Source organism: Panthera leo, chromosome A3, assembly GCF_018350215.1.
Source record: "Panthera leo isolate Ple1 chromosome A3, P.leo_Ple1_pat1.1, whole genome shotgun sequence".
Taxonomy (NCBI): Eukaryota; Metazoa; Chordata; class Mammalia; order Carnivora; family Felidae; genus Panthera; species Panthera leo.
This window is the reverse complement of record NC_056681.1, coordinates 74,090,022-74,345,623: the sequence shown is the minus strand read 5'-3', so window position 1 is coordinate 74,345,623 and position 255,602 is coordinate 74,090,022. Positions and strand designations below refer to the sequence as shown.

At 38.1% G+C, this 255,602-nt stretch overlaps 2 protein-coding genes, 1 long non-coding RNA gene and 1 pseudogene across 10 annotated transcripts; 2 read left to right on the top strand and 2 right to left on the bottom strand.

Annotated features, from left to right (window-relative positions):
- Window positions 1-12,561: 12,561 nt before the first annotated feature.
- Window positions 12,562-70,803, top strand: EFEMP1 (EGF containing fibulin extracellular matrix protein 1). Its single transcript, XM_042932319.1, has 11 exons — window positions 12,562-12,660; window positions 13,949-14,036; window positions 18,162-18,210; window positions 18,375-18,791; window positions 54,372-54,494; window positions 58,495-58,614; window positions 59,598-59,717; window positions 60,811-60,930; window positions 65,266-65,389; window positions 65,473-65,668; window positions 70,177-70,803. Exons 2-11 carry the CDS (start codon window positions 13,953-13,955, stop codon window positions 70,336-70,338), a joined length of 1,515 nt encoding a protein of 504 aa, XP_042788253.1. The 5' UTR covers window positions 12,562-12,660; window positions 13,949-13,952; the 3' UTR covers window positions 70,339-70,803.
- Window positions 42,296-42,395, bottom strand: LOC122216687 (annotated as a pseudogene).
- On the bottom strand, window positions 58,608-189,819 carry LOC122216071. Of its 5 annotated transcripts, none has more exons than XR_006200678.1 (5): window positions 189,729-189,819; window positions 183,804-183,890; window positions 181,850-181,927; window positions 161,461-161,594; window positions 58,608-58,747 (listed from the first exon to the last, which is right to left on the bottom strand). It is a non-coding gene; the product is annotated as an uncharacterized LOC122216071 (long non-coding RNA). The 5 variants fall into 5 exon arrangements; XR_006200677.1 differs by lacking the exons at window positions 58,608-58,747; window positions 161,461-161,594 and adding exons at window positions 170,926-171,193; window positions 175,668-175,745; XR_006200680.1 differs by lacking the exons at window positions 58,608-58,747; window positions 161,461-161,594; window positions 189,729-189,819 and adding exons at window positions 170,926-171,193; window positions 175,668-175,745; window positions 189,132-189,243.
- On the top strand, window positions 189,315-238,302 carry PNPT1 (polyribonucleotide nucleotidyltransferase 1). Of its 4 annotated transcripts, XM_042932314.1 has the most exons (28): window positions 189,315-189,495; window positions 196,630-196,690; window positions 197,278-197,352; window positions 198,041-198,146; window positions 198,964-199,013; window positions 200,017-200,080; window positions 200,178-200,225; window positions 201,114-201,227; window positions 208,163-208,349; window positions 209,705-209,756; window positions 210,117-210,174; window positions 212,107-212,203; window positions 212,678-212,780; window positions 216,341-216,411; window positions 218,386-218,422; window positions 221,259-221,325; window positions 221,408-221,497; window positions 223,032-223,085; window positions 227,659-227,765; window positions 228,389-228,460; window positions 228,552-228,615; window positions 230,111-230,194; window positions 230,510-230,593; window positions 231,626-231,732; window positions 231,809-231,864; window positions 232,820-232,898; window positions 236,851-236,898; window positions 238,018-238,302. In XM_042932314.1, the coding sequence occupies exons 1-28, from the start codon at window positions 189,335-189,337 to the stop codon at window positions 238,174-238,176; spliced, it is 2,355 nt and encodes a 784-aa protein (XP_042788248.1). In that variant the 5' UTR covers window positions 189,315-189,334; the 3' UTR covers window positions 238,177-238,302. The 4 variants fall into 4 exon arrangements, with proteins under 4 accessions (XP_042788248.1, XP_042788250.1, XP_042788249.1 ...); XM_042932316.1 differs by lacking the exon at window positions 197,278-197,352; XM_042932315.1 differs by lacking the exon at window positions 200,178-200,225.
- The last annotated feature ends 17,300 nt before the right edge of the window (window positions 238,303-255,602 follow it).

The following is a 255,602-nucleotide window of genomic DNA, read 5'->3' as shown; positions in this document are numbered from 1 at the left end:
ACAGAGTAGGATTTAAGCTCTAGCTCTGAAGTATAATCATAAAGGAACAAGAATGGCATGGGAGGTCAAAGGATTAAAGATCTAGTTCCTATTTAATGTTGCAGAATTTTGATAAATATGAAAATATGAAAAACGAGAAAGGTCTAAAAAATGATTCTCAGGCTAAAATTTAGAAGACAGATCCTTTTATATAACTCTGAAATGTTTTATTTTATTTAAACTAATTCTTAACTTGCTCAACTCAAGTTTCAAAGCTCTTTATAGAAAAAGGAATAAAAGTGAAAGGGACAAGGATACCCTTATTTTTTGTGATCCAGTTGTTACCTATTTCATGTCAATACAATGATGTTGGTTTAAGAAATCTGGATTTCTTCAGCAGTTAGTAGAAAAATAAATGAAGGGCTAAAAGGTGCTGGGGAAGAAAGACATATAGCAGATACTATGCGGAAGAGAAGAAAGGTAATAGAAATTAGGCATACCAGTAAGAGCCAGCATGTAGCAAGAATAGCAAAACCTGTCAAGAAAAATCCAAAAGGAATTCTAGAATTAGCAAATGTTCAAAGGTTCTTCACTCTGTGCTGGAAGCTCAAAATCCTTTTTATCTTCATTATCTTCTGTCAACCTACAGATCACCTTTGCAGACTGAAGTGTAATTTGATATAGAGATACATATGTCATGTTCTCCACTGAAATCCAGACATATGAGTTTGTCTGGTAAACTGGTGGGGCGGGCCTGCTGGAAGATGATTTGCACTGGGAGACTGAGGAATCTTCTGGAGAAAACCCAGTTTGACTCAATAGCAAAGACACAGTTGCTGGGGAGGAAGACAGGAGGGTAGCAGCATGTCTTGAGTATCATGTCATTACTGAGATTTGTCCCATTGGCCAAAGCCTCCCACATTGATTCCTAGACTCAAGAAACTGTTTCTGCTATTGAGTGTATAAATATTGATGTCCAATGAAATGCCACTTTGGTACCCATGTGATAAAATGTAGCTTAAGAGGAAGTAAAAGACATTTCCCTTATTTACCATGGGTCCAGGGCCGTGTCAGAGCATTGGAGGTCCCAGAAAACAGTTCATTTTGGAAACTTTAAAGGCTCCAATCCAACCATGGGAGCTTCAGTGCCCAGTATAATGCCTTAGACTACATTCCCAGGAGAGCTACTCCTGCAAAATGGCAGGCTCAGCAGCCCTTAGCTCTCAGCAGAAGTGAGAAGGACACATTCATGAGCCCATGTGAGACCACCACTCCCAGGCCTGACCTGCCCAGAAGAAAAGACTTTAGAACTAAAGGTCCTGCAGTAACAAACAGATACAAAGGCCATAAAACAACTTATTATTCTCAGTGCAGGCCGCTGTGGTTTGCAGTAACTTCAGTAGCAAAGAAACTAGGGAGATCAGCCCTGCCCTCTAGCAAAGAGACCTAGACTAATCCTGCTCACTGGGATCATTTAATGTCTCTGGGCCTCCATTTCTTCATTTTTATTTAATAAGCATATATGGAGCACCAACTGGAGCCACACTGCTGAGTGCTGAGAAGATCAAAATTAAAACAACCTGACCCTTCCAGGAGATTTTATTCCCACAGGGGACACAGACACACAGACATATATGCACACGGCAATCATAGACTGTAGGTCAGTATAATGAAAAGGGAAATACACGTGGTGCTGTTGTAGTGTAGACAAGTAAGTATTTAACCCACTCTGTGTCATAAAATGGAAGGGAAAGTTTCCCATGAAAGCCAGATTTTCAATCTATGAAAGTGGAGCATGATTATTATCCAGGAAATTATGGTTGTACAATTCAGTAATGACCAGAACCTAGGTCTAGAGATTGCTCATAGAGAAAATAAGAGATAAGCTTTACAAAACATTACAAAATATGAAGAAATGTTCCAAATATAATGTTGAGGAGTGCCTGGGTGGCTCAGTCGGTTAAGCGTCCGACTTCTGCTCAGGTCATGATCTCATGGATCGTGAGTTAGAGCTCTGTGTCAGGCTCTGTGTTGACGGCTCAGGGTCTGAAGCCTGCTTCAGATTCTGTGTTTCTCCCTCTCTCTGCCTCTCCCTCACTCACACTCTGTCTCTCTCCTTCTCAAAACTAAATAAATATTAAAACTAAGGTTTTAAAAAACAAATATAATGTTGATAAAGGAAAAACAATAAACAACATTTGTACACGTGTATAATGTATAATGTTTCAAAATAACACCATTGTCTATATTTGCACACATACTTAATAAATGTGTAAGGAGAGAGAAATCAAGGAAGACTGAATAAGTGTGTGTATATATATATATATATATATATATATATATATATATAAATCTGGAAAGAAATACAACAAAATGTTAACTGGTTCTCTTTTAGATAATATTTTCTTAATTATTTAAAAATGTTTATTTAGTTTTGAGAGAGAGGGAAACAGAGCACCAGTGGAGCAGGGGCAGAGAGAGAGGGAGACACAGAATCCTAAGCAGGCTTCAGGCTCTGAGCTGTCAGCACAGAGCCCAACGCAGGGTTCAAACCCATAAATCACAAGATCGTGACCTGAACAGAAAACAGACATTTAAGCTACTGAGCCACCCAGGCGCCCTTCTTTTAGATAATATTTAAGTTGTTTATGGATGGATAATGGATGACTTTATAGCTTCATATTTTCCTATATTTTGTAAAATGTGTACATTGAGCATATATTACTTTTATAACCAGAAAAAAAATACTATTATTTAAAACAGTCATTAGGAAGAAGAAAACTATAAAATGTTTAGAAACATAATAAATTCATTTTTAAATGTTAGCAAATCACTGAAAAAGAAGCTTCTAATCAAATTGCAATTGTTAAATTCATTGTTCTCTCCTTTCATATACTTCTGCAGAAGAAAAATATGTTTATTTTTTCTAAGATATAGCTGATTCACACATTATTTTATATTTTATTTATTTTTATTTTTTAAAATGTTTATTTTGAAACATTTTATTTTTTTAAATGTTGATTTATTTTATTTATTTTGCATGCACGTGCAAGTGGGGAAGTGGAGAAAGGGCAGAGAAAGAGAGGGAGAATCGCAAGCAGGCCCTAAGCTGTCAGTGGAGCCCTACATGGGCCTTGATCCCACAAACTGTGAGATCATGACCTGAACCAAAATCAGAGCCTGTGCCCAACCAACGGAATCACCCAGGTGCCCCTGATTCACACATTATTTTTTAATTGCTAGTTGTTAGTTAGCTCCAACCCAGAATTTCTGAAAGTGTTTAAAAGAAAACTAAGTGATAGACATTCAGCATGTGTTTATAGCAAAATCTTTACTGATTAGACAGGGAAGAGAAAATAATCCCTTACTATAGCACAAAATTCTATCCAAACTAAGTCTTAACAACACTCGGAGAGGGAGAAAAATAACCAGTTATTTATAGAATTCTCCAAGTATTTAAAACCAAACATCTGGAGGTTCAAGACTAAGAGTAGGTTTTATTGTATGCATCTGAGTGGGATCAATTGAACCACAGGCCATTTCACACCACACACAGTGCTTAACATCATCTCTCCAAGCTAAATGTCCAATAGAAAGATGAAAAGGATGAGGACAAAGGTAACACTATGAAGTGTTTTCACTGTTCATTCCACAAACTCTATTAAGTATCTACCACGTGCCAGGCTATCCTCATTTCCTCAGCAATACAAAGATAAGACAATTTGAGGTCCCAAAGATAAGATAATTTCAGGTCCCAGACAAGTGGGGCATGGGCAGTAGGTTGGGCTGGGTGCAGTGCCCCAGAAGTTTGCAGTAGGGGCAGAGATGTGGATCACTTGCCCAAGGTCTGCAGAGCATAGTGTTAAGCAGAAAGAATATAAAAGGTAATTTCTAAGAGATATACCAAAATCAAATTCAGGCTGACCAAGTGAATTGTCAGTCCTAAAGGGGTACTAGAGAGGAGAACTCCTAGTAGGAGACAATGGAACGGAAATCAAAACAGACAAGAGGATTCACAAGGTAGGGACAAGTGGAGAAATTTCCTGAGGCAGAGTGTATTCTGCATAGAGAATATATTTGCAACGTGGAATGGGAAAGAGGTGGACAAACATAATCCCTGCCTTCAAGATCACAGCTTGGCAGAAAAGAGAGATAACACTCATTTCATTCTCTATGTGTCAGTGCCACCCAACAGTTCTAGAAATACACCTCAGCCAAATACTCAATTTGTGTTGTATGAATGGATGATGATAATGGAGATTGTCAAACAGACAAAGGAGGCTGTACATATTTTTTAATGTTTATTTATTTTTGAGAGAGACAGAGACAGAGTGCAAGCTGGGAAGGAGCAGAGCGAGAGGGAGACAAAGAATCCGAAGCAGGCTCCAGGCTCCAAACTGTCAGCACAGAGCCTGAAGTGGGGCTTGAACCCACGAACAATGAAATCATGACCTGAGCTGCAGTTGGACACTTAACCAATGAGCCACCCAGGGGCCCCAAAGAAGGATGTAGATAAAGAGGGCAGGGAGGTGGAATGCTCCCAAGTCGGGGGATCAAGACACCTGGTTCTAGTCCTTGGCTCTGCCACTAACTAGGGTGAACTTGGACAAGTTATTTAGGTTCCAAGTTTCATGAGGGAGCTGGAGCAGATGATTGCAAAGACCCCCTTTTCCTCTATTTCCTTTTTACCATAAAAGGAATTCATCTATCTTAAATCAGATTGTAAAGTCTTTTCTGATTTTGCCATTCTTCCAACTGAGTTGAACAAACTTGAGTGTTTTATATCTCTTGGTCCTTTTAAAAATCAACTACATTTTGAAGCATCTGCTTGAACAGTTATTTAAAACACACACACACACACACACACACACACACACACTTAAATCTAAGCAATATCCTTGTGATATCTCCCTTGTGGATATGTAAACTTTCAACCTCTTACCTTAGATAGAGTTTCCACATTTGTCCTATTTAATCAACAATAAAAGTCAGATATGTCATTCCTTATATTTTTTGCATTAGCAGCATACTATAAATTCCAAGTACAAAAGGTTTTTTGGGTTTGTTTTTTTGTTGTTTTTTTTTTTGGCCCTTCCACATTCTACAGTAAGAAAGAAGTTAATAATAGTTAACCAAAACAATTTATGCTTTAAAATTCCTCAAAGAGCAAGGAGAAAATAATAATATCCATCCCAATGTAGGCTCTGGTCTCAGCAGTTCCATTTGTATAGGATATGACATACTAAGGGGAAAAATCATAAATCAGTATTATTAATGTTATAAAAATATCATTACATTTTTCAAGTTCTAGATTTCAACAAAAACATTTCAATTTTGTTTGAACCATTGCTTCCTAAAAAGTTAATTTAAATATTTTCAAAGAGATTTTAAAACCCATTTTGTTATCTGCTGTCAGTATCAAGATAGATTAAGTCTTCACAAAAGGACAGATAAGAAGAATTTTCTATTCTAATAAAAACCCACAGAGTGAGGGAAAAAATAATGCACATAAGGTAAAATCAAGTTGGAAAGTAGAACATAGAAATTCTAAAAGCCCACAAAATATTATGTAAGGATTCCAAACTGGCAAAAGTGGGAGAGTGAGGGCCCATTTCTTTAAATTACATATTGAAATCAAATTACTAATTTTCAGGAGGTACTATTTCTAATTCCATGCCCCATAATGCAATCATCTTGAAACCCCATCAGACTTGATTAGCCAAATGAAGTTTCCGGAAAAACTGTTTGAAAAGAGAGGGAGGAACTTAGAGCGGAAAACAAAATAAAGTTTCACATCTGTGTCAGCATCAGAAGTTGCTCTGTAAGATCTGATAACTTGTTAGAAAGCAATCTTTTTTGCAAGGCAGTGGATTTACATCATACATTTTATCTCTCCAAGGAAATTTTAATTACTGGTTCCAATCATTTCTGATTGATTTGCTTTTTATTCATCCAAGGTATCCTCTGCTCTGTGATGAAATCAAGCCTTCAATAAAATTCCAAAAATTTCAGAACAATTTACAAGCTCCAGATGACTGCAAGTTTTCTCATGTCAGTTTGGCATTCAGGAAAAGAGTTTCACCAAATGCATTCTGAAGAAGAATACATCTGGCATTCACTAAAATAAAAAACTCACCAATGACATACTTGAGGCAAATTAATGTCACATAAATACAAATTTGCCAATATTCTTCGAGGCCAGAGCTGCAATCCAACCTTCATGTATTTCAGCGAGTTCTCTTCTAAAGCGCAAGCCACCAGTCACATGGCTTAATGTTTGGGGTATTTTAGCAATCAGTTTAATAAATACATATCATCTTCTGTATACAATGGTTTGTGTATGTGTGTCTGTTGGGGGGAGGTGTATTAGAAAAGACTTCACATCTTCTGAAAGCCCACTTAAATTCATCTTTTCTCTTGACCTGATGCTGACTCCAAAAGACAAGCTAAAATCAAAGAATTTTAGAACTAAAAAGAGTATTAGAAGCTATCTTTTCCAAGGATTTGTTTCAATAATGGCAAGTATATCAGAAATCCATATGTGTATTCACCATGAGAATATTTTCACGGATAATAATGGTAAACTTAGCTATTCAAAAATATTGAATTTTTAAGCATCAATATGAAAGCAGCCCAAGAAAATACATAATTTAATCAACATTATTCTTGAAAGAGTATGTTACAGGGCTATCATTAGTCAGTGATCAATTTTTATCATGTCACTAAGAACCCTAGTATTTAACAAATGAACTCTTTCTATGAAAGGCGGAGGCTTTTACAGCCAATTCTGGCTCCAGTGTTGGCTTTTCCTTCAACAGCTTCATAAGGGAATATACTTTTACAAACTGGACCCAACTATTGTCTGGTTTGGCAACATGGCCAGGAATTGTAGGCAAATTCTACAATTCATGTCTTGGTCTCTAGAATGTCAGGGATACTCACTGTGGGTTCTTGCTGGGCACAGTTAGCCTATGCTTTTCAGTCAGTCACTCTTAGAACTGAGCCACACTGTGAGGACATCTTTGATTCAGATACACATTCTAAAGCATGTGGAAACTTAAAGTACAATGCATGGTCATCAACATCTGTGAATCTCTTCTGAAATTATGATATTTTCCCCACCAACAAGATCTTCAAATCTTTGAAATCTCAGGTTCCCTTGAGCTCATAGCAATTTACCAAAGTGAATTCATTGCAGTCTCTAAGTGTAGTCTTCTCAATCTATTCATCCAGTTTGAATCTCTGGAGTTGCATTACATTGAAGACATCATTCATGACCCTATTCTGTCCCTACAAACCTAGATTCAGTTGATGGCGGGGAGTAAGTGACATAAAGGAGCATTTAGAGCAGGGGTTTTGACACCAGACAGCCTACTTTTGAACCCCCACACTGCTGCTCACTAGCTGTACGATGAGGGCAAGTTACTAAACTACTCTGTGCCTCAATTTCCTTTTTAATAAAATAGGCATAGTAATAGTACTATTGAGTTAACACATATGAACTGCTTACTATAGTCCTGACACAGTGTAAATAATACATAAGTGTTAGCTATTACTATTTATTATCAGTAAGGAAGTATAATTTTATAAGCCATTTGAAATTCAGAATATTAGGTATCTCAGAGCCACTTATTCCCAAAATACTGTCATCTCAGGATGTTGCTCAGTATGGGGCCACACATTTCCATGACCCAGTCATAAAACTGCAGGGGACTAAGTGTCCAGACCCTGCTTCTTCTAAATATCCCCTGCACTACGAATAGTTACAAATGAAAATATGAAGACAATTTTCAACCTTAGTAACTTCTTTTATCCTATTATACAATGAATCTGATTTACTAAGCTCACAGCACAGACCCATGAGTGATAGGTCCTTGTGATTAATAATAACAGCAGCAATAGCTATGTGTAAGGAACTGTACAAAGGGCTTTATGTGCATTCTCTTATTTAATACCATAAAAACTCTATAAGATAGGAATTATCATTATCCCCATTTTCCATATGAGGAAACTGAGGCCCAGAGAGGTTAAGGAACTTTCCCAGGTTCACACAACAAGTGAATGGCACAGTCAGGACTTGAACCCAGACTCTCTGGAATCTAGTCCTCAGTGGGGGTTGTCTTAGGGTGTATCTATCATTTCTGACCCAATTACTTTGGATATAGGAGATTTGATATTATGACTGGCAGAGCCTGGGTCACATAAGCTCCATGCAAATCACACAGATTGGAAATGTTCAGGACTAAATCATGGTGTCTGGATTCAAGGATAGAAAGAATCAGCCAGCAAAGGAAGCAATAAAATAAGGGCTCCTGGAGGATGCCCCAGTGCCCTGCGTGCCTTGTAGCTCATAGAGGCCGGCCTAAAGCCTAGAAGCGTTGACAGTCCTTGTAGAATGGGCTCTTTCCAGGCAGAGGAGCATGGAATTATGGGCCTGCATTCTTTATACCTTCAGTCTTATCAGCACGTGGAAATAACTTAAGACAATAATTGTGCCACATCACCAGACCTAATAACCATGTTCTGGGCCTTGACATTCTTTTTGTGCTGGCATTGGACCATTTCCCCTTATTTTTAGGGCCTACGAATTTTCCCTTTATGTATACTTAGTGGCATTCTACGGGAAGGCCTGGTTATGGCCTATCACTGTAAGAGTTGGTATCCAAGGGAAAATCAAGATATTATTACCAGAAGAAAAGGAACTGGCAAAAACAAGGTGACAGATACAGGTAAAGTATAATATAATAACTGCAGTTACAAATGTTGTTACCCTGGTCAACATTTGTGTAGAACTAATTCAAAGTGATGCCATGGTAACCCAGCTAGAGCATAGCAAAGTTCAGGCAGGAAGTCCTGGCTACTTGTCCTACTTTCTTTCCACTACACAAACCTTTAAATTTGTCTAGAACTGGAGACTCTCCCAAGACACAGAACTTTCAGTGCAGAAAGTGGATAAGCCCTGGACAAATTGGGGTGAATTGAGCACCCTGCTATTAATCCCTATGTAATTGTTTCATTTTTATTACCTTCCTCCTGAATTCATTATTTTTAATACATTTCATTCTCCAATTGCCCACACATCAGTGAATATTCTTTTTTTTAAGTTTATTTATTTATTTTGAGAGAGAGAGAGACAGCACAAGCAGAGGAGGGGCAAAGAGAGAGGGGGAGAGAGAGAGAATTCCAAGCAGGCTCTGCACTGTCAGCACAGAGCCCAATGTGGGGCTTGAACTCACAAACTATCAAACCATGACCTGAGCCAAAACCAAGAGTCGGATGCTTAATGGACTGAGCCACCCAGGCACCCCACCAGTGAATATTCTTAATCAGGTTTCAACCACAGGATTGGTTGACTCCATGACTCAGTTAACGAAAGAGCCTGTGGGTCCTCGATACTTCTAATTATTTTTAGGGAATTTTTAAAAAGGGAAATATTAAAATACAATATAAGGGTTTTTTTGCAATACATATAGTGTAATAGTTGGTAAACTAGGAAGCAGAAGGCTCCCTTATAAAAGTTAGTCACTAATCACTTTTCAAATCACATGAAGAGAAGCCAGAGTTACCTTCTTGAATTAAAGGGAGAATTCAAATCTTAAATCTTTAAAAATCATACACACACACAAAAATGCCAGTGGGTGGTGGGGAGGAATTCAGAAGCTGATCCAAGCAGAAGTGGCTTGAACACTCAGCTTGCCCAAGGACAGAAAGCCTGGGAATCTCTCCCAACAGCCTCTCCCAAGAAACACTCGCAGGCTGTCACTCTGGAGTGCAGGATGCAAGCAGGGCACATCACGAGGGCCTGAGCTCCCAGGGTAGGAGGCTTTGTCACGCTGCAAGTGAGTATATTTTCTGCCGCAAGTAATTGAACACCTGACTGAGACTGGCTTGAATCATAAGAAAATATATTACCTCACAAAACTGGAGTGCAGAGGTAGAACAGAGTCCACGTATGGCTGATTTGGAAGTGCAACAATCAGGGCCACATTATGACTTTCATGGTCCCTGGGCACTTTTGCCTTTATGGGCCCCTTCCTCCATTAAAAAAAAAAAATTATAGTTCATGACTGCAATAGAATTAAGACAAACGAATCCCGGCTATATGACATTTATTTTTTCCTCTGACTTCATAAGAAAATAAAACATTGTTGGAGAATCCCTAAAAGTATCATGGGTCCTAAGGTCAGTCAGCCCTATGAAGAATCCATAAAGTATCTAGGTTCTGTTCCTGGTTGGCCACCCACATCATGTACCACCTTCGTGGACGGGCTGGCTTGCCTCCAGGAGATAACATGGCTGTCATTGGCAACTCAGGCAAAGGGCTCCATTGTTCCCGTCCACTGTGAGCTTTGAAGGCCTTTCCCCTAACTATGAAAAAGAAATACTTCCTTCTATTTTTTATTCATTTGAAGTGGGACAAGTTTGGCACTTGCTTTTAAAGTTAAACGTATTTTAGCATATAACCTAGTACTTCCTCTCCTAAATACCTTAAAGAAAGGAAAACATATGGCCACACAAAAAATGTCTGCATGAGTGTCCATGACAGCTTTATTCATAAACAACCCAAAATCTAGCAACAAGTGAACAGATAAACAAGTCAGGGTATAGCCACACACTAGAATACTATGCAGCAATAAAAAGGAATGAACATTTGGATGCATCTCAAAAGCATGCTAAGTGAAGGAAGCCAGACACAAAGGAGTACATATTCTAGGATCCATTTATATGAACTTCTGCTGAGGAAAAAAAAAAAAAAAAAAAAAAAAAAAACTCCAGGTAGACCAATTAGGAGGCTGTCATAATAATCCAGGTGGAAGATGATGCATGCTCAGACCAGGATGTTAAGAAAAGAAGTGATGAAAAGTGGTCTGATTCTGGATATATTGTGAAGACAGAGCCAAGGGAATTTCTAAAGAATTGAATACAAGGTGTGTGAGAAAAAGAGAAATCAAGGATGACCCATGATCTTGGACCTGAGCAAACTGGAAATTGGTATTAATTGGGATGGTAAAACAGGTGGATAGAGCAGGCTGGGAGAGAGGGTGAGACCCAGCAGACTTGCTAAGTTTGAAATGCCCACTAGGTGAGATGAAGATAACAATGTCAGCAGTTGGATATTCCGGCAGGAAGAGTTCCAGGCTGGAGATAGAAATTTGGGAGGTTCAACCCACTTTTTCTGGGGAGAGAGCAGAGGATAGATAGAATTTTAAAAAATAATAATAACAGAAGAAAATGTCTGGGTAGATCTTTTTTTACTAAAAAAGGCAAATTTTTGTTTTGTTTTTTAAGTTTGGAGGTCATTAATGACTAAGAAAACAAACTTCTTGAATTTGATAGTAAAAATTTTCAGTACTATTAGCAAAACCCCACATACTTATGTAAGGTTCAGGGCCATGAAGCTCCTTTGATCTTGCCCAATGTTGTGTGTCTTGTAACCAATCTGGCAAGGTCTGGGCAACCCACTGCATATCCCAGAGATAAGGAGTGAGGCCTCTACCCAACAGCCTCCCACTCTGGCACTGTCTACCACCTTCTCCCCTGTGGCCAGCAGGAAAGGGAGCAGATCCTCTCTCTCCCACCCTCTCTCTCCTGCTCAGTGTCAAGGTCCTTAGTATCTTCAGTTTGCACATTGTCTCATTCATGAAGTTGTAGTTGGCCGTTTGCTTCTTAGAAGACATGACCGCCTTGGAAGCAAACTATTAATCTGACTGTAGAGTTGGAGCCTTCAGAGATAACAGCAATCTGTGTGGTATGATTTGAAGAAGCCAGAAAAATTTTTTTTTTTGCTCTCCAGATTCCCGAAATTCCACCATTCGTATGAAAGGTGAAAGTGAAATGCCCAACTTTGAATGACCCATCCTGGGGACTCCTGCAAGTGAACCAGTGCAGAAAAGAGAAGCAGTGGATAAGAAAAAGGGCCCATAAAAAGAGGAGGTGTGTGAGACCAAAATCAAAGCTGGCTACACAATTTTGTTAGTGTGTGTTATACCTGGCCCATTGCCAACCATGGCACATAGTAGGTCAACAATATTTGTGGAATGAATGGATTCTCTTTTTTTCTACATTTGAGGAAGCAGACCCTCCCCCACGCGCAAAAAAAAAAAAAAAAAAAAAAAAAAAAAAAGCATTTGAGAGAAAAGGCAAAAGAACCAGTTCAATGAATGGGTTAATTTACTGTCCTAGGAGTCACTTACTGGGGGAAAAAAAAAAAGATTAAGCAGTTCCTCAGGACCCTCAGCAGCTCTCTGGGAGAGATGTTTCCCCTCTAAAGGGCACAAGATACTGTCCGGAAGGCTGGAGCATCACCAAGGCTGATTCAAACCCAAGACCTCACACGCCAAACGTGCCATCTTCGGCCTGGGGTTCCGGGGTGTCTGGGAACTGGGGTGGGGGCTGACAGGAGAGGGCAGGCGCGGACGCAGAGTGCACTAAGAGGAGGGGGCGCGGACCGAGAAGCGCAGCACGCTCTCCCGCCCGGCCTGCAGTGCTGGGCTTAGCTCTTGCACCTCCCTCCGCTCTCTCCTCCGCCCCCCTTCGCCCTCCCCCTTTCCCTCCCTTTCTCCTCCTCCTCCTCCTGCCGCCGCGGCCGCTGCCAGACCTCGCCAGTTCAGACCCACCGGGCTGCCCTCCCCTGCGCTCTCCCCCTGCTGCCCAGGCCCGGAGCGCAGCGCGGCCGCACAGGTAGGAGCCCCCGGTGCACCCGGTGCCCGCCGGGCAGCGCTAAGGGAAATAAGTGGGGTGACCTCAGGGGTGCAGGGGTACCCGAGAACTGTCCCAGACTGAGCAGGATCTCTCACGCAGAGAGGAAGGTGGAGGTGTGCGGTCTCGGAATGCGATCTGTCAGCATGTGCGAGTACCCGGGTGACATCTGTTTGGATGGGCAAGTGTGTGCGCGCCGACAATCAGCCGACTGGGCTTTGCCCATAAACGAGGTTTTGAAAGTTTCAGGGGGCTAATGTACGAGATTTAAGCCACACCTGGATTCCACAGGAGCTAGTTTGAAGCTGGAGCGCTGAGCAGCTCCTGGGTACTGCCGCATGTTGACTTTCTGTTGCGAGAGGGACCTCACCTCCCCGGGGGCAGGCCCGCTGCCCCGAAACCGGACCCGGCTGCGGTGCGGTTCCCCGGTTCTGGCCCTAGGCAGCCAGATTCTGATACCAAAGGACTGATAATGCGCAGAGAATCAGAAGCTTTGGGCTGCTTTTACACAAACCTGGGGCTTTTACACAAAGCTGCAGGCAGAGAACTGGCGTGAAAATGCCACTTAGTTTGTGCTGGAGGATATAAGAAGGAACTCTGAAGGGCAGGTATTCTACTAGGGAAGGAGATTGCTCTTCGAGTTTTGTTTTGGTGTTTTGTTAAAAAAAAAAATAGTTTGAAGCCAAGGTAATTCATATTGATTCACAGGTATTTCAGCTGAGCTGTGCAAGGAACTTCCTTTACTAGCTGGAGGTGAGCACACAGGGAAAGCCTTAACGTTCAAGGAATCTGAGATTTGCTGCCCCACCTTCTCTCTCTCTCTCTCTCTCTCTCTCTCTCCCTCTCTCTCTCCCTCTCTCTCTCTCTCTTTCACACACACACACACACACACACACACACACACACACACAAATGCACCATCTCCTTTGAAATTAAGTACCCTCTCTTTTCTTTTCCACCCCCTTTCTGGAGCCTGTTGTGTAGGTACAGTATAAAATGCTTGCTGAATATCCTTTGTATATGTTAAGCGCAGCTGGATGGAGTAAAGTGAAATGTAATTCTGCAGCCGTTTTACAGTCTTTGGTGCCTCGTTTGGCCACGAAGGTTGAGGAGGGGGAGGGGGAATGAGAAAGTAGATTGGAAATTGGGTATGATGGAACCTAAACCTCTCCCTCCTGCCCTTCCTTACTTGATACTTCACAGCTAAACTTTTGTTATTCCGCCCCTCCAGCAGATACTAAGCACCGGTTTGTCCTGTGTTTTCTTTGAGATTCATGATGTTGAAAGCCCTTTTCCTAACTATGCTGACTCTGGCTCTGGTCAAGTCACAGGACACCGAAGAAACCATCACGTACACGGTAAGGGGTGATGGAATTTGAGATAAGTGCGGTTCAGCGGGATTCAGTGACACAAGAGAGACTTTATCCACTCCTGCCAGTGTATGTGGGCTGTAGGCTGTGGAGGGTAATAAATTAAACAACACTTTCGTATAGTTCACATTTTAAGATTTATTTAAATTGCCCGTGGTTCCTCCAAAAGTTCATTTAGATCACCAATTGAGATAGGGAGCAAAATGTAATGATTCTGCAAAACCAAAAAAGGAGAGAGACCCTTTTAAAAACAAAAACCTAAGTAAGGTACATGTTTCCAAAACATGCAATAAATTAATGGAGGTAAGGAATTGGAAAGCCTGGATCCCTATATACAGGCAGATAAAAACAAACATCACAAAGAAAGCATGTGCTTCATTTGGGTGTGTGACTTATGTTCTCATGTAAATGGCCTGTATTGAATTTATAAAGGCTATATATTCATTTATAGTATAAATAATAATTCATATAAATGCCCTTCAGGTAAACTTTATGTGCTACCAGGATGCAGCATTGGCTAAAGTGGTCTTAAAATGCATTGTGTGAAATTTGGTTTTGCATTTTCTAATTAATTACATCTGATTATTTCCAAGTAATATTTGATTAATTAGTGAATTGCATGGGTATAACCAATGTTTAATAAAATATTGAAAACATCATCAGACCCATCCCACCATCAGGAATGAATGTGGTGAGAACAGAGGGCAATACTTAACCTCACTTCTGGTGAGTTTCTGTGCACCTCTGTTTTGTGTTTTCTTTTTGTTTGCTTTTGTTTTGTGTTTTCTACTCTTTAACCTGTGTTGTGAGACAAGTGGTATTTGTCCTGGATCATAATATGAAAAACATATTTTTCTATTTTCTCCCAATTTAAAATTAAGTAATCCTACTCAAAAGAATGTGAAAAATTTTTGAAAATAAAACTCCTAAAAGTGAGCTAATGTCAATTACTGATAATAAGCATTATCTCACTTTTTGGTATCCTATTATCCCTAGAATGTTAGTATTCATCTGGAAAATGTTCCTTGTTGTTGTTCAAATCAACTATAAATCAAATGAGTTTTCACATAAATATTTTGTTAACTTAATGATAAATGTAGTTACTTCCTCTGCTGAAGACAAATAAAGCTCAAGAAACGATTGTTTACCTTCAAATGAGAATGTTTTATTATTCAGGCTAAACTTACTGCCTTCTTAGGAAGCTAGAATGAAGTTAACTACACATTTTTTATATTTATCCAATAAAATATTTTATTGCTACAATTGCTTGTCTTATACCCCCTTCTCTTTGGTTAATCAGCTAAATCACATTCATCTTTAGCAGAGAAAGTTCCTTGTGGATTAAACACTATAATTTTAGACCACTAACTAGGGTTTATTATTATTATAGCAGATTTTCAAGATATGACATCCTTTTTGTTTTAAGATTGGGTCTATTCTCTCTTGAACTGTGTGTGCCTAATGATTCATGGTTAAAGAATAAGATGTAACTATTTTTTGAGTACCCCATTGTGGAGACACCATCTCCTTTCATTTTCATGGTGAAGTATGAGAGAAGTGGTATCATCTTCCTTTCACCAATAGGAGAACCGCAGACCAGAGAGAGTATCTAACTTGCTGAAGGCTACACAGCCAGCAAGTGGTGAAGCTAAACTCAGTCCAGCCTTGTTTAATAGTAGATCCATATTAAATGTACTGGAACTAAATACCTAAAACAATCTGCATGTCTTCTCTAGTTAGCATACAGATTATTCAAGTGAACTGTCATTGTGCCTGACTTGAAAGGTAGAAGATTGAGCCCATATCCACAAGACAACCTCATATCCCCCTTCCATTTTAAAGTTAAAGTCTATTCAGCCATTTACTCACCAAGTACCTGCCATGTACATAAGCAATTCTTACCACTAGCAAAAGAATTTAAGTTTTTTTGTTTATTAAGAAAATTCAGATCTTCATCTTAGAGAATTTACCCTGGGAAAATATTGTTGAAAACTACAAAGTTCCTGAGCAAGTACAAATATTATCATTATATAGACTATACAAGTTGCTAAAGAATAGAAAATCAAGGAAGCAATTAATGTCAGTACCGGCATATTGGAAGAGGTTGAGCTCCGTGCTGAACCTTAAAGGAAGTAATGACTTCAGATTAATCTAGGAAGGCTGAAGTGGCCCCTGAATCAGCGAAAGTGACATAATTAAAATCTAGAGGTAAGAACAACCAAGACAAGTTGAGGAGATGTCAAGGTTAGATGGGCTGGAGCTGGGTAGTGGAGGGAACCTACAGATGGCAGTAGTCAGAGTTGAGAGGTCTGCAAACCAGTGTGAGCTCTTAAATGTAGGAGTAACATAACCAAGACAGCAAGAAAGGCTGTCATGGAAGCTGTGTGTGGCACACAGAGTTATGGAGACCTGCCAAGAGCTTTGCCTACTCATGAAGCCAAGAAGGCTTTCACCAACGTGGTAGATCTAGAAATGGACACAAGGTTGGCAGAGCTTGCAGGAGAATAGTTGGAAAAGTCAGTGTGGATATTAAGGTTGTAATCCTGGGTCCTAAGAAAGGTGGCAGTGCCTTGGACAGGTTGGGGAAACTAAAAAGAATTAGCTTAGAAGATAAAACGAGTTTAACTTTCACCCTGTGAAGTTTCAGATATCATTAAAATATTTAAACTGAGCTGTCTCCGTTCAGCAATTTACTTGCCAAGCATCTGTTCTGTGCATGAGCAACTCTCAGCTCTATTAAAAGAATTCAAGTTTATTTGTTTGTTCACTGTACTTTTGCTCAATCTTTCCTGAAGCATCTCCCTCAAATCTGCATCTGGTCAAATGTTTTCCTGAGCTTAAAAATTGTGGAGAGAAAAAAATAATAATTAAAAAAATTCTTCAGGGGCCTCTTATCACTTACAGCAGTGTTTCTCAGGAAGTAGCCTGTAGGCAACCTGTGACAGGGTCACCTGGGATGCTTGTTAGGAATTCAGATTCCAAGCCCCCTACCCAGACCTACAGAATCAGATCTTTTGAGTCTGCATCTTAACAAGCACCCTGGGTGACTCTTAAGCTTGATCATAAAGCTTGAGTTTCATTGACATTCAAGATAGAATTCAGTTCTTGCCTACCCCTCTAACCTCATCCTCCCTCCACCCAGACTACTCCCAGTTCCTCTTTAACAATGTCACACCTTTGCTCACATGGTCCCTCACCCCTAGAATTCCCTCATTTTGCCTGGGAAGAGCATATAAGGCCCAATTCACTTGTGGCCTCCCCCATAAAACTTCTCTGCCACCCTGTCATGCCCACACGCTACCCTGTATAGCATTCATCACTTCTTCCACATACATGCTTGTGTCACGGCACCTGACATCTTGCTCCAACTTGTCTACCTGTCTGTCTCTTCTGATCTGTGAGCTGCTTGAGAACTAGCACAAGGTCTTCATGACCTCTGCATCCTGAAGTACTAGAATGGTGGCTGGTAGGAGAAGGTACTCAGTAGATGGTTTGTTCAGTGATTGAACTAGAGAGGACCTGTAGGAATTGAAGCTAGGAGACAGGTCAAGGTGTGAGTGCAAGACTTGGGACTCAGTTGAACAGGAATAAGGAAAGCCAGCTGCTAGAATGCTCTAAGACAATAGAGAGAGGAGGGGAAGTGTCAAGTGAAGGAAAAAAAGAACTTGGTTGAATCTATCTTTCTTTCTTTTGGTAAAATTTATAATGTGGAAGGAGGGCAAATAAAGCAAAAAGAGCATTCAGGGAGATTAGAGAAGATGAGTATCCTGACAGAGAAAAGAATTCCAACATGGTGATGGGCAATTGTTCTAAATACAACAGAAGTGGTGAGGCAGCTGGTGATTGAGAAAGGACCTCCTAAAGTGATCCAATGCACAGATATGTCTGAAAGAAAGAAAGAAAGAAAGAAAGAAAGAAAGAAAGAAAGAAAGAAAGAGAAAAAAAAAGAAAGAAAGAAAATCTAGAGAATGTTAAACTACCCATCACATCATCTATCTAGGACTCTAGAGCAAGGATTGTTGCCATAAGAATGAAGCTTTTAGAGTGACTTCTTAGGAAGTTGGATACACAAATTAACTGTCTCCTGGCCCCATCTTTGATGTTTCTTCACAGCAATGCACAGATGGATATGAGTGGGATCCTGTAAGACAGCAGTGCAAAGGTGAGCCAACTTCAAAGACTTCCCATCTGAACATAGCTTTCTGTCTCCATCTCATGTCACTCTTCCTGTCCTGTTTATATTCTACCAAAAAGGCATGAGTATATACTTACATGTTCAGATTTCCCTCTGAGAAGATTCCTGATTTCTTTTATTGCTGACCACAGATATTGATGAATGTGACATTGTCCCAGACGCTTGCAAAGGTGGAATGAAATGTGTCAACCACTACGGAGGATACCTCTGCCTTCCTAAAACAGCCCAGATTATTGTCAATAATGAACAGCCTCAGCAAGAAACACCGGCGGCAACGGAAGGTGTGGGTGCCACTGCAAATGCTGCCGCCACATCAGGTGCAGGCGCTGGGGGCATGGCAGCCAGTGGCATGGCAGCCAGTGCAGTGATGCCTGGGGGCGGCTTCGTCGCCAGTGCTGCTGCTGTTGCAGGCCCTGAAGTACAGACTGGCCGAAATAACTTTGTCATCCGACGGAACCCAGCTGACCCTCAGCGCATCCCAGCCAACCCTTCTCACCGGATCCAGTGCGCAACGGGCTATGAGCAGAGTGAGCATAACGTGTGTCAAGGTAAGCATGACTGATTATGCTAAGGAGAAAGTTCTTGTCCAGGTGCACCTCGTGGTGAGCACGATAACAGCTCACATTTGCTGAGAGCTTCCCACATGCCAATAATCATTGCAATAATGAATCATTATGAATAATTAGTCATCGTTAATAATAACAATTAATCATTGTAATAATCCTAAAAGGTGGTTGCTGCCTATATGGTCATCATTTTACAAAGGAGGAAACTGTGGCTCAGAGAGGTCATCAGGGCTTCTAAACCTTAGCTACACATATTTAGAGTCTCTTGGGAGCTTTTAGAACTTCTCTATATCCAAGCCACACCCCAGCCCAATTAAATAACAGTCTCTGGGGGTGGGTTCCAGGCATCAGTATTTTTTAAAGCTCCCCACGTGGTTCCAGTGTGTAGCCAAGTTTGAGAACCAGAGGTCACACAGGTGGTGAGAGCAGAGCTAGCCTGAAAACCCCGGCAGTGGGGCCAGAGTCACAGCTGTCAGCAGGAGCAGTCAGGTTATTCATTCAGAATTTGAAATTGTGCCTGTCAAGCTACTCCATAAATGTCCTTTGGGTTCTCAAGATTTCATTTCACTTGCCACTAACTTATTTTCCTCACTGAGGGATAAAGAGATGGGACTTCTGTTTCTTGTTACCTTTGAGGGAATCTCCCCCACTCACATTTATGTCTTTTTAAGTTGTCATGGGAGTACATTTCACTTATATCACTTGCACCATAGCACCATCTACTTGGGTTTTTCTGTTTATTTTCACAAAGAGTACACACCACTGTGCATTATTCTAGAAATAGCTGTAGACTCATGCTAGCAAAATGATAAGAATCTTGGGCTTTGAAGATGTGTAGGATATTAGCTAACTGGACTGTGCCAAGAGATTTGTTCCCCTTTTCCTTCTTAGCAAACCCTTTCAGATCTGCCTGGTGTGGAGACTGTTACTGAGATGGGCCATAGGAGCCCCAGACTCCTTTTTCACTGCCAGGGGCTGAGACAGTAGACCCCATATTACACCACAAGTGCCTGGTACACACTGGCCAATGGAAAGGGCCCAGGAGTTCTTACCTTCTATCTGCTCATGAGTGAGGAAGAGAGCACCTTCCTCCCTCAGCACTGAGGGGCTCAATTGGGATCACCTACACGCTACATTAAGTGAAAGAAGCATCTTCTGGTTCCCTGAGGTGCTGCCTTTTCTTCATTAGTGTTGAGTTTTATCTTCTGTAGGAGATAGATTTCAAATGGCTTATAAATGAAGTAAGGACACCTATCACGCTCTGACTTTTATTGTTTTATATTTTGTGTTCAAATTTTTAAGTACCCCACATCAAGAGCTAACCCGTGCTGTGATGGTGTCACTTTTCAGAGGGCGCATCATATTAGCATCTGTTTCGTGTTACTGTCATGAGTCAGAATTCCAATATTGATGATGAATGCTTCAGCATCTGCTTGATATTCTGATATTTAATTTAAGGATTATGTCAAGGAGATACCCTCACGAGGTTACTTTACGTATACGTATTTGAGTGAATATTGGTGAAAGGTGTCTTGAGCTTATTGAAGATACCAACTTTTTAATTGTGTTATTTAAATATATAGTTGAACTGGAAGGGTTGGTAGAATTTTTCCTGAAACTGAAAAGCTATGCTGAAGTTTTTTAAGCATTGACTTTTATGTACTGAATTATTTTTCATGCTTCAGATGTATATTTTAAATGGTACTTAGGAGGAAAAAAAACATAAATGAATACGTCATTTCCCAAAGTAGCTTATAGTCTATCATTGATGATTATGGTTGACTTCAAGAACAAAGCCTAGAACCAAGTGAAGAAGTTCTAGGATAAAGCATATTCAAGACTTAGAATATGTACTGGTTACAGTAGAAGCTGTATAATAAAGTGTGAATAATAAAAATTAAATCCTATTTACTTTTTCTGAAAAAGATTTAGACTACCTTACAAAGTTATTTTTCACATATTACAACATTTGTAATTCTAACTTCTATGAGAATTTTTTTCTTTACATATAAGCTAAAACGATTAAATGCTGTGCTCATAATAGATGCTAAAAACATACACTTACTGTGTGCACACAGAGTATTCCCAGCCCAACTGTTCTGCATAATTCAACCAATTTCTAAAACTTGGGATTGGGGTCTGTATCATTGAAAGCAGGGTTAAAAGTTTTTTGGATGACTTAAGGCTTAAGTTGGATTTCTTCCCACCTCACAATTTTGCAAAGTGCCCATAAATGTGGATTTACTTAATTGTTGATAAAAGGGGGTTATTTCATATGATAACAACAGGATAATCTGTCTGGGGAATCTGACTAACATAAGTCGAGTCACACTTGTGCCCGTTTATTATTGAGCTAATCAAACATGCAGTCCAGCTTCTTCTAATTGCCTGCAGATGTATGACATTCCCAGTCCAGGCCAGCAGCACAAAATAATGTTTTATAACCAATGTGAAAGTATGGGGACCTCCGCTTAAAACAATAATGTGCTCCAAGGACCTATATTTCTGACATCATTGTGGAGTTTGAAGAGCCTTCTGTTTTAATAAAGACCTCCACTCCCTTTTAAATATTTCGTACTATGCCCAGTAATCCAAACACATTTACCATGGTTGCTGGATCGGAATAAATGAATGCCGGCAGATGAGTCATATTTGTATTAAAATTATTTCTTTTTTCCACATATATTTTTCAACAGGTACAGTTTATCATTACATAACCTAAAGCTAAGGACATTTTTTATTTAATGGCTGAAATGTGTACTGTGCTTTGGTGTTAAATTCAACTGTACCTTTGAACATACTATTACTAGCCACAGATGGCACCCAATAATTTAAATACCAGTAGGTATTTTTAAGTGTGTTCTGCTTTATAAATATATTTTTATTTTTATATTTTTAATGTTTTATTAAACATTAAAAGAGAGAGAGTGAGATAGACAGAGCATGAGTGGGGGAGGGGCAGAGAGAGAAGGAGATACAGAATCTGAAGCAGGCTCCAGGCTCTGAGCTGTCAGCACAGAGCCCGATGTGGGGCTTGAACCCACGAACTGTGAGATCATGACCTGAGTTGAAGTCAGATGCTTAACTGACTGAGCCGCCCAGGCACCCCTATATCTTTAAACAACTGTCTATGTTTTAACATTCAGTGAAAACATGATTTATTTTTTTTTTTTACTCCTTTTCATGTATTTGTCCAGAACTTTTCAATTTAGTGCAAAAGCAAAGGGGTTAAAAGAGTAACATAACATGCAAATATCAATTCACACTGAGCAAGTTTTTTCAAACAAGTTTTGCTAACCACAGGTGATGCTGAAAGAGCAGTTTGCCCTGAGAATTTCAAATGAGCAGCACCATCCTTGGCAGCCATAAAACTACATGAATATCATTTTATTGCCACATACTTGGAGTCATATATAAATAAAGTTTTAGAAATTATTTCTCTATGAGCTGTCACCTACCTATAAGACAACAGATATTCATCTATTCCAAAAGGAAGTTAAATGAACGGGAAATATATTATAACCCATCAATGTGTCACTTTGTTTCTACAACTTCATTGCATAGTCTCTGTGTAATCTTCCTCAAAGGCAATGGCTTTGGAAATCACTAGTTTGAGTTAAGAAAGGATTTTTAAATTTTTTTTTAACATTTATTTATTTTTGAGAAACAGAGCATGAGCACGGGAGGGGCAGAGAGAGAGGGAGACAGAATCTGAAGCAGGCTCCAGGCTCTGAGCTGTCAGCACAGAACCCGATGTAGGACTCGAACCCACAAACCATGAGATCATGACCTGAGCCAAAGTCAGACGCTCAACCTACTGAGCCACTCAGGAGCCCCAGATTTTTTTTTTAAATCATATACAACTTTCTAAAAGCCTCATTCTTCTAGGAAAAAAAAAAGTCTTTTGGGAACTGGCAAGTAAGAGAAAGCATCGATTGCCCAATTTGAAGGAATTTGTTTACTCAATTGAACTTTCAAAAAATTAAACATAGGGCATTTTGTTTAGCTGGTAATTATGCCATTACTAAAATCAGTCAGGATTTACAGGTATCATTACTAACTTGCTAAAGAAACTGAAACATCAAAAAATGAACTTGATACAAGGGCTTAATAAAGCTGATTATGGAGCCAAATCCAGGATGCAGCACCTAGCTTGTATTACATAAGGTATAACTGAGAGGTGAAAATACAACCTAGGGTTTCCAAATGTCCCTGTTTACCCAAGACTATCTTGGTTTGACTACTGAAAGCCCCACAACCCAGCAAATGCCTCAGTCCTGAGCAAATGGCATGGTTGATCACCCTAGCACATCCTCAACAACCAAATCTCTTGCACCTCACTGCCAAGAGTAAGGAAATCCTAATGTTAGAGCCATTTTTTCAGGTTAAGGCATTGTTTGTCCAGTGAAATTGTTTTTTCAATTTGTTTTGAACTTTCAAAAAACAAACTTCACTGATTTTTAAGTACCTGGACAGAGTCTTTCTTTACAGTTGACAGGCTCCCACTTGCCAGTTTGTCAGTGAGCTGTTTTCCACATTGTTCTAGACTTTGCGTGTGTGGAATACCTAGTCATTAGCACCTACATACTTAGATACATGTTATACCTTGGTGGCTCATCTTTCCACATTTCTACTGGGGAAAAACGTACCACACAGCCAAATTAAATACCATGCTTCAACTATAAAGTTTTGTTTGTCAAAATATTTTTTCTATTTTTAGCTGTATTTTAAATGATTCAATTTGATTTTTATCACTATTGTCTGTGATGCAGGAGCAACTAAAACACTAAAAAGAAAAAAACTGTATTTTTTAAAAGCCTTTAAGAACAGAAAAAAATATGCTCAGGGTTTAAGAAGCTCTACGCTCTTGGGGATCACCTATTATCTTTTGCACATTTCTTCGTAAACATAAGGATAACTAAAATACTATTTTGAAAAGGAAAGAAGTTATTATCTATACATCTACTTTAAAAAAAGAGAAACTTGAGCTAACATGTACAGATTCTCAGATGCTAGGAACATCTTTCCTTGACTTCTTTCATTTGAAATTTAAATGATCGCATATCCAAAGGTGGATTTAGAAATTATAGTGTAATCAACTGTCTTAGCATACCTGACATTGTCATTACCAAAGAGCTTTCAAACACTACCTTTTTTTTTTTTTTTTTTTTGATCCTCACTAATGTCATTAGGGTTTCTCATTGCTTTGGTTAGTTTTGTGAGGAAATGTCTAATTTTTGTTATGTATAATTATACAGCCCAGTGAAGGACTTTGATCACAGAAAATAGATATTTTGCTAAAGGAAGACTATAATTGAGTAAATTATGATATTAACAGAAACGAATACTTCAAGCAGAAAATAAAATGGGTATTTAGTCTGCTTACTGCTTTTCATTGCTTTTAGTTGTTAATTGCCTTTGAGTACCTAAAAATTCTCTAAAGCCAGGCCGCCTGGGTGGCTCAGTCGGTTAAGTGTCCGACAGCTCAGGTCATGATCTCACACTCCGTGAGTTCAAGCCCCACGTCGGGCTCTGTGCTGACAGCTCAGAGCCTGGAGCCTGCTTCAGATTCTGTGTCTCCCTCTCTCTGCCCCTCCCCTGCTCATACTCTGTCTCTCTCTGTCTCAAAAGTAAAAATAAAAACATTTAAAAAAATAAAAAATAAATAAAAATTCTCTAAAGCCATATAAATGGATAGGAGTTGATTTTATGGTGATACCTTAATTACATTTTAAATAAGCTGGTGCTGTGTGGATGGAAGTAATTGATTTTCTCCTGAAAAATCTAGTACAGTTTCATAATTTTGCTTCTCCAAATACCATAACCACTGACTGTTTAGTTAACTTAAGACTATTTCTAGGGGCACCTTGGTGGCTCAGTTGGTTAAGCGTCTGACTCTTGATCGTGGCTCAGGTCATGATCTCACAGTTCATGGGATCAAGCCTCATGTGGAGCTCTGTGATGACAGCACGGAGCCTGCTTGGGATTCTCTCCCTCCCTCTCTGTCTCTGCCCCTCCCCTAATAAATGCATATTAGAAATTGGACTTATTTCTAATATACATTTGTGAATAGTGTATATATGTATATGATTCATGCACACTCAAAAAGTGTCCTTAAAATTGGTTCATAAAAATTGTATGGCAGCTATTAGGTACAGGGATGAAAGAAGTCAGTATGATCACACTTCTGCAGCAAAAGACTATGCTATGTAACTACCTAACTCTACGATTTCCACAGTGTGGTCCCTAGACCAGAAGCATTAAGCATCATCCAATAATTTATTAGAAATGCTCATTCCTGGGCCCCGTCAGACCTACTGGATCTGGGGATGGGGCTCGGCAACCTGTGTTTTAACAATCTCATGATTTTGGTGTGTGTTCAAGTTTGAGAACCAATACCCTAACTTAATCTTAACATCAGGAAATTGCATTCAGCTCTAAAAATCAGCAGGCAGGGTCATAATACTTCACATGGAAAATGTGCAGTAGAAAAGAGAAACCATCAAAAATATATATTCTATTTCTAGGATATTATAATATTTCTCTTTTACTTCTCTTACCTTTATTACTGTCATCACCAGTACTCTAATTCCTAAACATGAGAGGTCATGAGTCTCATTAGTAGGGCATGAGAAAGGGAAAGGAGGCATCTAAAGAAGAGACCTTGCATCTCTCTATAAAACCTGCAAATGTGAAATACTCTAATGGTCCTTAAATTGTCAGTAGGACCAGTAGGACCTTAAATTGTCAGCAGAAGCTCTAAGTTCTGCTTTGGCTGTGGTAATAATTGGTGCTAAGAGATACTCATACCTCCTGTAGGCATAACCCTTATGCTCATGACACAAACTGGCAAGATGAGGTAATGCTCTTTGGAAGTTCAGTTCATGCAGAGTCACAAAAGAGGAGGTTGACTCTGACTTTGGCTTTAAAAGCATCTTTCATTTCACCAAAGTGATAGGAGATCCTTCCAATAACAGAGGCCCAGCTGACATCTGACATCTCATTCTATGTAGATTCTGTGTCTATCACCAGATAATAGAAGAATATTCACATAGTGTCTCTGTTCAATTCAAACTTGATCAAAGATTTACTTCTCATCAAAGATGAGATTCTTGTTAAAACTAGTTAACACTTAATCTGTGGAATGAATTTCCCTCTCCCCATAGCAGCAAAAAGAAGCAGATTAGAGTAGAATTGCAAGCTTCGGTAACTTCAGGAATGTGCACTGGTACTGGCTCATTCTTTTTTTCTCCAGCAGAAAGTCTCAAATTGTATTCTCTGAAATCAACAAGTTGCCCCATTTGTAAGGATTGCCTTTGCACTTGCTGAATTACTGGCACAATTCTATTCTTTGAAACCAACGAGTAAACAAAATTTGTCCCAAATGTGTTTGATTTTGCACGAATGTACAAATAAGTAATTCACGCCACATCTGAAATCCATTAGCATGCTTCTTTTTCCAGGAGGTAACTGCAAATTGCACACTCAAAAACAAAACTGATCAAGAAAACTGCATTCAAATACTGGCAGAAAACTACAGCTGTCATTGAAAGCATTTAGCCACAATTTCAGTCTTGTAGCTTGAACCTAAATGATTTGTAAACATTTAATAAAGATGAAGTGAAGAAATGACATGAAAAGAAGGCTGAGTAGCAAGATACTGGCAGCAGCATGGATAGCTTATTGTGTCAATGACCACAGATTCAAAGGAGGGAGAGACAGTGAATCAATGTTATGTAAATGTGTACTAAATAGACTAAAAAACTTGAGATTTGGGCAAAATCAATTTCTAAAACTTGAACTACTTTTCAAATAACTGTGCACCTGTACTAGTCAAGGGTAACCAGGCAATACCACAAGTGAAATTGATCAAACAGAACATAAACCCATTCAGTTCATGTTCAGTAAATTCAATCAAGTTTGAGAACCACTTTCTGTTGCAAGGCACTTTGACAGAATCGGAGTGGATGGAATGAGTAGTAATTGTCCTTGGGGAACTTGGCATCATCAACCCCTCAGTTACCAAAAAGTAACAAAAGAGGGGCACCTGGGTGGTTCAGTCAGTTAAGCGTCCGACTTCAACGTAGGTCATGATCTCATGGTTTGTGAGTTCAAGTTTGAGAGAGAGAGAGCACGAGTGTAGAGAGGAGCAGAGAGAGAGGAGAGAGAGAGACTGAGCCACCCAGGCGCCCCAGAAATTATCTTTTTTTAAGTCAATTTTGTTCAAATGCTGAAGGGTAGAATCCAGGAAAGTCACTTAGTTGGGTATAGGTGACTTAAAGACGTGTAGTTCTGAGCTGGCCCCAAGGTAGGAAGAGCTGATTTGCTTAAGAGGTGAGAAGAGGGGCGCCTGGGTGGCGCAGTCGGTTAAGCGTCCGACTTCAGCCAGGTCACGATCTCGCGGTCCGTGAGTTCGAGCCCCGCGTCAGGCTCTGGGCTGATGGCTCGGAGCCTGGAGCCTGTTTCCGATTCTGTGTCTCCCTCTCTCTCTGCCCCTCCCCCGTTCATGCTCTGTCTCTCTCTGTCCCAAAAATAAATAAAAAACGTTGGAAAAAAAAAAAAAAAAAAAGAGGTGAGAAGAAAAGCCATGGATCCCAAGGACCCAGGAAGAAAGAACCCAGTTTATGGAGAGCCTCTTGGGAACTTATGACTAGCTTATACTTGAACTGTAGATGAAATAAGAGTGTGAACCAGAGACATGCATAAAAGCAGAGTGTATGGCTTCTATATATTTCCAGGTAAAACAAGAATCATGATGGGATACATGATAATCAAATAAGCCTTGCACCCTAAACAGCTAGGTGTGCTGCAAGGAATCTAATCCTACTCCCTTGAGTAGAGGTGTAGAACATGATCGAGAATGAGAAACAACTCAAGGGGCTGTATTCTGTGTCCTCACTGGAGACCAGGTCTATCACAATCTGGATTCAAAGATTTTTTGTTCAGTGCTGATTAGTTAATTTCACTTGTGAAATATTTTGCAGCAAAGCTCTCTTGTCATACATATATTCACAAATGAGTATGCCTTTAAATTGTGGTTGAATTTTTTACTATTTAGTAAAAAACTTAAATATCTCAGTATTTTTAATTTACCAAAATTATGAAGAGCAGTATGTCTGTTTCTCAGAGTATGCTGTTGAACCTTCGAACTATTGTTGAAGAGTCTTCTTAGAGAATTAGTTCAACTCCAGTTATTCTCCTAAAATATAGGAGCAATTTAGGTATCTGGCATCATTTAACTTCACTAAGTCCACCAATGAATTTTTTTCTAGTCACTGCTTTTTCATAATTTGAATGCTGAAGAGAGATTTTTGTATAAGACGGTTTTCTCTACTTAGCCATGTTCTTTCCTGAGCAGTTTGTGATATCAGAAGATACCTCATCCTTAAAAATAAGGACATTCTAGAAGACATTGTTAAAAGACACCCTAGGAATCTGCCTATGCAGGCCCAGTGCCCCCTTTCTTGCCTAGATTGCATTTATTCCAGCTCACACACGTATATGCACACACACACACCAAATTCACAGCCATTTATGGGCACATGCACAGACATATATGATGTACCATCATTTTGGTAGGAAATTTCATATCAAAATTAAGCTGATCAAAGCTGATAAAGCTTCTAAAATGATTCATTTACTCGCTCATTATTTCCATAAAATCAGCCCTGGAAACTGCTTTCTAAATTCATGTGTTTACCTACCACAGGAAAACAGGGCACCTTGGACAGCTACTGATTTATTTAATCAACAAGTAATTACATTAGATGGAGTAGAGTCAGGGTCAACAAAATAGAAGTGAAAGCACTACGGTGTAGCCTCAAAGGCCCTGCTCTCTTACACTTCTGAAGCGCCCTGGTCATCCTGCACGTTTCTTTACTAAACTTTCTCACAGATTTACTGGGATTCCATCCTGACCCGCCTTTGCCTTCTACGATGGGCAACTGAATTTTTAACAAAATAAACTTTTTATGTAGACCATCATAGAATGGATTAAAAAATCACTTATCTGGGCCTGACACTGAATCCCCAAGCCCTTTTATTCTTCAGACTTTGGCAAATTATATGGTCAGGAGGTAGCCTGGAATAAAACTCCACTCAACAAGCAAACCAGAAAATTCCAGTAATTCATGATTAAGTAAACTTCCCAGTAAAAGCTGTGGGCCCTTTTTGTAAAAATAGTTCATGACCTGGCGTATCAGAAGAACCCTAATCCAGGGAGGTAGCCAGAGAGGGGAAAAATCCTCCCACACAAGCTGGTAAAGATACAGGGCTTTGTTCTGAACTTCAATTGCATGACCTCCCTTCTTTAGTGATTGAAAAAATAAATAAATAAATAAATAAATAAATAAATAAATAGTTAATAATAAAAAAAAAGAAGCTAAATGAAAGACGGAAACTTAATCATTGTGCGATTTACACAGCTAATGACAGTTCTGAAATAGCAGGAAAGATTATTTGGTGACTACCTCATTCAATAAAAAAAGTTAAATAACAAAACCATTGTAAATTAGAGTTCAACTCTAAGTAAACTAAAAAATCTTCTCATTGATTTGTCAATTTAAGCAGAAAAATGGATTGTGTAACCATACCAGAGCCATAGTTTCCAATAAACCAAGCTGTCACAGATGGTTAATACCCCAAATAGACCATCAGAATATTGCTCTATTAGAAGATCTTGACCTATTTAGTTGTCATTGTAAAAACCTGGCCACAAACAATATTAGGGTTCTAATAGAAAGTTTTAAAGAATTATTGGAAAATCTGGTTATATCAGGAGTAGGCAGAACTACACATTACCAAAAGTGTGAATCTATTACAAAGTGCTTTTACCTGTATTTTTCTTTGAAAAAATACACTTTCTGGTCTAATATTAAATAGGGAACACTTTATAGAGACACGAGAAAATAAGGAAGACCTCTAAAAGGAAGAGTACATGAATTATTTGATTAAGTATGAGTAGTGTTTTGAATTTTCTCAAGCTTAAAAAATCAAATAAAGGTCCTGTTAAGTGGGTAAAACTACCTGCTAGCAAAGGGCCTGCCTGTTACTCAGTGTAGATCTCAGGTTAGAAAAAGAAGAATCCGTGTAGATTCAAGTTCAGACCACATCTTTGCACTTGATTTGGAGAGCTACATTTACAAATTATTCTAACAGATGACACATCACTGTTATGTAAATTCTACTACCCAGCAGGAAAAAAAAAAACACCACTTTCCCTTCAAGAAGAAATAATTTCTTTTCTTTGTTACAGTTAGGGGAACCTCTTATCCACAAAGTTCACAACTGAGTAAATCAATTGCCAATAATTCATGACTGAAGTATTGCTTTCTCTTTGATTGATTTTAAATGTATATACCAAATATTATTGGGATGAAATGGCGATACCTGTTATAGGACTTCTCTGGCTCCTCTGCTAAGTGACTCAACTAACAATGACACTCTCCCCCAACACCACCTACCATCACCACTTATCAGTATGAAAATCACTCATCTAGGAAAAAAGCAAAACCTGCAATGAACACCTGTTCAGGTAGAGGCCAGGACCATAGTCACACATTGGTGGAGAGAAAAAGCAAGATAGAGCAAACAGGTGAGTCATATCCTTCTCTTCCAGGAGTCTCCTCTTACCCTGGATGACAGAAGAAACTGTAAGAAGACTGAGGGGCAGGGAAAAAAAAAATAAGAGAGATGTAGAATGGAACATCTACATCTGGAAGAGAGATGTAGAGAGAGAAAGAGGGAGAAAGGAGAGCAAGATAGGAACATTAAGGACAATGAGCAAGTGTAGACTATACTAATCAAAAATAGGTTCTACTGAAGTATCTCATAAAATAGTATTACAGTTACCAACTTCCCACTTATGTTCATACATATAAATGCATATTTTCCTCAAAGAAGAAACTGATGAAGGAAAAAAGGAAAGATGGCCCTGAATAAATCAGGTTTACTGTTTTTTTGTTTTTTTATAAAATTGGCTAGGGGAGTTTTAAATTTGGAATTCAATTGTCTAATGTTTTTTGAGAATCTTCTATATGCTATGTGTGATAGACCAGTGCTTCTCAAATTGTAATGAAATATGAATTACCTGGGGATCCTATTAAAATGAAGATACTGATTCAGTAGGTCTAGGATGAGACCTGAGATCTCACATTTCTACAAAGTCCCCAGATTTTGTTGATATATATAACAGAGCGTGTCTTCCAGTAGTTGACAATTTGTGCTCCACCAGGAAGCAGATATATCTAGTGATTCTTCATCCTCTACTTGCTGCCTTTGGCAAAATGTGGTATAATGTGGATAATTTGCATGTGGTGAGTTGTTTTTTGTTTTCAGAAAGATATTTTTCTCCTCTGGTTAGTACTCAGTTTCTCCAATGCAAATTCCGTTGTAACAGCTACAGCTGTAATACATAGATATTTTCTTTGCTTACTAATTAATAGAATTTTCTCCTGCAGTAGAATGTTTTTATGCTTGAATGCTCAGGAGGATCCCAGAAAGTAGTCTTTGGCAGCCAAGAGTGGCAGAAATCCCATGAAACTCAGCAAAAGACAAAGGTTCCCATCTGGGTTTTCCCCTAAGTGACTCAGACTGTGTTAAACCAGTTAACCTCTCTGGGCCTCAGTTTTCTCAGATGTTAAAGTTAAAAGAGTTGTCCTTTCCAGCTCTTATTGAAAATAATTTTTAAAAATGAGAGAAAGTAAGAGAGAGGTAAAGAGAATGCACTTTGTCTAGGTTATAAGCTTTACAAGGGTGGTAGCTATATGGCTCTTGATTGATACATGCCTGGTATGTAAAGTGGTTCTATTGATAGGAGTTCTTCTTTGCCTTTCAGATGGTATTTTTATCAGGAAAACATACTGGAGCAAGTTAAAATCTGCCCAGGGAAGAATGCAGGTGCTTTCTGTGACTATAATAGCATTAATGACTCAGAAACAAAAAACCAGACAGTTCTAATGACGTGAAGCTTTATTGACAAAACAGTTCACACCTTGTACTGGTTGTTTGTTATAAGTCAGGACCAAATCACTGAAGCTTTAAAAGCTAGATCACTGCAGGGGCGCCTGGGTGGCGCAGTCGGTTAAGCGTCCGACTTCAGCCAGGTCACGATCTCCCGGTCTGTGAGTTCGAGCCCCGCGTCAGGCTCTGGGCTGATGGCTCGGAGCCTGGAGCCTGTTTCCGATTCTGTGTCTCCCTCTCTCTCTGCCCCTCCCCCGTTCATGCTCTGTCTCTCTCTGTCCCAAAAATAAATAAAAAACGTTGAAAAAGAAAATTTAAAAAAAAAAAAAAAAAAGCTAGATCACTGCAGTCTTTTCTCCACGCACTGACAGGGGTAATTATTGTGGTTCATGGCACAGCCCAGGACTCCCATTTCAATTCTAGCATAGAAAGGAGTTGTTTTAACTTTGGTGCACAGTAAATATACTTTTTGCATGTATTAATATAAACTGCTTTAAAATGTAAAGGTGCCAACACTAAATGTTAAAGGCTGTGTATTATCTTCTTGATTTTGAATTAAGATTTCCTGCCTTCCTAAGTACCTTTCAGCAAAGAACAATCTGTTCATTTCACATTTTGGGATTGTTTTTAGCCTCAGACTCAAACCAGGTTTACAACCAAAATAACTAGTCCTTCCTCAGCTTATGTTTTATTATCCATCACACAGAAACCATAAGGAAATCTATGCCCTAGTTATCTGTTGCCAGATAACAAATAACCCTAAAACTTAATGGTTTCAACAACACTTACTATCTCACATTTTTCCTGGGTCAGGAATTGAGGTGTGGCTTAGCTGGGTCCCCTGGCTTTGGGTCTTTCACTAAGCTACAGCCATCTCTAGATTTGACTAGGAAAGACCCTTTCCCTAGCTCCTTCCCCAGTGGTTGTTGGCAGGATTCATTTCCTGCCTCTATTCCTCATGGGTTCTTCCTCCTTCAACTCTTTGCTGCATGTGCCTCTCCATAGAGCATCTTACAACATTGCAGCCTTCTTCATCAGACTAAGCAAGTGAGGGGGCAAGAGAAAGTGCCAGCAAGAGAGAGAATGCTACTAAGACTGAAGTCACAGGCTTTTGTAACTTAATCATGGAAGTGACAACCCATCACTTTTGCCATGTTCTGTTCACTAGAAACCAGTCACAAGATCCAGTCCACTTTCAACGGCATAAATGCCAGAAGTCTGGAATCATTGGGAGCCATGTCACAAGCTGCCTACCACAATGTGTAATTAAAATTCCCCCCTCATTGATTCCAGCCAAACCTTTAGAGTTACATCTAGAATTATGAATAGTTTCAAAAAGCAAAATATGAGTTAAAAAGCAAAATGCACCCACCTACACAGCAGTGCAAGAGACTGTATGACTCATTCAGATATAGAGTCTGATAGGTGTGGTTGAAATAGGCAAAGTACTATCCATAAGAACCTCACTCTTCTGACAGCTCCTTTTGAATGAATGTACCTTTCTCTCCTTCATGGACTTGTAATTTCTAAAATCCTACCAATCCTGCCCAAAACTACTCCTAAGTAATTATGACCATATCCCTTGATTTGAAAACTTTGTAATTAAAATCTCCTTTAATCTACTCTACAAATAAACAATAGCCTTGAAACAAAAACTTTGTGAGCAAACACAAGAACTACCTTTATTCTTGCAGATTAGCATAAGTCTACATGCCTGTTACCTAAAATAAATTTAATAAACATCCTTTTTGCTTCATGTTAACTTTTGTCCTAGACATCTGTGATATTTGTGTGTTTGGTAGGGAATTGTGGAAAATGTTCTCCATCTCTCCCATAGAAATCTCTGTTTAACCATGTTTAAACATGTTTATACCTTTTGCCTCAAAAGTGTACTAGGAGACATGGGAAATATAACCTAAGGTTATAGTAAATAGGTTATGTAAGATTTAAAAATTCAGAAGCCATAAAATGTAACATGGACTTTCTTGGGATTCTAAGGAGTAGGTATCTTGATAAGGAGGCAGGATAGTGGCTTGTTTTTCAATAAGAAGACAATAATGAAGTGCACTCTGAAGGAAAAAAAAAAGGGAAAAGATACATAAGCAGAAACAGAAAAATCTATGAAGGTGGAAACCAAAAAATGGAACAATGTACAGAGGAAATTGTAAAATCAGATGGTGACATGGGTCGAAAGCCACCAGCCACATCCAAACTCTCCTAAAAGAATGTTCTAGTAGCTAAATTGTGAATTAGCCAGATGGAAAGGATAGATAAAAGGCTAATACGGCTATTAAAAGGAGTAATTAAAATCCAAAGGAAGTGTTTTATTTTTTCTTAAAATGAATATGAACCAAATGTTGTTAAATTGCATTTTAAAGTGCATTAAACAGCTCTGTGTAGAGTTCAGTACCTTTTCTCTTTGGTTCACTTTCCCCAGAATTAGTTTCCAGATTTTCCCAGGTGTCTCTGATGCCAATAATAAAAATCTCTTTGGGCCTGTTGAGTAGGTACTAGATAGAGTACAATCCTAGGTACTAGGATATCCTAGGTACTAGGAAACCAGTTAGAGGCCAACCTCTGGCCTCAGGCCTGAAGCATCCTGGGGAAGTGGGTCTGGTTCATGAAGCAGGCAGTGAGAGCTTGGGCAGTCTTCAAGGGGACTCCTAGTCAGATGTGGTTCCCCTTACTGTGAAATCCAGAAAGGGGAAAAAAAGTATTACACTCATAAGATTTCCTCATATTCAGCCATCCATTTGCTAATACATTCTCTTGACATAAGTAGCCTACTAAATTCCTCTTTCCTCATCACTAACTCTAAAATGACAGCTTAAGGATTATCCTTTCTGCCATTTACCATGAAACATAGCTCCAAACCAGTTTGTTGTAGGTTTCTGAGCTTAACCACATAGCTCACATTGAGTGGATAATCAATCATTCTATGACTAAATCCATCTGGAACAAATTTGAAGAAGTGGTCATGTAGGTTTTTTTTTTTTTTTTAAATTAAACTGAAACCAGAGTTGATTTCTTTTTTCAAAGATTTAAAAGAAAAAAAATTATAAAACTCAACAATGACTTCTCCCCCCCCAGAACTCATGCATGCTCTCTGAGTAAGATTGGTTCTGTCCTGCCCCCATTTTGCATTTCATTTAATTTTTCAGAGAGATAGTCCTTGAGTGCTTTGAAGGAGAATCCCTTCTCAGAGAATGAGATCACATTCCCTCCTTGGATGGAAGGAAAAGGAGACATTTTGTGGCCAGGTTGTCGCCATAACTTCATGCTGATCTTAAATTCCCAAACACAATCTTAAATTCTCAACTGAGTGATTATGGAACTAAAAAAAGTCTGTTTCTAGCCATTCTTGCTGGATCCACTACTTTTTACCCTGTAGGCATAAAAGGATAATTTAAAGATCATGAGCCTTGGCTTTAAAGAACTACACCTTTACCTGGCTAGACCCCAAATTGTTAATGTAAATTTAGAATACATTTTCTCATGTACACCCTGAAATATGCACCATTCATGCATTCATTTGTTCAGCATTTAGTCGTTTATTCTCCAATTCATGTATCGATGTGTTCAGTTTATATGTATTCAAACTGTACTAGATGCCTAAACATACCACCTTACTTGCAAGGACTTTTCAGGCTAGCTGAAGAGGTAAAGTAAGGTCAGATTTTTAAACAATTAGATGACACAAATAATTCAGCTTAACAATTCAGGTCAACAAAACATTAGTTGAGAGCCTCATTCCCCATGTAGTCAATGGTAAAAGCAGTGGTAGAGTCCAGAGAAGGAACTGGTTGCTTCAAACAGAAGCCATAACGGGCTTTTTGGAGGTAGTGGATGTAATCGGAGTCATGAAGGATGAACTGGATATAAATAATCCTGAGAAGAGAAGGGGCAGGCTTTGCTGGGTGGATGTCCTGTATACAGAATAATGGTGACAATATCATGTCACTGTTTGGGGTGAGGGAAAGGGGGGCTGTTGTGGGGGCTACAGGAAACAAGATAGGAAAAGTCACTGAATCATTGGAGGACAGTTTATATGAACCCTGAATTCTTGGTTAAGCCATTCAGATTTAGTAATGTCGTAACTAGTAAAAGATTTTGAGCAAAGAATGACATAATGAAAACACTGCCTCCAGACAGTTGTAGGATGAGGAGGAAAAATAAATATACACATATGGTTAAATACGTTAAATCATCTTAATAGGACTGGGATGGATCTGACTTCTTGTAAAGTGAGTGAGTTCCTCAAAAAAGAATTGCATTAATTTTCAAGTACTGTACATATAATAACAATGCTAATACGAAACATAAAAAGAGTTTGATCCACAAGGACTATTTTCAGGATCACAGTAATTTGTTTAAAACTATTTCTAACAGACACATTCATTATTTTTGCATGTAAGTGATGACTCAAATCTTGAGTCAAAGATGACTCTAACCAAGTAGGGTAAATGGTTTATAATATTGTTTGGCAACATATTTATTCATAAGTATTACAAAGGTAAACATCAAATTGTAAATTAATAATATTTTGTATAATTTCAGCTCTTACACCCCATGAAATAACCAGTTAGAAGCTCAACAAGCCCTTAAATGATCTCCTGAACAATCAGCCTTTCGACCTCATGTTCACATCCATTAAACTGTAGAATGTTCATTAGTCATAATATATGGCTGAAGGAATACAGAGTAAGTCTCTAACCATAAACTATGTCTGAACATAGACCTTTAATAGTAGTCTCTTATTTCTAATATGGTTAAGGCTGTGATGCTGTGAAATGCAATGAACATAACCTAAGCAGAGTCATGCTCTGATTATAACAAGGTTTTCGCAATTACAGGAAATTATGGCAAGAGGTAATTATCCATAGGCCCACTTTCCTCTATATGCCCCCTATCATCCATTTTGCATGTAAGCATGAACCAAGAAATAATTGGTTATATACAGAGGAGAGCAAAAGTTCTCCTGGTATGGCTAGGGGAAATGCATTTCCTAGTTAAAAATTATCTTCATTAAAAATAAGAATTTAAGTGGAATACAAAAAAAGAAGGGGCTGTTTGGGAGTGGGAGTAAGGCTGACTGCTAAGCTAATAAAGCAAGAACTTAAGAACATAAGACGATATAGTTTACCTTATGAAATAATCCAAAGGAGTCTTAACTAGATTTAGATCTCCCTTCACTAAATCGTGATAGTGTGTGTGGGTGTGTGTGTGCGCGCGCGCATGTGTGTGTTTAAGATCTACCCAACAGCTAGAACTTTGCAAAGGTAAAACACCTATTTTGTCTGTTTATTGATCTGTTTAAGCTTCCATTCTAAAACACTTCATAAGCAATAGTCACACCTGTGCTTCTCCTGTACAAGAGTGGTGTCTTCTGGAGATGATGTATTAGTTGTCTAGATTTACTTTATTCTTTTACATTTGATTTGGGAATAATATGGGGAAAGAAAGTTTTAACATTTGCTTTGATAATTACAGTTTGGGAGATAGCATAAGACCACAGACTCACTATCCTATAACTGTAAGATGATTCAACAAGCTTGAGTTGAGTAACTATTGTGTTCAGAGCACACAATACAAAGATGCTGAGAATACAAAGATAAAAGCTTATATTGCCTGCCCACCCTCAAAAGTTCACCATCTATGAGGAAGTGGACAGCATTGACAACGTGGCATTTTAAGTTGCATTTTAAAGACTTCCCAGAGAAGGTGACATCAGGCTTCAGTCTAAGGAAGTTGTAGGCATTAGCCTTTAACAATTTGGAGAAAGAGAAGGGGGGAAAGGAGAAAGAATGTTCCATGCAGAGGGAAGAGCACTTGCTAAGGTCAGAAGTAAAAGACAAAAGAAGGGGACAGGTGTTCTGTATGATTCAGTGTGCAGCACATGACTGTAGGTAAGGATCAAATCATGCAGGGCCTTGCACAGCACATTAAAAAGTTTAGATTTCATCCTGAAGATGGTGGAAAAGGACATAGTGAGTTTTCCTCTGCACCAAGTGAAAGATGTCCTGTACAAATATGGGACTACTGCAAACCCAAAGGAAGTCTGCTCGCTTCGCTCACAGAGGAGATAAACACATCATTTACTTTTAAAACATTTCTGAATCCTAACTTTGTTGACTCAGATAATTTCATTGTAAGTAATCAGGACTGGTTCTAGTCTCCATTTATAACAGTGCTATAAGGGCAAATTAAGTATGGATTTCATTCTAAAAATAGCACAGCTCAAATTTTTAATGAAATGCAATGCAATAGGGAAAATAGCTCAAGAAACAGCTAAAAACATCAGCATTAAAAATCCACTCAGCAGTTAGTGCGTTGTTCCAGGCCATTATGATTTTATCCACCCAGAATATAACTGTAACTCGTAAAGGATTTTTACTACTTGGGATTTATTCCATCTTAAAGCTTGTACTAAAACTTATTGGAAGACTAATTTGAAAGTAAAATTTAACTCAGCCTTTGCAGAAGCTACAAGAAGTTCTATACATTCACCTTATTTGGCAGGGAATCCCTTAGTCTTGTAAAAGAAAAAAATAATGTCGTAACAATTGCATAAATACTATGGAAGCATTGAGTGTTATTTATTGTGTTTTGCCACGTTGTAATATAACGGTGCTAGAATTTATGCATCAAATCCAATGGAAAGCTCAGTTGGTAACTTCAACAAATTGGGACCATAAAATTTATATGGGCCACTGATGTGTACCTCGGGTTATCCAGCAGCTGGTTTCCTAATAAAGAATGCCAGCATTCGGTAGTCAGAGCACAACTTGTTTAGGACCCTGAACCAGACAAAGGGGCATGTTTTTACCCTTAAGAAGGCTCTGGTTAAGGAGGAGGTTGGGAGCGACGATTTAAGACCTCTCAAGGCAGTTGACTTTCTAGAGATAGCAAGTTTGCTGCTACTGTTCTTTCTTAACAAGGATACAGCTGTCCCAAAGTCAACTGGACAAGCTGCTTTCTGTAGTGATCTTACATTGACCCAAAGTAATCTGGGAAAAGAAGCATAAAGAAGGTGGGCACGAGCTGGACCTTGAAAAGAAATCTATCCTATTAAAGTACAGAGTCTGGGGAGAGGCTCATGGGGGGCAAAGTCAGACAGACGGCAACATGTGTCTTACACATGGCGGTATGTAGCCTGGCTGATGATCATATAAGAATGCATTGATAAGTTGGAATTTAAGGAAAAGACTTGTTTTTATATTAAACCACCTGTTATGTTGCAGTGAGGTGCAAGCTAATCATACAGGACCTTCTGCATTTTATCAACATCTACATGAGTAATGATGAGACTAGTTGCAGGTGTTGGAGTTCTGGGGGCCTGGACAGCAGCCCACCTTCACTGAGGAGATAAAGATGGCAGGGGCACCCTGCTGAGCTCCCAATTGGTGCAGTGGAGGGTCACAGCGCTGGGCCAGGAAAACAGCCCTCCCAAACCATTGGTGAAGCAGCAGTGCCCAAGGCCTACAAACCAGGAAGAGATGTCCTAACACTAGTTTGGATGTGACAGCAGAGCTCTCAAGTTAAAAGAATACTCTGTTGCGGCACCTGGTGTCTCAGTTGGTTACGCATCAGCTCTTGATTTCAGCTTAGGTCATTATCTCACAATTGTGGGTTTGAGCCCCTTGTCAGGCTCTGTGCTGACAGTGCAGAGACTACTTGGGATTCTCTCTCTCCCTCCCTCTCTCTCTGATCCCCCCCCCCCCGCTCACGTGCTCTCTCTCTCTCTCTCAAAATAAATAAACTTAAAATAAAAAAGAATGGTCTGACTGATCAGGGTGAAATTGAGAAAGGGCAAATACAAAATTGAATGTTTAAAGAGCAAGAAGGAGTCAGAGGTGGAAGATAGAGAAAGATAGTATAAGAAGATGACGGAAAGAAGTCAGCCTAGCCACCTGCTGGTTTGTCACACTATAACCAAATGCACAGTGTTTTTCTTCAAGCTTGAAATTCTTTCATTTTTTCCTGTTAATTTTCTCAGTTAAACCCTTGATATCGAAACAAGAGTCTGTCATATCCACATACATAATTTACCTACGACTATAATGAAAGCATTGGGAAGAGGTCATTTAGTGTTTGAAGGAAACCAAAATTAATCTTCCTAAAGACTATTTTTAATATGCCACGGTCTTACCATATTACTAGCATTGCATTTACAACAACAACAACAACAACAACAACAACAAATGGCTCAAAATCAAACTTTCCTGTATGATGTGATTGAATGGATGCTTCATCAACTGCAAATTATGCAGATCACCATTATGTTTTGTGGAGACTCCTCATGTGAAAAGTCAGATATCAATGTTTTCATCTTAGAGTCTAACTCTGAGCCTTGTCCTTATGAATAAACAACCAGAAATATTTGTCCTGACTTTACATGCAGTTGTTCCACTACACTTGAAAATATTCCCCATCTGTTCTTTGGTTCTGATTTGTAACTTCAGCACTGTCTTGAAAGATGATGACCATAATATCCTCGACTTAGCCAATATAATAAAAATTGCTGCTGAAATTTACATTTTCATAGCTTTTTCATAGTTGGAACTTTTTCATACAAAAGTTCTTTCTCAGAGTTACATATAGGTTCTAATTAGAGCTCTAATTAAAGCTATGTTTGCTAAGTAGCCTTTATAAACATTAATACTCCATTGCTGTGAAGCAATTAATTGTCCTTTTGTATCACAAAATAATACTAGATTTATTTTTGTTTTGCCATATCTCCTTTGTTTAAATGCAGTTTCCCCAATGAGAAAAAGCTTTAAGAAAGGCTGATTTTGCCTATTCTCATATCCAGTCATCTGGACTATGCCAAAGGAAGGGAAGTCATTCAATGCTGTGGTCATTCTCCTGACTGGATTTCAGTCATGACAGACCACATTCAAAATAGGACACTGAGCAAGGAAACAAGGATAGGATATGTAATTATAGACAAGTGCATAGAAAATTATATTAAAAGCCCTGACTTTCTGCAGTTTTTTGCTTCCTTCCATCTGTAGACAACAGAGGTGCCAACCTGATGTACACTGACTTATAGTCATCTCACAATGTTAAATACAATTTATTGGACACTTAGTGTCAACCAGGTACCATTTGCAGGAGAGGGGGTGTTATTTCAATTAGTACTCACAATACCATTATGAAATGGGTATTATCCCTCCTTGACAGATGTGGCAGTGAAACTTGGAAAGGTTAAATAACTTTCCCTGAATACACACCTAAAATGTGGTATTTCTTGAATTTGAACTGAGACCTACTCGATGCTAAGACCTGTGATCTTACCCACTCTTGTGTCTCAGTCATATTTCATATCATTCTGTCAGTGAGTTGCATAAGAAAAAAAATTTATTCTAGGGTTTTCAGACTTTCTAAAAAGATCAACAAGTCCTCCCATAAACTCTAATTCTTGGTATAATAAATTCTTGGTATGATTAGGTTAGAAAAAAGCTAGCACAAGCAACAAAAAAAAATCTCAAATATAATAACCTATGATTTAAAAATATTGTGCAGTGAGAAAATAGTATGATTGTTGTAACTCTGGAAGCCCTGAAACAGATCCCTGGCTGATAGGTCCTTATACCTATCTGGCAGCCTCACAATCATCCACATTAACCACATACATGCCTGAAGCCAAAGATTTTCATTTTGAGGTTTCCATAAACAAATTATTACATTTCTAGGGAAAAATAATTCCAGGCTAATTTCAAAATTAACAATATGAACTGTTCAATTTTTCCATTTTCTTCTAAAATGAAAACTTGGAATATGATAGACTCCACGGATGTGCTCCATGCAGTAACTATATATATATATATAACTATATATATATATATATATATATATAGTTATATATATAACTATATATATATATATAACAGATCTAAGAACACAGTCTTTCTTTTTTCTTCTGTGTTGATTCATGCCAAGAAATTCCCTTAAAGACTGACTTAGTTTGGCATCTACCTTTAACATATCAACTGTATAACTGGCAAAGGTCCATCTCCCTTTGTACTCTACAGACATAGAAACCGTGTATGAGGCGTGTTTCCCCATGAGATTTTTTTTTCAGAGTTTATGCTGCCAAACAAGCATTAAGCAACTCTAAATTCCTGAAAGTATGTAAGTTTACAGGTACACAGTAGTGCATTTAAACATGGAGGAGCACTTTCTGTTCATCCCACTCTGCTAACAGAGCCATTTAATCCTGAAAGATGAGTCCACTTTTAGATGCTCCTTTTATACTATAGATCAGAATCCACTGCTGAAAAATGAAAAAGAAGGGAAGAAGAAAGAGAGACCTATGATCATGGTTCATCAAAAAGCAAGAGCATGTTATTCAGGTTTCCCAGGATCCAATATTTTAAGTTAGAGAGGGCAGAAGAAAGAAGAGTTGGAAAATGAGTCTTTTTTACAACAGCATTCAGGAATTCGGTAAAGTAGGCTTTACTTTTGGATTTTTAAAACTGAAAGAGATCTCAGTCTCTCAGAACAGATCTCCGTCTCTCAGATCTCAGAACATACAGTCCATGAATTTGCGTGTCATCCTTACCCAGGGACCATGCTAATCTTCTCTGTATTGTTCCAATTTTAGTATATGTGCTGCCGAAGCAAGAGAATACATAGTCCAAATATAATTTTGCCTCCGATGGAAATGTAAGGTAAAATGCTTCAAACTCATTTAAAAGTCCAAAGACTATTTAATATGCTAGCTTGAGAAGTCTTTAGGATTGAAACACTCACCGGGTCAGTAGTTATATTGAACAGTATTTTCTTTAGTTTCCTATTGCCTTTAGGTACTCCTTGAACTAATACTCAGGAGTTACTTGAATGCTGTTACCTCACAACACTGAACGTGTTTTAACACAGAGAGGAGGGGATATCCCACATCCTGCGTATGTCAAACACAATTTATCAGCAACTTAAATTCAAATATGCATGATAATTCATGAATAACTTGGGGAAAATGGCAACTGTAGTATCAGTTTGGAACAAAACCAAAAAGTCAAGTCTCACTTGGTTTAACAGTATATGAAAGATTTGGACACAAGCTGATAGTTGTTCAAATATAACATTTTGATCACTGAATAATCTTATGCCTTAATATGATGAAGGTTGCAGAGCGTTCCTTCCTGAAAAATAATTCATACAGGACAAAAAAATACTAAGTCTAGATTTTAACTCCTACATTGCTCAAGGAAGAGGAATAAAATAACCACTTAAGATGAGATCTTTCCTTGCTATACTTTATCATAGAGCAAGGTTTTCAGATGGTAGGGGATAAATTATGAAAGTATAAAAGTAAACATTACAACTCTACAGAGATATATGTACGTGCATCATGTGTCAAGTGAGAGAACGCATAGACATTGAATTTTGTTGAATCCTCACAACTTTCTACATTAGGGTTCCTGCAGCATCTGTTTTTTGATTTTTTGATTAACATTTTCAAACTCAAAGTTGAATGTGTGATACAATGAACATTCAATACCTGCCATCAGATTCAGATTCAGAAATTGTTAACATTCTGCCATATTTTCATGCAGTGCCTTCACATCGTTTTTAAACACAGATGACCTGTCAAATCCCCACCACCACTGAGATCCACATTACATCATTTGCATGTTTCCAGTGACGGGAACCTCATTACTTATTAATACATTAAAATGTCCAATGACCATAGTTTTTTTTTTCTTACCCTGAACTAAAATCTGCCTTCCTTGGGGCCCCAGGGTGGCTCAGTCAGTTAAGCGTCTGACTTGGGCTCAGGTTATGATCTTGTGTTCGTGGGTTCAAGCCCTGGATCAGGCTCTGTGCTGACAGCTCAGAGCCTGGAGCCTGCTTTGGATTCTGTGTCTCTCTCTGCCCTCCCCTGCTCTCTCTCTCCCTCCCTCTCTCTCTCAAAAATAAACATTTTTTTAAAAAATCTGCCTTCCTTGAATTTCTACCCATGTGTTCTAGTTCTGCCTTTGGAAAGACATAGTCAAGATTTTTCCCTTCTTCTCTAAGTGGCCCTTCAAAACCCTAAAGTTCACTTTGTAACAGACCATCTCAGATACAAATTCTATTTGTATTTTCTTCTCTTGTAAATTGAGTGCAGTGGGTAAAAAGATAAGGAGATATAAGGAAGGAAGGAGGGGCTATAGCCCTTCTTAAGGGCCCACAAGATTTCATATGTGATATTTTCATTTTCATTCAGTTTGACATAGTCTCAAATTTCAATTTTATCTTCTTTAAACCATGAGATCTTTGGAAGTATGTGTCTTCTTTTCCAAAAGAAGGAGATTTTTTGGTTTTGTTGTCATCAATGTTGTTTCTATCAGATTTGCATTGTAGTGAAGGAACAAAATCTGTATATTGTAATTTTTGAAATGTATTTAGACTTGCCTTAAGGCTAGCATATGATCATTTTCTTTTAACATTCTCTCAGTGCTTGAATAGATTATGTATTTTGTGTAGCCTTCTATGTATATCAAGTAGTTCAAAGTTTTTAATCGTGTTATTCATATTTTCTATTCATTTCTGAAAATGTATGTTTATTTGTTTAGTTACTAAGAGAGATATGTTAAAATCTCTTAGTGTAATTGTGTGTATTCATTTTCCCTTTAGTTTTACCTATTTTTGCTTTATCTATATGGAGGCTCTGTGATTAAATGCACTTCTATCCTGAATTTCTACATTTTCCTGGTAAACTAAAACTTTTTTCACTACATAGTATTATTTTTTATTGTCTAGTAATCTTTTTTTTTCCTTAAAGTCAGCTTTGTCTGATATTGATATTGCAAAGCCAACTTTCTTTTGATTAGTGTTTGCATAGTATTTTTTCATCTTTTTTTCTTTAACTTGTGTCCTTATATTTAAATTGTTTCTCTTGGGGCATCTGGGTGGCTCAGTCTGTTGAACGTCTAACTCTTGATTTCACCTCTGGTCATGATCCCAGGGTTGTGGGATCGAACCCCACATCAGGCTCCAAGCTGGCATGGAGCCAGCTTGGGATATTCTGTCTGTCTGTCTGTCTCTCTCTCCCTCTGCTCCTCTCCCCCACTCACTCTCTCTCTCCCTCTCTCTCAAATTAAAAACAAATTTTTTCTCTTAAAACAGAATTTTTAGGTTTTTTTCTTTGTAATGAACATGAGCATTTAATCTACTTATATTAATATAACAATTGCTTTGATTCGGTTTAAACTACCATTTTACTGTTTGCCTTCTATTTGTCCTGCACATTTTAGTTTCCTTTTCTTTCTTTTCTTGCCTTCTCATTTTGTATTATGGCATTTCTCCCCGAATTAGATTTGTAGTTTTATGCTCTTTTACTGTTCCTTTAGTGTTTTCCCTAGGGATTACTTTGATATGCATCCTTGATTTATCAAAGTCTAAAATAAATTAGTAGTTTTACTTCTTCCCAGACAATGCAAGGACCTTCAAATACTTAAACTCTATTTACCTTCCTGCCAACGTATTATTCTCATGTATTTTAATTATAAATACTTTATAAATCCCAAATATGTTATAAACCCCAAATATTTTATAAATCCCCAAAGACCTTCCTATTATTGTAACAAATACAGTCAGTATTCATTTAGATTTACTCACATATTTATCCTTTCATTGCTTTTCATTGTTCTGGAATTTTGAATCAAAAAGAGAAAGGAATTTAGTGCAAATTTGGTGAGTTCCACCCCTCCTTCATCCTACCTCTTTGCTTCATTTGGAATTCAGAAAAACATAAGGGCCCTGAGGCATATGGGGAAACATTGTGCAGAAACATCATAAGTAAGATGTAATGAAATGGGTAGGAAAATATACACAAGAAGGTAACATGCTCTGAAGGCAAGAAGCACAAAGATGTGCTTTATTTAAAAAGCCTTAAGCAGTTAATGATTTGGAGAAGTATTGCCAAATTACACTCAGCAAATTTAGTAGTATGCCCCAATTTAGTGGGCACAAAAGCTGTTTATTGTTGAATGAACAACAAGTATAATGTAATTGGTTTCATACAATTAGGAGGTCACCAAGCCATGCTTGTTATAATTGGCATTGCCATAGCCAGGGGCTTGTGTGACCTCAAGCGATGATTGGCCTGAAGGAGTAAGCCAAGAATGTGTGTGCTTTGGGCTAGGAAGACTGACTAATCTGGCTGCAAGGCTCAAGGAGGGGGCCAGGAATCAAGTCACAGTGCTTAGGCAGGGCATGGTGGATTCAGCTGAATGTAGTCAGTCTCCATTCAGTTCATCACTCTCCAGGGGTTTGATCTGGAGCCGGGGATGGAAGGTGGTTGGGAGGAGGGAGGTAAAGTGGTAGGGCACCAGGAAACCACAATTGAAATGTCAGTTCAAAGGCATCCCATAATAAGATGGGATCATAATGCTTCTGAAAGCCATCCAGTTTGAAGCTGGTCCCCAGCTTGTATGGAACTTTCACACAGACTGTCTTTAATTCCTGGTACTGAACTACCCTAAAGCAAAGATTAATGGTGCCACTTCTTTCAAAATACAGTTTTACCTACACAAGGTTGGGGGTTGATGACTGGTTGTAATATCAATCCAAATACCAGGGTCGTCTTTTCCCAAACATATTTTTAATAGGTAATTAAGTTTAAGAAGTAAAAAAAGGGAGTTTACCTGAGAAATGTCATATTCACAGAGGTGTGAGAGAACACTCTTGACGACTAACAATCATTTATCAAGTAGAAATGTTTTTCCTTAAGATTCCGAAAGCAGTGAGTTTCACTTTGCAAGTGTGCAAAAAGAGCAGAAAAATAATTAAGGACTCCATTTCTTTGCTTGCTCTGTTTTGGCCTTGTGAGCAATTGGTTCCTTTGGTCTGTGTGTAGTACAGGTGAGTCACGAGTTGAACTGGTCATGTGTACCACTTGGTTTTCTCCCCCATGTTCATGAACTGTGTGTCTAACCTCATCTGATCGTCTTGAAAATGAGCACCACTAGCCACAGAGGAAACTGCTTGAGAAAGGGTCCATTTGTAGTGAAAATCAATCATTGTTGCTGGAAAAGCAACTCCAAGTCCATGTAGCATGGTTTTTCCATATGAGAACAGCATTATTTCAAGGTTCTGATAGAACACAGGGCAATGACAAGGACTTCCAGGACACTAGATACACCACCCTCTAAAACAAAGAAATGAACTATCAGTGAGGCTGATGTTTGTTGATTTTGGTGATATTTTTGTTTATCATTTAAAGCACACCAATTATTAACAATCTGTTTTGCCAGAACAGATAAGAATCTAGAACTATAAATCTACTGCTGGCCATAGATGAAGACAGTTCTCTTTTGTTACTTAATATCAGTATTTATTTTCTCCACTAGAACTGCTTAGCTTGGGCGAATTCTAGCTGATAATTTCAGAAGGGTGAAAAGCTAACTAGAACTGGGCATTTAGCCCAGATAAATCTGATTCCAGTACTATGAAAGAAGCAGCAAGGGAAATAGAAAGTCTTTGACAAAAATTGTTGATAATTGGCTAAGGACTGGGGAGGGAAACAGAAGACTTGGAGAGCTATGAATGTTATTCTAATAGAGAAGAAAGACACAAGGGAGGAATCAAGGTACTACAGATTAACAACCATCTCTTTAATTCTAAGAAAAATTGAATATATATACATATATAAAACTACAATTTAAGGTCTGCTATCCAAAACTCAGGAAATGAATCTTTCTGAAGATCAAAACTGCAGGGGCAAAATGGAAATCTAGCATTTCAGTTTTACTCTGTGTGACCTTGGGCAGGTCACCTCACGAATCTACATTTCAGTGATGTCCTCCTGCCTCATCCATAAGTTGTGCATGATGTGACCACTTATTCCATAGAGCTGTTATCAGGATTAAATCTGAGGCTTGCAGATCCAAATTTCTAATCAAATAATAGATGTTTAAATATTGCTAAGTATTTGTCTATTTTTGCACCAATTCATGTTAGAATTTTAACAAGTTTGTATATGAAGTTATATAACATGTCACACACGATCTTGTTAATCAAAATTTAAGCAATATGGTTTAATGTCTTGATTACTCAGCTTATCATTATTAAGAGCCATGAATGAATGAGGCAGTAGTAAAACAGAACTGCTCTCAGCACTTATTCAGATGGCTCCTGCTTTCCAGGATTATACTGAAAAATAAGATGAAAACCCAGAATAACAGTAAGATCCTTACACAATGAGTCCCTTTTATTTAAAAAGTTCTAGGGGCACTTGGGTGGCTTAGTTGGTTAAATGTCTACTCTTGATTTCCAGTCAGGTGATGATCTAACAGTTCATGAGATCAAACCCCATGCCCCTACCCTCTCAAAATAAATAAATAAACATTAAAAGAAAAAGTTTTATACAGTAAATAGAAACAGTTATGGGAAACAATTTATTGTCCTGTCACTAGAAAGGATTAGGACCAATCATTCTGAGCAGATGGGTATCTATTTAAACTGTTAAGAATGTGAAAGAAAGGGAAGGGAAGGGAAGGGAAGGGAAGGGAAGGGAAGGGAAGGGAAGGGAAGGGAAGAAAGGAAAGGAAAGGAAAGGAAAGGAAAGGAAAGGAAAGGAAAAGAAAAGAAAAGAAAAGAAAAGAAAAGAAAAGAAAAAGAAAAGAAGAAAAGAAAAGAAAAGACAGGAAAAGAAAGAAAGAGAAAGAAGCCAAGAAACCAAGAAAGAAACAAAGAAAGGGAGGGGGAAGGGAGCCAGGAAAGAAGGAAGGAAGAGAAAGAGGCTAGGAGTAAAGTAGCTCCTTCTTATAGCAAACATGAATCCTTGACCTTTTTTTCCTACTTTACTCCATTTATGAGATTAAATTACTATGGTTGTAGAAGATACAATAAGATTTTAAATCCACGCAGATGAAGAAATAGCAGCAACTTGAATTTAACCACTGCCTTTTCTTTTACCACAGGAGTTCAAAGGACAGCACCATCAAGTAATATTTACAAAGCATGCACAGTGCTCCCCACAGAACTAGTAAAGATATGGCCATTTTACCCTAGGTGTTTACAGTCTGGAAAACAAAATGATATATTTTGAAGATTCTGAACTTTAAAAAAATCCATGCATCATTAAGCATGGGCAGTCTATTTTACAGATGGAGAAACAGAGAAAAAGAATTGATGCTGTGGTCCTAGATCACCTAGGCAGTGACAGATGCAAAATCATTTCAGTTCCCTTCCTCCTATTTCAGTGTGTTCTCAACCTTGGTCAGTGGTGGCTTATTCCAAAGTAGTTCTGAATTGCTCCTTAAATCTAAAGCAACAGTGTCTAAATGGTAATCTAAAGCATTTAAGCTACAGAAAACATGTTTGCCCATGAAAACACACTGAATGTCCATGTCGTGGTAAGTTATCAAATTATGAAAAGAACATTGCAGAGATTAAAATGTTGCATAAGAGAGAGAAAGCAGCATGAGTCAGGGGTTTGGGAAATATGAGTCAGAATGACAGGAAGGAGCCAAAAACATAGAGAATGAAGGCCTAAGCAGGGACTTAATGGACACCACAGAGATGTGGACACAGTTGCCTCCATTAACTTTTGAGAGGAAACCAAATATGCAGTTCCATAGACTGGGGGTCAGTGTGATAAAGAGGCTAGAAGTGAAAGCCGAGCAAAGATCAGACTGCATTATTTGAAGCATTGATGGTGCCAAAGTCAGCAAGAAAAGGCCCTAGAACAGTATAAATCACTAGGAGGGAGAGTGTGGGCACATTTTTGAAAAATGAGGGAATCACCAAATACTGCCATTAGCTATTCTTAATGCATTAGAACGATGAAATGTGAGTTGATTTACGTGTTGTGATATTTTAGGAAGCACACTCTATTATTTTGTTCTTTGGCTATGTTTACATTAGGCTGTGTCTACATAGTTTAGCACAGTTCCCTGTGGTGTTCAATTCAAATTCCAATCCCACCTTTCAGGCCCTGAATTTTTGCTTATGACTTGAGCCACCATGTTCTGAGCACCTTCAAGCAGGCACTGCACCAGGCTCCTCACACTGCCCATCCAGCCGTGCTGACTCCAGCTGTCTGCCACTCTTCTCATGCAAACCTCTTTGTTTCATGGCATGTTTTCTAATGTGACCTGCCTCCTGCCTAGAAATAGCCTCCTCACCTTCTTCAAAATGAAGCTCAAAACTTACCTAGCCTGGCAAACCTTCCACAGTTGCCCAACCTCTGATGCTGCCTTATTCCTCCTAGTTTCTACCATTCTCGACGCCATTGCTTTACTTCAGTTTCCATTTGCTGACATCTTGCTGCTTTTGCTGTTTCTCACATCTTGCCTGTTACCCTTCCACGTAAATGATTAGTTCGATGAGATAAAACACTGATCCTACTTTCCTTACACTCTAGGTATCAGTTTCCATCAAACAATTATCATTTGCTCATCCATTTATTGAACAAACATTTACTGAAAACCCACTATGTTTCATGCACTCTGCTAGGAGCTAGGAATATGGGGGGGGGGGGGTGGGGAGTGGGGCGCCTGAGTGGCTCAGTCAGTTAAGCATCTGACTTTTGGTTTCAGCTCAGGTCATGATCTCACGGTTTGTGAAATGGAGCCCTACATCGGGCTCTGCACTGACAGGAACCTGCTTGGGATTCTCTCTTTCCCGGTCTCTTTACCCCTCCCCCTGCTCACTCTATCTCTTTCAAAAAAAAAAAAAAAAAAAAAGGAATACAGAAAAAAGTAAGATGTAGACCCCATCCACAAAGAGCTTGGGTCCAGGGCCCAGGGAATGTATTAAGTAATAACTGCTTAAGAACCAAGTAAGCTAGTTGAAAAGCAAAACAAAATTTCCTCTCCCCCAAGTACTTTTTCATAAATTACCAGGAAAATCATGGCTGACCTGAGTTGCTTCCCATATGAATAAAGCAGTGCTTTTGCCACTAGAGATATTCTCACCACAGAGACCTTTCATGAACAAAAAAGCCTGGGAAACCAGGTCTTCTGGTGCACCTGCATGAGGATAGATGTTCTGCTCCAAGTCTCTGACATAGACGTGTGTTTTAGTGACTTTCCTATTACATTAACTTTCTGATATTTAAGAAATATAGAAATGCACACAAGTAGAAAAAAAGCATAGGGGTGCCTGGCTGGCTTAATCATTGGAGCATGTGACTCTTGATCTCGGGATTGTGCGTTTGAGCTCCACATTGGGTGTAGAGATTACTTTAAAATAAGATCTTTAAAAAAACAAGAGTAAAATAGTTTAACAATTTATAACGATTCTTATATGACTTTCTCATATGATGTATGCTTTGTGAATAAGTAATGACAGGGTTTTAATTTTTTTAATGGTTTTATTTATTTTCTGAGAGACAGGGAGAAACAGAGCATGAGCAGAGGAGGGGCAGAGAGAAAGGGAGACACAGAATCCAAAGCAGGCTCCAGGCTCTGAGCTGTCGGCACAGAGCCCAACGTGGGGCTCAAACTCACGGACCGTGAGATCATGACCTGAGCCAAAGTTGGACGCTTAACTGACTGAGCCACCCAGGTGCTCCAATAACAGGGTCTTAAAGTACAACTTTTAAAATCATAAAATTGTGTTATTTAAATAAACTAATGAAAAAAATTTTTTTATAAACTAATGAATTGATAGTAGAATCAAAGATAGTTCAAAAAAATCCGGTCCATGTGTCCTTTAGCATTAGATAAACTGCTAAGAGCAAAGGAGAGGATAAATATTCTAAGCTTGAGTTGGAGAAGCCATAAAAAAAAATGTAGTCAGTTCATTTCCTAGCAGATCCAGCTCTAAGTATATGATGAAGCAAACAATCAACTCCTTTGGAATAATTTCTTAAAGGTGATTTGATGCAATTGTGTTTTATTGAATTTCAAGAAGTTTCCCATCTGAAAGAATTAAAAATTAAAGTGAGTCCAAGTATGTACAAAGTATGTTAAAAGTATCACAAGTCAGTGGTAGGTGCAGTGAGTCCTATGGAAGTTTTGGTTGTTTGTTTGATAGAGAAAGGATAGAATATAGTGGCAGTGCAATTTTTTACTATTAAATTATTTTAACTCACTTAATATTTTTATTCAATAATCTTTCTCAGAAAGTAAATGGACCTGGTTCTTAAGATGGAGTAGGTCCAGGTGGCACAATGTTTATGTTTAAAACCTATTTAATGATATATTAAGGCCACTGGAAATATTAGCCTATTTATCAAAGAGCCTTAGAACTGAACGCAAGTAGGAAGGAAATTGTAGGACATGGGGAATGTGATGGGGTGGAGGCGGTTTGCAGAGAGGTCTCAGAAAGAAAAGCCGCCCTCACTGGCGAGGCCTCCCTTAGAAAATGCAGCAGCCAGCCCCAGTCCTTGATCTTCTGCCAGCGTGTACTGAGGGAACTTGCCACATCTGAATCTCACATTTCTGTATCTCTCAGGGCTGTTATCACTGCAAATGCTGGCAAATGTTCTTGACATAAAACAATAGGAATTCTGCTGTCATTTCTGCATTAGCGAGTCATAAAGCTCTGAAAGAAACCCCAGTAGAAATGTTTTCATCAAGTGCATAAGAGAAAATAATAGAAGACACAAAAAAAAGAGCAGATAATTTCAAAGCAAGATCGTGGCATCTCTGCATAGGACCTTAGAAGGACAGAGTTACAATCACTGATGTGAAAATGATGGTGATGATGATGATGATGATGATGATGATGATGATGATGATGGATTTCAAAACAAAAATTTTAAAAATGTAACAAAAAGTCACCAAAATTTTAAAACCAGGTTCAAAGAATTATGTGAAGTAGATGCTTTTATAGGGTATTATCCAATAAACAGACATACATCCCCCAAGTATTTCCATCTCCCCTCCCTCTTCCTTTTGGAAAGAATCTCTTTTATCATTCAAAGCCGACATCTGAGGACAAGTCTCTTCTAACCGGAACCTCCTACATTATTACATTAGTAGTGTAAGTGCAGCAGTTCTCCCTGGAAACAGACTTGAAAGGCAACATACCAGGAGCCACTCTCTGAGCTTCTTTAAAGGAAGTCAGGAATTGAGGAATACATTCTCATTGCAGATGGCTCATTTTTTGTATTGAATTTTAGCCCACTATGTGCTCCAAAGCACCACCCTGGGTTTGCCACAGTGATGATCAAAGGCTCCCTAAGCCTGTCTCAGTTTTTATGCAAAATTTGTCATCTAGGAATTCCAAGTTGTACAATTTTTTTTTAATTTAAAGATTTCTTTAATGTTTATTCATTTTTGAGAGAGAAAGAGACAGAGAGTGAGACACAGAACCTGAGTGAAGCAGGTTTCAGGCTCTGAACTGTCAGCACAGAGCCCAACGCAGGGCTCAAACTCACGAACCATGAGATCATGACATGAGCCCAAGTCGGATGTTTAACTGACTGAGCCACCCAGGTGCCCTGAGTTGTACAATAGTTTTTAACAAAGCTTAAACTGTTCAGTTGTTGAGGAATGCCAAAATCACATAATCCTTTCATCTTCTGAACTCATCTATTTAACTTCATAATGTAAGAGAGTTAATTAAATGAGAAGGTAAAAAACAAAACAAAACAATGCGAAGGTAATGTTGAAAAGACAAAATTAAATTTCACTTATAAATTACTGTAATATGAGTGCACACACACACAAATTCACATCACACTTTGACCCCAGAGGAATCCATTATAACAGATTCATTATATTATGACTGAGCATTTTTTACTTTTCTAGAACTAGAAAATGTGCCCTAATCCTTAGGGCACATTTAGTAAATTATACAACTGCTTTGGGGAAATATCTGTTTTTTAGCTGAAATTAAATGCTTTGGGAAAATATGTATTTTAAACTACACCAGTCTATCTCCCCTAGACAAATATGATCTAGTTGAATCCTTTGCATTTTGAAGTTTGCAAGGAAAGGTAACTGGAAATGCATAGTATTAAATTTGATTTATACCTGGTTATTGGACAGATTTTTAGAGATTTGACAACATAATGATCTCAAATGCAATATATTGGATGGAAAAGGCAAGTATTATACAATTTATTTACACTTTAAAACACAAAACAATATTGTGTGTTCTAATGGATGTAGATCTATGTAATAAATGTAAAAAAAAACATCTCAGGGAAGGGTTCACACCTACCAGGATAGTGGCAGGTGGGTGAGTAAAGAGATGAGAATACAGTAAGGCTTTAGCTATATCTCAAATGGTTCATTTCTGAAAATAAAGTGAGCCAAGGCAAGTACAGCTAAATATTAGCGTGTGTTAAATGTACACACTGGCATCTACAAAATTGTTATCTGAACACCTGAAATCATTTATAATTTTAAACATTCCCAATATAATATTACAGAGTATTATCTTAAGAATAGGGCAAAAACTTTATTTCCTTAAAAGAAACTATGATGGCATTTCAGCATAGGGCATATAGTCAATGGTATTATAATAGCATTGTATGGTGACAGATGATAGCTACACTTACGGTGAGTATAACATAATGTGTGGGGTTGTGGAATCACTATGTTGTATTCCTGAAACTTGTGTAACTTATGTGTCAACCATACTTCAGTTTTTTTTAAATGGGGGAGATAGCAACATCTGCCCAACCAACTCAAACTCTGTGCTACCTTTTAACAGACATAGACGAGTGCACTGCGGGGACTCACAACTGTAGAGCTGACCAAGTGTGCATCAATTTACGAGGCTCCTTCGCCTGTCAGTGCCCCCCGGGGTACCAGAAGCGGGGAGAGCAGTGTGTAGGTAAGTACAGCAGAACAATAAGCAAAATCCTGTCCTAAACCTCTTACTTGCTTAAACCTCAGTCATTCAAAACAAAGCACTCATATTTATTTGGAGAATGATGGCTAACAACTGCTTATTCTTTCATTAAATACTGATCCGTTTTCCACATTAATGAGAAAGAGCTAACCTAAAGGGTGAGCGTATTCTGGGTATAAAGTGTCGGTTACATGGTAGACTAAGCAAAAGCATAAATTTGGCATATGGATGGGACCACAAAAGCAACCAAGGAGATCATTTTAAATTAGCTGTTTGGGGGCCATAGCACTAAAACACTGATGACATGAACCTTATTCACTGGTTCATAAAATAGCATAGCTTATAGGGCAAATGGTGAGGTTCAAATCCCAGCTGTACCCCCAACTCACTTTGAGGCTCTTCACAAGTGACTTACATAGGCTGTGTGTTAACTTTTTTCCTTTGTGGTGTGGAGCTCCTACCTCAGAAGCTCACATGTGGGAGTGCTTAGAACAGCGCCTGGTCCTGGGTGGAATAGCTGTGTACTATCATTATGTGATGAGTTAACAGACATGTACTAAACATTCTTTATGTTGCAAGTGGGTGCAGTGCTGGGAACGCAAAGCCAAGTATAGCATGTGCCTCTACTTGAGAGCTCTACTTGAGCTACCTGAGGGCAGGGGCCAGATCTGGTTTGTGTCATTGCTGTCTCCCCAGTCCCTGAAGAGTGCCTGCCAAGTAGATGCTCTGTGCATTTTTTTTTTTTTTTGAATGACTGGAAGAACATAGTATAAGGAGGCTGACTGGCAAATAAGAAGTAAACAGTAAAAAGTAAATGTGTTCTGGGATCAGTCATGAGGTCCAGCACCAGGAATGAAACTTTCTAAATTGACTCCCTGTGTCAATTGCATTCATATGATATTGACATTGATTTACATACCGCCTTTTACCATACATCAGTGGAAAGTACTTCTTTTCTCTTAGTAAGAGAGGATAAGAATGTGGGGACAGGGAGCTAGCATCAATTTTCGCCTGAGAATGCTGGCTGTTGACATCAGGATGTCAACACTGAGCTCCTCATGGGCCCTGGCCCAGTTCTGCCTGCCATGGGGTTGTGCCCAGGTGCTGGGATTGGTGCCCAGCCTCTGAGAAAGGCCCAGAATTTGTGGGACTGAAGCTGTGATTTAGGAAAAGACTGTGTGGAAAACTCCACAGGCACCAAAGTTTTGCCCACTGGATTAGTCAGGAAAATAAACACCTTAGGGTATAAAAGGTATAGAAAAAGAACTAACTCAACCTACTATGGGAACAATTAAAAATAAAATGTATTCTTATAGCCCTATATGATATGGCAGGAAGAAACATTCTTAAATTCAGATCTAATCATGGGGCTGCCCTGGTGTTCCCCTCACCCACAGAACCAACTCTACATTCGTCAACAGAACATATAAGATCTTCTTCCATCAGATCCTCTGTGGTATCAATACCTCCCCCCATACACACACACAAAATATTACACTTCAGTCCTGTCCACTAGTTATAGTTCCGCACATACATCACACAATGTCACACCTTAGTGTCTGTACATAAGCTCTTTCAGCACCAGGAACATGCACCCCTGGCAAACTCCTATTCAATTTCCAAATCCCAGCTCAGGGTTACTTCTTCTGAGAAGTCTTCCATGATTTACCCAGATATGATTAGTTACTCCCTCCTCTTTGTCAGTACTTCTCAAACTTTGATGGATCTTTTTTTTTTTAATGTTTATTTATTTTTGAAAGAGAGACAGTGTAAGCGGGGGTGGCAGGGTGGGGGCAGGCAGAGAGAGAGAGGGAGACACAGAACTGGAAGCAGGCCCCAGGTTCCACGCTGTCAGCACAGAACCTGATGCGGGGCTCAAACCCATGAACTGTGAGATCATGACCTCTGAGCCAAAGTAGGAGGCTTACTGAGCCACCCAGGTGCCCCTTGATGGATCTTTTTTTGTAAATTTCTAGTCTGTTACAGATCAATACTACTGTAAAATACAATAAAAATGTTGTGGCAATACCAAATTGCTATTCCTAAATACATATTCTGAATTTCTGTACTTATTCGTCGTGGACTGGTCCAAATAGTCCACGGATCAGCAGTGGTCAGCAGGCCACACCTTGAGTAGAGTGGTGCTCTCTCTGTACCTTGTGTAGCTTTCTTATTGTTGATCTTATCATTCCATGCAGTAATATGTTTTCATGCCTTTCTTCCATGCTAGACAAGGTACAATGTACATGTATTTATCATCATTAAAAACCAGCAGTGCCAAACACAGCACTTCCAAATAACAGTGATTCAGTAGATGCTTACTGGTTGAGAAGACATACATCAAGTATTACTGAGGGCTGACTATATACCACATACTGTTCTAAGTGCTGGGCCATCATGGTGAACAAACACAGTTTACAGAATCACGGCCCTCATGGAGTTATTAGAAGATACCATTTATAGAAACTAACTGTCAATACTGGCACCTGGCTATAATACTGGGTACTAGGAAGAACCACGCTAAAATTGCTCTTTAGTATGAAGTCTACACTCATTCAACTAATGTTTATCGAGCACCTACTATGCCAGACCCTGTTCCAGGTATTAAGCACACAGCAGTGAACAGACAAAAAATACTTTACCTTTGCCTCAAAAGGATACAGGTCTTATTTGCCATGCATTATAGTGAGGGAGACAGACAAGAGGCAAATAAACACATAACACAATCCCAAGGAGTATCAATGGCTACAAAGAAATATAAAGTAGGAAAAGGGGACAGATGGGGCAGAAGAAGCTATTTTATATAAATGGGCAGAGATGGCCTCCCTGAAGTGACATTTGAGCAGACACCTCAATAAATGAGGTAGAAAGCCATGTCAATATCATTACCTTTTATTTCAATATTCAAGTGAAATCAAATCTATTTTGCAGCTTATTAATAATAGCTGCCATTTATTTTTACCCATTTTGTGCAAGAAAGTTTGCCTACATAATTTCATGTTATCCTCCCAACAAGTCGACCATATTGTAGTATTATCACTTACAGAGGAGGAAATGGAAGCTTTGAGAGGTTAAGACCATGCTAGTAATTGCCAGAACAAAGATTCCAATTCAGGTTATCCTGAGGCCACTTAAGCATACTGCCTTCCACAGTTTTAGGTAGAAAGGTTCAGCATTATTGTTTTGTTTTTGTTTTTTATCAGAAGTTAGTGTCACTACATAGTCTTACATAGTATGTGCATAATTGTTATTTTAAATCACACACTCCATGTTAGAATTGTCACAAAGCGTAGAGTTAATGAAATTTTATTATGCTTCTAAGATGTTAATCCTACTCTGCAAGTTCTCAGCTGAGCATTTTATAGTTGGAAATATTTATCTGAGAAGAACACAGCCTGGAACACTTCATCAATGTGTCAGAGGTCACTCTCAAGAGGTAATTTGTGTAGCGTCCTATTCCTTCCATGGCATTCTTTCATTTGATTCTCACAGAAACTTCATAAGATACACATAGCAAGTATTACTATCCACATTTTACAAAAGAAAAAACCTAGATACCAGACGTTTATGTGACTTTGCCAATGTAACCAGCTGAGCAGCAGACCACACCTCCTGTCGCTTAGATTATGCTACATCGCTCAATTCTTCTGCAGTTTTTTTACTTTTACCATTACAAATAATTTTTTAGATCCCCAAACTAATACTTATATATATGTGAAATAGTCATAATTACTCTTCTGTCTTTAAATCTCAACCCACTCAACCAGCTTTATGAAGTCTTTGTTTCTAACATCTCACTCAGCTGCAGAATGCAGAGTATATTTAAAACACAAACACTAATTTAAAAAGATAGGGACAATTATTTTAAGGGAGATTTTCTCCAGCTAGGTTTCCTAGATAATGTCCTGCTGAGAACTTAAGAGCTAACAACTATGGACAGTTAATAATTTGGTTCTCTTTGTGTGTGTGCCTGATAACCCAGACATAGATGAATGCACCATCCCTCCATATTGCCACCAAAGATGCGTGAACACACCAGGATCATTTTATTGCCAGTGCAGTCCTGGGTTTCAGTTGGCCGCAAACAACTATACCTGTGTAGGTAAGCTTTTGGGGTGCTGCCATACTGACTGATTTCTATCTTCAAAAAAAGGAAACGTCATACCATGTTGTTCTATTTCCAGTTTTTCTGTGTTCTTGAGTGAACTGATTTCCATCATCTTCCCTGCACAAAGCTGAAAAGACAATAACCAATTTGTCTCTTAAAACACATCAAGATGTGAATGGAAACTTTGTTAATGTTGGTTTTTAGTTGTCCTCTGTGGGTTTATCAAAAATATAAAAAACTACAGATCAACTGATATACGCACACCAATTAGTCAGCAGTGTGTGATATAAATGCTGAAGGTGCCAAAGGGTTACTGCAAGTTCAAGTACATAAACTTTCCACTGAAAGTGCATCTGATTTTTACATGCTTCTTCTCCCCTTTCAGAATGCAGTGTCATGGCACAAATTTTAAGATTGGCATGACATGGAAAGAATCTAGTGCAGGAAAAATGCCTTTTCACAACATTTTCAGTGCCTTGGAGCATTGCAAAACTCTGTATGGGTCTCAACAGCTTATGCTATAATTGTAATGGAATTTAACAGAACCCATTTAAAAAGTAATAAATAGCACAGATAAATCTTCACCACAGCATGCTGAGAGACTGTATCAGTACAAATGTCTTATATCAATTATTTATAGACTTGGCACTTTGCATTTGAACAACAATAAAAGAAAATAGATGCTGGAATGTATATTTATTAGAATCATTAAATTCTTTTGGAAAGACTCATCAAACACAAAACTAACTGTCATCCCCAGAAAGAAATATTCTGGTATTTCCAAAAGAAGTGTATGGCAGATGTTTGAAGTTATTCCAACAAATATGAAACCTGAATGGATGTTCTCCAGTGAGCTTCTGCAGGGCAAAGAATCCAACTAGGGAATTATTCACTTATCATTAGATGACATAGGTACAAAAGAGTAAGGATATGGTTGAAGACGTAGATATATGAGTGTATATAACTTTTCCTTTCAGATATAAACGAATGTGATGCCAGCAATCAATGTGCTCAGCAATGCTACAACATTCTTGGTTCATTCATCTGTCAGTGCAATCAAGGATACGAACTAAGCAGTGACAGGCTCAACTGTGAAGGTGAAATATTTTCCAAATAATTTGCAATAACAGTTCAATCCCTATATTTTCTGCTGCTTTATCCAATTATGTACCTGTTTATGAAAACAAATTTTTATGCATGGAAATTCTATTCTTTAATTAAGTTCTGTGATAACATTGGCTTTTTAGTTTGTCACCAAGAGAAAGGAGAAGGGACAAAATAACTGAAATATTAGATACAGGCTGGGTCTAATAATTAGAAGGGTGTTCTGGTGTCTCGCTTCTCAAAGTGATCTGATGGCCAGCAGCATTGACACTTCCTTGTCTCTACTTGCAAGAAATAGAGATCTCAGGCCCCAGACCAGACCTAGTGAGTTAGAGGCTGCATTTAACAAGAATCCCAAACGACTGGTACACACACTTCAGTCTGAGGAGAAATGATCACATTCAGAAACAGTAGAATATAAACCAAGAGACCTGTCCTGTAGTCTTATTCCTGCCACTGTTTGACTTGGGCACACATTTCTTAAGTTGCCTGGGCTTCGCTTTCCACATGAGTAAAAAGAGGGCCATTTAATTGGAAGGATGACCTTCAGAGTCCATTGCCCATGAGTGTTCCACTGTGCAATTCAAAAGGCATAAGACATCCTGAGGGGAATGCCATTGACACTTGATGTCTTTGACTTCCTTCCAGCTTTACTTGGGGCCACAGAGGTCATACCCCACCTGGAGAGGTTTCACATCATGCCACTATGCTCAAAACCAAAAGGGCCTGGCTCTGGACAGCTGCTTCTGCCCTTCTGAACAAACTACAAAGACATCACCATTGAGAAATGCAAAGCATTCTTCACTTGAATTCCCAATTCATTCATTCAGTCTGTTCAGTCAGTATTGTGAGGTCTGAGATTTGCCAAACTCTCAGCAATAATTGAGTAAAACTGATGTGTGGCAAAGTTCTAGGGGAAATGAGCTGATATTGTATAATTTTCCTTTGAGCTTCTTATAAAGTATTATATTTCTTTTTTAGAGTTTATAGTATTTTTACCCTCTTACCTTATCTTTAAAAATATTACCAAAGTAGTGACCTGTACGTTTTTCAACTCTGTGTCCTTGCTCTTGTCTAATTCAACAGATATTGATGAATGCAGAACCTCAAGCTACCTGTGTCAATATCAGTGTGTCAATGAACCTGGGAAATTCTCGTGTATGTGCCCCCAGGGATACCAAGTGGTGAGAAGTAGAACATGTCAAGGTAGGCTTATTGTTTTCATATCTGTTAAGTGTTCATTTTTAACCAGGAAAAGCAGGGACAGAGTTACAGGATTCTCTACCATAGACTTTCATTTTTTCCATCTTGCATATAATTTGAACTCTTTTTTCCCTTGCTCATCATGCATTATGCAAATCTCATCAAAAGGGTATTATTCAGTTAACACTGACTTTTTGGAAATTTAAAGTAATTATTTTTCTTTCTTAAGATGTAAGTAATTTTAATAAAATACTGATATCTCTTCTATATAGCCTATATAATCTCTATGATACACATCTTTTAATCACAACGCAAAAAGATTCAATTATTAAAATATCTTGCCATGAGTTTGAGTCCAGAGAATAAACTTAATATGTGGGTTAGGCAAACCTCAAACTAGTCTCAATTCTCTAAAATACCAAGATTATAAATTGGGTAGTAATTTAGGTACTGAGAAAATCAGCCTCATGTGTCTTAAAATTAGCTTGAATTCTTCAGCAAAAAAAACTATAGATCCAAAAATAGCTAATATCCTAGGGTCCAGTTTTAAAATAAACATTCAGGTAATCTTCACACCTATACACCTCCAATGCTACAATGTCGTTTAAAATTTCTTTAACAGGGAAAAGATTTGCTTGGATAGAACCAAAAGTATAGATAATCCTAGAAAGGCTAGTATAAACCCCTACATTTACATAAAGCAGTGAACAAGTAAAAAAAAAAAAATGACTAAACTTGAAGACAGAAAATCTGAGTCCTAGTCTTCTATCTATGTAATTCTGAACAAATTATGAAAATCTTTGACCCTTAACTTTGGAAAAGGGAGTTGTGAGAATGAAATGAAATAATATACATAAAAATTATAAAGCCTTACATAAACTATAAAGCCTTACAATCCAAGATTTTTTTAAGTTTATTTATTTATTTTGATGGAGCGGGGAGAGAGAACGAGCAGGGGAGGGGCAGAAAGAAAGGAAGAGAGAGAATCCCAAGCAGACTCTGCACTGATAGCATGGAACCCAATGCAGGGCTCGATCTCACAAACAGTGAGATCATGACATGAGCCAAAATCAAGAATTAGATGCTTAACCGACTGAGCCACCCAGGCACCCCCAAGATGTTCTTGTAACATGTACTTAGCCATGTAAGTGACTAGTAGCAAATCTTCTCTAGAGAGTCCTTTTTAATCAGAACTGAGAAAGACATACAGGAGCAATAAATCCTTCAAGAAAGGAAAAGACCAAGGAAAAGAGATACTAGGGATACTCAGTCTATATCATGATTTTATAGGAAAATATTAATTCACCGAACATCCAGGACCTGCGGTTTTATAGTATGCATATGGCCTTTCAACTAGACTCCATCTACTAAATATGAGCATAATCAGAATGGCATTCATTGCACAATGAACCCCTTTAATCCCCTTTCCAGGTTACTGGGGACTTTAATGTTAATTGTGGGAAAACATTGCATTCCAATGATTTTATTTTTTAAAGCCTAACTGAGACTTTTAACATGAATATTACATGGAGGAAAATGTTAGCCAGTGGGATGTCCTAACCAATTTCCCTGGAGTCCTGCAAAAAAATGTCTATGTGTTTTTTTATCACAAATGGATTTGATCCTCAGCAAAAGACAAACAAATTAACATACAGTGGAATCTTACCTGCCTACTCTAGTATATGAAAACATTTCAGTTACAACTAAAGGTGAAAAATGCACTAGAATTGCAAATAAGGGATTCATGAGTGTTATATCTTGAAGATATGCAGCTCCAGAATGTTTGGCTAAGCCAAAAACATTTTTTATGAGAGAGACTTAACATTCTTTTAAGGTACAAAGCAATTGGTTTTCTCCACTAAAATCATCTCTTCCCAACGTCGTCCATAGACTAAAGTAAAAACGAAAGAGTTCAGATTCTTACCTTTACACAAAAAGCTCATTTTGAGGATGAAATAACTGTTCTCATTTCCACAGCCTTGCAAAAATGAAAACACTGTGTGTGTTTGGATGGGGTGGGGGAGGCCACAGAGAAGGAGAAAGACAGAGAAACAGAGAGAATACACATACACACAGACACACATTCATCAAATATTTTAATACTATTAATAATTTCTGAAAAACATTCCAGAATGATTAAGGTATTAATTATGCTAGGCTCTAAATTAATGGAAGTAATAAATGAAATTATTACATAAAGTTTCCTTTTGCCCTTCTTGGTCTCCACATAACAAATCAGTCTTAGTTTTCCTTGTAGCTAAACAGCATCTTTATTTTTCAGAGGAGTGAAGAATATTGAAAGGACAAGTTGATTGTAATTTCTTCTAAGGGATCTAAATTCTTTCTTTAGCCATAGCCACTCCAAAAGAAGACACTTCTTATAACTGACTCTTGGAAACTCTTGGAAACTTCCAGTCTCTCTTGGGTTCCAGATAGCTTTGGCCAGTTTGGAAGGGAAAAATACATTTTTTTTCCTCCAAAGACAAGGCATGGAATTATTCTCATTTAGAGGATGCAGTACCTTACAGTGGAAAGATGCCTGTCACTAACTGTATGAACTTGGGCAACTTACTTAACCCTTATCTGTTTTTCTTCCATGTCAAATAGAGATAATATCTTTCTCACCTATGTCTACATGATTTGTGTGAAGAACAACTTAGTTCAATTTAATATTTCTTAAAAGCCAGGTGCCCCTGAGTTACATTAATGCTAGGTGATGAAAGGATATAAAGATGGATACTACAGCCCTGCCCTCAAGGGGTTTATAAGCTAATGGAAGGGTTAAGACAAACATGTAGATTTCAATAATGCAAAGCAGAGAGCAACAAAGGTCTCCCAAAAAGAACATGAGGTATGAGATTCTGATAGGAAAAACAGATTAAATCCCAGCAACTAGCCCATTGCTGGCTTGCAGCAGGGATTCAGTAAATTACTTATGGAATGAGTAAATTAATGAATGAACGTACCTGATTATGAGGAGGAATGATTCAGAAAGGCTTATATTGAATAAAATCTAAATCATTATTCATATGTAACAGGAGACAGACATAGCCAGGGATGTTAACATTAATATAATTTTCATTGTTGCTGTTGTTGTTGTAAATATAATGGCTCTCCAGTGAAAGTGTTCTCTCAGATGTCATATGAAGGCTCCTAATTCCCAAATCTAAAACCAGTCCTTGTCCAGCCTGGCCTTTCTATGGCCCTCTTTTTCTGGGGCTCTCTTCCCTTCTGGCTTCCTCACACTGCCTCTTCCTGGGTTGCCTCTCATCAGAGCCCCTTCTTTACTTCCCCTTCTAACACACTGTCTCTAAATAGCTATCTATGCTGCCCAAGGTGGAACACTTCATAGCTTCACTTCTTGTGTTATGCTTCCTCCAGACAGTGTCATCCACTCCCAGAGCATCAAGTCTCCACCTGCATACTGTACTCCACCCGCATGTCCACACCTCTAAGCCTCACCTCTTTTGGGAACTCCTGAGCCACACATTCAGATGCCCTCTCCATAGATTTTGCTTCCTGCTTTCTCAACCTGGAAGACCCTCCCTACCCCAACCATGAAAATCCTGTCTACCCACCACACTTCAAGGCCAAACAGAGATGCCTCTTCCTTCCTGAAGCCTTCTAACCCTCCAGGCAGAATTTATTCCGCTTCTAATCTGCTAGTACACTTATCTATCTCTTGTTTAATTCCATTTTATTTTATAATTATTGCCATATCTGTATTCTTAACTAAATTACAATCTACCCAAGGGCAAGAACTGGTGTCTTTCACTTTTTTTTTTAATGTTTATTATTTATTTTTGAGAGAGGTAGAGAGGGGTGTGTGTGTGTGTGTGTGTGTGTGTGTGTGTGTGTGCAAGCAGGGAAGGGGCAGAGAGAGAGGGAGACACAGAATCCGAAGCAGCCTCCAGGCTCTCAGCTGGTAGCACAGAGCCCCATGTGGGGCTCGAACTCATGAACCACAAGATCAAGACCTGAGCTGAAGTCAGATGCTTAACTGAGACACCCAGGCACCCCTCTTTCACTTTTTTATAAGTATGGCCAATGGCTAACATTTGGCTTTGAATTCAACAGATGAACAATAGGTGCTTGATAAAATAGGTGCTTGATAAAAAATATTATCAAATGACACATACTAATCTGTCTAGGACGACTTAGGCTACATCTGTCCTGAATTAAATGCAATGAATTAAATGCAAGTCCTACTCAGTCTTGTGTCTAAAAACAAATGAAATTTAACCTAGATCCCCATATACCTCTTACCTTACAAACCTTAATCTGCCACTTACACAATTTATTTACATCAGTAAATTCTTTTACCCTATGTGTCCACAGATATAAATGAGTGTGAGACCACAAATGAATGTCGGGAAGATGAAATGTGTTGGAATTATCATGGTGGCTTCCGTTGTTACCCACGAAATCCTTGTCAAGATCCGTACATTCTAACATCAGAGAAGTAAGAGAAAATTAGAACTTTTGAAAGCAGGAAGCTTTGGTCTTACCAGCCAAACTGGGAAATATTTCTGTTTTTCTCTGCAGCCGATGTGTTTGCCCAGTCTCAAGTGCGGTGTGCCGAGAACTTCCCCAGTCCATAGTCTACAAATACATGAGCATCCGATCTGATAGGTCTGTGCCGTCAGACATCTTCCAGATACAGGCCACAACCATTTATGCCAATACTATCAATACTTTTCGGATTAAATCTGGAAATGAAAATGGAGAGTTCTACCTAAGAGTGAGTACACTGAGGGCAGCCATAGTTGTTGGGAAAAGTGCAAGTTTGCTGTTGCTGTTTGGTGGTATTCACTTGGAAGGAAAGCTAACATTTAAAGAGTTTTTATGTGCAAGCATTGTGTAAGGTCTTCCTGTGTGCATTATCTCGTTTAATCCCCTTGGTAACACTGTCAGAGAGATACTAACATTTCATCTCCATCTCTATAGAAAAGTGAGACTCAGATTTAGGAGCTTCTCTAAAGTCACTCAGAAACCAAGTTGAAGACTCTAATGGAGTTGTGTGTGACCTACAAAACACAAGCCTACACAAACACACATACCCCAAATAGATACCACAAATCAGTGATAGTTATTTAATTGTACATAGAAAAATTAATTCCTGGAGAACTTTTCAGAAACTATAAATTCCTTGTCACACCTGCAAAATTATTTCCATTCACACTAAAACTGAAACCTGGAAGTCCCTGAAAAATGACCCCAACCCCCTGCACCAAATGTGCCAGGAGTTGTACCATTGTTGCCAAACCTCCAGGCACACAATGTGAGGTCACCTTTGTGTTTTCCATTTCTTTCACTGCCTAGATGAAATCTCTCTCTAAATTCTGCTATTTCTTTCTTCACAGTATCTCCTGGATTATCTTTGCTTCCCCATGCCCCTGCCTCTCTTCCTTTAAACTGGCTCTCACCACCCCCTCATCCTTCCAAGGGCTTCCGAGCAGATCTCCCTGACTCTGATGCCTCAGCCTTCCAGGCCCCCTGCAAAGGCTCAAAAAGTTCATTTTAGGTTAAAATTCTGACATATTTCAAATACGGCTCACCACTTCATGTGAAAATGATGGCACCCCACCAAACAGTTTGCAGGGTTACGGTAACTATTTCACGCTAAGGATGTTATTCATCCAGTTACAATTTTCTCAAAACTCCTTTGGGCACTCTTCATTTTTAACCAAATTTTAAAGTCAATATTTCATTTTGAGAACATGAAAAGTAAATTGGGAAATTCATCTTTGTGGTGAAGTTTACAGATTTTTAATGTTTACATGTTTATCCTGTTCTTTGATATTTTAAGTTCCTTTCCAACTCCAGAATTATGTGATTCTGTTTCTTTGCCAGTAAATTAAAAATGATTAATTTCTTATGACCAACTTCTGAAGAGAAAAAATCCAACCCCAAATCTATTGCTATTCTTTTTTTCTAACAGCTAAGAATAAACTTCTTTAACATTTGATGCTTTCAATTTGAGATATACTAGATATTTGTAAGAAGTTTACTCTAAATGAATTTCACACAGTTCAGATAATACCAATTTAATAATTCTAGCCCAAACAAATGACATTATTTGTAACCCATGGCAATAAAACAGGTTCATCTCAAAATCTTTTTAAAAACTAACTTTCCATTTTGAACTTTCAGCTATAGTTTAAAAAAATAAAATTTCTAGCATAATCGACAGTTAAGCAAAGTTCCAGCATGTTATTTTCCTTGCAATAAACATAGCAGTTTAAAAGTTTTATGATTCATATCAGTGCATTTATCGACTTGATATTTTCAAATATAAATTCTCACAGTGTTTTTCTCAAGTAAAATCTTTTTTTTCCCATAAGTGATATAAAACACTGCCAATTTTTATAATCCCAGACTAAATTTTAAATTGTTTAAAACAAAAACTATTTGAAATAAAAAGCCATTCTAAGATTATTTCTTATCACGTAATTCAAAAAGTAGTGGGGTTAAATGCTACCAAATTTCTCCACTGAAAATCCACCTGTGTAGAAGGCATAAGAGTCAATCATCAGGCCTTAATTAAGCACCTACTGTATCCTCAGACCGATGTGAGGTGTATGTAATACACACTTATTTTAAACAGCTTTAAATATTGCTGTGTGGCGAAAGTTAACACCTTTGGGCAGGGAAAGGGAGCAATTTTATGTCTAATTCCGTGGTCCAAGACATCAAAGAATTAATGTTGGCTGGAATAGACAAAGAATGTTGTTTGGTGGTCATGATACTGGACCTGGTCTTTGAAGATTATAAAATATAGGATTTTACTTATATTCCTTTTCAGAGAATACTGAGAAAACCTTCTTCCCTGGAAAAGGGGACATATTATAAAGAAGTAGTACACAAACTAGAAGGCAGAATACCATCCTCCCCACCCATACCACCCAGTATCTATGCCTTACTGAGCCTATTTTCTTCATAGCCTTTATCACCACTTTGCATAGTATTCATTGGTCTATGTCATGCACTACAGTATGGGTGTAATGAAAACAGACTTCCCCTGTTGATTCACTCTTCTATACTCAGCACATGGAATGTACCTGGCACTTGGCAGGGGCTCAAAAAATATTTTTAAATGAAAGAATTTATTCAACCAAAGCCTTCAAGGAATTACTATTACCTTCAAGGGGCAAGCACCTGCTGGATTCTAGAGACACAACAGTGAATGAAGCCAAGCCAATCCCTACCCCAATGGAGGTCATAGTCAAGATACTGAGCAAGTGCTCACAGTTATGCTGAATGTTACAATAGGGAGTTGCAAGTGCGCTTGGATGCCTAACAGGTCAACTGCTAAGAAGATAGGAATGGTCTGGAAGCCTCCTGAAAGAAGTGGACTTAAGCTGAAGACTAGCAATTAAAGACTAGCAAATAGAAGGAATAAAAATCAGTCCAGTTGGTCTGAAACTCCAAGTGCTGTCAGTGGAGTGGCTTGAGAGAAGCCTAGAGAGATGAGCAGGGCCTTAGGGATCATATTAAGGATTCAGGTAGAGAAGTTGCTATTGGATTTTCATGTTAAAAATGATGCCTGGCTACAATGCAGAGTAGGACAAGAATAGAAATGAAAAGACTAGTTAGTAGTTCAAGAGATGCAGTACTAGTGTGGTAGTGGTAGCAGTGAGTCCAAAAACAGTGAACAGATTTATGAAGATATAGGAAGAACTATATGAGTTGGTAAGTCATTTGCTAAGGGGAAGTGGAGGAGGAGGAATCACCAAAGATAACCTCCAAAGATAAGTTTCTGCCTTAAGCAATAGTAAATGGTGGTGGTGCCATTTATTAAGATAGGGAAGAAGGAACCAGTGTGGAGAGGAAGGTGAGTTCAGTTTGTACATGCTTTAAGTTTGGACCCTTCCCCTACTTTTCTGAAACCACTGAGACCAACAGACATGAATTATCTGAATTTCCCACTCACCTCTGCAAATTTAAGTTCATGTGTCCCCCTTCTTACCTTCTCCCTTGAGTTTTTCCAAGATGAGGTTTCACTTCTGTCAATCAAGGCCAATCCACCACCTGTATTTTTCCTTCCATCTCCTCTAGAACCTTGCTCCATAGAACTCCCATTTACCTCCTATGTTTTCAACTTGCCTCCCTCTAGATGTTGCCCTTGTTCTCCTCTCCTTTCCCAGCCAAGGTTCTTAAAGCACAGCCTGTAAACACAGTCTCTGCTTTCTCACCTCCTGGTCACCTTTCTATCTTCTGTTCCCATTACCCTACTGAAGTTGCTCTGAAAAAAAAAAAGCCACCAATGACATCCGTACTGCTAAATCCAGAGGGCGTTTTTCAGTTCCAGTCTCCCTCAGCCTCACTACTCTATTGGACACTGCTGGCCATTCATTTGTTTCCCATTTAATCATCTGCTTCTTCTCAGCTTCCCTCAATGGCTTCTCCTCTGCCTACTCCTTAAATATTGGCTTCTCCCAGATCCAGCCTTATCGCACATACATTCTGTCCCTTAGTTTAGTGTACACTCATTGAAGTGACTGCTAAATCCTAATCTTCTTTCTCTATCCCTGCTTTCCTCTGGCATTCAGATTCGCACATCTACTAACCTACCCCTCCAAACTCATCTCCTTCTACTCTCCAGCACTCATCACATTCTTCATCAGAATGAAACTGCATTCAGTTCTCCTGAACACACTTCTTAACAAAACTTCCAGTTATCTTTGGTGACTATCCTCACACATTAAAAAGCCTTTCCTCAATGCTTTAGGGTCCCTCCTCTTTTCCCCTGTATTTTTCACCTAGTGTATCTTCATACATACCCTACATAACCTCATATATCTTAGCATTTGCTATATTCTATTGAAATTAACTATTTACATGTCTCTTCACCTACTAGAATGTAAACAAATACATAATGCTAAGAAGTGAAAGATGATAATTTTGTTTAACAGTTCAAACATTATCACATTCTCACCTGAACTACAGTCTCTATAAAGACTGGTACTATCAATAAAAGTGAAGAGAAAAAATAATACTGAGGGATGTATAGAAAACACAAAACTATCAGAAAAGCAGGTCCCTGTAACTTGGAAGTAATGACTATTGTGTGGACAAGGGAAAAAGAAACGAGAAAGATTGAAACCAAGACGGAGTTAAGTAGTGACTTTTATTCTACCCTCAAAATTCTTCCCCTAATTCTTATAGGACTAGGTATACTCACAAATAATAGAAATTGCAATTCAAGAAAAATTCTCCTCTCCCTCCCTCTTTTTTCTTTTATTTTAGCAAACAAGTCCTGTAAGTGCAATGCTTGTGCTGGTGAAGTCGTTATCAGGACCAAGAGAATATATCGTGGACCTGGAGATGCTAACAGTCAACAGTATAGGAACCTTCCGCACAAGCTCAGTGTTAAGATTGACAATAATAGTGGGGCCATTTTCTTTTTAGTCTTTTAAGAGTCCACTATAGGCATTTAAATCGCCAAAGAATATTGTTACAACAAAGCACTATTTTATTTATAGACGTATCTAGTACATCTACATCTATATGCTGTACACTCACCAATAATTCAAACAATTACACCATGGTATAAAGTGGGCATTTAATCTGTAAAGATTCAAAGTTTGTCTTTATTACTGTATGTAAATTATACATTAATCCACTAAACTGGTCTTCTTCAAGAGAGCTAAGCATACTCTATCCAATGAAACTTGGATTCTTTTCTGTAAAAGTGGGACAAAGCAATGATTATCTTCTGTGGTGCTTAAGGAAACTTACTACAGCCCCACTGACAGTCTCATAAGGAGGCAGCCTCATAACATTGAACAGCATGCAAGTTCAAGGATGAATTTTTTAACTGCTTTGTAACAAAATGGAAAAAGTCAATAAAGATATATTTCTTTAGAAAATGAGGATCTGCCATATTTGTGTTGGTTTTTTTTATTTTCATTATCAGTGTAAACACAGTTGTTTATTACTTAGTAATAAATAATTATTGTATAATATGCTGGTTTCTGTTGAATATTTTAAATTTTGTCAGGAATTTTTTATTATGAATGTAAACAAAAAAGTAAGCAAAACTTCCAAAATGAATAAGGTAGCCATAGAACAATTATTATGTGAAGAAATCTGCAGAGAGTACATGAGAAAATAAATTATTTTTAAACCATAGTGGAGTTGACCTGAAGAAGCAAATTCAGTGTGTTCATCAGTTCAAGCTGCCATAATAAAATACTATAGACTGGGTGGCTTATAAATAACACAAATTTATTTCTCACAACCTAGAGCCTGGAAGTCTAAGATCAAAGTGCCAGCATGATCACGTTCTGGTGAGAGCTCTCCTCAGGGTTGTAAACTCATATCCTCCCATGGTATAAAGACAGGAGTGAGCTCTTTTGGGGTCCCTTTTATAAGAGCACTAATCTCATTCATGAGGGCTCCACCGTCATGACCTAATTATCTCTCAAAGGCCTCAGTTCCTAATACTATCACATTGGAAGTGGATTTGGATTTCAACATATAAATTTGGGGAGGACACAAACATTCAATCCTTAACACTCGGTAAATGTAAGAACATCCCTGATTTCAGGACTTCCACAGGATGTGGAACAAAATGAAGAAAAGGTATTGTACTGAGGAAGTTTTAGTTTCTGAGTAAAATTAAAATTCTAAGACTTCACTTATAACTAAAATTTCTCATCTTTATTTCTGATGCTCACAGAGGAATAAAATGGAAATTGTTCTTCTTCTTGGCATCCAGAGTGACAGTGAACTAAAGCAAATTATCCTCCTTCTGAATTCAATGAAAAGGTTTTATGTCTTGTTTAAAGTGTAACTGCTTCTCTTTGATGTATTATATTTTTTAAATAAAAATAAATATTCTTTTAGAGGATCACTCTATCTTTGGAAGTTTTTTAAAGGTAACCAGTAACAGCCAATATAATTTTGTCTGGGAAAAAATTAGTTATAGCTGCCAGAGCAAGAACAACCATTTGATTTTTTTAAGAGATAATCTAGGAGATAAGGGAACAAAAAGACTGCTAAAATCATGCCCCAAAAAGGTGTGCAGCCAATTTTCTCTTACATCCCGTTTGAAAGCACATATGAATAACTTCTGACCCCCAGGTAACCTCGACACTGAAACAAGTGTTTCTCAAAGAGTTGACTAAATGTGCAGTAATTGTCAAAAGGAAAGTTCACCAAGAAATCAAGAAACAAAACAAACTTCCTGTGTGAGCAGAGGATGGGCTTTTGTTAAAGGGGCACAGAAACAGTGATGAGAGAATAGGTCTAACCAAGAGCCATATGAGGAAGCAGAATAAACAGCCAGCCACAACACAGCAGGATGGTTGAGTGTGTTGCTCACTCCATCTGCATGATTACTTTCAGTCCAGATAAGTTAAGACTTGATTTAAACTTTTCTGTTTTAATCAGTCTATTGATTTTTCTACATGCAGTCACAGTTCTCAAGTCAGTGATGGGAATGGTGAGAGTTTAAAAAGAAAGTTTAAGATCTTCTTCCAACAGATTTTTGTGCTTAAATAAGGAGGCAAGGTCTTATCTATGACTCCACAGAGGATTATAGAAGAAACAGGAATTTCTCTGAAATATTTATACATAAGCCCTGACTCTCCACCCCCACCTCTAAACAGACATATATCTTCTATAATTATATATATTATTATATAATTATATGTTATATATTATAGAACATATATTATAGAATAATATATTTTATAGATTATACATAAATATATAAATTATTTCTGTATTACATAATTAATTTATAAAACATTATATTATAATATGTAATAATTTATATATGTTTTTATAATAATAATAAAATAATAGTGTATATACGTGTGTATTTGGGACATATAGAAACCATTAACTGCAGGCAGGATGGCTGCCCTTTCATCCCAAAGCCTAGCCCTATTCACAAATCATAAACACATGAAAAGGGTTGATATAGTGAAGAGTCACAGAATTCCTTTTTTTTAATTGTAAAATACACATCCAATTCACCATTTTAAAGTGTACAACTAAGTGCCATCTCGTACATTACAATGTCATGCAAATATCAACACTATCTAGTTTCATACCTATTATAAACCCCATATCCATTAGCAGTCACTCCTCATTCCCCAACCCACAAGCACTGATAGGAGTTACCACTAGTCTACTTTCTGTCCGTGGATTTGCTATTCTGAACATTTCATACAAATAGAATTATACAACAGGTGCCCTTTTGTGTCTGGCTTCTTTCACTTATCATAGTGTTTCAAAGTTCAGCCACTTTGTAGCATGTACTTCCATATTTCATCCCTTTTATGACCGAATAATATTCCATGTATTACCACACTTGATCCATTTGATGTTGGCAGGCCAGGTCCAAGGACCCAGAGGGGCTCCTGCAGGGCCAGCCAAGAGGGTCCTTGGCTTTGCACGGGATGGAAATCAAACATGAGCCAGCAAGAAGTGAGAGCAGAGTTAATTGAAGATATAGAGAGAGCAGATACAGATGGAGTGTCTGGGAAATCCAGAAAAGAAAGGAGAGCATCTGGTCTTTGCTTGGGGTCTGGGGATTTTTACTGAGGATTGCAGTCTGGTGTACGTGTCCTCTCAGGCATCCAGGGACTGGTTAGAATAAAGACAAGGGCCCAGGTGTCATTCCTTGGAAGCAGGGGGTCTTAGTGTCAAGAAGTCAAGCTCCGTTGGTCTAGAACATACATATGATGCCTTCCTCCTGTCATTCTCACTTGGTCCTTCTTTAGATGTTATCTATTCTAAAGAAATCCTTAACTCCTTGTTCCTTACAAGGAGGACATACACTACATCCTGTGGCACATGTAAAGTGGGGGGTGCAGGTTGCAGCAAGAATAAAAGTTGAAAAAGGAGCAAAAAACAAATTTTTCTGGAATCCTTCATTTTCCCTGTCTCATATTCATCAGTTGATAGACATCAGCTGATAGGTTGTTTCCACCAGCAATTCCTTTTTATGTTACCTATCAAAAGGAAACTGATTTCTAGGTGACTCATCCACTCATTTCACAGCCTAAATCACCCATTCTTAGTTTCATTTTTAACTAAAAAAAAAAAAATAGCCAGTGAAAAAAAATTTTTTTTTCAATTCACAGAAGCAAAATCCTGGAAAGAACTTTGGAAAGCTAACACATGAGCTCCCTTACAGGTACAACCATTCAAAGCAACATAAAAATCTCATGTTCTCTTTTTAATATAATTTGAAATTCAAAATAAACATCTTCACTAAAAACAAACCAAAGCAGTAAGACAAAGACCTGCTTTGTTTTCAAACTACACATGACTCCCTCCCCCCTTCCTCTGTGAGAATCACTGATTTAAACCAGCTCCCCTAGATGGGAATTACAAGAAAAATTCATCTTCAGAGTCATTATTATTCAGCAGCAAACATTTATTGAGCAACTTCTATGGTAACCCCTTGCAACATTTAAGAGTGTGATGTAGTAGAGAAGAACCAGGCTTCTAGACTCCGTTCTAACATTAACTACTTGTGAGACTTCACTTTTGGGGCCCTGGGTTTTTCTTTACCCATAAAACTGAGATATCGAAACAAGAGCTGTTTTTCACTTTTTAAAAATGTTTATTTATTTTGAAAGAGAGAGAGAGACAGACCGAATGAGCAGGGAAGTTGCAGAGAGAGAGAGGGAGACAGCATCAAAGCAGGCTCTAGGCTCTGAGCTGTCAGCATGGAGCCCAACACGGGTCTCAAACCCACGAACCATGAGATCATTACTTGAGCCTAAGTCGGACACTTAACCAATTGAGCCACCCAGGTGCCCCTTCAGTTTTAACAACTATAACTAACCCTTACCCCTGGCTGCATTGAGAGATAAAGTGGCTCAATTTGCCAAATTTTTCAAAGCATCTGAACATTCCTTGTATGCAATGGCTACTGGGAAGCACTGGACCTTGGTGGGAGAGAAAACTAATAGTTTCCTCCCACAACAGGTCTTCACAATGTGGGTTTGTTATGGAGGTAAAGAACCAAATTAGCTACAAATTTTTAAATTACAATTCAAAGTAATTCTTTTTTTACTATTCAAGCTGTTAAATTATGCATGTTTTTGCTCCTTTTCACCTATACTGAAATATAAAAACTCATGTTAAATTAAAAGTCATTTTGCCTTGTTTCATCAGTGAAAACATCCAGCCATGGGTTCCAACACTTCCAAACATGCTTCCAGGGTAATAAGTATATTCTTAGTAAGTCTCAGGAATGAGGTCACAACTAGTTGTTTCCATCACTTCACCATTCTGTTACTATACCTGGGCTCAGAGACTTCCATGCTCTTCGAATGGACAGTTACATTCTGACAGTGATTACGAAAGGCCTCTTGGTTGTTAAGATTGCCTCAAAACAGAGTACATTCCCTTCAGGTGCCAAATTTCCCTCTTGACTAATCTCATTGACAACTTGCAATCTCCACCCTCTCCAAACATAAAATCTCTTATTACATGCACTTCTTTTTAACAATAATAATAGGAATCTAAATTTAGATGCCACCTAGTCAAATCATCTCATTTTTAAGACTTGCTCAAGGTCACAGTTTGTTGAGCAACACTGCTGTGCCTAGAATGCAGGTCTTCTGACTTAGATTAGAGCTCTTTTCATTGGCCAAACTCCAAATTCCAACACCAACAAGCAATCGCTCTCCTTCCTGCAAAGCATCCACCCCAAATCATGGACCAGCTTTGCTGATTGTCATGACCAGTTGTCACCACTGCTGTTATGTGCAATTGTGTTGAAATAACACAGATACCAACCTGATTCTGATTTACTCTCTTAAACTTTAGCTGACTTGTTCTCTTTAAAAGCTCCAGAGAGGCAGAAGTAATTGTGTTACACAAAATATTCCTAAACTCTAGAAACTCAAAATCAAGAACCAGTCATGTAGACATTACTATACTGGAAAGGACAGCAATTCCCAAAAGATAAAGTCCATTACTAAAGATCCAGATGTAGTTCTCTGCATGGAAGAGCTTTGAGAGCAACAGTGGTGAGGAGGGAATGAGGCTGACGCTCTCCTGGCTCAGAAGCTGAGCCAAAAAGACTCTGTAAGAGTCCTTTCATAGGATTCGTGTAAGATAAGGAGCTAATGTAAAGATTACTGCCATTCCTTGACACCAGGTAATATTCATTAGGTGATTTTTAAAGGAAGAAACAATGAACATCATCACCTGGAATAAGATAAGATGACTCATTAACAACTCAGTCCTCAGTGGGGCTTTTAGTTCTTTCACAATATGTTTAAACAAAAATGGCAAAAACAAGTAGGGCTTTTTTATTGTAATTTAATAATGTAAATATTGAAGGGTAGAAATCAACTGGAAACCAATCCCCATGTCTAATAAATATAATCGTCTCTATCACTTTGCCTCTACAAGGGAGATGTTTTGGTGAATCCAAATGATGGAAATAGAAAGATCATTCAGAACGACCACCTGAACACAGCCCAGTGGGATTATTATTTTTGGGGAAGCCTCACAAATACAAGTTTATTGTTGAATCCTGTTTCCATGACTCCAAGGAGTTGCTTATGTTTTGAATAGACATGTATGCTTCTAACTTCTAACTCTTCTTTTAAAATATAGAACAGCTGCTGGCCTGCTCATATGGTATGCATAAGAAGTCCACAAGGGACAAAACCTTCCATTAATATGTCGAATTATTTTTAACAGACTTATATTTCTATCCCGGATCATCTCAGAAGGATGGCACGTTTCCATACTCCCAGCTGGGGGGAGCACCTGCAAAATACAAACCCAAACTGTGACACATCTGGTACCAAAAAACCGATCTTGTTTCATCTGGCCAGCAGACTAAAATATCAAGATCGTTGAACAGAAACAAGGCAAAAAGTTAACTGCCTCTCATATGTAGTCAACACAGATGTCTAGTTAAGCTGTTTATATTGTAAGTACGTGTATATGTTAACGGAGCACAGACCCCTTTCTTTAATAAGCCAGAGTTGGAATACAAACTCAAGAGAATTTTAAAGACCTGAATGTAAGAATTAAGTTCTTTTTTTTATCTCCCCATAGAAACCAAATTTCTGCAGAATCTCAGCATTATTTTTAAACAGATGCATATAACACAAATAATTTTGTTGAGTTTTTTGGTATCTCCAAATTATTTATTTCCTTTAAAAACTGTATTCCATGTTTTTGTATTTTAATATTTAGATTCCATTTCTTTAAGTGGTAAATTACTTGCGTGTGACTTAAGCCAGGTATCTTGGTTTGTGTTACCCTCACACAAGAATTGGGTGTGGGTAGTTTGAGAGGTTAACTCAGAAACAACAGGCAAGGAAGTAGGGAAAATGAGTCCAGAAAATGAGAGATGCCAATAAATGAGTGAGATAATGAGTAGATCACTTCTGTGAGAAACTGGTACACATTTCCTTTAGGATCCTCTGAGAAATTCTGTGGAACTCACCCCAAAATCATCCCACCAGGAGCTTCCTAGGCTGGGACATTTATCTACCAACTTCCAACCTCTTGTGAGGGCTGCCCCCAGGGGCACTAACACCACACCCACTTATAACTTAAAACTACCTGCAGGAGAGGGAGCTCCCTAGCACTGGAGGAAAGCACAGGCAGACAAGAAGAGACACAGAGGCTTGATGTTGGATGCTGGCAGTGAGCTAGAAATTTCTACTGCAGCCCCCAGTAAACCCATGTGGCTGAAGGGAATTGGGGGAGGCATGAAAATCTGCTGACTGAGGTCAGCACACTGTGTGATGAGTCTGACATCTGAAGCACATGTAACTGGCCTGATGGCTTCAAATCACATGAACCTCTTCCTGGACTTTTCCTGTTGGTTCTCCATCTTTTTTTTTTTCTTTCTTCCTCTTTCTCTTCTTCTACTCTAGTTTTCTTCTCCTCTAAGTATCACTTAACAAATTAGGCACCAACCATGTCCAAGACACATGGTTCCAAATTAGATGCAAAGACACACAAGATGTTATATAAAGTGGTATCATATAGTTAACACCATGAGCCTCAGTGATTCCAGAGCATATCACAAGTCCAACTACAGACCATTGTATAAAATTAGTTGTCCTTCAAAGGTGAATCTTCAGGGAAGCTAATGAAGCTAAATCTTCAAGGCCCTTCCCTTGCACCAGTCTCTTCCAAGGCCCTTAAGAGACTCTAGCAATGTGTTGACATGGTCATATTTTTTTTAAACTTTGCAAAAGTAACACATTTTAGCTGAATTGAGACTGCTCTTTCAGCTTAGCCCCCTGCCCCCAGCCTGCCCCTCCTCCTTTGTCACATCACATCTCTCCTCATGTTGGATGGCTCTGGAGTGGTCACAAGCATTGAGAATCCAGCCTGGGGAAGTCAGCAGAATACATTTAGTTTGAGTTTAGTGGGATATATCTATACAATTCACAGTCACTTCTATATATACAGTCCAGTTCCTAGAGGGTGTAGAAATAGTTTCTAGAAATATTTCTACTGCCCTCTGTGTTAGCAGCATGTACAAAGTTTCAAGGCCAATGGGCCTATCACAGTACAATGTGTCTTACAGCACCTGGCACCAGAGTAGATAAAGGAAAAACAAGTTTTGGAAGAGGGCCAAAATGTATACAAGTTATAAAGTTATGCCAGCAGCCCATGAAAAGATATGTTAACTTGGACAAAGTGTTGGTGGAAAGCATGAAGAGAAGTGAACAAATTCAATATACACAGGAGACAAAATAAAGAATTCAATGATGGCTTGGATGTGGAGAGTGAGAGAGAAGGACATGTCAGGAATGAGCCAAGCTAGGTTTCTGGCTCCCATAACCTGACAAGCAGGCAATGGTTTCTAAGCAGAGATTCAGAAATCTAAACTTCTTTCATTTTGGGGCTCTACCATCTTCAAATGACTTCCAAAATCACTGTGCTTATCCACATCAAGAATTGTATCAGGTGCCTGGGTGGCTCAGTCAGTTAAGCATCCTACTCTTGATTACTGCTCAGGTCATGATCTCACAGTTCATGGGATTGAGCCTTGCATCAAGCTCTGTGCCTCTCTCTCTGCTCCTTCCTTCTCTCTCTCTCTCTCTCTCTCTCTCTCTCTCTCTCTCTCTCCCTCTCTCAAAATAAATAAATAAACTTTTAAAAAGAGTTGGGTCAATGGCAGATAGAAAGTGAAAGCTTTTTAAGGGGCAGGCCTGGAAGTGGCTTACATTGCCATGTTCATATTCCCTTGGAAGGCTGGGAAATAGAGTCTAGCTGCATGTCCAGGAAGAAAAGAAAATGGGTTTGGTCACTAGCTAGCAGTTTCTGCCTCAATGGGGAAACCAGAAAATAAGTATATTCTTTATCCTAGAAATGGGAGCATTCCACTGGAACAGAGAACAATTTTCTAACTCTCAGTTTTTTAGCTTCACTTAGAGCTTTACTTACTTTCTTCTGTACCCCTTCTCCCTTTTTTGTTTCTTATTTTTTTATTTTTAACAGCTTTATTGAGATATAATTCACATATCATACAACTCATCTGTCTAAAGTGAACAATTCACTGGCTTGTAACATATTCACAGATGATGGTGGCACATCATCACAGCCAATTTTACATTTTCATCTCCTCAAATAGAAACCTTCTATCCTTTAGCTATCAGCTGCCTGTCCTCCCCTCTACCCTCAGTTCCCCAGCAATAAATGATCACTAATCTACTTTTTATCTCTGTAAATTTCCCTATTCTAGGTATTTAATATGAATGGAATTATATAATATGCAATCTTTTGTAATTGGCTTCCACTGAACATAATTTTTCAAGATTCATCCATGTTGCAGCATGTGTCAGTTTTCCATTCCTTTTTACGGACAAATAATTTTCTATGACATGGCTACACCACATTTTGTTTAGCCATTCTTCATTTGATGGACTTTGACATTGTTTCCACTTTTTCGTTATTATGAATAATGCTGCTATAAACATTTGTGTACAGGTTTTTGTGTAAGCATATGTCTTCCTGGATGCAGTCTCTCAGTTTATCCTCCCAGTATCTCTGTGGCCTGTTGTTGGTATCCCCTCCCACACAAGTCGAAACAGGATTGCCAGGTTAGGTTACTTGTCCAAAGTCACGTGACCTGTACAAGGCAGAGCCAGGCCATACACCCAATCATGCTGACTCAAATTTGCCATGCTACTTCTCTCTAGATCAGCTCTTTTCAGATGGGCTTCTAGGTTTTCCTTTTAAGGATATCTAAGGAATTGTACAAAAGTTATAACCACTGTGTACCTATGCCCACCCCCAAGCCATTTACCTATCATCTTACTAAATGCTACACATACTTCCTAAAGTGCATCCAGAAAGTATCATTCTTTTTTTTTTTTTTTTTTTTTCAACGTTTTTTATTTATTTTTGGGACAGAGAGAGACAGAGCATGAACGGGGGAGGGGCAGAGAGAGAGGGAGACACAGAATCGGAAACAGGCTCCAGGCTCCGAGCCATCAGCCCGGAGCCTGACGCGGGGCTCGAACTCACGGACCGCGAGATCGTGACCTGGCTGAAGTCGGACGCTTAACCGACTGCGCCACCCAGGCGCCCCCAGAAAGTATAATTCTTAAAACCATAATAGCCTGCATGGAATTAGCACCACTTGCATATTTTACATCATTTTTAAGTCACATTTTTCTCATTTTGCCCAAAATTACACTTATCTTTCTAATACACAGTGTAGGTAGATGTTTGGAATGGCAAATATTATCCCCAAACCATCTATTAACTATTTCTCTTGGTGTAGATCCCCTCCCCTTAAATTTTCTTTGGAATGAAATCAGTATTGCATGTTAGTTCCTTCCTTCCCACACCTCCTCTAGGTTAAAATTGAATTCTTTGAGTTGAAGATTTTTTTTTTAATTTTTTTAATATTCATTTAGAAGACTTTAAAAAAATTTTTTTAATATTCATTTATTTTTGAGAGAGAGACAGAGCATGAGTTGGGGAGGAGCAGAGACATGCAGACACAGAATCTGAAGCAAGCTCCAGGCTCTGAGATGTTGCACAGAGCCTGACGTGGAGCTCGAACCTACAAGCCCTGAGAGCATGACCTGAGCCAAAGTCAGATGCTTAACCCACTGAGCCACCCAGGCGCCCCAAGATCAAGAATTTTTGTGCGTGGCTTTACCATTCATTTCACATGCCCTTGCATAAGCCCAACAATTGCTTGCTGACCCATTTTAACCTCTTTTGAGTGTCATCTTCAAATTTTTGATTAACGCTTATTATTTACTTTTGAGAGAGGAAGAGACAGAGCGCGAGCAGGAGACGGGCAGAGAGAGAAGGAGACACAGAATCTGAAGCAGGCTCCAGGTTCTGAGCTGTCAGCACAGGGCCCAACGCAGGGCTCAAACTCACAAACCGTGAGATCATGACCTGAGATGAAGTCGGACGCTTAATCGACTGAACCACCCAGGTGCCCCTTGAGTGTCATCTTCAAAGTGTTAACTGTCCCTGACAATGAAAGAGACCTTACTATTGTCCTTGCAGGCAATTTTTAGCATGGAGCTAAATGGCTTTCAGATGGAGGAGTTGGCCAAAGGAACAAGACAAAGTCAGCTGTTGTTCCTGAATGACTTTGCTAAAGTTCCCTTTTCTCTCTTGGAATGGTTCATTTCTATTCAAGATGGACATTTTGACAGGTGCAATGTGCTTTGAACTGTTGTGTCCAATAATTATTTTGTCTTGGGTTTTCCTAGCAGAGTGGTATATCTTAGGTTGCTCATATGAATATTGTTTGCTTTTCACTTAATGTAGTGAAGCATTCCTTCTTGCTTTCCTTCCACATTGCTCTTTAGGTCCTTGGTAGGCATTGCTGCAGGAATGTCTCCCTTAACTTCCCGCACTCTTTTCTCCCCTCAAAATTCTCTATCTCTTTTCTTTAACATACTTCTTATGTTCTAGGGTAAGTAGAACTCTTCCTTAGTTCCACACTTCCATGTATTTATTTTTAATGAGGGCAAATCACCTTTTCAATACCTATTTATTTATTCATCCAATAGATATTTAAGTGACTATAATTGTCTCAGCCTAGTTATTTACATTTTGTCCAAAGATGGCAGAAAGAAACAATGCTATTATTTTACCCTTTAAGAAAAAGGTATTACAACTGGGTTTTAAATTGGTAAGGAAATGCTTATGCAAATGTGATTAGTTTAGTATTATTTCTAATAACCAAACAAATGAAAGAGTTTAAATACATAATAATGGGGGAATGGCTAAGTTAAAACTATGGCACATCTATATAGTAGAATATTATTCAGTGATTAAAATGTTTAAAAGATTTTTATGGAATGGGGGGCGTTTATGATATAAGTGTTAAGTGAAAAATGCAAGAGGTACCGTCTCAGTTACGTAAAACATACCATAAAGGAGAAAAAAGTATATCAAATGTTCACTATAGTTACTTCTGGGATAGGATTGAAAGAACACTGTATTCTCCTCTCTATACATTCCTATATCTGCAATTTATTCTCTTTTTTACAAGGAGCTTCATGTCAGGTTAAGAACTTGTTGTTTTTTAATTCAAAGCAAACGCAAGGAAGCCCTAGGAGACTTGGAAATAGGATAGAAAATCACAGCCAGGCATTAAACTAAAGCTACAGGCTGAATACAAAATCTGGAGTGGGTTACCAGAATCTTCCATATGAGTGCTTGTTCAATAGTGTTTTGGTATAGAGTCCACCAGTCCCATTAACTAAGGACTTCAACATATTAGTGTCCTATATGCAGCCCAGGGGACGGGCCCATCAATGTTGACCTAGTAGGGCAAAGCCAAAAAACAGAACCCAGTCTAGAGATTCAGGCCTGGATAGAGGAGGTGGTATAACAAAGTCAAACTTTGTGGTAATGGAGAGCCAGGGGGAAAGTCCAGACTGTGCCTATCACAACAGCAGAGGCTACAGGTGCCAGGTATCAAGTAGATGCAAGAGGCAAAAACTGCAGGAACAGTTTGGATTCAAATATTTTAAGTGAAGTTCAGGAGCAAGGATTCAGGTGTTGGGCAGTTCATATTAATTCTTAAAATGAGATGTAGGCTAGTACCTCAGTTGAAAATCTAAGTATGCCTTTAAAAATCTTAAAGTTATAGGGGTGCCTGGGTGGCTCAGTTGGTTAAGTGGCTGACTTCAGCTCAGCTCATGATCTCACAGCTCATGAGTTCAAGCCCTGCATCGGGCTCTGTGCTGACAGTTCAGACCCTGGAGCTTGCTTCATGTTCTATGTCTCCCTCTCTCTCTGCCCCTCCCCCACTCATACTGTCTCTCTCTGTCTCTTCAAAATAAATAAACATTAAAAAAAATTTTTTTTAAATCTTAAAGTTATAGCTTAGTGTCAGCAAATCTGTGTTAGCCTTTTCCAAGGAAGGCATTTTTTTAATGCCTAGATTATTTGAATAGTAATAATGAGAGCTAACATTTACTAAGTAAGTATCTACTACATGTCATACACTGTGGCTTCATGCTGTGCTAGACATTTGATACGCTTTACAAATATTACCTCATTTTATGACATGGGCATTTCCATCTCATTTGAAAAAGGAAGAGACTAAGCCTCAGAGAAATAAGAAATAGAGGTCACACAAGAAGAAAGTGGTAAAGGAAGATCTATAACCCAGGTCAGTTTGACTCCAAAGCCTGTAGTCCTAACCACCTCATTATTGATCAGTGGCTAATTCTGTGTAGCCATTGGTATTTTCTGTGCTTCCTTTAAAAAAAAACTGTCAGTAAACAAACAAAAAAAACCCTGTCTACTAGAGATGAGGCTAATAGATACCACAGATAATTAAATTGCATCAAGATCTTTGGTGACTGTTAAAGGAGTATTACTAATAAAAAATTATTGCATATTTGAAAGTTTCTAAGAGAATAGATTCTAAATGTTCTCACCACAAGAAAAAAAATTGTAACTACATATGGTGATGGATGTTAACTAGACTTCTTGTGATCATTTTGTAATAAATACAAACATCAAATCATTATGCTATACACCTGAAACTAATATAATGCTATATGTCAACTATACCTCAATTTAAAAAATACTATTTACGAGTGTTAATTTGGGAAATAAGGAAGTCTGTTCAGCACCCTTAAGATCACACTATGGGGTCTCAAGATGACTCTTTTACATCTCTAGCCAAAGTAAATAGGAAATAAATGAAGAGTTCCTACTAGGGATGTCTAAGGCAGCCATGAAAATTAGCCTGGATTCAGTAAGGATCTAAATGGAATAAGTAAGGCATTAAGCAAATAAGCTTTCCAGTTAAAATTGAAAACATGACACACAACTCTTATGTGATTCTTCTTGGATCACTGAACCATACCCCTTGTAGACCAAATGTCTAAAGGACACTGTTAAATATATAAGTATAAAAATCTTTACAGTGCAATAAACATTTCTGTGGACTAAAGAATAAAATCAATTGTGCAAAGTTGAACGATGGATTAAAAATGTAAATACTGCTTTTTTGCTTCTTAGAGATAAATGTAGACCTGTCGAATATCAGTTGCAACCTAATATCATGCTCAGGTGCTTTTTTTTTTAATTGCTCAAGATTTGACATGCTTTCTTCTGTTGAGTGAAAATTCATACAATTAGCAGAGCAAAAAGCTACAGACATGTCTGGGCTACTTTACCTTAACAAGTAACTGTTCACACACCAGTTGCATACTCTCTATTACCAGTTCTAAATCTAGCAGGCCATTCTAAAAGTGACCATGTGGCTTCAGCAAATATCATTCAAAAAAAAAAAAAAAAGTTAGTGCCTTCAACAGTAATTCTCATCCTTTTCCCAAGAGATATTTCAAACACTATGTGATGAAATTATGCAAAGAAAATAGGAAATAAGTGATTCTGTGAATGTCACAAAATGGCAGTGGGGAAGTCTCAGAACAGTCCATGATCACCTTCGAAGAGGGTGAAATTTTTAAACATTTGCTCAAAGACACCAAAGAAATTTCTGTTTTGCTTTATTTTTTAATGGTCCAAGTGTCAATCTGAAGATTCCATTTTGAAGTTACAGCACTCATATCAAGATACCCTTTTTATTCTATGAGTGTACTTAGAAGAGGGTGGGGCAAGTTGCAATGTCAAATAAATCGAAGTAGAGGATAAATAAAAAACAAGAAATGAAAAATGATGTAAAACAAAGCTATTTAGCTCTGCCAGATGCTTCTGTAACAAACATGGGATCCCAGCAAGTCAAATGCATGCCCTATTGTCTTCCCAATAGCTTCAGGAACCAGCTATTTTGTGTGGAAGCAAACTTGGGCCCCAGCTCTTTGCTCTTGACAGATTGTTTTATAGCCCTTGGTCAAAGTTTTCAACAGCGTTTGGGGCAGGCGTGACTAGGCAGCTAGATTACACAAACTGACTTTCCACTTGCAGATACACAATATTTACTTTTCAGGGTGAGCCAGTACACCAGCTGACCAATTAGGCTGCAGATTCTTTGCACTTCATTAAATCTAAGCAAAGACTGTGAATATAAAAGCCGCAGAAATACATGCAGGCTGGACTTGCCTTTAATGTGTCCTCACATAGTCTCTTTGAAAAAGAATGCCCATGACCAGTAGTCTTCTACATCAGAGCCACTTAGGTGTAAAAAAACACGGAAAGTATCTCTCAAGTGGAAAGTTCGAGTTCTGTCGTTTATGGAGACCCACATTCAGCAATAGATAGTACCAAACTTCAGAAACAAAGTTTTACAAGAAATCTGAATTCCTCTAAACTCCCTGTCATTCAGCCTGTAACTCAAGCCCCTCCACAATCAATTGTATAATTTTTAAACCAGTATTTCCTTCAATGAATCCTTTCTTCTAGTCAAAGTGACCTTCTCATGTACCCTGAACATGTGGTATATATTCCTACCTCTCTGCCTCTGCTCAAACCACCTAGAATGCTATCATTCCTCCCTCCCTCTCTCTTAGGTCCCACATCTGCATCTAGACCCTACTCAAATGCCACCTCCTCTATGATGACTTCTTGGCCACAGTGATTTCTCTCTTTTCTGACCTCCCTTAGCATTAACTATTTATAAATCCATTTAATACTTATGCTGCTTCATAACCGCTCCTGTCATTATATAACTTTTCATTTATGTGTATTTTGCCTTCTGAAAAAAGTTTCCAGTCACCTGTAGGCCATTTCTACTTGAGTAGCTGCCATCCTGCAAATTCAACAAATCTACTGCCAAGCCTATATTTTAAGTAATATTACCAGTACCATTGCTCTTACATTTCAGCCAAGCTCAAAACTTCAGAATCACCTTTGAGTATCCTTCTTCTTCCATACTTCCAACATCGATCCAGTCACTAGGGCCTGTGAATTCTAGCATTGCCATATCTCTCATAACAAACCACTTGCCTTTCCCATTTTCAGTGCCAACACTCTTGCTCAGACCTTTATTTCCTCACCTGGACTATTTCAAAAGGTTCCCACTGTCTTCTCTGTCCCAGTTTCTCTACCTCCAATCCAATCTAAATACCTAGCCAGGTTAACCTTCCTACGTGCAGCTCTGAATCACATTACTACTCTGTGTAAATACTTTCAGTGGTATCTCCAGGCCTACCAAATAAAGTATAAACTCCTCAGTCTGGCATAAACTAGGCATAGTGTCATAGATGATGTGGCATGCCACCTATATCCCCCTTCAGTATCACAGCAGTGTTGGCTTCTGACAGGTCATAGTTGAATTCTTCCCTGGAAATTGCCATTGACCAAAAGGAGCTGTTTGTCCCAAGGTTTGCTTTCTCCCCAGAGGCAGACCATATTTAATGACAGATTACTGTGGGAATATAAAGGGCCAACCCCCTTGTCTCAATTCAAGACAACTTTGTACAGTTATCCCAACTTCTATGTGTCATGTGGGAATAGCTGAGGGCCCTGCTGCAACTTCATTAACTTCAACTTCTCCCTCTGCCCTATCCTGGTTTCCTAACTTCCCCACAAGGTTTGACCCTACAAGCATTCCCCAATAAACTTCCTGCACTGGAATCTTTATTTCAGATTTTGTGTTCAAGGAACCCAACCTAAGACACCCAGCCATCTTTCTTTTACATCTTTCACTCCTGTCCTTTGTATATCCTACATTCCAGTCAAACTGAGTGATGTGCCACTCCTTAAAGATACTTCCTATATTGCCACTTATTCATTCAAAAAATAATGTCTACTGACTATTTAAAGTGTTTCAGACTCTATAAGAGGTATTGACTGACCTTAAGAGCCTATATATAGGCAAGGGCTCCTGGGTGGCTCAGTCATTAAGCTTCTGACTTCGGCTCAGGTCACTATCTCATGGGTGAGCTGGAGCCTGGCTTCGGGTGAGCTCATGTCCCAATTCAGGTGAGCACAAGCCCCGCTTCAGGTAAAACATGAGCCCTGCTTCGGTGAGCCCTGCTACTCTCTCTCTTTCTCTCCTCTGTCTCTCTCCCTCCCTCTACCCCTCCTGGGATTCCCTCTCTCTCTCTCTCTGACCCTCACTCATCTGCACCCTCTCACTTTCTCTCTCCCTTTCTGTCTCAAAGACAGAGAGAGAGAGGCAAGTAAACAGGCCATTAGAATCAGTATGAACAGTGATTTCCCAGGTGAAGCCACAGAAAGAGCAAGGGAGAAACCTGTACTAGGTAGGAAACAGTAAGCACAAGGTCCTGGAGATAAGAAAATTCACCTGGTGAATGAGTGAACTGCAAGTGCACTTCAAAATGACTGAAGTTCAGGGAGCTTGAGTGGTGGTGACAAGAGAAGAGGCAAGAGAGATCAGCAAGACCAAGACAAAAAAGGCAAGTAACCTTATTTAGGAACCTGGACACTATCCTTTTGGCAAATAGAAGCTATTAGAGGGATTTAAGGAAAAAAAAATCACAATGATCATATTTGTGTTTTAGAAAGGCTCATCTGGCAACACAGTAAAGAAAGAATTAGCTGATGAAAGATCAAAGGCAGATGCTACTACAGTCATCCAAGCAAAAGATGATGGAGAGCTGACCCAAGGAGGTGGCAGTGGATATGGAGAGACCTGGACATATTTGAGAAATATTAATGTAAACCACAATATAAAGGACTTGATGGCTGATCATATGGAGAGTGAAAGGGAGGGAGGAATCAAAGATTCTACCGTGTTTCTGACTTGAATAACTGAATGTACATTATTCCCTGAGATAAGAAAGACTGAGGGATGCAGAACTGGGGAGAAAGATGGTGAGTTCAAGTTTGGCCATTCTGGACATAAGGTATTTAAGTAAGAGTTGGAGATATGGGTGTGAACAGCAGATAAACAGGTCTGACCTTTAAGAGAACAGCCTGGCTAGAGGCACAGACTAGGGAGGAGATTGAAAAGAGCCATTAGAAAAGCAGGAGGAAACCCAGTAAAATGTAATGTCACAGAAGCCAAGAGAACCCTTCAAGATGAATCAAGTGGTCTATGGCATCAAATATTGCCCACACCAAATAAAATAAAGACCAAAAATAGTGTCTACTGATTGGAAATATCTCTGTGCCTTTGCTCTAACTATTCCAGCAACCGAAGAGCATAGAAATGTTTTCCATCTTTTAAGGATCAGCTCAAATTGCCTCACATTTGCATAGTGATTTACTCAACATCATCACACATTACCTCATTTACAGACTGTAAGATTTTGAGAGTTAAAACTATCACTTATGTATCTTGGCATCCTCCTCAGCTCATTAAAATGTGGATGCTGTAGGTTCAGAAAGGGAGCCAAATTTGCCAAAATGTTGTGAAAGAAGAGAATCTATGGATGAGAAAGCTGGTCCACAGGCCAAAACTATTGCTTGTCCCTGTCAGCAAGATGGCACAACTAAGCCCATGTCCATGTGGGAAGGATCATGAAGGAATGCCCTTGATTGTTTAGAAAGGAACATGAGACAGTCTTCACCCTTCTATTCAAACTTAGTGAATGAAATGATGGTGATGAGATCATCCTGCCTTTTCACTGTGACATTAACTTCATAGACCAGATTAGAGGTAGATCTGGAGCAAAATACCCATAACTGGACCCTGAGCAACATCCACCCCAAAGAGACACCAGGAGAAGTCATTGATAAGCAGGCGTTCATCTTCTGACTGTTCTTTCTTCTGGAGTATAAACATCTAAATAGGAAAGCCTATTTGAATAGGTACAACTGCCAACTTCACTTACCCCTTCATATTTAATGAGCCTATTTTGTTTTATGGGTGCTTCAAAACTGCTGACAGAGAAAAGGCATCTATGAATAGAAGTCATGAAGCAACTTGCTGAGCCCTCATTGTGAGGTTGATGGCTTGCCTTGTCACGTCCTCACAGACCTACATTTCCATGATTCCCTTAATTCTCTTGGAATGAGAAGAGAAGAATTATTGCTCTCCTCCAAAGTGTTAACATGAAAGGGTATTTCCAGGCTGCTTGAGGGAGATGCAGCTACCAACACAGTGACAGCTAAAGCGGTAGTAAGTGGTACATTTTTTGGAGACCTTCAGCCCAGACCTCCAAAATTCGCTGCACGGCTACATGGCCAGGAATCCATCTGCTCTTTCCCTCCCCCTGCCTAGGCAACATTCTTCTTAAGTTCTCAAGAGGCCCTGGCATTTAGATCATCAGCAAATATTGACTCAATGCCCAGAAGAGTACCTTGAAAATGGTGGGTCCTTGATGGTGGTGACACTCAACAATGGTAACAAATAGCCCTTAAAACAGTAGTTTTTTATAAATGGAGAGAAGACAGAGTAGTGAAGGTGAAAGTTAAAGGTAAAAATTTCCAGCAGCTTCTATCTGGAATATAGTACCTAAAGAAACTTCAGCTCAGTAAGAGGCTAGTAAATGCCTATTAACATTAAGCACTGAGGGAGTCTGGGTGACCCCTGTTTTCATTGTCATTTTGTCACTCAGCACTGCCTCCATATTAATGTTCTTACAATACTGCATACTTAACTTCTGGGTGCTTTTACCCCTTATACTGTGGTTTCCACTGACAACCCTGAGTGGGTTAAAAACAGACAATCCACTCCACACCGGTGCATCCTATACGTGTCCAAGGATGCACGGCATCATTCAAGTGATGCTTAAGGAGAGCACTTCAGACAAGAGGAAGAGTATTACAGATGTGAAGCTTAGAAAGGAAATTAGGAAGTTAGTCCAATACCAGCGTTTTAGATGATGGAAAAAAATTTGAACAAGCCGAGACATGAGAGAAAGTGTTTTACCAACATCACATAGTTATAAATACCTTCTCATAGTTTTATTCTCTGTGTGTTCCTACTGTTTTAATACCTGCAATATTAGATTCCTATCATAATATAATAGTCTGCTGCATTTTATAATCTTAGGGACTGACCACACACACACACACACACACACAGCCCACCGCTGTCTAGAATGCCTTCATGAAGAACACATAGGAAATGATCTAGGTAGGAAAGAACATTCTCCAAACACCAACTATATATTACACTGAGAAGAAGGCTATTTGCAATACGTCAGAAAATTCTCTCCTGTAGCAGTAATAATAATAACAATAACAACAGAAATAACAACAACAATAATAATAACAGGTAGAATTTTTAGATGCATTAATACATCTAATCCTGACAACAATCCTATGAGGTAGGACTATTATGACCCCTATTTTTTAAAATTTATTTATTTTTTATATGAAATTTATTGTCAAATTGGTTTCCATACAACACCCAGTGCTCATCTCAACAGGTGCCCTCCTTAATGCCCATTACCCATCCTCCCCTCCCTTCCACCCTCCATCAACCCTCAGTTTATTCTCAGTTTTTAAGAGTCTCTTATGGTTTGGCTCTCTCCCTCTCTAACTTTTTTTTTCCTTCCCCTCCCCCATGGTCTTCTGTTAAGTTTCTCAGGATCCACGTAAGAGTGAAAACATGGTATCTGTCTTTCTTTGTATGACCCCCATTTTAGAAGTGAAAAAGCCAAGACTGGAAGAGGTTAAGTAATTTTCCCAATTGTTCACAAGTCCTATAGCTAATAAATGAGAAGGCAAGAATTTCTAAGACTAAACTGTCAGGCTCCAGAGGTGGACCTCTTAACTATTATGCCATATTGACCAGGCTTAATATGCACAACCATAAACAACATGCATGAGACTAATTTGCAAATGAGTTCCTAGAGCTTAAAAAGATGAGTTTCATTCTACATACAAAATTTTAGATTTTTCTTCTTTTTATAGTTTGTCTTGGAACTGCTGATCTAAAACAACAGAATAATTCAACATCTTCACAATTCTCAAGATGCCCTTTCCATACTTCGTTTCACTAGATAATTTTTATAACAAATTAATGTAAGATTTCATCCAGTTTAAGAACTATAGTTATTCATTTATTTTAATATTTTTTAAGAACTTTAAGTTTTACTCCAGAAGACTGCTTTTTTAATGAAACATTTAGTATCTGTATCTTTTGGTCATCATTCATCATTTTTTCCCGTTAGTGTTCATAACATATCAGTGGAAATTATGCTTGGTTTTGGGAACAACCCATGCAGATTATAAATGGGATTACTTTCCTTTAAGGGTAAATTAAGTTCACTACCAACTCACAAAATAATTTAGTCAAGTAATTTAGTTCAATATAATTTATTAAGTGACTGCAATATGTAATAGCAGTCCCAAACAAGTATCCATATTATGTGCAGGCAGAAATGAATAAAAGGGTTATTTACTGACCGAAATGTGAAAGATCAACCTTTTGTTAGCTCTTCCTTTCCAAGTAGTATATGGGCCCCAACAGTCAGTTTTTCACTCACTTTTCAAATAAGGTAAAGTAAAAATTTCATTTGAAAAGAATGAACACGAAGCACACCTATGATGAACAGAACCTCATATTAAATGCTGATAAGATATATCTAAGAAACAAAAACAAGTCCAAAATAATTTTGTCCTACTTTTTGGTCTTACAGTTTTCACTCTGGGCTGTCTTGACCACATTTTTGTGGATAAAGATACCAAAGTAACTTAACTAGCAAGGTGAAAGATTTATATACTGAAAACTACAAAACATCAATGAAAGAAATCAAACAACACAAATGGGAAGACATCTGTGTTCATGGATTAGAAGACTCAATATTGTTAAAATGTCTGTACCACCCAAAGTGAGCTACAGATTCAGTGCAAATCCTATCAAAACCCATAAGACATTTTTTATAGAAATAGAAAAAACAATTCTACAATTCACATGGAACCACACAAGACCACAAATAGCCAAATAAATCCTGAGAAAGAAGAACAAAGCTTGAAGCATCACATTTTCTGATTTCAAAATATATTATGAAGCTACAGTAATCAAAACACTATGGTACTAGAGTAAAGACAGCTATATAGACCAATGAAACAGAATAGAGCCCAGACATAAATTCACATACATACAGCCAGTTAATCTTTGATAAGGGTGCCAAGAATACACAATGTGAAAAGGATAGTCTCTTCAACAAATGGTGCTAAGAAAACTGGATATCCAACGAAAAATAATAAAATTGGACTCATACCATAAACAAAAATCAACTCAGGCACCCAGTGGCTCAGTCAGTTGAGCATCCAACTTTGTCAGACTTGATCTCATGGGTCATGAGTTTGAGCCCCACAGTGGGCTAGCTGCTGTCAGTGAAGAGACCACTTCAGATCCTCTGTCCCCTTCTTTCTCTCTGCCCCTCCCCTGCTTGCATGCTGTCTCTCTCTCTCCAAAATAAATAAACATTTTTTAAAAATCAACTTGGGGCGCCAGGGTGGCTCAGTCAGTTAGATGTCTGGCTCTTTACTTCAGCTTAGGTCATGATCTCACAGTTCATGGGTTCGAGTCCCACATCAGGCTGTGTGCACTGACAGTGCAGAGCCTGCTTGGGATTCTCTCTCTCTCCCTCTCTCTCTGCCCATCCCCCACTCTTGGGCTCTGTTTCTCTCTCAAAATAAATAAGCTTAAAAAAAGTTTTTTGTTTTTTTTTTAATCAACTTAAACATAAGACTTAAAATTGTAAAACTCAGAGCACCTCGGTAGCTCAGTTGAGCATCTGACTCTTGATTGCAGCTTAGGTCATGATCTCACAGTTAATGGGGTTGAGCCCTGAGTTGGGCTCTACACTGACAGTGTGGAGCCTGTCTGGGATTCTCTCTCTCCCTCTCTCTCTCTGCCCCTCCGCCCAATAATTCTCTCTCTCTCTCTCTCTCTCTCTCTCTCTCTCTCTCTCTCAATAAATTAACTTTTTAAAAAACTTTTTAATTGTAAAAATCCAAGAAGAAAACCTTCATGATATTGGTATTGACAATTATTTCAGGCAACAGGCAACAAAAACAAAAATAAACAAGTGGGCTTAATCCCATCAAACTAAAAACCTTCTACACAGCAAAGGAAATAATCAATAGAGTGAAAAGGCAACCTATAGAATGGGAGAAAATATTCACAAATCATGTATCTGATATGGAATTAATGTCTAAAGTATATAAAGAACTCCTACAATTCATTAACAAAAAAACTAATAATTTGATTTCAAAAATGGGCTAAAGACTTGAATAGAAACTTCTTCAGGAGCGCCTGGTGGCTCAGTCAGTTAAGCTTCCAACTTTGATTCAGGCCGTGATCTCGCAGTTTGATCTCTCTCTCTCAAAAATAAGTAAACATTAAAATTTTTTTTAAAAAACGTCTTCAAAGAAGACATACAAATAGCCAACAGGTATATGGAAAAAATTTTCATCATCATTAATCATCAGGGAAATGCAAATCAAAGCCATAATGAGATATCATCTGATACTGTTAGAATCACTGTTATGAAAAAAGAAACAAGCAAATGAAACAAGTGTTGGAAAGGATGCATAGAAATTGGAACCTTTTAACACTGTTGGTGGGAATGCAAAATGGTGTAGCTTCTATGGAAAATATAATGGAAGTTCCTCAAAAAATTAAAAGTAGAACTACCATATGATTCAATAATACCACTTCTAAATTTATATCCAAAAACTTAAAATCAAAATCTCAAAGAGGTATTATCACTCCCATATTTATTGCAGCACTATTCACAATAGCTAAGAGATAGAAACAATCTAAATGTCCATTGACAATAAATGGATTTTAAAATGTGGAATATACATATAATAGAGTACTCTTCAGTCTTAAGGGGAAAAAAAAGAAATTCTGCAGTATTTGACAACATAGATAGAGCTTAAGGACATGATGCTAAGTAAATAAGCCAGACACAGAAAGATAAATACTACATGATTCTATTTATATTAGATATATAAATTAGTCAAATTCATGAAATCAAAGACTAGAATGGTAGGTACCATGGGGAGGGGAAAGGAGATATGAGGAGTTATTAATGAACAAACATAAAATTTCAGTTAGGTAAGATGAATAAGCTCTAGATATCTGCTGTACAAGATTGTGTCCATATTCAACAGTAATGTATGGTACACTTAAAATTTTTTAAGTATATAGATCTCATGTTAAGTGTCCTGACAAAAGTTAATTTTTTAAAAAAGAAAATATGTGTCAGTTTTAAATATTTGAGGTCCTCTAGTAATTCATAGGATGCTTATTATACTATCTAAATAAATATTTTTGACATGTAAGTCTGACCACCTCTATCATTCTCCCCCCAAAGCAATGGCTTCCCATTGTTTTTAGTATTAAAGACCAAAATGAGGGGCGCCTGGGTGGTTCAGTTGGTTAAGCATCTGACGTCGTTTCAAGTCTATGATCTCACGGTTCATGGGTTCGAGCCCCATGTCCGCTCTGTGCTGACAGTTCAGAGCCTGGAGCCTGCTTCAGATTCTGTGTCTCCCTCTCTCTCTCTGCCCCTCCCCTGCTTGTACTCTCTCTCTCAAAAATAAATAAACATTAAAAAAAATTTTTTTAACAAAATAAAGTAGTGGTGCTTTTCCAACTGCACTTTAAAATTACCAAAAGTCAGGAGAGCCAAGGTACGACAGAGAAAGACCTGTTAACTGCATTAGGAGCTCATCCTTCCACAGTTACTCTGCTTTGTGAATTAATCTCCTCTTAGATAATATGAGGACTATCTGACAATATTGATTTTTTTTTGGCCTCTCTGAAAACAGCCAAATTTTTTATGTCTTGAAAATCTTTTTGTTTGTTTTTCAGCTTAGCATAACTTAACTTCAAACTACATTTAAGTTGAAGAAGCTAAATTCACAAAAAGAGTATACCTGATAACACCAGTCCGGGGAGTATCTCTCCAGGAATCATGGCATCCTAAGAGTGGAATGGACCTAAGAGAAATCATATCCCACTCCCGTTCATGTTCACAACTCCAAGTCATTCTGTGCCTCTCACTGACATGTTCCTGAAGCAAGGGCAAACTGTTCCACACACTTTCAGGGGACGTGGATCAGAACTTTATGTAAGTTCTGTGATGAAAGAGCAAAGAAAGTTGTATCTCTCCACAAAGATCTAGATAAATAGGAAGGGGTGATCCAGAAAAGGGAGGGTATATGGGAATGGGACTTGGGGAATGAATAACAGGAAACGGAAGAAAATAGTGGAGAAAAACTGGAGAAAATAGTGAAAATGAAAAAACAATAAAAACCAAATTCTGGAAACATACACAAATTGGGATAGCCCAGGAAATGAGTCAGAAGAGGCTTGGTTAAAAAAAAAAAAAAAAAAGACAACCAAAGAAAAATAAGGAAAATTAGAATGGTTTTGCTGTTTTTGTTGTTGTTGTTCTCTTACAAAAAGAAGCTTACAATTACTATACAAGGCAAAACTTAGAGTTGTTATAATGCACTGTATGTCTCAGGCTGAATTTTTTGAGGTAACATACAATAGTCCAAGGTTATATGCAAACCAGATAAAAAAAATTCAAGATGCAAAGTAAAGCATACCTTACATTTGTTTTTATTTTTTTTTATTTTATTTTTTTTTTAATTTTTTTAACGTTTATTTATTTTTGAGACAGAGAGAGACAGAGCATGAACAGGGGAGGGGCAGAGAGAGAGGGAGACACAGAATCTGAAACGGGCTCCAGGCTCTGAGCTGTCAGCACAGAGCCCGACGCGAGGCTCGAACTCACGGACTGTGAGATCATGACCTGAGCTGAAGTCGGACGCCTAACCAACTGAGCCACCCAGGTGCCCCTACATTTGTTTTTAAAGAACTCACATCGAACAACTAAGAATTCTCCTTCAAAAATACTTAATTTTTCCTTCTCTTCACCAGCTTCCTCACAGTGTATTCACCCACACACCCTGATATTAGTGGCACATAAATCAAAACTTCCATAAAAATCAGAAATAATAACTGTATGAGCACAGGAGGTTCCTGATTTTGGCAAGACTCCAATCCACATATAGTCCTGGGCCTGATCCACTAACATTAAGAAGCCAATTTGTTCTTAGCTAAGTAATGAGGAAGGTGCTACCAGCCTTATTTTACATATACCCATGTACTTTCTGTAAGGAGCAAGGAGCGAGTTGTATCCAACAAATTACTTCAGAATTGTCATATGAGATACTGCTGCAAGGTGTATAAACTCCTCCTGTCCACCAATTTGCAACCAGGCAGTGACTGAAGTATCAGAATATTTGAAAAATCTGGCTCAATGTATTTATGACCAATAGCAGTGTAAGGAAGGGATGTACCATTGCATGGGTGTGACATCTGTAGTAGGGAAACCATCTCTTAGGACAAGAAATTTCTATGCAGTACGGGACACTCTGCACCCGGGAAGATCTAATGCTCATCAACAATAAAGCAAATAAAGGCTACCTCCGAAAAACAAACAAAAACTCCTTGAAAGGGACAAGCTGAAGATCATATAGAATCATCTTACTGAAAAAATGTCAAAAAGGAGACACAGTAACTCCCTTTCTGCCAAAGACTAACTCCCTGGGAGGGGCTCCCAGAGCAGTCTTCAAGTCTGTTGACTTGTTTTTTCAAGCCGTTAATGTAACTTGCAGCTACGTTGGTTTGTTTTGTTGTTGTGACATGGTCTCCATAGATGTGCATTGAAATTGTGCCCAGCTGCACTGAAGCCAAGGACCATGCAATCTGGAGGTTGTGCAAGCAAGATTACAAGGCTCCAAGGTATCCAGTGCCTGTGCGGCTCATCTCTTCCACTTACCTCGAAGCTTGGCTTGTTGGGCTGGGGCAACGAATGCTGCACTGGGACCAGATCCAAATGCTTTAAGATAGAGACTACATTTGCAGAGAAGTAAAGCTTTATCTTGATGTAAGGGCTTCATTTGCATGTCTAGGGAATGGTCAGTGACAACCAGGACCAGTGTTAGTGCCTGATTGTTTTCAGTTGCCCCTCTTCCTCTGGTATATAGCCTAATTTGGCCATTTTTATTCCTCTCAGGAGTACATTACCCTCACGTTTTCTTCATCTCCTGTACTTCTCAAAAAATAACTTGAACAGCTCATTACATGAGACTGAGTAAATAAAAATAAAGGACATCCAGTTAAATTTTAATTTCAGATAAATAAGAAATAATTTTTAGTATAATTATATCCTATGCAACATTTGGATCATACTTATACTAAAATTAACCATTGTTTATTTGAAATTCAAATTTAACTGGCTGTCCTATATTTAATGTAGCAACCCTATGCTAAAGAGTAAATGACTCATGTCTTTACTTCTCCCAAGGATATCGACTTCATTTTACCTTTGGGTCAAAGTCCCATATCTTAAACCAATTCATAATTAGGATATTTTTAGCAACAAACTAGAAGAAAAATATGTGATATTTGGCAAGCAATCATTTACTATGCCTAGCCATGAGGAGTCACCTTTTTCTAAATTGGAAAAGATTATAATCCAGAGACAGAAAGTAGAGCTTCATTCTTACCCTCTTGGACTTAAGGCTACTGATCAACATTTAATTCAAATCAGACAATGTGATTGCTTATGTTCATTGGTGTTCTATCCTTCTATGATTCAAAGATACAAGCTTCGCCCCCAAAATATCTATTCTCATAGCATCTTGAGTGGTGATATTGTTGACTATCCTAGGCTTCAGCTCACACTCCATCAGCAAAGATTTTGTACAAAGCCAAGTCAATTGACAAAGCCAAGTATGAAATATGTACTCTTTAAGTCCTCAGAAAGCCTATAGTTAGGGTAAGGGAAAGGGAAGAGTTGTGAAAAGAATGGTAATAAAGAGCAAATAGGGAGGAGAATGGAGTAAAACAAAGAAAATTTAATCAATCTAAAGAATGTAAATTAAGGGGCACCTGGCTGGCTCAGTTGGAAAGCATGCGACTCTTGATCTTGGGGTCATGAGTTTGATCCCCATGTTGGGTGTAGAGATTACATAAATAAATGTTTTAAAAACTTTAAAAAAAAAATAAATAAAATTTAAAAATGTAAATAAGGAGTGAAAAGGACACCGGGGCCAACCTAATTACCTGGAATAGGTGGTTGCCTAGTGGTAGGAGTTAAGGATCTCTAAGAAGAACCTGAGAGATGAGCTCCTTCAGCATCTACTCTAGCTTTCTTCTGGAAAACCTTCCTTTGTATTACAGAGGCTGGTGAACAAAAAACTGCTTTTTTCCATGCTTCCTTGTAACTAGGGTCCGGGTACGATGTAGGTTCCATCGTCAGATTCCCTTTCAGAATGCAAATCAAGACTGAGTGACACAAGAGACAGGCTGGACATGAGGCATCATTCTGCTGCTGCAGATGGAGTGTTAACTCCCTAGTTTAGCAGAAGTGGCTTCCTGACCACCACTTCTCCATTTGACAGGCAGCGTCCAGATCAAGGCAAGCACAGCAGTCCTTTGATGGCTCAGTTGTGGTGTGGCTTTGGGATTCATTTCTGGAAGCTCACCAGCCTAGAGTCTGTTTCTTCAGCCCGCAGACCGGTTCTGTAGAACACTGAATACCCTGTCATTAATACATTTCAGCTTAAGCTAGCTAGAGTGGGGTCTGTTCTCTGCAACTGAACACTAACTGATACAAGCTGCCGCTCTCAGAGTATCTTTTTCACTAGCCGAATGGTTCTTAAATGGGGATGATTGTGTCCCCTGCCTAGAGGATACTTGGCAGTGTTTGGAGACATTTTGGTTATAACAACTTTTGAAAGGCGAGGATACTATTGGCATCTAGTGGGGAGAGGCGAGAGATGCTGCTAAACATCTAGCAATCCACAGCGCAGCCCCCCACACACACACACAACAAAGAACTATCTAGTCCAAATTGTCAACAATACTGAGATTGAGAAACCCTTATCTAGCCCACAGTCCCATTTGAAAATTTATCATTAAAAAAGGCAACATTTGCAATATTTTCATTTAAGAAGTCCCTCTTTCACAATGCAAATAGCCCTCAAAAAATTACAGGTAAATTTTTGCTCCCACACAATATAGTACTAAAAACCATATTCTCTTTGTTCTATGATTTACATGATTTTCACAGTTTAATACTTCTGAAAGCATGTTATCCCCTATAATTAAGGTATGCTTTTAATGTGGTGATACTTTTTCTTGCTGTCTTTTCTTTTTTAGTAAAATAGCTGTTATTAAATCTATGGTATATGTAAGAACTTTACATGTCATGTCTATTGACAAAGCCAAGTTTGAAACATATACTCTTCAAGTACTCAGAAAACCTATAGTTAGGGTCAGGGAAAGGAAAGGGGTGTGAAAAGAATAGTAAACAAAGAGGAAATAAAGAAGAGAATGGAGTAAAAGAAAGAAGAAAATTAACTCCATCTAAAAAATGTAAACAGGGAGTGAGGAGGACATGTAGGTTGACTGCAATTACCTAGAATAGGTGGCTGCCTAGGGGAGTCTGTCTAGGTCCTGAAATCAAGGAACTGGGGTAATTTAAACAAGTACTTTCTTGAGGGCGAGTTTGCCAAATTGCACATGGAGGAGAATCACTGACAGTGGGCAAAGGGCACTATTTTCAACTCTGGCTGCACAATAGAATCACTGCAGTGTTTTTCATTGCTCTGGGTGTGAGGCCCAGCCATCGGTATTTTTTCAATGCTGTTTGCAACCAGAGCCAAGAACCACTAATTGAGAGCATCTTGAAAAATTTGGAACCCTCAAGATGGACAAAAGGGAGGAAAGTGGGTGCCACTGTAGGAAGAGAAAAGTGAAAAATGATGGCACATAACCAGACAGACTGCAGAACCTTACCTTTCTGCCCAGGAGCAGACCTGGTTACTATCACCAGGCATTTTGCTAATACTCCAGGCTTTTGGCTCTTGAGTAACTTTCATGAGTTCTCTGGGCCCCCCCACAAAATACTACAACTGGAGAATTTAACTTATAATGGATCCTGACAAGAAAAGGAAGATGCTTTTATCTACTCCAAATTTAGCACATATTCAGAAGCAAGATGTATCTTATAAATACATTTTCTTTACCTTGTAAACATTTCACTCCCCTACAAAGTCTGGCTCCTGCCTTGAATGAAGAGGTGCTCAGTAAAGATGGGCTAAAGTGAATTAAATCCTCTCCCAGTAAAGATGGACTAAAGTGAATTAAAGTGCTACTGACATAAAATGCATGGCAAAGAAATAAAAGCTCCTTTTAAAAAGAAGAGCAGGGGCACCTGGGTGGCTCAGTTGGCTAAGCGTCTGACTTCAGTTCAGGTCATGATCTCACTGTCCGTGAGTTTGAGGCCCACGTTGGGCTCTGTGCTGACAGCTCAGACCCTGGAGCCTGCTTTGGATTCTGTGTCTCCCTCTCTCTCTGCCCCTCCCCCGCTCATGCTCTGTCTCTTGAGGGTGAAGAAAGGTTAAAAAAAAATTTTTTTTAAAGGACAGCAAAAATTCAAGAGCAAACAATAAGGGGAGACAAAGGAACTAGCCTGTTTTAACTAGTTCCTTCCTCCACCAGTGGGAAAAAATCTACACTGGTCCAAATAAATGTTGCCTCAGAAATTTGCTGCCACTGCCAGCCCAACATCCCTACTATTTCTTTGCTAACTTTTTAAAGTCAAAACTGACACAATCAATTCTACTGTTTCCCCAATTGCCTCAAGACCCAGAGGACAGACTTCTAAAGCCAGACGTTGGATAAGATCCTGAATTCATACTGTTACATGCAAAATGGGTGTTTAGGTGACATGCCATGATACTGCAGAGGGGTTCGTTTCAAGCCGTAGAGTCTGAAACTTTCATCTATCTTTTCAGAAACAATCGCTTGCATCATTCCAGCAGAGTCCGTTTTTCCTTGCTTTACATTTATTTATTCAGAGACTTCTAAATATATGCTGGTCTGTTGAAACAGCCTCTGGGCCCAAGTACAATAAAAACATTAATTAAAACACATGGTTAGAAATACCCAGCAGTGAGCCTGGAACAGCATCAAATGAGCTTTGCCATTTAAGTGTCAGTCAAAGAAGATAAAGCCACCTCTGGGTGACCTGTACCATGTGCCCCCTGGATTTTCTGTGGATTCCTGACCAGCTGATGCTGAGGTGGGTGCTGTCTGTCAATAGATGGCCACATCCAATTATCGCATTTCTCTACTGACCCCTGATTTGGCATGGTCTCTACCTGCCTCTCCTTTCATTCTGCAATGAGCTAATGAGAAATTCACAGAATTCCCGAATTTGGCAGAGATCTGGGCATGGGAACCTTACATAACTCTTGGGCTTTGGCAGGGCAGGACCCAAAGGGCTGAGTGCCCTCTGCTGAAATGTGCCCTGCACTTTGTGGGCAGTATAACTCTCTCCCTGAGACAGTCCACTGGTTGGTTCTGACTGTGAGCACTTCTGAATACAGAAGCGGCAGCCAAATTAACACAGAATACACAATTTAAGAGTCAAAGGGAATACCATAGGGGATAGCATGGATTTCAGAGAGTCTATACTATCAAATTTGGGGAGGACCCACTTACAAAATAAGTAATAAACCTTCACTCCTATGTCACACTCCTGTGTGACAGAAAATTCCCTAAATTCCAAATTTGTTTACACAGCTAATTACGCATGAAAATTTTGAATCTAGAACAGGCTTGTTAAGAAGATCTTGTTATATGCAGACATGTTCTGTCAAAGGTGCTATCCAGTGAGGGATGCCATCAATGGGTACTATGACTTTATAAAAAGGTCTACTCTTTCCTTAAAGGTTTGCAAGTAAAATAAAAGCAAAAGATCTTGGCTTCCTTCTTTTATGTATGATTTTCTCACAAATCTCCCATGTTAGAAAAATAAGAAAATAAATTTGAAAGAAAACAATAGCAGATCAATGCTAGGTAGGAATAGTATTTCATAAGTGGTGAGAACATATTTGTTGTTCCACTGGATCCTGTATTATTCATTTCTCTCTTTTTTTCTTTAGTGACAAATGTGCCCATATCTTATTACAAAGAGGTTACCACCAAAGAAGATAAAAATGCTTTTTATCATGCATCTGGACCAAATTATATCTCTGGAACCCCTTTTCAATTAGCCATGGTGTTTTTCACAATTTTGGGATTTCGTCATGTGCTGCCTGCTACTACATTCTGAAATGCCAGGCTGGTACCTAAGAGGAAAAATAACATTTTCCTTCACTTTTAACCCACATTCTGACTTCTCATGCTGAATTCAATCCCTAGTTAATTAGTTCAAGAGCAAGCAACTTTAACCAAGATTTGGTATTACTTTCCTGTTTCTGAGAGCTGGGCTTTCCCCGAATGTAACTCTCTTGTTACCCTTTGCATTTTAAATAAGCCATTTTGGAGCAAGGCTCTTGTTTTTTCTTTAATATATGCGCCCCTCGGGGCTGCACTGAAGCTTGTGATGGCTCTCTGCCGGCAGGCAGTCGGGGCAACAGAATGTCTGCAAGATCCAGCTTTGTCCAGCAGTTGGCATCCATTGTGCAGCCCCAGCTGAATAGGAAGATTGCAAGTTAATTTCCTCACAAATGCCAGGTCCCTGGTATTCTAGCATAGAGTCCTAAATCTTGCTTAGGTTCCTCCATTTTGTTTGTTTTAAACATGCACTAACATTTCCTTTATTATTAGTTCCTGGAGTAATAAAGTATTCCACAGAAGTCAATTTTTCAGATAACTGAAGACTTACCAATGTAAAAGTTTGGTAGAAACTCTAAGATGTTAAGTAGTTCTCTTGGGTCTCAAACAAGTTATGCTAAATGTATTGGACTTTGTCTTGATGATTTAGGGTCATCTTTAAACTCAGTAATAAAACGATGACAGATGCATAGGATTATTTGCCCCTACATTCAGCAGGCCACTATACTTTCTTGGTTACTTTCGCAAATGTTTCTATTTTTATTTCTACATCTTTCCATATATGAAAATTCAGGATTCACTTTGCACTGGTGTTCACATGTCAGCCCCAAGAAGCAAACTTTGGGTTTATTGCTTCCAGCACATAGATGACTGGGAAGCCAAACAAGTTTGTTGAAACAACATCTATGTTAAAGGTCAATTAGCTCTGGATGGTATTCTGAGCCACGGCCCTCTCAGAAATACATAAGCATCAGTATATGAATGTGCAGCATCTATTATGGTTGCTCAAAGTCCTTTGAGCTCTTCCTCAGCTCTTCATTTGCATCTCACAGCAGAGAGATTACTTGCCCTCAGGTATTGCAGTGTCAAGCTAGTGTAGCAGTCAGCAACCAATTTGTTCACTCTCAGAGTTCTTTTTTCTTCCTATTTTTGTCCTCCCTTTGTCCCTCTGATTCCTGCTTTGAGCTATTTCAGTAAGTATTCAATTATCCAGCATAAGGAAAGAAATCATAAAGGAAAGAGCAAAACGTCTTACACCATACAAATCGAACTCTGATTTGGGCAAGGGGGTGGCGGAGGAGAGGGGCAGGAGTTAAGGGCTGGTGGGAGAAAAATGAAAGTACATTGAAAGAAAAGATTTTACTTTTTAAATTTGCCTCTCATCTAAATGGAAGCATGAAGGTTGGTCATACTCACAAAGGCACCTGCCTCTCATATGTGGCCATCTCCCCCATTTATAAAATCTCAAACTTTTTGATTAAATTGTCAATGTCTGTTTGAAATGCCTGTCCAAGATGACCTACACAAAGTTGACTTTGAATGTAAAAAGCATCCACATCAAAAAAAAAAAAAAAAGGTAAATGCTATTATTCAACACCACACACTGTGATGCTGGCACTGGTTGGGGATAGGGTGACCAACTCATCCTGGTTTGCCAAAGACCAATCTAGTTTTGAAATCCAATTTCCCATTCCTAGAGAACCTTCTCGGTGGTAGGCAAATTGGGACATTTGGTCACCCTAGTGAGGGATGATCCATTAAAAGTCTCTCATGTTTTCCCCCAGGTGGTCAATTTTACCTTTAGAGCAAAATTTTTAATTTTTATATCTAGCATTTCCAACAATTCAAAGACTCCTTCTCCTTTTCTCCTTCCACCTAGTCAGGATAATTCTTTCTTAGTAACATCTTTACCATCAATGTCTTTTGTTACCACCGCCAACTTGGAAATTATCCCCTGATCTCAGGCTATTGCAAAACTTCCATGAAGTCTCCCCATCTTTACTCCAGTGTACATGCCCTGCTCAGATGATTTTTTTCAAAGCTCTGTTTTTCACAAGGTTCATTTGAAGTTCAACCTCCCCCATGAAGTCTGATATCTTCCCTGGCAGGACAATAAGCATGACCAGGGTGGGAGAAAGGAATATCAGAAGTGTCAGCTGCTCAGCACTGGTTGGGGTGCTATGGGCCCAATTTAGGCTATCATCACCCAGAAGCAGCTAAGGAACATAATTAAGCCAGGCTGCCGTGGGAAGAGATAGGCAAAGCAAAGAGGTCAGTAATCCAGAAAAGGTGGTCTGCATCATTCACCAAGCCAAGGAAACTTAGCCACAGACACAAAACCCCAGTGTCCATGTGGATATCCAAGAGCCAGGGTGTGCTTCTAGCACACTAGAAGCAAGAGGGTCATGCCCAGCACATCCCTGGAACAGACTTTGCCCCACAGTCAGTTCAACGCAGGACAGGTTACATGAGAAATGAAAGGGAATTTTGGTACCTGTCTCATCCTTTCTGCAGTTATTGGGTTCTAATTTGGAAAGCAGCTAATATTTTAATGTATGCATTCTTTAAATGCAAAGACTACATCTTATAATTCTCTGCATTCCCCACATCTAGCACACTATGTAGTCAGTAAACACTTGATTTAAATAATAATAAAATGCACCCCCATGTTCTAAAGGCCACGTGCATAGGAAACATGAGAAGGTTATGGAGACTCCACTTCTTTTCAGGAAGTCTGGAAGTCATCTGCCTGGTTGGAGTTTAAGATGCACTAATCAGCAAGTACAGACTGGACACAAATCCTCCCTTTTCTCTTTTTAAAGCTTCAGAGCAAAGCATCAACTCTCCTACTTCCTTTTTTATCTTAGTTTAAACCCTAAGTACTACTACTAATAATAATAATAATTAATAAAACCTTCACCAAGACTACAAACCAACACCCTAACCCAAAATAGCCTCATTTTTTCATACTATAGTGTTTATTAGTACTTGCAATTCAACCAGAGGGAATGAAAAGTTGGTCTAGTTCAGTTTCTCAACTTGAAAGTTTTCAGCATACATGCTAAATCATTTCTTGAGCAAATGTTGTGGTGTTCATGCTGAGAATCCCTTTAAAATAGTCAAGTCTTTTTAAGACTTTGCTGAGAATATATTTTTCATCCAAAAGCATTTAGCTAAAAAAGATCCAAGTTAAGATAAAGGTCTATTGTGTTAGCTTTATAAATGTAATCACTTTCTTTAATCACCAATTTATGAACTCTCTTGAATAAAGAGAAAAAAGAAGTGATAGTTAAGATTTATAAATTATGTACTAATGGAAATGCCTCAAGTGAAAGCCTTGTTTTAAGTGCCAGAGTAAATACCTGCAACTGTAAAAGAGAACTAATACCATATTTTGTATTCTATCAAAAAAAAAAAATGTCAGGTGTAATTTTGGACAGTTGCTGGAGAAAATAAAAAAGGAAGACTTCAAAATGAATCTCTAATAGGAATATGCATGACATACGTAATTTTGGAAATATTATTCACCTAAAGAAAGTAACTGCCCTAAACTTCCTAAATCATCTAAGCCATGATTTCTCAATCTTAGCATCATTGACATTTTGGACAACAATTCCAAATTTTCCAATTGGAAAAGCAAAGGTCAGAGAGTTGAAAAGACTTGAGTTAAATCCAAGTGGCACTAGTCTTAGATATATGACTTTGGTTTCATTTACTCTGTTGTACTCATTTAGAATGGGTATAATAATTCTACCTCAAAGGACAATTAACATAATTATGTAAGATAAAGTATATACAGTAAGAAAAACAAATCAGATCTCTTGAACTCCCTCTCCAAGAGAAATGAAATTCTAACCACAAGTGCAGTATCTACCCAAAATAACTTTTCTCTTTCAAATAGGAAAGAAAAATATCTCAAATTAGTGCAGACCTAAAACAAAGCATCAGCAACATCCTGCACCAACAACAATTATGCAAAAAAAAAATGGAGGGGTTAAATTCCAAAATATATAAAGAACTTATACAACTCAACACTCAAAAAAAAAATCCCATTAAAAATGGGCAGAAGACATGATCAGACATTTCTCCAAAGAAGACATACAAATGGTCAACAGACACATGAAAAGATGTTCAACGTCATTCATCATCAGGGAAATGCAAATCAAAACCACAATGAGATATCACCTCACACCTGTCAGAATGGCTAAAATCAAAAACACAGAAACAATAAGTGTTGGCAAAGAAGTAAAAGAAAAGGAACATTCGTGCACTCTGGGTGGGAATGAAAACTGGTGCAACCATTATGGAAAACAGTATGGAAGTTCCTCAAAAAATTAGAAATAGAATGACCATATGATTCAGTAACCCCACCACTGAGTATTCACCCAAAGAATAGGAAAAAAATGATTTGAAAAAATACATGCACCCCCATGTTTATTGCAACATTATTTACAATAGCCAAAATACAGAAGCAACTCAAGTGTCCACCGATAGATGAATGGATAAAGAAAGATTATATCTATATCTATATCTATATCTATATCTATATCTATATATACACACACACATATACACAATGGAATATTAGTCATAAAAAAATAAAATCTTGCCATTTGCAACATGGATGGGTCTAGAGGGTATAATGTTAAGTGAAATAGGTCAACTAGAGAAAGACAAATATAATATTATCTCGCCCATATTTAAGAAACAAAACAAATGAACAAAGGCAAAAAAAAAAAAAAAACCAGATTCTTAACTATAGAGAACTGTAGAGATGGTCCAGAGGGGAGGTGGAGGGGGGATGGGTGAAATAGGTGAACGGATTAAAAGTACACTTCTCTTGATGAGCACTGAGTAATGTATAGAATTGTTGAATCACTATATTAAAAATGATCAACCCCCTCCCCCCAAAATTAATGAATACAAAAAAGACAGAAATTTGAGAATAAGTGGATACAATATTAATAGAATACAATCAATACAAAATCAGTTAGTAAATTTGATAATCTTTTATGGAAACTTTAAGGTAGGAAAAAAAATAATATCTAAATAAAACATAATGTCTTATCTCTTCTATACAGTATTTAAAGTTTCTTCAGTTGTAGAATTTATTAATTTTTTTTAATTTTAGTTAACATACAGTGCAATCAATATTGGTTGCAGGAGTAGAATTTATCACTTACATACAATACCCAGTGCTCATCACAAGTGCCCTCTTTAGTTAATAATGTTTTTTAAAACAGCTCTATATACCTGTGTTAATACTGTTTTTTAAAAAAGAAGATTGAGGGGCGCCTGGGTGGCTCAGTTAGTTAAGCGGCCTACTTCAGCTCAGGTCATGATCTCGCAGTCCATGAGTTCGAGCCCCATGTCGGGCTCTGTGCTGACAGCTCAGAGCCTGGAGCCTGTTTCGGATTCTGTGTCTCCCTCTCTCTGACCCTCCCCCGTTCATGCTCTGTCTCTCTCTGTCTCAAAAATAAATAAACGTTAAAAATAAATTTTTTTAAAAAGAAGATTGATTAATCTAAATACATTTAGTTAAAGTTATCGTCCAGCTTTGTTTTCAAAAGCTTCCAAACTGAAGCTTACTTCTGGGGTCATAGGTATATTCTATTTCTTAAGGGGTTGGTTATACAGGCACATACATATGTCATAACTCATCAATTGTTCATTTAAGATCTTGCATTTCACTATATGTGAAAAATATTATATAGATACACCTATACACATTTACAAGTGTATATAAATGTTTCTGTATATATTTGTGTATGAATTTGTGTGACTGTGCATGTGTGTATAAAACTTTTTTTTTAATTTTAATATAGCTGTAAATTTATGTGATCCAGGTCTTTTTCCTCTCCTTCAAACAAGTCTGTTTTTTTTAAACAAATTTTAATTGTCAATAAATTAATACACTGGAATAATGAATACATTGGAAAGAAAGAAGGAGAGAAAGAGAGAGAGGAAAGGGAAAGGAAGGGAAGGGAAAGGAAAAGGAAAGGGGAAAGGAAAGGAGAAAGAAAGAAAGAAAGAAAGAAAGAAAGAAAGAAAGAACGAGCAAGCTGGTCCACAGAAACCATGTAAATAAAAATGAAGAATAATAGCCAAGAATTACCAGATATTTGAAGAAAAGTTCTAACTTTAAAAAAAGACAAATTCTGGAAAAAAAAAATTCAGCATCAAACTACATGAGGTTAAAATAAAACCATTTCCAGACAAAGTCTCATGCAAACTCTTAAGCACCCTTTCTCTGGAAGCTCCTGAGAAATGTGCTCCACTAAAATGATGCAACAAACCAAGAAAAAGTAAGATTCAACACAGTAGAGAAACAATTTCTTGAGAAGAAATTCACAAGATGGTGTCAAAACAAATCCTAGTAACCAGATGTGTAACAGGCTTAAAAAGCAACCAGTCCTGGCTGAAAAAAGAACATGAAAGATGGTTGGATGGATTTCTCTAGGAAACAAATAAAATGGAACTTACAGATTATATTACAGATTTCATCATGTGGAACGCTGTATTGAGAGCCACTTCACAAGAATCAACCATGGATTCAAAAAATATAAAAACTGAGCAAATGAAAATATAAAACAAAAATTAACTCCAAGAAAACTTAGAAATTGTATAAGAAATGCAATTATAGTATAAACTACATATATACACACTATATATACATACATATATACTATGTTTTAGTATGTTTAAACTTATATAGCATGTATATGCTATATAGTATATGTAATATAGTTTATAGTATAATCTACATATAATATAAAATATATACATGTATTTGACTAAATAATATAGTATATACAGTATAAACTATATATATAGTATATACAGTATAACTATGTGATTATATATGTAGTATAAATTATGTGTGATATATATACCAATTATATACATGTATAACTACATAACAGTTATAATAAATCCCTGAATATTGATTCAACCAAAAATTGTGATTCTACTACTTTGGAAGGAATGGGATGGAGATAGGAGCTGTAAGAAAGCCAAAATAAATAATATCTAAATAATGTTAAATCAAACAATAGCAGGGGCACCTGGGTGGTTCAGTTAGTTGTTTCTGACTTCAGTTCAGGTCATGATCTCACGGTTGGTGGGTTTGAGCCCCACATCAGGCTCTGTGCTGACAGCTCAGAGCCTGGAGCCTGCTTCAGATTCTGTGTGTGTCTCTCTCTCTGCCCCTCCCCCACTCGCACTCTGTCTGTCTCTCTCTCTCTCAAAAATAAACAAACATTAAAAAAAATGTTTAATCAAACAATAGCAGTATTTGCATAGTATTTTGATATTAGAAGTAAATACTGCATTAAAATGCTGAAGAGTGTGAAAATAGTTATTGGAGGGAGGCAGGGGAAGACAGATGGATAAGAAGCAATGAAGGCTGGAGACATTAAGAGAATATTGGACCCTACAACCCAGCAATTGCACTACTAGACATTTATCCAAGGGATACAGGTGTGCTGTTTCAAAAGGACACACGCACCCCAATGTTTATAGCAGCACTATCAACAATAGCCAAAGTATGGAAAGAGCCCAAATGCCCATCGATGGATAAATGGATAAAGAAGATGTGGTGTGTATATATATATATATATATATATATATATATATATATATATACACACACACACACACACACACACACACATATATATACATACATATACACCATGCAAGTATTACCCGGCAATCAAAAAGAATGAAATCTTGCGATTTGCAAGTATGTGGATAGAACCGAAGGGTATTATCGAAGGGTATTATGCTAAGCAAAATTAGTCGGTCAGAGAAAGAATATCATATGACTTCACTGATATGAAGAATTTAAGAGACAAAACAGATGAACATAAGGGAAGGGAAACAAAAATAATATAAAAACAGGGAGGGGGACAAAACAGAAGAGACTCATAAATATGGAGAACAAACTGAGGGTTATGGGAAGGGTTGTGGGAAGGGGGATGGGCTAAATGGGTAAGGGGCACTAAGGAATCTACTCCTGAAATCATTGTTGCACTATATGCTAACTAATTTGGATGTAAATTTTAAAAAAATTTTTTAAAAGAGAAAATTGGATTTTTCCTAAAGCTTTTAGTATTATTTGACTTTTCAAACTGTGTGCTCATATTATTTTGATGAAAAACATGAAAGTATTAATTTCTTATGAAAAGAAAGAAGGGAGAAAGAAAATAATAAAATTGTTCTTAAAACTGATTTCTATACATGCTATAGTATTAAAAAATTTTATAAAAGCATTATAATAACACAACCATAGTTCTAGATACTGCAACTCCAGAAGAAAACAACTTTGCAGCTTGTAAAAAAACTCATGCTTAGTATTGAAATATTCAATATTCACTGAGTGTTGGTTCATAGGAAAGCACCCGGCCTATAAGGTTTTGGTTACAATTCCTCCTCACACCCCATCCCATGTGCTTCATAAGGGTTTGAATCACATGCTCCCAATGGTACTGAGGACCTAAAATACATTTCCTACTGCTGTGGCAATTCTCACATTCCTGTACGTAGTAAATAGTCCAAAAATTAATTTACAGAAGGGTTTGGACAAATCTACTTAATTGATGGAGATTGGAAGATGGAAATTATTCATAGAGTCACAAGAAGAAAACCTACCATTCATAAAATAACATCACTGTAAGCATTCCCAAGGAAAAGTATGCATGCTTGCTACCAAGTAATCCACAAGGAAAACAAACCCTCTATTACATAACTCTTATTTTACCTTTCGTAATCTTTGAGTAATTAACGTGGAAAAGATTTGTTTTCTGGGCCACTCCACAGACAAATAGGCCTAAGCATGTGATGGACTTGGAAAGCAATGAATCTTAACAAATTTGCAGTTGAATTATTGAACTGTTAAGACTACTGAGTTACACAGAAAGGATTCAAGTAGATAAATGAGATTTTGTTACCTTTGTTTCTCTGCTAATTTTGTTTGTTGCAGCTGCTTGTTGCCATGAGCACCAAAAGTTATGATACTGCAATTCACACTGAATATGTTTGTTTGGAAAATAAGGTTTTACTTACATAGTTGAGGTTCATCAACCACATGAACTGAGAGTGGGAGGTTTGCACACACACCATAGATTTATTTGCCAAACGACTGATCTTGTTTATTTTTAGATGAAGTACAAAGTGGTGCTTCTTCAGTCTAGAGGATCTCTTCACTGACTCATTTGATAAATATTTGTTGAGTATCTATTATGTACTATGTGCTACTATGTACTATGCACCCTAGGCTCTTTGCTAGGTGCTAAAAATATAACAGTGCAGAACACAGCATTTACAATCTAGTGGGTTAGATAATTCAGCAATTAAATAGGAAATTATAATAGGATGCTTGAAGTGCTTGGAACATACATAATAAAAACACTCAACATATCCTAGAGCACAGGAGTAGGGAGGACTTAGGGAAGTTTCCTAAAGCAAGTGACATTGAAGGATGACAGGAAGTTATCCAAGCAGGATAGAGAGGAGACACAGAGTCTGAGGAAGGCGAGAGGCCAAAGAGAGCAATGAGAAGGCCACTGCAATAATGGAGAGGGAGATGACAGTGACCTGGACTTTGCTGATGGCAGTGGTGTCAGAGAAAAAAAGATGGATCTGAGAGTTATTAAGGAGTTGTAACTGGTAGGATTTCATGACTTATTAGGTGTGAGAGATTAGGAAGAATGAGGAATGAACCCAGCTCCAGGTTTCTTTCTTGGACAATTGGGTGTCTGGTGAGTGTAACTCACAGAGCTAAGGGATCACAGGAGAGGCAGGTTGAGGAGGGAGATCATGAGTTCAGCTCAGAAAATGTTGACTTTGAGGTACATGGCAGACATTCACTTAGAGATTTCTAGTGGGCAGTTAGGAGTACAGGGGCTGAGGAACAGACATAGATTTCGAAATCATTATCTCAGAGCAGACAGTTTAGATTAGATCATTCAGGGAAAGACTAGAGTGGTAACAGTAGGGGCCAAAGGACAGGCCTTGGGACCTACTGACCCTTAGGGAACTAGTGGGAAGGAAAGCAAGAAAGAAGCCTGATGAAGAACAGAAAGGAGAGAATAGTAAAGTATGAGATACCACAGAGAGGTGAATTCAATTCAACAAATATTTATTGAGCACCTACTATGTGCCAAGTATGAGCTGTGAGGCAATGAGGATAGAGCAGGGAAAAACAAACATAGACCTCGTCATTATCATCAAAAAGAGAAAAAGTGGCCATGAGATTTGGGATTGCAGAGAATTGTGTGGCTTCTGCAGCAGCAGTTGCAGTGGAGAGAGGAAGTGAAAAGTGTACATGACCATGAAAACAGTCAAGAATAAAGAGCAGTAACCAGAGGAAACAGGGAGCTGAGGATGAGGGGTTATTCTGTTGGTTTTGTTTCTTTGATTCTTAATTATAATGAGGGATTTGAATGTGCTTATACACAAAAAAGCATGTGCCATGGAGAAAAGGTTAAAAGTACAGAAAAAAGGTGGGGTGGGGAGGAGATTGGTGTTGATGAAGATAGTCCCTGGGGGAAAAACAGGAAATGGGGTAAGGAAGTATGCAGCTTATCTTGAAAGTCTTCCCATATTATCTTCTATCCTGTTCTAGCCTCATACCAGCTCTGAAGGATACAACCAACTGTACAAAGACTTCCCCACCTTGCCACTAGAAACACTAACCAAGAACCTTTAATCTCTAAGCCAGTGGAATTTGGAAATAATTAGTAGACCTGTCATGCCTCAGAGCCAAGACTCAGGCACTTTCACAGTGTTATTAACTTGCAGACCTTCTTTCTCACCCTTACCAACCCCTAAGGGTTGGGGTTGGTACAAAGAGTGGGGCAAGCAGCTAAGGAGAGAATCCTGCTTAAATTCCACTACACACATACACAACTATGCCTGGGTCTGGAATCTCTCCTATTTCTCACCTTATCTTGAGAAAGTCTTCTTAACATAGCTTTGCCTGGTTCCTTCACCATTGCTATTCTGCACTTTAAAATCATTCTCTATAACAGTCCCCCCAAAAGAAGCTCCCTTTGGGCCTCTAGTACCAGCTTCGAACTGGACTAAATTTACCTCACTCCTATTTAACCTTCATCCACCTTTCTTCTAACTTCCCTATCTTCAGCTTTTGCTTCATAGATTCCCAACATGACTTAAGTCAGGGCTTCGTGGTACTTCCAATAGGATTCTAGAGCTGATAAGGAAATTTGCATGGTCTTGACTAAAGTCAAAACATAAAATAAGGCTCAAGTGAAATCACCTCCTTTTGCTAGCCTTAAATCTGATCATTGCATGCTGTCTGTGTTGGTTATGAGCTGAGACTTGATTAGTTCTTGACTGATAGAAAGGAAAGAACACTAACTCAACCACAGCTCAGGTTTCCACTGGCCATTTATTAATTTTGTGGGTTTTGGTAAATTGCTCAGGTTCTCTGAGTCTTACTTTTCTTATCTGCAAAATGGGGGTGATTATAGCCAGCATTTCTGTGGTTTATAATGTTGTAAACACTTTATGAATAACCCGTGCCATCCTCACAACAACCTCATAACACAGGTTCTATATATTAACAATTAATACTTGACGAGTTAAGTTTAAGCCAGATAGCTTTACTCCAGGGCCTTCCCCATTAACAACTATGCTTTAAGAATTAATATCTTCCCTCTCACTTTCAGAGCTATAGAGAAGAGCATGAAATATGAAATAATGTAGAAGAAAACACTTGGTAAACTATTGTTTAATGGATGCAGAGTTCCAGTCTTGCAAGACAAGAAAAGTTGTAGAGATCGAGGGCCGTGACAGCTGCACAACAATTTGAATATATTTAACATTACTGAACTATACACCTAAAAATGATTAGGATGAAAATTTTTTTGTTATGTGTATTTACCACACTTAATTTTCTTTAATTTCTAAAAAGAAAACACTTGGTAGATTATAAAGTGCCAAACATATGCAAACTATTAAAAATGTTCTTAATTCTTTATAATTTATAAATCAGCAGTTTCCCCAGAAAAGGATTTTACATGATTTACTTTTATTCCTTCTCTATCTAGAATAAATTATGGAAATTGGAGAAGCCTAGTGTAAACTGACAGTGTCTGGATTTCAGCAGCCCCAGTGGCAGAACAGAAATGAGTAGGAAAAAGTGGGTCCATGTTGGTTTTTACATGACAGTCTGACAATTTGCAAGCCTGATGGCAAACACATTCTCTGGCCACCTTCTACACTGTCCAACAGAGAATAGACTATGCTTTCAAGAGTTAGACTCATCTTCTAAAGGGAAAGATCAAAGCCGAGGCCAAAGCCAAAGGGGAAATGACCTGGTTTATATTTTGGAAATATCACTATGGCTGCTGGATGAAGGATAGACTTCAGTTCAAGAGTGGAAACCCGCAGTTCAAGTGGAAGCTGTTCACATCAGTGTAAACCCTAGTTTCGAATCTGTTCATTCATGTCCATCCCTCCCCACGCTGAGGCTAAGAGCTCCGTCAAACATTGCCAGCATCATGTGTGGGTGGTTCCCAGCAGTGTACACATTTCTTACTCTTGCCTCCACTATGATAGGTCCTTATGTCATTTATGATATTTATGCCATTGTATTCCCTGTATGTCTTTGCTTTCTTCTAAAAATATTTTATTAATAAAAAGAATATATTCATTATAGAAAATTCAGAAAATATAAAAATCAAGTGTTCTTGGCTAAGTAACACCAAACTAGCTAAATTGGCCCAGTAACTTCAAAAAAATTGGTTTCAGATTCTCTCCAGAGAATAAAAAAAGTGAAGCTCACTCTTATTTTGTGGGTGAATTAAGTTCTGAATTTTTCCTTGAAGATTTATTATCTGGCACTCTGGTTGCATTCCTCTTTTAGAACAATGTCATGAAGGGCTATTAGGTTTCCAGATCAGTCCACAAAATCCTACTTAATGTATAAGGGAGCTGAACTATAGGATGGGTAAAGCTATGACACCAAGCCATCAAACTCTAGTCTCTTTCTAGAAGGAAGAGACTTTGCTGGCCATTTCTGAACCACCAGCACTGGTGCATATTGGACATGAAGCAATGGTGATTTCTAACTTTGACTTTACAAAGAGAGAGGGTCTGGCCTTGTGGGCTTCTCCTCCCTCAAGCAGCACTAAGAGCATCTAAAGTTTTCATAGCAGGAAGGAAGATGAAACCATCTGATCCAAAAAAGGGGACAGTAATCTTTAGTGTATAAAGGTCACTGGTAGATTGAATGCTCGCAAACTGGGGACCTGATTGCTAGAATATGTTAAAGAATGATCTCAGATCTCCTATTTTATTAGTGATACATACAGCCCACAGCCAGTAATATTTATTAAATGGCTGTCTTCTATTTCTTAACAAATATATTGCTTCTGGGAAAGAACACAAAAGTATTTCTGAAGGCAACAAATCACCTAACCCCAGTAAACTTTCTCCTTTCTGGACCTACAACAGTAAGCACAAAAGGACCAGAGGATAATACAATTTAATATAAGAATAATTTAAATAACTCTTTGCATTGGGTTGATTTCTTAAAAGTTTAGAACTTACCAACTACTGCATTTCCCTTTTTTTTTTAATTTGTCCAAAAAATACTTGCCTATAGTTTCTATGTGCCAAGTGCTGGGCTAGTTCTAGGTAAACAACTGTAATCCCAGCCCCTCATGGGGATTCAAACTAGCAAAGTCAGGGGAAGACTGGCAGGGAGCAAGTACAAAACAAACAAAAATGTATTTCCAGTCTGTAATAGATGCTGTGATAGGGAATAACAGGAGGGACCTATTGAAAGGGGAAGGAGTGAAAAGCATTGCAGACAGAGGAAGTTACCTGTGTGCATACTCAAGGAACTGAGAGAAAAGCAATGTGACTGAACAAATGAGCAAATGGGTAACGGGCATGAAACAAGGTTACAGGTTGGCAGGGCCAGATACTGCAAGACTTTGCAAGAGTCTGGATTCCATTCTAATTGCAAGGGAAGTCACTGAAGGCCAAAGCCAAGGTGGAAAGAACCTGGTTTATGCTTTAGAAATATCACTTTGGCTGCTAGATGAAGGATAGATTTGCATTCATGAGTGGAAACCAGGAGTTAAAATGGAAGCTGTTGCCTTTAAAGGAACCAACCTTCCTTGGGGGGGAGAAAAAAGTCATAAATGACAGAAACATCCTGTCAAAATATGTCCTGGAACTGAAGGACAAGGGGCTTCTTCATATACTTATTATTGTTTGACATTATATATTTATTAACTTATATAATTGGCTTATCTGTTCAGTGTCTGTCTCTCCCAATAGAAATTAGGCTTGATAAGGGAAGTTTGGCTTGTTCACTCTTGTATCCCCAGTGCATAGAAAGGTGTCTGCCACACAGGTTCTCAATAAATATTCGCTAAATGAATGAATGAATCACATATTTAATCCTCTTATGAAACACAGGATTCTTCTGTAAAATCATCATCCTCTTTCTTATCCATTTTGCAAGTATGGATCTTTGTATATCAACTGAGAGAAACTTGAAGGAAGAGTAAGTTAAGTCAAACGACGTTTATTGTACTAAAGTGAAGGATCTTATAAAATGCAAATCCCAAGAAGACAGAGACTTTGAATGTGCTTATTATATATTTTAATGAATAAATTAATGAAACCAGGGCTCAAAACACTGGTCTGTGGATTTGTGCTCTTTCAACAGATGAAAAAGATTTTGCATTTTAAGATGGTACTTTAGGTATTGATCAAAGTATTTAAACTCATCCAACTTGACAGCTATCAAAGCAAGCTGGTAGCCATGAATTGTAAAAAAAAAAAAAAAAAAAAAAGGCTTCCACCCCTTTCAGAAAAAAATGATCTGCAATAAACTGGCAGAATTATCCATCCATTCGTCCATATCAAAGCTCTCTGCTTTGGCCTCAGAAACCCAGACTTCAGGAGTGAGGTGTAGAGCTTATTGCTGGATACTACGGTCAGCAAGGTAGCAAGGTTCTGAACTCCTTAACTCAAAATTGCTTCTTGAGGCAAGCTCTACGAGGCTGTTACTAGTTTTATGTTGCTGCTGTAACAAATTACCACAAACTTGGTGGCTTAAAACAATAGAAATTTATTCTCTCAGTTCTGGAAGCCAAAAGTCCAAAATCAAGGCATCAGCAAGGTTTGGTTCCTTCTGATTGTTTTGAGGGAGAACACATTCATGCCTCTCTCCTACCTTCTGATGGCACCTCTTGGGCCCTGACAAGTGCATCAACTCTGTACCACATTGCTTCCCTTTTCTTCTTCTATCCAAAGTAGCTTGGAAGAGACTTCTCCAAACTTGTAGCTCTTCTCCAGATCCTGAGTTCCCAAATAGCAACCCAAATCTGACTCTTGATGTTGACCTCTTATCTAGCCACTTGATTTTCAATGCTAGATGCTGAACTGTACTCCTACTGGGATAAACCCATGATACCAGCTCAAGATGAAAGACCTGACGTCTTTCCTAAACCATCAACCCCCAAACTCCATCTTTTTTCTTTGATGTATAGATGCAATAGTTTATCCCACATTCAACAGATGCTTGTGCATTGTCCAGAACCCCTTCCTTTACACAGTCCCTGGCGATCTGGTGTGGAAGAAACAGCCAGCCTTGGCTGACAGCTTGGGAGACATTACAAGGCACATGAGGCAGCAGGAAGCACTGCCAAAATTTCATTTCTGTTTTTGCTGGTCTCTACTGTGGTTTCCAATGAAAAGAACAGTTTTTAAGAAGGTAAAGTTGGCAGAGCCACACTATGTCAATGGGCTACTTTCAGCTTTGAGGAGCATAGTTTTTTTTTCTTTTTCTTGGGGTACAGTCCTCTGAAAGGTTGGAATTCATTTCTGGCATAGGATTTCACTAGAATCAATTGTGCATGTTTAAAATTGTGCTTTTAATGTTATTTTAAGTACCTATTTTAAAATTTCAATAAACTACTCTCAAGCATGATGTAATGCTGATTAATGACACTTCTCTGGTACACCAAGAGCCCTCATTCTGCCTTGTGCCTCAGTGCTCACCTGAGGCATCCCATTAATCATCGTTATGCCACAGTCTGTCCTATCATATTGCTTAATTACCATTTCTGTTACTCATTCATCTGTTCTATTAATCCCCGAAGAACATATTCATCAAACCCTGGGGCCTTGAAGCAATGGTGTTCCTGGTCTTGGCAGAATATACCTCTAGAAGCAGCTTATCCATAAAAGATAGAAGGATCCCAAGTCTCCTGATGTTCAAGAAAAACTAACCTTAACACATATTGTCTACACAAGGGAATTTTGTCTCTCTTCTTTGCGGACCAAGACTACCTTTTAAGGCTCTGTTAAATTCTTGCATCCTTCATTAATTCCTCCTTAGTTATAGTTATTATTGCCAATATCACAATCTACATCACTCAATTTTGTTCTTTGTAGTTGTACATATGAATATTAATTCAGTTAAACTGTGTATTTCCTTGGGACAGGCTTCATGTTTAACATTCTTTAATAATAATGAAGAAGAAGAATTATAATTATAATTGATGACATCTATTGACCATTATGTACCAGGTACTGGGGTCAATGGTTTACATAGATTATCTTTATTAATTATATCAACAATCTTTAATGGAAGTACTTACTGTTATCTTCATAGAGGAGAAAGTGCCCATGTTCACACAGCTAGTAAAACATATGTACAAACCCATGCAACCCTAGTCCAAAATGCAAGTGCTAGACCACTAAGCAGCACTGTCTCCTCTCATAACCTTTACAGTGCCTGAAAGTACCAGGCACACTATTAAATAGCTTAACTGTTCATCTAATTAATGGTTTAGCTTGGACAAAAAGCCCTATTCTTTAGTATGGAAGCAAGGAGAAAAAAATGGTGGTCCAGATTAGAATAAGGACAAGAGAAAGGAAAAATCTAAACCTAAAAGATAAAACAATGATTGGTAGGTATTCAGAGTGGGAAAAAAGTACTCAAGAGATCGAGTGTACAGAATTCTACATTCTACAGAAGCTATTTCCATATAAAAAATGTAAATAAAGTTTTGAAATTTAATGTATAGTGAAGCTGTAATGTAGTTTCATGATATCAAATTTTGTTCTGGAAGACATAATAGTAACTAGACTGATAGACTAGAATCAAGATGTCTCTAGCCATTTTTTTGCTGACTCACACCAAACATTTTCTAACCCTTTTCCCTCATACAGTCAATAGGAACCATACTTGCAATCTCTCCTAATGGAAAACTGAAGGCCAAAATGCAGGTGTCCATTCTGTTACCAATAACTGTGCAGTGAGGAGCCTGCCTGGGTTGCTCAGTCTGTTAAGCATCCAACTCTTGATTTCAGCTCTGGTCATGATACCATTGTTGAGAGATAGAGCCCCACCTCGGGCTTCATGCTGAGCATGGAGCTTGCTTGGGATTCTCTTTCTCCTTCTCTCTCTGCCCTTCCCCCACTCACACTCACCCTCTTTCTCAAAATAAATAAATAACCATTTTTTTAACTGTGAAAGTAAGAGGTACCAAAATAGAAATGGACTGTCTAATCAGACCTTAAGTTATTTCCCAATATGAGAATCATCAGAAATAATATTTTGTATTTCAAAATATTTAAAAGATAGATACATCATCAAATCGCAGAGGAAAATTGGATACAAAGTATTTTAAGTTCCTGAGCCTGTTATGCAAGGTGTCTTATCAGTAGGCAAAGCAAATTACATAGTTGTTGGAATAGGCTACCCGCTGGAGGACTTCAATTTCACCACAAAACCTCATACCTCATTTTTGTGTATATGTATCCGTGTATAAATGTATACAGAAGAATTTTCACAAAAGTGTTTGTAGTGGAAACCTTGGGAAATAGAAATTGGGCTGTAGTTATCTATATCATTTGAATTTTTATAATGACCATGTGTACATTTTTAAGTTTATTGATTTTGAGAGAGAGAGAGAGAGCATGAGCCAGGGAGGGTCAGAGAGAGAGGGAGAGAGAGAATTCTAAGCAGGCTCCGTGCTGCCAGTGCAGAGACACACACAGGGCTCGATCTCACAAACCGTGAGATCATGACCTGAGCCAAAACTAAGAGTTGGAAACTTAACCGACTGAGCCACCAAGGCGCCCCAGACCATGTGCACATTTTTTCAAAAGTAGCACATCTGTTTAACTTTTGACTTAGGAGATTGTTGAGATTCATTAAAATTGAAAACTCAGTGGATATCAGGAACAATGGAGGCCAGCATCAGTCACACATGCCTTACTGTGAAAGTTGCGAGAATGGATTTTGTGAGGAGTGTTGGAAGACAACAAGACTTCAGGTACTGAGAATGAGCTGAGGGTAGGAATACTACCACAAATGAGAAAGAACTCACAATGCTGAATCCAAGAACACCAACAGTTAGATTTGCCTACTTCATACTACATAGACCTGGAAACTGATATTGTCAGAAAAAAATGAAGTTAGCATATTCAAACTGAAATTCAGATTCCAATACTCTTTATAAAATCATATAACTCAGAAAATTAGAGACAGTGAAGCCAAAGAGCACACTCTAGGTGAATACTAGAGGAAAATTTTATCATCTCCTCTCTCAATTCAACACATTTGCACCTATTTGGCATACAAGATGGTTGCTTGCACACACTCACAGCAGAAGGACTAATTATTCACATAATCACTCAGTATTTTGATTTTATAGTGCTTTTTCTGTGATTTTTTTTCTTAGCTAAATATTGTCTTCAGAAGTGAATTAGATCTCAAGAAAAAGTAGATTTTCCTAGGATTTCTCACACTGACTACCAGAGTGCTGGTCAACATAAGAGGCACTGAATAAATACCACTTCTCCTTGACACCTTAGGAGGGGAGTTTATAACCCCTCCAGGGATGAGAATGAGAGAAAGAAAATCAAGTGGGAAAATTATATTCCACAAGTAATTGCTGGAGCCCTAACAAAGGCAAAGCATTGTACTATAGCACCATCTTACAGTAGTACATAAAATACTTTCCAGACATCAACATATACGTCTTCAGAACACCCTGGTGAGGCAAACAGCATTAGCAAACAGCTATGTGGGTCCACAATTAGTAGCATGAACCAAGCCATAGAAAATTCATCCCGAATATGTAGGAATTCATGGAAAACTGAGGCCTCCTACCTCCCAGATTCATATTCTATATTTTTCAGAGAACCTTCTACAATTCCAATCCTATCACAAAACCTATCCCAAGAGTCATCTATTCCTAGGGATTCCTGGCACTGGCAGAGTTAGAGAACTTGTGGAGAAACTTCCAAACATTTGCCTCTTGTACATAAAGACTTATTCAGAAGACGGATTCTAAATGCAAGGAGACTTTGCTGATAATATGTCTACTTGGTTTAAATCATTCAACACTCTCTTTTCCAAAAACTTTTCTTGAACCTTCTATAATTATTGTAGCTACAAAATAACCTTGGATTAGCTAACTTGTGCCACCTAAAGGCTATAGTGAGAACCTTTTAGAAAAAGGAAAAAAAAAAAAAAAAAGAAAGAAAGAAAGAACACTCAAAATGAATTCAACAAACTGTTCTATGTGATGTTAAAATATAAAACAGATAATAAGAACTTGGGAAGATATCGATATTATTTCAAATTAAAATAAAAAAGAAAATCAAGAAATCTCCAAGCTTTAGTCTTAGCTCTGTCATCTACAAGCTGCAAGATGGTAGGCAAATTATTTAACTTTTCTAGACCTCATATATCTTATCTATAAAATAAATGGGGGTTAGGGGCACCTGGGTGGCTCAGTCAGTTAAGTGTCTGACTTTGGCTCAGGTCATGATCTCATGGTTCATGGATTTGAGCCCCACATCAGGCTCTGTGCTAACAGCTCAGAGCCTGGAAGCTACTTCAGATTCTGTGTCTCCCTCTCTCTCTGCCCCTCCCCCCACCTCTGTCTCTGTCTTTCCCCCTCTGTCTCTCAAAAGCAAATAAACATTAAAATAATTTATAAAATAAAAGGGTTGTGGGGCGCCTGGGTGGCTCGGTCGGTTAAGCATCCGACTTCAGCTCAGGTCATGATCTCATGGTCTGTGAGTTCGAGCCCCGCGTCGGGCTCTGTGCTGACAGCTCAGAGCCCAGAGCCTGTTTCAGATTCTGTGTCTCCCTCTCTCTCTGCCCATCCCCTGTTCATGCTCTGTCTCTCTCTGTCTCAAAAATAAATAAACGTTAAAAAAAATTTAAAAAAAAAAAAAAAAAAAAAGGGTTGAATGTGATTTCAAAAGAAATTTGACAAGGTAATTTTTAAATTTTATAAAATGATAAACTTAAATGTATAAATATTTACATGAAATTGAAAAAAATCGGTAGGTTTAAAAAAGGATTGATGAATTAACAGAGAAGTGGAGTAAGTCAGAAGAGTTCACAGTCCTTTCCCCATTTTCCACTACTCCCTCTGTTCTCTGGACATACAGTGGTGTACATTTTCCAGGTTCCCTCACAGTTAGGTCTTGACCAGGTAACTGAGTTGTAGTCAAAGGAACGTTAGTTGAAAGATAGGTGCCACTTCCATATCTGACCCATAAAAGTCCCACATGTGTGACATGCTCCATACTCTTCCCTCTGCTGCCAGCTGGATGTGGATGTGTGCAACCACCTTGAGAGGAACTAGATGTCTGAATGACTACTTGGAAAATATCCTTATTTACCATAAATACCCATTTGGGATTTTATATGAGCAAGAAACAAAGTCATTTCATGTTTTAGCCATCATCTATCATTGGACTTGTTACCTCAGTGAGTTATACTCTAAATAGTACAAGAACTTTTCTTTTAAATTGATCAAAGGCAGATATGTGTTCCTTCTTTCTTGGATCTTTTAAAAAATACCAAATCAAAACTCGTGCACAATATATGACTTTCTAATTTTGTTTGTGATTTGAACTTAAGGAAAATGTCAAACTTTGGTTGTTGCCTCAAGGAAAAAAAAAAAAGAAAAAAGAAAAGAGACCACCATAAGCCATGAGCCATGATAAATAGGATTTCGTAATCAGAGCTAACAGGAAGGTAGAGCCAGCTTCCAAAGGTAACCCTGAAGTGCCTAATACAATGACTTCTTGCACAAAAACTCTTGCTCAATTTCTTGAATAAAACAATGAGCGAGTGAATAAATGAATGGACCACAAATATTATCATTTCTAAGTTGGAATATGGAAAAAAGGATTCACTGCCCATCCCAATGAATAGCTAGATTTAATTAATTCATGACCAGACTGTCATCATCAATGTCTTCAGTGCAAAAGAAAAATTCCAGTAATAATGTGTATCTTACTGACTCATCAGTTCACCAGGAAATGGGATGTTTGAACATTCATTCAAACTCAGCCTAGGCCTCTACCATGAGCCCAGCTCTGTGTTCTACCCCCAAGATGTGCATGTTCTCTGTCTCCAACCGAGTACCTTACTCAGGACCTGAAGATCTTCCATGTAATCTCAGCAGACTCCCAGGCTCCTCAGGCCTTTTCATTATTGTCAGCCTCATTCATAGTGTAGGACTAGTGCAAAGATTATGAGCATGGTCTCTAGAGTAAGAATGCCCAGATAACAACCTGCTTCTGAAATTGTTAGTCTTGGGATTTAGGAGTAACTTAAGCTCTCCTCCTTTATAAATAGAAGTACTAACAATACTCACTCTTCCGGTTATTGTGAGGATTCATTGAGAAATTACAATTTTAGTAACCTGCTTAACAGACATTAAGTTAACCCTCCATCAATTTTAGATATTAATACTTCTCTTCCATAAGGATATAAAGTCTTAAGATAGAAAGCACCAGTAGAAAAGAACATAAGACAGCAAGTCAAAATTCCTAGATTGTACTTTTAGGCCTGTTGCTAAATAGATATTTTAACATGAGTATGGCACTTAATGTCTCTCAGTCTCGATTTTCTTATTTGCCAAATGAGAGGGATGGCTAGATTTTTTGTGTTTTTCTCTTCCTGCACTATGATTCCATGTCTTATATCTTATTCAGGTCACTGTAACCTAATGCTCAACACTTTGTAGTGTACATAAAATACAGAACAGACAATTCTATAACCTCCTTCTGACACCTACTCCAATTATTTTAAGGCATGAGAGTTCAATCCTACCATCTTTGCCATATGGTATAGTGCATAACAGAAAGGCAGGTGGAGCTAAATAGGACTCAGATGCCCTATCAAACACCCTGAGGGCAGATGTTATAGTCTAAAGTATGGGATCCATAGGCACATCTGCAGAGAGCATCAATAACTTACAGAGGCTGCCACGTTTATCTCCTAGCAAAGCACCTCAGGGAGAAATAGAAGAATTCTAAGTACATGAGGCACTTGAGAAATATCTGTTACTGTGTTTATCTATGTAGAACACTCATTTCCTAATCCTAAAGGACTGAATTTGAAGAAACAAAAAAAAAAAATATGTTTCTTGCTTCAAGAAAAGGATTACATATTTTTATTCCCTAGGGCCAACAGATAGTAGATTCTCAATATATGTATGTTTCGTGAATGAATCATTCTGGATCTTTTGGTTCCATTTTCAGGAACACAGGTTGCTGAAGTCTATAAACTAATATTTATAATTTCTCCTAAGAAGCATGTAGTATATCATTATCAAAATGTCTCCCAAGGAATCACTTCTCCCTGTGCCTATGTTTCTTTTGCAGAATGATGTTGCTGTTTCTTCAGTAAAGACCTGGGGCTCTTCTCCACCCCTTTGAATCTAGGCTGGCCTGGTGACTTGCTTTGACCTTTACAATGTGACAGAAGTGATACCGTGAAAGTTCCAGTGCTTAAATCCCAAGAATCCTTGTAGGTTCCACCTGTGTTCTCTTGGGGCTCAGCCACCATGGGGAAAAGCTTGGGTTCAAATATTCATGAGAGATCATGTGGAGAGTAAGTTTCCAGTTTTCCAACTATCTCTTCTGAGGCCCCAAACATGAGGGTGAGACCATCTAGACTCTTCAGCTCTAGCAGACCCAGCAGATGAATGAAGCTCCATGAGGAAGTCTGGCCAAGAACAGCAGAGGAACTGCCCAGCCAACCCACAAAATCATGAGAAACCGTACATATCATCCTCAACTTACAATAGAGTTATTCCCAATAAACCCATTATAAATTACAAGTATCCTAAGTCAAAAATGCATCTAACACACCTAACCCACCAAACATCCTAACTTAGCCTAGCCAAAGTACACTCATAACACTTACATTAGCCTAAAGTTGGGCAAACTCATTTAACACAAAGCTTATTTTATATTTTTTAATCTAATTTATCTAATACTAAACTGAAAATGAAAGACAGAATGGTTGTATGGATATAGAAAGGTTGTAAGTATCAGCTACGTACTCTTGTGATCGTGCAGGTAGAAGCTGTGGCTGGTTGCCACTGCAAAGCATCACAAGAAAATCATCCCACATATCATTAGCCCAGGAAAAAAATCAAAATTCAAAATTCCAAGTATGGTTTGTACTGAATATATACTGGTTTCACGCCATCGTAAAGTAAAAAAATCATTAGGTCAAATCATCATAAGTTGGGGACCATCTGTAAAATGTCATTGTTTCAAAACATGAGTTTTGGAGTGGTATGTTACACAACAATAGGTAGTTGGTGCAAAACTATTTCTCAACCAGACTCAGAATAGTCACACAATAAGGGGCACCTGGGTGGCTCAGTCAGTTGAGTGTCTGACTCTTGATTTTGGCTCTGGTCATGATCTCATGGTTCATGGGATCAATCCCTGCTTAGGACTCTTCACTGACAGCGCAAACGCTGCTTGAGATTCTCTCTCTCCCTCTCTCTCTACCCCACCCTCCCCTCTCAAATATAAATAAATAAACATTAAAAAAAAGAATAGTCACACAATAAGGAGTTTCATGAAAATATGACTATATCAGCAGTTCTGTCAAAGGGGAAATGGGAAAAAAGAGTGGGAAAAAATGTAAAAATAATGTATGATGAATGATAAAATCCCAGATTTTGTCAATACACAATTATGCAGGAAACTTAATCAAGGATCAAGCACTACATTAAGTCTATTCAGTGGTATGAGGCCCTGCAGAAAAAAATTTCCAAACAGTAGATGTTTTTTAGAATTAATTATTCATTACTTATCACTCATTGCATTAGTGATCTATTTCACATAACAAATCACCCAAAGGCTTAGCAGTTAAAAAAACAACAGTTATTTCTTCTTCTCGAAGTTTCGGTGGGTCGTGTGTATGGGAGAAGCTTGGTGGGGCAGTTGTGACTCAGAGTGTCTCATGAGGTTGCAGGTGAGCTGTTGACCAAGTCTATGGTCATCTACAGGCTTCATTGGGGCTGGAGAAGTCACTTCTAAGGTATGTCACCCACATGGCTGACAAGTTGGTTCCTCTCCATTTGGGCCTCTTCTTATAACCCCTTGTATGTCCTCACACCATGGCAATTGGCTTTCTCCAGAACAAAGGATCCAAAAAACCCAAGCAGAGTTGCAATGTCTTTTATGGACTAGCCTCAGAAGTCACACATCATCAGAGCACCTGGATGGCTCAGTCAGTTAACCTTGGCTCAGGTCACGATCTTGCAGTTCACAAGTTTGAACCCCGCGTCAGACTCTGTGCTGACAGCTCAGAGCCTGGAACCTGCTTCAGATTCTATGTCTCCCTCTCTCTCTGCCCCTCCCCCACTTGCTCTCTCTCTCTCTCTCTCTCTCAAAAATAAACAAACATTAAAAAAAAATTTTTAAGAAGTCACACATCATCATATTCTCTATGAATACACAGAGCATCTCTGAGTTAATGTAGCGGAAGACTATAAAAGGGCAAGGATTGTTGTGGGTCCTCTTGGAGGCCGTCTTCAATATCCCTATTGCCAAAAACCTTGAGAGCATAAGACTAAAAATACAAATGTAACAGGATTATTAAAAATAATGTTAGAAAGTGAAACCATAAGCCATAAAGAGGCAAAAAGAAAGCTGATTCCACCCAGGCCTTCAGCTACTTATTACAGGTCCACAATCCCTTAACAGAAACCCTTGAGGCTACATATGTTTCAGAATTCAAAATTTACTGAATTTTGGAAAGGTAAGGAGGTAAGGAGGTACACACGCCAGATACTACACAATACCCTCCAAAACAACTTCAAATCAGCTACCTTGTTATTTATGCAGCAAAATGTATGCTTTTTCTTTTTTTAATGTTTATTTATTTATTTTATTTATTTTTGATGTTTATCAATATTTGAGAGAGAGAGAGAGAGAGAGAGAGAGAGAGAGAGAGAGAGAGAATGCAGGGGTAGGGGCAGAGAGAGGGAAACAGAAGATCCAAAGCAGGCTCTGTGCTGACAGCAGAGTCCATTGTGGGACTCAAACTCATGAACTGTGAGATCATGCCATAAGCTGAAGTCACTGCTTAATCAACTGAGCCATTCAGGCGTCCCACATTTCCAAACTAAGTCAAATAAAGATTTTTTAATAGTCTCACATCCATTTGGGTCAGATTTTGACAATAAATTTTTTTTAAGTCTGGGTCTTTAGAGCTTTCTGGACTTCAGAATTGCTGGTAAAGGATTGTGAGCCTGCAAAAGTTGTAAGCTCACAGGATCAGAAACCATGGCTATATATTCTCCCAGATTGTATGCATCTGTTCCCATTTCCAGGTCTTATCTCCCCACCAACTCTTCTATACTGCTGATAAACTCTGTCCACCAAACTCAGATTCCCAGTGATGTTTCATTCATATTTGAGGTCTCCTAATGACCTATTTTTCTGCCTTGGAATTCTATTCAGGGGCTAGTCTTTTAAACTTGCTCAGCTTATACTCAGCCTCTGTTTTCAGGTGTATAGCTACCATTTTAGCACTGACAGCTCACAGTAACTACTACATAGCATAAGAGGTAGGATAGTTGCCACATTTGAACCATAGATTTAGCTGTTTCCTGACAATCAAGGCCAAAAAAGTCATATAAGTTATTGGAAAGAAACCATTATTTTCCTTATGTCAAATTCTGATAGAAATTTAGTCAAGTGTACTATTAAAAAGGACATACTTCTAACCTGAGATTAGGGCATCAAAAATAAGACACAACACCCCCAGAAAACACGAACCAAAAAAGTTTAGTTCATCTAAAATGTAGGGGCACCTGGGTGGCTCAGTCGGTTAAGCATCCGACTTCAGCTCAGGTCGTGATCTCGCGGTCCGTGAGTTCGAGCCCCGCGACGGGCTCTGGGCTGATGGCTCTAAGCCTGGAGCCTGCTTCTGATTCTGTGTCTCCCTCTCTCTCTGCCCCTCCCCCGTTCATGCTCTGTCTCTGTCTCAAAAATAAATAAAAATGGTAAAAAAAAATTAAAATTAAATGTAAATATAATTTTTTTAATGTTTATTTATTTTTGAGCGAGAAAGTACAAGTGGGGAAGGGGCAGAGAGAGAATCTCAAGGAGGCTCTGTGCTGTCAGCACGAAGCCTGATGTGGGGCTCAAACCCATGAATCATGAGATCATGACCTGAGCTGAAGTTGGATGCTCAACCAACTGAGCCACCCAGTCACCCCAAACATGAAATTTTTAAACAGCGTTAAAAGACAAGCGACAGTCTCGTTGGAAATATTGCAATATATAAATAGAAGATTAATGAGAACTCCTACAAATTAATAACAAAAGACAAAGAGGCAAACTTATAGGGAATTCACAGAAAATACATTTAAATACCTAATAAATACACAAAAAGATTCCCAGCATTGCTAGGAATGAAGAAAACATTATTTTAAAAAGTGAGGCATTATTTTTTATACATCAGATGGGCAAAAAATTTTACAGTTTGATAATATAAGTTTTTACAAAGGACTAGCACTCTCATACTATTACTGGAAGTACAAATGATACAACATTTACAGAGGGTAATTTGGCAATGTTTATCTTAGAGCTAAATGAAATTATACTTTAATGACTAATTCCACTTCTAGTCTTCTATTGGCACACAGAGCAAAGGCACAAGTAGTAGGATTTTTAACTATAGCATTGGTTGAAATAGTGAAAATGCAAACAACCTGTTAAAAGGAGATGTTTAAAAACAAACAAACAAACAAAAGTTGCAGCATAGCCCGGGAGTTTGAAATCCATGGGCCTCTGAGCTGAATGTGGCTTCAGCCTATTTTTGTACTGCCTGCAAGCTAAGAATTATTTTTACAATTTTAGAGAATTGAAGAGGACAAAGAAGAGAAAGAGAAGAAAAAGAAAAAAAATGTAACTGACACCTTATAAAACCCTGAAAGGCTAAAATATTTTCTATTTGGCCCTTTGCAGGAGAAGTTTATATAAACAGATTATAGAACACCCATCAGACAATGAAGATAATGAGAAAATAAGAATGGCAATGGTTGGAGTTAAGCAGTGAAACTGACAAATTTGTCCTATTCCTATCATCCCTCAGGTCTCTGTGCCAATATCCAATAGAACTTAAAGATACAAAGCTCCCAATGTCCCTTCAAAACTTCATGAAGCATTTAAAAATGAGCCCATTTAGGCCTAAATGCTCCAATCAAAAGACATAGGATGAGAGAGTGGGTAAAAAACATGGCCCATCTCAGTGCTGCCTGCAAGAGACTCACCTCAGACCTAAAGACATGTACAGACAGAAAGTAAAGGGATGGAAAGCATTTACCATGCAAATGGAAGTGGAAAAAGGTCAAAGTAGCAATACTTCTATCAAATAAAATAGACTTTAAAACAATGACTATAACAAGAGACAAAGAACAGCATTACATAATGATAAAGGGATCAATCCAACAAAAGGATACAACAATTGTAAATATCCATGCAAACAACATTGGACCACTAAATATAAAACAAGTATTAACATGCATTCAGATGGCAATACAATAACAGTAGGGGACTTTAATGCCTCAATTACATCAATGGATAGGTCATCCAGACAGAAAATCAATATGGAAACAGTGTTTTTGAATGACACATAAGACCAGATAAACACGAAAGCATTCCATTCAAAAATAACAGAATACACATTCTTTTCAACTGTACATGAAATATTCTCTAGAATAGATCACATGTTAGTCCATAAAAGAAGTCTCAATAAATTAAAGAAGACAGAAGTCATACCATCACCCTTTCCAACCACATGGTATGAAACTAAAAATCAGTCACAAGAAAACAAACAAAAAAACACATGGAGGTTAAACAACATGATACTGAACAACCAAGGGTCAACAAAGAAATAAAAAAAAAATATGTGGAAATAAATGAAAATGAAAATACAACAGTCTAAAGTTTTTAGAATGCAGCAAAACCAGTTCTAAGGGGGAAATATATAGTGATACAGGCCCACGTCAAGAAATAATAAAAAAGCTCAAACAACCTAAACTTACACTTAAAGGAACTAAAAAAAGAAGAAAGCCCAACGTGAGAAGAAGGAAAGGAATAATAAAGATTACAGCAGAAATAAATGACAAAGAGACAAAAAAAAAATCAATAAAACCAAGAGCTGGTTCTTTGAAAAGATACACAAAATTGATAAACCCTTAGCCAGACTCATCAAGAAAAAGAGAAAGGATTCAAATAAATAAAATTAGAAACAAAAGGGAAGTAACAACTGACATCACAGAAATATAAATGATTACAAGAGACTATTATGAAAAATTATATGCCAACAAATTGGACAACCTAGAAGAAATGGATAAATTCCTAGAAACATACAATCTTCCAAAACTGAATCAGGAAGAAATAAAAAATCTGAATACACCAATTACTAGTATAAAGTTGGCTCAGTAATCAAAAATCTACCAAAAAATAAAAGTCCAGGACCAGATGGCTTCACAGGTGAATTCTACCAAATTAAGGAAAAGTTAATACCTATTCTCCTCAAACGATTCCAAAAAATAGAAGAGGAAGGTAAGCTTCCAAACACATTCTATGAGGCCAGCATTACCATGATACCAAAACCAGACAAAGACACAATAACAACAACAACAAAATAAGCAAACAAACAAAAAACAAAGAAGGAAGAAAGAAAAAAAGAGAGGAAGGAAGAAAGAAAACTATAGGCCAATACCTCTGATGGATACATATGCAAAAATCCTCAATAAAACATTAGCAAACCACATTCAGCAATACATCAAAAGGATCATTCACCATGAACAAGTGGGATTTATTCTGGGGATGCACAGATGGTTCAATATTTGCAAATTTGATAAATGTGATATACCATATCAACAAAACAAAGAATAAAAATCATATGATCACCACAACAAATGCAGAAAAACCATTTGACAAAATTTAATATCTGTTCACAAAAACTCTCAAAGTGGGATTAGAGGGAATGTACCTCAACATAATAAAGGCCATACATAAAAAACTCACAGGTAATACCATCCTTAATGGTGAAAAACTAAGAGCTTTTCCTCCAAGATCAGGAACAAGACAAGAATAGCCACCCTCACCACTTTTATTCAACATAGTACTGGAAGTCCTAGCCACAGCAATCAGACAGGAAAAAGAAATAAGAGGCATCCATATTGGTAAGGAAGAAGTTAAACTGTCACTGTTTGCAGATTACATGATATGATACATAGAAAACCCAAAAGCTCCCACCTAAAAACTATTTGAAGTAATAAATAAATTCAGTAAAGTTTCAGGATACAAAATTAATACTCAGAAATCAGTAGTGTTTCTATACACTAATAATGAAGTAGCAGAAAGAGAAGTTAAGAAAATCCCATTTACAACTGCACACACACAAAATTAGATACTTAGGAATAAACTTAACAAAGGAGGCAAAAGCCCTGTACTCTGAAAACCATAACACTTATGAAATAATTTGAAAACTACTCAAACAAATGGAAAGATTCCATACTTATGGATTAGAAAAGAGGGTCTCTCCAACAAATGGTGCTGAGAAAACTAGACAACTACCTGCAAAAGAATGAAACTGGGCCACTCTCTTACACCATACACAAAAATAATCTCAAAATGGATTAAAGACCTAAATGTGAGACATGAAGCCATAAAAATCCTAGAAGACAGTACAGGCAGTAACTTCTCTGGCATTGGCTCTAGCAACATTTTTCTAACTATGTCTCCTGGGGCAAGGGAAACAAAAGCAAAAATAAACTATTAGGACCACATCAAAATTAAAAGCTTTCACACAGCAAAGGAAACCATCAACAAAACTAAAAGGCAATCTACCAAATGGGAGAAGATATTTGCAAATGACATCCAATAAAGCGTTAAATATCCAAAATATATAAAGAACTTATATAACTCAACACCAAAAAATAATAATAATCCAGGTAAAAAATGGGAAGAAGACCAGAATACACATTTTTCCAAAGAATACATACCAATGAACAACAAACACATAAAAAGATGCTCAACATCACTATTTACCAAGGAAATGAAAATCAAAAACACAATGAGATATCACCTTAAACCAGAATGTCTAATATAAAAAATGTCTAATATAAAAAAAAAACAAATAACAAGTGTTGGCAAGGATGTGGAGAAAAAGGAATCCTTGTGCACTGTTGGTAGGAATGTAAACTGGTACAGTCACTGTGGAAAACAGTGTGAAGATTCCACAAAAGATTAAAAACAGAAACACCACATAATCCAATGATTCCACTACTGGGTATTTGCCCAAAGAAAATGAAAACACCAACTCAAAAAGAGATGCACCTCTATTTTCATTGCAACATTATTTATAATAGCCACAATATGGAGGCAACCCAGTATCCAACCTTAGATGAATGGATATAGATGTGGTATACACACACACACACACACACGCACACACACACGCACATGCTCACACACGTGCACACAATGGAATATTATGCAGTCATTAAAAAGGATGAGGTTTTTGCTATTTGCAACAACATGGATGGATCTACAAAATATTATGCTAAGCAAAATAAGTCAATCAGATAAAGACAAACACCATATGATTTCACTCATATGTGGAAGTTAAGAAACAAAACAATGAAAAAAGGCAAACCAAAAAACAGATTCTTAACTATAGAGAATAAACTAATGGATACCAGAAGGAAGGTGGGTGGAGGGATGGGTGAAATAGGTGACAGGGTTTAAGAGTACACTTACCTTTATGAGCACTGAATTGACCAATGTTGTTATTACAAAACCATAGTTTCACAGGATTGAAAGAGTCCAAAAATTCACCTAAGACTTACTCTGATGCATGGATCCTCTCCACAGCTTCCCCAACAAGAAGCTGTAAATAACATGCAGTAATGAGGACCATTCTGGCACAGAGCAACATTAATGTTGGAGTGGTGCATAGAAATACATATACCAGGTATAATCAGAGACTGGCAATTTTTTTTGATGTTTTAGTTTATTGAATGACAAATAAGAAAGAAGGCTCTAAACACCTGAAGTGAAAATTGAGGCTGCTGAAGTAAGTTTTGTCAAAAAGTGATGAACAACCTGGTTCTGAAACCAGAGGATTTATCCAACTGTTAGATGATCTAAGATGTGGAGACCTGGAGCCAGTAGATGCAATGCATATGTTTTAGCATCTGTTGGAGGGAACTATTATGTAAGATCCTTTTACTTCAGAAAGTCTTAGTTATCATTTTAGATATATCACTGAACACAGTGGTTGATTTAGAAAGTGAGGAGAGAGGGGCACCTGGGTGGCTCAGTCGGTTGAGTGTCTGACTTCGGCTCAGGTCATGATCTCGCAGTTTGTGAGTTCAAGCCCTGCGTCGGGCTCTGTGCTGACAGCTCAGAGCCTGGAGCCTGCTTCGGATTCTGTGTCTGTCACGCTCTGTCTCTCTCTCTGTCTCTCAAAGATGAATAAATGTTAAAAAAAAAAAAATTAAAAAAAAAGTGAGGAGAGAGATCATTCCCCCGCTGTAGAATACAAAACTATGGGCTCCCACAGAAAAGAAACATTTCCAAAACCAAGACTTGCTTTACTGTTTTGCAGCAGGAAGATCATTGTACTCAAAGGCGGTTCTACTCTCTCATTCCTCTCTGCAGGACCCCTCTATAACCTAGGGTAAGTTGCATAACCTCTCAGTCACTGTTGCTTCACCCAGAAAGTAGGAATGAAACCTTGCCTGCCCAAAAATAGACTGAGCCAGAATATTCATTTCATTAGGATCTGACTGGCAACAAGACCTGTGATGCTGGATTGAATTCAAAAGTCAACAAGACCTATGATCCTGGACTGAATCCAGAAGGCATTATGTTTTTTGCTTTCTTGCCACAAAACAGGATCCACTTACATTCTTTTCTTGTTCTACTAGTTCTGTGACACCTTAAGCAAGGTAGCAGACGTGAGTTATGCTGACTACCCAGTCTTCTTCATTCACGCACTTTTTAATTTTAACTAACTGCTCTGACCAAGAGTAGGAGATTAAGGAAAGTGAGTGGTAATGGGAAAGCCCTAAACTAAAGTTCTTACTTTACCACAAGAAAACCAGAGATGACATTTTCTTATTCATTAATAGCACCTTGCCTGTCAACAGTGCTTTGCAACTGACAAAGTCCAAGCAAAGCCAGCAGCTGTACACCTAGTTCCACATGTGGAGACCAGGGACAGCACTAGAACCCAGATCTCCTGACACTGAGGAGAGTTCTCCGTCCATTATTTTCACCTTCAGATCTCAGTTAAATGACCCTAGGAATAAGAATTTAAAGACTTTCAGGGAGGAAAATAAAACCTCAAAAACTTTCCTACCTCTTTTTGTGCTCAAAAGAACAAAAAACTTGGAGGAAGACAGACCTGCTGTTGAATCCTGGCTTCCTCAATTTCAGTCACCTTAAATACTTCTAATTATGAGTCCCCATTCTATCTTTAAAATGAAGAGTATAATACCTCCCTCATGTGGTAGTTAGCAGAATTAAATAAGATGATATGTTTAAGGTGTAGGTACATAGTGGACTCTCAATCAGTGCTAAATTCCTTAACAATTTCAGCACTGAATAAATTGTTTTGAGCTTAAATTTTTCCTGCTACATTTTATATTCTATTTCTTTTGACACTGTAAAAAATGTTTTGTTATATTATATTATATATATACTATTTTGCTTTTTTTATATTTTATATTTTATATATTATATCTATATTATAGATATAATACAGATATATAGATATTATATATATTAGACATAATATATATATAATCTTCATGCACCAATGTACTGTAAGTTTTAGACTATGAAAGGGGGAAAATCTGAATATAAATCCTACCCTCAAGTTAGTGATCTTGATCATTAGCTTACTGTAGACAGTATGGTATTACAGAACTCTTACAGAGAAGCATCTCTCAAGCACCACAATTATAGTAGCCTCGTTTTTTAAAATTGTTTTTAAGTTTATTTATTTATTTTGAGAGAGAGAAAGAACACAAGAGAGGGGGAGGGGCAGAGAGAGGGAGGGACAGAGAGAGAATCCAAAGCAGGCTCCACACTGTCAGCACAGAACACAATGCAGGGCTCAAACTCACTAACCAGGAGATCTTGACCCGAGCTGAAACCAAGAGTTGGATGTTTAACCAACTGAGCGACCCAAGAGCCCCTAGAAGTTTCATAATTACAGCAGTTGTTCAACTAATTATAATGAGAACACAAGGAAAGAATCCCATTTCTGCAGCTGAAGAAAGAAATTATACTCTGAATAACCAAGAAACAAAGTGACTGGAATCATTTGGTTAAATAAGAAAATAGCATATTTTTTATTTGTTTTTGTATTTGTAGCAGGAGAAAAATATTCTAGCACAGGCAAAATGCTAACATTTGTATTATGTATGGCATTGCTTTAACTCCAAAACAGAGGGAATTGATTCATCTGCCCAGATTTCTCATGATAGCAGCAGTTTTTTAAAAATGAAGGAAGGGGGGCGCCTGGGTGGCTCAGTCGGTTAAGCAGCCGACTTCGGCTCAGGTCATGATCTCACGGTCCGTGAGTTCGAGCCCCGTGTCGGGCTCTGTGCTGACAGCTCAGAGCCTGAAGCCTATTTCAGATTCTGTGTCTCCCTCTCTCTGACCCTCCCCCGTTCACGCTCTGTCTCTCTCTGTCTCAAAAATAAAACATTAAAAACAATTAAAAAAAAATGAAGGAAGGAGCACCAGGGTGGCTCAGTCAGTTGAGTGTCTGAATCTTGGTTTCAGCTTGGGTCCTGATCCCAAGGTTGTGGTATCAGGCCCCACATCAGGCTTTGCACTGGATGTGGAGCCTGCTTAAGATTCTCCTTCTCTTTCCCTCTGCCCCTCGCCCCCACTCGCACTCTCTCTCTCTCCAAAATGAAATAAAAAGTTAAAAAATTTTTAAAAGAAGGAAAAAACAACTGGAACTGACTGTCACAAAATATTTTTCTTAAAAACCTCACAAAGGTGCTAAGGGTTTTCAAAGACCAGGTCTGATTTCTTGAAAGCAAAATAATTTTGCAAAGGCCAAGTCTGACTTTGTTAAAATTATGACAACCAAATGAAAACTCCACCAATCTTTCAGGAGTTAAAGCTGCAGTATAGCTACATACCAAGCAAATGGCAAAGTTATGGTAAATCTACTTATATTGGGAAAATAACGACTGTTCAGATTTGAGAGAGTTCAGAGTCAAGCTTTATCCCCAGAGACTCATTAAGCACATAGTGTACTAACCACAATATACCCTACAGGGATAAATTCAGAACTCTTGGCATATGAGATGTTAGAGCTGGAGGAACTCTGAACTTCTTTTCTAAAGGCATGAAAAACATGAGAAGCATGTCTCTGAACCTAAGCCAACTCATAAGTTTGCCATGCCCTCCTGTTTTGGCAAGAAATTGAAAAATGCTTAACCTTCAAGTGGTTACCTGTCCTCATCATGTTATTCTAAATTCTCAAGTTAGAACATTAAAGATAAAATTTGAGAAAATGGGATTCATCACTATGAGTGAGGAAGACCCTATGTCTAAAACCAGGGTCACACAATTTATCAGTATTTTTTAATTTATCATTAATTTTATTTCTCTTAATTTATAATTATTTTTGTTTACCATTAATTTTTTATTAGTTTTATTTCTCTTTCCTCACCTAGCAATAGACTTCAGTGGGTACTAGTTGCCAAGGAAATAGTGCACTTTGCAAGGAAATAACTGTTTGAAGAACAGAAGATATAAGACAACAATGCTTACTGGAAAAACACAATGAAAAGAAGAAAGTAAGAGAGTAATCCAAAGAAACTGGAAAACTAGGATAAAGTGAGTAATGAAATCATATAGTAATGAAATACATAAAGCAGGATCAGGACAGGCACACAAGGAAAAAATAGAATATAGGAGAAGAAAGGAGAAAGCAAGAAGTAGACATAAGAAAAGAAGAATGAAGAAAGAAGAAAAAAACAGAAAGTATAGTAAAACAGGGTTAGAGGAAGTGAGAATGAGCACTCACATGGCAAGAGGAACATATTTGTGACCATCTCAAAGAGCCTCTGGGTTGCAGTAAAGTTATCTTGGAAAATGATTGCCTCTGAGATGCTTTACATTTGCATTATTTGGTCCTGTATTAATTGCAGAAGATAAGGTATTTTTAACTGTGTTTGTACTAGACAGTCTAAGTCAGACCTTTTAAACTATCAGTGTATCATTGTGCCTCAGAACTTTTCCCCCAATGAGTGTATAAGAAAACAAACAATATCCAAATAAAGATACTGTGATGGAAAAATATGGAAAGTAGTAAGGTGTCTTATGACAGTGAATGCACATGAAGGAGCACAGAAACACCTAGATACCCCCTTAGAGAAATTTAAGGAATTTCATGACAAAATGTCATGCAAGGTTTATGCATGATAGGAGCAAAACCAGACTCATAGCTGAGTAATTCTTTCCAGCCTAATTCTTTCAATCATACTATTATTTAAGCTATTTCAGTCACAGAAATTTTAAGCAGATGAACTCAGAGACTATAGTCTGCAATGGGAACAGATACAGTCATATTACAACTTCTCATGATGTCTTCCCAATGCAAATTTTGAAATCAGTATTTTTCTCTTTTCTAAATGTTTTTTTTTTTTCATTTTGGGAGAGAGAGAGAGAGAGAGAGAGCAGGAGAGGGACAGACAGAGAGGGAGAGAGAGCATCCCAAGCAGACTCCAGGCTGTCAGCACAGAGCTTGACTCAGGGCTCCATCTCACAAACCATGAGATCATGACTTGAGTTGAAATCAAGAGACACTTAACCAACTGAGCTACCGAGGTGCCCCAAAATCAGTATTTTTCTTATTTAACTTTTAAAACACTGTGTTAGGCAGAATTTTGACCTCCATGATATATGTCCCCTGGTATATGTCCTGTGGCTATGTTACATTGCATGGTAAAAGGATGTTGCAGACATAATTAAGATTACTAATCATCTGACCTTAAATTAGTGGAGAAATTATTCCGGATTATTAATGCAGACCCAGTGTAATCATAGGAGCCCTTAAAAGGATAAGAGGAAGTCAAAGCATGAGAAGGACTTGACGTGCTGGCTCAAAGGTAGAGGAGCCAAGTGGAAGGCATGAAAAAGAACTGGCTTCTGCCCACAACCTGAATAAGCTTGTGTTTTAAAATGCAGGTTTTATTATTGTTCAGATATGGTGAGGCCAAGGAATCAGGAGACTGCTGCAATTAAAAAGATAGTTTGTTATTCACTGTTGGCAAGAAGAGTAGGCTCACCGCACAAGACCGCACAGGGAAGTGCTAGTGTCAGTCAAAGGCAGAGGGGGTGGGGAGAATGTGAGCAATTTTCCTTATTGTGGCTTCCAAGGAAGGAATGAACTGAGCAGGGTAGGTAGTTTTAGGATTGGCTAGCGGGAATAATTTCCACAGGCTCTGAGGCACAGGGGCTATCCTGACTGGATTGGTTAATTTGCATATGAAAGGTACATTTGCAGGTAAGTCATTTACCGCCTCTAGAAATTAGCCTGTAGAAAGGCAGTCTCTTCAGGGTCAGCAACGTCTCAGATGTCAAAGCATCAAAACCAAAAACGTATAATTAATGCAGGTTAGATATGGAAGTCTTCCCAATAGTTTCCAGAAAGGAATGCAGCCCTACAAACACCTTGATTTTGGCTTTTCAAGTCCTTCAACAGTGAATCCAGCTATGCCATGCCAGACTTTTGATCTTCAGTTCTATGAGATAACAATGGATATTGTTTTAAGCTGCTGCATTTGTGGCAATTTGTTACAGCAGCAAGAGAAAACTAATACATATGCCAAATCCTCCTTGGTGGCATGTTTTTAATTAATTATCTGGGCATATTATATTCTGCAGAACTTTCCACCACTTTTACAATTACAGTCATGCGGAAAAGGGCTAATTAGACAAGCTGTGTTCAATGATTATTTTGGGCAGGTTTCCATCAAGCCAAATATAATGTAAAATTTTTAATGCTATCCACCATTAGAGCATGGAGGAAAATTAAATCAAGATGTGCTTAGGAAATGAGTTTGAGTTTGTGAAGCTCAAATTCTTAAATTTTTAAAATATTTGGCTATGTGAGATATAAGTAGTAATAACTGCAGTACATACTACTCATCCCTAATAAGCAAATGACTGGCTGTATTAACATATATTTTTGGCCACAACCTCAGATCAAGGCATTGAGAATTCATGCTGTAAGCCACTCACTCTCCACCCCAAATAAGCAATGAAAGATTAAAATGTAAAAAGTGGAAATATTAGGGACATGTGGGTGGCTCATTCAGTTAAGTATCCATCCAACTCTTGGTTTCTGCTCAGGTCACGATCTCAAGGTGAGTTGGAGCCCCGTGTTGGGCTCTGTGCTGACAGCATGGAGCCTGCTTGGAATTCTCTCTCTGCCCCTCCCCAACTTGCACTGTCTCTGTCTCTCTCAAGATACAGCAGATAGATACAGAAGGACACAGTAGGCAAAGGCAGCCAGGAACTTGTATTTTTAATCATGATGACTGAAAGTGCCCTATCTGAGGCAGAAGACCAGAGCTAGTCTTACTATTTAACATAACCAACTAGAATGGAAAGGGGGCTTGAAAGAGCTACACCTGACAGCTGCCTGGGGCTACAGCTTATATAAAGCTATATACCCATCCTCTTGAGACAAAACAGATAGCCTCAGAGTCAGCATCTGGGCTGAACTGCCATTGGCTAAGATTAGATCTGTTCTGTCCCTAAATCACCATTGATAAATGCCTTGAGTTGTCCCTATCACCTGATTCTGAAAAGGGGACAACAGAGACTATGTACAATTGCAACAAAGTAGAAGGGGAGTGAGCAAAGACAAAGGGAAAAATGCTTACTCCCAAGATGAATCTATAAATCAAAAGTTTATTAACACATGAGGAAAACTAAGAAGCAAAAATGAAAATTAAAAAGGAATTTTAAATGACTATAGGATCTTCAAAGAGATAAAGTAATAACACTTTTATGGAAAAAAACTAATAAATTGTAAAATAAAACAAGCAAAAATGAAATAAGAACAGGCAATTTAAAAACCAGTTAGAAGTTCTGAAATAAAAATTAGAGTTTATGGAGCATCTGGGTGGCTCACTTGGTTGGGCTACCCACTCTTGGTTTCCACTCAGGTCACAATTTCACAGTTTCATGGGTTCGATCCTGGTGTTGGGCTCTGCACTAGTAGCTTGGTGCCTGCTTGGGATTCTCTCTCCCTCTATTTCTGTTCCTCCCCTGCTTGCACATTCTCTCTCTCTCTCTCTCAAAATAAATAAACTTTAAAAAAATTTTTTTGGGTTTAACTTTTTAACAACTTTAGTAAGTGAGATAGTTAGTGGTGAGGGAATTAATAAAATGGAAGTGTACTGGGGAATTTACCTAGAACTCTGACAGTGAGATAAGGAAGTAAAATCATAATTATGAAAAAGCAGTTTAAAAACATGGAGACTCAATTAGGAGTCTCCAACATATGTCTAATGGGAGGGCCACAAAAAGATTGTTGAGGACATGACATAAACTTTTCCAAAATAGGGCCGTCTGGGTGCCTCAGTTAAGCATCCTGCTCTTGATTTCGGCTCAGGTCGTGATCTCACAGTTCATGAGATTAGATCGATTGAGCTCCCCATTAGGCTCTATGCTGACAGCACACTGGGACCCTACTTAGGATTCTCTCCCTTTCCATCTCTCTCTCTTTCTCTGCTCCTTCCCCACTCACACACATATGCTCACTCTCTCTTTCTCTCTCTCTCAGAATAAATTAATAAACATTTTTTAAAAAATTTTCCAAAATAGAAGAAATACAGAAGTTTTCAGATTAAACATGTCCACCAAGTGCTACATGGGATAAGTTGCTGTATTTGGCCTGGAATTGTTCCATTGCAATAAAGATGCTAAAGTAAAAAATCCACCTCTAGAATGTACTGTTTATTTAAAAATCTTTAGAAGTTTAAACATAAGAATTTATATGCTAACTAAAAAGTTCCTTAACAGCTCTGAAACTCAGAGAAAGACCCATAAAAGTAAATTTAGAATTTCTAGTTAAAACCGTTATAAGATTATATCTATCAATATTATATTTATTATGTCTTCCTAAAATGCCTTCTCCATTTCTGTGGAGTAATAAAGTTGAAATAACCCAGAAAGTCAAAATGGAGGGAAAAATAAAGCTGGGGTAGGGTAAGTGCCATACTAAATTATTTGTATTATCCGAAAGAAGGGCAAATTTGTATTAACTTTAGACTTCAATAAGCAAATTATTGTAATGAATAGGTCAATAACTAAATGAATAAAATTGAAGTATATAACAACCAAGATAATAAAGGGAAAAAAAGATTTTTAAAAATATACATAGTCAATCTGGAGAGAAGCAAACAAGGAGGTAGATCAGTAGGTCAAATTTAAATAAATAAATAAATAAATAAATAAATAAATAAAATGATAGAACTAAATGAAATATATCAGTAATTATGCTTAATGCAAACATTAAATGTTCCAGTTTAAGAAACAAAGATTTTCAATCTGGATTTTAAAGAACAGTGAAAAGTTGAAAGTAAAAGGAAGGAAAAAATGAGGATAATAACCAAAGTAAAACTGGTGTGTATATATTAATATCACACAAAATCAACTTCAATGAAAAAATGTACTAGGGGCACCTGGGTGGCGCAGTCGGTTAAGCGTCCGACTTCAGCCAGGTCACGATCTCGCGGTCCCTGAGTTCGAGCCCGGCGTCAGGCTCTGGGCTGATGGCTCGGAGCCTGGAGCCTGTTTCCAATTCTGTGCCTCCCTCTCTCTCTGCCCCTCCCCCGTTCATGCTCTGTCTCTCTCTGTCCCAAAAATAAATTAAAAACGTTGAAAAAAAAATTTTTTTTTTTAAAAATGTACTAGAAATAGAGGCTTCCAGGTACCTGGGTGGCTTAGTTGGTTAAGCATCCGACTGCAGCTCAAATCATGACCTCGAGTTTCGTAAGTTCAAGCCCCACATTGGGCTCTGAGCTGACAGCCCAGAGCCTGGAGCCTGCTTTGGATTCTGTGACTCCTTCTCTCTCTCCCCCTCCCCTGCTCACACTCTGTATCTCTCTTTCTCAAAAATAAATAAAGATTAAGAAAGAAAGAAAGAAAGAAAGAAAGAAAGAAAGAAAGAAAGACTTCTGAATAATAAAAACTTCATTTTGCCAGGAAGACATAATTTTAGAATTATATGCACCTGATGCATGACTAGATACATGACTAGAAAATATGTAAACCAAAAGCTAAACTACAAGGACAAGTAAACAAATCTACAATTATGTTGAAAGATTTAACATAATTCTGTCAGTAGATGATAAAACAAATAAACAAAAAATAGGGACAAAATACTTGAACGATATAATTAACAAACTGATCTGATAGAAATATATAAAATACTGACTCTAAAATTGTAGAATGCATATTATTATCAAGTACGCAGAAACATTTGCAAAAAAATTGACCATATACTGGGTCATAAAGCAAGTCGTAACAAATTTCAAAGGATTGAAATCATACAGGTAATGGTTTCTGACCACCATACAATGTGGGAACATAAACTCTTAAATCTCCACTTGTTTGAGAAATTATAAAAGGGGTCAAACGGGTCAAAAATAATGAGAGAAATCAGAAAATAATTTGAACTGAATCAAAATTTTAAAACCTGAATAGCTTTTGGACTGGGAGCTTGGAAGATGGCGGCGTAGGAGGATGCTGGGCTCACCTCGTCCTGCTGATCTCTTAGATTCCACCCACATCTGCCTAAATAACCCAGAAAACTGCCAGAAGACTAGCAGAACGGACTCTCCAGAGCCAAGCATAGAGGCCCATGGAAGAGGCCCATGGAAGAGGTAGGAAGGGCGGAGAGTCAGTGCGTGTTACATGGACTGGCGGGAGGGAGTCGGGGCAGTGGAGGGGCAGCCCGCCCAGCAAGGCAGAGCCCCCAAAGTCTGGCTTGCAAAAGCAGAGGAGCCAGACTCCGTGAGTTGTGACAGCCAGCGGGACTTAACATCTGGAATGTTAAAAGTCAACAGCTCTGCTTGGAGAAGGGGAGGGCGAGAGGACACGGGGAGGGAAAGTTGTTGAGCCCTGGAAGACAGAGCTCAGCTCCACCGGGGGACAAAGGCTCTGGCCAGGGCCATCTCCCTCGCCCATCCCCCAGCCCAAATTCCAAAGGGAACCACTTCCCCTCACAGAACTTGCTTGCACCATGAAAACACCCAAGGCTGTGCTTCTGTGGATCCATCCGTCCAACGGGTATGCCTCCCCCCCCATGCTGAAGGACCCCTCCCGCAGGAGACCACGGAGGGCAAATCAAGCTAAGCCTGCCCTTCCTGCCCCTGTGCACCTTGCGGATCCACCCAGCAAATACGCCAGATCCCACAGAAGCACCACCACAAGCCTGTCAGTGTGCAAGTAGCCCAGACAGGGGCCACACCACTCCACAGTGAGTCTTGCCCCGGGAGAGGGGAAGATAAGGTCACACCAGTCTGACTGTGGCTCAAGCAGTGGGCTGAGGGCAGACATGGGGTCTGACTGCGGCCCCGCCCACCAACACAAGTTACTCCGGACAGCACAGGGGAAGTGCCCTGCAGTTTGGAGCCACTGCAGGGACTACCCAAAATGATGAAACGGAAGAACTCTCCTCAAAAGAAACTCCAGGAAGTAGCAACAGCTAATGAATAGATCAAAACTGAGTTAAACAATATAATGAAACAAGAATATAGAATAGTCATAAAATTAATCGCTGGGCTTGAAAAAAGCATAGAGAACAGCAGAGAATCTATTGCTACAGTGATCAAGGGACTAAGAAATAGTCATAAGGAGATAAAAAATGCTATAAATGAGGTGCAAAATAAAATGGAGGCAGCCATAGCATGGATTGAAGAGGCAAAGGAGAGAATAGGTGAATTAGAAGATAAAATTATGGAAAAAGAGGAAGCTGAGGAAAAGAGAGATAAAAAAATCCAGGAGTATGAGGGAAGAATTAGAGAACTAAGTGATGCAATCAAATGGAACAATATCCATATCATAGGAATTCCAGAAGAAGAAGAGAGAGAGAAAGGGGCTGAAGGTGTACTTGAACAAATCATAGCTGAGAACTTCCCTGATCTGGGGAAGGAAAAAGGCATTTTTCTGTCATTCAGAATAGAAGGAGAGATAAAGTTTTTCCCAAACAAACAAAAACTGAAGGAACTCATCACCACTAAACCAGCCCTACAAGAGATCCTAAGGGGGATTCTGTGAGTGAAATGCTACAAGAACCACAAAGTACCAGAGACATCACTACAAGCATGAAACCTACAGACATCACAATGACTTTAAACCCATATCTTTCAATAATAACAGTGAATGAAAATGGACTAAATGCTCCAACCAAAAGACATAGGGTATCAGAATAGATAAAAAAACAAGACCCATCTATTTGCTGTCTATAAGAGACTCATTTTAGACCTGAGGACACTTTCAGATTGAAAGTGAGGGGATGGAGAACTATCTATCATGCTACTAGAAGGGAAAAGAAAGCTGGAGTAGCCATACTTATATCAGACAAACTAGACTTTAAATTAAAGGCTGTAAAAAGAGATGAAGAAGGGCATTATATAATAATTACAGGGTCTATCCATCAGGAAGAGCTAACAATTATAAATGTCTAGGTGCCGAATATGGGAGCCCCCAAATATATAAAACAATTACTCACAAACATAAGCAACCTTATTGATAAGAATGTGGTAATTGCAGGGGACTTTAATACCCCACTTACAGAAATGGATAGGTCATCTAGACACACGGTCAATAAAGAAACAAGGGCCCTGAAGGATACATTGGATCAGATGGACTTAACAGATATATTTAGAATTCTGCATCCCAAAGCAACAGAATATACTTTCTTCTCGAGTGCACATGGAACATTCTCCAAGATAGATCACATACTGGGTCACAAAACAGCCCTTCATAAGTATACAAGAATTGAGATCATACCATGCATAATTTCAGACCACAATGCTATGAAGCTTGAAATCAACCATAGGAAAAAGTCTGCAAAACCTCCAAAAGCATGGAGGTTAAAGAACACCCTACTAAAGAATGAATGGGTCAACCAGGCAATTAGAGAAAAAATTTAAAAATATATGGAAACAAATGAAAATTAAAGTAAAATAATCCAAACACTTTGGGATGCACCGAAGGCAGTCCTGAGAGGAAAATACATTGCAATCCAGGCCCATCTCAAGAAACAAGAAAAATCCCAAATACAAAATCTAATAGCACACCTAAAGGAAATAGAAGCAGAGCAGCAAAGACACCCCAAACCCAGCAGAAGAAGAGAAATAATAAAGATCAGAGCAGAAATAAACAATATAGAATCTAAAAAAACTGTAGAGCAGATCAATGAAACCAAGACTTGGTTTTTTGAAAACATAAACAAAATTGATAAACATCTAGCCAGGTTTCTCAAAAAGAAAAGGGAGAGGACCCAAAGAGATAAAATCATGAATGAAAATGGAATTATTACAACAAATCCCTCAGAAATACAAGCAATTATCAGGGAACACTATGAAAAATTATATGTCAATAAACTGGACAACCTGGAAGCAATGAACAAATTCCTAAGCACCCACACACTTCCAAAACTCAAACAGGAAGAAATAGAAAACTTGAACAGACCCATAACCAGTGAAGAAACTGAATCAGTTATCAAAAATCTCCCAACAAATAAGAGTCCAGGACCAGATGGCTTCCCTGGGGAGTTCTACCAGACATTTAAAGCAGAGATAATACCTATCCTTCTCAAGCTGTTCCAAAAAATAGAAATGGAAGGAAAATTTCCACACTCATTCTATGAAGCCAGCATTACTTTGACTCGTAAAGCAGACAGAGACCTAGCAAAAAAAAGAGAACTACAGGCCAATATCCCTGATGAATATGGATGCAAAAATTCTCAATAAGATACTAGCAAATCGAATTCAAAAGCATACAAAAAGAATTATTCACCATGATCAAGTGGGATTCATTCCTGGGCTGCAGGGCTCGTTCAACATTCACAAATCAATCATTGTGATACATCACAGTAATAAAAGAAAAGAAAAGAACCATATGATCCTGTCAATCGATGCAGAAAAAGCATTTGACAAAATTCAGCATTCTTTCTTAATAAAAACCCTCGAGAAAGTCGAGATAGAAGGAACATACTTAAAGATCATAAAAGCCATTTATGAAAAGCCCACAGCTAACATCATCCTCAATGGGGAAAAACTGAGAGCTTTTCCCCTGAGATCAGGAACACGACAGGGATGTCCACTCTCACCGCTGTTGTTTAACATAGTGTTGGAAGTTCTAGCATCAGCAATCAGACAACAAAAGGAAATCAAAGGCATCAAAATTGGCAAAGATGAAGTCAAGCTTTCACTTTTTGCAGATGACATGATATTATACATGGAAAACCCGACAGACTCCACCAAAAGTCTGCTAGAACTGATACATAAATTCAGCAAAGTTGCAGGATACAAAATCAATGTACAGAAATCACTTGCATTCTTATACACTAATAATGAAGCAACAGAAAGACAAATAAAGAAACTGATCCCATTCACAATTGCACCAAGAATCATAAAATACCTAGGAATAAACCTAACCAAAGATGTAAAAGCTGTGTATGCTGAAAACTATAGAAAGCTTATGAAGGAAATTGAAGAAGATACAAAGAAATGGAAAAACATTCCGTGCTCATGGATTGGAAGAATAAATATTGTTAAAATGTCAATACTGCCCAAAGCTCTCTACACATTCAATGCAATCCCAATCAAAATTGCACCAGCATTCTTCTCGAAGTTAGAACAAGCAATCCTAAAATATGTATGGAAACACAAAAGACCCCAAATAGCCAAAGTAATATTGAAGAAGAAGACTGAAGCGGGAGGCATCACAATCCCAGACTTTAGCCTCTACTACAAAGCTGTAATCATCAAGACAGCATGGTATTGGCACAAAAAACAGACACATAGACCAATGGAATAGAGTAGAGACTCCAGAATTGGACCCACAAAAGTATGGCCAACTAATCTTTGACAAAGCAGTAAAGAATATCCAATGGAAAAAAAGACAGTCTCTTTAACAAATGGTACTGGGAGAACTGGACAGCAACATGCAGAAGAATGAAACTAGACCACTTCCTTACATCATTCACAAAAATAAACTCAAAATGGATAAAGGACCTGAATGTGAGACAGGAAACCATCAAAACCCTAGAGGAGAAAGCAAGAAAAAACCTCTCTGACCTCAGCCGCAGCAATTTCTTACTTGACACATCTCCAAAGCAAGGGAATTAAAAGCAAAAATGATCTATTGGGACTTCATGAAGATAAAAAGCTTCTGCATTGTAAAGGAAACAATCAACAAAACTAAAAGGCAACCAACGGAATGGGAAAAGATATTTGCAAATGACAGATCAGACAAAGGGTTAGTATCCAAAATCTATAAAGAACTCACCAAACTCCACACCCGAAAAACAAATAACCCAGTGAAGAAATGGGCAGAAAACATGAATAGACACTTCTCTAAAGAAGACATCCAGATGGCCAACAGGCACATGAAAAGATACTCAATGTCACTCCTCATCAAGGAAATACAAATCAAAACCACACTGAGATACCACCTCACGCTGGTCAGAGTGGCTAAAATGAACAAATCAGGAGACTATAGATGCTGGAGAGGATGTGGAGAAACGGAAACCCTCTTGCACTGTTGGTGGGAATGCAAACTGGTGCAGCCACTCCGGAAAACAGTGTGGAGGTTCCTCAAAAAATTAAAAATAGATCTACCCTATGACCCAGCAATAGCATTGTTAGGAATTTACCCATGGGATACAAGAGTGCTGATGCATAAGGGCGCCTGTACCCCAATGTTTATAGCAGCACTTCAACAATAGCTAAATTATGGAAAGAGCCTAAATGTCCATCAACTGATGAATGGAAAAAGAAACTGTGGTTTATATACACAATGGAGTACTACGTGGCAATGAGAAAGAATGAAATATGGCCTTTTGTAGCAACGTGGATGGAACTGGAGAGTGTTATGCTAAGTGAAATAAGCCATACAGAGAAAGACAGATACCATATGATTTCACTCTTATGTGGATCCTGAGAAACTTAACAGAAGACGGTGGTGGTGGGGAAAGGGGAAAAAAAAAGTTAGAGAGGGAGGGAGCCAAACCATAAGAGACTCTTAAAAACTGAGAACAAACTGAGGGTTGATGGGGGGTGGGAGGGTAGGGAGGGTGGGTGATGGGCATTAAGGAGGGCACCTGTTGGGGATGAGCACTGGATGTTCTATGGAAACCAATTTGACAATAAATTTTAAAAAACAAAAATAAAAATAAAAAATAAAAATAAATAAAAAATAAAAACCTGAATATTAGAACTTTATGATGCAGTTATGATAGTACTTAGAAGGAAATATATAAACTGAATGCATTAGAAAATAATCACTTTTAATTTTGTTGATTTTCTCCCATTCTGTCGGTTGACTTTTAGTTGTTTTTTTTTTTCAATGTTTATTTATTTTGAGAGAGAGAGAGAGAGCAATGGAGGGGCAGAGAATGAGGGAGACAGGCTCCACACTGTCAGTGCATAGCCCAACATGGGGCTCATCATGGGCCTCGAACCCACAAACTATGAGATCATAACCCAAGCTGTAGTTGGATGCTCAACTGACTGAGCCACCCAAGTGCCCTACCTTTTAGTTTTGTTTATTGTCTCCTTTGCTGTGCAAAACTTTTTATCTTGATTAAGTTCCAATAGTTCATTTCTGCTTTTACTTCCCTTGCCTCTGGAGACATGTCTGGTAAGAAGTTGCTGGGGCCAAGTTCAAAGAGGTTGCTGCCTATTTTCTCCTGAAGTATTTTGAGGGTTTCCTGTCTTATATTCAGGTTTTTCATCCATTTCGAATCTATTTGTGTGTGGTATAAGAAAGTGGTCCAGTTTCATTCTTCTGCATGTTTCTGTCCAGTTTTCCCAACACTATTTGCTGAAGAGGCTGTCTTTTTTCCACTGGATATTCTTTCCCGTTTGGTTGAAGATTAGTTGGCCATGAATTTGTGGGTCCATTTCTGGGTCTCTCTATTATTCCACTGCTCTGTGTTTCTGTTTTTGTGCCAGTACCATACTGTCTTGATGATTACAACTTTGTAATACAGCTTGAAGTCCAGAATTGTGATGCCTGCAGCTTTGTTTTTCTTTTCAACATTACTTTGGCTATGCAGGGTCTTTCCTGGTTCCAAACTAAATTTAGAATTATTTGTTCTAGTTTGTGTAGAATGCTGGCATTATTTTGCTAGGAATTGCATTGAATTTGTGTATCACTTTGGAGGGTTAATATCCAAACTCTATGAAGAACTGATGAAACTCAACACCCAAAAAACAAATAATCCAGTGAAGAAATGGGCAAAAGACATGAATAGACACTTCTCCAAAGAAGATATGCAGATGGCCAACAGACACATGAAAAGATACTCAACATCACTCATTGAATGTGTATAGCACTTTGGAGGTTAGTTTCCAAAATCTATGAAGAACTTATGAAACTCAACACCCAAAAAACAAATCAAAACTACAATGAGATACCACCTCACACCTGTCAAAATGACTAAAATTAACAACTCAGGAAATAACAGATGTTGGCAAGGATGTGGAGAAAGAGAAACCCTTTTGCCTGTTGGTAGAAATGCAAACTAGTGCATCCACTCTGGAAAACAGTATGGATGTTCCCCAGAAAGTTAAAAATAGCACTACCCTATGAACCAGCAACTGCACTACTAGGTATTTATCCAAAGGATACAAAAATGCAGATTTGAAGGGGCACATGTGCCCCAATGTTTATAGCAATGCTATCACCAATAGCCAAATTATGAAAAGAGCCCAAAATCCATCAACTGATGAATGGATAAGGAAGATACAGTATATAATATATACACAATGGAATATTACTTGGCAATCAAAAAGAATGAAATCTTGCTATTTGCAACAATGTGGATGGAATTAGAATGTATTATGCTAAGTGAAATAAGTCAGTCAGAGAAAGACAAATATATGATTTTCACTCATATGTGGAATTTAGGAAACAAAACAGATGAACATAAGGGATGGGAAGGAAAAATAAAATAAGATAAAAACATGGATGGACGCAAGCCATAAGACTCCTAAACATAGAGAAACTGAGGGTTGATGGAGGGGAGATGGGTGGGAGATAGGCTAGATGGGTGATGGGTATTAAGAAGGGCACTTGCTGGGATGAGCACTAGCTGTTTTATGTAAGTGATGAATCACTAAATTCTACCCCTGAAACAAATACTACACTATATGTTAAATAACTTGAATCTAAATTTTTTAAAAAAGGGAAAGAATGAATGGAAATTCATAAGCTAGATATTTATCTCAAGAGATTAGACAAAGAGAAGAAAAATAAAATTAAAGAAAGCAGAAGGAAAGAAATAATAAAGATAAAGGGCAGCTAATGAAGAAGAACCAACAAAACTAAAAGTTTCTTTTTTAAAAGATTAACAAAATTGATAAAATTTAGGGCACCTGGGTGGCTCAGTTGGTTAAATGTCCGACTCCAGCTCAGGTCAAGTTTCTGACTTCAGCTCAGGTCATGATCTCACGGTTTGTGGGTTCGAGCCCCATGTTGGGCTCTGTGCTGGCAGCTCAGAGCCTGAATCCTGCTTTGGATTCTGTGTCTCCCTCTCTCTCTGCCCCTCCACTGATTGTGCACTCTCTCTCTCTCTCTCTCTCTCTCTCTCTCAAAACATAAAATAAACATTTAAAAATTGATAAAATTATTATGAAATTAATCAGGAAAAGGAAGAAAGAACAAATAACAAATATCAGAAGTAAAAAAGAGAACAGCACTACTGACTCTGCACATGTAAACAAATAATAAGAGCATATTATTTACATCTTTTGCCAGTAAGTTTTGAAAATTTAAATGAAGTAGAAAAAAATCATAGAAAAACATATCAAACTGGCATCAAAAGCAATAGAAAACTCTAAAGTCCTATAACTGTTAAAGAAATTAAGTCAGTAATTTTTTAAAAAAGCCTGCCCACAAAGAAAATTCCAGGACTAGATGACTTTACTCTTAAGTTCTCCCAAACATACAAAGAATAAATAATTCCCATTTTACATAAACTCTTCCAAAGAATAGAAAAATAAGAAATATTGTCTAATTCATTTAATGTGGCTAGCATAATTTTGATACCAAAACCTGACAATGACAATATAAGAAAGGTTATTACAAAAAAAAAAAAAAAAAGATGTGTCAATACTGGTTTAATAATTGTAATAACTGTATCATGCTGATGCAAGATTTTAATAATAGGTAAAATTGTGGATGGTGGCAAGGGTGAATGGAAACTCTACTTTCTGTTCAATTACTCTGAAAACCAAAGTTTATTATTTAAAAATTTTTAACTGTGAGAAAAAAAAGAAAAGAAAAATACATTACAGACCAAACTCACTTATGACCAGAGAGATGCAAAAATTCTAATAGAATATCCATAAATCTAATTTAGCAACATGTAAAAATAATAATAGATCATGGTTAATGTGTATTTATCCTAGAAATTCATGGCTGGTTTAATATTCAAAAATTAAGTAATGTAATTCACCACATTAATAAATTAGAGAAAAATAATATGATCATCTCAATAGATGCAGATCAAAGCACTTAATAAAATTTAACACTCACTTATGATTTAACCAAATAAAACTCTTAGCAAACAAGGAACAGGAGGAAATATTCTTAATCTGATAAAGGATATTTACAAAACATACAGCAAATATCACACTTAATTTAAATGCTAAAATTTTTCCTTTGGAAATCAGGAACAGGACCAGGAAGACTGCTATCGCTGTTTCTTTTTGTTGTTTTTTTGTTTTTGTTCTTGTTTTTGTTTTTTGTTTTGTTTTGTGAGAGAGAGAAAGAGACGGGGAGGAGTAGAGGAAGACAGAGAATCCTAAGCAGACTTCAGCTCCACACCCAGTGCAGAGCCTGACTCCGGGCCTCAATTTCACAACCATAAGATCATGACCGAAGCCAAAATCAAGAGTCAGACACTTAACCAACTAAGCCACCTAGGTACCCGGCTATCACTGTTTCTAATCAACATTGTAGGGGAGGACCCATTCAGGAAGAAATTTAAAAAATTAAAAATAAGAAACTAAAGTAGAGAAAAAAAACTATCATTATTTACAGATGATAATGATTTTATACAAAACCCAAATAAACTGTTATAATTTAGACCAAGAAGGTTTAGTAAAGTCACTGAATATTAATTCAATGTCCAAAAACTCTATTTCTTCTCTATACGAGCAACAAATGGAAAACCTAAGCTTACAAAAGACATCATTTACAATAGCATTAAACATTACCAATTACTTAGGAATAAATCTAATGAAAGATTTCTAAGACCTTTATAAAGAAAATCTTAGAGGGGTACCTGGGTGGCTCAGTTGGTTACGCATCTGCCTTCTGCTCAGATCATGATCTTGTAGTTTGTGAGTTCAAGTCCCATATCGGGCTCTCTGCTGTCAGCGCAAAGCCTGCTTTGGATCCTCTGTCCCTTCTCTCTCTGCCCCTCCCTTGCTTGTGTGCTCTCTCTCTAAAAAATAAATAAACATTCCCAAAAAACATCATAAAACTTTGTTCAGAACACTTAAGACAACTTAAGTAATGGAGAAGAATACTAGATTCAACTATTGGAACACTCAATAGTAAAACTATGTAACTTCTTCCCCAAATTTATTTGTAGATTCATGCAATCTTATCAAAATCACAAGATTTATGGTACTTGACAAACTACTTCTAAAATTTATATTGATGCAAAAGGCCAAAAGCAATCAAGGCGCTTGTATTAGTTTCCTGGAGATGCTCTATGTAATAAAGTACCACCCACTGGGTGACTTAAAATAACAAATTTATTGTCTCATATTTCAGGTGGCGAAAATTCTAAAATCCGGGTGTTACAGGATTCCTTTGAAACCTGTACAGAGAATCCTTCCTTGTGTCTTCCTATCTTCCAGCGGTTTCCTGAAAATCTTCAGCTTTTCTTGATTTGCAGCTGCATAACTCCAATCTCTGCCTTCATGGTCACGTAGCCTTCTCCCTGTGCCTCTGTCTTTATATGACCAGCATATTATAAGAATACCCATTATATTAGAATAAGGGCTCATCTGGGGCGCTTAGGTAGCTCAGTAGGTTGAGCATCAGACTCTTGATTTCAGCTGAGGTCATGATCTCACAGTTCATGAGACTGAGCCCCACATCATTCTCTCTCCCTCTCTCTCTCTGCCTCTCACCACTCCCTTGCATGAGCATGAGTGCACTTTGTTTCTCTCCCTCTCTCAAAAAAAAAAAAAAGATGAATAAATATTAAAAAAAAAAAAAAAAGAATGAGGGCTCACCCTACTCCAATATGACCACATCTTAATGAATTACTACTGTAATCACCCTATTTACAAAAAAAAAAAAAAAAAAGTCATATTCTGAAGTTTTAGAGATGTCAGTATATCTTTTGGGGGAAGGACACAATTCAGCTCATAACAGTACTTTTGAAGAGAAAACGTCCAGAAGAAAATTTGTTCTACTGGACAACAAGACATATTACAAAGCTATAGTAATCAGAACATTACGGTATTGGCACAGGGACAGAAAAGTAGATGAAAAATAGAGCAGGAGATCTGAGAAACACCATAGAAATAGGTTTGTGTGACACCTGGCTTGTGACAGAGATGGCACTGCAGAGCAGTGAGGATGGAATCAACTTTCCAAAAGATGATACTGGGACAATGAAAAAAATGAAACTGGACTCTAAGATCATGCACAAAACTGAAATCCAGCAAATTTTAGAAAATACAGGATGGATTATTTCTTCTTGACTTTGGACAAGGGAAGGATTTTTTTTTTTTTTTTTGAGAGACAGAGAGTGCAAGCAGGGGAGAGAGAGAAAAAGGGAGAGAGATTCCACAGCAGGCTCCATGCTCAGTGTGGAGCCCAACATGGGACTCAATCCCACAACCTGGGATCATGACCTGAGCTAAAATCAAGAGTATAATGCTCAACTGACTGTTGAGCTAAAATCAAGAGTATAATGCTCAACCAGGCACTCCAGGAAGGATTTTCTAAACAAGCACAAAAAGTACTCATATTAGAAAAAATGACTGATGAATTAAAATTAAGAACTGCTTATAAACAACAATATAGAGTGTAAAGAACTCTCAGAATAGGAAAAGATATTTGGAATGCATATAACTAATAAGGAATTATTATCCAGAATATAAGTAACTGCTACAAATAACAAGGAAAAAGTACACAGGAATAAAAATAGGGAAAAGATTTGAATATCCAATATCCAGTTGCTAAACTGTGCTCAGGTCATGATCCAGGGTTGTGGGAGAGTACCCTGTGTCAGGCTCCACGCTGAGTGTGGAGCCTACTTAAGATTCTCTCTCTCCCTCTCCCTCTCCCTCTGTCCCTCCCTCACGTTCTCTCACTCTCTCTCTCGAAAATAAATAGATAGATTAATTAATTAAAACATTTTTAATGAAGAAAAAGATGCTAAGATCAAATTGATCAAATCTTTGAGGAAACACTAAAGTTATAGAAGAAAGATGAGACAAATAATTGCTGGCAGAAAGGTGGGGAAAACAGAAAACATAATGTAAAGAAGCCAAAGGAGGAAAGATTTTCAGTATTTTTCCAGCAGTGGTTTGGAGGACTGAGAGAAAGCAATTGTGCTCAGTGATGGAAAAATTTTTAGTCACCTTAAACAGAGTGGCTTCAGCAGATTGTTGAAGGCAGAAGTCAGGCTACAAACAGTTTTGGAATTTCTGGATCACCCTAATGCAGAGAAAGTGAATACGGTCCTTTCAAGACTTTTGGTAGTAAAAGGGAAATAACATGAGTAGTAAATCGAAAGAAAAGGGCCTTTTTCCAGATAAAGAAGAGTACTATGATTTCAGACAAATAGACTACAATGAGGAAATATTAAAGATGCAAGATGGTATTCAGAGTAGAGGGAACAATGTTCTGAGAGACAGAACACCACAAGTGCAGGAGCTAGTCTTCGAAAGGAGGAAGAACACACCCTATTTGAGGCAGAAGGATCTTTGATAGCAAAGTGTACAATATTAAAAACTCAGAGACCAAAACATTAATAAAAGAAAACTCTGTGCACTGTTGATGGAAATGTAAATTGGTGTAGCCACTATGGAAAACAGTGTAGAGATTCCTCAAAAAATTAAAAATGGAACTATGTGGTCCAGCAATTCCACTTCTGGGTATTTATCCAAAGAAAATGGAAAAACTAACTCAAAAAGATACACGCACCTTCATGTTCATTGCAGCATTATTTTCAAAAGCCAAGACATGGGAACAACATAAGTATTTATTAACAGATGAATGGATAAAGAAAATACAGAGGGGCACCTGGGTGGTTTAGTCAGTTGAGCCTCACAGTTCATGAGTCCAAGCCCCACATCGGGTTCACTGCTCTCAGTGCAGAGCCCACTTTGGATCCTCTGTCCCCCTTTCTCTCTGCCCCTCCCTCGCTCATAGTCTCTCTCTCTAAAAAAATAAAAACATTAAAAGAAAAAATAAAAGAAAATATGTTATAGATATGTAGATAGATCTAGATAGATAGAAGGTTAAATATAGAGAGAGAGAGAATGACATATTATTCAGCCATAAAAAATAAAACCTTGCCATTTGTGACAACATGGATAGACCTTAAGGGCATTACTCTAACTGAAATAAGTCACCTATTAAGTCATAGAAAGACAAATACAGATGTTCTCACTTATATGTAGAATCTTAAAAAAAAAAAAGAAAAAGAAAAAAGCAACCCAGCTCATGGATACAGAAAACAGATTGCTTGTTACCAGAGGAAAGGAAGAGGTGGGAAAGGGGAAATGGCAGTCAGAGAAATGAGTGAAGGAAGTCAAAAGGTACAAACTTCCAGTTATAAAATAAATCAGTAATGAGAAATGTAATGTACAGCATCGTGACTACGGTTAATAATACTATATTGCATAATTGAAAGTTGCTAAAAGAGTAGATCTTTTTAAAAAAAGAAAGTATTTTTACTTTTAATGTTATAATGGAGTCTTATAATGGAGTCCAATCATTAATAGAATTGATTCCCCAAACAAAGAATACAGCAGGTATTGAAGGGAAAAAAATGCAAGGTTACCAAGGTAACAGGAAATCTGTTGATGGCGGGCAAAAGCAGTCATTTCCTCATATGGTTACCATATGGGCAAGGATCACCACCTACTACATATAGATGGCAGAAGTTGGAGATGAATTATTTTTTTCATCAAGGACTTCTCAGTAAGGACTCAGAAAGTCTTCATTAGTTAGGGGCTTGTGTTAAACAAAGTGTTGTTGCCTTGGTTCTGTTTTTACTGTGGTTCATGATGTGCTATTTTTGTCGTTCTCAGAATTACAGTCATCTGCAGTCAATGAGTGTGATAAAGTGTAGACCTTGAGGAAAATGCAAAATGTTTGAGCTGGACAGTGTAGGAAACATGAGAGGGAGTCAGTTGTAGACTGCATTCCAAATATTCCAAAATATCAAAGAGGGTGAAAACAGGAAACTCATCTAATCCACCATCATCATTACATCTGGGGGGGGCGGGGGGGTGGGAATGAGGCCTAGAGAAATGGCTTAAAGAAAAGCAAAGTTTGGAACACAGGACCATCAACCCATAGTCCAGTGTTCTTTATGCCTTACCATATTGCCATGTAAAATCAAAGTTTTTTTGAGCCCAATTCCTTCTTTTTTGAGTTATGTTAATGTGCACATAGGAATGGAATCCTAGCATTAACAGTAAAATTAGCAGTTCCCATACTTTCAGATGCATCGTAGGTGTCTTTGATTCTCCTTATTCTGGTCTTTGCCAAACTCTCTGGTCTAGGAGAGACCAGAGAATATCTAAGCACATGATATTTCTTTTTTAAATTCCAAAAATAAATTGTAAGTACTATAGGGATAAATTTAGAATTAAAAGTTATTCAATAGTATAGGATTTTGTATAAAACTTGTATTTAAAAAAATATTTCCAATAGTTTCCTAATTTCTAAATTTAATCAAGAGCTCACTTAGAGTGAGATAAATTAACCCGAGGAACTATTAAAATAAATGTACTTATTTAATCACAAAATGTATTAAAATATTGAAAATTTCTAAATCTCTTACTAATTAATATCAAATCATATTATTAAGCTGTCCTGGAAATTACAAAAAGTTTACAGCTTGAGGACAAGAATAAAAGGGTAGGGAAACACTTCATTAATCTTATTAATCTTACATTTTAATCATCCCAAAGATTAGTAAAATGTTGATGTGTATAAAATAGCCAAATGAAGCTAATCAATTTATGTAAAAATGAGAAAGCCATGGAAAATGTCTTTCTATAAAACCGTGGTACTACTTTTTAAATGATCAGTTTCTGTTTTTAATTATCTTCTAATTTGCAGAATAGCAATCTGACTATATACTCTAGGAAAAATCATAATTAGATAAGGCTCATTTTCTTAAAGTTATCCATGTTAGATCTGAATGTGAAGAGTTGTCAAAAACAATCTCAAGGCAGCTGTTTCCAATTATGCTTATTTTGACAACTGAAAATGAGTAAACAAACCAAAAATAGTTTAATATTTTGACCAATGCAGCTCCTTAATACTAAACAAAATTATGCTTTATATTGGTATAAAATTTAAAAAGCACATTTTAGTGCTTAAACAGGAAGGAATTATTTTCTTAAGTTCTGCAAAAGTTAATTATTATACAAATTCAGGTAGATGATATACAAAGCATATTTTCATAAACAAAAGAATTCCAAAGAAATCATGCCTCATCAGTAAATGAGACACTCAAATCCACTCAACACAAGCAATTATAAAAGGTTTCCACCATATGTGATTTTTGAGGGATGAGTCAAGTATAATGTCAATATCAATAATAATATAAATATGACTTGGATCTCCTAAATATTCTCCATCCTGCAAAAGTAGATTCGTACCTACCTTCATTCTTTAAAAAACAAAAAAGCACTTTTATAGGAATTTTAACTGTTTGGAAGGAATATTTTTTCATATATGGAAACAAAGTATAAATAATACCGATGAGGCAGAAAAGGAAAAAGAGAAGAAATGTGAACAAGAGTTGTCAAGCATACAAAAGTCCTAGAATAATACAGTGAAAACAGTATAGGAATCCGGGTTGTCCTCATCTAGACTGCTATGAAATATTGGGGACACCATTTAATCTTTGTATTTTTTGGCCAAACATCTTTTTTTTAATGCTTATTTATTTTAGAGAGATTGAGAGAGAGAGAGAGAGAGACAACGAGCAGGGGAAGGGCAGAGAGAGAGGGAGATAGAGTCCGAAGCAGGCTCCAGGCTCTGAGCTCTCAGCACACAGCCTGACACAGGGCTCAAACCCATGAACTGTGAGATTATGACCTGAGCCAAAATCAGACACTTAACCTACTGAGCCACCCAGGCACCCCTGGCCAAATATCTTTAGAATAAGGACCCATTCTTCCTTCATTACAAATCTGCATTTTTCTTTGAAGCTTGCATTAAGACCCTTTTATGGAGGTAATAGGGACTTTTCTCAATAGAAAACAAGTGAAGATTCCAAGGCAGCTTTGACCTTATGCATAAAATCCTGTAAAACACTAGAAGGTCTGCCTGCTCCCAGATACCTATCCAATTATCCTGACATCATCTGAAATTTCCACTAATTTGTTATATAAGTAGAGTTTATTTGGGGATAAGGAATTAATTCTAAAACATTCCTATTGTAAAAGTGTAAAATGTTATATTGATGCTAATATTTTTCCAACCGTCTACCTTCCTGTACGTATCTAGGAACAGGTGTGTATAAGGGAAGTAGACACAATTATTTCAGGTCAATGAATCCCATCCTTCCTCTGGATGGTAACAACGAAGAAAAGATCCAGAGCATGAGATATTGTCTAAAAGCAAGTTTGTGAGGGCTCTGAGGGTGAGGTCCTTAAACACAGCCATATGGGAACAGCCATGTTGTACCAGACACTTGGGGGCAGTAGGAAAACCAAAGAACATTTTCCTATTTCACCATTTGATCTCCTAAATACCTTCTGTTGCCAGAAGTATTCACAGTATAATAGCATGCTGAACGTACCAGAAGAAAGCAACAAGGTACAGTACTGTTAAGATTTATGTGTTTCCACATTTGGTAAAATGGGCTGTTTCTTCATATATCTGTGCCTTGTTTTCTACCTTTGAGTTTGAGTTCTGCTTATCCCAAACTCCTTATCTGCAGGCCAGGCATAAAACACAAGACCAGTCAGGACCATTCTACCTTAACATTAAACAATTAAGGCTAGAGAGCAGGAGGGAGAAGCAGGGAACAGCCATCCTTATATATTTCTAAAACGAAATACCATGACTTTCCATATTGGAAATGTCAAGCCATCCCATGGACTAACATTAGGATCAAAACCAGATGATTATCCTGTTTTTCCTAAGAAAAAATTACACCCTACTTCATTTAAAAACCAGAATCTAATTTTTATCTTGGAAAAAAAAAAACCAGCTCTTTAAAGTAAATATTTCCCCAAAAGAAAATCAGCTAATTTACTTGGGTGGAGGAGAGGAGAGGGGAGAGATAGAAGAGGAAAGAGAAATGAATTGAGGTTTGTGTGAGGCATAAGTAATTTGAACTCCGGACATGAACATGGATCTTTATGATTAGTAATTGTTCTGCTATTCCGGGGGAGAGCAGAGACGAAGCTAGGGTTGAAAACAATTCAGGATTGACCAGAGATGAAAGCACTAATTCCAGTGCGGGTGGGGGATAGGATTCAAAATGCTGGAAAGCTTTGTTTTCCTCACCCTGTGTCTTGGAACCGCCAGATCAGAAGTTGGCAACTCTATATTAAACATCATAACAGCTGGGATGAGGAAACTCTTCACAGAAGGGCCACCCCAAAAGTCAGGAATGAAAAAATGCTAGAGGAATAAACACAACAAAATCCCTAAGGAAAATATATCTGGCCACTGGGTGGGTATTAGCCTTGTGTCATACTTGGTATGCACTGGAATTTTCTTCCTTTAAAATAAAGACTACTTTTCCTTTCAGAAAGTTGCCTGATTTTTAGGTATTCACCCATCTTTCACAAAGAACTTCAATTCTAAGTATATAGTGCTCATAAGGCTTTATTTTTAGGGGAAATATGAGCACAATCCCTTAATCTAGAGTTTGAAAACATTACTTATAAGAGCCATTGGACAAGAAAAAAGAGGAAATGTTGAACAATTTCTCCTTTTGGAAGAAACAGGTTGATTTTCTACAATGTCATTTACCCTGAAGGGCATATAAGACTATAGTCAAGTCCTAGGATGCCTCTTAGTAGCAGTACAATAATTACCCTACCTTCATTCTGTATCTTTTCTATGTTTCAGTCTACTTAAACTCCTTCCCCTGGTGCCTCAGCATCCAAAACTCTGTCATGGTTCCCCCAAAATGATAGCTTTTTTTTAACCACAAAAAAAGCTATTTCACACAAGAGAAGTTATGCACTAAACTTGGCCCTAAATGTTCATACCTTTGCTTTCGCTTTATTTACTGACTCTCTTCCCATCCTCTCATGACCTCTTATGCCCATCATCTGGTGTGAAAACAAAGCATTTAAAAACTACAAGGTGAGAACGTATCCCATGAGCAGGCAGTCAGAAGACTCTGGAAAATAATGTTGAAACACGATCAAAGTCAAGGGCAGAAAGAGTATCCAAATAGACAACAAAAGATTCAGTTCCTTAACAGAGCTTTTTAACATTAAAGAGAAATCCAGAAAAACAAAGCTTTCACAATATAACTTGTGCCCTCCCCCCACTGAACAATGAATTTTATAAGTATACATCAGAGAAAATACTAGAACGTATTGACTTTGGGTAGCAACATGGGTAGATATATTTTCTTCTTTAGACTAAGGAAGGAATAGATTTCAAGTGTAATACATGAGATTTGTGTTAGACTTTTTTTTCTAACTGACTTTAGGGGAATAAGTTACTGGAATACAGCCCCAGAAGACCTCCTCTGGAAACTTTCAGAATAAGTTAGTTATTGGACAGAGGTTCCTGGAAAAACTAGGTGAGAGCTTCTTTAAGCCAGGGACAGGCTAGATAGAGTAATGTATGTGAACACTGGCTTGGCAGTCAAGTGTATTTTGGGTGTGAATTCTGCTTCTACCAGTTATCATATTGGTGATCTCAGGCAAGTTACTTAGCCTTTAAAAGCCCCAGTTTCTGGGCTATAAAAGTGAAGGTAATACCACTTCAATTCACTACAACTTCAACAGGGTTGCTATAAGAATTAAATGAAGTAAGTAAGTACTGGCACATGGAATACAAATAATGATAATAATAGTAATAATAGGGGCTCCTGGGTGGCTCAATTGATGAAGCGTCCAACTCTTGATTTCAGTTCAGGTCATGATCTCACGGTTGCAGGATTGAGCTAAGATTCTCTTTCTCTCTCTCTCTATTCCTGTTCCCATGAATACTACTACAGCTCCTCCTCTCTCTCTCTCTCTCTCTCTCTCCTTTTCAAAATAATAATAATAATAGTAATAATAGCTGAAGTGTATCTAGTGATTACCAAGTGCCAAGCACTATTACCCACTATGCAACTTATTACTGCTACTACGATACATATTTATCAATATATCCCTAGTACCTAGCACAATGCCTAGCATAATTGACATTCAGTAGCTATTTCTTGTATTGAATTAAATTTCTCAGCATTACTTAGACTCAGGCAAGAAGTGAACAGTCCAGTCAACCAAATGAATTATCTCTCAAAAAGCATGACTGTTATTTTTTTTCATTGAATTTACTTGTTTTCTTTTTTAATTTTAGTAAACTGAATGGAAATTTGGGTAGCTTATACCCTAATATTCATGAACGGCAGCAGAAGATAAAACTACAGACTAATTTTGCTTATAAACACAGGCATAAATATCCTCAATCATGAGTGGCCTTGAATATATGGCATGTAGCATTTTGTCATTTTATTGAGAAGCAGATTTGAACCACACACAATAGAAGACCAATATATGAGGGCCAGTCATAAAGATATGCTTGGTGTGTGCACTGGAGGAGGACCCACTGAGAAGGCAGCTTTGCCCTTCTCTAGATCATTATCTTTGTGGTAACTCATAAAGTTGTGGAGGAAAAGGCTTCTTTGTGGAATAATAGGCCCCCACAACCAGCCTATAGTAGTATTCATGAATTTGGGAATTCTAAAAGGAATTGGGACAAATTCCTAGTAGATGTGAAGGATATATCACAAAGAATGTGGTAACTGTGAGAATTATAATCAGATCATGTAAAAGCTATCCAGTTGGAAGACCAAATAAATTCTCAGAAATTCAGCAATAAATGCTGGTGCAAGGGGCACCTGGGTGGCTCAGTCAGTTAAGCATGCAACTTCGGCTCAGGTCATGATTTCACAGTTCAAGAGTTCAAGCCCTGTGTCAGGCTCTGTGCTGACAGCTCAGAGCCTGGAGCCTGCTTTGGATTCTGTGTCTCCCTCTCTCTATGCCCCTCCCCCACTCATGCTCTGTGTCCTCTCTCACTCTCTCAAAAATAAACAAACATAAAAAAATGCTGATGCAAACTTACAAAATTCAGTTAATCTTTACCTTATTTTTCTAATTATGATATGTTCATAATTTCCTGTTTAATTATCTTAAGATACTTTTTTAAAAAAGCTTTTAGAACATTTTCACATTTTTTTAAATATTACAAGCAATCAAATGTCAAGCCTACCATAATAAAATGTACATGCAGAAAATATGAAATTGCTTTGCATTGTAACATTAACTTAACCACATTACAGAGCAAATATTATGTTCTTTTAACATCATAAGAGTAAACTAATGGCTCAGAAACAACATGTGTGATCTGACTAAATTAGTGTTACTATGGAAACTTGATATTTTCAATTTCCCAACCCTTAAGGTCGATTTCAACACTGCAGTATGCTGTGTTTTCCATTTTGCTGCTATAGTTCAGTACAATAGAAAAGCATGCTGCAAATCAAAGTTATTAAGGATTCTAAACTAAAACTGGGAAATAAAAGTAGGAAAAACTATATTCTTCTTTCAAAAAGTTCAGTCATATGTCATCTATGGTTCATTCCATAACCCAAGTCCTCATCTGGCTTGTCTTTATTTTTCCCAACAGTTCGCTGGCAGATTCACAAACTCAAAATAAATAGTATTTTTCCACTATCTAATTCTGAATTTGGCAGGGAAACTCAATGATGAATCTATTCCTACCTCAAAAAATGTTTTCTTTTATACATTTCACTCACTCATACTCACTCAAGGCTGTAGACTAGAGAAATAACAACTTTATTGTGTGTGTGTGTTGGGGTTGGGAGGGAGGTTCTATCATCTGTTTCTTAGGAATAAGTCAAAATACAAATCCAATCCTAATAATCTGAAGTTTCGAATAGGAATAATCCATATTTCCACCACTTCCCTTCTTGGATTTCTTCCAGACCATCTGAAGAGAAATCTCACAGGCTTTATCACTATGAAGAGGATATTCCTTAATGTCCTGAATTAGTAAAGACCCCTCACAATGGCAGGTGACACCGCGTGCTCACAGCCTCACTTACGCCCCAGCTTGATTCTTTAAAATACAAATGCTTCACAGTCTACACAAACTTTTAACCAGATAACTGCATTGGGCTTACAGTAGTAAAATAATGTAAACAGTAATTTTTAGGGGTGCCTGGCTGGCTCAGTTGGTGGGGCATGCAGCTCTTCATCTTGGGGTTATGAGTTCAAGCCCCACATTAGGTATAGAGATTATTCAAAAATAAAATGTTTAAAAAACAAAACAGTAATTTTTTTATTTACTTCACCATGCATAAATAAAGGGTTATTTTTATCTAAAAAGCTTTCCCTACTAATTTTTTTCTTACTTTTTCAAGTTAAACTTAGTCCCAATCACTCTCTACCTACCAATTCTACCTTTCTATTATAAAACAGTCTTAAAAGCTCATTCATTCTAATTTGGAATCAATGCCAGGGAAGTGACACAACGTGAACCACCCTGTTTGTTTCATGTAGGTGCCTAGAAACAACTTACAGTTTCTATTTGGAAAGAGACAAACCTGGATTATACATGGATTTTTACTGTGGAATCTGTTAACATTTCTTTTGCAAGCATCACCTTCAGTTTATGTGAGGAAACTTGTCCCCAGGGCATTATTTTAAGGAGTTTGTGAATTTATACTGCATAATGCCTCCAAATTAATTTTACCAAAGCAATTTTGACCATTTCACTACCCTACTCAAAAATGCTCAATGATCCTCTTTCTTTCTACATTGCCTACAGGCTAAAGTTCTAAAAGGTTCTCAACAATCTGGCAGCAATTAGTTCCTGGGACCTCACTTCCTATCCTCCCTACACAGACTCTCTCTTCTAACCAGGGCAAGGAGCTTAAAATTCCTGTCCAGTAAATTATGATGTGTGCTGTGGACCAGGAAAAGCTATGTATTGTATTCTAGCCTCTCTTTTTCCACTGAAAGTTTTATTGAAGTTATCCTGTTCTTTCTCCACAATTCCATATTGGTTGTGTTACAAGTGGACCTCTTAGATAATAACTGTGAAGAATGGTATCCATACCTGATAGAGATAGACAACCCCCAGAGAAGCTGGACTTGGAGCTTGAATTGGACTTTGGATTGTCTCCCTTTAGACAGAGGCTGTAAATGCATGTTAACAGTGTATGGGTAGGGAGGAAGATATGTATGGATGCTGAGAGTAGCCAGAGGCAGACTGTAGAGGACGCTGTGGATGCCTCCCAAACATATCACCCACTCCTTTCGTGGAGCAACCATGCTGTTTGGCAGCAAAACACATCTCCCACTACAGGTGGACCTTAATTTGTCTAAGCCAATCATGGTCATCCTGTATTCCTTGAAACTAACATTGGCTCATAACCCAAACCTAAGTCACTCAGTAGCTGTTATTCACCTGGCCACTGTAATTGGCTTAAGGATGGTACAATCAGAGCAAATCTGAGAAGTTTTGTTCAGTGGCTAAAAGAGGCAAGTCTCTTCTCCTGGATATGAATGAGGAATCATATAAGCCAGATGTAGTAATCAGACTTTAAGGTGGCCCCAATGATTCCAGCCTCCTGATATTCACATTTTTGAATAATACCCCTTTCACAGTGTCCCTGAATTGGTCTGTATGACCAATAGAGTGGGAAAGAAATGATGGTATGTCATTTCAGAGATTACATTATAACATACAGGGTTCTCTCTCCTCCTTTTCCCTCTCCTTACCCCTTTCTCTCTCTCATCACTTGCTCTCTGGAAAGCCAACTGCTATAACATGAGAAACCCATACATAGGCCCATCTAATAAGGAACTGAAGCCTCCAGCCAACAGCCAAATGAGTGAATTTGGAAGTAGATTCTCCAGCCCCAGTGAAGCCTCAGATGACTTACCACAGCCTGGCTGACATCTTAACTCCTGCCTTGTGAGAGACACTGAGATAGAGCCACTCAGCTAAGCCATGCCTAGATACCTGTTGCACAGAAATTGTGAGATAAGAAACGTTGACTGCTTAATTCATAAATTTTGAAGTGATCGTTATGCAGCAATAGTTAACTTATACACTTGAGGAATCATCTTGCAACCAACAAGAACACCAAGCTGATAATAAAGAGAAGACTATGAGAACAGTGGAGAAATGGAGCTACAGCCCTAATTAATGCACCTCTACAGCCCCCTTTACCTCTAGTTCTCTTTAGCTACATAAGCCAATAAATAAATGTCCTTTATTTTTTTAAGCCAATTTGCATTAGGTTTCCAATATTTGCAAAGAAAAGTTGGCTAATGAAGAATTTGTTTGAGAGGACTCAATACCTTCTGGTGCGACCTCCAAACCACCCTGATCTCTGCCCATTTCCTCATACAGCAGCCCTTTGTCTCTGCCCACTTACTCTTACCCATTCTTCATGGCATTGCTCAAGTCTCACCTTTTCTGATCTGATGACCAATGCAAGAAGGCATCCAGGTCATCTCAATTCAGACAGTACTTTTGCTGTCACTTCTGTTCGTTTAGCACTTGTCATACACTCTCTTATCTTTGATGAGTATGTGTTTATCTAGATCGTAACCTCCTTGAAAGTAGGAACCATTTTTATGCGCTTTTAATTCCCATAATTTTCATGATAGTAGACACTTGTTAAATATTGTTTGATTGACTCTATCAGTCATGCTTTCTTATGCAAAAGTGAACTACCTGACTTGGAATCAAAGATCTTCATTCTGGCAGGTCAGATGCCAAGATACCTGCTGTAGGAAAAGGAATAATCAGAAGAAAGGAGGGGGTTGTCTTTTTACTGGTCCATATTTTCTCAATTCCATTCCTTTTGAGCATACAATAATGAAGGATTTTAAAGATTCTACTTGGTTCCTGACAATATCATCTCATAAAACTTTCTGCATATTTGAAAAGGATACATAGCTCTCCAGGTAAGCCATGACTATTACATATATTTTTGTAGCAAATGTAATAGCCATTCTAAATAGCCTGAATTCAGAGTACAACTTCCAACCACTAACAACATTCTGGGACAGCTCCTACAGTTTTGATACGACTATGTTAAAGAAATCCAGTCCAATTTAAAACTTTACTTGCAGCCCCTTCCTTCCTGTAGGCCAAACCATTTGTGACTAGGGCCTGACACGGGAAAGGGGACTGGTTTCCCCTTCACTTTTCCATCCTTCCTTCTCGACTGGTGGGCTTGAGGGTTGGAGCTGCTAGTAGAAGCAGAGATAGAAAGGGACAAGTGTCTCTTTCAGTGCTGCATTAGGGCTTTCTCTTGGCTGATGCTGCTTATTGGCCTCTGGGTGGCAGACATCCTGACACTGGCTCTTCCATGGGGTACATGTGAGGGTTCTTTAGAGACTACTGAGGGGTGTCCGCAGGACAAAGTCTTCACCTTGATCTAATACTCCCCAGTTGCTACGGCCTCTTATGGAGGGTACTGACAAGTCAGCTCAAGTCCAGCTACTTTTCATGGAGGCTTCTTGACTTCTGGGAGGCTCACATATCACTGCCATGTCACAAGGTAGGCACAGGCTGCTCTGCTAGCTCACTTCTCTCTGCCCTATTGTCTCATTTCGATTATCTGTTCCTTCACTGATACAACCACTGGGATCAATCATATGGTTTGATGACAAAGAAATAAGATATCATTACCTTCTGGGACACCTGGGTGACTCAGTCGGCTAAGCATCCGACTCTTGATTTCGGTTCAGGTCATAATCTCACAGTTCACGGGATCGCGCCCTGTGTCGGGCTCTATGCTAACAGCACAGAGCCTTTTTGGGATTCTCTCTCTCCCTCTCTCTGTTCCTCCCCTGCTCTCTCTCTTTCTCTCTCTCTCAAAATAAACTTTTTTTAGAGATATCATTATCTTCTTTTAATCCCAGTCTCTGTAGATGGTTCTCAGAGCACCCTCAAAGGGGAAGCCACAGTGCTTTCCAGTAGGCCAAAATTCATGACTCTAACCATGTCCACCTCCCCTTATCTAGTCAAAAAGTAGATAGGGTTTGAGGAGTGGTTCAGCCTCAGATGATGATGGGCAGGGTACAGGGACGAGTTTCCTGGAGGGAGAGAGAGTCATTTGTCTGACTCATTAAATCCTACAGGTAATATCTGGTCTCAATATTCAGAATATGGTGTACTTTGTCCTTAACTTTGCTCCTAGTTGCCAGTTGCCCACTCAATACTCTGAAATACATGGCAAAGAAAGGAAACTTGGTCTGTTGGGGAAAACTGGGTTCTTGCCTCAGCTTGTGAGCATGAGCTACCACAATGCTATTATGGTAGTCTTAATTCTCCATATTTTCTCACTTGCAAAATGAGAATACTATTTACTTGATTGATCAGTTTCATATACAACACAAGCTAAAAAGAGAATCACATTAATTTCAATATTTATCTTGTGTCTATAGAAGAGCATTCAGTGAAAAAATATTTTCAGTTTCTGAGCACTGATTTATTATTTCAGCTTGTAATGTATTATGTATAAGGTGTTAGGACTCTTGTGAGAATTCAGTGTGATCATGCATGAGGATGGCTTTGCACAGAGGCAAGCACTCAATGAATATTACCCATCATTATTATCATCATCTCTGTGACCTTACACAAGTCATTTAAGCTCTCTGAGTCTTCATTTCCTCATTTTTAACTGAGGATAGTAACAGAGTTGTGAAGAGTCTATGAAACCATACTATCTGGAAGCAATTGTAAATTTCTTTGTAAATGTCAGATATTATTTATGAAACAAGGACATTAGACATTTAAAGGATTTTCCTCTTCTAAAATGCTATGCATTTACTATTTGGTACTATGAAGAAGGAGAAAAAAAAATTCACCTTTCAATATGGTGTGTTGGAGTCATTAATAAATAAAAGCAGCAAACACTGCCTCATTCTATCCATGAACTCACAATTTCCACAGAGTGTAAGAGACTGTTCTCTTCTATCATACTTTCAATTTTTATCTGTTCTCTGAAATATTTTACCTCCTCAATGTGTACATTTCAAGCACCTTCACATAACCTAAAATGGAAAGGAAATTGCTTAAGAGGCAGTGGAAAACTACCAAAGAATCAGCCAATAAAATTTAGTCATGGGGTGACCTATTCCAGTTCCTAACATGTAACACACTGGTGGGAAATTTTCTTTCTTCCATCCTGCCTTCAAATATGAACACTGATCCTGTCACAGAGATATTAACTCCATTTTGGAATTTCCAAATCTTATCATATTCCTTGACTGTTGAATAAGGTATAAAGTATATTCAAAAACTAAAGTTTCTTTTTAATCTATTTAAGTTACATGCATTGGCTAGTCTGTCAGAAATATCTTGACTGCATCAGCCAACTGAAATTTGAAAGAAACGTAAATCTAAGTTTCTATTTTCACAACTCACCATAATTATTTTATTGCAATCTTCAAGTATGAAATTGAAACAAACTCTGCTATGTCTGTCTTTAAGGAATAAAATAGTAGTTAATGTATTTTGGCTATTTAAGACATTCAGACTCACAATTATTTCTAACCATTAAGCTTTGAAATAGGAGATTTTCTTGGCAACAGAGTCAATTTCAAGTTTGAAAATGGAGCCTCTATGCAAAATCGCAAGTGGCTCTATCAAGAAAAATATCTTTTAAATGGTCTGGACATATTTATATAGCTCTTTATAATTTGAAAAGTGTCTTTACACACACTGTTTTATTTTATGTATGAGTTTCCTTGAGAGAGAAATAGAGGAGAAAAAAGAAAATGTGGTTTAGTGAAGGTCAGTGACTTACTCAAGGTCACAGGAACTGGTAAAGCAGAAAGGAATACATTGGTCTCTTGATTCCTGGCCTACAGATCCCTCTCACCAAAACAGGCTGCTTTAGAAATCCATAGAGTGCTCTGAAATTCTAAAAGACCATCTTACCTATCACCCTGCCATGTACAAGTTAAAATCATGCCACTTAAACCCAGACATTCAAGATCATGCCCATGATGGAGAAATGCTTACAACACATTTCATTTACTCATTCAGTCATTTGAAAACCATTTGTTGAGGATACACTATGTGTCCAGCTTTGTGGTGGCACTTGGAATGCAGTTGTAAGTAAACCAGACATGGTTCCTACTGTCCTGGAGCTTACAGTTTAGTCATGGAGATAAATACTGCTCACACACTCACCCAGTAAATACTGTATATCACTAAGAACCAGAAGTAAGTCCAGAAAGAGTATAGCATGCTTTAAAAATGTCTAATACAGAAACCTGGCCTCATCTGAAACATCAGGGGTGGCTGGGATAGGATGAAGGGGTGGGGAAATAAGGAGCATCCTAGGCCATGGAAGGACATGCCAGGCCAGGAGGATCACATCTGTAGAAACCCCAAGGCAAGAAGGAAAATTGAACATACTTTATGATAGCAATTTTATTGAAGCAAAGGTAGGAAAGTCTAGCAGGAAATATACCAAATCATTTACGATGTTTTCTTTTGGAGAGGAATTGGCAATGTTCGTTTTCTTATTTATGCTTTATTGAAATGTTCCAAATTTTCTAAAATGAAAAATATGAGTTGTGTGATCTTGGGGGCAAGTCGGCCTAAAGAAACGGGAAAGAGCTGACTAGAAAATCTAGCCCAAAAGGTTCCCATGTGAGAAGAAGGGAAAACAAGACTCTCCCAGTCACTCCAGGCCAGAAATTCAGGAGCTGAAGTGTGAAGCTGAAAAGTAAACAGTACGAGAACATAATTAGTGCTTTGGTGATTTAAAAGGTCCCTAAATACTCAAAATGTATAAGCTGTGAATGAAAAGGAACAAATGTGTACTGAGCCCTCTTATGTGCCAAGAACTATCCTACTCTCTTTATGGCATTTCCTGGGAACAGTAGTATACAGATAACGGTGCTTTATTTCTACAATTTGCCCACTGACTGTGTTCCTTTCTCCCACACTAAACCCTAGAAGATGTGAATTATAATCCCATTTTACAAATAAAAATGAAAGTGAGATTTAAAGAGAGGTTAAGTAATTTGCTCAAAGCTGAACATCTATTAGGTAGGAGGGCTGAAATTAAAAGAAAAGTTCTGATTCCAAAGGAGCTCCTAGGACTCCTGTCACCTGTATAAATGTGATGGAGATCGTTTACATTAAGATTTTCCCATTAAGAATTGGGGAAAAAGTATGATTATGGTTGTTTTGCTGCTAGCCAAAAGGGACAGTATTGTGCTGGTAGGATGGTACGGGGGCCTGTGCTGTGGAGAGCACAGTATTTCTAAACATTTACATTGTGCCAATGGTCTGTTCTCATCACATTAGAAATCTTGTCTAATTTAGTTCTCAAAACAAGCATATGACATAGGTACTATTATCATCCCTAATATGCAGATAAGGAAATTGAGTTCTAGACAGGTAAAACAATAATAGCTTGCCCAAGATCACACAGATCTGTCACAGCAGGCAAGATGGATCCAGAATCTGTAGGCCTAACCATCACACTACACTTCCTTCCTAAATTCTTAACGGATTCTCTTGGTTCCTTCTACATGTGAGTGATCTATTTCCAAAACTTCCTTCCATGGGCTGGTACCTCTGCTTAGACTGGTGAAAAACAAGTTTCTCTGGAAGCTTGAAGCAGGCAGAAAACCACTTTGATACTACCTTTTACCTAAAAGTTTTGAGACCTGGCCTAGAGAAAGTCTGCTCCTAATTCTTGGAATGGAAACTAAACAATAATCCTGAGGCTCCTATTGCCCAAAAGCAGCTTGCCTTGCAAAAACAAAGTGTCTAGCTTAGTGGTTCTCAAACTGTAGCATACATCAGAATCACTCAGAGAACTTGTTAAAATGCAGATTGCTGGGCACCACCCCCAGAAATTCTGACTCAGTAGGTCTGGAGTAAGGCCCAAGAATTTGCCCTCTAACAAGTTCCCAGGTGATGCTGATGTTGCTGGTGGAGAGACTTTGAGAACACCTGACACAGTCTCAAGGAAGGCAAGACCATTCTGGGAAAGAAGCAAGACTCACAGGAGTGTCAGCACCTTGCACCTAGGCCCTGAAACTGAGTTTCTCCCATCCTGGCCCCAACTCTCCTTTCATGACCTAATTCCAGAGTAAGTGAATGAGGTGAAGAAGAAACTATGGCTCTCAAACCTGCAATGAACCAAGACTGGAAGTGTTTGCTGAAAAAAACAAACAAAATAAAACAAAAAATGGACGTTCACTTGTTTTGTTTTGCTTTGTGTTCTATAGTGGTTTTGTTTTGTTTTTGTTTGGTTTTTGGTTTTTGGTTTCTGGTAAGGGATTCTGATTGATATGTCATTTAGGTAATTGTCCTTAACCTGGAAGTAAAAGCAAGACCTACCCAAGCTTTAAAATGTTAGTTACATTAATCCTCAAATCTCTAAGTTCACCTACAAATGTACAAAATAAAAATTCCATTTTACTTTTTGAGTTACAAAGGAAGTCCCAAAACCCAAAATGGTGACTTAAGTGACAACCGAGCGCCCTCTGGTGGGAACTGAATTCTCCATGGTCCAAAGGCTGCAGGAGTGTTTCCCATGCTGAACAGCAATAAATGAGATTTCCATTACTTTTTGAACTTTTTGAAGTCAGTGAATGTATTGTGTATTGAGGACAAATATAAGAAAAAAGACTGACTTGAGGAGAGATATTTTGGAACTGTTATGAAAACCGAAGGAAGCTAAATTTTAGATGAGATTGATCTAAGTCAAATCTGTTACTCCTCAGATTTTTACCCACTAGTTTTAGCTCCATTGATGATTCTTGCAAGAATCAATTACTATGATGATGACAGAAAATATTTTTATTTACATTATAGACTCCAAAGCACCTAAATAGCACGTTAATACACATAACTAGAATTCTGGAAAACTCTTAAAATTATCTCAAGTTATAAATGTATTCTACTGGGGGCACCTGGGTGGCTCAGTCTGTTGAGTGTCCGACTTCGGCTCAGGTCATGATCTCACAGTTCATGAGTTCCAGCCCCGCACAGGGCTCTGTGCTGACTACTTGGAGCCTGGAGCCTGCTTCGGATTCTGTGCCTCCCTCTCTCTCTATGCCCCTCCCGCCCTCACGCTCTGACTCTCTCAGAAAGAGAGAATAAATAAATAAATAAATAAATAAATAAATAAATAAATTCTACTGGTCTCCCTTGAAAATGCCTATGACTTTCACTGAAGTCATCAGCCTTGTTTCCATTTACTTGACATTATATAAAACAATCTTTTGTATTTTGTAAACTATCCTGACCCACTGCGTGGATCTCTCTGAATTCACAGCACAGAGCTATAGGTTCAGAGCCAGGTCTAAGGGATTCAAGTCAGGACATCTTTAAGATATTAAGTCGAAGAGGTAATCTCTAGAGTTTGCATGGTTGCTAGTAACCACCAGCTGGATTATTATAACATGACATCAATGTTTTCCTACCAACCCTTCAGTCCATCAGAAGAGCTGATGAAAATTTTGAACAAATTGTATTTTTGAACATAGTAACTGAATTAGAATTCTATTCTGCATTTCCTTCTTTTTAGAATTCTAATAATAGCAGCTAGCATTTATTCAATGTAAACTATGTGTTATTCACAAGCTTACTGGATGTGTTCCTATTTCCATGTTCCAGATCAGGAAACTCAGACTTAAAGTGCTTAGAACTCTCACCCAAGTGCACACAGCTAATAAAGAGCAGAGCAGAGATTTAAAGCCAAGAATTTCTAACTATAGTCAACCAGTATAAGGAGGCATACTACCGCCTCCCTTTTTTTAAATCTTTTTGCCAATAATAAAGAAAAAGACAAGTAGGGACACAAGTAGTATTCTCTTGGAAGGTGCCCCATTATCTTTATAAATCTGTTCCTCTTAGACTCCTTTATTTCTATGGAGGCAGCAGCATGTTCTCAATCCCTTGTAATCCAACCATTTATAACATTTGACCTAAGCCACACTACCAAATGCAGTGAACTACCCAATCGTTTTCACTGCTGGTCCCCTCCTTTCTATTCCTGTTTCTAGCATTCTGGTGCACCATCCTGACTCTTCTGTCTGGCTTCAATCTCTCTACCTCTATTTTGTCTCATTTACTACCCAAGATCATTCTTCCCAAAGCATGGCTCTGCTTGCACATTTGCCCAATGCAAAGCCCAAGGCCCATTAGGCATAGAACCCTAAGACATTCATGACTTGGTTCCAACCCACCACTCCAGTCACATCCTCTTTATCATGCTTAGCAAACTCTTTACTCCAGTCACAAACAGGAAGTCTCAGCTCTTCTCAAACAATATCCTGAGGGTATCCATGCCTTCTCTGGGACATTTCCACCCCATCATGTCAGCTAAATGCAAATCTTACCAATCCTTCAAGGCCTACATCCAAATACTACTTTCTTTATGATTCCATCATTCCTGATTATGCAAACTAGAATTTACTTCTGCTCCTCTAAATTTTGTTTCTACTTCCCCTGTGCCATTTATTGTTTCTCACCTTGTGCTACAGGACAAATCCACAGGAGTGGTTGACAAGTACCTCAAACTTCGCATCTGATGTCATCATCTCTCAAGTCTAAACCTTTCAGAAACCTGGGAGTTATCCTGAATCCTCCTCCTTCCCTCAGCCTCACCCCTCACAGTAAATCAGGGTCCAGATTTTGTACTCCCCAAATATCTCTTACATTTGCTCCCACTGAGTACTCTTATAATGCCCTGGTTTAGGTTCCCCCTTATCGTTCACAGAACTATAGCAATTAGTGTCAACTCTGTTCTTATATCTGATCTTACTTACTTCCTCAAATGCATCAACTCACCACACAAGACATCTCTTGGAAATTCAAAACTCCACACCACTCTGCTGCTTAATACCATCTGTAGGTTCTCCACTGCCCACAGAGCACAGTCCAAGATCCACAGCAGAGAAACTTCCATCCTCCACTTTGCATCCTACTACTTTCCACCTTCACTTTACAGTTGAGTAACTGCAAACGGATTCTAGTTCCTTGAACACACTGTTATTTTACACTTCTCTGCCTTTGTTCTTGCCTGGATTAACCTTCTCATCAACACTCCTTTTGCAGGGTTCTGCGTTGCATTACCCTTGGGGATACCATTCACACAGGATACAATTTGTTGTGCCAGCAATAGCCCTTGGTACCCTCAGTCCCTCTTCTCTACCTAATGAACTCATACCTGTTATTTTGGTCCAGTTCAAAATTCATCTCTCCCAGAAGCTTTCCTGGAATTCTTCAGTAGTCTTGCACATGGCTTCTTACCATATTTTAAAACAAACATCTGGTTATGCACTTGCTTCTCCCATTACCAGGCTTGAGGGCAAAGACCATGACTTGTCTTTGTAGCTCTGACTCCTAGCCCAGTGTCTCACACACTCAATAAATGTTAGTTAAACTGAAATGTTATGTTCATGCCATTTCACTTGCAGGACTGTGATTTGGTAGAGAGAAGGAATTCTGGCTTATAGCACATATCTTTACATTCTTCATAGACATCATACAGAAAGCTGACTGAGTTATCAGCATACCCTGGAGAGCTTTTTTTAAACATAAATTAGTTGGAATTGAGCATATTTCAAAGGTGGCATATATCACATCATTGGGGGTGGCGAGATAGCAACCATTTCTCCAACAGTGTTAATTTTCACTATATATATATATATATATATATATATATATATATATATATATATATGATACAATGTGACTAATAGTTTAATAATTTGATTATGATAGGGAGCTAATGCTGAGTGAGTAGAGAAAATGTGTATGAGACATAGGACACAGAACCACTTTCCTGGAATGGCTGGCTACTCTGTTGGCATGTCCGATATTTATTTGAGTATATGTTTTTTCTTATGTTAACTTTGATATTCATGAATTGTGCTGCAAGCAAAATTGCCAGGTAAGGCCAAAGATTAAAGAGCAAAATGAGGCTCTGGAGTGAGTGGAATGTAAAGAAAATGAAGTGTGTTTTGTCAGTTTTAATATAATTTATTATTTTTAGCATCTAGTAACTAAATACATTTATATTCAAAATTCCTTTATTATTGAAATCCCTGCAGCAAAAATAACTTGGTTATTGCCAATCTAAAATTCTCTAACCCCTAATTTCCTGTTGCTACTGAAACAATTGTTTTGATAACATACTTTATGTTGTGAAAAGTATCTTAGGAATGATACTATTGAATTATAGCAAAATAGATTATATTTTTTTAACAACGGCATTGGGACAACTAGCTGACTGAATGGAGATTACAGACTAGAGGAGAAAAAAAACATTAAGCAACATCAACATGACCAAACTTGAATTCATCTTTTTTCCTAAATCTGACTTTCTTCACACCTCTCTAACAGAGGCACAGCTGCTCACACCTTTTTAAGATGGGCATACTATGTCATATTTAACTCTTTTCATGCCCTCTCCCCAGTATCCAACGTATCAGCTAGTCTTATCAATTCTACCTCCTAAGCATCTTGTGAATCTATCCACTCTTTTCCAATGAACTCCCAAAAACCCAGTTTAGACCTCCATCATCTCATATCTGGATTTCTGCAATAGTCTCCTAATGAGTCTGCCCCCTCTATGCTTGTGCTTTACCAATGCATTCTTACAAACCACAGCCAGAGTGTTCTTTCTAAAAGCAAATCCAATCAAGTCACTCACCTGCTTGTAACCCTTCAATGACTTCCCACTCATTGTAGGATAAAAACCATACTCCGTAATGCGGCTAACAGAACCCTGCATCATCTGGCCCCTTCTCTAGCCTCATCTCTTGTCACTTTCTCCCTCAAACAGGCTTATCCAGACACAATGAATTCACTTCACTTGTCTCTTACTTTCTGGCTTTTGTATATGTGTTGAATCTGCATAACCACTGTTTTTCTATCCCTTTGCCACTTCCCTACTTATCAAGCAGCTTACCTGACACCCCTTCCCACCAGATTGTGTTGGAGTCTGAGGTCTCTGTTCTTCATGTCATCTTGTACTATGTCCATAATAGCTGCTACCATACCAAATTGTTTTATCTGTTTCCTTCTCCCTTTGTCCCACCAGACTATAAATTCACAAAGGTAGGAATTTTGCCTATCATGCTCATTCTCATACTTCAGGGCTTAGCAATATCTGGTACATAGTGGGCATTCAGTAGTTAATTAGTCAAATGCATGGATGGATAAATAAACTAATGAATGAATAGAAGTATAATGTGTTATAACCAAAAATTATTGTAGAGTATGAAGACCACCCTCAGGTTCTAGGATTCACTAGAAAGATTCACAGTATACAGAGAAGCTATTATATTCACAGTTATGGTTTATTACAGCAAAATGATACAGATTAAAATAAGCAAGGGAAAAGGGCATAGGGCAGAGTCCAAGAGAAACCATATTCAATCTTCCAATTGTTCTGTCCCTGAGGAGTCTCATGGACAGTGCTTAGTTCTCCCAGCAATGATGCATAACAACACATGCAAAGTGTTGCCAACTAAGGAAACCCACCTGAGATCTTTGTTACAGGGTTTTTATTGGGGATAATCACATAGGCATGAAGCAATGAAGTCTTATATGACAGTCGCCAGCTCCCCACCCAAAGGTCAAACTGATGCAGATGACCCAAAGCCCAAGGCATAAAAAAACAAGCATTTGCCACCAACAGGGTTAGCATACATAAGCTATCTAGTGTGATACAAAGTCTCAGGTATACAAAGACACAGTTATCAGGAAGAATATTCAAGGCATCAGAGGTTACCTCCCAGGAGGTGGTCAAGACCAGTCCTGAAGATCCTCAGAATGTGCAGGGTTTGGATAAATTAATCCAACCAATTAATCCTTTACTAGTGAGTTAATCCTTTACCACTTATAGAAATTCAGTAGAGTGGGGGCGCTTAGGAAGACCTCCCAACAGAAATGACACTGGAGTTGTATAGCAAAAGACACACATCAGTCAGAAGAAATATAGGCAAAAAATGATGATGAACAAAATCATCAAGGCATATGCCAGAATGGCTCTTTAGGGGACTGAAAATAGCTCATATGGCTGCAGTCCTCTCTTCTCACAGATATTCAAGCTTCCATGAAGTTCCTATTGCTGCCCCTCTCACACCTGTGTTTAACCTCTCTCTCTCGGACATCTTTTTAAAAACTGGAAAAATGAATTTACATCATCCTGTATTCTTCCTAATCTGTTTTGTATGATGTGCAGAACTTTCTGCCCTGTATCTCACAAATAATTTCTTTCAAAGTATTGTCTGCATCTATTTTTAAAGTCATAAACCAAGTATTTATTATTTTCTTTCTTGTAACAACCTTGCTTAGGGGCAGTGAGAATACTACACTCAGGTCATCTCCTGAGTGTGGGAGAGTGGTAGGATAGCAGAAAATATTGGAAAGGAAGAATAAGTATCTCAAAATGTAATCTCACTATATTTGTATACCTCCTTTCAAATTTCTTAAGAGAAGATAGTCTTCCATATGGTCTGAATTCCCCCATAACACATTGCTCATGAATTTATATTAGGTCAAGACTTTATAGCCATGATCCCTTATTCTTTATAATTAAGTAAAACAGCAAATGTGAAAATAGCATAGTGCCTATACCCAACACTCAATAAATTATTGTTGAAACTGAACCCTAATACTCTAAGTACCATTTCAAAATTCAAAAAGAGCAACAATTTGAATGTACATAGAATTCAAGGTTTGACTGAAGTGTACCTTCTTAACCATCAAAGCAACCAAACTTTACAAGAGATAAAAACTCAATCTAAAATTTTCCATAAGAAAATACTGGGAGGACTAGAAGAGTTAAACTTTGAGGGGGAAAGTGAAGCAAACCAGCTATGAACAATTAAACTAAGCTATGTCTAAGGCCAAAACCAAATTAAAGGAGGCCTAATGAGAAGTAGGTTGAGGCCTAAAAGAAATCTCAAATGCCTTCCTCACCCTGATATTACCTTGCAATGAGTCCATGGGAGTTTGTGTTTAAAGAGCAAAAATGTGCAGGCATTTGCTACAGAAATTGCTGTTTTCTTACATATGGTATATTGTTCCATAAATGTTTAGTGGTAATGAGGATGATGCATATTGCCAGCAGGAAAAAGACACAGGGATTGTTTAAAGGAAGAGAAAATGCAAATACAGATGCCCAAATGAAATTTTTATGAATTTATTAATTTTTGAAAGTTTTATGAAAGACTTTTGAAAAAGACAACAAAATATTAAAACTAATATTACTGCTCAGCTTCAAACCCTCCTCTCTCATAATACTGATGCATGTGTATAACCACAAAAGAAGTTTTATTTTAAATGAAAACATTTCAAGAAAACGTAGACATTTCAAAAACCTTGAACATCATCTCTTTAAAAGAAAACAAAGCTGTGAAAAGCTAAAGGTTTGTGATTTTAATGAGGGTTAACAATGATAATGAAAAGCTACTTTGCACACAATAGTCTGTTCATTGGCGATAACTCAGGCCTGTCTGCAGAACCACCTGTTTCATATCCAAGACATGGTAAGTGCATTTTAAAACAAAACCTTAAGAGATTTCATGACATTCTAAATTTGGATCATTATCATCATCTTATACAATGAGCCAAAACTCAAATGTATGGTTTGCTTCTCTCCCGATCAACCTTTTATATACTTGTCAAAGGGAGAAGCAGAAAATTGGGTAAGGGATGGTTTTATTTTCTTCCTGAGCAAACATTAGCCAGACTATTCCAAAATCAGATCAAAGATATAATTATTCTGTTAAGAAAACACAAAACAAACTTAAGAAGCAACAGAAAATGTTAATATGGTCTGAAATTCCCACTAGCATAATCAACCAAAAACAAGTACCAGAACTCTCCTCCAAATCTTAATCCATGTTAATTACAAATGACAAATATAGTTAATATAAACCATAATGGTCTGAACTAATTTGACTGAGCATGCAATGCAGTGTTGGCAAGGTCAGGCTTTTGTGCTCAATTACTGTTCATTCAAGCTGACTTTAAAGAAACTTTTGTGGGAAGGAACAATGATCCCAATATCCTACAAACAACTAACCAACATGAAAATTTAAATAATCTAATGCAGGTTTCAGTTAGTTAGAATTCTAAAGACACACAACTCATGCAAAAGTCTATTTGTAAATTGATTCTGTTCATCACAATTCGGTAACACTCTGTCTGAGGTAATTTGTGACAATGAATTGAAGGCATCAGGAGTGTGGTCAGTACAGGAAAATCAATCTATTAGGAAAAATTACAATGACTAGTGGTGGCAGAAGAAAATAAATAACCATAATGGTGATTGGAGGTATCTTGACACAGAGGGAGACAGCTATAGACTGAGGGTCTGAATACTGAACCCTAGCTATTTTAAGGTATCAAAAAATTAGGGATGATCCCCTTACTGGGGCAGATGTCTTTCTGATTCTCTTTTATTGGGATGGAGGAAATTTTCAGTACACCAAGAAACAAGCTGAAGGGGTTTTCACTATCCCGAATTCTTGTCCAAATATGTAGTAGCAAGTATTACCATGGGTTACCGAATCTGCTCCTACCCTCTCTCTGAAGGTGGGAGTTTTCAGTTATCCAAATGACCCAGAACCTCAAAACTGCTTAGGTCACTTGGTTCCCAGTGAAGATACATAAGAGATGTCTACTATCTATACTAGCAAGGCTAGGTGCCCATTCCAAAGGAGTAAACCTTTACTGCTTTCCTCATAGCAGAAAATGTGAGCCAGTGGTTGAATCCAGTCATGGCTTTCTTTTTTTTTTTTTTTTTTTTTTTTCTTAACGTTTATTTATTTTTGAGACAGAGAGAAACAGAGCATGAACAGGGGAGGGGCAGAGAGAGAGGGAGACACAGAATCCGAAACAGGCTCCAGGCTCTGAGCTGTCAGCACAGAGCCCGACGCGGGGCTCAAACTCATGGACCGTGAGATCATGACCTGAGCCGAAGTCGGACGCTCAACCGACCAAGCCACCAAGGCGCCCCCAGTCATGGCTTTCTTAATGAATCCATGACAATGATGAAAAGGTGTTTTCTTAAGCTTTTGCTCTATCCACTTATTTCAGTACTGAGGCCTGTGAATTAAACTGACAAAAGACAGATCAACAGGACAAAAGGCATGCAAATATTGTTGATGTTAATATTTTTACATGTATAGGGGCTTCACAGAAAAAAGGGAAAACCTAAGGATGTAGTTAGATTCAGAGGTTGTACATTTTAACAAAGGGCAATAAATTGTAGAAAAAAACTAGACAAAGTAAAGGGAGGTTTGGTGATAAATTGTGGGAAAGTGAGTAGGAAATAAATGAGGGAAACTAATGGAAGAGTTATTTTAGTAAAGTATGTTGATGCAGACTCACCTTAATGCCAGCCTTCCATTTCTAGACAATGGTCACTTTCCTCGTCCTGGTACAGGAGATGGGGTATATTTACGCCACCTTCACAAAGGGAAATTTGTGTTCAGCTTTAAGGCAGATAAAAGGAGGGCAGAGAACATCAGTCTTGACATTCAAGCCAAATTTTGGATGAGGGTCCACTTTGCTACTACAAAATGGCCATACAGGGGCATTTAAGAATATAGACACCAGCGCCTGCTTCCCATTTAAGAGAATTTGGAAGGTAGAGGCTTACTGAATTCACCTGCAATGACCAGGCAAGAAATCAGTGTTTGAGAGAAGCTTCAATTCCACTTGTTTTGGGGGCAAAGATGTGTGAATATGTGGGCCAAAAGAACCCAGGGAAGCTGTTTTGATGGTATTTCACCCAAGAAGGATAAGAGCCAAGACAAGAGGATCTCAGCACTAAGAAGCTGTGCAACAGACCACCAGGAGTGGAAGCTGGGAAGGTCACAAAGGGTCACCCCAAGAGTACCCACATTAGGAAACTATGCCGTTTTGGAGGTCCCAGCAGAGGTCACCAGGCAATTCCCACATCCACCCCATATCATAGCCAGCTTTTGTACATCTGCAGTAATAGTGGACATGAAAACCAACAAGCATCAGTCAAATAAAAATTCCACTGGCTCCAGAATTTGAATTCTTTCATCCTTCTTCTATTCCCTGTTCCTGTGTCCCAATTCTTAAGAACCAGAAAAATTATGGAGGCAGAAGCAAGTTACAAAAAATAGTGAACAAATTATGCCCTTTTTTCATTTCTCCAGACTAATGGAGAAAAGAGGTCTTCAAATGCATGTGAGACCCACTTCTGCTTAGGATTCAGAAATCTGGAAAGAGCATCCCATCCTTATAACAAGAGTAATAGTAACAACAGTTACAACAAAGCCGGAGAGTCTGAAAATTCACAACTCTTCTGAAACCCATCAGAGAGCTAAAAGTGACAGAAAAACCAGTGAATCTGAAATCTAAAGATAAGAGTCTCCAAAGACAAAGAGGACATGAGCTCTTGCTCACCCAACATAGTCACCAACAGACATGGGTAAAAAGAATCCAACTAGATTTTTTAACCAATCGCTAATGGCTCAGTGTGGACTAATGAGAGTAGATAGAACCCATGGAGACTGCAGACACAGGAATTCACAACCTCTCACAGGCTCTTCTTGGACTTCACCGAGCACTCACAAAAAAGACTGGGGTAAAAGCAAAACTCCTGACAAAGGTGCAGGTCTGGGGAAGGCACCCGGCAGCGCTGTGGGGAAAGCAAAAGCCCTACTGGATTCTCCTCCCCTATCTCTCCATAGGAATCAAAGCTCTATGCTCTGTGGGAATGTGACAAATACTGTTAATCTTAAGGCGCTGTGAAAACCCAGGTAGAAGAAGGAATAGAACATAATGCTTTACCCCAGGGGAAAGGGTAGAATACATGCTGGGCCCAGAATTACAGCTGGGAGAGGGGCATGAGCACTAAGAATCCATGGACACATTACCTTCCTAAGACTGAGGGTTAGTCAGAACAGCAGATAGCACTGCACACCCCTCACCTCCCACCTCCAGGGTAACAAGCTACTCCTAACAAGTAATGGTGGTCTACTGCCGGGAGATAGGCCAGGGCATGCTCCCAGAGAAGCAGTGCAAAGGGAAACAGGGAACAGAGGGCACACTCAGATGAGTTCTAAAGAGAACTTAATGAAGAGACTATTTCTGGTGGGCAAGGCAGATTGTGGAACTAATGATGAGGAATGCTGAAGGCACTGAGTGATGACCAATGATGGGAAACTGTGAAGACTTAAAGTGGCAAGGAGAAGAAATAGCAATTGGAGTGATAGCTAGAGCCCAGCAAGCAGGTAGCAGGCAGCTGCAGTCAATGCCACATCATAAGTAATTATGTTCTATACTTTTAGTTTCTCCCTCATCCTACCCTTTCATCGGCTGCTGGTGTCTCTCATTGGCTGACCAAACCAAAAAAGAGCCAGGGAGTTGGCGTGCTGCTATCCATGCATCAGACCTATGGGGGCACAGAGAAGAGCCAACGGTATGGATGGAGTGGGTGCAAATGGAAAATACCCAGTATAATCATCCTAGCTTGACTACTGCATCACCACGGGATCCACCTCCATAACCTTGGCAGCCTCTCCCTCCTCAGGGTGCAAACCTGAACCTTCCTTCTTCTCTCTACCATCTTTCTAAGTGATATTATGCATTTCCATGGCTTGTGATATCACTGGTATGCTGATTACTTTTTTTGAATTTTTTTTTAATGTTTCCTTATTTTTGAGAGAGAGAGAGAGCATGAGTGGGGGAGGAGGAGAGAGAAAGAGGGAGACACAGAATCCAAAGCAGGCTCCAGGCTCTGAGCTGTCAGCACAGAGCCTGAGGCGGGGCTCGAACCCCACGAACTGTGAGATCATGACATGAGCTGAAGTCAGATACTTAAAGGACTGAGCCACCCAGGCACCCAATTACCATTCCTTTCCTTGAGTTCTACACTCAGATCCAACTGCCTTGACAGCTACTTCTGGGTGTCTCCTACACTGCATTTCTGACTCATCTGATCCTGTTAATTATCTTAATTCACCCCTGCCAGTATCCAATTCATCAACAAGCTAAAATATATTCCAGATCTGCCCATCCTTTCTCTTTGTCACCCTTGTCACCATATTACTTCTGATTTCTACACCTATTTCTTATCTTCCTCCAATCAATTCTAGACTCAGCAGTCAGAGGGACCATCTTAAAATGTAGACTAGGTCATGACATTTCTCTGTTTAAACTTTACAGTGTAGTCTTCCCCTACCTCATCTTTGCCACACCCCTACTTACTACTCTCTAGCCACACTGGCTTTTCCAAGTCCTCATAAAAGCCAAACTCTGCAGACTCAGGGACAACCGTCCCCCTTCCCAGTCACTGCTCCAACCTGGCCCCATGTTTCAGAACTTGTCTCCTTTTCATCCCTCAGGGTGGCTTTAATGTCTCTGCAGAATGGCTTTTCCTGGCCACCTTATTTGAAGTAAGTTCTTCCATCTCATTGTTCCCTATCTTCTCACCTAGTTTATTTTCTTCTTACCATCACCCTCTGCTTTTTCTTTTTATTTGTTTGGTTGTGTTTTTGTCAGTCTCTCATACTAAACTTCAAGCTAATAATGCAGGAATTATTATGCCCTGTGATTGTCTTACACGCCTGTATGCCCTGAGCCTAGCATACTGCCTGGCATAAAGTAGGTATGCCAAAGACTATGCTAAGTTCCATAAAAATAAGATTGCACTTAAATCTGCCGAACAACCCTAAGAGGTAGATATTTTTACTTTACAAGTGAGGAAACTGAGGCATAGAAAGGGTAAGCAACTTAACAAGAGTCACATGGTTAGGAAGTAACAGGTGAAATTCAAACCTAGAGAATCTGATGCCAAGGCCAGCACTTTTAACCACTGTGCAATACCTACTCCCACATTCATTTCCATGGATGAAATAATGACTACACATATTAATTAATAAAGTGGAAGGCGGTCATAGATTGTACCCACAAGTCAGTATGCAGAAGTCAGAGAGGCTAATATTGAAGACCTCCAGTATTAAGACCTGAAGATTGAGTGTGCCAGACTGACAGGAGAGAAAATGTACCAAGCACAGAGACTCATACATGCAAAGACACAGAGGCAGAAGAGAGGGTTGTATGTTAGGAGGGGAACAAGTAGTTGTTTCCTTGGATTATAAAATGAGAAGAGAAGAAAATAGGTAGAAAGTCAAAACTGATGAGTCTAAAAGGCAAAGTTTGTAGTCAACACAAAGCAGTTTAGATTTTTATCCTGTAGAATAAAGATTAGGAAGTGATTAAAGAAAATTAATCAGAATGGAGATACAATTAGGCTGTGATTTAGAAAACTCCCTCTGGCAGTGACATAGAGCAGTCTTCTTAAAGTTGAGCAGCCTACACTTCTTTAAGAGAAAAAAGTATCAGCGGACTTGGTGTCCACTGATACTTTTTGTACAAATACATAAGAAGACACAAACTCCTTAGTCTGGTACCTCTTATACAGTCATCAAACTGAAACAATTGTATATACTTCATAAGCCAAACTACAAATCAAATTAAATTTTAATTAACAGTAATTTAATGCAATGATGTTTTACTTAAACGAAATTGCCATTCAGAGCAGGCAGTGGTATTAACTATTTGGATGCACATTCATTGGAGTTTGAAAAAAAGAGAAAAGGAGATCTGAAAAATATTGCTGGTAGATTTAAATTAGATCATCTTTAATGTCCTTCAGGAGTTATAGGTAAAGAACTTCCTCTTAAATTATATTTTGGCTGTTGAACTATACTTGGCAGAACTATATTTCTAGAATGTGACATCTCAGATTGAACCTCAGTGAATCATAGCTTCTTTAAATACAAATGATGCTGGCAGGCCAGGTCCAGGGACCCAGAGGGGGTCCCCCAGGACCAGCCAAAATGGTCCTTGGCTTCACATAGGATGGAAATCAAACATGAGCCAGCAGGAAGTGAGAGCAAAGTTAATTGAAGATATAGAGAGAGCAGATACAGATGGAGTGTCTGGGAGACTCAGAAAGGAAAGGAGTATGAGTCTTGTCTTTGTTTGAGGTCTGGGGGTTTTTTACTGAGGATTGTGGCCTGGTATACCTGTCCTCTCAGGCATCCAGGGACTGGTTAGAATAAAGACAGGGCCCAGGTGTCATTCCTTGGAGCCAGCAGGTCTTGGCGTTGAGAAGCCTAGCTCCTGGTTGTCTGGAATATGCATATGATAGCTTTGTCCCATCATTCTCATCTGGTCCTTCCATAGATGTTCTATATTCTAAAGAAATCCTTAACTCCTTGTCCCTTACAAGGAGGACACACACTATTTACATTCTGAGGCACATGTAAAGTGGTGGTGCAGGTCGTAGCATGAACAGGAGCAGGAAAAGGAGCAAAAGCCACATTTTTAAGGAATTCTTCAGGTTCCCTATCTCACAACCACAACAATTTAAACTTTTTATATTTTTGCTTTTGTGTTAATCTTTTTTTTTTAACGTTTATTGTTTTGAGAGAGCAAGAGAGACAGAGAATGAGTGGGGGAGGGGCAGAAAGCAAGAGAGAGACACAGAATTCAAAGCAGGCTCCAGGCTCTGAGCTGTCAGCACAGAGCCTGACACAGGGCTGGAACCCACAGACCATGAGATCATGGCCGGAGCAGAAGTCGAACGCTTAACCGACTGAGCCATCCAGGCACCCTGTTTCTGTGTTAATCTTAAGATACATAATGTAGTGGCCACTGTTAGGCAAACAGGCTTGAGCAATAGAATGTAGGAAGGGCCCACAGCGACACTCTGGCTGAATACAGACAGGACCATCAGGCGACTCACCTCAAAATACCCATAGACCCTAACTAACCAGTGGACAGCAGTTACCAAAATAGAAAAAAATTCCCAACGTCGCCATACCTCCTCACTTTCTCCCTTTAAATACAGCCCCCACTGCCTCATTGCAGACAGCCTCTCCTCTGCCGTCTTGCCCACTGCTCCCTTGTAGTATATTCAGTAAACTATCTCCTTTGTTCTGCCTTGGGTGAAACTTTTCACCCAATTGTCACCCCACATTTGGGGGCCTTCATCTGATCAAGAGAGACACCACACTCAATATAAACATAGTCTGGGTCATCTTTATGACTACTTTATAACAAATTTCGATACCCACCTTTACCTTTAAATTTATGATCCAATTACTACCATATCAGTTATTTTGGGTGGGTGTGAAGAAACAGGTGGACTTAATGTGTGAATATTGCTTTCCAGTATTTCCAGATGGATGAAAGTTTAATAGATCCATGGGGCTCTACAGGAAAGACGGTTGTTCAGTATTTCAGAGGAAACTAGAGGGAAAATTAAGAAAAGGATGGATCAAAGCTGAATCTGCCATTTACTGAGTGCTGACAATGTGCCAGGTACTGTGATTAACATTTTACATTCTCTATCACATTTAACCTTTACAAAAACCCCAGAAGATACATATTAGTAACCATTTCTATAAATGAGGAATCTGAGGCTTAGAAAGGTAGAGTCAGACAACTAGTAAATGGCAGAGCTTAGATTGGGACCACTCAAGACTAACTTCAAGTGTATGCTCTAAATTAGTAGGCAACACCACCTAAATGAAAGATTTTATAGTACTTAAGTGCTTTACCAAAAGGTGATTTGGTATTCTTATTTTATAAATCCAAAGTCATGTTGTATTGTGGCAAATAGATTATGACAGATTTGTCATTAGGACAGGTTTAAATAGATTGGTCTTGAAAACATTGTGGCAACACAAAGTAAAGTCATATGTAGAGCAAGAGGCAAAAAACTTATTTAACACTAAATACCCCTAAGCAGTGTTAGTAGTAATCCCTTCCAAAATCAGTGATAACAGCTCCTGGAAACTAAGGTGTCAGGGAGCTGCTTTGCCACTAAATCATTTGTTTGAAGTTCAACATTTTTAGTTCTTAAAACCATGTTCCACTGTGTGTTGGATTTTTTTGTTTGGATTTCTTTGGAGGAAGGAAGTTACGACCTTAGAAGAGAAATATGACCCTCATAATAATAATAAAAAAAAATCACTGGTTTATTCAAGGAACGATTATGAAAATTTTCTAACAGACAAGATTAAGAGGAGTGGGAGAGATTTATCTACTCCCTAAAAATTTACCAAATTCGAATTCCAAAAATTCTTTTTCTTCATTTTCCGAAACATTTCCTTTAAATACTAGCTGGCATTTTGCATTTAATAAAAGTTGGTTTAAAAAAGATTAACATTTGATCAAAAGGGGCAGAGAAATGAATTGCTAAATATTAACAATGGAAATGAAGATGAATCACAAATGATGTTAAAGATATCTAAAATGATACAGGTCAATAAGAAGTGAAATTAACTTACTAGAAATAAATTAACATAAACCTTTGCAGTAATATTTGCGTGAAATTTATAAAGTAAAAACCAGGGCAGAGAAGCGGCGAGACCTCTTTCCATGGACCACAACACAAATTCTGTAATTGCCAGTTCACAGAAGCCAAATAATAATGAGTTGTCTGGTGGCTTCTCTTATTACTATACTTTACTTATTAAACATATACATTATTCTAGAACTTTTTAAAACTACGATAGCGCCCGAGCGCGCGCGCGCACACACACACACACACACACACACACACACACACACACACACACACACGGCATTACGTTTCCAATTATCTTTCACTGGTAGATACCTCAATAGGAAAAACAGGTTGTCACAACTGCGTTCAGCTATGTTTGACCCTCTCTAGTCTTCGTAGGAAGCGGCCAAGTAATCCGCAACCCCGCGTTCCCCGCCCCCAGGCACTACGGAAACAAAACTGCATAAGGCTCCGCCCCACCGTCTGCAGAGTGAGCCAATCAGGGTGAAGCCCGGGGTGATCGCGTGCCGGGTGTCATGGCGGCCTGCAGGCGTTGCTGCTCGTGCCTGCGGCTTCGGCCGCTCGGCGATGGTCCCGTCCGCCTGCCTGGGCGGGACCGGGCGCTCACCCAGTTGCAGGTGCGAGCACTGTGGGGTGGCGCGGGGTTCCGAGCCGTGGCCGTGGACTTAGGCAGCAGGTGAGTAACGGTGTACGTTCTCTGTCCTTTCGCAAGGCATCCTGTCTAGCTATCGCATGTATATTCATCTCCCAGGCTAGAAATCCGGCAACACAAGTCTCGTTTATCCCTCTGTACCCCAAACGTAAAATGCTGGATTTCCCTTTCCGGGTTTGGAGTCTGTCTGCTGGTACCCTCCCCTTTGCCGCGCTGTCTCAGCCTCATGTCCTTTGCCTCTCGGTCCTCCCTTTTACCCTGTTCCGGTTTCCTTTCTCCAGCTGAGTCTGTGTACTTGGCTTTCATCTCCTTTATTTGCTTGGATTCCTGGACTCCTAAGTGGGTAACATTCCACCTCGGGATAATGAGTTGATAATGGATGCCTACGTCATCCAATCCAGTTTATTGTTTAAATGCGTGGCCAGTATGACCCTGGATAGGAAGGGAAGGAAAACGTCAGTTTATTGAACGCTAGTTTTGTGATACACTCTTTTTAAACCTGTGGTAAACGTGCTGTTACCCCCATTTCATAGTTAAAACAGAGGCTCAGAAAGGGTTAGTAACTCTCTCTGAGTCAACAAAGCCAGTACTTTGATACTAGGTGGATTTTATGTTTCTCTCCAAGCCCATGTTTCTACTAGGGGTCCGTTTGTCACAATTCACGTCTAAAATAACAAAATGGATCCTTTTTGGAATAAATTAAATTGCTACTTACTTTATATATTTATCTTTTTTACATATACTTTAAAATTCTTTGACCCTCATTCGTGCAAAAAGTTGAAAAATCTGTTTTGGATTACAGGTCTTGTTTCCTAACTTACCGAATCCTGAACAAGTTAAGTTTTTTGTGGCAAAATGAGAAGACTGGTCTAGGTCAAGGGTCAAACTTTTTCTGTAAGGGGCCAGATGGTAAATACTTTAGGCTTTGAGGACTGCATACTGTCACATATTCCTGTTTACAAACCCTTTAAAAATGTGAAAAAAAAGGGGCGCCTGGGTGGCGCAGTCGGTTAAGCGTCCGACTTCAGCCAGGTCACGATCTCGCGCTCCGTGAGTTCGAGCCCCACGTCAGGCTCTGGGCTGATGGCTCGGAGCCTGGAGCCTGTTTCCGATTCTGTGTCTCCCTCTCTCTCTGCCCCTCCCCCCCCTTCATGCTCTGTCTCTCTCTGTCCCAAAAATAAATAAAAAACGTTGAAAAAAAAAAAATTAAAAATGTGAAAAAAAAAAAAAATTAGCTGAAAGGCTGTACAGAAACAGGCTGTATAGTTTGTTGATCCCTAAACTAGATGATCTCTAAGCACCCTTTCCACTTCTGACATTCTTTGATTCTGATTTTTTGAGGGAGAGGATATCTCTTCCATTATTCAAGGACTTAACATTCTTTGAAGAAATGCCTTAGCGGGGGCACCTGAGTGGGCTCAGTTGTTTGAACATTAGACTCTTGATTACCGCCGTGCAGGTCATGATCTCAGGGTTATGGGATTGAGCCCTGCGCTGGGTGTGGAGCTTCCCTGAGATTCTCTCACCGTCTCTCTCTCTCTCTCTCTCTCTGCCCATCTTCCCCACTTGCATGCACGTGCTCTCTCTTTTTCTCAAATAAATAAAAAGAAATGCCTCAAAGCATTTCATTCAACAGACAGCTACTGTGTGCTATACAGACTCCTTTAACGGACACAAAAGCAACAGTATTAGTCCCTGCCTTTCAAATTTTCCATAAACAATCTACTTTAAATATTTCATTTATTAGTCAGCCTGAAAGTTCTTTTAAACTGTGTCATGTGTTGTAACAACTAGATTCATAAATAACATACCCGCTGGGTAAATTAGTTCCTTCATCTTTGTCTTGTTTTTTGTTTTTTTGCAGCATTTATTAAATTTGACTATGTACCATTCACTTTATATTTGTTATCTTGTGTATTATTTACAATACACTATAGATTATATACTGTTTTGGTGTTTTTCAAATGCTGTACTTAATACTCAGAGTAACCTTTGAGGCAACTGTTTAATTTTCATTTCAACATTTTTTTTCTTTTTTTAATGTTTACTTTGAGACAGAAAGTGCATGCACATGAGTTGGGGAGGGGGAGAGAGAAAATCCCAAGCAGGATCTGCACTGTCTGTGCAGAGTCCAACGCAGGGCTTGAGCTCAGGAACCATGAGATCATGACCTAAGCCGAAATCAAGAGTTGGATACCTACCTGAGTGAGCTACCCAGGTGCCCCACATTCCAACATGCTTTTATTGAGAATCTACTGTGTACAGGGCACTGTAGATACAGAATCTGATGAGGGAGTAAGATAAACACAGGTTTGGTGCTGGGAAAATCACTGTGGTCGAGGTATGGATGGGGTGCCAAAGGAGAGCAAAGGCATATTCCATTCTAAAGCTTTCCATTGAAGGTGAATCTTGAGGGGTGAGGAGGAGGAGGAATTAGCAAGGAGAAAGAGGTAAGTGCAATTACAGGGAAGTGAGAGAGTGTATTTGAGTAACTACAAATAACTCAATGTGGACGAAGCAAAAGGTAAAATGTGAGTTTAGCATCAAAGGTCAAATGACAATAGGCAGAGTCCAAATCATAAAGATGTTTGTTTTTTTAGTTTTGTATTACTCAATTTTTCTCTGTGGAAGTTGGAGCAAGGTGGTTACATTCCACATCATTCTGCAGATGTTTCTAAAAAAATTTTTTTAATGTTTATTTTTGAGAGACAGAGAGAGCATGAGCAGGGGAGGGGCAAAGAGGAAGGGAGACACAGAATCCGATGGAGGTTCCAGGCTCTGAGTGTTCAGCGCAGAGCCCGACAAGGGGCTCGAACCCACGAACTATGAGATCATGACCTGAGCTGAAGCTGGACGCTTAGCCAACTAAGCCACCCAGGCACCCCTAAAAATGTTCTTTAAGCATCTCTCTCCCTGAAGTTCTATTCCCTGTAGCAGCTGGCTCTGCTCTTCCCTTTCTCTTCCTCAGCTACCTTTTCCCACTCTTCTCCCCACCAACAGAATCTCCTTGCTCATCCTAATCCTTTTTATTTATTTTTTTCAAGTGTTTTTTTTAATTAGGTAAACATTCACATGAATCAGCATTTTAAGAAGTTCAAAATCTCCTTCCCATATGGTTCCATAGCTGCCTAATTCCAGTTCCCAAAGGCCACTTGTGTTACCAATCTTGTATGCATCTGGAGATATTTTACACATAAAATACTGGAGAGTAAGTTGTTAAAAGGTAAAACCAACTATGAAGTATAAAAGTAATAACCAGTTTGCACTAAAAACAGAACCAAAACTGCATGAATAGGAAAAAAATTACAAGGTCAGGTAACATCAGCTGAGATCATGAGATATAATGAAAAGTAACCGGCTCGTTCTTTGTGTAATATAAATTGCACACACCTAGAAGAAAAAGAGTTCAAATTAGGAAAATCATCAAGGCAGGACTATAGGACTGTCTGGTGTGTGGGCTAGGACCGCTAATGGAGACACTGGGTAGACTCAAGAGAGGGAACAAAGACGGCAGGAAGATGGGATGTTTGAATAAATACATAAATCCAAGCGTGCGTGTCTAAGATCTAGGGACACTGCAGACCTGTTTTTCTCACTCAGCTCCCACAGGTTAGCTTCGGAAGCTTAACAGTGTTGCCTTCTCTCTGCTTCTCTGCCTGCTGATAGAACTGGGAAAGGCTGGTTCTTAGGAGAGGAGTGGGTCCTCTACTCCTTGCCTCAAGCTTTCTTTTTATGTGTGCTCTCTTTGGTACACTGCTAGTCCCTACACAGGTGGGGCTATGTGACTGGTTTTCACCAGCAAAACCTAATATGAAGTGATAACAGGTTATCCACAGACTGAAGTATTTATTTTATTCCAGTGATGCTTACCATTATTCAGAGAGAACCCATGTTTTAACATTTGTTCTCTACTGCCTTCTCTTCGTCCCCTATACAAATTATATCCCCTTTAAGAATAAAGACTTAACCATCGCTGAAGATACTGAAAAGAATATGCCACTGTGGGCAATCTCAAAAACTGTGGGGCAAGAGCCCTATGAATGGAATAGAACTGTAGCTTTCACAGCTCTTCTGTCTTGGGCCCACTTCAATTTATTTAGAGATACTCCCTTTCACAGGGATCACTCAGATACTCAGAATTTGCATTATTGGATGGAATGCCAATTCCTGATAAATCTTGAGAAACAGTGGTAACGTATTCTTATTCCAGATTAAACAAAATTTCAAGACCCTAAATTTACATTTTACACATAAAACCTTAATACTGATTTCAGCTATAGGTTGGTGGGGCTCTGCTTAAGGCTACAGTGTTACTGGCTCTAATCATCTCATTCCCTACACCTTCTATTCCAGCTTCATTCTTATCTCTGCATCTTATTATTCCATCTCTCAAGGTAAACCCGTTTTATTATAGGCTGTCATTGCAACATCTGTGTTGAATGTCTCAAATATTTCTTGTGATTAAAAAAAAATCCTCATAGTTTTTCAAGACTGATAACACAAGTGTACATGTTTTTTTTGATTTTCAAATTTAACAAAATGAGACTATCTGAATAGGTAAATGTGCTTTTCATGAACTCAGACTTCTGACAGAAGTGTTTAATGAGTAGAAATATTCAGTGATCTCTTTATCCCGTTTGTATATAAAGTACAGAGGCAGGGCATTGTGTGTGTGTGTGTGTGTGTGTGTGTGTGTGTGTGTGTGTGTGTTCAGCACTGGGACTTGATAGAAAGTTTTGGAAGCTGCTTTCATGGGACAGAACATTTTCCTCCGTATCTTCAGGAGTCACTGAGTTGGTTAGGCTTCACAATACTCTGATGAATTTTAGTTTCTTTGACAAGTTTTGCTGATCTGTTTCATGCCTTCATTAACCTCTTTTTGTACTCACCAGAAGCTGGGAAATAATGCTAATAATACTGACTGTTTATTATATATAGAGACAGCTTTATTAGGATATAATTTACATGCCATACAATTTACCCATTTAGAATGTACAATTCGGTGGTTTTTAGTGTATTCACAGTTTTGCAGCCATCACCACAATTTTAGAACATTTTCATCGCCCCCAAAAGAAACCTCAGACCCATTAGCAGTAACTTTCCATTTCTCCCCAAACTCCATAGCCCTAGGCAACCACTAATCTACAGACTTTCTGTCTCTATGGGTTTGCCTATTCTGAGCATTTCATATAAATAGAATATGATGAGTGGTCTTTTGTGACTGCCTTCTTTCACTTACTATGTTTCCAAGACATATCCATGTTGTAACATGTATCAGTACTTCATATTTTTAATGGCTGAATAATATTCCATTGTATGTATTAGACCACATTTTGTTCATTCATTGACATATTTTGATTGTTTCCTTTTTGAGGCCATTATGAAAAATGCTGTGGCTATGAACGTTCATATGCAAATTTTTGAATGGACATACAGGTTTTCATTTCTTTTTATTATTATTTTTTTGTTCTTTATGTTTTTTTTTTTTAATGTTCTTTATTTTTTTGAGAGACAGAGCATGAGTGGGGAGGGGCAGAGAGACAGACAGAATCTGAAGCAGGCTCCAGGCTCTGAGCTGTAAGTACAAAGCCCAACGTGGAGCTCAAACTCACAAACAATGAAACCGTAACCTGAGCTGAAGTTAGATGCTCAACTGACTGAGCCACCGAGGTGCTCCTCTTTTCTTTTTTTTTTTTTAAGTTTATTTATTTTGAGAGCAAGAAAGCATGTGCACAAGTGGGAGAGGAGAAGAGATGGGGGGACAGAGGATCTGAAGCAGGCCTCACACTGACAGCAGATAGCATGATGTGGGGCTCAAACTCACAAACCGTGAGACCATGACCTGAGCTGAAGTCAGATGCTTAGAGGACTGAGCCACCTAGGCACCACCCAAGTTTTCATTTCTCTTGGTTATATACCTTGGAGTAGAATTGCTGGGCCATATGGCACTTCTGTGTTTAATCTCTTGAGGAATTGCCAGATTATTTCCCAAAGGAGATGTACCATTTTGCATTTCCATTAATACTGTATGAGGGTTGTAGTTTCTCCATATCCTCACCAACACTTTTTATTGATCTGTTTTATTATAACCATCCTTGTACATGTGAAGTCATTATCTCATCGTGGTTTTGACTTGCGTTTCTCTGGCGGTTTACAGTGTTGAGCATATTTTCATGTATTTACTGGCTATTAGTAGATTTTCTTTGGATAGACTTCAAATCCTTTGCCAATATAAAAATTAATGTTGTTGGTCTTTCTATTGAGTTGTAAGAATTCTTTACATATTTTAGATACATTTCCCTTACCAGTTACACGCTTTGCAAATACATTCTTTTATTCTGTGGATTTTCTTTCCCTTTCTTGATATCCTTTGAAACATGAAAGTTTTTAATTTTGATAAAGTTCTATTTGCCTGTTTTTGTCTTTTGTCACTTGTGTTTTTGATGTCATGTATAAGAAGATGTTGGCTAACCCAAGTTTGAAGATTTACTCCTATGTGTATTCCTAAGAATTTTATGGTTTTAATTTTTACATTTAGGTCTATACTCTGTTTTGAGTTAATTTTTATTTATAGTATGAGGAAAGGAAGGGGTCCAGTTTATTAACTTGTTTGCATATAGATATCCAGTTGTCCCAGTACCATTGGTTGAAATGGCTATTCTTCCCCCCTATTGACTTGTCTTGGCACCATTATCAAACATGAAGGTCTTTGTAGGCAATATTTAAAAATTATATTTTGTCCTGAAAGCATTGGAGAATATTTTAAAGGACTGTAAGTAGGGAAATGATTCAGTGTGTGAGTTAAGAGTCTACTTTTATCAACAAGACGAAGGTTGTAAACTAAGGTTGACAGACTAAGGTTGTAAACGGGAATTAACATTTAGGAATGCAGTTAGCTTCTGCACCCCCAAAATACTTTATCTTTCATTCAGATTATTTCTGTGCCTTGGTTTCTATATTTTTCCTTAAGCAGCTCTTAAATTCCCCTAGTACTTTTGATAATAATTGTGAACTCTATCCCTTTTTTGTTTGTTTTTTGCTGGGTGGGAGCCTGTGTGGCTTGGTTCTTCTGTTAGATATTTTAGAGTATTTTATACTAAGCTGGAATTTGTACTGATGACCTAAGTCCTTTTGTATTGAATTTTTATTTTTAAACAGAAAGTTAGAAATATCCTCTGGAAAACTGGCCAGATTTGCAGATGGCTCTGCTGTAGTACAGGTAAAAAGTCCAGATTTTAAAATTTTCATCTTAAAAATGGTTATGGAGACTGGTACTGTCTTTACAGCATCATATAACTTCTTAGAATTGTGGTATTGGAAATTAATACAGACCATTTCTAGTTTCAGAACCATTCCAGAGAAGTAGGGAGTCAGAAGCTGGATATATTAAATGACCTTTAAGATGTGTTCCAAACTTAGGGTTCTGTTTTATTCTGTTAATATATTCTGTAATGCTTTTCTAGAGAATGTGATTTTACTTTTTTCTTTTAATAGTAATAATTGAGAAATCTTTATATATAGCCTAAATTTCTTCATAAGAAGTAGAAAATATGATTGGATGTGGTTAAGCTATCAGTAAGCCTCTTGTTTTAGTTCTATTGCTTTTGCAAAGCTCAGCAACTGTTATAAAACAGATCATGATCTTGTAGAAGGGATCAAGATTGGACTAGTTGTGATTATTTTCATTATGGTGTCTTGGGATACTGTTCTCTTGTATTGAACTGGAGCAAGGATTCATTCAGTCACTACTTAAATGTTAATGTCTGATTTTTAAGGAATTTGCCAGTGTTGTTGTTTATGTTTAAGTCAGGTGACACTGCAGTGATGGTCACAGCAGTCAGTAAAACAAAACCTTCACCTTCCCAGTTCATGCCTTTGGTGGTAAGTATTTGCTGATTTATTTAAACAGTAATATGGCACTGTAGAATTTGCAATATTTTTGTCTAGTGTCTAGTGAGTGCACAATGTAAACTTTGCACAGTAAAGGATTTTCCTTAGTTGATACTGAGTCATTAAAAGAATTTAGACTGATTCCTTCATAACCAATTCTCGTATTAGTAGTAAGCATACTTCAGAATGTCCAGGTTGACAACAGTGAAGTGCATTAATACTTTGATGTTGAATAGCAATGAATTCATTGCTTTCATAGGTTTCCCTTCAGTATGAGTCTGCAAGTATGTTTGGTGAAGAGTAAAGAGTTCTTTAGGAGTTTATGGCTTCCTTCTATTATGAAAAGGGGAATGCAGTTTTATTGAACAGAGTTGATATAAAAAAGGGAATGTTTAATTTGAGTAGAATAAGCCACTCTGGGAAGTAGTGAGGCTACATAGTCCTCTCACTGCTAAGTGGAGGGCTTTTTAAAAATCAATTTACTGAAATACTTGTATCAGCTTTCACTTCCCAAAGACATACAAAACACTAAAAGTAAATAAAATATTCTCCATTCTTAATCTGGACCATATTGTTAGCAACCTCAGGAGAATTAGTATCTGAACAGTGGTTCTTGGGAAATAGTTGCCATAAAAAGGAGTTAAATGAACTTCATTTTTTTTTTTCATTACTACTTCAGGTTGACTATAGACAGAAGGCTGCTGCAGCAGGTAGAATTCCCACAAACTATCTTAGAAGAGAGATTGGATCTTCTGATAAAGAAATTCTTACAAGTCGAGTAATAGGTAAGATATTAATAGAGACATTAACTCTCTCTGATATGCTTCTGTTAGCCTTTCTTCTATCTATATTCTACAGTTCCCTTAAATGTTCTTCCATTAAGTTAACACTGCCTGAGGTTATTTACTTTCATGTGGGGTCCATGAAAGAAAAAATTTTGTTTATTCACTACCGAATCCTGGGTACTTGGTATACTACCTGGCACAAAATGAGCATTCAGTAAATACAGGTCGATGAAATGAATGAATCTCTGTTGACAATATAAATTCCGTGGCTCATGCCTCTACTGCTCTAGTATTTTTCATTTTCATATTCAGCATAGTAATTCCTGAAAGCATTATATTCAACTACTGAAATGTGCCTGCAATCTTTCAAATCTTTGACATCTTTAAATATTGTGGGATCATTTGAGTTTATAGCTCTTCTACAACAGAAATTGTTTGTTTGTGTATATGTATATGCATTCTTCAGACACAAAATACCTCGAAAGATTTTCTTTTGATCTGTCATTGGCCTTAAGTCTCTTTCCTCTGCTTATATATGTAACTGATGCCTTTGGAACAGAAATGAAAAGTTGCTCCCCAATTTTAGACTTGTGTGCTCCAGCCCTGCTAGTTTTTTGTTATTAGGGCATGGTATAGATTAATTGAAGCACTGACATTTATCCATGACCCTCTCAGTAAGTCAGTCCAAGGGGATTTTTTTTTTAACATCTGAACAGCTACCTATATTATTTTCCAGCCTGGTGTTTAATAGAGTGAAAAGGTTGAATTATAAAGCAACTTTTGTCAGTACTATTTACTTTTCTTTTTCTTTTGGCAGATCGTTCAATTAGACCTCTCTTTCCAGCTGGCTACTTTTATGATACACAGGTAGATTCTGTTTTACGTTTGTTTCCAGATTAATCAAAAATTACGTAATGAATCTCTATAATACTACTTAGGCTAAATATTAAAGAACAAAATAAGAATTTTTAGTGATGCTATTTTACATTTTTTTTAAAAAACATACTAATAATTTTAAAAACTAATATTAATCTGATGTCAATTTGAATTGATACCGAATTATGAGTAGGAGTTAGCCAACCTAGGAGTGTGGAGGAAGCATTCTGAGCAGATGGGGGGGAAGCACAAAAGCTCTGAGGCAGGAAACAGGGTTTAGAGCAAAAGTTTATAGCAATTAAGGAGGTCGGAGACAGATCAGGCTGGGGCCTGAAAGTCAGATTAGTGTCAGAGGCTAGGACAATCACTACAACTAGTTTTTATTACCTATTTTTATTGGGTCCTCTTCTACTTTATTATAATTTTAATATTTTGTGAATATTATTCTCTCTCAGAATAATGACCCATTAATTTACTTTAATTAACTTTTATTTATTTGACAAAAATAAATATGCCTTTGCAAGGATGCCTCAAGAAGTTTTCTCTCTTTTAAGTTGTTTTCTTAAGTATATGACATAGGCGTATTATTGCAGTGTAATAATAAAGTAATTCACTCATTTGTTTTCTATATGCTTGTTAATAGAAAACAGTATTTTTATGTAATAGAAATAGCTAACATTTACTGAATATTTTCAACATGCCCAGTATTGTAAATGCTTTACAAATAATATTACCTTTAACTTACAGAATATCTTTTAGGGAGGTGCTATTATCTTTCCCTTTTAAATATAAGGAACCTTTTGAGGCTTAAGTAATTTGCCATAGTCAAGCATGTAGTTAAATGATAGCCAGAAATAAGGGTTTAACTATAAAGTCCATATTTTTAACCACATGGTGATCCTTTATTTTAGTTCAAAATGTTAACAAAAATGATAATCCTCCTAAATCAAGTAGATTTTTTTTTAAGTGCTTTAAATTTTTCCCCTTGTACCAGGTACTTTGTAATCTGTTAGCAGTAGATGGTGTTAATGAACCTGATGTTCTAGCAATTAATGGTGGTAAGTTTAAAAATCGAGATTAAAATTATCACCTTTTTTTTAAAGGTATGAAATAATTTTATTTCAGCTCTTATTTTTTTTCTTTGTTTTTGTTAAGCTTCTGTAGCCCTGTCATTATCAGATATTCCTTGGAATGGACCTATTGGTAAGTTAGGATTTGAAAATAAGAAACATGTTTTTTACTAGTGAGCATGCTATAGCAAGGGCATAGATTTACTGGCTCTGTAAATCTCATAGGGAGTTTAGTTAGATGACCATCTAAGATTCCTTTTTGAGATATTTTCATCCTTGCCTTGAGTTTTATTTCTGATAGCAATAAGTTACAGTGTTAGAGACTTTTATGTTCCTAGATACTTTGACTTCTTAGTTGCCTCCTCTGTTTAAGGACTTTTTGTGGGGGAATAGGAAATTGTTAGAGTACATAGTCTTTCAGGATAAAACATGTTTAGAACTTAATGACTCTTAAAAGTTGTATTCATGCAATATAAAAAAGACTCATCAAGTAAGTAATTTTTGAATATCCTAAATGCCAGATACTAAGGTAAAAACTGAAGGAATAAAGGCAGACTAGGCACAATTCTTGCTTTCAATGTAAGTAGGGGAAACAATTATTTATAAACAGCATTATAAAAGTATAGTAAAAATGGTAAGAAAATGATAGAAAAGGTTGGGTTTAGTCTTGTGAAGTCAGGTTGTCAAGGAGGGCTTTTCAGAGTACTCACCATTAAAGCTTAACCTTAGTAGGATCAGATGGTAAGCATTTGCCTTGGAGAAAGTACAGTCTAGCCCAAGAAAAGAGCATGAGCATAATCACAGAGGTATGGAAGAAATAGTGTATTTGAGCAATTCAGAGTGCTCCAGTGAGGCCAGAAGGTAAGGTGGGGTAGGATGTTCTGTGGGCCTTAAATACCATGGTAGAAATATGGATTTTATTGTAGTCACAATTAAAGATAGGGATTGAAGCTATCACTGAAATAATGTCTTGAAAACTGAGTTTTTATTGCACAACTGCCTATATTTTGATATATCTTAGGGGCAGTCCGAATAGGAATGATTGATGGAGAGTGTGTTGTTAATCCAACACGGAAAGAAATGTCTTCCAGTACTTTAAATCTAGTGGTTGCTGGAGCACCTAAAAGTCAAATTGGTAAGTAGTTTACTACATTTGTTCCGGATTTTACTTATAAATTCTGGCTCCTTAAAAATGCATTTGTATACTTCTGTGTATTTGTGTTTTGTCAATTAGCCATAAAGATTTTTGTTCTGTTTTATTGCTGCCCTATTGTGGTAGTGCTCTTGCTACATATCAAACAATACCTAGAATTATAGAATGTTGTACAAGTTTAATTGAAATCTACAAAAATTTTTATTTTCCACGACAGTTCTGGTAATTATTTTTAGACTAAAAAGCTAGTCTAAAAATTGAATTTCTAAATCTGGTAGTAAATTGTTTTATTAGTTTAAATATGTTTAGCTAATTCATCATTCAAAACCTGTTTAATGTCCTCTGAAAAAGAGGTGACCTATTTCTAGTAGGTAGAAAACTAATGAAGAAATGCACTGACCATAGGTTACCCTCGTTCCTTGTAACAAAAATGTCATAATTGTATGAATGAAAAGTGGCATAGTTCTGTTGAAGGAGAATTGGCTTCCACAGTCAAAATAACCTGTGCTTGAAACCCAACAGCTGCCACACAGTTAACTGTGTAACCTTGGACAAATTAATTAAGGTCTCATATCAGTGTATTCTGTGTGATATTTGATATCTGGGACTTTCTGACATGGGATCTTCTGATGTGGGAATATTTTGATGAAATGTAAACTACTGAGCTTTTATTACCTTTTTGTACAATTACATATGAAATACCTCATTTCCAGCTTCTTTTGGAATACTGGTCAGTAATGGAGATGGAATCTGGTACTATATGGTAGATAAAACACATATAATAGGAATTGTATGTTATCTACATATTAGAGATTGTGTTGGTAAAATAAATAACAAGTGGGTCCATGACAGTTATAGTGGCTCTATGAAATCTTAAGAAATCTGGATTCCTTTCAGTTTTCTGCCCTGCTATCCTCAAGGTGTGGCCCTTATTTCATGCTTATGAACTGGCTACTGGAGCTCTGACCAACTTAGCTGATTTGTAGGCAAGAGGAAGGAAAAAGGAGGGGAATAACAAAAAGATGTATGCCAACTGAGTAAGTCACCTTCCCTTTCAAGGAGCTTTCCTAGAGCCCCGACATAGCAGTTTTCACCTACATCACACTAGGCAGAACTGTAACACATGACTGCATCCTTGACTATAGGGGAAGCAAGGAAATGTTTTGGATTCTACCTCCAGAAGGTGAGATTCATACTGTAGGGAACTATTACAGTGTAGAGAGAACATTGCAAAGATTTGGGGAAGCCATGAATAACAGATGACTCTTATATTCTTGAACATCTCAGAAGGGGCCTTGAGCAAAGTGTTGGTTTACTGTCTAAAGTTTACTTGGTCTGAATCTGAAATTTTTTTTGCTTAGAAATAGTGTTACAAGTGAACAAGTAGTGTTCATTACTTAGTAAATTATTTTTTTATAGGGTTGTTGTGAAGATTAGAGTCAGGATTTGTAAAGTACCTAACATAATATCTAGTACCTAGTAGGCATACCGTTCATACCTGCTGTTATCATTCAGACACAGAAATTAACTTGCTTCAAAATTTATATCATATAAATGGTCATATATATAGTCATATATATAGCCTCTACCTACTTTGGACTTTGAACTCCTCTGATTTTATGTAGATGTTGGAGGAATGAACTGGGGATCTTTATTGCATCTATGGCATGCTGTAGAAACCTCACAGGCAACCTTCTACTTTTTCTTCTTACCTCTTGCTCTCTAGATGGATTGCTCTCTTGCAGTCTAGAGACTGAAGAAACCATCAGAAGGTTATCTTGAGTAACTAGGAGACTGAGAGTATTTCAGAAGCAACCTCTTAAAAGATTGGTTTCAGAAATTACCAGCCTCCATTTTATGTCTTTTGCCATCACTGTCTCCATGAAGATATTCAGCCAGTTCTCCACTTTGATAACGATGCACCAGATATACATTTTACTTCATGTTTCATGTGTTAAAGTTAATATTGGGCCCAAGTTATGGAACTTCTGGGATACAAAAATACAGAAAAGTAATTAATTACTGCTATTCCATTATTTAAAAATTTAGTAATCCAAATCTTTAAAGCATGACCTTATAGGGAAAGAATAATTTCTTTGTGCTTTTAGCTGCCAGATGACTTCAGCAGCCATCATTCTACACATTCTGCTTGTGTTCAACTGGTACACTTAATATCACTGATCTTTCTACATGTGCTAGGATATAATTTAGGAAAAAGTATACCAGTAACAATTTTTAAGAAATTTATATCTAGAATTCATAGTTTTAAACTAATCTCAAAAATCTTCAACTGCTGAAAATGGTTAACAGTTTAGAGTAAGCATTTAGACAAGCTATTTTTGTGTAAATTTTTAGCCTCTATGGCAGGTGCTGTCCAGTAGAACTCTGCAATTAAGTAAATGTTTTATATTTGAATATGTGGCAACTAAGCATTTGAAATGTGGCTAGAATGGCTAAGGAACTGGATTTCAAATTTTATATAATTTTAATTTATTTAAATGCAAATAATTATATGGAACTAATAACTGCCATATTGGACAGCACGGGTCTATAGATACAAAACTGTAAGGAATTTTCTTATCAAGTATTTTTTAAAATGAATTGCTTTGAAGTTTAGTGAAAACAAAGTTTGAGGAATATTAATTTTCTTTTTTTTTTTTTGTTAGGGAGCTTCATCTCATGTTTATTTTACTAAAATCTCACATTGTGCTTGAAATATCCCATCTATTGTTTATTATGTTATTTTTTTTCAATATGTGAAATTTATTGTCAAATTGGTTTCCATACAACACCCAGTGCTCATCCCAAAAGGTGCCCTCCTCAATACCCATCACCCACCCCCCATCAACCCTCAGTTTGTTCTCAGTTTTTAAGAGTCTCTTATGCTTTGGCTCTCTCCCACTCTAACCTCTTTTTTTTTTTTTCCTTCCTCTCCCCCATTGGTTTCTGTTAAGTTTCTCAGGATCCACATAAGAGTGAAAACATATGGTATCTGTCTTTCTCTGTATGGCTTATTTCACTTAGCGTAACACTCTCCAGTTCCATCCACGTTGCTACAAAGGGCCATATTTCATTCTTTCTCATTGCCACGTAGTACTCCATTGTGTATATAAACCACAATTTCTTTATCCATTCATCAGTTGATGGACATTTAGGCTCTTTCCATAATTTGGCTATTGTTGAGAGTGCTGCTATAAACATTGGGGTACAAGTGCCCCTATGCATCAGTACTCCTGTATCCCTTGGGTAAATTCCTAGCAGTGCTATTGCTGGGTCATAGGGTAGGTCTATTTTTAATATTTTGAGGAACCTCCACACTGTTTTCCAGAGCGGCTGCACCAATTTGCATTCCCACCAACAGTGCAAGAGGGTTCCCGTTTCTCCACATCCTCTCCAGCATCTATAGTCTCCTGATTTGTTCATTTTGGCCACTCTGACTGGCGTGAGTGTGGTTTTGATTTCTTTTTCCCTGATGAGGACTGACGTTGAGCATCTTTTCATGTGCCTGTTGGCCATCCGGATGTCTTCTTTAGAGAAGTGTCTATTCATGTTTTCTGCCCATTTCTTCACTGGGTTATTTGTTTTTCGGGTGTGGAGTTTGGTGAGCTCTTTATAGATTTTGGATACTAGCCCTTTGTCCGATATGTCATTTGCAAATATCTTTTCCCATTCCGTTGGTTGCCTTTAGTTTTGTTGGTGGTTTCCTTTGCTGTGCAGAAGCTTTTTATCTTCATAAGGTCCCAGTAGTTCATTTTTGCTTTTAATTCCCTTGCCTTGGGGGATGTGTCAAGTAAGAAATTGCTACGGCTGAGGTCAGAGAGGTCTTTTCCTACTTTCTCCTCTAGGGTTTTGATGGTTTCCTGTCTCACATTCAGGTCCTTTATCCATTTTGAGTTTATTTTTGTGAATGGTGTGATAAAGTGGTCTAGTTTCAACCTTCTGCATGTTGCTGTCCAGTTCTCCCAGCACCATTTGTTGAAGAGACTGTCTTTTTTCCATTGGATGTTCTTTCCTGCTTTGTCAAAGACTAGTTGGCCATACGTTTGTGGGTCTAGTTCTGGGGTTTCTATTCTATTCCATTGGTCTGTTTGTGTGTTTTTGTGCCATTAATTTTCTTTATTATATTCTTTCATATTGTTTTAAATGAATTTATTGAGGTATAATTTACATTTGTCAAATACATTTTTAAAAATCTTCAGTTCAGGGGCACCTGGCTTGCTCAGTCGGTTAAGCGTCTGACTTTGGCTCAGGTCATAATCTTGTGGTTTGTGGGTTCGAGCCCTATGTTGGGCTCTGTGCTGACACCCCAGCACCTGGAGTCTGCTTGAGATTCTGTATCAACCTTTCTCTCTGCCCCTTCCCTGCTCATGCTCTGTCTCTGTCTCTCAAAAATAAATGTTAAAAAAAAAAAACCTTCAGTTCAAATTAATCTGAAAAGTGAGAGAGGATGTCATGGGAATACTGATGAGAAGAAGAATATAACCATTTCAGCGTCATGGTGACAGAAAAGCTGCTTCATATCTCAAGGGAAGTATTGAAACTTTACCTTGCTTTACCCTCCCCCATTTGTAATATAATGTTTTAATATTCCTCTACATTTAGAACCACAACAGGCTGTTACAATTTTTTCTTTTGCTTCAGCCATCAAACATAATTTAGAAAACTCAAGAGGAGAAAGAAAGTGTATTTACCTACATTTTTGCTTAACAGGTACTTTTCTTCCTGGTATTCCATGGTTTCTTTATTGTTTCTGTTTAGAGAACTTCTGTTAGCCATTCTTTTAGGGGAGGGCTGCCAGTGACAAATTTTCTTAGTTCTCCTTCATTTAAGAGTATCAGTTCATTCCTAAATATTCATTCCTTCATTTATTTATTTCATAAATATTTTCACTGGGTATGGGATCCCCAGGTTCTTTTCTTTCAGCACCTAAAAAATATTATGCCACTTCCTTCTGGACTCCATGGTTTCTAATGATAAATCTAGTGTTATTTGAATTGCTTTTCCCATACGGGTAAGGTGTTGTTTTTCTCTGGCTGGTTTCAAGATTTTTTTTCTTTGTCTTTGATTTTTAGAAGTTTAATTATGATATGTTTTTCTTTGGGTTACCCTATATAGGGTTTACTCAGCTTCTCGAATCTGTAGGTTTATGTCACTGCCAAATCTGGGGACTTTCCAGCTATTATTTTTCCAGTACTTTTCAGCCTGCCATCTTTAGCCTCTCTTTCCAGATTTCAGATGACACAAATGTTAGGGTTTTTTTGTTTTGTTTTTATTTTTTTTAATTTTATTTTTTATTGTTTAAAATTTACATCCAGTTAGCAGATAGTGCAACAATGATTTCAGGAGTAGATTCTTTAGTGCCCCTTACCCATTTAGCCCATTCCCCTCCCACAACCCCTCCAGTAACCCTGTTTCTTCTCCATATTTATGAGTCTCTTCTGTTTTGTCCCCCTCCCTGTTTTTATATTATTTTTGTTTCCCTTCCCTTATGTTCATCTGTTTTGTCTCAAAGTCCTCATATGAGTGAAGTCATATGATTTTTGTCTTTCTATCACTGACTAATTTCACTTAGCATAATATGCTCCAGTTCCATCCACGTAGTTGCAAATGGCAAGATTTCATTCTTTTTTGATTGCTGAGTAATACTCCATTGTATGTATGTATGTGTATATATATATATATATATATATATATATATATACACACACACACACCACATCTTCTTTTTCCATTCATCCATCGATGGACATTTGGGCTCTTTCCATACTTTGGCTACGGTTGATAGTGCTGTTATAAACATGGGGGTGCATGTGTCCCTTTGAAACAGCACACCTGTATCCCTTGGATAAATGCCTAGTAGTGCAATTGCTGGGTCGTAGGGTAGTTCTGTTTTTAGTTTTTTGAGGAACCTTCATACTGTTTTCCAGGGTGGCTGCACCAGCTTGTATTCCCAACAAATGTTAGGTTTTTAACGTTTTAGTTTCACAGGTCTCCTTCAACTGACTGATGGAATTCCAACATACAAAGCACATAAGATTTTTTTTCATTCTAGATTATAACTAGAAGCATTACAAGTGACCTTAATGACAACATGATGTAATTAAACATATTAGATGTGATAATTACTATCATATCTTTGCATTACAGGATCTTTGACTTGGTACAAATGGAGAAGTGCCAGGAATGACACACAAGCAGGCCAGAGTCTGTCAGCCTAGCAGAAACCAAAGCCAAACCTGAATAGCAGATTTTAGCTAGATACCATGCTAGAAGCACTGCTTGGGGTTTCTTCTGCTTTACACAGGAGTTTTACTATTACAAAACCATAAACACCCTTTTTATGGTAATAGCTACTGTCCTCTAGTTGACTTACTTGAAACAGTATCACTTCAAAAGATTTCGCCCCACCTGTGCAAGCAGTAGACAATGTGACAATGACAAAATAAGTAGGAAGTCACAGCAAATAATTGTTAAACAGGAAACATTATTGGATATCTACTATGCTGTTGTTTTTAAATTTCATTTTAACTATATATTAAAAGTAAATGCAGCTGTATGCTTTAAAAAGTGGAATTTTATGGTATTTGAATTATAGCTCAGAACTTATTTAAAAAATAAGTATGCATAATTCGTTTCACTTGTTATGAGAAGTCCCTTATTAAATTAAAGAAAAACGTAAACCTAATTTCAGATATTAAGTTTTCTTTATTTATTGCTGTTTACATTTTAGAAGTATGTTGATTTTAAGGGAAGAAATTTAAAAAGTAGATATACTATTAATAAAATTGATCTGTAGTATTTATATCATGTATACATGTATGCATACATGTCATATACATGCATGTCATGTGTAGCACTGACAATGCTATACTGGTAAAAGGTTCAATGACAATCTTTTTTTTTTCCCCTTTAAATAGTTATGATGGAAGCCTCTGCAGAGAACATTTTACAACAGGACTTTTGCCATGCTATTAAAGTGGGGGTAAAATATACCCAACAAATAATTCAGGGCATCCAGCAGTTGGTAAAAGAAATTGGTGTTACCAAGAGGACACCTCAGAAGTTATTTACCCCTTCACCAGAGATTGTGGAACACACTCATAAGTAAGAATATCTGTACAAAAGAAAATTTGAAATTGTTATCAGATTTAATTTCCTCTCAGAAAAAAACTTCCCATGGAAGCATTGTCCATGCATTACTAACATGGTACCCTTCTATTTTAAAAGTGAGTGCCAGGGGCACCTGAGTGCCTTAGTCAGTTGAGTGTCTAACTCTTGATCTCAGGTCATGATTCTCAGGGTTGTGGGATTGAACCCTATGTCAGGCTCCATGCTTTGCTTAAGATTCTCTCTCTCCCTCCCTCTGCCCCTGTCCCCAACTTGTGTACTCTTACCCACCCACCCCCCCAAAATTAAGAGTGCCATAAGTATCAGTCATTAATGCCTTAAAAAGGATAAACCCACTTCCCTCTTCAAGGGCCTAAGCTTGAATCCCAAATGCAAGGGGGAGGGAATTTATTGGTTAAGATTCATATAATCCACATAACTCTGTGTCAAAAAGTAAAAAGAAAGTATAGGATATCTATCCAAGGAAACTGCTGAGGTTCTTGAAAAGAAATCAAGTTTGAAAAAGAAAAAAAAGTATGACCACCTCTTTATGCCCAGTGCTTACAGCAGTGCCGGTACATAGGCAAGCACTCAGTAAATATAAATGAAATCACCAGAAAAAGTATTTCATTTTACTTCAAATAAATTGAAAAAGTTAATATTTCCATTAGTATCAATCTCATAGCCATCAGTGAGAGAGTAAAGAGATGTAAACTGTCCCCAACAAAACAGTTGCCTGCAATAACAGCCAACGTAGATAGAATAGAAAAAAAAGCAAGAAGTTAAAAGAGAGTGTTTTGGGAGAGAGACTTTGTGTGTAAGAAAAAATCTAAGTTGAAATAAATTGAACAATTAAGAAAAAGGGAGGGCATAGCACCATGTGTGAGTGATTTCCCTGACAGGTGGGGAGAAAGAAATTTGTGTATCATAAACAGTAAACAGATGAGCTGTGTTAAAAAATAATAAATATAGGGGCGCCTGGGTGGCGCAGTCGGTTAAGCGTCCGACTTCAGCCAGGTCACGATCTCGCGGTCCGTGAGTTCGAGCCCCGCGTCAGGCTCTGGGCTGATGGCTCGGAGCCTGGAGCCTGTTTCCGATTCTGTGTTTCCCTCTCTCTCTGCCCCTCCCCCGTTCATGCTCTGTCTCTCTCTGTCCCAAAAATAAATAAAAAACGTTGAAAAAAAAAAATTAAAAAAAAAAAAAAATAAATAATAAATATATATTTTTAAATTCTCTATGAAATGCTTATTAAGTATTTTAGCTTACTATTAAATATTTGTTTTGTTTATAATAGACACTGCGTCATGTTTCTAAGTATTTTTATTTTGACATTTATTTTGTGCTTCAAATAGACTCGCCATGGAAAGACTCTACGCGGTGTTTACTGATTATGAACATGATAAAGTAGGTATACCCGAAATTTGTCTTATTGTTCTGGGAATTCTTTTTTGTCATAATTCACATAATCTTATTTATGAATGTTAGTCCTATTTTTATTAAAAATCTCTAAACAGCTAAGTAAATAGAAGCATAGCAATTTGCTTCTCCATTCTCCTTTTGTTAATGCAAATTTTAGGGAAGTGTGCAAATATATTTGACTGAATTAAACAGCTAATAGCTCTTGTAAATCAATAACCAGCTCTAATCTTTTGAAGAATATCAGTAGAAAAATCTGAGTACTATTGCATTGTGTTAATTGTATAATAATGTAAAAATAGAAATGGTAAATATTGCCATGTATACTGAATTTCATCTTTCTTTTAGATTTCCAGAGATGAAGCTATTAACAAGATAAGATTAGATACAGAGGAACAACTAAAAGGTAAATTTTGTTTTTTTAATTTAAGAAAATATTTAAAGGAAATAGGTTTTTTAAATTTCAATTTACTCTAAGACTTCAAAGAATCAGTTATTCTCATTGTTCCTTAGTTTTATGTTCAGGATACCTAAACTTACCTTAAACTTACTTTAAACTTAGGATAATGCTGCATCCCAAGGGTACTGTTAAATTAACTTCTGTGAATGTGGTCAGCACTGTACCTGATACAGAGTGATCACCAGTAAATGTTGAATGTGAAATGCTCCCAATCTCTTCTGGATCAGGTTCTTAACCTCTATGATAGGAAATTTTGTATCCTGTCATTTGAACATCTGAAAAATATTCTTTAAAATTCCTGACTTTTTAGTCTGTGAAATTATAATACTGATAATATCTGGTTTATAGGGATTAAATAGGTAAATCATTTGCATTTGTGCCTGCCACATACCAACTGTCCGAAAAATGTTAACTGACACTTATTAATATGTAGGATTGTAAAATTTAGATTTTAGAGAATTTAGCTCTCCAGAAATTATTAAGCAAAGGATCTTATTATATTAATATCAATCACAAACTGAATGTATACCAAGAATGACATATACTTATTAATTTTTCGGTTAAGAGATAAATGTCCTCTCTCCTATCTTATTTTTAAGATTATAACTCTGCTGTTAGTATTGATACTAAGGCCATTGCCTGTAATTGCCATTGAAAATGTATAGTCTTTTCTCATTACGTTTCATCCTATGTGTTAAAAATGAGCTGTATAACACCTGTTGCCTTATTTAAACAGAATAGTGATTTTGTGTTAATATTATATGTAGTAGAATATCTTTTTTTTTTTTTTTTTTTTAAATTTTTTTTTCAACGTTTTTTATTTATTTTTGGGACAGAGAGAGACAGAGCATGAACGGGGGAGGGGCAGAGAGAGAGGGAGACACAGAATCGGAAACAGGCTCCAGGCTCCGAGCCATCAGCCCAGAGCCTGACGCGGGGCCCGAACTCACGGACCGCGAGATCGTGACCTGGCTGAAGTCAGACGCTTAACCAACTACGCCACCCAGGCGCCCCATATGTAGTAGAATATCTTGAGGACATTTTGAGTTCATAGGATAATATTTTAAATATTTAATTACCAATTATTTTCTTTTCCAAGTGCAAGTCAGAGCATAAAAGTTCATACTAAAGTGTATAAAATTATTCTTGCCTGATGAAGGTACAGTTTTTAATATATCTCTCTGTGTCCATTTCTTAGTTCTGGTTAAAGTTATAATTAAGAAACCAAATGTCTTAAAGAACAGTGTCACAGCTGTGTCAGTCACTATGTGATCTCAGGCAATTTACTTCTTTAAGCTGATTTTTCTTTAGAATGGTGATAATAATAGAATATACTTCATAAGTTGTTTCAAAGACTAAAGACTTTAATATATATATAACACACACACGTGTATATATATATATATATATATATATAGTACATGGATTATGAAAGAATTTGATAAATGTTAACTAAAAAGATTTGTAACTATAGATTTGTAACATAAAGAAAATTATTTCTCTTTGCAGACTAAGATACAAGTTCCTAAGGTAAAACAGTGAAGGTGATTAGTCTTAAAGAGTGTCATTCAGACCTTTTCATAATATGGCTGGATTTGTTATTAATGTAATACAATAGAGAGCTAATTACAAAGCACTGTTTTTCTTGTAGAAAGCAGACTGAGTTCTCAATAACAATACATTTGAGGTATAATACTTGTGTCTCTCCTACTTCAGAATATTTGATTCATCTACTTTGTTTGCCTGGGGACAAAATGTTCAGCTTCACCTCCCCCTTGGTTTACTCCCACAGTTAACTGATTTGATACTATGAATTGAAGAGAAATCTTATCTTCCAAAAGGAGAAAACCTCTGTTTTGATTTGTATTTCTTCTACAGAAAAGTTTCCAGAGGCTGATACATATGAAATAATAGAATCCTTCAATGTTGTTGCAAAGGAGGTTTTTAGAAGTATTATCTTGAATGAATACAAAAGGTAAATATATCTTTTTTTTTTTTAATTTATTTTATTTTTATTTTGAGAGAGACAGAGAACATGAGCGGGGAAGGGGGCAGAGAGAGAGGGAGAGAGAAAATCCCAAGCAGGTTCCACACTATCAGCACAGAGCCCGACACAGGGCTCGAACTCGGTCAACCATGAGATCATGACCTAAGCCAAGCTCAATAGGATGCTTAACTGACTGAGCCACCCAGGTGCCCCAATATATCTTTTTTTGATGGAACTGAATGAAATATGTGCTGTCTCTATAAGGTGCTTTGAAAGTGACAACTTGTTCAAGGAACTGTTCTTTTTTTTTTTTTTTTCTTTTTTTTTTTTTAAAGTTCTTAAAGTTCCATAGGTGATATGACACAATTGGAATTGAGAACTTTCTGGTAGGAATAAAGAGATAATAGGTGATATTTATGATTTTGAACACTGCTTTACATACTTATTCCTTTATTACTGTAGGTGTGATGGTCGAGATTTGACTTCACTTAGGAATATAAATTGTGAGGTAGATATGTTTAAAATTCTTCATGGATCAGCATTATTTCAGAGGGGACAAACACAGGTAATATATGTGAAAAGCTGTAATTATTTGCTAACTCAGGATTGCTTAATTAGATCTAATAGAAGTACATTATGTAGACACTATAGATTTTAATCTTATGGAATGTGTTAATACCTGATTTTTTAAAAATATTTTTAATGGCTTTTGAGGTATAATTGCCATCTACAAAACTGCACATATTTAAAGTGTATGTTTAATAGGTTTTCAGGTGTATACAACTGAGAAACTGTCCCCAAAGTTAAGATAATGAACATATCACCTCTGCAAAGTTTCCTCCTGCCTCTCTATAATCCCTTCTTCCTGCTCCCCTCCCTTTCCTCGGGCAACTGTTGATGTGCTTTTGTCTCTGTAAATTGGTTTGCATTTTCTAGAATTACCTGGTATCTCTATCATATTTTTCTTTTAATTTTCATGCACAGAATGGAATCACCCATGCTCTTCAGTTATGGCATATTGTCATTTTTGGTCTATTCAAGGCCCTCATTTGTTTTCTCTATTTAGCTTATACCTCAGTCCTATTCTTTTCCTTTACTTAGGCACCCATTGTCTTATATTTAACATATAGGTGTATCCATTGTTTTGTGTATGGTATTTGCTTTATACTCCCTCCCTCTTCTTATATTAATCACTACTTTAATTTTGCCAGTTTAATTGGTACAAACTGTGGTATGTCCTTGCTTTCATTTGTATTTCCCTATGAGTCTAAGCATCTCTTTATATAAATAGCCTATCAGTGTGGTCACTGCATAAATCATACCCTGGAGGGCTGCACACCCTCCAGGACATTCTTTTCACTTAGATAGTGGTCCCTGAACTTAAGCAACGTGCTCGTCCTGGTTCAGGTTTGCTCTTTTGTGAATTATCTGGTCATATCCTTTGGCCAGTTTTTTTTCTTTTTTCTTTTTTTTACTGTGGTTTATTTTTTTCTTCCTATTTTCTAATGATTTCTTATATTAATCCTTTTTAGTAACCAGAATTTGTATATATCCTCTCCCTCTTTGTCATAAGCCTTTTAGCTTTGTGAAGAGTGAACCTGAAGTCTTTAGTTTTGATGTAGATAATCCTTCCCCTTTTTTATTTTGTGATTTGTGCTTTTAAAGTCTTATTTAAGAAATCTTTCCTTACCCTCCTAGTCACAAAATTGTGCACCTAATTTTTCTGTTAACTTTCTGGTTGTAGCTATCAAATTTAGACCATTAATCTATCTTGGAGTTTACTCTTACATACGGTGTGAGGTGGAAACCTCCAGAGTGAACCAATTTTACAACTTATTTACTAATAATTCATTTTTCCTGTTGACTTATAATGTTGATATATTCTGAGCTTATAAATATATTTTTGAACTATATTCTGTTCTGTGAATTTCCTTGGCCAGTGTCAAACTGTTTTAGTTATTATGGTTTAAAGTTTGTCTTAATATATGAGGAGCAAATGCTCCTTTTTTTAATTGTTTTATTTTTTTTTTTAATGTTTATTTTTGAGAGAGAGAGCGGGGGAGGGGCAGAGAGAGAAGGAGACACAGAATCAGAAGCATGCTCCAGGCTCTCAGCTGTCAGCATAGAGCCCAAAACAGGGCTCGAACCCATGAACCACGAGATCATGACCTGACCTGAGGTCAGATGCTTAGCCTACTGAGCCACCCAGGCACCCAGCAAATCCTCCCTTTTTATTCTCCTCTGCCCTTCAAAATTGTTTTAGCTATTCTGGTGCATTTGTTCGTTCATTTGAATTTCAGTGTTAAATTACATTCTCGGGGGAAAAAAAAAGGTCCTTAGATTTGAATTGGTATTGTGCTAAATTTATAAATTAATTTGACAGAGAAATGATATTTTTACAATTTAAATCACAGTCTTTACAATAAATAGCCTCACTCTTGATTCAGGTTTTCTTTTATGCCTTTTAATAAAAGTTTAAAAATAACTCAATTAAGATATCCTGCATACTTTTGTTAGCAATTTTGACAGTCTCAGCCTTTTAACTGGAGTGTTTAGTCCATTGATGTTTGGTTTTAATTACTGATTTGATTGAATTTAGCCTGTCATTTTATTATTTATTTCTGATTGCCCCCTCTTTTTTTCTATTCTTCCTTCTTTTTGGATTAACTGCTTATTTTTTTAGAATTCCATTTTAATATGTCTCTTTGCTTTTTAGCTATATCTTTACATTATTAGTGGTGACTATTGAGAATATGGTATATATCATTAACTTTTCATTTTAGAGTTAATTTTGTACTATTTCACACATTATGCTGTAGTTGTCTCATGAGTAACATCTACATGTTATAAAGCCCACAAGGCAATATTACAACTTGAATTTTAAGCAATCATGTATTTTAAGAAGGTAAGTGGCAAAGATAGTCTTTTATATTGACCTACGTATATAATTTCTGATGCTTCGTATTTCTTCCTGAAGATCTAAGTTTCCATTTAGTATTGTTTACCTTCAATCTAACAAGACTTCCTTTGCTATTGTCCTATGGGTCTTCTGACAACAAATTCTTATATTTCATTTATCTGAAGATATCTTTATTTTGCCTTTACATACAAAGAATGTTTTTGCAAGGTATAGATTCTAAGTTGATGGTTTTTTTCTTTTAGCACTTAAAAAATGTTCCACTGTTTATTTTTTCTCCTAATAAAAAGTCAAGATGCATTCAAATCATTGTTCCAATTGTCTTCGTCTTGGTGCTTTCCAGATTTTCTTTTTGTCTTGGTTTTCAACAATATAACTATAAAAAGTGTAGTTTTCTTTGTATTTATATACTAAAGGTTTCCTGAGCTTGAACCTGTAAATCTGTATTGTTAATGAAACTTCAAATACTTTTCTACCTTATTTTCTCTCTTATCTCCCCTTATGGGATTGTAAGTATATATGTTAGTCCTTTTGAAATAGTCCCACACCCCTTCTTTGTTCTTTAGATTTGGCAATTTCTATTAATCCATCTACATGTTTATTGACTCTTGTCATCTCGTTTGTATTATAAGATAATGTGTCTTTCAGTTTTAGAATTTCTATTGGTTCTTTTTTATGTCCTTAAGTATAATTATAAGAGCTATTAAAGATCCTTGTTTGTTAATCCAGGATCTCAATTAGCTTGGGGCAATCTCTATTCATTGTCTTTTCTCTGAAGAATGATTCCCATTTCTTATTTTTTTGTACATTGTATCTTGGATGTTGTGAATGATGTGCTGTAGAGTTTGGACTACATTGTGTCCCTCTAAATGAGACTGGATTTTTTTTAAGTAGGCAGTTTTATTGGCTAGACCTTTATTGAGGCTTCCAATATGGTCAAATATACCTTCCTCTTCCTGTCCTCCCCCAGCACTTTTAGTACAATGCTTTACATAGTAGTCTGTGATGTTACACCTTTGCATTATTGAGATTTACACATAACTCTAATATTTATAAAATGAATAAATGTTTACTGTGTTAAGTAGCATGACAAGCTTTGTATAGAATTTGTCCCATTTCTTTAATAACTAATTGGGTTCTTCAAATACTTTATTTTCTTCTCATTGTGAGTAAATTAAAGCCTGACAATTTTTTTCTTATTATTTTAGGTACTTTGTACTGTTACATTTGATTCATTAGAATCCAGTATTAAGTCAGACCGAATTATAACAGCCATAAAGTAAGTTAAGTTTTTTGGTAAGTTATAAGTATGTTGGTATGTTCTAAAACATACATTTGGTATGTTCTAAAACATACGTTTGATATGTCTTGAAGTTGTGGTCTTACAGCATATAATTGAAGCTCATAGTATATTATTCATTACTATTATTTATGGGTTTTTTTTGAGAGAGAGAGCGCAAGCAGGGGAGGGGCAGAAAGAGAGAGAGAGAGGGAGGGAGAGAGAGAATCTTAAGCAGGCTCCACGCCCAGTGCAGAGCGCAAATGGGGCTCCATCTCACAGCAGTGAGATCATGACCTGAGCCAGAATCAAGAGTTGGATGCTTAACTGACTGAGCCACCCAGGCTCCCCTCATTATTACTTTTTTAAACCTATATATCTGTACTTTATTTTTCTGTTTACTTAATAGTGATTTTAAGGTATTTTTAACATGGGTACATTTATTCTCTGTCTCTAGAACCATTTTTCAGGAGGAGATATAGGTAGGTTTTTCTATTACAAACCAGAGAGCAAATAAATAAGCAAGAGTCCCAGTTGCTAAAAAGAATCTGGAGGCTGTTAATAAGTAAAAAAAGCTTTATCTAATCCCAAGCCACGTTGGAATTTGTGTTCAGAAATACTTGGCTCTCCTCTTTTCCTAAAAAGTCAGCAATAATATCTTGTTGATCAATTTTAGATGATGAGAATCTGTGTTACAGTCCTCACCAGCGTTACTGCATCAGTCCTGGGACTCATAGCCACAGTTCTTTTCTTTCCTCAGTGCCTAACAGCATTGCTTCCCTTTCCCTTGGTAAGGGTCTCAGAAGACCACAAGACTGTCTCACTCTTCCTATGAGGATAATCCCCAGTATTTTCAGGATAGCATTGCTAATTGTTTTTCAGTTTTCTGATAAAATTGACAATGCAGCTGTGTGTATAAGGTGAGATTGTTCACTGTAATCATAATCCTTTGCGGAGGGGAGCTTTTATACTTTGTATTTTAAATTCCCATCTGAGCCCCAATTTGGTTGCCCTGCCCTTTTTCACTTTGACTCCTTTCCCTTCTAGGAGGCAACACAGCTGCATAAGAAAGAGCACTGTGTTTGGCCAGGGCACTTCTTTATGTTCTAGTCTTAGGTCTGTAACCTATGTTAGTGAGAGGGCACACATCAGTCAGCCATGCTGGTTTTTGGTTTCTTCATACTTGTAAAATGCGGGTGCTGCGCTAATGATCCATATCCTTCTCTCTAGCCCCCCAAATCTATTATTCCTTTAGTCTTCTAGAGTCAGGTTTTTATATTTCTTTTCCCAAGACTGTGGCTTATGATTATGCAGATTTAGCCCTAATCCAGGACTTTTTAAATACTCAGCGGAGAGAGGTATTTTTTTGTAATTAAACATCCACCCAAAGGGGGCACTATTTGAGCTAAGACCCTATATATGCTAGTCTTTTCTTCAGTTAAAGATAAATCTGGTTTCCTACTTCAGGAATTGTGTTTCTTCTCATCCTTATTTCCCCCCATTGTTCTAGACAGAGTCATAACAGTTCTGATTTCAAACCCTGAAAAAATCTTTGCCTCTCTAATCTCCTGATTGCTCTCCCATATATCATTTCAGTTATTGGTCTTCATTTCACATGTTGACTGGGAGAAAGATCATAATTCTGAGATTAAACTAATGTGTTTAAACGTTTGAGATTCTCTCAGTAGTTACAAATGCTTAAAAATAAATGTCTACTGTCTTTAGTATTCAAATTGAATATTAAAGTGCTTATAAAGCAAAATTATTTTCTAAATCTGTGTAAAATTCATTTATAAGTCCCAGAAAAAAATACTGTCTCTGACATTTATCCTTCTAGTTCTTCTGGTTTTCAATTTCAGACCAACTCTTTAATACCTAGTTATTTTTTAGATACCCTTAAATCTTTTTAAGTTCTTTGAAATTATTTTTTTTGTATCTATGTGATGTTTTTAATATTATGCTTTTTGCTTGTAGTGGGATAAAAGATAAAAATTTCATGCTGCACTATGAGGTAAGATAAATTTTTTCCCCAGTATTTTACTATGAAAAATTTCTGGGATATAGCAAAGTTGAAAGAACTTTATAGTGAATACTTATATGCCCACTACCTCGGTTCTATTAATATTTTACGGTGCTCGTTTTATATATCTGTTAAGGTGGATTTGGGGGGTGCCTGGGTGGCTCAGTCAGTTAAGCGTCCAACTTCGGCTCAGGTCATGATCTCGCAGTTTGTGAGTTCGAGGCCCGTGTCGGGCTCTGTGCTGACAGCTCAGGGCCTGGAGCCTGCTTCACATTCTGTGTCTCCATCTCTCTCTGCCCCTCCCCAACTTGTGCTCTGTCTCTCTCTATCAAAAATAAATAAAATTTTTTTTAATAAAATAAAAAAAGGTGGATTTGGGCACTATTGTTTTCTTACATGCAGAAAGGAATTTAGAGAGCTAAGCCATAGTCTTCAATCAACAACTTCATGTTCTGAATCATACATAAAAGTTAAAGTACAGTAGACAGCTTTGTTTTAGTCAAGAAAAAGTCATACCCATTCACATGTGTCAAGCAAAAATGGGACTTTTCAAATACCTCAAACGATAAATCACCTTCTCCCTTTAGTTCATTTAAATGTTAATATTTTTATTCAGTTGAAAAATAGTAAAAGAACTCTAAGGTATTTGATAGTAAATTACTTTATGTGAAATTATTATGAGTTTGTGATTGACTTTATTTACAACTAATCCTAAGGAACCAGACACTATATATAGCATTTTAATTTTAGTATTTGAAGCATATATGCAGGGAGGCTGGTATAAAAGTAGCAAGTCTCTTCACTTTTGAGTGACCATTATTGGCTGCCCAGAATCCCAACATGTCAATTTTGTTGAGTCTGCTATAATTAATAGAGAACACTTCATGTAGACAGTAATTGCTAGAGAATATCCAGAAACCTGGAGATTTTCACAGGTTTTCGGTCCCTTATAAATACCCTGTTCTGGATATACCCAGATGTTATAGAAGCCAGAGAGGAATTATAACTGAGTGAAGCATATCCTTCATTGTGAGCTGCACAGCACATGACAGTCTTTTTAAAAGGGCAGTTCTGAAAAATGCAGCTCTAGCTGATTACTGGGAAAAGAAATGAGGGAGGGGGCATGAAAAGGATATAGGCTGTTATTGCTGTATCATTTGATTTTTTAAAAAAAATTTTTAAGTGTACTTGTTTATTTTGAGAGAGCAAACATGGTAGAGGCAGAGAAGAGAGAGAGGGAGAGAATCCCAAGTAGGCTCCACCCTGTCAATGCAGAGCCCAATGTGGGGCTCAAACCCACAAACTGTGAGATCATGACCTAAGCTGAAATCAAGAGTCAGACACTTAACCAACTGAGCCACCCAGGTGCCCCTGCTAGATCATTTCATTTTTTAAAAACTTTTTATTGTAAAATGAAACACAGATACTGAAAAACCTATAAAAGGATGGCATAATGAGTTTTTATAAGGCAGAGACCCTTACAAACTACCACCCAAGGTAGAGAGTAGAATGTTCCCAGTCACCCCAGAAACGTCTCCATGCTTTTCATCCTAGTCTCAATATCATTCTTTCCCTAAAAATAACTACTCTCCTAAGTTTTATAGTAATTACTTCCTTGCATTTTTAGTGTACATCCCTAGACACTATAGTCTTGTCCATTTTTTTTTTTTTTAATTTGGGATTTCTCTTTTAATCTATAGGTTTCTCCTCCAGTACATTCTTTTCTTTTCAGTCTGTCTGTTGAAGTCCCAGAGCCATCTGACCTGTAGAGTTCCCCACAGTCTGCATGTTGCTGATTACACACTCATGGTGCAATCCAGCAAGTTTCTCTGTCCTTCTGTCTCCTGAAAATTGACTGCATTCCTGAAAATTGATGGCTAGATCCAGAGGTTTGATCAGATTCATGTACCATCATCACTCCTTTTTAAAAATACTTTGTTAGGGGTGCCCGGGTGGTTCAGTCAGTTAAGCATCTGACTCTAGATTTCAGCCCAGGTCATGATCTAGCACACACGAGTTTGAGCCCCACATGGGGCTCTGTGCTGACAGTGTGGAGCCTGCTTGGGATTCTCTCTGTCCCTTCTCTCTCTGCCCCTACCCCACTTGCACTCTCTCTCTCTTTCTCAAAATCAATTTTATTAAAAAAAAATTTTTTTAATTTCAATATTTATTGAGAGAGACAGAACTGAGTGGTGGAGGGGAAGAGAGAGAGGAAGAGACAGAATCTGAAACAGGCTCCAGGCTCCAAACTGACAACAGAGAGCCTAATGTGTGACTAGAACTCACAAAACGTGAGATCATGACCTGAGCCAAAGTTGGATGCTTAACAGACTGAGCCACCCAGACACCCCTTAAATAAAAATATTTTGTTTAAGAAACTGGAATTCCAAATTTTTATGGGAAATTTCCCAATATTTTAGATGACTGCAACTAATTCATACTCCTTTGAGATACTGTATTGGTCAAATAAAATAGTTTGCAACCTCTGACTAAAAGAAAACCCTTACTGAAAAAGATCTCTATTTCCTCAGTGTGCATTTTTTTTAATTTGTATATATTTTTCTTCTTATAAAAATGTAATACTTTGTCATTGTTATTAAGTCCCCATAACCATCCATGTTCCCCTCTGGCTCATATACACACTAGAAATAGATACCTTTAGCAGTTTGTTGTATATTTCAGATATTCAGACGTTTTCTACATATATAAATGTACTTTAAAAAAAAATGGGATTCTACTGTTTTGTAACTTTTGTTATTATTTTGGTAATATAGGTTAGATATCTTTCCATGTTGGTTGTTTATGTATATGTGTTTATTTTTTTAAGTTTCCTCCTTATGCAACTAATGAAATTGGCAAAGTCACTGGTGTGAACAGAAGAGAACTTGGGCACGGTGAGTACAAATCTATAAACTCAAATGATATTCTTACAGAGACTTAATACATTTATCCTTATTATTTTCTATTCTAATTTAGGTGCTCTTGCTGAGAAAGCTTTGTATCCTGTTATCCCTAAGGATTTTCCTTTCACGATAAGAGTCACATCTGAAGTCCTAGAGTCAAACGGTAGAGTATTAATATAAAATTTTTCTAGTCAAAAAGACCAGAACTCTCTCTATATATTCTTTTCATAATTAATGTTACATTATGCTTATAACTACAGTGCCCAAGTCCATTACAAAAGAAAAATGTGTTTAATCATATACTGTCTAAATCTCTGTTCTTAGCCAATGAGATGTTTCTAAAGCAATATAAAATGAATATTTCTCTTTATCTTTTATAACTTATCCAGTTGGGGATGTTTATTTTTAGAATAAACAAGGCCAGCTTACAGCAAGAAAGCACCAGAAGAGAGTGATCCATTTGGTAGGGGACACCTATCATATATCACAGATACAAGTAAATAGCAAACAGAGAGAGTCTGAATTATAAGATCAAATTTAAATTAAAATTAAGTACCCAGGTCAAGGCAAGGTATGGTCATTAGAGATAGAAAGATCACAGAGATCTCAAAGATATATCAGACACAGATCAGATGATATTTTTAAAAAACAAAAACACCCTCTGAATTTAAATTAGAGACTTTCTGTTCTCTACTAGGTGTGACTTAGGGTCCAGTGAGAGAGCCAGAGCCTGTATCTTTAACTGACATCTGATTAAGCAACAAAAGAGGTGTGCTGGGTTTTGTGGGAGGTTTCTTAGAATCTCCTATAGTATTGCTACCCAATATAACTTTATGTGATGATGAAAGTTATCTCTGCTATGCAGTTTAGGGACTGAATTTATTTCAATTAACTTAAATTTAGTAGCTACATGTAGCTACATGTACCTATCATACTGGATTGTGTAGTCCTGTAGTTTGTGGTTTAGCAGAGCTTGTGTTAATTGCTTTTAAAAAGAAAGGAGTATGGAGGTCCCTTAAAAAACTAAAAATAGAACTACCCTACGACCCAGCAATTGCACTATTAGGCATTTATCCAAGGGATACAGGAGTGCTGTTTCGAAGGGACATATGCACCCCCATGTGTATAGCAGCACTGTTAACAATAGCCAAAGTATGGAAAGAGCCCAAATGTCCATCGATGGATGAATGGATAAAGATGTGGTGTATATATATACAATGGAGTATTACTCGGCAATCAAAAAGAATGAAATCTTGCCATTTGCAACTACGTGGATGGAGCTGGAGGGTATTATGCTAAGTGAAATTAGTCAGAGAAAGACAAAAATCATATGACTTCACTGATATGAGGACTTTAAGAGACAAAACAGATGAACATAAGGGAAGGGAAACAAAAATAATATAAAAACAGGGAGGGGGACAAAACAGAAGAGATTCATAAATATGGAGAAGAGGGTTACTGGAGGGGTTGTGGGAGGGGGGATGGGCTAAATGGGTAAGGGGCACTAAGGAATCGATTCCTGAAATCATTGTTGCACTATATGCTAACTAATTTGGATGTAAATTTTAAAAAATAAAAAAATAAGTAAAAAGAAAGAAGGAAAGATAACTGAATATGTACAAGGAAATAACCAATATAACAATTTTCAACACTTAAAAAATCAGTATATTATAAAGCAAGTATTTTCCTTTCCATAGGATCATCTTCAATGGCATCTGCATGTGGTGGAAGCTTAGCATTAATGGATGCAGGTAAAAGGATTATGTCTCAAAACTACTAACGCTTTATATGGATTTGATTAGTATTAAATATAGATCTCTTTAAAATTGGGTTTTACTGGGGCGCCTGGGTGGCTTAGTCGGTTGAGCATCCGACTTCGGCTCAGGTCATGATCTCGCAGTCCGTGAGTTCAAGCCCCATGTTGGGCTCTGTGCTGACAGCTCAGAGCCTAGACCCTGTTTCAGATTCTGTGTCTCCCTCTCTCTCTGACCCTCCCCCGTTCATGCTCTGTCTCTCTCTGTCTCAAAAATAAATAAATGTTAAAAAACATTTTTTTAAAAAAATTGGGTTTTACTAAGACTTGGAGAAGTCAGATTACAGATTACCAAACTAAACTAGAGCAAGATCAAAGTACACCTTCAACTATACAGATATCTACTAGAATTCTTATCTTTGGCAAAAAGCAGAACACTGAAATTATTTACTTGCCTTGGCGATGCAGTGAGCTTTCTCACCTTCCAAAAGGTAAAGAGCTCTGCAGTTGATTCCATTCACTAAGGAAGTTTGGATCACCAAGCAGAAGTATTTAGGACCCATAAAAGAAAGTAACCATGTAATCTTCTAGTCAATTTATGCAAGATAAAAGAAGAACAATACCACCCATAGAAGGGTACACAGAATTTTAGGAAGGAAGACTGCAGGTGGTTCAGTATAATCTCTGGGTCTAAAACACCAAAAGGGAAAGAGTTAACATGTTAAGAGGCTCTGAAAACAATTCCTGCATCCCACCAATGATGCCATTCAGAAGAAAAAGGAACCTAAAAATACTCAAGAGGCCATACAAGGAGTTCCCTCTAAGTTCACACATTTATAGTACAGAGAAATGGATAGAAAGGATATTATAACCAAGAATGAGATGAAAGAATGGTGTGAATATGTAATAACATTATCTAGAAAGATGAAAACTTAAGCCAAAGCAAAAAAAAAAAAAAAAAAATGCTAAAGGCAATTTTCAGTTTTGTTTAGTGGAAGGAAAACAGAACCTGATATTTAAGGTTGCTGTTTCACCGTCATGCATTCATTCAGCAAATCTTTACTGTATGTCACTCCTGTGCCAAGTACTAATCTAAGCCCTTGGGACACAGAGATGAACAAAATGAAGTCCTTGTCCTTGTGGGTCCTGAATTCATCAGTCTTCCAATTTCATATTGGAAAACACAACATATTCTCAAAAAGGTGAACTGAAAGATAAAGTAAAAAGAGAGAACCTTTAACTGCATTAAATGAATTCAGATCTTTTGGTCTAGACAAAAACCCAAACTAAAAAGACGATCTTCAGGATGAGAAAACTGACCTATGTTGGCAGTATTTGAAAAATCAGAACCTGGTATACCAAGGACACAAAAAGTTTTTAATTTTGAAAGAAAGGAAAGTATTTTCTGTAAAGCATAACTCAGTGAATTTGACTGTGGAAGACTCTTAAATAGATTATGAAAAGAAAGGTGTATAAGTGTTTTTAGGAAGGAAGGGGACTGTGAAGAGAAGGGACTGACTTAAAACATGTCATAGTAAACCAATGTTCCATTTTTGGAAAATAGTACTAGATTTGGAGCAGGGGGGTGTGGGGAATGTTGCTTATGCTGTGTATCTAGAGATACACAGTTTATGATCTTTCTGTAAATGATGCAGAAATTGAGGTGGATGATAGGTGCACCTTCATAACTGGTGGAAGGATGAGCAGAGGAGATAAGAGAATCAGATCAGTATGTTGGAGTGAGACCTCAAGTGGAATGCTTGAGGATACTTCATTCTAAACCCTGTCCCTTTCAATGTTTTTGTTACTGAACTGAGAAAACTGGCCTGCTGATAAAAAGGATACTGCTAAAAAGGAGTAGGTAACCGATCTGTTAAATGACAATTTTAATCTCTAAAAAATGTAAAAAAACAGGATTAAAAAAAAAAGCCAAATAGAAAAAAATTTAATTTGACAAGAAGGAATGTCAAGTCCTGTGGGAAAAGCCAACAAAGTGTATACAATTCAACTCAAAACCTGAGTGCTTGCCACGCCCTATATCAGGCACTGTCCTGTGCTCCAGAGATACAAATGGTACCTACTTTTTTTAAATCTTACAGGTGTGAAAAACCCAAAGACACTAACAAATCAGAAAGATAATACAAATAGGTAAAAGGCATAAATATGCACAATATGGATGAAGAATTAGATTGAAGAAAATTTGCTTCATAGAGACAGCTACATTTCATCTTGTTCCAAAGGTTGAGTAGTTTTTGATCTGTCATTAGGAGCAGGGACCATATTTCATTTGAAGGGAACAACATGTATAAAGTTAGAAAGCAGTATAGCCTGTTTCTGAAATGTATTTGAAAAAAATATTAAATTGGGACCAGATTTGAAAGGTTATTGTTATGCTAAGGATTTTGAAATTAAAGCTAGTATTTAACAACTCCGTATTGTATTCTATGAACTAGTGTTCCTGCTGGATATTGATTATTGAAAATTTTTCTATTCTAAAGTATATTTGAGCAGGGTTAAGCAGGTTTATTTAATGAGTTAAAGAAACTTTAATATGCTAGTATGAATTCTGAATCTCTAGAAATAGGATATATACTATTTCCCTAACTTTTTTGACCATAGAAATGTATAAAAATTTCTTGAAAGGAGATAATGGGGAACTCAGAGAATTTTATGTAGATTTGATTTGAATTTGATTTTTTTTTAATCTGATTTTTTTTTTTGTTTCTTTTTGGTAGTTTTTCCCAGCTTAGATGTTAGCCCTGGAGGATGAAGTGGGAGAGAATGAGAGCTGGGGGGAGACACTAAAATTTGGGAAACCAGACAGGGAGAATGCTGTCAGAGCAAGAAATAATGTGAACTTGTACTAAAGGAGTAGCAATGGATGTTTCAGTATTTAGGGGAAAGGACAACTTTCTAAAAAAATATATTTAAAGGATAAACTATCAGATCTTTGTGACTTCATGGGATATAGGACATGAGGAAAGAAGTGTTGATTCTGGCATAAGTGTCTTAGTTGCATTCAACCAAGATAAGAAAGGCAAGACAAAAAGGATTTATTGGGGGTAATTACATTTTGAATATACGTATATATATTTAAGGTGCTTTTGGGACATTTAGCAAGAGATGTCCAAGGCAAATTATTGGGTATACAGATGTAAGGCTTTAGCAAAGAGAAGTAGGCAGGCGAGAGGGATTTTTTAGGTCATCAGCATTATAGGTGATGGTTAAAAACCATGGGCATAAGTGACATTACTTAGAGAATATGAAATGAGATTCCCCTGCCACACTCCTTTATAATAAGTTCCAAGTGATTAAAAAAAAAAAAAAAAAAAAAAAATGCTTGGGGTGCCTGGGTGGCTCAGTCGGTTAAGCATCCAAGTTCGGCTCAGGTCATGATCTCATGGTTCGTGGGTTCGTGCCCCGCATCGGGCTCTGTGCTGACAGCTCAGAGCCTGGAGCCTGTTTCAGATTCTGTTGTCTCCCTCTCTCTCTGCCCCTCCCCCACTTGCGCTCTGTCTCTCTCTGTCTCAAAAATAAATAAACATTAAAAAAAAATTTTTTTTTAATGGTTATATAAAAATGAAACATTGAAGATTTTATCAAAATCTTAGGAAAAAACATTTTAGGCAGAATCCAGGAACCATCATTGCATATAAATTTAAAATTCTGTACAGGAAAATAAATCACAATAAACAAAGTCAACTGACTAGGAAATAATCTATTTTTATATTTCCTATAAACATTCAAAAGAAGTTTAACCCTTCTCATAAAAACAAGTCAAATTAAAAACAATAAGCTACATTTTTACCTTTTATCTGAACAAAGGTCAAGAGATTGGATGGGAATTAAGAATGTAGAACCTCAAATACTGCCAGTAAAAATATAAAATGCTACACTCTTTGGAAGGCAGTTTGACAGAATTATAATAAATGTAAACCCACACACCCTTTGACTCAGTAATCCCACTTCTGTTATGTGGCCTATAAACCCATGGGGGGAGTACTCTGCAGCCATTCAAAAGAAGAAGGTGGAGCTTTGTGTGGCATTATGTGTCAATATCCAAGGTATGTTATTAAGTGAAAAAAACAAGGTGCAGGATAGTGAGAGCATTCAGTATGCTTCCATAAGTAAAGAAGATTACACTACAATTCATATTTGGGCACAGAAATTTTCTGGGAGGATACACAAAACCTAATGATGGCTTTCATGGAAAGGTAAACAGGGGTTCAAGCTAGAAGAATTTACCAAATACATGGTTACTTTTCAAAAAAAAAAAAAAAAGATAAACACACCAAAAGCAAAAAGATGGATGGATTCTGTTAGGAGTTAAGGTTGCTATGTTTATAGAGGTTTTTGCTGAGAACAGTAATTACCTGTTAGAATTGTCTTAAGGGACTTTTGTCGTATGCTTAAAAAGAAATGAGGTAGTCAGATGACCTCTCCAACTTACTTCTGGTGATTGTCAATTTAAAACACTATTCACCTACATTAAAATAAATGTCAAGAGTATGATAGATATGTGTGTTAGGCTGATATACACATTACACACAAGCTCTTTTTCTCAACTATAGGAGTTCCAATTTCATCTGCTGTCGCAGGTGTGGCAATAGGATTGGTCACTAAAAACAATCCTGACAAGGATGAAATAGAAGATTATCGATTGCTGACAGATATTCTGGCAAGTATATCCACATTTTCAAATATTTAAGAGTGAAGATTATGCATTTTTATAAACATTTTATAAACATTGTATGTTTAGAAGAATAATATTACTTGAGAAATAAAGGTCCTTGTGCTTACTTTCTTCTTCTGAATACTAGCCTTGAATTTTATAGGATATGATGTTCATATATATATATATATGATATATATATATATATATATGAACATCATATATATATGTTATATATATACAATATATGTATATGTTATATATATATGATATATATATGTTATATATATGATATATATATGTTATATATATGATATATATATGTTATATATATGATGTATGTTATATATATATTACACTATAAATATTCATAATGGCTCACTTTAGGATGATTGTAAATGAATCCTTATGCATTTATGTGAGGAACATGATTTTAAAGTGATTTTGTGATGAAATAGTTACAACTTAAAGTCACAAATGAGAAGCAGTAGTTAATGTAGAAGACACTTTGTTTTTAGTCTCAGAAGACATGGTTTACTTCTAAAGCTATTTTTTTTAATTCTTCTCCAGTAACTGGGTGAATTTTATTTTTGTTTAAAACCATATCATACTTTCTTAAATTCTTTCAGGGAATCGAAGATTACAATGGTGACATGGATTTCAAAATAGCTGGCACTAATAAGGGAATAACTGCATTACAGGTATTTTAAAACCTATTTTGTTTCACTTGTATAATACTTAAATAATGTCATGAAGTAATATTTATATCATTTTTTGGCTTTTCCATCTTAGGCTGATATTAAATTACCTGGAATACCAATAAAAATTGTAATGGAGGCCATTCAACAAGCCTCAGGTAAGCTAACCCAGTGTGCCTGATTCTCTTTCCATCATTGTTCATTTGTTCATGGCAACTATAATTCCCATTAAACTTATTATTAAAAATGGGCTTGTTTATAAAATACCACTTTAGAAAATGAAATTTCACGTAACAACCTTTATGAGAGACCAGAGAAAATTCAGTTTTTATAGGATTTATGGAGAAGGGGGATTATAAGTAGACTTGTAAAGGTAATTAGGATATGAAGAGCTTTGACTATTAAGTTAAAGAATTTGGGTTTTACTCTGGAAAAACTAAGAATGCTGCTATATCTGATCTCATTTATTTTATATACAGTTGACCTTTGAACAATGTGCTCAAACTGCATGGGTCCACTTATATGTGGATTTTTTTTTTTTTTTTTAAGTTTACAGCAAAGGCATTTATTTTCTACTGCCCATCCCAGTCTCCATCCAACCAACTAAAGGCATCTCACACAAAGGTCATGCCTGCTATACTCTTGACTATCCTGAGAGGCCTTCTGAGGCCATCAGCAGCCCCCCAGGGGGCCCATAATTGTGCTGGGCTAAAGATCACCCAATGTGCTGAGAGGGTGGTCCTGTCAAGCACCCAGGGCTGGCTGGCAAAAGCCTCAGCTGAAGGAGGAACATGCCCAGAGGGCAAGACAGCACTGCATAGGAGTCCCTGCACAAAGTCTTCAGTGCTTGTGGGGTTGGGGAGGGACCCACTCCCCACCATGGCACCTTGGCCTCAAGGAACCCCTGGAGACCAGTGCACTCACGAGTGGCCACAGGTGTCAGGTGAATGGCCATGGGACTGTGGTACATGCCCAGGCAGATAAGGCAGCTATACTTTGTCTCCACACAACTGTTGCTACCTGCAGGCCACCCAGAGGTTGCCACTACTGAGCCTAGGCAATCAGGCTATGAAGCTCTGCCATTCTACAGGGAGCCCCCATCCTAGCTAAGCTACCTGACATGCCTGTGTACAAATATTTTTCAATAAACAAACATACAGTATTGTAAATGTATTTTCTGTTCCTTATGGTTTTCTTTTTTTAATTTTTTTAATGTTTTTTATTTATTTAGAGGGAGGGGGGCAGAGAGAGCAAGAGAGGGAATCCCAAGCAGTCTCCATGCTGTCAGCATAGAGCCCAACCTGGGGCTTGAACTCATGGACCATGATGAGATCATGACCTGAGCCAAAATCAAGAGTTGGATGCTCAACTGACACCCAGGCACCCCATCCTATGGTTTTCTTAATGACATTTCCTTTTCTCTAGCTTACTTCTTTGTAAAAATACAGTGTATAATACATATAACATACAAAATGTATTACTTAACTTTTTTGTTATGGATGAGGCTTCCAGGCAACATAGGCTATTAGTAGTTAAGTTTTGGGGAATCAAAAGTTAGACACGAATTTTCTAAGCAGGGGTAGATGTCCCTAGTCTCTAGTTGTTCAAGGTCAACTGTAGTTATAATTTTTATCATGTGTTTATCTCTTATAGTGGCAAAAAAGGAGATTTTACAGATTATGAACAAAACTATTTCAAAACCTCGAGCATCTAGAAAAGAAAATGGACCTGTTGTAGGTAACGCATTAAAATTATTTATTCCATGATAAGGTAAACATTAATATATAAAAGTATGTTATTTTAAATTTCCTTTAACTCCATACATAAAACAGAAATATTATAAATACTTCCATAGTGAAAATGCTTTAAATTTGGGGAGATATTTTTAGACATTAGAACTTTCAAAAACTTTAGTCAAATAACTATTTTTCTATTTTACATGAAATATTTTTACATGTGTCTAAGTCAAAAAAAATCTTGACTGATCAAGACATGTTTTATATTCATATACATATTTGAGTTATTTATAATTTTGTCTGTACTACATTTCAGAAACTATTCAGGTTCCATTATCAAAACGGGCAAAATTTGTTGGACCAGGTGGATATCACTTAAAAAAGCTTCAGGCTGAAACAGGTGAGAGTTGTGTGAAGTTTGGGGATTTTAATGCTAGGCCATGTAAGGGTCCATTTCATCTCTATTGTGATGCTCCAAAAATATGTTTAAGAAAAGAACAAGAGAAAAGAATGTAATATTGACATGTCTTTACGTTTTCTGTATGCCTCTTAATAAATCAGCATTCATCCTTAACTGTATTCAAGAAGGATCACCTAGAATTCATCAGTTTCTTTGCAACATTTTAAAATTGAACATTTAGAAAAATGTTTAGTTTTCAACTTTAGAGGATTTTGCTGTAATCTTCTATTCTGTTTTTCACTTAGTCTTATTTAAGCTATTTTATTTAAAGAGTATGTATAGAAATAGTATACTTTGTTTTTTCTGGAAACAATCTAAGTTACCTAGTACTTACCAGCTTTGAAGTTATTGAGGGAAAATGAGAAGCAGAGTTGCCTTAACCAGCTTTTTAGTTGATAAACTGACATAATTTCATCCCTTACCCGTCTGTTCATCACTCTAAAGGGTAAGAGAAAGAAGAAAAGGTGAGGAAAATATTATAGTATAGTTTCTACTCATAATTAAGAGAGCAAAGCCAAATCTTCCAAAATTAGAACTTATATATGCTTTGTCCTGCCAAACTGTAGGCTCCAAGGGCACAGGGACAGTGACTCACTGTTGTTTCCTTAGGGCTTAGCACAATGTCTGATACATAGCAGGTGTGCAATATGTATTTATTGGTGAATGAATCCTATCATTCCTAAAGCAGTGACTAAATATAACACAACCCTGCCCAGCTATTTACAGGTCAATCCCTTGCTGTCACATCTACTTTTTTTTTTAAGCTTATTTATTTATTTTGAGAAAGAGAGCGAGAAAATCCCAAGCAGGTTCTGTGATGTCAGCACAGAGTCCAGTGTGGGGCCCCAACTCACAAACCATGAGATCATGACCTAAGCCAGAACCAAGAGTCAGACACTCAACTGACTGACCACCCAGGCACTCCTCACATGAGCAAGTTAACTTTAATATGTTAAATTATCTTTTTTAAAGGAGTAACTATTAGTCAGGTGGATGAAGAAACATTTTCTGTATTTGCACCAACACCCAGTGCTATGCATGAAGCAAGAGACTTCATTACTGAAATCTGCAGAGATGATGTAAGTACAGATCTTATAATACTTTTTTCTTTTTTGTTGCTGTTTATTAATCTTATGACTTATTTTGCACTTACAGCAAGAGCACCAACTAGAATTTGGAGCAGTGTATACTGCCACAATAACTGAAATCAGGTAATGCTTTTCTGGTTTTTATAAGATTTATAAGTGCACATTAACTTCACATTTGCATTATGTACTTTGAAAGTATAAGGTATTTAGATTTTATGTCAATAACCATAGAATCATTAATTATTTTTAAGGTATATTTTATTTTCTATACTAGTTTGTTTTCAATAAGATGATTCTGCGATTGTACTAATAGATTCTTATATCTGAATTGTTTTCTTAAACCAAATTTCCCACCATTTAAATCTTCTAATAGTAAACAGGCCCAGAAAAGATCTAGCAATATTTCCTTTTTCTTTCTTCTTTTTCTGGTAGTTTCTTGTTAGTTTGTTGTAAAGATAGTATTACTTAATGCCTAAGGAGTGCATTTTTTAAAATGTCAGCTTCAACATCAGCTGAAAAGATTGATTTTCAGAATGAGAAAATCCACTAAGAAGAAAAAAAAACTATATCAGATGTAGCCTGAATGTTCAAAGTGATATGAAATGAATAATAAAGAATAAAAACCAAAGGAGGGGCGCCTGAGTGGCTCAGTCAGTTAAGTGTCTGTCTCTTGATTTCAACTCAGGCCATGATCTTATGGTTATAGGTTCAAGCCCCTGTGTTGCCAGCATGGAGCCTGCCTGGGATTCTCTCTCCCTCTCTTTCTCAAAATAAATAAATAAACATTTAAAAGTAAAATAAAATATTTAATGTCATTTCAAAATGTTTTGGGAAATACTATGAAAAGAAATACAGAAAAATATACAGTCTAAAAGCTTGTCCTTTTTATCTTTTCTCTGTACTTTGATTCACAAGTATTTAAATATGGGTTGTATGTTCAATTGAAAATATAAGTTAGAGAATCCTACTTTTTATTGTGTGTGTGTGTTTGCTTTGCTCTCATATGAATACGTAATCAGTTTGATTATCAGTACATACACAGATATTACTATTTTAACTAGGCTTATTTCCTTTTCAGAGACACTGGAGTAATGGTTAAACTATATCCAAATATGACTGCAGTACTGCTTCATAACACACAACTTGATCAACGAAAGGTAAAAAAAAATAAATAACTTGATTATTTTTAAAACTGCCTTAAAGGGGTGCCTGGGTGGCTCAGTTGGTTAAGCGTCTGACTTCGGCTCAGGTCATGATCTCACGGTTCGTGAGTTCAAGCCCTGCGTCGGGCTCTGTGCTGACAGCTCAGAGCCTGGAGCCTGTTTTAGAATCTTTGTCTCCCTCTCTCTCTCTGACCCTCCCCCATTCATGCTCTGTCTCTCTCTGTCTCAAAAATAAATAAACGTTAAAAAAAAAAAAATTAAAAAAAAATATAAAACTGCCTTAAAATAATCAGAGTAAAATTACCTGGGTTGATGAGGATTGTGTACTTTCTCCAATACTAGCCTAAATAAAGAAAACTAAAAATGACAAAAGGTTCTTATACTCTTTAACACAGATGTTTATATTTATTCTTTCATGATGGAATAGAAACATTCTTGAGAATTACATCTAGAGTTAACACGTGGCAGTTAACTACAAATATCTAGTTGTAGCCCTGTCTTGCCACTTTTCTTGACCAACCAAGCATGGCAGGATAAAGCTAAAAATACGAAACTATTCAAGAAAACTATGGGGGGGGGGGGCAGAGAATAGGAGTATTTGGTTTACCAAACCTTGAAATATAAAGCTATACAGAATAAAACAGTGTATTACCCAGAAATAGACAATTTATGCAACAGAAAATAGAGACCAGAAGTCATCCAGGTATATGCATGGGAACATAATACATTCTAAAAGTTGCATTTTCAGTCTGTGAAGAAACAAAGATTATTCAGTAATTCATATTGGAGTAGCTGGTTTGATATCTACTTTTTTTTTTTTTTTAATGTATATTTTTGAAAGAGTGAGTGTGTGAGCAGGGGAGGAGCAGTGAGAGAGGGAGACACAGAATCTGAAGCAGACTCCAGGCTCTGAGCTGTCAGCACAGAGCCTGATCCAGGCTTCAGAATTGTGAACCGTGAGATCATGACCTGAGCCGAAGTCAGACACTTAATGGACTGACCACCCAGGTGCCCCTGATGTCTACTTTTTTTAATACCAAAATCCCATCTGCTTTGAGGAGCTGTTAAAAACAAAAAAACATTTTAAGGTGATGAGGGAAGAAAAAAATCTGGGCATGGGAGAGTGGCGTTGAGGAATGACACTAGAAGAAAATTGGGATATTTTAATAATATTGGGACTGGGGAAATAGTTTTCAGCATGATATCAAAGCCAAAAATGTAAATAAATTGATTAAATTTGACCTTTTTTTTTTTTTTTTTTTTTTTTTTTTTTTAAGTATATGGCAGAAGGGTGCCTGGGTGGCTCAGTTAAGCGTCCAACTTCAGCTCAGGTCATGATCTCACTGTATGTTCGAGTCCCGTGTCAGGCTCTGTGCCGATAGTGCAGGACCTGCTTCAGATCCTCTGCCTCCCTCTCTCTTTGCCCTTGCCCTGCTCACACTCACACTCTCCTTCGCAAAAACAAACATTAAGGGGAAAAAAGTATGTGGCAAAATTGAGCTGAAAGGCAAGTAGCAACTTAGGGGGAAAAATGTATATAACATGAGAGAGGTTTCATACACAAAGGGATTATATGGATCAGTAAGAAAGAGCAATAGCAATAGCAATTGTTTTAAATGCAAATAAAACTAAGTTACTATTTTTCAGCTTTCAGATAGTTGAAAATTCCCAGTGTGAGTAAATATATGGTAAAACAAATGGACATTCTCATATACTTCAGATACTGTTGACAGGATTGGGGCAAACATTTTGGAGAGTGTTTGGTAAATGTGTATGAGTACCTTTGGCCCTAGAAGTTCAACATTAGGACTTTGTTTTGAGAGGATAATTTGAGTAAATGAATACACAATTGTTGAAATAATAATTACGTACAGAAAGGTTGAAAAAATAGTACACTGAACACCCATATACCTTACACCTAGATTCAGTAATTATTAACATTTGTAACACCAGAATTGAAAACATTAAATGACCATTTTTAGGATATCAAACAAATTACATAATTGAATATTGTTTCATACATTGATATAAAAAGATGTCCTCGGCGCCTGGGTGGCTCAGTTGGTTAAGCGTCCGACTTCAGCTCAGGTCACGATCTCGCGGTCCGTGAGTTCGAGCCCTGCGTCGGGCTCTGGGCTGATGGCTCAGAGCCTGGAGCCTGCTTCCGATTCTGTGTCTCCCTCTATCTCTGACCCTCCCCCGTTCATGCTCTGTCTCTCTCTGTCTCAAAAACAAATTAAAAAAAAAAAAAAAAAAAAAAAAAAAAAGATGTCCTCAGCCCTCAACAAGTACAAAAAGATCAAGATCGTACCATGCATATTTTCAGACCACAATGCTATGAAACTCAAAATGAACCACAAGAAAAAATTTGGAAAGGTAACAAATACTTGGAGACTAAAGAACATCCTACTAAAGAATGAATGAGCTAACCAAGAAGTTAAAGAGGAAATTAAAAAGTACATGGAAGCCAATGAAAATGATAACACTACAACCCAAAACCTCTGGGACGCAGCAAAGGCAGTCATAAGAGGAAAGTATATAGCAATCCAGGCCTTCCTAAAGAAGGAAGAAAGGTCTCAGATGCACAACCTAACCTTACACCTTAAGGAGCTGGAAAAAAAACAGCAAATAAAACCCAAAACCAGCAGAAGGCAGGAAATAATAAAGATTAGAGCAGAAATTAATGCTATTGAAACCAAAAAAAACAGAACAGATCGATGAAACCAGAAGCTGGTTCTTTAAAAGAATTAACAAAATTGATAAACTCCTAGCCTGTTTGATCAAAAAGAAAAAGGAAAGGACCCAAATAAATAAAATCAAGAATGAAAAAAGAGATCACAACCAACACAGAAATAAAAACAATAATAAGAGAATATTATGAGCAATTATATGCCAATAAAATGGGCAATCTGGAAGAAATGGACAAATTCCTAGAAACATATACACTACCAAAACTGAAACAGGAATAGAAAATTTGAACAGACCCATAACCAGTAAAGAAATTGAATTAGTAATCAAAAATCTCCCAAAAAACAAGAGTCCAGGGCCAGATAGCTTTCCAGGGGAATTCTACCAAACATTTAAGTTAAGAGTCAACACCTCTTCTCTTAAAGCTGTTCCAAAAAGTAGAAATGGAAGGAAAACTTCCAAATTCTTTCTATGAAGCCAGCATTACCTTGATTTCAAAACCAAATAAAGACCCCCACTACAAAAGAAAAACTATAGACCAATTTCCCTGGTGAACATGGATGCAGAAATCCTCAACAAGATATTAGCCAACCAGATCCAACAATACATTAAAAAAAATTATACACCACGACCAAGTGGAATTTATACCTGGGATGCAGGGCTGGTTCAGTATCCGCCAATCAATCAGTATGATTAATCACATCAATAAAAAAAAAAAGGACAAGAACCATATGATCCTCTCAATAGATGCAGAGAAAGCATTTGACAAAATACAGCATCCTTTCTTGATAAAAAACCTTCAAGAAAGTAGGGATAGAAGGATCATACCTCAAGATCATAAAAGCCATATACAAAAGACAAATGCTATTATCATCCTCAATGGGGAAAAACTGAGATCTTTCCCCCTAAGGTCAGGAACAAAACAGGGATGTCCATTCTCACCACTGTAAAAAGATGTCCTCAACATATTATTGAATGAAAAATTAACATACTATAAGACAAGCTCAGTAAGGTCCATTTTTACAAATGTAATACACACTAAGTAGACATTTGAATACTTGTATTAGCAGTAGTGATCTAAAAGTATAGAGGTCTTCAGTAATTTTTGCTGTCATCTGAATACTTATGTATTAAGTCTTTATCAACAGATTTTATAATCAAAAAAACAATAAAGCTGTTTCTACTTAAAAAATGTGTACTACTATGGATATTAGGAAATTATATACAACAACTAATAGATTAACATGTTCTCTCTCAGATTAAACATCCTACTGCCTTAGGATTAGAAGTTGGCCAAGAAATTCAGGTACTTGTATTCAACTTTTTACCCTTAATGTTGTAAATTATATCCGAAGTTTGAATTTTTTTTTTTTTTAAGTAAGCTGAAAGAATCAAAGCAACATCTGTGATTTACATTATTTATATGCTGTGCTTTTTAAACTTTAGGTTTGCTCTTAAATAGACTCACTAAAGATTTAAGATGCAATTCTTTCCCCTAGCTTATAGTTTAGTTAGAACAGTAGTCCCCTTTAGAGCTTTAAAAAATACATGAGGTCAATGATGACTGTGCAGTGATTTGCAGACAGGACAGGAGAACCCTGAAAGTGTAGTAACTCTGTTGAAGGCCTCGAATGTCATATTTGAGGAGTTGAGACTTTAATTGCTTCTACACTGCTTAAGGCTAAAAGTTTTTAAGTTTGATGAAAGCCATGTTGTTTGACCTTTTCTATAGTCTTTTATGAGTGGATAAAGGAAGTCATTGCCAGTCTGGTGTGGTGTGGTTTGGTTTTGTTTCTTTTGTTTTATTGTTCTTCCATACCACATTCCAGCTACACCTATCATCCATGACCCGGGTAACTAAGGTTTCTAGTTTATTCCCAATCTGTAGTCCCATTGTTCAAGTAGCCTCTGGAGAAGAATAAAAACTAAGATACATCTGTATAAGATTGTTTTTTTTAACATCGTAAGGGACTTTAAAACTGCCACAATTCCCCCTGACTTGTGTTGTCTAAGGTCAAGCCAAATAATCTCCAGTGTGATAGTCCTTTTTGAGAAATAGTGTAAATGACCCAAGCATAATCCTATATAGTTTGTAGCACCATTAGGCTCAGAAATCCCTTATCGAGAATCATTGACCATGGCTTTCACTGTTCTTCCAGTGTAGAGACCTGGAAGGCACAGATGAGTCTAACAGAAGATTATAATTGGACAACTAAATGCTGGTCTCTTCTTTTTTTATAATCACTGTTTAACCAAATTATATTTATTAGCATATACCTCTACTTAGCACTGAGCTATGCTTTCAACAGACAAGTAAAAACATTAATCAGTGTTTTATTTGCACTATGTAAATTTAAATATCTTCTAATTTGGATGTCAATCACTGTACTATAACTTTCAAAGTAAATTTGTTTCTTTAATATAGGTGAAATACTTTGGACGTGATCCAGCTGATGGAAGAATGAGGCTCTCTCGTAAAGTGCTGCAGTCTCCAGCTACAACTGTTGTCAAAACTCTAAATGACAGAAGTAGTATTGTAATGGGAGAATCTGTTTCACAGTCATCATCTAATTCTTCCCAGTGATTTGGTTGTTTTAAAGGGAATTCTAGAATGATATTCTGTAGAGCAAAATTTCAGTAGTGTCTTCTAATGTATAGATTTATATATAGTATAAATATATTCTAATGATTTGTATTAAAATGCTCATTTTATGTGGTCTATTTTTTTATTTTAAGAGTTACTTCTATTCTTATTTTTATTTATGTTATAAATGAATAAATATTAAAACTAAACCATTTATATACATCTTTAAAAAGATTGCCCTTCAGTTCCTATAATTCCAAAATAGCTTAAAACCTTAGAAATAATAGGTAACATTTGCTACTGTAATGGATCTCTTCCTACATATCTTCTTTTCCTTCTTTGTATATAGTTGTGACAGTTTACCCTTGGTCATGTAATAGCTTACCTCTGCACAAGTGCTGTACTTGCCTACAACTTTCACAGACTGGGACTTGCCGTATTCAAAGCCAGTTTCTTTAGTACAGTTACCAGATATAATAAGGAGTTGAAGAAGCTAATTTGATCTGTTTTTTTAATGATACACCATCTTTCAAATTGGTCATAAAACCATAAATGTAGTGGAATAAATATTATAAATGGGATCCTAACTAGAATGAGGGAGTACATTTTTCAAATTTAGCAAATATATTTAGAATATTTAGAAAATATAGGAAAATCATTTACTCATCAAAAGGATCTAGGTCATTTTTTGTGTATGTTGCTTACATATGTATGTTCCTGGTATAAAGGATGGAAAGACCTTGATTTTCAGTTAATGTTTGAAACAGTCCTATATAAAGGCTGTTGACATAATTATTAGTAATAGCTATAAAGTGTTCATTTCCATGATTTCATTTATCACATAATCCACAAAAAAGTGAATAGCTGATGGAAGCCATAATTTAGAATATGCAATCCTTTTATAACTCTGATAAAATGTTTGTATATTCATGACTCATACATAGTTTATAAAATATTGAAAATTTAGTCAAATATTTTTTAAATGTATTTAAGTCCATAAATTCTGATTATATAATATTTATTATATACTAAATAATATGTAATTATGGTAGGCACATTTTCTGAAATACTTAAGATTAATTGAAAATGACATTAAATATAAACTATATGCTTTGTACATTTGATTTTTCTCTAATAGTGACCAAAATCTTTCATTTCTCACTTTGCCTTCTAAGACATAAACTTCAATGGTAGAATTTCAAAATAGTAATTTATGTTTTTCTTAAATTTCTATTTTTCAGAGGGACTCCTAACTACTACTACTAGGAGAAAAATGAAGCTAGTTCTTAAAACTCTGGTTCCATAAAGTGACAATACAGCCCACTAACAAATCTCCAAAAAGATCCCATTTCCACTTAAACCAAGAGCTTACACTTTATGTCTGAACTTTTATTTTTGTCTTCAAATATTGATAGTTTTCTCTATTTTCCATGAAGTACTTCTAAAAGTGCATTTAGTTGGTTGCAGTTGGTTGAGGATCCGACTTTGGCTGAGGTCATGATCTCATGGTTTTTGGGTTCAAGCCTGGCATCCAGCTCTGTGCTGACAGCTCGGAGCCTGGAGCCTGCTTCACATTCTGTGTCTCCCTCCCTCTCTGCCCCTCCTCCACTTGGCACTCATTCTCATTCTCTCTCTCTCTCTCTCTCTCTCTCTCAAAAATAAATAAAAGTAAACATTAAAAAAATGGAAAAGTTGAAAAATATTTTTAAAAATGAAAGTGCATATAATTATATGCTAAAAACGCTATAAGAACTAAAATTGAAGTGCCCATCTTTGGTAGTTCGTGCACTATAGGTACGTACAAGACTTTTTCCTTCATATTCTTAGTTACTGTGATAACCCCTTGCCCATAAATTACAGTTTGTATACAATCATTTTTTCTTCTCATAGAGTATCTTACACTTCCAGATTTAAGATAGTAGTATAAATATATCTTTCTTAGCTCAATTATGCCAAGCATAGTAATCATTCATTTATTCAATACTTAGTCTGTTCCAAACACTATTAATATATCAGTATCAAAACAGATGAATCAGTAAACAAAACAGATGAAGTTCCAATGCTCGTTCTAATGGATGGAAGCCAACAGTAAAGAAGTATATAACATAACAGTTAGTAGGTTCTTTAAAGAAAACCAACTGGGTAAAGGGATAAAGTGATTAAGAAAAAGTACTATTTTATAGCACAAAAACAGACACCTAGATCAATGGAGCAGAATAGAGAACCCAGAAATGGACTCATAAATGTATGGCCAACCAATCTTCAACAAAGCAGAAAAGAATATCCAATGGAAAGAAGACAGGCTCTTTAGCAAATAGTGTTGGGAAAATTGGACAGCGACATGCAGAAGAATGACACTGAACCACTTTCTTAAACCATACACAAAGATACATTCAAAATGGATGAAAGACCTAAATGTGAGACAGGAAACCATCAAAATCCTACAGGGGAAAACAGGCAGCAGCAACCTCTTCGACCTAGGCCACAGCAACTTCTTACTAGACATGTCTTCAGAGGCAAGGGAAACAAAAGCAAAAATGAACTATTGGGACCTCACTGAGATAAAAACCTTCTGCACAGCAAAGGAAATAATCAACAAAACTAAAAGGCAACCAACAGAATGGAGAAGGTATTTCCAAATGACAGATAAAGGGATAGTATCCAAAATCTGTAAAGAACTTATCAAACTCAACATCCAAAAACCAATCCAGTGAAGAAATGGGCAAAAGACATGAATAGACACTTTTCCAAAGACTACATCCAGATGGCTAATAGACACATGAAAAGATGCTCAACATCACTCATCATCAGGGAAATACAATCAAACCCACAATGAGATACCACCTCACACCTGTCAGAATGGCTAAAATTAACAACTCAGAAAAAAAACAAGATGTTGGTGAGGATGCAGAGAAAGGGGAATACTTTTGCACTGTTGGTGGAAATGCAAAGTGGTATAGCCACTCTAGAAAACAGTATGGGGTTCCTCAAAAAACTAAAAATAGAACTACCCTATGACCCAGCAATTGCACTACGAGGTATTTATCCAAAGAATACAAAAATGCTGATTCGAAGGGGCACATACACCCCAATGTTTACAGCAGCGCTATCAACAATATCCAAAGTATGGAAAGAGCCCAAATATTCATCAACTGATGAATGGATAAAGAAGATGTGGTGTGTGTTATGTGTATATATATAATGGAATATTAATCAGAGATCAAAAAGAATGAAATCTGCTATTTACAACAATGTGGATGGAACTAGAGTGTATTATCCTAACCGAAATAAGTCAGAGAAGGACAAATATATGATTTCATTCATATTCGGAATTTAAGGAGCAAAACAGATGAACATAGGGAAAGGGAAGGAAAAAATAAGAGAAGGAGGCAAACCATAAGAGACTATTAAATACAGAGAACAAACTGAGGGTTGCTGGAGGGGATGGACTAAATGGGTGATGGGCATTAAGGAGGGCACTTGTTGGGATGAGTACTGGATGTTATATGTAAGTGATGAATCACTGGGTTCTACTCCTGAAACCAATACTATATGTTAACTAACTTGAAATTAAATAAATAATTTTTTAAAAAGATGAAAAAAAGAAAAAAGCTACCATTTTAGATAAAATTAACCAGAATGGCCTGAGTAGGTAACATTTAAGCAGACACCTAAATGAAGCGGAGGAAGATGTGCCACTATTCTGGAAAAAGAATTCCAGATAAAGGCACTAACAACTTCATATTCACTCGGTATTTTATGTTATAGAGTAGCCTTTTCATTTTATAAACCAATTTAACATAGTCTTACTCCTTAATCTGTGCCTTCTCTTCACCAGAATTCACAAATTTTATTAACGAAAACAAGTCAAGAGGAGGCCAGTGCAAAATGATATTTCAAAGCATTTAATCAGGCAAGAATATGTTTGTTTACTTACAAAAAGAAGGTAGACAATGAGATCATGTTAAAGTTCAAGAGGCTGTTACAAAAGTCTAGGCTAATGAGAGTTGAGACCAGGTAGGTGGACAATGTAAATGAAAAACTAAGAATATGTCTTGGTATCAAAGGACAGAGACCAACATAAGCTAAAGCAAAAGAGGGAATTTATCCCAAGGACATGAATTTGTTTCACAGAAGCCAAGTCACACTCCCTGTGGCAGAATGGCTCCAGGACTGCTAAGTCATTATGAACTGAGGCAGTTCTCTCCCTACAGTTGTTTTGGAGTCTCCTGGCCTTATATGTACTTCACACACAATAGCTTATTCTTCTATGCAAATGTTAATGTGATGTATCTATCATTAATTGATTTGTGGATATTGACCATCCTTGCATCCCTTAGATAAATCAACCTCAGTCATGGTGTATGATTTTTTTTTTTTTTTTTTTTTTTTGGTCTATTTATTTTTGAGAGCAAGAGAGACAGAGCACGAGCAGGGGAGGGGCAGAGACAGAGGGAGACAGAATCCGAAGCAGGCTCCAGGCTCTGAGCTGTCAGCATCAAGCCCGACATGGGGCTCAAACTCACAGACCACGAGAATAACCTGAGCCAAAGTCAGAGACTTAACCAACTGAGCCACCCAGACGACCCTTGTGTATCTTTTTAATGATGTTGAACGTGGTTTGCTAACATTTTGTTGAGGACTTTTGTATTTATGTTCATCAGGGTTATTGGCCTGGCCTGTAATTTTCTTCTCTTGTGTATCCTTGTTTGAGAAGGCTAGTATTACATCTTCTTTGCATGTTTGGTAGAAATTCACCAGTGAAGCCATGTGGTCCTGGACTTTTGTTTGTTGGGAGGTTTTTAAATATTGACTCAATCCCTTTGCTAGCAATCGGTTTATTCAAATTTTCTATTTCCTCAAGATTCAGTCTTGGATGATTGTATAGTTCTAGGAATTTATCCATTTCTTCTGGATTGTCCAATTTGTTGGCACATAATTGTAGTAGTCTGTTAGGATCTTTTGTATTTTCATAGTATCAGTTGTAACTTCTTTCATTTTTTATTTTATTTGAGGCCTGTCTTTTTTTTTAATTTGTGAGCCTACCTAAAGGTTCGTAAGTGTTGCTTATCTTTTCAAAGAACCAATTATTCATTTCATTTATTTCAACTCTGATCTTTATTATTTCCTTCCTTCTACTAACTTTGGGCTTCATTTGTTCTTTTACTACTTCTTTTAGGTATAGAATAAGCCAGATCTACACATAGCAGCTCTCAAGGTATGTAAATATATAGTCTTGTGGGTCTGCAATCAATAAACCGTGCTGACTTTCAGACCAGGAAATCTGGAGGTAACCCCAGGGTAACAACTGCAGAACTCGTGGCTACAGACTCACATAAGCTCCTTTCTGGGAGGTATCAGTGAGCTGTTATGTGGCCATGGGAGAGCACTAATATGGTTATCTCCCGGCCCATCTTCTGGGGACATCTCTATAGCTTTTGAATATATGGCAAACCTGAATCCTGCACCTCAGGCTAAAGCTCTAGGACAAGAAACTATGCCTTTTTCACATGAACACTGGGGATATATTTCAGTCTGCTGTTTGTGCAGTGCCTTGGAGGTGGTAACCTGTCAAGGACTGATTATTTCAGTCCCAGGGGGTCCAGAAACACCGTCTCGCCATGGCCACCCGAGCCAGGTGCTCAAGGAGTGTCCCTTATGTGGGCTATACATGCCCACTGCCTGGCAGGGTGGGCCATGGAGGCAGGGCACTAGCTAGAGCAGGGTAGGCCTTGGCTGAGAGGAGGGGGTATGTGTGCAAAAATGGCCACGGCCAGCACCAGTCCCAAGGCAGAAGGAGAATGCAAAAATGGTGTCTGCCTGCACCTCTGTCCCGAGAGTCCCAACAGGTTCCTGTCTCTCTAGCAGATGCTATAAGATTAGCAAACTTACTTTTGTGCTGGGTCCTAGGATGAGTGGGTCTGTGCATGAGCCCTTTAAGAGTGGATTTTCGGGGCACCTGGGTAGCTTAGTTGGCTAAGCGTCCGACTTCAGCTCAGGTCATGATCTTGTGGTTCATGAGTTTGAGCCCTGCACTGGGCTGTGTGCTGAAAGTTCAGAGCCTGGAGCCTGCTTCAGATTCTGTGTCTCCCTCTCTCCTGCCCCTCCCCCGCTCATACTCTGTCTCTGTCTCTCAAATATAAATAGACATTAAACCAAAAGAAAAAAAAAAAAAAAAAGAATGGATTTTCCATTCCCTAAAGCCCTCTGTTTTTCCTTAAGGTGATTTTCAAGTGCTTTGGGGGCTCATCTCTCTGATATAGTTCCCAAATACTGGGGTGCCTGATAAGGAGCACAAACCTCTCACTCCTCAGGGACAAGCTCTGTATTAGGAGATCCTTTCCAGTTGGTGGTCTCTGTGCCTGCAGGGGGTGGGGGGGGGGGTGGTTCTTGCAAGACCATGTATTGCCTCTCCTACCCATCTCAATGTGGTCCTTTTATCCTTTCTTGTAGAGATGCTGTTCAGCTAGCTTTCAGGTCCTTTTCAGAGAGAATTGTTTCATATGTAGCTATAAATTTGTTGTGTTCATGGGAGGAGGTAAGTTTAAGATCTTTGTTACTATCTTGAACCTCCGCCCTATAAATTATCATAATAAAATATTGACAAGATCTATTGGGACCAAGTAGATCTGTGGGAATATAAGGATGGTAAGAATAAGAATATACAGTAATTCATTATAAAGATAACAAAAGAAAAACTATATGATCACCACATGCAGAAGAGGCAATTTATAAAATTTGCACAAGAGAGTTTAAAATATTCGGAAATGTCCGTAACTTAAGTGGTATCTATCAGAAATTAAGAACTTGTATACAACACTGGAGACATTACCATTTAAGTAATGTTTTCAGGAAGAAAACAAGAATCACCACTATTACTATCATTAGTATTCTCAGGTCATAATCCACATAAGATTAAAAAGAGGTTGAGAAGAACAAACACATTTGCAGGGGATCTAAAAACCATTTAAATTGTTACAAAACAACTAGTTACAAATAATAAGGAAGCAGTAATCAGATAAGTATGCCAAAACAAAAAGGTTATCTTCTCTAGAAGTCAAAAGCTTCCATGGTGTAAACTCATTTCTATTCTCCCATTTTCCAAGCTTTGAAGAGCTATGTTAGCAGTTAAGTATGCCCCGTCCCCTCAGGTCCTGACCTGGGTTAAGTCTTCTGTTTCACAGGTATCCCAAGTCAGCAAAATCTTAATTATCCAATCTTAACCTCCAGCCCCCTTGATCAAGGACCCTCAAAATCCAATCCCAAGTGTACTCCTCTGGCTCTTTGCTAGTACATGCTAGATGATTATTTCAATTCTTTCAGTGTGTAATCTCTTCCTCCCTTATCAGTCCCAGCAGTCCCTGGGCAGATGATGCTGAGATTTAACCCTAGCTACCACAGTCTCTCAGCTAGAAGAAAAAATGAGACCAACTATAGAAAGAGGTCTTTCTGTAAGCAGAGGGAATTGTTACTTCTTACTAGGATGTATGAGCCACTTCTTCAATTCCTGAGGGCCCAGAGGTGTCTGCAGAACAAACTTTTCAGGGGTACTCCCATTGTAGCTGTGACTCACACACAGAGTCAGAACACTGAGGCTTTTCTTTCCAGGAAGCAGCTTTACTCATGTCAGCACAGGCTCAGCAGGCTAAGACCCAAAAGGCTGAGCCCCCAGCACAGTGGAGCTGGGCGGGGGGAAGGGGGGGGGTGCGGAATTTGTACAATTTTTGCCCCTTTTCTCCCATATATGGTAATATACAGTCTGAATGGGCAGTCTATGTTACAGAGTTGTGAGGAATGTCACGCACGCACACATAGATTGACTTGTCTTGAGGTTTTCCCCACATTCCTTAAGAGGAGGGGCTCTACCGAATTCCCCCCCACCCCGCCTTTGATGCTCAGATACCCTATTTTGGGTCAAAGAGCATCATCTTGGTTTAGAGGTTTGTATTTCTGTAACATCTTCACATGCGGCCGTTTTCCTTTCAACCATTATCTCAATGAGGCTGGAGACAGACCGTATAACCAGGGGAGCTACACAAGCTTTCAAAATCAAGAGGATAATACCTATGAGGGTTTTGAATCCCCCAAGAGTTGAAAATAACCCCCCAGGGTCCCAACTTTAGCAATCTTTCTCATTCAATCTGTGATCTCCTCTAGGACTTTTCCTTTATCACCTACCTGTAGGCTTAGGTTAAACTTTCTACAAACTCCTCCCTCAGAAGCAAGTAAGTAATCTAAGTCCAAGCGATTTTGATAGACAGCATTGTGCATTTTCAGTTTGCTGCTTGGCTAGTAAGTTAAGAGCTCTGGCAGTTTCATTGGTTACAATTTCTATAATTGCTTGTAGTCTGATTACACAGTTTAGCATAAATGGGAGTGTGGTAGCCCCAGGACCCATCCTGTGCCCAGGGCTGTAATATTGGATTCTAACTCGGGAGGCCATTCATCATCTTTCCAATTGCCAATTTGTAGGGCACATCATTTCCTTTGAGTCTCCCTGTCCCCATACATTTGGACTCCCAAATGTTCCCCTTTGGCAAGTGGGAGCAGGAAGATGGATGAATAGTTCCCAGCACACATGACCCTGACAAGACTAGGGCAAGTACTGTATAGGCTGTCCTTCCACCTGGGGCCTGCCATTCGATGGCTGTGTCAACATTGTCCCAGGCCTCTTGGAGATGAGAGAAGTTGGACAAGGGGTAGGGATCTGGCTCAAGGTGATCTGGGGACCCCACCATTGGGTTTTCCAGGTGGTTGCGTTACAAAATCTTTGGCATAGGCACGTTAACCTTCCAACAGAGATGGTAAACTTTCTTCCCCATCAAGCAAGGCAGTTTTTCTCAATAACAGGTTTTGAGGAGCCAAACCCTGATAGTAGGACTGAGGTATTCTGTTCCATTATAAGGTTTCCGGGGATCTAATTCTCTAGCCTCCCATGGCCATTGACCCCCCAGGTTGATTCCCCTGCATACATAGCAAGAAGAGATCTTTAGAGTCTGGGCTAAAGTCTCTGCTAGGGCTAGAAACAAGTTAGTTTCTTGCTGTGACTGAAATGGGAAGGGGGCTACTTCTTATTTCTTCATAGAAGGAGTGGAAGACTTGATGGGACGTGGTTGGATGGGCAGTAGTGACTCTATTGAAATATAGCACAGTTCCCTGGGTCTCTGCCTTGCCCATGGATCCAGATGCCACTTCGGGTGCCCCATCACCACTTGGAATCTCCTGGGTTAATGATGGTAAAATTAACAGGGTTATAGGCCTTTGATTGACAACCTGATGTAGCAGCCCCTTCTGAAGGAGCACTGTTGTACTTTCTTGTTTCCAAGTAGCCCATGAAACACACCTCCAGCTGGGTCATAAAAACTCAGGTGTATAGGCACATAAACCATTTTCCTCACACATATATTTGTCATTGAGTTGTTATTCCCACTCCCAGTCTAAGTCTCCACATGGTATATCGAGTCCTTGGGCCCTTTGTGACATGTGCCTTTTTTTGTATGACAGATGCCTCTGGGCCAATACCTATAACTGCACATACGTCAAACAGCATTGACACCAGTCATTTGCAGTTAGTAATTTGTGTCCAGCTGACCAACCCACGCCCCTCCGCCCCGCCCCGAGGGGGCCCTGGTAGGATCAGACTTCTAACCAATCTTCACTGGGAGAGTATTGTGGATCAAAGCAAGTGTATTGACTCTCCCATTGGCAGATAAAATAGGTGGTCTGCAGGTCCCCAGGACTTTTCCTTGGCATGTGAAGTGGGTATGGTATAGTAAGGTCCAAGTGATTCCCTGCCCTGACCTGGTTTTGTCAATACATGGGTCATATGATGAAGAATCTAGGTCTACAGAAGTCCAGATTAGAAGCAACCAATACCAGCGAAGCATCCTATCCACAAAGAGGTGAGTGCTAACAGAAACCTCTCACCACACTTCCAGCCAGCCGGGACAGCCTCTGCCAATCCTATGGTGAAAAGTAGAGCAAGAATCACAGAAACAGTGAGAAACGAGGGGTGGCAGTGCATCACAGTAAGGAAACAGATAAAGAAAATAAGGACAGTCTGTTCCACCAGACCGTCAATTCCTCAAGCTTCTGCCATGTGTAGATTAATCAGGTTCCAGAGTGACTAAAGCAGGGCTGCAGTTTCCCAGAGCCTCTGTCGTTGCAGACTGCTTCCTCTGTGTGGTCAGCTTGCACAGCGTTGAAGGATCAGGAATGCACTCTCAGTTTTGAGATGCCAGCTTCCCTCTGCTGTGGTGAGGGACCCACCTTGGCTACCTTTACTGCAGTAGGGGGTGGACAAAATGACAGTGAACAGGCCCCTCCAGAGGGGTTTTAGGGGTTGGACACTTCACTCCTTCATGCATACAGCATCTCCTGGTTTAAAGGGATGAGGGTCTGTGGTCAGATTAACAGGTAATCGCTCCCTAACCCAGTGGTGTAAGGTGGTCAGGGTAAAGCCAAGGGCCTGCATATGTTGCCTCAGGGTCAGATTGCCTATCTCATTTAGATCCCCCTCTTATGCCTTTGATAATGTGGTAAGGGTGCCCATAAAGGATTTCATAAGGGGAGAACCCCATTTGCTTACTGGGGCTACACCTGATTCTTAACAAGCCGATTGGCAACACCTGATCCCAGTGTAGGTGGGTTCCTGACATAGTTTACTTAATTGCAGCTTCAGGGTTCAGTTCATTCATTCCACCTTCCCAGAGGTCTGGGGTCTGTATGCCAGTATGCCGTGTGTAACTTCCAGGTGATCTTTAACCCATCTGCCACCAGTCACACCACCTCCACCATGAACACTGGCCCATTATCTGACCCCATAGTGATAGGGATCACAAATCGAGGAATAATTTCTTTTAGAAGTCGAGGGACTTCATGTGCCTTTTCTGTGCAAGTAGGGAAGGCTTCCACCCAGCCTGAGAAAGTGTACACAAAGACCAACAGATATTTACAACCTTGGACCTAGGGAAGCTCAGTGAAGTCTACCATCATATTTTCAAATGGGGCTCCCCCGACACTCTGCACAGGGGTCTTGGGTCCCTGACGTGGGTTAATCCGGGCACACGTTCCACATTGCTTGCATACTGCTCAGGCTATGGAGAGTTGAAGGATGTAGAAATGTTGGCTGACCGTAGTCTCAAAAGCTGTATGGCCAATATGGGTTTCCTGATAGAACTGCTTGACAAAAGCTGGAGCCAGGGCCTCAGGAATTGCTATTCTGCCACCTTCAAATTTCCACCATCCACCTTGAAGGTAGCTTCCATTTTCAGTCTTAAACCAGGTACTCCCATGTTGTGAGTAATTAGGTTCCCATTCTACCAGTGGACTAGGGAACGGTGCAGCAGTTAAAGCCACTGATTCCATTGTTCCTTTGGAGGCCACAAGCTTTGCTTCTCAGTCTGCCTGGTTTCCCCATGCAGCCATGGTATCTCCCCTTTGATGTACCTGACAATACATGACTGCCACTCTTTCAGGGCCCCACACAGCATCTAAGAGTTCAAGGATTTCCTTACCATACTTTGTCTTTTCCTCCTGAGTTTATTAGACCCTTCTCTTTATATAAAGCCCCATGTATATGGAGGGTGGGGAAGGCATACTTAAGAGTCTGTGTATATATTAACACTTATCCCTGCCGCCAGTTGAAGGGCTCGGGTTAGCATGATGAGCTCTGCTTTCTGTGCCAAAGACCTCTTTGGCAGGGGTTTGGTCTCAATGATAGAATTCAGGGTTACCACGGAGTACCCTGCAAGGCATTCTCCCTCTTTCACAAAACTGCTACCATCAGTGAAATCCTCAGTGTTGGGGTCATTGAGGGACTGGTTCCTTAAGTCCGGTCAGCTGGAGAACACCTCATCCATGATTTCAATGCAGTCATGATCTGGTTGACCTGGCCCGACAGGCAGTAGGGTTGCAGGGTTTAGGGTCCACACTACTTCTAGGTGAATGCACAGGTTCTGATATAGCATTCCCCAAGATCTGATCATCCAGGTGTTGGTTAGCCAGTATTGTCCCTTGTACTCCATTAATGTCAATACTGAATATGGCACTTGGACTGTCAATTCTTCTCCCACAGTTAATTTGTCAGCAATGGAGACTAAGAGGGCCATGGCTGCAAGTGCCTGCAAGCAGGGTGGTCAGCCTTGGGCAACAGTGTCAAGCTGCTTGGAGAGATATGCCACTGGGCAATGCCATGACCCCAACATCTGGGTTAGGACTCCCACCACGATGCCAGTATGTTCATGAACATACAAGGACTTGGACATGTCTTGAAGCCCCAGACCAGGCACGTTGGTGAGGGCCCATTTGGTCCCTTCAAAGGCCCTTTGCTGTACTTGCTCCCATAACAGAGGTTCCCACTCTCCCCCTTTTGTGGCCTCATAAGGCCGAGAAGTTAGTTATCCAGATTCTACAGAAGCCTGCAGCCCCAAGAAACTCCTGAACCTGACGTCAGGTCGACGGGACCAGGATCAAACAAACGGTCTATTTTCTCTCTGGGCCAGGTTGGCACTGCCCCTGTGAGAGACGAAAGTCAGGGTACTTGACTTTCTTTTGACTGATTTGGGCCTTTTTCCTTGAGACCTTATCACCAGTTTCCCATAGGATGGTAAGTTCCTTCCGTGCAATCCTCCTGAGACCTTCCAGCTAGCAGTAAGTCATTTACGTATTGAAGCAAGACAGAGCCATGTTGATCTGCTGGGAAGGCTCTTAGGTCTGAGGCTAATGCAGTGCCGAAAATAGCGGGGGAGTTTTTGAACCCCTGGGGCAAGCTGGTCCAGGTTAACTCACCCTTGTCACCATTTTCAGGATTCTCCCACTAAAGGCAAAGATTGGTTGACTCTGGGGGGCCAGGCAGATGCAGAAGGCATCACTGAGGTCTAGGCATATGAAGAAGGCAGCTTCGGTGGGGATAAGACCCAAGACAGTGTATGGGTTTGGAACAACTGGTTGCAGGGTGACAGCAGCCTGGTTTATTGCACACAGGTCTTGGACCAACCGATAGTCATCAGTGCCTGGCTTCTGGACTGGTAGGAGAGGCATGTTCCAATATGACTGACAAGGGTGGGAGGATCCCGTATTTTACAGGTGCTTCTGTACACCCATCTGTGCCTTACAAGGGATGCAATACTGTTTTTGGCAGATGGGCCCTGCCCCTGGCTTTAGTTCTACAATTACTGGAGGCCAGTCCTAGTGGGTTGTCCTCAGCCCACACCCCCGGTACTCTGAAGGGCAGCTCAGGTCTCTGTGGTAGCTCCTCCATGAGACTGTAGAGATGCCATTCATCCCCTTGGGGAATCATGACAGTCATAATCTTTGCTTCCAGCTTTCGTAGGATCAGAGCAGCTTGTCCATGGGAGTTGAAAGTTCTCTGGGCCTGCTACTTTCCCAACAGGTCCTGGCCCATTAAAGCCACAGGGAAGTTGGAGAGATAGAGGAATTCACGGATGACTTCATGGCTGCCTAAACTGCACCGCTGGGGCAGCAGGAAGGGACAACGTGTCCAATTGCCCATGGACCCCACAATGGTGGCTTGTCTCTGTGAGAGGGGGCCCACAGGTTGGGTCACCACTGAGTGTTCTGCCCCAGTATCTACTATGAAGTCGATGGATCAGTCCCCCACATTCATTTGGACCATAGGCTCTTGGGGGCCTAATAAAATAGAGCCCGGTCTATCATAGTCCTACTCATAGTCTTCCATGGCATTTAGCCCCACAAATCATCTTCGGGGGCCCCATGAGGCAGTGATGCTGGTTGGTACTGGTCCTGGACCACATGGCCTTTTTCTTTCTGTTTGGGGCCCTGTTGAAAATTACCCAGCCACAGGGGACACTCATTTTTCCAGCGGCCCTCCTGATGACAGTGACCACATTGGTTCCATCCTAACTGTGATCCTGGGCTAGATGATCCTCCCTGCCATTCCCCTTTTTGGCCCCTGCCCTGTCCCTGCAGGGCAGGCATCTTTCCAGGAGCATTCTGACCACTCCACCAAGGCAGCAACTAATAAGTCTGGCTTTTTCTGCACCTTCTGGCATTCTTGCCTCCGTGCCACCTGGTCACGGTCAACAAACACCTTAGTTGCTACTTCCAGCAACTGACTGGCATTCATGCCGCGAAAACCTCTACCTTTTACAGTTGTGCTGATGTCCCTTGGGCCTGACCTATGAAAGTCGCATTGACCATCTGCTGGTTAACGGGCGCCTCTGGATCAAAAGGGGTGTAGAAACGAAATGCCTCACATAGTCTCTCATGGCATTGGCTCCAGCTCTTCTCAGGTCCTTGGAGCACTTCTTATGTTTTATTCATATTTATGGCCCTTCTTCCTCATTCCTTCATGCCATTTAGAAGGGCTTCTTGATACGGTTCAGTCCTTGCAAGCCCTACATCTACACTTGAGTCATTTGGGTCCCATTGGGGGTTCTTCCCAGGGAAGTGAGCCTAACCATAAGCCTGGGTGTCTAGTGCCCCAGCCGGGGCATTCTCCTCTAACCATTTTAGGGCTGCCTGAGTATTTTGGCGACACTCCTCCATGTTGAAGAGGGTCAGGAAGAGTTGGCAGCAGTGCTTCCAGGGAGATTTGTGGGTTTCAATTTTGGACTGCATTAGTTCAATCATAGCCTGGGGCTTCTCTGTATAGGAAGGAACATGGTGCTTCCAACTGAGGAGGTCCATGGTGGTAAAGGGTTGGTATACAAAAACATGCTGGCCTTCTCGGATCTGGCCTTCCTGATCATAATAGGTCCTTAGTTTCCCTCAGTGGCATCTGTAGGGCTCCCTGGTGTTGCTCCAGGGAAGGACTGTCTCCGCCGCCTGATCTTCTAGTTGCCTTCCAGGAGGGGTGTTATGGGGTTAGGAATGGTTGTCCGGGCGAGCTGGTCACATCCAGAGAGGCCAGTGGTGCTAGAGGTGGCAAGGCCTCAGGACTAGGGGCAAGCTCAGTGGGGTTTCAGTAGCTGGGGTGGCTGGAGACACAGGTGGCAGCGAGGGGTACAGTGGGGCATACGGTGGTCGGGTTCTCTCAGGCTCTCCCAACAGTATGGATTTTTCAGTTTTTGGCTGGCATTTGGAGGAAGCCGTGACATGAGCTATCATAACTTTACAGATCTCTTCAATACAGACTTTTAGCCAGGGCGGCCAAGATAGGACCAGGTCTTACCAACAATCAATGTAAGGAAACTGGTCAGAGTGGCCTGGATCCCCCACAACGACCCTGAACACTCAGCCAACTAGTTCCTTATCAAGTGAGCCCTCAGAGGGCCAGCCCACCCTGAACGATGGCCAATCAATTTCAAAGAATGTCTGGAGCTTTCCAGGAGTTAAATTCACACCATAATCTATTGAATATCCCTTTTTGAAATTCCTCAACATACACTCTAGGGGAGTCAGTTTACTCTGCTTTCCACTCATTTCCTTCCCCTATCCGACAACTTTCATGCACAGGAGAGGAAAAGCGGGGAAGGGAGGGACTAATTTGGAGAGGACGCACTCGCTTTGTCCGTTTCCAGCCACTCTCCTCTTGGAGATATTTCAGGTGCCTCTTGACACTGTTGGGTTCAGTATCAAACCCTGACCCAGATCAGACTCCCAAGTCTGATGCTGCCCTAAGCCATATGAGGTCACAACGGAACCATGGATCAGGGCCAAACACTAGCTTCAGCCCATTGGTCAGGTCAGAACCTTTCCACTCTCCATCTCATTCACACACAGTCACACAGTGACTCCAACCCACTGCCCAGCAGCACTTTGGAGTTGTGGTTTCGTTCTTCATGGAGCTACTCAGGCAACTCTGGGAGGTGATCAGGCTCCCCTTCTGCCTCTCAGGGGCAGGTCTACCAAAACGAATGCTGGCTCTTACCGGTCTGATGGGCAGTGCTCCCTGAGGTGGTTCCTGGGCCTCACCAGGGTCCTTTGTGCATCCAGGACCCCCACCCCAGCACACATGGATCAAGCAGTCCATTGGCACCAGGTGAGGTTGCCTCTCCTGGTTCATACCCCTGCGATAAGAGAGGTAAAACACCATCTCCACCTCCTGGATGAGAGGTACACCCCACGAGATGTAGTGGTGAATCACACACACAGAGAGTCTGGACCCGAGGCTTTTCTTTCCAGGAAGCAACTTTATTTGTGCCAGCACTGGCTCAGTGGGCTAAAACCCAAAAGCTGAGCCCTGAGTGCAGCGGGGGGGGGGGGGGGGGGGTTGCCTTTTCTTCAATTTTTGCTCCCGTGTCTCCCATATATAGTAACATACAGTCTGAATGGGCAGTCTATATTACAAAGTTGTGAAGAATATTGCACATGCACACATAGCCAGGTTGCCTTCCCTTGTCTTGAGGTTTCCATCACATTCCATAGGGAGGGGCTCTACCACACCATCCCATATTTCAAGCTGCAGGATTTCCCAACCAGGGGCCTAACTGCACAGCAGACCTCTCCCCCACTCCCCTGCCCACGGGCTAAGCATTCAAATATCTTTAGAGCTCTGTAACTCTGTCAAATCCCATATCTGTTCTTACACTGAAGGAAATAAGGGCCTTTTTATGAAGCCCAAAGAGGCCTCCTGGCTCCCAAACTTAGCTTTAACTGTGTGTTAAGTGTCAACTCAATATCCCCCTGCAAGGCAGTAGTACAACTTAAGTGGCCAGCTCTGCTATCCTTGTAGGCATTGTTTTCCCCATATTTTTCAAACGCCTAAATCACTGTCTAGACAACAGCATTCCCCTCTTACGGGAAGTTTTCCTAGGTCACTACTGGTCAAATCATTAGTCAAGTGGCCACCTTGTGCCAAGGACTGAGTCAACTATTCCCCAAACCCCATCTTACTGCCTGATTTCTTACACCACTCCCTGTACCACATATGTCAGTTCCAGCCCTCAGAGACACAGATGCCAAGAAGGGATTAAACATGTAAGATAATGACTGGAGGAAACATCTGTGAAGAATAAAATAGACAGGAATTGACAGAGAGAGCCTACAGAACATAATACAAGTTTGACCTCTGTAAAAAGAAGGAAGGGAAGGAAATACTGAGTGGAAAGAGCTTCAGATTATAGTGTAGTTCCAAGAAAGTCTCTTCCAGACTGCTAAGAAGTTCCCCAAGCCACAGTTGCCCACAGAGAAGTTCTACACTGGACAGTAAAGGACAAGTATAGTAGTACTCCTGCTGTGCTCAGTTACTGGCTAGGAGCAGCTCAAGGTTTTTACGGCCTCAGCTCAAATGCAATGGACCCAAAGCAGTGGCAGCTGGCTGTCAGTCAAGTATGTTCCCCAAAGTAGGTCCTCTTGAAGGGGATCTGAATAGTGCACTGATATGGCCACCATATCAATTAAATACCAAAACAAGTAATAAAAAACTATGGCAATTAAAACTGTCACACTACAGTTAGCCAACTAAAACAATGAAAACAATGTAGTGAGTTCAGACTCAAACC

Coding starts and splice junctions, on each gene's coding strand:
- EFEMP1 (XM_042932319.1), top strand. CDS start 13,953: ATGATGTTGAAAGCCCTTTTCCTAACTATGCTGACTCTGGCTCTGGTC. Junction 18,792..54,371: donor TGAGCATAACGTGTGTCAAG/GTAAGCATGACT, acceptor ACCTTTTAACAG/ACATAGACGAGTGCACTGCG. Junction 58,615..59,597: donor AAACAACTATACCTGTGTAG/GTAAGCTTTTGG, acceptor TTTTCCTTTCAG/ATATAAACGAATGTGATGCC.
- PNPT1 (XM_042932314.1), top strand. CDS start 189,335: ATGGCGGCCTGCAGGCGTTGCTGCTCGTGCCTGCGGCTTCGGCCGCTC. Junction 200,081..200,177: donor TGTTCTAGCAATTAATGGTG/GTAAGTTTAAAA, acceptor GTTTTTGTTAAG/CTTCTGTAGCCCTGTCATTA. Junction 223,086..227,658: donor CTTAGCATTAATGGATGCAG/GTAAAAGGATTA, acceptor TCTCAACTATAG/GAGTTCCAATTTCATCTGCT.